The 288,358-nt window shown below is 42.5% G+C and overlaps 1 protein-coding gene and 1 non-coding gene across 4 annotated transcripts; both read left to right on the forward strand.

Annotated features, from left to right (window-relative positions):
- The first annotated feature begins 24,645 nt into the window (after window positions 1-24,645).
- Window positions 24,646-238,029, forward strand: EPHA7 (EPH receptor A7). 3 transcript variants are annotated; one of them, XM_048494244.1, is made up of 17 exons: window positions 24,672-25,092; window positions 30,018-30,082; window positions 36,063-36,732; window positions 101,099-101,254; window positions 102,095-102,430; window positions 194,474-194,598; window positions 197,657-197,825; window positions 207,750-207,858; window positions 208,352-208,407; window positions 213,532-213,645; window positions 216,815-217,000; window positions 217,659-217,720; window positions 220,776-220,985; window positions 221,587-221,736; window positions 230,581-230,774; window positions 232,703-232,858; window positions 235,170-238,029. In XM_048494244.1, exons 1-17 carry the CDS (start codon window positions 24,996-24,998, stop codon window positions 235,282-235,284), a joined length of 2,970 nt encoding a protein of 989 aa, XP_048350201.1. In that variant the 5' UTR covers window positions 24,672-24,995; the 3' UTR covers window positions 235,285-238,029. The 3 variants fall into 3 exon arrangements, with proteins under 3 accessions (XP_048350212.1, XP_048350201.1, XP_048350191.1); XM_048494234.1 differs by having other exon boundaries at window positions 24,673-25,092; window positions 213,520-213,645; XM_048494255.1 differs by lacking the exons at window positions 213,532-213,645; window positions 216,815-217,000; window positions 217,659-217,720; ... (3 more) ...; window positions 232,703-232,858; window positions 235,170-238,029 and adding an exon at window positions 209,632-212,662 and having other exon boundaries at window positions 24,646-25,092.
- Window positions 238,030-241,800: 3,771 nt separating this feature from the next.
- LOC125425636 lies at window positions 241,801-241,906 on the forward strand. Its single transcript, XR_007243403.1, has one exon. It is a non-coding gene; the product is annotated as a U6 spliceosomal RNA (small nuclear RNA).
- The last annotated feature ends 46,452 nt before the right edge of the window (window positions 241,907-288,358 follow it).

The following is a 288,358-nucleotide window of genomic DNA, read 5'->3' on the forward strand; positions in this document are numbered from 1 at the left end:
AACATAATTTATTGCAATCTTCTCATTTTGATGATGCCTCTTTAATGTCTCTTTAATCTAAACATTGCAAAACATGTTATATTTTTTAAAAAAATCTTTAATTGTGTGGTGAATAACAAATGTCAATCCAGAATTAATGTTGTAATAGGGAAATAATTAACAAAGTGGCATAAAGGCAGAATTCTAACTACAAGGTTATCTGGGAAACAAGATTTATGTGAATTATTCTATGATTTAAGACACAATGTCTTAACTAAATGCCTTCCCTTCTGTTATGCCTTAAATTATCAGAGTACTATATCACAAAAGACTGTCCTGCCCATTAAGGGAAAATCAGCCACTGAGGAGCACTGTCCAGCATCTAACCACCTTCAAGAAGGGGCAGGAGATGTTGGAGGGAACACAGGAAAAAAGGGGGAGCTGAACTCTGCCTCAGGGAAAGAGCAGTAACAGCTCGGGTCTGGCTCAGGGAAAAGAGCAGACAGAGTGAAAGGTAGCTGTCCCTGGTATCATAGCAGAGTGGTTTAGCTCCACCTCTAGGTGAGAAGACACTGCTTGATTGTTAAACCTGTCTCTGGTGATGAGCAGACCTTGTACAATTTAGCCTGATTCTGGGAAAAGGCAGGCTGATCTGAGTGGAATCCTATGTGTGTGAGGGGATCCAACCTAATGGCAAGTCAATGCACATCTGTTTGTACCTTGAAAGCATTGTAGAAAAGTCTAATTGTGGTACCAAGAGGAGATTACTGAGGAGCTCAGTGCAGAATAGAAAACATGCAGACGCATATTTTGGTAAAATAGCTGACCACAGTTTGTTTCTTGAATTCAGGCACAAGGATCCTGACATCAGATAACCCACCTGCCAGCCCAATGAACACCTCCTCCCCCCAGCCTGCTTGCTGAGGGGGAAACCAAGGAGTAATATGTCCAAAGAGTCTACTGGGTTCTGGTCTCAGTGTGAATATCCCTTTATTACCTGGGGTGTAGGCCAACCAGCAACTCCCGCAGGGGCATGTGGCATTGAAGTTCCCCACACCCCCAAGATCCCTTATGGGATCTCCCAACCATGGGAAGGCAGGTTCATAGACACAACCTCCCCCCCACCCCCCCACACACACAAACAAGTAAATACCTCCATAAGATATAATTCCTCATGACATAGGGACGCAGAGTGGGAAAAACCAATGGAGCAGCGGAGTAAAAAAACAGGCTGGAGTTCAGGAGGGACCTCTTTTTAAACTTTGCCAGGTACAAAGCCCCACCCCTCCAACCTGACATATGAAACTCACTGCCCAGCTGGCCACTACTACAATCATGGTCCGAAGGGACCATGCAGCCAACTTGTGAACTGCTGCTCCATGTCCCTCCTTCCTCCTGGACAGCAACCTACATTTCTGCAGGTATGTCGGAGCTTTATCTATTCTTTCATAACTACTTTAAATCTTTGTGCCTCAGCCAACTTTATACTTGTATACCTGGAGACTGTGCTGCTAGTTTGTTCTGCTAGTTTGTTCATTTAAAACCAACCTGTAAATAAATAATTCTTCATAAATTGTTTATATATTAATTCAGTCTCAGTGACCTCCGTATTCTTGTGTACCACACAACTTACCTCACAGCAGCAAACCCAAAGCCTACACATTTGCTACCTCTAGAACATCTGGAAACTGAGGGGAAGGTTTATAGTTCTAAATGAACCAATATCCCAACAATCTTAGGAAGCTGTGTGCATTCCCTCAGTAGGAAAAAAAAAAGGCTTGTCACAAGGGTTATCTGGAAAAAAAGATTTATGTGAATTCTTTTGTGATTTAAGATAGAAATGTCTTATCTAAATGTCTCGCCTTCTGTTATGCTTTAAATTATCAGAGCACTATATCATAAAAGTGCTTGATTTTTTGAGACAGTTTGCTTGCTTTGCATGAACAACTATTCCACTTTATGACAAATAACCAAACTGATTTTTGGGGGGCGGGGGGCACACCAAGTACTAAATGAAAGTACCGGTAAGACTTTTTGTGTCACCTTTTTGTTAATCTGTAAGGAAGATTCAGATTTAATAATGTCTGTATGGTTAATTTCAAATATATTAATTCACAATAAAGTCTATCAAATTTGCTTGCAAAGACACTTTTTAAAGAAGATGGGAATGGAATATTGATATTCCCATAGAGGGGTTTTTTTTGGAGGGGGGGTTATTTCAATCATTTCAGTCAAACCCACCTGTCAAAATTTAAGACTTGATCAGAACAAATGCAATCACAAGTACAACTCATTTGAATATGAGCACTGAAATAATGCAATTTACTTCCAAATAAATATGTGTAGTATTAGAACTGTAATTTGAAAAAAAAGTTTGTAGTTTTGCTTGTTTCTTTTATTAGTGATGTGGGTTGCTTATTAATCAATGTTTAACAATGTAATTGCAGCTTTTTTAGTCACACTAGATAATACAGATGAATAAATGATCTGCAAGTAGTGGTGTGTGTAAAAAGGGTAATGAATTCTTTTCAAAAGCACATTAATTTGCTTGTAATAAATAAAGAGGATGATGAATTAGAAAAAGTCATAGACTTCCTGAATATTGCAACAAAAATTTCCAGATGATAGAATTTAATCAGACTGTTTCCCTTCATTTACTTTTCTTCCTGTCTCATTTGGGCTGATAGAAGACTTTCTGATTTGATTTAAGCAGTCTATCTAAAATTCTGCACTTTATGTAAATTGACATAGGTACAATTGGCACCCACTGGCTGCCCATCTGTTTCTTGGCACCATTCCAAGAGCTGGTTCTTTCCTATAAAGCCCTAAATTGTTTGTGGCTGTGGTACTTGTAGGATCTCTCCTCCCCTAATGCCCAGCACACCAGTTGAGATCTCTCTGTGCTCTCATCTTCAGAGATGGGGCAGGTGGTGATCAGATCAACTTCTACAGCAATGGAACTTCTTGTGTGGAATGCCATTCCTCTTTAGGCTCACCTAGAACCTACCTCATTTTCTTTTAGATGCTATGCCAAAATGTTATTTTTTGCACAGGTTTTTCATTAAGGGCTTAGCAACATTTCAGTGGTCAGTGGTTGACCTGAGAATTAGGGAAGCCTATGCCTACCTGAGAATTATGGTAGTCCATCTGCAGACTAATTAACTATACATTCACAATTCATTACGAATTAGGAAGGCAGAACACAGTTGCACATGCTCTCATCTGCATAAGAGCAGTGAAAACAGATGCAACCTAGTCCTGAGAGGACTTTGGCCAGGAGTAGTGGAAGGATTTTAAACTGAGTGCTGTATTTCAACGTATAATTTGAAATAAACTTAGAATGTGGATATTTGGTCCACTTCTGGAGAAAAATAACTATCCTGTTTCAAACCTAGTTCTTGAGAATCACAAGGTTGCTATACCACCATCCTTACAATACTAAAATGTCTACATTATAATGAAACAGTATGTCATTTGAGATATGAGAAGACACTTAACTGTGTATCAGGAAGGAGTTTTTTAACTAGCATGGCTCAGGATGATGTGGAATAGGTGCAGTCCTGTCTCATTTGCCAACAAAAGATAGCATCATCAAGACAACAGATAGCCCCTTTAGGAGACATGCTACAACCTGAAAAGCCACGGTAACTCTTTCAAGTTGACCTGAAAGGTCCTCTACCAGAAATACCAACTGGAAAGCAGTATTTGTTGGTAGCATATTTTCAACCACTTAAAAATAAAAGAACTGAGACTGTGACAGATGCACTCATGAAACCTGTTGTATTGCAGTTTGGCCCACCATATTGTATTTGCAGCGCTCAAGACAAAGAGTTTAAATCATGACTGCTGCATCAGTTGTGCCAACATTTGCAGATGACAAAGGTAAAGTCAACTGTTGCCCACCCTGCTGTGGAATGAAAAGGGTGAATCTTGTAATTGGTTCTATGGTTAGACTCCTGCTCAGTGAAGATCAGGAGAATAGGGATATAATGTTTGGGTGCTGTGTGGTTTCCGGGCTGTATGGCCGTGTTCTAGCAGCATTCTCTCCTGACGTTTCGCCTGCATCTGTGGCTGGCATCTTCAGAGGGATATAATGGTTTATATGCTTTGCTTGCTTATAACATTAGCAGATATTCAACAATCTAGTACTCACTTAATGAAATTATTTTCAGACTTTGTAAGCTCATGACTCCAGATGATTAACCCTTCAGGCAACAGGAATGGGTGAAGAGTGCAATACTTGCATGGGCAAGTGAGTTAGCACAGGTCTATGTTAATGATTTGGTCACAGTTTTTGGAAAAGTAGAAGACATATGAAGCAGAATTTGAAAAATCAAAAGCACAGTACTAAGAGTCAGATTAAATATATTCCAATTCAGGAAGGGGAGAAAGTATGGCTATATAACACATCTAGAAAAAATAGCCTGGAAAAAAATCCAAAACATAGGTTTGGGTTAAGAAACTAAGCAACACCTTCTCCTGAAAAAGAAAGGTCACTCTCTCCCTTGTAGTAAACAAAGATCTGGTGCACTGATTCACTGAAAGAAAGGGATTCTGAAGAAAAGGAAGTGACAAACGCTCAAGAGGATAGATCATAGTGAGGCATGACTGATAAATCAGTAGATGTCCTGTACCTTTTGAAGGGCATCCAGTGTTTGAGAAGGAATTACCATAGCACACTTTGGACCTAGAAAGATTCCCTGAACCCTAAGCCTCAGTTATCAACAACATGAGCTTAACCTGTGAATACAGAAAGCATCCAGAAACCTTTTTTATTTACAGATAAAGATTATGAATACAGAAAGCATCCAGACACCTTTTTTATTTACAGATTGATTTACAGATTGATTTACAGATGTTGTAAGTTAAAGAAGGGAAATTTGTAATGATTCTATAACCATGTCTACCAGTGGGTGGTGCTGTTGCACATATGAGTGTTTGGACTGGTTCTGTATTGGTTCTAGTTGCTATGCTGGAGACCACTCGGAAATCTTTTATTAAAACTTGTTCCTCATCAACTGTTTCACACTATATCTGCTTCATCTATGATTAGAAAGGGCATAACTTTAAGGCTAACAAATGGCATTCTTTCTGTAAAAAACAGCTTTCAGGCAACCCAGCAAAGTAACATCTGTATGAGCCCTGTCCCTCCAAGCTGTCCTTAACTATACTGGATTCAGTTTTCAAATTACACTATTTGTAAGCAGAAGGAACTTGCTTGAGAAGGACCATATCCCACTTCAGTTTATTAGGTGGGGTTATCTTGTGGAACATTCTCTGGTGGTGGAGCAGTCTGACCTAAGGCAAAATCTTGTTCTTTAAAAATTATGTTGAGTTATCTGTTCTATGAACTCCGCTGGCTTCACATTTATTCAGCCTTCCAAGCATAGTGTTATTCAGATTGTTATAAATGCTTAATAAATAAAACTGTGGGAAGATCATTCAACAGAACCTATAATGCTTTCACAAATGAAGAAAATGTGGCCTGTCGTGATTTAAAATGTTGTGCGTGTGTTTCTTTAAATGAGAGGTAAGTTGTAGAAGGAAGGGGGTGAAAGGGAGATGAGAGAGTGAGGTGATTGGTTAATACTTGAGGGAGACTGGGAAGGCTTTTGTTTAGAGGGAAAGATTCTATACTGAAATAGCACACTTTTATCAACCAATTCCCAGCCACAGTGTAGGTGGAACAGTATTGAATGGGCATAAAATAAATAATATTACTGAAAAACACAGTGAGATGTGTTAAAGACACTGGAGAACAATATTCTAGAAATGTAAACAATGAGTTATAATGCTTTTATTAACCCTTTCTCAGCCAAAATGCATCTAGAAATACACAAAATGGGCTGGGAAGGGCATTTTATACAAATTTAGTTGCCAAAAACAGCAGGACTTGCCGGAGGCACAAAAATACTATGTTGTAGAAGTAAGAGTAGGGCACTGAACATTTCATTAACCTCTTTCCAACCAAAACTCATTTTCAATCAAATGTACATAATAACACCAGGTATTAAGGGAGTTAAACCAACCAGATACACAGAGCAGACTCCTGTCTCCCATTCCCTTAGAACTCACGTATACAAAACACAAGATTGTAAGTCTGAAAACATATAACTGTTTAGATCTAGCTGAACATGTGTAGGAGTAGACTGGCAAATCTGATACCATTCCCATTGTACATTTGTTTTCTTTGAATAATTATAGCACATTTGTAAAGTGCCATCAAGTGACAGTTAACTTATGGCACCCCCATAGGGTTTTCAAGGCCAGAGACATTCTGAGATGGTTTATCATTGCCTGCCTCCAACAGAGGCTGAGAAAATTCTGAGAGGACTGAGAGAGGCCCAAGGTCACCCAGCAAGCTTCATGTGGAGTGGGGAATCAGCCCTGGTTCTCCAGATTAGAGTCCTCCCCTTTTAATCACTATGCTCTCTCTATAACACACGTACAAACCTTTTTTAAAATGACCCTTTTTGTTTACAGCCTTCTGGTATATACTGTTTTTTTTCCCTTGATACTATAAATTGAACTTGCTCTGATGATTCAATAACTCTTGCTTGGGAATTAAACTGAACACTTTACAACATGTAAGAAAATTTTCAAATTCTAAAAAACACCCCTTTGTTTCAGAGGGTAGCCATGTTGATCTACAGAAGAACAACTAGAATCAAGTCTAGTAGCACCTTAGAGATCTGAAGGGAGCTTTGACTAGCAAAAACATATACCCTGAACATCTTGTTAATCTGTAGAGTGTTACTGGGCTTGATTCCACCTGGGGGGAAAACTTTGATGTGGACATATGAAGCTGGCTTATAGCGAATCAGACCATCAATCCATCAAGATCAGTATTTTCTACTCAGACTGACTCGAGATTGCTTTACGGAGTCCCAATTTGGATTCAAGCTATTAACCACTCCTTGAATTCTCTTCAATCCAATTTTTTTCACAAGATAACTGGACTCCCAAATTGTGTGCCCTATGCAGCCCTTTGTCTGGAGTTAGGTCAAAACTCCTTGGAATCAGCCGCTTGGCTGAGGACTTTTAGATTCTGGCTGCGAATTCATTTTCTCTCGGACTGTTATTCCCTGGTCCACCGTCTGCTCTCTGACACCCATTCCAACCCCTGGTTTTCCATAATTGAAGAAAAAATTGCCTCTATGGGACTGTCAGTGGATTCACTTTGCCCTTTGTCCTATTCAGAAGCTTATAGGAAATTAAAAGTTCAACTATTGGATAGAGAGTTCTCTACCCTAATCACCGCAGCCAAGAAAACGTGCTCCCCCCTGTATTTTTCTCTCCCATTTGAACGGGGCCACTTGGCACACTACCTGTATTGCTTAATAAACCCTGTTCAAAGGAGAGCCATAATGCTTGCCAGGTTTAATGTTATGCCTTCTGCCTTGTTACATGGCAGATGTAATAAGCAAGAAAAGGCTAAAAGATTGTGCCCATGTAACGATGGCTCCGTTGAATCTCTGGCCCACCAATTACTTCACTGTCTCAGATTCAAGGAAATCAGATCCAAGTATGTGAATCTCACTCCTTTACATTTACCCGATCTCCCCAATTTAATTAGATTACACTACTTGTTGGACAACCCTGATCCTTCTCTCTATATGACAGTGGCAGACTTTCTCCTGGAAATTACTAAATGCCAATAGATTTCCTTCGTCCTAACACGTATATCCTGTATTGTATATGTTTTTTAATCTGTTTTTATTATTGTTGTACTGCTGTCTATGCCAATAAAGGCTTGCTTCTACTCAGACTGACAGTAGGTCTCCAGGGTGACTGGTACAGGCTTTAACACCTACTACCTCATCCTTTAAACTGGAGATTCTGGGGCTGAACCTGGGACCTGATTCTCTACCACTGAGCCACAGTTTAGAAAGATTTAAAAAATGGAAATACACTACATTTGCACATGAACCATTAGATTTGAGTCCAGCACTGGTGTAATGCCCATTGGGCAAGGTGGGCAGCTGCCCAGGGCATCACCTTGTGGGGGGCATCAAAATGCTGGGTTCGTTTTTGGGTATTTTAGTGGTTTTCCATTTTTTGCTTGCAGGGGGCGCAGTTTTTAGGCTAGCGGCACCAAAATTTCAACGTATCATTAGGAGACTATCCTTATGCTACCTCCCAAGTTTGGTGAGGTTTGGTTCAGGGAGTACAAAGTTATGGACTCCCAAAGGGGGTGCCCCTATCCCCCATTGTTTCCAATATGAGCTAATAGGAGATGGGGGCTACAGTTTTGAGGGTCCATAACTTTGCCCCCTCTGAACCAATCTGCACCAAACTTAGGGGGAATCATTAGGGCAGTCTCCTGATGAGACCCTGAAAGCTTTGAGACTGTGCCTTCAGAGATGTGCCCCCCACAGCCTGCAACCCCGATTGACAGCAATGCAGAAAACTCAATGCAGAACGAAGATTCTTGGGCAAATTTCTAGGATGTTCCTGCAGGGAGTGCATTTTTGGATGTATCGGCACTAAAATTTCAGAGTATCATCTGGAGACTATCATGATGGCACCCCCCAAGTTTAGTGCAGTTTGGTTCAGGGGGTCCAAAGTTATGGACCCTCAAAGGGTAGCCCCCATCTCCTTAGCAAAGAATGGGGGATAGGGCACCCCCTTTGAGGGTCCATACTTGGGGGGTACCATAAGGACAGTTTCCACATGATACCCTGAAATTTTGGTGCTGATACATCCAAAAATGCGCCCCCTTCAGGAACATCCCTGAAATTTGCCCGAGAATCTTCGTTCTGCATTGAGTTTTCTGTATTGCTGTCCATGGGGGTTGCAGGCTGGGGGGGGGGACATTTCTGAAGGCCCAGTCTCAAAGCTTTCAGGGTCTCATCAGGAGACTGCCCTGATGATACCCCCCAGGTTTGGTGCAGTTTGGTTCAGGGGGGCCAAAGTTATGGATCCTCAAAGCTGTAGCCTCCCATCTCCTATTAGCTCCCATTGGAAACAATGGGGGATAGGGGCACCCCCTTTAGGTGTCCATAACTTTGGACTCCTTGAACCAAACCTCACCAAACCTGGGGAGTAGCATAAGGACAGTCTCCTGATGATATGCTGAAATTTTGGTGCTGATGTGTCTAAGAATGCACCCCCTGCAGGCATCAATGTCCTGGTGCAAAAAAATTGGTCGTGGTGGAGTGGTCGCCCATGGAGGCGGGGGGGGGGCATCCAACTCAGGTTTTGCCCAGGGCTACAGTTTGCCCAGGGCTGCCTTGTTACGCCCCTGGAGTCCAGTAGCACCTTAGACACCTACAAGATGTTTGGGTATAAACTCTGGAAAGTCAAGGATGCCTCTGTCAGACACAAGTAGGAATTGCTATAATATTATCTTGTAAAAGATGCAAAGATACAATGCATATTGTAATCAGCTTGATTAGAGCAGAGAGGAAATGTGTGGAGTCAAAAATTAGTATCTGGAGTGAGATAAGAATCCTATGTCCCTATTCAGTCCTGGAATGGGGGTGCGGGGAATGGTTTTTCTGAATTTATAAATGAACACAAGTTCAGCAATCTCACCTTGTAATTTACCCTTGAAGTTTGTTTGAATTTGAGTTCATTCACAAGTTCAGAACAATGTATCCCCTCCCCGGAATTCTTATCTCTATACGGATGCTTATTTTCTGCCCCCAAGCATTTTCCTTCTACTCTAATCATGCTGATTATTATACCTCTGGATCCTTTACAAGCGTTCTTTACAAAGCTTCTCCCATTTTCTGACAGGATAGAAAGACTTCATTCCAACTCATATCTAAGGAAGGGAGATTTGACTCTTAAAAACCTATACCCTGAAACTGTTGTTGGTCTGTAAGATGCTACTAGACTTGAATCTGTTTTTCTGCAGACCAATATGGCTACTTTATTAAACTATCTTTAAATACGAAGGACTAGTTTCTGAATCTCAAGAAAACATACATTTTTGAAGTTTGTCTTTCCAGAGTTTTTGAACATGGGAAGTTTTACAGTTCTATATGAAAACATTTCTCTCATTATCCTTGCTAAATGTTGTACTATGAACTCCTTGTGCACTTAACATAAAACAAGAATATATTGCCGTAGGTGGAAGGAATAGAAAAATTCAAGAAGCATAAAACCGACTGTTTCAAGACATATGGAGAAAAATTTTACATGAATATATTGATGCGTAATCGTAATCTCTGTATCTAAGTAAAAGTGAATATGTATTTGGAGGAAGGAGCATGAATTGATTTTTTCTGGAGGATGACAGAGCTTACAGTGCCTGGCTTCTGTGGGAGTAATTTGAAGAAAGGGAGTGAAGGACTTGTGTAATGGGATGATTTGCTTGGGAGAGCTCATTCACAAATCATTCCTATGAAAAGAAGAAGAAAAAAAGGATTTGGCTTTGCATGGAGTAGGAAAAGAATTACATGAGCACCAAGAATACAGGGTTAATGACATGAACCAAATGGAGATGGGTGAGTCATCGGATGATCGGCAAAGCTGCAGCACATACAAACATTATGCAAACCATCTGCAAATAAGGGAGCATACCCAGCTCTGTTCTTTGGCACATTCTACAAAGTGTGGAACAACCATATCAGAAGATTACGGGGGGGGGGGGGAGAAAAAGTACAGACATTTTAACTGAAATGAATGGAGATCCATAGCGACAACACTGAAAAATAAAGACGCCACAGAGGTTGGAGTTTGCCATCATCACAATTACTTTTGGTTGTCAAAACTAGCAAGCTGCAGCTTTGAATGCTGCAAAGGAAAAAAAATTCTGCTATTCTGTTAATCTTTTTGCCTATATCTGGTATTTCCAGATCAAATATTACCACCCTTTACTTCAATTGCTTAATTTATTTCACTTTTGATACTTATATTTATTTAAAATTTTTGTATTTAGAAATGTATATCTGGTCTTTTCCAAAATTTCAAAATTGCATATGATGTGTCATAGAATCATAGAGTTGGAAGAGACTACAAGGCCCATCCAGTCCAACTCCCTGCCATGCTGCAACACACAGTCAAAGCACTCCTGTCAGGTGGTCATCTCTGTTTAAAAACCAAAGGATACTCTACCACACTCCAAGGCAGTGTATGTCACAGTTGAACATCCCTTACCATCAGAAAGTTCTTGCTAATTTTAGGTGAAATCTCTTTTCCTGTACCTTGAACCCTAATCTTTGGAGCAGCAGAAAATAAACTTGTTCCATATTCAACATGACATCCCTTCAAATATTTAAACATGGATATCATGTCTTTCCTTAACCTTCTCTTCTCCAGACTAAAAATACCTAGCTCCCAAAGTTGTTCCTCCTAGGACATGGAATCCAGATCTTTTGCCATTTTGGTCACTCTCCACTGGACCCATTCCAGCTTGTCAATGTACTTCTTGAATTGCAGCATCCAGAACTGTCAGGATATTCCTCACAATATTCCAGGTGAGGTCTGACCAATGCACTATAGAGTGATACTATTACATCTCTCAGTCTAGATACTATACTCCTATTGATGCAGTCCAAAATTGCATTTTTTTTGGCTTCTGCATCACACTGCTGATTCATTCAGTTGGTGGTCTACTAAGACTCCAAGAGTCTTTTCACATGTACTGTTGTCAAGCCAGGTGTTCCCCATCCTATATCTGTGATTTTCATTTTTTTCTGCCTAAGTGTAGTATCTTACATTCACCTCTGTTGAAATTCATTTTGTTAGTTTTGGCCAAGCTCTCCAATCTGTTCAGGTCATTTTGAATGTTGAGCATGTTCTCTGGGGTATTAGCTGCCCCTCTTAATTTGGTGTAATCTGCAGATTTGATAAGTATGCCCTCTATTCCACCATCCAAGTCATTGATAAAAATATTGGATAGCACTGGACTTAGGACAGAACCCTGTGGCACTCCCACTAGTTACTTATCTCCAGGATAAGAACATAAGAACATAAGAACTAGCCTGCTGGATCAGACCAGAGTCCATCTAGTCCAGCACTCTGCTACTCGCAGTGACCCACCAGGTGCCTTTGGGAGCTCAGGATGAAGATGAACGATTGTTGAACACCCTTTGGGTTCAGCCAGTCAACCAATTACACATCCATCAGATAGTAGCATTGCCTAGCACACATTTTACTAGATTGCTTGCAAAAATGTCACAGGGGACCTTGTCAAAAGTCTTACTGAAATCAAGATATGCTACATCCACAGTGTCAGGACTGCAATTCCCAGCAACCACAAGTTCCCGCCTTTTTTGCACCAGAGTGGGAAAACAAGCCAGGGAGCTATACCAGATCGAAACTAAGTAGCTCTGTCAGAACCAATGAGAGATCAAGGTTCAGGCACAATGAAAGGGCTGATTGGTTGTTGTCTGTTTTGAAAATAAAATAAATACTGGAACTGAGGACAAGAATCCTCAGTCCAAGCACCCTGTAGCTAGGGCGAACCAAATCAATAAAGTTCTCCTTTTAAAGCTGACTTTGAGTGGTGTTCAGCCTTACACACAGCACTCCCTTCGTCAAGCTTGTCACTTTATCAAAAGAAAAGCCAGATAAGACAATAAAACAGCTAAAATACAGTACATAAGAATGAAAATAATTAGTAAACAGTAAGTATGAGTGACTTAAAAAAACCTCAGTGTTAGATATTGTTAAAGCCTTTAGGGTCAATTTATGCATTACCCTGTCTTCATGTTGAATGGCAACATGACTTTGAATCAGGTTTTCCATAATAGCTTAGTGCTTCTCAGACTCAAGTGTGTCCTCATCTGCCGATGAGCAGAATGCATGAGTGGAAGCAGATGCAACCTTTCCTTTTGCGCTGTTATGCAATGGCATATCTAGAGGGCAAAGGGTGTAAACAGCCCGGTCGCCATTTGCTTGGGTCATGTGGGGGGCACATTTTAGCCACCTGCCTCTTCCTATAGTTAAGATGGTAATTTATTTCTTTATTAGCTTATTAGAGATATTCTAAGTAGATATTTAGTGAGAGGTATATAAGCTGTTTGCAAGTTGTTGGTATGAATGTGGTATATGTATGAATGGATAATTTGTTGTTATTTTCACTCTTTCACACTATTAAATTTTGCACTTTGTAATATTGAGGTTTGCTAAGCAGGGTGTTATATTCTTTTCTGTTTGGACATATTTTAGCCACCTGCCTCTCCCTCTCTCCATGTCCAGCCTCTGGCCAAACTCCCCCTGGACCCCCGGTGCTATACCTATGCACCCCCCCACACACACACACAAACCCAGCACTGAGTCCAGCAACATACTGGGGGATCCGCCTTGACCTCTGCACTAATTAGACAGTGGAAAGGTTTGTAGGATTTTTTTGCTGTGGCACAAGAGTAGAAACAGGGGGAGTTTGGTGGGGTACTGAGTAGCATAGGGTGTTTGGGCAGGGACTGGAAAGGTGCCCAGTGCCTGTTTTGCGTCAGTATGCTGCTGCTATTACGGCACCCTATGTAGCTGCTATTGGCTCCATTTGCAATTCATGATGCTTACATAGCTGTGCACACGTTTTGCAGTGCAACCCATAGCAAATCAATGGGGCAGTTTAAGGAGAAGTCAGAGCAAAGGAAAAGGGTGCAGCCACTTCTGCCTATGTGCAGAAGTGGCCAAGAGGAGAACAGGGCATGCTTGAGACCAGAAGGCACAAATCTGTCTATGAAAATCTCTTTCAGCATCCATGTGTATAGGGCTCATTCTGCACATGCAAAATAATGCACTTTCAAGCTGCTTTCACAACTGTTTTTGCCATTCCGCACAGCTTCAAAGAGCCCTGAAAGCAGCTTGAAAGTGCATTATTCTGCGTGTGCGGAATGAGCCTAGGCCAACCAACATAAGGGCTTTGTAAAGTGAATGTTGGCCTCTATACATCCTGTGGAATGCCTGCAATATAGAAGGTTTAAGTACTTTTTAAAAAATAACCTGTTCTATGGAATGGAAAGAACACACAAACATAAAAATATATCATTAGAAAGGTCTGATTGGATTATTTCAGTGGGTGCACAAATTTATATGGGACAAGGCAGACCTTCAAGAAGAGCAGATTATGAAGGGTTTTAGAAAAAAAAACATATTAATGCTTGAACTAAGCTCCAAATGAAATTTGGCCACCAGGTGGATGACAGATTCTGTCCCAGCTTCTGGAATGGTCTTCCAAAGAAAGCCCATGTAGGACACATTCCAGTAATGTAGACTGGAAGATATAGCGGCAAGAATCAGCACTGACAGAACTAGAATGACAGGCAATCTACAAACCAAATCTAGATGTATAAGAAAGGACATTAATGACCATGTATACTGTTACATGTAAAAACAGGAATGAGCCTTGGGTTTTGCCACTGCAGGCTGAGGCTGGCTTCCCATCACCTTTGCTCTTCAAGTAACATGAGTTCCTGCTTCTGTAATGAACACTGATTTCCTTGTTAGTTTGGACTGTTCCCACGGGCTTTTGGCAGGGGATTCACTTTTTTGGTTGCTTGCGTTATATACAATGAAATGTTCATAGTGCTCCAATGGGAAAAAAGTCATGTATTTTTAAAGCTAAAAATCTGTTCTGAGGAGAAGGGTGTTTCTTTCTCTCTTTTTTTCTTTGAAGGATGTTTCAAGACAACGCTAATGAAGTGAATGTGCCTCCTCAAGCAGAGTGGCTCTGTTAGTTATGTATGCCTAAACTTATCTTGTGTGATTACAACATTAAAGCAATATATTTATGTAGTTATTCTTGTAGAGAACCCTTTGAAATAGGAACAATATAAGGAACTATCTAATTATAAAGACAGCTCAGTTATGTTTTTGCTGGAAGAAGACTTTTGGGAGCCATTTTTGTAATTCACAATTGATAGCAGTCAGTGTCATTGATTCACGCATCTGTCATGGGTATGTTCGACTAACATGTTAGAATAAACATTCAAATACCCAGTGGAGTAATATGGGAAGCAATCAATCTGTTGAAAGTCATCTGATTTTCTGAGATTCACTCAGTGCTGGGGAATAGATGGACTTGAATTTCAGGTCAATCAGAAGCAAATACTTCTCCAATCTATATTATGATTTTGTTTACTCAGAAGCAAACCGCAGAAGCAAGCTTATGCCTAAGTAAGTGCTAGTGTTTTAAAAAGACATTTAAAATAGTACAGAACTCAAATACCTCTAAAGATAGTGTCATCCACTCTTCACCCTCCTATTTGTGGCAGGCTCAGACAGCCTCCTAACTATGCTGGGCAGGTTTTCCTGCCTTTTTTAATGACCAAACCTTTTTGATGGTAGCGTATGAGGTGTTTTTTACTTGTCTGCTCAGCCTTAGGAACTTCAGAATGGTTAAGAGAGCATTTTTTACTATGGAAAATTCCCCTTTTCAAGGCATCGAGAACTGATGCAACTTCAACAAACAAAAGTGAAATTTATTGAACAAACTAGATAGGATCAGGAGCTATACCAGAGGATGGAAATCAGGAAGGAATTAATTATATACAAACATCACTTTTTAAATAGGCACTTATTAATTCAAGCTTTGTAAGTTTCTTCAGTTGCTTAAATATTATGAGAGGTTTTTTTTACTTTAAGATGATATAGTAGATATTACTGGAGAATGGATTCACAGTGACTAACAGGCTCATGCCCTTTCACACAGTACACATACAGCCTTGACACTGTTAGCCACCCACTTCAATAAATCACAATGAGGTAACCTCAGTTATTCCTTCTACGTCGCTTGGGTTAGGGATGCCCCTCCTCCCCATGATCTGGAAATGCACATAAAATTATTTGGTTTCCCTTTGTGATCAGAGAATAAATCTGAATTTTACTTTTTTCTCTTCATTTAACTTTGAAAAGAAATTGTGTATATATGTGGTATTAACATATAAAATGTGTTAATATTATACAATACTGTACATATATTTTAAGTATTTCTGAGTTTCTAAACATTTTCTGTGTTGTCTGCTGACCTTTGCCTGTTGTCTGCGGTTCTGGCAAAATTGCCCAAAATTCCCTTTTAATTTCTTATACTGACACACGATATATCAGAACTGCAACGGGGTAAGTCATGATGTGGAAAGGATAAGTGTATTGCAGAACACTACCAGACTGGGAATCCACTGTGTATATAATTCCCATCCTAACTGGCTTAGGAATTATTCTTCTACACCCAGAATATATACCATTTTCTTTATGGTCACCTTTGGAATGTTTCACCACTATTTTACCTTCAGCCTTGCCCACTAAATAAAACTCCCAGTTTTCTTATCTGAGTATTTTCTGCTTTCATCACATGCTGACACTCAGTATATTTCAAGTCAGATTCACACCCTGGCTGAAATCTCATCAGAGCAGATATTTAATACATGCGGTTAAGGGACTTGATGTTAACTCACAGGAATCTAAATCCAAAAGCACCCAGAACTTTTTCTCTCAGAGAGATACCTCCTCCCTTTCTGAGTTGGCTGGTTGCTCCCCCAATTAGAGTGCAGGTCAGCTTACCCAATTGGGGTGTCTTCTTGTTCTTAGGAAGCTTCCCCCCTTCTGTTGTGACACATCTTGTTCCACTGAGGTATTTTCAAACCTCAAACTCCAGCAAAATCAGTTCTTTTGAAACTGTTTTGAACATGGCAAAATAGCATACAGTTTCTTTACATAACTGTCAGGATCTGTTGACCTCCCCACAATAACTAGACTCTTGGTTCAGAAATAAGTTTATTGACAGGAACACTATGAACAGGATACAAGCAAGTCTTGCTGGAATGGAGTTCCACTACACAACTTCTGGCTAATATCCCTTCCCCAAACACCTCTCCAGTCCCCTTTTTCAGCATCCCAGCAAGGTGAAATCACCAGAAGCATTCTTAGGCTTTGTGAAGCCTTCAAAACCCAAACAAAAAATGGTCAGGTGCTGTCTGCCTTGAAGAGTGAAAACTGTTACTGTGTGCCTAAAACTAAAGTTAGCTACGCACAAATTTAACAGTATAACAAGCCACGGACTCCCACAGCCACCTTTCCCGGCCTACCCCAGAGTCTCATGCAAGAGCCAGAAAAGAGCTGACATCCTGACAGGGTCTTGATGATAACTGAAAAAATTAAAGATGCTTTACAGCCTATCCTAAGTGTGGGGAGGAACTAATCCATACCTGACATATCTGAGATAAGCTGGCATGAGGGCCAGTTATGCCAGAGCAAAGCTGTGCAGCTCTCGGAACCAGCTCAAGGCCACAGCAACTACCTGCTGGCAGAACTCAGGTGCAAGGCTCTGTGCCATTGTTGATGTGGGCATATTGTGGAGGTGGGACCAAAGCCAGTTGGTTCCTAAGTCCTTTCAGCCTGAGAATATCTCCTGAGAGAGGGGCAAAGTTGTGTCAAAAAATGGCAGTGTGGCCTATAGGTGCCCATGGAACTGAAAAAAATGAAGTGTTACCTCACTGCCATGGCCATACTCATGAGGCCCAAACAGTTCTGGATGCCAACTGAGGGCATAACTAATCACATCCACCCAGTCTTGCCAGACCGATCCATGATAGGAGGCTCTGTTTCAAGACCACAATGTGTCTACCCATTCAGTCAATCCTTGGGGTGCCTAGCAGTACAGTGCCAAAATGGGGAGTCCGTTCTCTGAATTGGCTCAGTGTACACACAAGGACACAAAGTAAAAACTTGGATGGACTTGCCCTCTCCAAATCTGAATTGCATAATGCCTTTCTGACACCCTTCATGAAGGGATTAAGAGAATACAATATCCCTGCCCTGGAGAGCATTCCCAGCTTCAGTCTTGGACAGCACACCCTTACAGAGTAAAAGAATTTGTTAATGTGTTTGCCTCAAATAGTGTTGAATTAACCCCATTACTTCTTCCTCTGACTAAAACTCTCTAATGACCACCTCATTTGCATGGTCATTGTTCTATACCTGTAATTTTATCAGCTACATCCCCAAACTTGAACATCAAGCTGATGCCTCAACCTGTTGGATTAATGACCCAACCATTAAGGTTGATGTCTGTCTCTTGTCTTTCTCTGGAAAAGCAGGACTCCTCTATGTTCTGGGAAATTAAGGGTCGCTATGCATAACCCTGAGGGTCCCTTTTCCCTATAAGAAGACCTCTCACCCAGTAGCCTTTGTTCAATATCTCTGGATACCTCTCTGTCCATGATATTGTTTCACAACATGTTGTTCTTCAACAAGAGCTAAGTGTGGGTCACCCAGCTCTACTCATTGGACCATTCTGCTCCAAGATCAGGTGATTATAATCCTTACTCCCCAATTGCTCCATCTATTCCAGACCTATACCTCACAAGACTATGTGCGTGTTCTGATGTTTTGATTATTATGTGCTTATGTACCCCAATTATCCCTTAATAAAACTGTCAAACTTTATTTTCTGTCATGAGGAATTTCTTGCAAAAGCTGACTTTTGTAAAACATAGGCAACAAAAATCTCGAGCTTGCCTGACCTTTTGCTAAACCAAGAGTATGCTCTCACTAATTCCCTACTCTAAAAGGGAAGGACTCTCACCACTTTCCCACTCTAAAAGGGAGAGACTTCTCACCACCACCCCCAAATTGGGGGTCCCCCAGTCCTACAAAACTCCCAGCAGGACACCTCACAACTCATGTGGTAGGACAAATGGCATGGGATGCTGTTTGACAGCTCCTTGGTGTGCAGGATTAGACTGAGCAACCAGGCACTTTGGTGGTGGGAAAAGCCAGAGAGGGCACTTAGCACTACTGAGCAAGCATTTTGCATAAACACCCAAGAGGGAGAGCAAAGTCCATATTCCGTGGCTGATCTCCATCAGTTTTGGATGGTGCCCCATATCCTCAGTCTGAATCCAAAGGGCTGGCAGCATACTAACAGGGTTAGCAGAAGACCATTTCTCCAACATTCTTCCCTCTTCCCCCTGCTCAATTTCCAAGGTGAAATCAACATTTGCTATTGGTTTGGCTATGAACACTGACCAGATGAGGAGGTTCCAGATAGTACAAACCTTTGTCATGGGGGTGTGTGGCAGAGGTTGGGGGTGGGGCAGGTTGACTGGAGATGGTAGGCAGGGAAAATCTGGTTAGTCCCACTCTAGGTCTCCACATGGAGATTGGAGATGGGGTGAGCACTGCTCACTGGCAAGAAACTGTGCCCCACACTGAACTCCCCATGTGGGAAGTTTGGGGCAGGGACGTAGCACCCAGGGTAAGCCCTGGGTGTCATTTTATTAAGCTGTGCTCAAGGTGTATTCATATAATAAAACATTACACTTTTACTCTCCCCTCCCTCCACCCACAACACGTATACAGCACTCTGGGTGATGTTCATCATTACTCGCTACTTCATTTTATCTTCACAGCAACCTTAAGGGAAAAGCTGAAAGAAAACTACTGTCCCAGGTTACCCATTGAGCTTCATGGCTACACAGGAACTGAAACTGCGGCTTTCCGAGCATAGCCTATCATTCTAACTACTCTGCCATGCTGTCAGATGCATTCAAAGGTAAATCTGGAATTTTGCCATTTTAACAGTGTGGAAGTTAGCACAGTGAGTATAAAATGTTCACTTACTAAAAATATCAGTTTTAAAAGCAGTTTTATGGTATTATTGTTGTGGTTAAACTTTTAATTTGATGGTCTTTGAGCTGTAACCTACTGAGTTGTATGGAGCCTCCAGTGGTTTTTTTTGGCAGGGAATTTTATGGGAAAATTGATGGTTATAGTTTGTTCCCTTTAGGTATTTGAGTTTACTTGTAAGTAATATTTTCTCTTTTCTATCTGTGTTCTTCTTCACAGAAGGTAAATAGCAACTACGCAGCAGGATGATGCTGGGAAGATTCTATAGCTTCTTGTGGAACAAGTGAAAAAGTGTTTAAGAAATATTACCAATAGGTAGACTGGGAAGAAAATACCACAGTCATTTATTTTAAAAGATTTCATCTTATACATACCCCTGAATATGCCCAAAGCAGAATTAATTAATTAGATACTATGGTATCTGATACATCAATAATGACATTAGTGTAAAGAGAGTTGGAGAAAAATCTTTCACATTTTGGCATTGTACTATATTAGAATTGTATTCCTTACAGTGCAGAGTATATTGAAACAATGCATTTTTTTCTAATTTGGCCAAAGTCATGCTGTGTGTGATTTGATCAAAATATGTTTTATGTGATGCTGCTCAAGGAAATGTTCACTGTAGTCATTTACATGGTAATTTGGAAGTAAGTTTCCACTATATTAAATAAGCTTACAATCAAATAACGTGAAGTAGGGAGGTACATTCAAATATTTTCCAGATATATTCAGGTCTCTAGGTGATATCAGGGATTTTTGTGGGGATAATCAGGAATGGGTGCAAAAAATCCTGTAAATATTCAGTTGGAAACCAGCATTTTAACACCTCTTCCTGGAGTTGGTGGGGGTCAGGTTTTGTGATGTGTTGGCTTCTCTGCTTCAACATTGGCTCAGATTCTCAGATTGTACATTGGTTGGATAGTCTGATTTCACATTTGTTGGGCTTGCAACAACATGCTTTGATAGATCAGTTTGTCTTGGAGAATACTCTGGTTTGACATCAGCTTGGATTCTCTGGTTGTATAGCCTTGTGTTAGGCTTGCAATGTTGTCCTGTACTTCTCCTGAGATTTCATGGTTCCACATCAGTTCTATAGGCTTGTTGATCAGTCTGCTTTGGAAGACTTTTGGTGTGTGGATGGATTGTTGCTCTTGCATTTTTGGCTATTCTTGCTCTGGAGAAGGCATGGCATTTTCCCCCAACAGAAACAATGGAGGCTGGGTGGGGCACCTTTTTCAGGGTCCCAAAGAACTGGACTTCCTGGTTCAATTCACTTGAAACTTGTGGGGTAATTTAGTGGCTAGGAACCAGCAGTTTTGTTGGTACTTTTTGCTCAAAAATCAGACCTCCGCCACTCCAGAAAGATACCTATAGGAAATAATGGAGCCAAATGATATTTGAATTTTCCCCCGACTCAGATTTGAATACCAAACTAATATTTGGAACCCAGATAACTGGGAATACCAATCTTTCCCAGTTCTGGATCTGAAAAAATACTTTTGTTGTTGTTGAGGTGCTCACCCGTAATGTGAAGCTTTTAGATTCAAAGGTATAGTCTATGTCATTCTGACCTGAATAGCCCTGGCTAGCCTGATCTTGTCAGAATTCAGATGCTAAGCAGGGCCAACTTTGATTAGTACTTGGATGGGAGACCACCACAGGTTGATATGCAGAGGCAGACAATGGCAAATCTTCTCTGAATGTCTCTTGTCTTGGAAACTCTACCAATGGTTGCCATAAGCTGGCTGAGACTTGATGGCAAAAAAGAGTATATTATAGTATAAAACTGAGTAATTTCACAAAAATGTTAGGTGGGAAACTTTTACATTTATGGAAAAAATGTATGCATCCCTACGAGATGCTCACTTCATGTTCAGGAACTTCTGATATTATAGCTGCTGAAGTTACACCTCTATTATTATCTTCTTTTTACCCATTTTTCTGTCTTAGATCTACAAGGCTACTTAGATTAAATTATTATAGAATGGTTTGTGTGCCACTGAGCTACAAAATAAACTATTTGATATAACTCAAGTAACAAAATTTTCATTCCTTTTTGCCTTTCTCCTTCTATAAACATTATGTAATTGACATTACTAAATATATGTAATCATTAGTGCAGCCCATCATTCCTTAAAGTCAATGGGATTGTGCCTCATTGTAAACTACAGTTTTGGAAAACAGAAATGTAGTTGAATAATGAATGATTTCATTGGGAACTGATCCTGTGACATTGCATTACACGAAGTTACGATTGGTTCTAATACTGTTTCACAATTTTCTGAAACCTACTAAAAGTGCTTCAGTTTCTAAGTATATCTCAGTGGCAGCCCTGCTTTTGGCAGGTGGGGGCACAGAGACCTCACACATAGCTGCATATGTGCAGTTTACTGAAGCATATACAAAGATCTGTGGCCTGGGACACAAATCCAACACTGGCATGAGAACAAAATAAGAGAGTATCACACTTCCTAAAACCAGCCATTCATGGAAATATGCATGAGAGGAGGAGCTGTTGTTGTCAGAAACTGCTTTTTGTTACCTGGCAGTATAGTTCTTCTTGTATAACAGTTTTTGTGCTCTGACAGTTGCGGTGCAGCACAGTTATTTCCTTCTGAGACCACTGAATCCTGTGAACCTAGAGTGGTGTAATTCTGCTATTGCACTGCAGCCTGTTTCATCTCCTGCATCTCAGTTCATTATTTAGTACATATGAAGTATCTGTGTGTATGGGTGTGTGTGGAGGGGGGAGGGAACACAAAATTAAAACAAAGCTTCTAGATAATATTATTGGCTTTCAAACAATCCAAAAAAATACTCTCAGAATGTACTAACTTCATTGGGAACTATTTCCTAAGTAATGCACACGATTACAATGACAGTACTGATTACAAATGCAAACACAAATACAAAACAGAAAAAGAAAGGGACATTATAACCTGTAATTTCACTCAAGCCTGTAAGCTAAATTGTGATATATTTAAATATGTAGTAGTCTTGAATTTAGTCATAACATATTTCTGTTCTCCCTAAAGTATCTTAGTTATCCAGCAGCTGAAATGTATATGCAACATATTAAAGTATCTGAAATAATGATGTAATTAATTGGAAAGCCTGAGAGCCTGGAGGATTTCTTTGATATCCATGCATACACATAGAGTTGCATAGCACATGCTTCAGCCATGTAAGCACTTTGACATCCTGTTAATTTCAATGGGAACATAAAGGTTTACAATCACTTCATTTGGGCTGGTTTGTGCCCATTGGATTTGATGTATTACAAACTAATAGATAAACATCTTTGTTTGTGTTGCGTATTATAAACAATGTTTTAGCTAAGTTATCATTTTGTTATTTATTCACGACTCTTTGTAATGCAGGAACATATAAAAATATAAAAATAGTGACAGTATATTATAATATATTTTATAAATATAATTGTGACAATACATGTTTATTTATTTATGTAAACAGACTAACATCCCCATCATATCCAAGTAAGTGACTTTTCAAATATTCTCATAGGATTTTGTTCACTAGAACTGCAGTTTTGTTGTGTGCCTTCATCTGTTTCACAGATGTAGGCAGATGCTGTAAATTACATTTACAGTATATTGATATCTTTTAGAATGGCACAGGCTGTTGATCTATTTTCAGGACCAAAAAAAAATGCAATCACACTTTATACAGAATCCTATTAAACCTAGAAACATCTACATTCTAAAATGAGCAATTACTAAAGTTTAGGTACAGAGATAAATAATTTCATGCCCTGTGCTCCCAGGCTGTTAACGTTTATCCCAAGTCAGAGCCAGTCACTCTAACAACATAAAACTCTGATTTGCACTTGTCAACAATTAGGTTTGTTCTTCTAGCCATGAAAAGGACACTGCTGAGTTAAAATGCCCAAGACAATCACCCCTTATCTCATTCTTAATAGTTTTTCTTAAGTTAAAAGAACTTTTTAAAACTTACCATTTCACCTATTCAGGTTTTTTTTTTAAATGAAGAAAGAAGAAAAGAATATAATTACCAGGTTTCTGTTTGCAGGGAAAGCATTCCCATAAACTGGCTGAGCTTTGACCATTTTCTACGTTTGCAAAAGAAAGCAAAACTTACTTTTATCAGATTATTCCTTGGTTCTTTTCCCTGTCAGGAAAAAGAAATGGCAAATAGCGACCAGATTTTTGTTACCATGATAGTAGAGAAGAAAAACAGCACTGAAAAAAGTTGCTAGAGTTAATCCTTTAACATCCTTAAAAAAAAGGCCTGCTAAAAATGGCAATTATACAAAAGTTTTGAATTACAGGAAACACAAAGAGAAACATTGTGCATATGCACAATGATTGCATCTGAAAGTTAATCAAATGTTTCATTACAGATGTTTGTAATCAAGAAACAGCAAATAAAGAAGGTGTCACCTTGTATATTTTGTTGTTTTTAAACTATAGTCTTTGTTCCTGAACATCCTGGAAGTCGCAACCCTCAAAGCATGCAATGACATGCTTGTTTGGTGTGCTGGAGTGTTTTGGCTTAACATTTAATACATTTGCACACACAGTACACACTTTTCCAACTGTTTTGAACTTTTTCAAGATAATGTACTCTCAAATCAAACAAATAAAGCATTATCTTCGTGTTACTGTACGGGAAATAAAGGGGAGAAGGGGGAAAATAGCAAAGAATTCCCATCGTAAGTGAACTAATAACAATAATTAGGAAACAGGACAGGATCAAAGCATATGCTTCAGTGAGAACGTTAACACAATAGACAAATTTCAGATTTTTCCCCATTCACACGTTTGATTGCAAGCCCTGGACTTGAGTTTCTTGACCACTGACTCAAAATATGTTCCAATGCTACTGCTATCTGCTGCACGATGTTGCGAATCAGACTGTGAACGTACAGAGCATCTCGTTGCAATTTGCCGCTGCTTCTTCTCTCATACGCTCCCCTCTTACAAACGAGCGCTAGGAGGAATATAATAACCTGAAGGGGAATCCAGGACCAGCTGCAATCTGACACCTTTTATCACTGATTGGCTACATCGCATAGCTCCGCCTCCATTGCCGGGGCGATTCGTCGCTCAGCTGAACGTCGAGAATCTGGGATTCGGCTTTCTCTTAGGTTGAGCTCGGGTGCCAATCACTTTGAAGGACGGGCAGCACGCCGGATTCTAGTCCTGTCCCCTTCCCCCCCTCCCCCCCCTCTCCTATTGATATTATTGGAGTGTGGAGCAAACGGCCGATCTGCAGTCGGAGACTCGCAGGCAGCAAATACGGAGAGGAAAGCGGTCAAGAACGGGGAGAAGGCAGGCGGCGAGAGCTCTGTGCAAGAGCACTGCGAAATTAAACACATTGCAGAACAAGCCCTTTAATACCCACCGAGTGGCAGCAGCGGGAGCAGCAGTGACGATCGCATCGTTTCTCTCTTTTTCGAACATATATGTAAATAGATATATTTAAAACCCTCAAGCTCATGCACCACCATGGTTTTCCAAACTAGGTTTCCTTCTTGGATTATGTTCTGTTGCATCTGGCTGCTTCGCTTTGCACACACGGGGGAGGCACAGGCTGCGAAAGAAGGTAAGCTGATGCCGAAGACAAAGTTTATCTTTCGCTTTCTCGGTGGCAAAGGCTCTGTCGAGTGTTTTGCAAGATGCAAAGTGCATGCAGACTTCTACCCCACCCCCCCCACCCCTTAGCAGAGATTAAAGGAGAGCAATTAGTACCCGCAGCCCCTGCTGAGGGACTCAGTCGACTTCCAGCTGGAGCGAATGGGTGCCGATTCATTGATCATACTGGATCGCACCTTAGTTGTGTTTGTGTCTGAAATTTCCGGTGCAATCCAGTCACTGGTCGGGATGCAAATCCTTTCAGCCTGTGTATGCGTGTGTTGGGGCGGGGGGGGGGAGGTCTTCCATTGCGATTAGGTTGCCATTTAACAGTTACTGATAGCGAGCAGTGCTAGCGCCCCCCCCCCCCCTTCACCCTTTCTCCTGAGAAATATTTCCTCATGATGAGGATCCTAGAGTTTTACCGATTGGAACTACGGTCCACTCCAGGACTACAGTGGAGTTGGATGACAGAAGATGTCCCCAAGGGTCTCCTCTCCCTTCGCGGGCAGGGGAGACTTCTTGTTAGCCGTCCATGTCACCTCTAAACAGCTCGTGATGAAGTCCACTTGCTCGTTTCCTGCCGATGGCGTGTTCTGCACCTTTGCAAGAGGGTTCAGTCTGAAAGTGATCAGAGTACACGCGTGCACAACTAGTGGCATCACACATGCACATATGTATTCCGCCGCGTTTGTGTGTATACAATGAGCATGTCTGCAAGGAAGGCACATAACGTGTCAGCGTGAATGCCTATGCAGAACGCGATCGCCTATCTGAAGCTCCCGGTGTGCGAACGGCGGTAGCACTTCGTCGACATTTTCCCTCTGAATGGCAAGCAGGGCTTTAAAAACCCCATCAATCCAAGATACACTGAAAATAACATAAATATTCAGGGACACGTACAAGACACGAATGACATCTCTTTCCCTGCGCTGGGGGAAGCTATGCAGCTATTTAAAGGGACATAATAATGTCTTTTAGGGAGATGTTTCCACCCCCGTCCCCATCTTTATACACCAGGACTCCCCCACTTGAGCTATTGCATTAAGTAAAATAATTTTCTGACCCTGCAGCATTACTCTCCGTTAAACTGTTCCTCATCCCTTGATAGGGGAAGGGAGGGGAAACAAGAGCCTTCTCAGAAGTCAGGGTGGAAAAGTTTATCTGCAAGGCTAAAATACTGACTGGGATGGCGAAAGGTTGCGAGTGGGAGACGACAGGCAGCAAAGCCTGACCGAAGGAGGGTGAGATCTGGGCTGGAAAGCCGCCGTCTTTCCTATGCACTGCCCTTATCGAGGCTGTAGGCTGCGTGCCTGCGTGTGAGAGGGATGGCCCGAAGTAACGAGTCTCGGTGACTTTCGAGTATCCTCCTTAAGCATCTGCAGTCGCGCAGTAGTTTGTGGATTGACTCTAGGCTGGCTTGAGGTTGTCTCTGTGTGTGTTAGTTGTGTACAATGTGATATCTGAAGTGCCTTTTAAAAAAAACTGGGAAAGGTCTTTCCTAAAGTAACTTTTCAGGCAGTTGCCCCGCTTTGGGAATAAACAGGAACCCTCTTTTCCAGTCCACTAACGCATTTCTTTCGCTTGCGCAATTAAACACACACACACACACAAACACACACACAGACGTGGTGAAAAGGTGGAGGGGTTTCGTGGGTGTGTTTCGCCTTTTTTATAGGATAGGTGAGACAGACCATCCGAAGCCAAACGCACGTCTATACGAGGGAAGGGAAAGCCCGGCAGCCCACTGAAATTGTAATCAGCCGCTGCTTGAAATGGAGGCGGGCGTGTGGGGATGTAGGGAAGAGAGGGGATTCAGAGTTCTTTTTACGCCAGCGGAGGACCATTTGGGTGTCGACCCGGCTAATGCTCGGGGTATAGCGTTGGGGTGTGCCGTAGTGGGTGCACGAAGGGCTGCCGCTTAACACGGGCGAGAGCGGGAACTCGCGATTCCCGCGGCGTCTGTCAGTCAGCGACCTCTTCAGTGGAAGCGGGAGGGCTGGAGCGGGAAGGACGAGAAGAGTCTTCTCGGCGCCTCGCTTGCCGCCTCAGCGGGGAGCGCTAGAAGGCGAGATACTTCTCTCTCATTCCCTCCCCAGTCTCTCCAGTTCTCCATAGCCGAAAGCCCATTTAGGATAAGGAAGCCCTTTCGTCCCTCAGGTCAGGGACGAAGTGGGTCCCCCTGACTTGTCTCTCCTGCAGCTGCATTATCCCGCTTTGCTCTCTAGGGAGCGTGTGTGCATTTGTGCGAATCTCTAGTTCTGGGATCTGCTTTCAGCCCCAGAACTGAGACCTGGGATAGGACAGGAATGTGACTCTGACCATGTGCAAAGTGACCTGCCCACTTCACTCAGTGATTGTAGTCTGCTATCACTCATGAGCCATGCAGACATGATCTAAGGCAGATGCTGAGGCTCTCAGGCAGGCTCCGTCAGGAGTGCTACACGGAACAGAAGGCATTCACTGGCAAAGGGGGTGGGGTGGGGGTGGGGGTGGGGGTGGGGTGGGGAAGTGTTTTCTTATGTTGCAGAAAGAGGTTAAGCATTTTTAATTGAGGTTTTTGAGCAAAGGAATACCGCTTCCCTGTAGGTGTGTATTTGAGTGGTTTAGGAGCTTGGAATTTGACCATCCAGAAAACCAGCAAATCTGAATGAACTTTCCTTATTGTACCACTTTATGTTTCATTATATGTTTATGAGGCAAACACCAAAAATTCCACAAGATGAAACTCCTTTGGCATCCTAAGGACTGGCTCCTGCTGGTTTTATGGAGTGTTACAAGTTTTCATAGCCATGAGCTTGCTCCATCTGGAAAGCTCTGCCCTATCTCTTTATTTATGAAATGTTGACCTTTGGGATGTTGGGTTTCGGGGTTTTTTTTGCGGGGAAGCCAGTGTGTGGGCTGCAGATTTCATTAGGGGGCTTTTTCGAACAGCTTTTGAAATTTCTTTTTATTTTCTGAGTTTATCAACCTGGCTGGTTGATGGAACTTGCTTGTTTGAAAAGGGAAGGCTCTGCTTTGAGCACTTGACCAGAACTTCAGGACTGCCTTGTGAAGTATTAATAAAAGGGTCCCTCAATACCTGTGAAAGTGTCTTTCTCTGGGAAAAAACCCAACCAACCTGAAACAACCAATGCCCCCAAACTTGCATAGTCAGACCATAAATGGGCAGCTATTTCATTCTAGCTTTGAAGGACGCTTGAACACTCTTGAGAACATGTAGGGCAGTCAAAGAATTACAACAGCTTTTCAATAGATGCATTGAAATTGCCATGCAGGGGTTAAATATGCATTTTTTATAACTAAGCATGGTCTGTAATTAGCTACCTAATATATACTATATCAATGACTAGTTAGGTACTATTAATAGCTAAAATTCCTTAGATACCTGAATCAATTAATTAAATAATTAAAATACAAGTTAAACTATTTAAAGTTTGAATAGATTCTGAACTTGTTTAATGAGACGCTTCAAGAGAATAGTAAGGTACAAAAGTCATTGTGTCAGTGTGTTCTCAGTATGTTTAAGGCTGATACTGAAATTTACTTGGGAATAAATTGTACTGAAATAAGTGGGATTTATTTCTGAGTAAGTATATTAATGACTCAAGCTGTAAGACTGCACTTAGAAGTGAATACTGCACTCAAATCTGTGGGACTTGCTTCCAGTTATCATGGTTGGGAATGGACTGTGATATTAGACAGGGTTCAAAGATCTTGTTGCCTTCTGAAAGTTTTGGTTTTCATTGTGAGAGGAAGTACAATCTTGTTATTTGGAGTCATGGGTATTGGTAAACTTGTACATGCCGCACTGGTCTTCTAAGTGTTCTCAGAACTTCAAAGGAATTTACTAATAAGCTACTGTGTAATAGAACTTAAGCATATAGTTCAATAGATAAATTTTACGTATTTTGAATTTAAAGGCGTTTTTCCTTTACTAAAATATACAGCAATTGACATGGGGGTAACCTTTTCAGTGCTAAGAGATTGATAGGGGTGGTTATAATAGAATACACAAATTAACAAGTCATTCAGTTGTACTCTTTACAGTTACACATTGACCATTACCTTGACTAGATCTTTGCAGTAGTATATTGGTATAGTTTTATTACTTTATTTAACCCTTGTGTTTCTATCCAGCAAAATATAAATAAAACTATTTATAATTTTACTTTATTTGATGGAATAAGAATAAGTAGAATCTTCTGTTACCAGTGTGCCAACAAATTCCAAATATTGCTTCCAATAATTGCAGTGTTATATCAGTTTTATTCCCAAAAACATGGAAGAGTAATTTGCATTTTGCTGAAGAGGCAAACCCAAATGACTTTATAGTTTGTAGGCTGCCTCTTATGTTTTTAACAGTATATTTCCAAGAATTAAATGGATGAATGGTTAATTGCTAAATTAATGTGTGAATGTTTTTAATGTTGAAAAATGATATGTGAAAGATTGCTTCATGAAATATTCTTGTACGTATAATTATTTGCCTATCTCTATCTTTGTATACATATTACTGTTCTCATATTACCTGAATTGCTTCTAAACAGCATAGGTTGAAATAAATTATTATATGTAAAAAGGTAAAATGTATAGCTAAACATACATATCTATTTTGATTTATATTACGTATGCAAATATTCTTTCATGAAGTAGAGATGTAAATATATTTGGTATTACTACCAACCCATGATATACCATAGGCTCTTTTTGCCTGAAACTCTTTGAATGTGCCAACTGATCAAGAGTTTGCACTCAGATCCACAAAGATTAGTCATTTATATTCAGCAAGTTACTGTATACTGTTCTTTCTGAAATGAATGTTATGGGAAAATAATTTAAATACCTTTTCTAATTAATCCCAAGATAGTTTAACATAAAGGTATTCTTTTTCAGTAATATTGCTGGATTCTAAAGCACAACAGACAGAATTGGAATGGATTTCTTCTCCTCCCAATGGGGTAAGTACATTATTACCATTAAAGTAAGCAATATATTCCCACAAACAATATTCCAATAGTATAAGTCTCTTGCCTCAGTTTTGACCAGCAGTTTTGACCAGTGCCTGTATCTGTGAAGTTTCTTTATGGGAGATGAAGTAAAAGTCAAGGTAGAGAACAGAACTGCTAAATAATTAGAAGCATCTTCTCAGGCTCTCGCCTAAATACCATTATTATCTTACATGATGTAACTCAAAAGCTTTCTGTTCTTATTCAAAGTATTCTGCGAGAAAACATTGCAGTCTGTAATCTTAGTTAAACTGTGAGTTGCCTTTGTGATGTTGACAATTATATTTATCATGTAAAATGTTATAACATATGTTGCATATAAATTAATAATATAAGTGGCCCCCCAAATCTGAAATAAACAGACATAGACTACAATACTTAAACCACTTTTGTGGGAGTAAGCCTTTGAATAAAATGGGACTTAATTCTGGATAGACCTGTTCAAGATCTCATGTATATTACAGATATCATACAAAAAGTATTTATGTATTTAAAAAATTCTTGAAGCACTGTGTGGGTTTGGATTCCACATTTGTGATCCCCGAAAGCAGCAATCTACATATTAAACTTCCTTTGCATTTTCAATAAACTCATCCAATGTTATCTTGTCACTTTAGTGGTATCACGATTACAGTTGGGCTAAGAACTTTTTCAGGCCAAGTCAAAAAATTATGCTTGTCACATATCACATAACGACATTACGAGAGGACAGACTGAGATCTTGAAGACTGGTACTTTTAACATGGTTCAAAGACTTTGCATCATAGCCTGGGGTACAAATTTCAAATAAAATAAATAAGTTCCATAAATACTTTCAAAGATAAACTCTGATTAATTTCAGTGGGATTTGTGCTGGCACAACAATTTGCGAATTATGTTGCCCATCATTTAGAATAGATCTAACTCATGAAGGTAGTTTTGAATGCATGTGAATAAAGGTTTGCAGAGCAATCCTTTAATCCAATGCTTATAAGAAAATCTGGAACAAAAAGACTGGGAACTGCAAGTATGGATACAAAAGTGTAACAAATCCTGTAAATGAAGAATGAAAACATGAAAGTGTCTTGGTTTAAAAAGTAAGAATGTAAAATCAGTCCAAGCACTTACTGAAAGTGAGTCTAAGTCTTTCAAAACATATGTAATGTGACCTAAATGCTTAAGATCAGCAATAACTTTCACATTAGTATTTTGCATTGATTGAAATCTTTTTAGAGAATTGTTGGAAAGAACAGCTTGAAGTGGATCATAGTTTATCTGTGAAGTAATGAAGGCATGTCCATATATTAGGGAAAACCCCCCAGAAATGTTGATGAAAAGCTGTAGGACTTTGAGTGATTGGCAGTGGTGTAAATATGTATTGGCAGGGTTTAAAATACTGAATCCAAGGGGGGAAAACCCATTGTAAATATTACCCCTAATAAAATAAATTGTGAAAACTATATTGTAATTTCAATACAGTAAAAAAAGTCAAACATCCACATTTGAGCAAAAAAGCAAAAAAGAAAGGGAACATAGAAAAACGTTTTGGAAAGGGAAATTTGGCAGTACATGGAACCAACATAATGCATTTGATTTCTGGCTACATAGATGCTAAACAGCTAGAACAGGAGTAGGCAAGGTATGAACTTATCCAGTTTATCAAGGAAGTTTACGTTCTGTACAACCTCATGATATTTCCATGTGGTGATTTCTCTGTAAATCCAATTGTTCTGGTAAGGTTTATGTTGACAAACTAGTCAGTGTGATCGACAGGTCTGTTGTGTAAGTGGCATGAAATGAAGATGAGCAGTGTGTGGATTTATTGTATGCACAGTGTGGTTGGAATCAACAGATTCTTAGCAGCAGGATTAGTGATATATTTTCAAGCATCTCTAAAGGAAGTGGGGAATTTTTGAGGAATAAGCTAATTTGAGGCCTGTTGCTGAAGTTTGTGAAATGTAACTGCGTTATACAAAAGTCTTACTCACCGATGCCTGAATAAGCCATAATGTAACTCCCTCCACACTTAACGTTTGTTCTAATTTTAAAAGTGTCTTGCACATTTCTGCCAATAAGTAAGTTTGTGGTAGTAGTTACAGGCATCTCTGAAGACTACTGTTCATAAAATTTTGAAATCATGCGTGGAGGTGGTTGCCATCTATCCCTACATCCTGCTAGAGGTAGGCAGCAATCCCTGATTGTCCTTTTATCTCTGGTCATTGTTTAGATTGAGACTCACAAACATGTAAAGGTAATTGTAGCAGTTGCAATTTGGTGTTCAAATCAAGAGATGTAAGTTATTGGTCTGAAGCTGTTGCATATTCAAAATCTGAATGTGTGTAGGAATGCCTTTGACGTGTGTTTTTGTACATCCTAACAATATTGTCACTATCATAATGGCAACTCTGAGAGACGACTGTTGCAAGCAATGCCAAATACATAAGAACTTCTCTTATTAATTATATAGGCAGTTTGCTTACATATTAGTTTGGATAGATTTGTATAAATTCATTTTTGTTGGTTCTTACTTTGTAGATTTTAATATAGGTGTATTAGCATTGTGTTGTTAAGCAACCTGCGTGGTTTCTGACTGGTTCTTATTTGGTCATAGGGTTTAGTGTAAATCATAAGCAGAACATCAGAAATGGATCTCTTTAATATTACTGCATTTTATTTCATTCTTTTTATAATACTTTTGTTTTTTCCCCAGTAATAGCACAAATTTACCCTATTTTGATTACGTAAATAGCGTTTTCAGACTAGCAGGATGTAACCTGTTTGTTTGACCAGGGACACTAGATTTGCAAGGGGAAGAGAAAGTAGCTTAGAGGTGAAATACTCACAAAAAAAATCAGCTTTAGTCTTTAGCACCTTTGCTAGAATGGTCTTGAGTATTAAGGTTGGAGAACTACTTCCACTAAGAATCAGCAGTGCTATGATAGAATGGCCAGTGCTCTAACTGTTTAAGGGAACTTCATAAGCTCCAAGCAATAGGTTTTCTTTAAAAAAAAGAAAAGAAGATATTGTGATCCAATTAGCAATTAGTTCTACACACTGAAGGAGCATTCCACATATTATCTAATGTTAGCATAATCATACCATGCAAAGAGTTCTGCAGCCGTTTGAAATTTCATTTTTATATTTACACCTTCTGTGCACTTTAACATTTGCAGCCATTAAATATTTTGTGGTAATGAGTTCCAGCATCAGTTCATCAGTGCCTTGTTTTCTTGGAGCAATGGGCCAAAACTAAAATGACCTCATTTGCTGTCAAGTGAGCTAGTCAGCTATTGCGTGCTACATGGCTTTGAGCTTGGTAAGCTAGCCTACCTGTTGCCTTCCATGTATAATGAATAGATGAAGGCCCGTGCAAATCTTATGCTGCGTTATATTTGAGCCATGGATAATAAGAAGAGTTGGTTTTTGTACCCTGCTTTTCTCTATTTTAAGGAATCTCAAAATGGCTTACAATCACAGCCCCTTCTTCTCCCCACAACAGGCACTTTGTGAGGTAGGTGGGGCTGAGAGAATTCTGAGAGAACAGTATCTGGCCCAGTATCGGATGTGGAAGAATGGGAAATCAAAGCTAGTTCTCCAGTTTAGACTCTGCCACTCTTAACCACTAAGCCATATTGGCACTTGTTCAGTGTTGAGTATATCAGTGATCTTACAAATTTCTCTAACATTCTTGGTATGGACTTAATGGGTTTCCCAAATCATAGCAGACATTTTTTTTATTCTGCTGAACCCTTAATCCATATGGCCAAGCTCTTAAATATTTAATTTTTGAATATTTGTTATTTTCAGGGAAATTGTTTTTAAATTTCTTGTGTAAACATAGGCGAAGAATACAGTTTCTGGTTCCAGTTAAACTTTTGTTTATGCAGAATATGGATCTAAGGCCGTTTCCGCACGGGCAAAATATGACGTCGTCGCAACGGAAAAAGAAGCGTCAGAGCGAGAGCGTTCGCACGCGCAGCGGCGGAGGTGCGCAGTCGCGCCGTCGCGAAAACGCTAAACCGGCGCGAAGACGGTGTATTCAGAAAACGCTTAAAACCACTCTTTTTCCCCATGTGACGACGACCAAGACTGTGCTTAACGGCCGCCACGGAGCTGTCGTCACAAATGGCGTCTGGCCTGCATCGGTGCGCAGGCATAACGTCGCGAGACGCCGCTTCGGCGAGCGCCTGCGGCGGCGAACCGTCACATTTCTCGCGGGGTCCGCCTGTCTGTGTGAACGCTTTTTTTGGGATGCGTCGCAATTTGCGACGTCATCGCGTCGCTGCTTTTGGCCGTGCGGAAACGGCCTAAGTTTAATCTGATATAAATTATGACACTGATTTTTGAGAAGAATTAATCCATATTATCAATAACAAAATGCTGAACCACATGAGATATCAATTGTTTCTGATCTCCATTGACATGTAGTGTACTTATTAGTTGTGCATCACATGACGTTTCCCACATTAAATGTGTTCATTCATTTTCTTAGTTTATTACAATCAAAATATTTTGGGGTTGCCTACTTGGCATGGCTATCCAATTTTGTTTTCTCTAGTTTTTTTCATTCACTTCCAATGTAAGTAATTTTATTCCTGAGCTTTAGTTCATTCTTATGAATAATATTTCTCATTTACTGAAATGTGGATTATTTTAATGAAGGAAAATGGATAACTGATGCAAATCAGGCAGTTGGATTGTAAAGGAAAAAAAAACCCAGTAAGTTGCTATTAGAATAGAAAGTGAATGCAGAATGTTCTTTTATTAATCCAAACTGCTTTACAACAAAAATTGAGAAAAAAAGTTATTTCTATTTTTGATAATTAGATAGTAATAAGGAACTGCGGACTGAACATTTTTAAGCACTCAAAATTATATGTAAGCATTTTCAATGACTGTTCAATGTCCTAACATACACAGATGTAGAAAACCAAGGTTTCCATCGATGAATTAGCAAGTTCTAGTATTTTCTTACCTACATGTATCATGCATTCCATAGGTATGGGTTTTCTTTTTCTTTTTTTCATGAAATAATTTATTCATTGCACCCACTAGGAATTCCCCATGGGACACATTGAACATTTCCTTTTTCATAGAAAGTGGCAGGGAAGCTCTGTCACAGAAGATTGCTGTGTATTGGGGTCTTTTTAATAGATTTGAATTTTCTTGAAGGCATTTTCAAATCCCAAGTTCCTTTTGACTTGAAGGAACAAAGAACCCTGTTTTGAGTAGTCTTTTTATCAAATGGATTGTGAATTTTTGCCTTTATTGAATAATCTAGTTCAGAACTTTCATACACACCACAGGGCTCCTTAAATTCATCCTGATCACAGTCTTGTTACACTGTCTGACATGCTTCCTTAGACAAGTGGGGAAATTTTTACATATTTCATCGACCAGGATCCAAGTCAGTACTAGATCTTGGCTCATGAAACAAAATTTAATGTAAGAAAAACATTTTTAAATTTAATGTACATTGTACAGCCTGTGGATACAATAGCAACATTCCTATTGGTATTGATACAAATGGCACTGATGATTAAACATCTTTATACAATTTTTAAACTTTCAAAATACAAACCATACTATCTTGCTTTAGTTACTGTGTCATTCATTCTTGTAAAGGTAGGACAGTATTATTATCTTCAACTTCCAGACAGGTTGAAGCTAGGGGAGAAAGACTTCCGAAGACCATCTAGTGGGTTCATGCCAGACAAGATTTAATTCACTTAAATCTTGTTTTATCACAGTATCTTAGTCACTGCACCACACTTTTGATTTTTTCCCTAGGCTTTGGATCAGACTGATGACAACTCATTGTTATTTAGTTCATATTTTTAATACTAAGGAAGGCAAGAACATTTGATGGATCAATTTATCTTTTATTTAACAATCAAAACATTTTGTTTATCTAATATGATTAAAATGAACATCACTTTTTTTTTTGTTTTAGTGGGAAGAAATTAGTGGACTGGATGAAAATTACACGCCTATACGAACATACCAGGTATGCCAAGTCATGGAACCTAACCAAAATAACTGGCTTCGGACTAACTGGATTGCAAAAGGCAATGCACAAAGGATTTTTGTAGAACTGAAATTTACTCTGAGGGATTGTAACAGCCTTCCTGGAGTCCTGGGCACATGTAAAGAAACTTTCAACTTGCATTACTATGAAACAGACTATGACACTGGCAGGAGTATCAGAGAAAACCAGTATGTAAAAATAGATACTATTGCAGCTGATGAAAGCTTTACCCAGGGTGACCTTGGGGAGAGAAAAATGAAACTTAACACAGAGGTGAGAGAGATTGGACCTCTGTCCAAAAAAGGATTCTTCCTGGCATTCCAGGATGTAGGTGCCTGCATTGCTTTGGTTTCTGTCAAAGTATATTACAAGAAGTGCTGGTCTATTATTGAGAACTTAGCTATTTTTCCAGATACAGTGACTGGCTCAGAGTTCTCTTCCCTAGTTGAAGTTCGAGGAACTTGTGTCAGCAGCGCAGAAGAGGAGGCTGAGAACTCTCCTAGAATGCACTGTAGTGCAGAGGGAGAGTGGTTAGTACCTATTGGAAAGTGTATCTGCAAAGCTGGTTTTCAGCAAAAAGGGGACACATGTGAACGTAAGTAGTATCACAATTTACACATTTTCCTTCTATAGAAATTGCTTTGTAATTTCCTTTTTTAAAAAGTATACAATTGAAAATTTTGTATTATGCCATGAGTCTGGGAAAATATATGCTTCACTCCTAAATCAATTGAGCATAAATCAGTCATATTCGGGGATGGTCAACAGTTGAATATTGCATTTTGTATTAGACTGTACATAATAATTTTACCTTTCCTAATGTTGTTTTACACACACAGTGCAAATGAATTTTCATATTGATATTTTACATAGCAATAGACCAACGAAGATATTCCTTACCATAGTTCTTTTGACTGTGCTTGAGAAAACCCAAGCTTGCAGAGATAATACTATCAACTTTCTGGTTTATAAACATTACTTGTTGTATATTATGTAGGCTTATTTATAGAAAACTACACATAATTTTACTAAGAGCATAATTTGTGATTAGCATCTGAACAGCAGCATGAGACTAAGAAGGCCTTGCAATATGGACATGGAGATACCATTATATTTAGATTTCTCCACATCCATAGCTGAGCTCTAAGGTCATTTTAGAAGATTTGATTGGACACTTAGGTTTTTAAAGTATGGGTATGCCACATTGTCCTTCTGTAAGCTTTACACTGGTAAGGACCTTATTAGAACTAGACAGCTTTTACAGTATTGAGAAACTACAGTGCATTAAAAAGGGAGATGTGAGAGGTAACCATACATACTAGTTATTGTGGCCTGGTTTTACTAGAAATATTCAGAAGTACTCTGTCTCCATTAAGTCTTACTGTGAAGGTTTTCTCCATTGACTTTAGCTGTATTTTTTAATTGACTCGAAGTTGAACGGATATCTTAAAAATAATAGTAATAATTTTATTTGTATTTAAAATGTGGAGAGAAGCAAAAGTTTAAGAACTAAAATGCTATTTGGTAATTAGAATACAAGTAAATTGTTAAATAGGCTTCTTAATTTCAGACCTCAGTGATGTTGATAAAGGCATTAAATTATAACTTGCACTAGAGTGTAACTGGGTGTGCATTTGCAAGAACACTTCTCATGTTTGGCTTGCTTCAAAATCAACTGCTAAGATAATATGCTAAGTTGGAAGTAATCCAGTGGTTCATTTTGTAATATTTTTGCTTCCACTCTTAAAAGTAATCCTGTAAAATTTTATTCTTGATCTATTGTGCAAGAATCTGTTTAGGAGCACTGAGAGATAGCTCGTCCTGTTGAAGCTTGTTGAACTGTATGATGTTGGAAGGATGTGGAATGACTTACTGTCTTTTGGTCATCTGTTCTAAATCTGATAGCTAGGATTTTCTGCTGTGAAAGAATTAATGCTCAACCATGTGGTGACTTAAATTATAGCTGGCAGGGTGATAACATTCATTTGACAGAGTCTATAATAGGATACAATAATATTAATAGAATTTGATATTTTGTTACTTTTGGGCTTTGTGACATATCACACAAGAACAGAACAGGAATGTGATTTCTAAAAACATATGTTACTTTAATATTTTTAAAGGACATTATCCTGTAGCCACATTGGGTTGAATCCTGAAGATTCCTTTTGTAGATGTTTGACTAAAAGTTAATGTTTGCAGTCCAGGTTCTGCACCTTGATTCTGAATACACTGGACCTGAGTCACCATTCTTCAGCATACCATAACAGGATCTCTTTGCAGGACCAAACTCAAGTTTGAAATGCTAACCCCTTGAGGAAAAAAGACAAAGTCTGAATTTAGCATCCTCACCTCTGAAAATGGGTGCCCTCAAACCTATCTATTATTCATGGCAGCTGCTTTTAATAAGAATGATATAGCATTAGGCGTATGTACGTAGCCTCTGATGCTGGATTAGGTGCTCCACTGGATGGTAGCTTTCTGTGTTTTGAGCACAGAAATAAAGTACAGCTTCATTCATGGAAGCACAATGTGGCAAAATCTGTGAGAAAAATCAATTTAAAATTCAACTTATACCTTGTGAGTTGTTTGTGGCCGTATGGCTGTTGCACACATCTAATTGGAGCCTTTAGCATTTGGTAATTTACATGGCTATGTTTGTATAAACATAGTCTCAATAGGTGAAAAGCTTTTGTTGGTTGATTACCATCTGTCTTTTAAGCAATCAAAACTAAGTGCATTTCCATTTTTCAGTGCAGATTCCTGTTTAGTACTTGGATATGTATACCTTGTTATTGCACCAAAGAAACTAATTCAAATTTTCAAAAATTCAACAGATTATTTTTTACCATATACATTTTCCTTGTGGTGTTTTAATGTATTATTTCTTTAGACAGGAACTTTAATTAGGTTAAATGCATGAGGAGTTTTTTTGTAGGTAGAGAAACTCTGAGAGCTGCTAGTATAATCCATATTCCATATGGTCTGTGTTATTTAAAAATGAAAATAATATCCTTTTACTCACACACAGCTATCTAATATTTCATTTGGTAAGAAGCACTTCTCAGTGTGAATGAAATCTATAAGAAAATTAATTTGGCATTGTGTCTGAAAATTCAGACTTCTAGAACAAGCAAAATTGATCACCTCTTTTGTTTAGTTGCTTCACAATATCAGTGATCTGGAATATGGGAGAGAGTGTCAGGGTTCCCCCTCCCCCATTATATAGCTATGTATTACATTTAATTTATTTTAAGGTATGCCAGACAATTTTACTGGTTTGGAATGTCACAGTTACAGAAGATGCATTTAAAACTTGTATTTCTCATTTGCTCATGTTAAACCTGGCTTATTGTTATCTGTTTTATGGCCAGTGTGCTAAATGAAGAACTGCAGGCTACTGCAGGCCAAAAAGGAATCATTTGTGTAAAAGATGGTTGTGGCTTGATGCTGGGCCAACACTATTAATTTGTGAGCTGTAGAAGCAGGCATACCCTATCGTCTTTCAGTACATGCTCTGGAATTGGGATGTGAAGACCTTGGCCATTTCCGTATGGCAACAGAAACGCAACTCCACCAGCAGTGTGTGAGCAGCCCCACATATCCACCATACCAGTCCGTTGCCTCCACTGACCTGCCTGTCCAACGTCGCACTGGAGGGCTGCAGGGACCTGCCCACGCTGCCCCCTGACCTCCAGGGGTCTGAGGGCAGCGTGGGTGGGTCTCTGTAGCCCTCCAGAGTGGCGCTGGACAGGGAGGTCAGTGGAGGCGACGGAAAAAGTGGTGTCTTCCCGTTGGTGCGGTTTGCACCGTGCTGGTGGGAAGATGCCGCTTTTCAAAAACCTTGCTCGATGAGCGAGGTTTAAAGCGGCGGCTTCATGCTACTCCAGGGTGTCTAGGACAGCACTGCTGCAAAGCAGCAGCACCGTCTGTGTGAACACTTCCCCTGGGACGGCGTTTTTGCCGTCCCTGGGGCGCTGTATTCCACCTGTGCGGAAAGGGCCCATGAGTGCAGAAAAATCATTTTTAGTTATTTTTCCCCCCACAAAAATATAAGAGTGCAGGTTCCATGTCGTGATTCTCCTTTGCATATATTATTTGGTGTCTGTTTTTCTTCTGAAGTAGGTTTAATTCTGGTTTCCAAGCCTGGCTGGGAAGGAAAAGAAACAGCAGTTGGGAGGTAACATATTTGTAGAGTAGGACTGGGAGGAAACTGGTGTCCAGAAAAGTACCCCCTCACCAATCCTTCCTTGCAAGTGTCATCCCATCTCTGTTTCTTTCCTGATGACAATTACTATCTGCTGCTACTGTAGAATCATACTTTTCCATTTGTTGCTTGAGAGTCCAGAATCCAAAGGAAAATTCACATGTACGATTTAATATTTCTTTAACATATCATGTGAAGTGTTCACATAAATAAATAAGTAATCATTAATTGATGTACTTTATTTCAGTATCCTGCATTGTGGCCATTGTAGTTGTACTTATGGAAGGTTATTGTAAATCTGAGAAGTTAGCACTGATGTATTAGACTTGCAGAGGAGATCGGAATATACTTGACTTGAAGTTCTTTTTCTCTTGAAAGGCGTTGCCTCTACTAGTTTTAACTTATCACATAATGGTGTCCTGGCTAGCACGTTTGGAAGTCTAGTGGAGGATAACATCACTCCCTACCTTGACACTCATATCATTGTTTATGTTAGCTTTGGATCTTCTACACCTCTACAAAGTTAGTGATGGTGAAGTCCTCAGTTCTGTGTTAATATTAGAGAATTGCAATGGTGAATTTTTGCCCAGACTTCTTCAAAATAGTGTTGTGCATTGTGCCTGAGGGAAGCCTGTCCATTGTTATCCTTCAGGGAGTCAAAGCAGCTGATGAGAGAATATGTATTATTCTCTTGCATTGACTCTTCAGTCAGTACCATTTCTCTTCTGCAGACTTCTTTAGACAACTTAAATAAATCTATTGTATTTCCAGAAGCGTGTATAGTGCTCCATATCACATAGAACCATTTCTGCTTGGCAATAAAGTTATTAGTATAGTGAAAGTAAGCTGTATGTAGATGCTTCATAATGCATACCTAAGAAAGTTACAGTCTACTTCAGTGGGCACTTTTTGTACTGAAATCCACATCTGTTGAAGTCACTGTAGTTTCCATGGCATGCAGAAATGTGCATTCAAAACACGTTTCAACTAAAGCAGGAGCTTTTTGATTTTTATTTTAAGAAATGGCTTCAATCCAACAGCACACTTCCATGGGCAGATGGATATCTGTCCTCAAAGTTCATTTTTCTCACCTTCCTTCTCTGGCTGCAGTCTAAAACATTTCACCCCAAATTTTGCTACTGGACCTTTGGAGGTTTTTTTGGGCAGCAGAGGAAGGAAGAAGATGAGAAAGTCATGCTTCAGTGGTCGGAGCCAAGTCAAAGTCTAGAAACATTTTTTTTGTTTTTTGTTTAAATGTAAAGTGTGGAATATTAGCCCTAGGATTGGAAAAGCAAAACGTTTGGAGGAGCTAGGGCCAAACTTGGTTTGAAGGAATAAAGACTCAAACAGAAAAATGTATTTATACATTTTCATTTTCATTTATACATTTTCTTGTTACAGTGTTGTAGAAGTTCTAGTAAGATCACATGAATTGTTATATGCATTTTATATAGTCTGTTATGTGTGTGTGTATGACTGTCCATCTCTGTGGTGTACAGAGGAGCATGAAGACTTGACAAGAAATAAGTACAATATATTCAAATGCAAAATAGGAGGAAAACTTGGGGGGGGGGAGGAGGGGGTAAAATCTAACCACGTAACTGTGTCAACATTCCATGCATGGAGTGTAGAAGATTTATGTGATGGATATTTGCATGATTGGGTGTAGCATTCCAAACGTCATGTTCCAGTGAAAGATGAAATCAAGCAGTTGCTTTCATTCACCTGTCAGTTCATTTGTATTGATTAGTTCAGGAATTCTTATGAGTCTCCTTTTACCTGAGAAGCCATGGAAATTGTACTCTCTTTGATCTTTATCTGGGCCTGAAGCTACTCTTATATTTATTGCCACTTAAGACTATAGTGTAAAAATCAATTATTGCTTCCTCACTTTTTCCATTAATAATACATGCTCTTAATGTTTTCCCTACATTGTGCAAGTCCTGAACTAGAATTGTAGCCTAGTTGATTAAAACCAATAAGATGTTCATAGAATGTGGACCTGTAGTCATTAAGCCTGAAAGGTTATGAATTAAACTGTTTCAAATTAATGTGCTGAAATAGTCCAAATGGATTTTCTGTGTGTGGCTTACTACGGAATAGTTGTAACTGCTTCTCAGACTTTTTTCTTTCATATTTGACCAATGTTTATTTTTTAAATACTGAAGATTGTCTTTTTATGAGGTCTTCTGAAAATTACACTAAAATGAGGTTGAAATTAGTGAAGAATACAAGTTAAAAATAACATACACATACATATTGAAACCAAGAATTGCAAAAGATTTTGTAAGTGAAAGGACTTAAAGCTGTCATCTGCTATGAACTGTATAATTTTTTTAAAGATTTCACTTCATTAAACTCAAGGAACCAAATGGTGAAAATACATGCCAATTACAGTCTTGCAATTATTCTGTATTGATCCTTCAAGAACAGTATGTTTCAGAAGACCTAACAGATTAACTGGTATAAATTTGGGACGGGGTTAGCCTGTCCTGTTTATTCATCGTGGTACTGTAGTGTTGACAAGAAATGGCTTTAAAACATTACTTGTCAACCAGTGTTAAATGATGACTGTATTGTTCGTGCATTGTTGTGGGCAAAGGGCATGGCCAAGTGTGCAGTGGTAGTGCATGTACTGATGCTGAGGCGTGATTAACAGTGCCCAGTACAGGTGAAGATCCAGAATGCAGTTGGAGCAGTGGGGAATCCAACCTGGTTCTCCAGATAACAGTCGGTTGCTCTTAACCAGTGTGCCACACTGGCAGTGAGTATAGAAAGCTACATATATAAGATGCCATTTTCAAGCTGTTTGCCATCCAGCATGAAAGAACTGCAAGGTCAATGGTTTGTGTCACTCATTTAGACTGTTCCATAGCTACCCAAAAAAGATTGATATATAAGAAGTGAACTAATTTTTAGTCACCTGTGGATTTATATATTTGTTTAATATACTATTATTTAGGAATGTGAGTCATTTTAGAAAAAAATTATGAGGAGCCTTCAGTTATGTAGTTGATACCGGCATTCTTTTAGGGAAAAATGTTGACATTCTTAACTGTTTCTGATCCCTGCTGACGTGGCAGAAATATGTGCATCAAACCCTTGCCCTCACATAATGGACACAAATGCACCCTTTTCTAGAATAAAACCATTCAGTTTCTTTTCAAATTTTAGTGTTCTTTAATAGGAATTATCAAGTATATTTCTTAGCAGTATAAATAAAATTTGGCATTTATTCCAACTAGGGTTTGGATCCTTTACTTGCAGAGTCATTGTTTGCTACCTCTCATAGTTGGTGTTTGGGGACCATTGAAAAATGCTGAAATAGTGCAAGTGGAGGTTCACAGAGTGGGAGCGTCTGTTTGGCGTGATAAGGTCCCAGTTTCAATCTGCAACACCCGTTAAAGAACCTGGGATTAGGTGATGTGAAAGACCTCAGCCTGAGATCCTGGACAGCCACTGCCAGTCTCAGCAGACAATACTGACTGATGGGCTGAGGATCTGAGTCACTATAAGACAGTTTCATGTGAGTTCATGTGAGAGAAAGCAAATTTCACAGCAAAGGACTGCCTACATAGCACCTGGAAAGAAGTGTACATGGCACAAAGGTATTGGGTCCAACCCATAATGCTCAGTAGTATATGAAAAAAGGCTCATTAACACTTTTGCTTATCTTTTCTGGTTGTCCATTTCACTTTTAACTCATGTGGCTTCCCTCAGATTTAAATTGTAAACTCTCAGTGACAAAAGATCTTTCTTTTGCTGAATTTGTGAAGCACCATATATCTTGATGGTGCCACACAAGTAACAGTAATTTGTGTTCAGCAGACATGCCAGAATGTTTGCATGAGTCCCAGATTTTGGGAATTGACATGAAGAATCTAGACATATATGCATATCTAATTATATTATTTACATACTTTTTAATCTCCTGAATTACATACTCTTTAATCTCCAAAGCAGTTTACATCATTCCTCTTTCCTCTATTTTATTCTCACAATAACTCTGAGAGATAGGCAAAGCTAAAATAAGTACTGGTCCAAGGTCCCCAATGATCTTTCATGGCAGATCAGGGGTTTTATTAGTAGCTGTATTGGCTGCATCTATAATAGTAAATATTTTGATTCACAGTTAAAACAGCATATGCTAATACAGTCTCCTGTAATCCCTGCCTTGGGAAAAGAGCACAACAAGTTTGTTGTGGGTTGTAGCCTATCAGAGATAATAATTGTTTTGGTGACCTAGACCAGCTCTACTTTCAACAACATTCTTGCTTTTGAGGAAAATTGGAATATCAGGAAAGCTGAGAGAACTAGAAATGTTGCTCCAGTAGATGGCAGGTGGAATGTAGACATTAATAGTGATGGCATTGTACTGACTCCTCCACCCCCAGCTGGGATGTCTGCATGCATTTAAGAAAAGGCAATAGCATTCATTATTCATTAAAATTCAGCGGATGTCACACTGCTTGTTACCACTCAAAAATGGAACTAGGAGAAGGTTGAGTTTGATTGATGGACATACTCTGAGAATATACACACACAAGCTGCTTTGGTAACTTGTGCACATGAAACCAATGTAGCATAAGCCAAAAGAACCTTTCAGTTAGATCTGATTTTTAATCTAATAAAGTTGCAGCCCATTAAACCTTATTTATGGTCTTTGCGTCTTCTTTCTGCTTCCTGGGGCAAAATGCAGAAGTCTTTTGATAATTTTTCTTTCAATGACCACCCAGTAACTGAAGTGGCTACTATAAAATCCAAGGACTTTGAGATGACAAAATGTCATTGGAACCATTAGCATGTTTAGCAACCATGAGCATCTGAAGAAGCATGTCTTTTAAATAAAATCAATTTAACAGTAAGAAAACCAGCATTCTATTCTGCCAGCTAGTAATTAACTGATTGTTGAGATTTAAAGATTTATTCCATTTGCAAGCTTGATGTTTTGCAATCTACTATGTCTAAATATGTGTACATTCTTGAGTGACATACCAAATATCTTCTGCCAGTGCAGTCTTAAACAGAGTCACACCTGTTTGTCCATCAAAGTCCTCTTCAGACCCCTTCAGGTACACAGCTCATTTTTGCCTGCTGTTGCTGGGCGCAGTGCTTGAGTTAAGGCACTCATGAATCAGGATCCATAGATAATTTTTTATACCAGTTGGGTCCCCCCCCCCCCCCCCCGGACTAACCAGGGTAGTGCAACAAGCACTTGAAAAATCTCTGTAAGGGTATTTGCCCTTATAATACTGGAAAAGTGGTCCACTGGTCTGGTCTGAATTATGGATTAGAATAAAAACCCAGACCATAGCGTAATAAAATTATAAATGGAAGATCTGGAAGAAGGACTACGTAATTGTTTATGGACAGAAAAGTCAGGAAAAAATACAGGGAAAAATAGAAGCCATGGAATCAGAGATGGATTGTTTAAAATTTGGGAATCTATGAAAAAAAATTAGCCCTCTAATATCTCCATTAATGTCATCTGTAGAGGCATTTTATGATAAAAATATGTTGAAATTACTGACTTTATAACCTATTAAGGTACGATAAATGTTGAAGGAAAAATTGTTGGCAACAAATAAAGGATAAAGGCAAAAAAAAATCAATGGCTTTTATATTTTCAACTAGTTTTAAGGTTAAGAAAGGAAAATAAAACAGTAAGAGGTGTAGTTAAGGAAATGACATAATTTGAAAAGGTGATTTGATTATGCAGCTGTGGCAGACCCCTTCTCAAACTTCTTCAGGAAGGGAAATCACTCACTGACCTAGCTTGTCATATTTTTACCACCTTTTTCTTTTCAGTGACTGAGGTACTTCAGAAATGGTAGTGTTTGGTATAATAAAAGCACTTTCCGTCAGCCCTGTAATAGACCCAGAAGGTGAAGGATGCCTGTTGACTTAAACCTTTTCTAGGCAGACAAAATAAATACGGAGACAGATTTTAAACTTAAACAGAAAAAAGTTTATTAACAGAGAGGAGATTGGAAAAGGAGATGAAATAACTTGGTGAGATAGGATGGATGAGGCAAATAAGGCAAGAGAAATATATATACATTAGAGCTTTGCACAGAGATCCTGTAGTTAGTTTTTCAGGCACAGCACAGGCTTGTTAAGTTTTGGTTCTCAGTTACAGTTCAGCTCAGATGTTATATAGTTGTTTCTTAGATGGTACAGCTCCTTAACCTTAAAGATGTTCCAGCTATGGCTTGTTCACACCCACAGGGTTCTAACAGGCTTGCTACATATAAGTACCCTCACTCAGCCACAATAGTTAGAAAACCCTCAACTAAAATATAAACCACTCTTCTGAGGAAACACAAGACTAATTGGTACCTTGAAATTATTCCCTCACTGGAAGATTTTCCTGGTTTATGTGGCCTTTCAGCTCAACCACTTTATAAACCCCTCTACCAGTTCTCTCAGTCTGTGTACACTTGTTTTCACACACACAGCTCACAGGGCTGTCAGTAATAGAACAAGCCAGATTTCCAAACATTACACTGATTAAGCCACTATCTCATTCTTCAGAGTTTTAAACTTCTGGCCATTTCTCCTCGCGACGTGAGGCGGAAACGGCCGACATTTCGCGCCACTGGACGACGCTTCTGGGACTGTCCACAGTAGCCGGACGGTCCTGGCAACATTACCCGGCAGTCAGCCATTGCCCCACGGAGCTAGCCAGCTTCTGGTCGAGCCGGCAGATAGTCCTCGAAATTGGCTACGGCGCTGTCGCTGAGGCTCTGGGGAACATTCCCTTGGTTCTGCCGCTACTTTGCTCCAGCCGGGCGGCGCAGGGCAGAGGCGTGGTCCCCAGGCCTCAGGCTCAGCGACGCAAACGAAGGCCCAGGGACGCGCGCCGCGGGTGGAGTGTCGCATGGCTGGCTTATCGCTGCCGTTAAACCGCTCGCAGCGGCTGTCCCCACTGGCGGCTTCTCAACAAGAGCGCCTAAGCTTGGGAAACGCTGGTTGCTAAGCGACTTCGCGGCAGGCTGGCGCGAGCTTTGCGTCTGCTGCGCCCCCTATGCAAATGGCAGCCTGGAGACGGCGTTTTTGCCGTCTCCAGGCCGCCATTACTTGCCCGTGCGGAAACGGCCTCAGTTAAGGCATGATACCTCTTAACACCAGGAACTCTAAAGTCCAAAAGCCTCTTCAAATGTCCTGTCAAAGGGGGTTAACTCCCCCCCCGCCACAGCCAATCAGGTGGCTTCTCCTGTTCCTTGACCTTTATTCCTCACTCTGAATGTAAACAATAATGACTGAAGACAGAACTTCACTTTTAAAAATTACACTTTCCTCTGCATTCCATCACAGCAGCAAAATGAACATTTATTAGGACTAATTTATAAGCTATTCAGTTTATTACAGAAACAGAACGAGTGAAAACGTGCATGGTTAAATGCATACAAAACTTTGAGGATGGAATATTATTTCAACAATGGGAAGCATTATGGACTAAAGGTTTTAATGTAATGGAAGCAAAATAAAATAATGTCAAAGTGATTTAATGCTCATTATATAATGTAGATGACTTCATGAGCTATATCCTTATTTAACTGGTGTGTTATATACATTTTAACATCTGATCTTTAATCATCCACTACACATACCGGTAATTCATTCGTTGAGTAGAGAAGAAAGGGTCTCTCAGCATATACTGATTAGTCTGAACTTCCAGTGAAGCTTGGTCAAACCAATTTTAACATTCTTAAGTGTTCTCCTTTAAATGGAGAAAAAAGTAGTGAGAATTGCATTTTCCTATTGGCCCTGATTCATTGTTTCAAGTATGAGGAGAGGTAGGAAAGTATAGGTTACTATTCATCTAGTCCTCTTATGTAATTCAACACAGTTGTCTAGCAAAACTAAGACCAACCATGTTGTAGTTAGGGGGTCAGTCTAGGACAGTGATGGCGAACCTTTGGGGCTTGGTGTGTCAAAAATTTGGAAAATGCCTAACTTGAGTCTACTGACGTGTCACTCTCCCGAATTGAAGATAAACAGTTCCTGACATTCATGTCACCACCAATCACAATTCTGAAGACAGATTACTTGCTGAATATGGATTGTAGAGGTGCAGGGTTGCATGTTTCTTGTATTTTTGTTCCTTAGTTTCTTTGGTAACTCAGACAAGGAGAACTATTGTTGTTGGGTGTTGGTGAATGCTGGCGTATCCCCCAAAACATTGTGGCATATCACATTTGACACCTGTGTCATAGGTTCATCATCACTGGCCCAGGAGCTGGTCAGCTTTTATCTAAATATTCTGTGTGCCATGAAGCTAGCTGGGTAAGAAACACTTGCTTCTGTAAGACCTAACTGCTTCACCAAGATGTTGTTAGGATAAAATGGGGAACAACCCTGTTGTTGGGATAAAATGGGAAGGATCAATACTCTATATTGATCTCCTTAGAGAAAGGGTAGGGTAAAATGTACTAGATGTACTAAATGTACTAAAATCTACACAAGAAAGTGTGAAGTGTCTTGCACAGGAGGTTGATTAAAAGCTTCTCTCTGCTTATACTATGGAGAAGACATTAAGCAGAAAGACAGTATATTTCAGTTTTACAGTTGTGCTACCAAGACAAACCTCTGTGAAACTCGAATCTACTTTATATCTCTGGCTCAGTTGCTTCTTTGCCGCTGTGGTGTGAGGTGACTTCAGAGGAGAAGTAAATGGGAGGTGAAAGGGGAGTGTTTCGTATGCCCATTGAGCATCCACTTTTGTGGTTTGCTGATGGCTTCTTGGTTTGCTGATGGCTTCTTGGGTGGGAAATCCATAGACAACAAATAAGAAAATGGTAGACTCTTCTGAAATATTGAAAAACCAGTAAAAATTGGCATACATATTTAAATGTATGCTGTCCTTGGATAACATATTTTTCAAAATGCAGATAATATGTATGTGCCCTATCATAGCAAGGTGAAAAAACCTGTGTTCGGTAACCCCCACACATGGAGTCCATTACTGGATTGGGAATTTCTCATGCAGAGGGACAGAAGTGCAATTCAAATTGGAATACACAATTGAATTTGAGCAATTTGATATACATCTGCATTGTGATACAAATGTACACCCCCAATTACTGTCCTAGCAGCACATTGTTTATGTGTATGTTTACGTCCAATATTGGTGTAGCACTTCCAAGCAGTGTTCATAACACATTGCACACATTATTTATCCATTATCCTGAGAACAAGATCACAACTTTATTACTATCAGTCACACAAGGACACTGAGACAGAGCAGTTTTCTTAAGCAAGTATACTGAGATAATAACCAGGGACCACTTGCTCATAGTTTGTTGCTCCAAAAACCATGCAATATTCATTTTCAGTTATAATAAAAATGACAGATAATGGGATTTATTTATTTAGAAAATGCTTATGCCTCTTGTGCAGAAACCTGCTCAATATGGATCTCCAAGTAAAAATAATAAAATCAAATAACCAAATAATCAAATAAAATCAAATGATAAAAACATACACATTACCAATATTAAAACAAGCCATAAAATTATCTGGGACAGTAAAAACAACATAAGACAACATTCATTAGCCTGCAATAATATCCATAAGAACCAGGCCTTGTACTGTAGGGCTTAAATCTGCCAAAGGTTAAGCAGTTTTCAATCCTGTTGTAAGTGGTGTGACAAAGGCCCTTTCCACGCAGCACAGGGAGAGCATGTTGCAGGTGGGATAAAGTAACCCACTCTTCTGTTTTCCCATTCGCATGCCTCCCTGTAGGCAGCGACTGGAGCATGCAGACACAATGTGGGTTGCTGTTGCGCCTTTGCATGGAGGTGCGGGTTCCCCCCCCCCCTTACTTCCTCCGCTACGTAGCCATGCAAGGAGGCTGGCATGGATCCTCACAGCCATTCTGCCATCCCTGTGAACCTGCGTGGCTACTCAGCTGTGAGGTGGGGACCTGTCAAACACAGGAAGCACGGCCAAGTAAAGCTATTTGCTTGCGAACGGAACGGCTGCTACGCACATTAAAACAAAAGAATTGCAGGAAGTGCGATTTTAAAAAAAACCAGGTTGGGGCGAATGCAGAGTGGACTCGCATTAGGAGCGGGAGCCATGCAAAGTCCCTCCCCCAGCCCAGATTTATTAGAATGGTCGAAAGCTAAGCATATACTTAAACCTTCTATAGAAATCAGAACAAGTTAATAATGTTTACTTAGGCTAGCTAAAGCCTATATGGCTAAATATATACATTACAAACACAGTCACTGTGCATGAGAACTGGGATAGGTATGGATTGGAAGAGAAACTGAACAACAGGTTCAGTTCAAATGTCAGAAAGGAGAAGTGAATGACTAGTTCAGTGCAGATGTCCCATCAAACCATTGTTAAGGCAGTTTGAAAACTATCTTTGGAAATTGATTTCATGGTCTGTGGTACATGGTTTGGCGTAATGTATGGGTTTACCAACCATAGTCTCCAGATGGAGCTGCACTCTGCAGACCAAATTAATTTATAACGTTTTGTAGAGAGACAATGGAAGGTGAAAGGAGACAAGCAACCATGTACCATGGTTTGCTTATACATTTGGAATTGTAGACTATGATTCTGTTAGAAGCTATAAAGGCAATACAAAATAATCATAAACTACTAAAACACTACAAAGATAAAGCTAATAACATTTTAGAAATAGGATCATAATTTGGTATTCATGACCAAACTCCTGAAATACTGAGGGCAAGCGAAAGCTATTTATTGAGCAGTAAATTCAGACAAAAACCATCTAAAACATCCATATTTTCACTATATACTTGGGCCTTTAAGGATGCAGATTTCTAGAGGAAGAGTGTTCCATAGCTATGGTGCCATGACCAAGAAGGACCTTCTTTTTTATATCTCCTTCTCACATAGATGAGAATCAGAAATTTTAATTAGAAGATGGTTTCATGCAGTAAAACCCAGTCCTTTGAATATGCTTATTCTAATGTGGATGCTTTAAAACAAGTTGATATGATCATTACAATGTGTCCTATCAGTATCCTTACTACCATGCTTTTATCAGTGAAGTTTCTTAACTTATTTCCCAAGGTAACCCCACATAAAGTTCAATCTCATAATGAAGTCCTTATGTGATGAAGGCATGCTAAATTATGTAAGTCTTGACTTTCATGGAAGGGATACAGCTGATATACTGACAGAAGTGACGTTTTTCAAGCCTTGGATGCCACTTGAACATTCAAAATAAATCCAGTCTTCAAGCTATGGATCTGCTCTTTAATGAGTGCTGCTGTTATCTAGAACAGGCAAGTCACCTTTCTGATCTCAAATTCCAACTTCCATCACTTTTATCTTGTCTTGATTACATTTATTCACTTGTTTCCTGGCCATCACCACTTCAAGGGATTTGTTCAGCACATCCACCACTCCATCTGACATATACAATGAAGAAATGGATGAGAGCATCATCAGCACACTGATGCTAATCAGCGTACATACTGTCTCTTGAAATCCTTTGTCAGTGGTTGTGTGTAGGTGTAAAAAATGGGGGGAGGGGACAAAAATAGAGCATGATAGCACAGCAGTTCTAAAATTTTAGTAATATAGGGAAATTAAGTGGGTTTTTTTGACAAATTTGCCTTCATTTTAACTGTCCATTTTTGTTGCCGCTGAATTGAGTTTGAGCGGCAAGTAGAGATATACACATTTTCAAAACATAACACGGAAAAAAATGAAAAAAATATCCATCAAGCTGCATATGTCCTATGGAAATATCCATTCTCGGTACAGTGAGACTCTTATCACCTACTGCTTAAAGGAAAGTTTAAGATTTTTTAAATAGTATGTTTTTTCAAGATCAGGGGTTGGGATTTCAGGGTATTCTGTGGTACTAAGCTATGAAAAACCTTTAATGCTTCTCATAGAAATAGAAAAAGATCAGCCTAAAGCAGAATCTGAAATTTTGGTATTCAATTGAATCAGCTATTGGCTGTTATATGCTAAAGGAGGCAGGTTATCACTCAGTATCATCTGATCTCATAAAATGAGAACGGTCAGTATATGGATGGGAAAATGCCAAGAAAAGATCTGTAGAGAAAAACAGTGGCAAACCACTTCTTCTACTCACTTGCCTTGAAACCCCCTTGCAGGGGTAGCCATAGGTCAGTTGTGACTTGACAGCATTATGTACATATGCAGTGTTATTATCTGTGGATGCAGAAGAGTGACTTTGCCTTTATAATTAAACCCTTTGCATTGGATAACTGTGAAAACCAGAAGGCTGTGTGATGACTATTTTATACCTCCTTTGTAAACTAAGGCCCCTTCCGCACACGCAAAATAATGCGTTTTCAAACCATTTTCACAACTGTTTGCAAGTGGATTTTGCCATTCCGCACAGCTTCAAAGAGCACTGAAAGCAGTTTGAAAGTGCATTATTTTGCATGTGCGGAATGAGCCTAAGTGTTGGTAGGCAGTAGTACCTCTGTGAGCTCCTGCCTTGGAAGAAGATGAAGCCCATTTCTCTTGAAGGGGAGAGGTTCTTCCTGATTCCAATGTATTGTGCACCTCTTCAGACCCCAGTCTGAGAAATGATACACTAGGACAACTGTCAAGGTGCAGTACTAACATCTTCCAGCACCAGCATTATGCTGTTTCAGGCCCTTGGCCTATGAAGGCCAGTAGTGTTTATTCAGTCTGGTAAACAGCTCCCCAGAGTCTCAGGCAAAGAACTTTCACATCACCTCCTATCTGATCCTTTTCAGTGGAGGTGCCAGGAACTAAACCTGGAGCTTTCGGCATGCCAAGTAGATGATCTGTCACTGAGCCACAGTACTTACCCATTGCAGAACAAAACATGTAACAAGTAATACAACCAAAATACAATCCATACAAAAATTAAACATCAAAAATATTTATTTATTCCTCACTGGATTGTATCGTGGTATACTCAAGCTATAAAATATCCTGTGAATCTGTCAGATTACATCAGAAGATTCTCCAATCTCCTCATTCTACTACTCTCATGAAGCTTTAAAGGGCAGCATACTCCACTTCTTTCCTGTAGCAGAGCTGCAGTGGTGGTGAAGGCAGTTTTCTTCTCTTTACTGCTTGTAACTCTAGTTCTAGGAATTGCCAGAAACTCTAGGGTAAGAATTTCCAATTTTACCATAGAGTTTCCAGTGATTCCTTGAGCTATCATTTGTTATGTCTGGGCAACTCTCAGAATTGCCAGGAATTAGATGGCAAGAGCTTCTGCAAGTAACTTTTCCCCCTCTCTTTAATTTTTTTCCTGAGATTCCCTCTCCCCCCAAACCCATCTGTCAAGCCTAGCAACCCTAATTTTGGCCTTATTATTCCATGTTTTCAAAAATTGCACTATGAGAAATATCATGCAGAGCCAGCAGGAATTCAGCAGAGCTGATATGGGATTTGGGAAAGGAAAAACCCATTTCTGAAATGGCACAGACATAGAAACAGAGAACACTTATTGAAAGGTGTTTTAAAATGTAAATGAAAGGAGAATGCACATGATCTTTTTTCTTATCACAGCTTCCTAGTTCTGTAGTTCTGAAATATTTGTATCTAATTTTCTGAAAGATATACCATTCATTATTCATTAAATTGAGTAGATAACATGCCAGTCAAAATGGAGTTTAGAAGTACATTGACACTGATTGATAGACATGCTTTGGTTCTACACACATATAGTCTATTCAGGTCATTTGAGCATGAGGCCAGTGCAGCATAGCTCCAAAGATTAGAAAATAATCCTCTGCCAGAGTTGTCCCAGGATATATGAAATTCTCTTGAAACTCGAGCTTCTAGAGTCATGCATTATGAAGAGTGCCTATCTTGATCTGGCAAACCTTATCAAGATTCTTCTGTAAACTGAGAATTTACATAAAAATAGGATGTTTGCATATGAGTGGCATATTGCTTTACAGTGGGTATTTTCATATGCATGATTAAATTGTAGACATTTGCCATCATGCTACTGTAAAGCAGATCAGAGACTGAAGTCAGTTAAAGGTGACTTCAACCAAGAAAGGTGTTTCGGACTGAAAAGGAGCTAGACAAAATTCTTAAATGTAAGGATATGTCAATGGCAATCAAGATCATGTTAATTCATGCTATGGTATTCCTAATACAATGTATTGTTGTGAAAGCTGGACAATGAAGAATGCTGACAGGAAGAAAGTAGATGCCTTTGAAATATAGTGCTGGAGGAGAGTGTTACAGATACCATCAACCACCAGTAAATAAATAAATAAGGAGGTTCTAGATCAAATCAAGACTGAACTGTCCCTTGAAGGTAAAGTGAGTAAACTGAGGCTATCATATCTTGGTCACATTATGAGAATGCAAGAGTCACTGGAAAGGACAATAATGCTAGGAAATGTTAAAGGTGGCAGGAAAAGAGGAAGACCTAACATGAAGTAGATCGACTCTATAAAGGAAGCCTTCAATTTGCAAGGCCTAAGTAGGGCTGTTGTCAATAGGATGTTTTGGAGGACATTAATTTATAGGGTCACCATGAGTGAGAAGCTGCTTGAAAGCACTTAGCACACATACATATGAACCACTGTGGGTATCAAAAATGTTTTTTTTTAAAAAAAAATATTGTACTAACAAGCAGAGCTTCAATTGTTGGCTTTGGAAATGTAATGGTTTGTCTCTCTCTCCTCCCTCCCCACCAGTGGGGAGATTTCCTTATCAACTATTGTTGTGGGTAGCTATAAACATTTGCCTCTAACAGTCGAGGTCCTTTCACTTATAATGCTTTGAAAGAGTTGACACCTCAATAAAGAAGAGAGACTGCGCTGTGAGGCTGATCATTAAATGAAAAAAGTAGCAATCTACAACTGGTGTTTCATTCAGTTAGATTCTCATCAAGAAGCACCTGCTTCCATACCACAGACATGGTCAGTAGAAACTTGACTGAACTGTTTGGGGGATTGAAATTCTTCCTTTCTCTGATTCAGGGGTATAGCTGTTCCACAGCAGAGAAATATTGATATTAAGAACATGCTATTTATGGACAATAACTTACTCCATATCTTCTTATGTGAATAGTTAATCTTCAGTAAGTGAAGATTAAGATTACTGCTTCAGATTAGCTTACACTTTGTAGGTTGACTTTTTTCATCATAGATTCAATCATTAAGGCAGATTAGTTTATGTATGTAAACTTTTTCGTAACTAGATTGACTGGCAGAATGTTAGTGGTGTTGGAGATTTGTAGTGTGCCATTTTTCATCCTTTGTATCCAGATTCTTGTGTATCTAAAATTTCTCAGACTCTTTTGAGAGGCTTTGATCTACTGTTTTGGAGTCATTGTAATTATTAACCTAATGTCACAAAATGCTTTTGAAATTCGCTTCAGTTTCAAAAGTAGTATGGTATGCAATATGGAGATCTGAGCTATTTAAAAAGGATAAAGTCCATGGACAGTTCTGTTTTAATTGTTTTTTGGATCTTAGTTTGGGAATCATACCTTCACTGGAATTTGTGTGAGCAGCCAGTCATAACAGCTGGTAATTCATAAGTGTTATTATCTTGGACATAATGTAAGTGTTGTAGAAAATGTAGATATTATAAGATAGAAAGATATGAGAACCAGTTTGATTCTGTTCATTTTGACTGTTGTAGCTCCTTAGTATCTGAAGAATAAAGTATTTTCTTAGCCCTGCTATATGGGAGTTTTGTGTGGTGATATCAAGATTGTTGCCCTTCCTTTTTATTGCTTTGAGCAATTGATGTTTACTGCAACTTGCTTACCTCCCTTGGGCTGTTTGCCTTATTCATACAACCTATATATCTCTGGTTTGGAAAGGAGTTGACACCTTTATAATAATTATCTGCTAATTGGTGAAAGTGAAAGAATTTGATATTGCAACCTTTCATCATGCAAAAACTTTTTACCAACTTAAAGGACAAATTGTAGAGGAAGCACTGTCTACTGACACACAGACACACAAAATTACTCATGTTTATTGTATCTTAAATGTTTCTGAAAAAGAGAGATGGATTGGTTATCTCACTGAATAATGAGTAAAATCCAGAATGCTTTGCCACAACAATTCCACAGACCGGTTCTTCACTACTGTCTCTATGGGTTGAAATCAGTGTGGATTTTTGTGATCTTCCCAATGGTGAATAGTTTGGTTGTTATCGATATCTATACCTAGTATTCAGAAGCAGAAATTATCACCACTACTTCGGCAAACTTGACAAGATTTTTTTCATGTTATGGTATGCCAGCTGTTGTGAAAGGTGACAGTGGGTCATTGTTTCAGAGTCTGTAATTTTCTCAATGTTCAAATTATCTTGGATTCAGGCATAGAAAACTCACATCACATGGCCGCTAGCAAATGGAGAGATTGAGAAATTTGTATGGACTCTGAAGAAAGTTTTACAGACAGCTGCAGTAGAAGAACCTAATATGAATCAAGAACTGTACAGGTATCTCTGCAGTTATTTAATAGTTCTGCATTGTTCCACTGGCATGATGGTTAAGTTGGAAGGCAGGTATTGACAAAATTGCCTCAAATTGATGTCCCATGCAAAGGTTCATCCATGAAGAAAAGTCAAAACTTACAATAAGGCAATATGGTGAGGACTCATGCAGGTGAGCCAGAGTAGTAGTACAGCGTTGGAGACATGGTTCTTGTAAAAAATGTTCAGCCTTGAAACAAACTCTCACTGCCTGTCATCCTGAACCATACCAAGTCATTCATATAAGCAACACAATGATTACAGTGCAGAGGAGAAACCACAAAGTCACACAGAATGTGTTTCACATTAAACTACTTCAGAGCACTTCAGCTCCCAGATCAGCTTATGTCGATAATTTCATCCACAATGCCAATGTCAGCTCTTCTGATACTTACATTGCACAAAGGTACACCATCAGCCCCAGAAACAGGAAATCAGCATTACCCACAAAGGACCAGTGGTCATGCTCCAGGTTATTTGCAAGGATTATATATGTTGATATATCTGTTGACAGGGATTTGGCCGGATATTGCCCCCAGCCATATTCACCAGCTGCATGTGGTGACATGGTTACAGCAGAGCTGGTTGAAACGTAATCTGTCAAAGACAAAGGTGCTGTGGCTGGACTGGCGAAGGGGCAGAGGGGAATTACCAGATCCTGGCTCTTGATGGTGTGCAACTAATACCTATTCTGACTGTCAAGAGCTTGGGGGTAAGCCAAAACAAATATGATATTATTGGCATCACAGAAACCTGGTGGGATGAGTCTCATGATTGGAACATAAGAATTGAAGGGTATAACCTATTTCAGAGAAACAGATAAAATAGGAAAGGAGTAGTAGTATTATACGTAAAAGATTATTACAGCTGTGAGCAGGTCCATGACTTCAATCCTGCAAGCCAGGTTGAGAGCATTTGGGTAAAAATTAAGGGGGAGAGAAACAACACTGATCTCATTGTAGGGGTCTGTTACAGATCCCCATGCCAGTCTGAAGAGATGGATGATGCATTCTTGGAACTGATGACCAAACTTTCACAAAGAAGAGAAATAGTAGTAATGGGAGATTTCAGTTATCCGGATATTTGCTGTAACTCAAACTTTTCCATGACAATCTGGTCCAACAAATCTCTTGCCTTTTAGACAGTTTCATGGTCCAGAAGGTGGAAGAAGCAACAAGGGAAACAGCTATTTTAGATCTGCTCCTAACCAGTAATGATGACCTGAATGGTGGAAGGAGTAAGATCCTTAGGTGGGAGTAATCATGCTCTCCTGGAATTTGCTGTACAGTGGAAAGGGAATGCTTAGCGTAGTCATACACGCATTCCAGATTTTAAGAAAGTAGATTTCAGTAAGCTTAGGAATCTATTGCGTGCTATCCCAAAAATACTAAAAGAGAACGGAGTGCATGATGGCTGGGAGTTTCTTAAAAATGGCATCTTGGGGGCACAATTTCAAAAAGTTCCAATGAGGAGGAGAAATGGGAGGTGTCTAAGGAAACCAAGGTGGGTGTCTAAAAAACTGTCAACTGAGTTAAGGTTTAAAAGGGACATGTACAAGAAATAGAAAAGGTGGAAAATCACCAAGGAGGAATTCAAACAAATAACCAGGACATGTAGGGAGAAAGTCAGAAAAGCTATAGCTCCCAATGAGTTGAGGTTTGCCAGAGAGGTTGAAAACAAGAAAAAAAGGCTTTTTTGGTTATGTCCATAGCAAAAGAAAGAAAAAGAGTCACTACATGGAGAAGATAGCAAAATGCTAACAGTCAGCCTGACATCAATACCAGGGAAGATTCTGGATCAGATAATTAGACAGACAGTCTTCCAGCACTTAGAAGGGAATACTGTGATCACAAAAAGTCAGCATGGGTTTCTGAAAAACAAGTCATGCCAGACTAATCTTATCTCTTTTTTTGACAGAGTGACAAGCTTGGTAGATGAAGGGAATGCTGAGGACATGTCATACCTTGATTTTAGTGAAGCTTTTGACAAGGTGCTGCATAATATTCTTTCAAGTAAGCTAGTGAAATGTGGCCTTGACAAAGCTACAATTAGATGAATTCCTAATTGGTTGACTGACCAAACTCAAAGGGTGCTCATCAATGGCTCATTTTCATCCTGGAGAGAAGTGACTAGTGGGGTGCCATAGGGTTCTGTCCTGGGCCTAGTGCTATTTAATATTTTTATCAACAACTTGGATGATGGAATAGAGAGCATGCTAATCAAATTTGCAGATGCCATCAAAATAGGAGGGGTAGTTAATACCACAGAGAAATGCACAGAAATAGGATGGATGATACCTGGCTTGACAATACTACATGCGAAAGGGATTTGGGAGTCTTAGTAGACCATAAACTAAACATGAGTCAGCAGCATGATGCGGCAGCCAAGAAAGTTATTGCGATTTTGGGCTGTATCAGTAGGAGTATAGTGTAAAGATTGAGGTATGTAATTGTACCTCTCTATTCTGTGTTAGACCCCACCGGGAATATTGTGTACAGTTCTGGGCACCCAATTCAAGAAGGATATTGAGAAGCTGGAACGGATCCAGGGGAGGGCACCCAAAATGGTAAAAGGTCTAGAGTCCATGTCCTACGAGAAGAGACTTAAGGGAGCTGGGGATGTTTAGTCTGGAAAAGCGAAGGTTAAGGGAGGACATGATAGCTATGTTTAAATATTTAAAGGGATGCCATGTCAAACAGAGAGCAAGCTTGTTTTCTGCTGCCTCAGAGAGTAGAACACGGAGCAATGCATTCAAGGTATAGGAAAAGAGAGTCCAACCTAAACATTAGGAAGAACTTCCTGACCATCAAAGCTGTTTGACAGTGGAATTCACTGCCTTGGAGAGATTTTTAAACAGAGATTTCTTCTTTGGAATTTTTTAAACAGAGGCTGGATGAACATATGTCAGGAGTGTTTTGATTGTGTGTTCCTGCATTGCAGGGGGCTGACTTGATGGCCTTTGTGGTCTCTTCCAACTCTATGATTCTATGATCTTGGATGCCTCTTTATCTATGGAGGCCCAGGTCTCGAATGTGGTGAGCCTGGCCTTTTAATGTCTCTGCTAGGTTGGCTCCCTATTTGTCCCTATTTGTCCCAACCCGACCTAGCCACAGTGATCCATGCAACAGCCACCTCCAGGCTAGACTAGTGCAACTAGTTCTATGCCGGGCTGCCCTTGAGGCTGCTCCAGAAACCTCACCTGGTGCAACATACAGCTGCCTGATTTTTTATGGGGGACTCCATGGCGTATTCATACCCAGCCAGTGCATCTCCAGCTGTGTTGACTCCAAGTGGAGTACAAGATCAGGTTCAGAGTTCTGGTACAAACCTTCAAGTCCTAAACAGTCTGGAACAGTCATACCTGTGAGACCAAATGTCCCCCAAATTGTTTTGTACTCAGCCAACAACAACTTACTGGTGGTTCCTGGCTCGCAAACTTTTGACTGCCCTCAATCAGGGCCAGAGTCTTTTCAGCCCTGCCTCTGCCCTGGAACAATGCTCTGTCCAATGAGGTCAGGGCCTTGTGAGATTTATTGCAATTTCACAGTGCCTGTATGATACAACTGTTCACCCTGACCCATCCCCTTCCCCTATCCCTCCCCAGCATGACGATGGCTACGTTGTTTCAGGGATTACGATAATTAGATTAATTTATTTAAGGGTGCCAAATATGTTGTGGAAAGTATGAGATTTTATCAGATTTTATGAGCTTTTATAATGTTTGTATTGTTATTATTCTTTATTGTAAGCTACCTGGAGCCCTGAGGGAGAAGGGTGGCCTAGAAGACCAATACATGAATAATAAGTCACTTAAACTGAGATGTATTTGGCTCTTTGACTGTATCTGTACAGTTAATTCCACCGGTTCATTAGCCTCCTAAAAAGAAACTCCTTTCTCCCCCAGGAAAGCCCATAGTGAAAAAAGACTTATGCCACTCTTTGTGGTGGTGCAAGTCTGCGCCGCTGAAGGTGGGTCTTCCTGCAGCCTCCTGTGGTGCAGAGTGATGGTGTAAAAGAACATTTCCTGATTCTTGTGCTGCAGTGCCCCATCACCGGACTTTGTCTCTCTGCTCTGGCGTCCGTGCCACTTTATAAGGAGCTGGTGGCATGGGTGCCAGGACAACCCTCCTACTGCTTTCAATATGGCTGCAATCCCCTTTGGATTGTAACCTTTCACTGCTGTAGTCCACTCCAGAACATGATGTGGCCAAGAACCGGGAGTAAGGAAGTTGTATTCATTGTAGTTCCTGACAGAGTAAGAACTGAACTTATTAAACTGTTCTCCTGTTGGAAACCATGCTGCTCCTTATTTTGATCTGTAGCCTTAATAATACAACACAGCCCATGGAATCTCCTAGGCATCAACAGAAGAGAGCTGTGTCAGTTTTCAAGCTGACTCCAAAGGACAGCTACCCCTAAGGAAGTTCTGCTGTAGGGCAACTGTGAGAAGTGTATGACAAAGAGTAATTTATTTCAATATAAGCAAAAGCTTTGTAAGTATTTTGTATGAATGGTTTTGGTTCAACCCTCTGTCATTTCACATTTATTTAATCATATCCAGCATAACTTGTTTTTCCGAACACACAGCTGCTTCAATCCAACTTTAGGTTTGCAGTTGATCTGCACATACACACAGACAACTGAGCTGCTCCACTGCATTAAACACTAAGCCACAAAAGTGTGTTAGGGTTTCATATGAATGTATCTTTGTACACCAGGAGTATAAAACTGTTTCTCCGTATAAATAACATTTGGAGTATAATCCTGAATATTTTGAACTGCTTTGGTTGGAGTTACAGGATATTAACTGCATATGAGTAAGCAGCATGGATTTTTACTGAACAAACAAATACCCACTCTTTTTAAAGTGCCACTGCTATAAATGTCAGGTAGGGTTATCACTGATATTGAAAGACAGACATTTGAGTTATGTCTGTTGCAACATCGCAGGTTAGTCTCCCTCTTTTATTTGAGAAAATAGCTATTAAAAAGGTTAATCCTTACAGTCAAGCCACATATCAGTTTCCTCAAAATACCATTGAGAAACTGAGATAAATGGTACTGCATTTTCTGTGGACGTGATGTTCACCTGTCTGATTACATCCTTCGCAACAGACGGTAGTGAAGCAATTACAAAATAAAAAGACATCTGTGCCAAGATTTGGGTAGCCAAACAGGGCAAACTCTTATGCTTAAGAGGTAAAGAATCCAATCCATGGAGATGTCTGGACCTGTTAGTACCAATAAAGCTGAAGGCCACTGGGAAGCTCAAAGAGGGTCTTTTGTTGTAGACATAGAAAAGAGGCCCAAACAGTAACACTTAGGGAGGAATGGGGTCAGCCAGTATGATCATCCATCTTCCTCAGTGGCAGCTTTCTGTCAGCTTCTAACCCTGCTCAGCAGAGGATCTAAACCTCTATTGTTGACACCAGCCAATTCTCAGCCAAGTGTAAATGAAGTTAATATTCACTGACCTTATGCATAGCCGATGAAGGGCCATAGTGTCATCTTGGAAATAATGTTATCTGACACTTCAAAAGCAATTGCTGGCAGGTTGTTTGTGTATTTATTTCTTCAGTTTTTTTTCCCTTTCTTTTTCTTTTCTTTTTTTGTGCTGTGCAAGTGAACAGAGATCCATTGTTCAGCCTTCACACTATTTTCTTAACTGATTAATCTTATTCACGGAGAGGATATTTTTGGTTTGAATGATTATAGTGTATGTTTTTTTATATTGCAAAGCTTTACCAGATTACATCAAGTTATAAAGGTAGGTCAGTTTTAGAAAGAAATAAAATTTAAATTTATGTTCTGACACTATTAAGTGTTTGCAAAAGTTGTAAACATTAATAGTCACATTTTTAAAAAGAAAAAAACATTTCAGTAACATCAGCTGAGCATGATGTAGCATTTTACAATGAAGTGGTGATTTCTTTAAAGCCTGGGTAAAAGCAACTGTGTGGCTTTCTTATTCTGCCTTACTAATGAATAATTCTTTCTTGTTATCTTGGCAGCATTTTTTTCCCCAGGGGTAAGAAAATCACAGTGAAAATATCAGTAATAACGAAATGATTCAAAAACTTGGCAGAAAGTCTATCATAACTTTTAATATCAGAATAAGCTAAATAAGCAGCCTTAAGAAATGACTTTGCTTGTAGACTGATTGAGCACCAACTGTGTTTTCATTATACTTTTCATGCGAATAGAAACTTTAGCAAATTGGATAGTCATAAATTGAAAAAAGCAGAACAGTTACTATTTTGCAATAAATAGCAATACTGTTTTAAAAGTAGCAAGCAGTGACTTTGTGAGCAAGAGCTGAAAACAGGAATTACTTTACTTGTTTCCCATGCATGTCTTAACCAACTACTCGCTTTTGTTATAGTGCTTACCTCATGAGGTTCATGGAACAAGTACCTATAGCTGGATATTATAATGCTTAAGCACTAGGGAATAGACAAGCAAGTTCTGTATATCCTCTTCAGATTCCAGAACAAATGGGGAGCAGAAACATGAATCAATCAAGCATTCATATGGTCTTGCATTCTAATTTCATCACTGGAACTGCATGGGAACAGTCAGGAAATCCAGGTAGCTGAGATTTGAAGAGATTATCAGAACTGTTCTAGGTGGCCTGGAACTTTTAAAGGCATAATCTGTGTCTAGCTATAAACTGTCCTGTTTCAAACACCCATGAAGAACTGTTTTTCATGAAAAGCTCAAACTGATTGATTATTTTGATAGAAAGAAAAGAATGACAATTGGTGATTATTTGACATGTTTGAAAATATACGGAGAATTACCAGACTAGATCTGCATGTAATTTACAATGCTCATACTGGATCTGTCTGGCCTATGCTAGTATAGAAATTTTGGAAGATCGGTACTAATTTTTCTTTATTTCATAATTCTTGTTCATTTGAATTTGGTCAAGATATGAGCATGATTTTTGTAACAACATATATATTTAGGCATCAGCTCATGAGTTAAAGGTTTCCCTCAACATTAGATTAATTCAAGTCAGATGGGATAAAGTGGGTCTGATCATGTTCTTAAACCAAAGCATATGAAAAAATGGACTTAAAAAGATTTATAACTGTTTTATTAGTCATAGGTATCTGCAAATGGTCAAGAAAGCAATGAAAAAGTCTAATGTTTTGAACGTTGTGTGACATTTGAGAGTTACCTGGCCTAATTGATAACAGGATGAATGTAATATTAATAAAAATAATATTTATGTGGCGCTTCTCTTAAGTGCTAAAAGGGTTTTTGTGTCACAGAGAGAAACACATGCCTCTAAAGATGCCAGCCATAGATGCAGGTAAAATATTAGGAACAAAAACTACCAGACCACAGCCACACAGCCCAGAAAATCTATAACAGCCAATTACTCATGATATTTGAATGTTCTCTTCATATTGTTTATTGAAGGTAATAGGTGCATTATGTTGATGCAAGCTCAGTCATTCTGTAATTCAATGTAAAATTACTTTATCAAAATGCAGCAAAAGTTTTAATCATTCTAAGAAGTCAGTACTAAGAAAACATTGCTAGGGTTGAAAGTAATTCTTTCTGTGGAGGTCCTTTGTAGACATAATTGAATCCTTTTCAAATCATCCTTTTCAATATTTCCTGAAAATCTAATGGAAAAGTTACAGCAATGATTATAGTTCAGTCCTCCTTGAAGCAATAAGTAAACTTTAAATAATCATTTCATTCAGATTAATGGGACATGCTTCCAAGTAAATGAATTTTGGTATATGGGGAAGGGTATGTGATTACAATCCCAGATAGCATGGTCAAAGGATCCACTGGAATGTTTCTGCAGCCAGAAGGATTTTCTGCCATGGAACACAATTTTCTAACTATTGCTCCTATTGTACCTTCAAATGTCTACATTCAAATGCTGTTAGTAAGGATCTGTCCCTCAGGAACAACATTTGGGGAGGCATTTTGTGCTGCCATGGGGGGGGGGAGTGAATAAGTCACTGCAATGGAGAATTTAGGTTCTCCCTAAAAGAGGCCAGTGGGCGTTGATGTAATGTTGGTGAGAAAGAATATTGAAGACAGCCTTCCCAATTCCCAAGTGGGTTTTCTATTCCAGGTGGGAAAATTACTGGATGTTTTGGGATGGTATCTGGGAAGAGGACTTAGCAACAATATAATTCCATAAAGTCCACCCTCTGAAGATGTCAATTTCTTTTGCAAGTCTAGTCCCTAATAAGTACTATTGTAGAATGTAGTCATATAATGTTGTTTTATATCTCTGTTCCCCACAGTATTAGAAAGGATATTTTAAAGAGAAAAAAATCAGTCACGTGAAAGTGGATTCATTTCTGCTTTCAATGGTGCATAGACATTTTGCTTCTTAGATTCCTGGTTTACAAAGCCTGGCTTTTCTTGTAGGCCAAGAACCAAGCAAGTGATCCTCAAATAATCTAAATGGAAAATGTTTGGTTAAAGGTACACTTCTGTTTGTTTTCCCTATAAAGAAAAGAAGTAAAGAAAAGTCAGAAGACAGGTTCTTTGTACTAAATGTCAGCAGAAGATTCATTACACCAGTAGTGACATCTCCGGCTGTGCCTTGTGGGTTTCTGAGGAGATGGCTGCTTTTTCTTTGTAACTGTCGGGTAGGGAGAAACATGCCTGGCATTATCAACAGCTGTTTTAACATTGTAACTCTGTCCAACTTTAACATTGTCACTTTGTCCAGCTCTTCCTGTCAAGAGAGCCAGGCAGAAGCTCATGCAGGGTGTGGGAAGATAACATCTCATTGGGAGTTAGCATGACTTTTCTCTTGATTAATTTGATTTGTAGGAGGGCAAGATTGTAAGAGGCAAACTTTGACCCACTTCTGTTATTCAGAAAAGTAGGTAATTTTCACCTCCTCTTCATCTGACTCTCTGTAGAAAAGGTCTGTATGGATTGTAGTTCATTGTGTATTGCCTTGTCAGCATAGCTGTGATTTTCTCGACAGTTACATCAGTAGGGATAAGGAAAGGGGGAAAATGGAATTAAAGCATGAAAAATTGCTTTGTTCTCTAGAGTTTTAGAAAACAGGTTTTCAAACTATTCTGTACCATATTCTCCACATCTGCAGATAATTTATAAAGCATAAACATGAAAATTGTAGATGAAAAATTTAATATTGCAGGGGGAAAGGCAAAATAAAATCAATGCAAAATGTAGAAAGAATAGTTTATAGCCAGTAACCTGCACTGTTCGATGGAAAGGCAGATTATGTGACTAATAAAGAATAACCTTGAAGCCAACCATTAAACTTTATGCATACTAATTTGGAATAGGGATTATAGTTAAATAGACCATCAGTTACACAGCTGAAGTGAATTATATTGAATATATAAATGGAGCTTGGGTAGTTAGTACAGTTAAAGGATAGAACTGAATCTTTAATTCTTGCATATTTGTGTGAATTCATTCCCTTCCAAAGTTGTAAATAAACTATGGAATTGTGTGGATTCGGGTATAGAATAATGACCACTATTTTTGAAAGAATTGTAGCATTCTCATTCTGAACACATAAATTGAAATCTATTGATTTCATTAGGATTTGTTTGCAAGCAATGTGCTGTAGATTGGAATGTTCTGGTATACTCAGAAACTATCATGAGAACTATTGTGGCAACTTGCTGTAATACCACATTATGTATTGTCATAATGTTTTATTCCAAGCAGTCCTGTGCTAGTTTCTACCATGTTTCAATTGGATCTTTGGATATTAGAAGCATATATGTTTAAAATCTTTGCTGGATTCTGAAGTGCTACTGGTTTCAAATCTCCCTCCATTTTGTATTTTGCTTACAATGAGATCCACTTTACGTTCAACTAGTGAATTTTCTCTTACGACCATTTAGTCCCATTTCCCACTTAAATAACTATACCAACTGAAACACAATTTGGCTGGTTTATGAGATATATAGTTTTCAGGTTTCAATCACGATTTGTATACAATAAAAATATTCTTGTAGCACATAAATCTGCTTCAGGATAATCTTTGCACATGAGTTTTGGGATGCAGGACCCCAGTCACTGCCATATGTGAGCAGATTTTCCCCATATGCTACACTGGATATGATGAACTCTTGGATGCCTCCTTTGGGCACATCTGACTGGTAAAAAAAGCCTTTGTAGTTGGTGGCACTCTTTGTGTACATCAGAGCCCTGGACTCATAACAGATTTTATGACTTGAGGCAATACTTTGCAGTTACATCTGTTTCTGACGTGGATTAAAAAATGAATAAGAAAATAAAATCAATTTCTGGCTTTTGTATATCACAACCTCTGTAGACTATAAGCAGACCTTCTTGGCCTCTGTTTCTGTGACTAACATCACACAGACAGTAGGTGGAGTGACAAGGATCATAACTTGAAATATTTTGCAACCTCTGATAAATTAGTTACCTTGTAGTCTTGTTTATCATTGCGGGATGCAGTTTTGTGTGGCACCTGAAAGAGATAAACAGCAAAATATCATAAGCATCACACTGCGAACATGTTAATGGAATACATATATTATCCAAGAAAGGGTCTGCATTTGTGCTTATATTGTCCCTGTATTGAAACCTTTGTCTGATATTTAGGAATAGATCTTTTTTTTAACAAAGCTGTAAATAAATCCCATACCTTTCTCTTAGAGACAAAGGGCATCTCGTTGGGTAGTTCTCTTTCTTTATTCAGGAGGCAGGAATTTCACTAATCTTTTCCTTCAGTTCGTCTTGGCTTGGGCCACTTCCTCCCGGTTGCCTGTATTGTTCCTGCCTTTAACAGGAGAGCATGACTTCTTAATCGCTCCGTGGCTGAGTGCTTGAGTGAGAGTCAGTTCATTTTTGTCTACCTTTCTCCCTCTTGTGATTTTTTTGTCCGCATTAGTCCGTCATTGTTTGTGTTGTGGTCTTCCCAATCCTGTCTTTTGTTGTGTGTGTGTCTGTGGAGGCAAAGGGAGGCTGCAAAACATCCAAGAAAGCTGTGGCCGCCATTTTAAACAGCGTTTTTTGTTGCAAAAGTAGGCAAAATGGCTGATAGATCTTTTTCTCCCACCAGGGAGACATTTGCCTTGTCTTCTGCAGAGGCCACAAGGGCAAGAATACCCAGGACTTCCTCACCACACCCAGGGGCAGTTCAGGAAGACCCAGGAGAGGGGGCAAGCAATCGACCAACCCATCCAGGGTCAGTGAGCATTGCTGGAAAGCAAAAGCAAACCAAGAAGGAACCCAAAAATAGCGCAAAGCGCAAGAAGTCCCCCCCCCTTCCACCATGCAAGCAGAAGGAACACTGACAAACCAGCATTGCGCTGGAAGATGCGGCCACCACACTGCAATTCCAGTGGTGGAAAACAGGCAAGATCCTTCTGATACTGTTCAGGCTAGGAGTGAGAATGGTCTCAATCTCCCCTCCCAAATAGTTCCATGTTACTTTAAAATGATTCCAACACTTGGAACAGTATTTCCTCCTTTGAGTTTGCACAATTTCTCACCCAGTCTCTCAGACAAGAGTTTTCCATGTCCCAACAGGGACAGATTCCCCATACTAACCACCCCAATGTTTCTTCAGTGATGGCTCACAGGGGAGATCATCATTCTCCACATACCTCCATGGAGGAGGAAGACCTGAGTGAGGGCGAGTGCATAGATGATGCAACTCAGTTTTCTGATTCTGAGTAAGTTCTTGTGGAAGAAGTTGATCATGCTCCCATATTCTTTAAAGCTGAGGACCTTTCGTTACTCATCACAAAGACAGTATCAGCTCTGGATCTTCACGGTCCTGCTGAAGACCCAACACTGAAGACCCAACAGGGCAAACCCAGGGGAAGCCTATTAAAGACTGCCCCAAAGGGAACCAAAGTTACTTTCCTGAGAAAGGGGAACCCTTGAAATTCTTTCCATTACCAGAATCCTTTGAAAAGAAAATCAAAAGGGAATGGCAGAGTCCAACTGCCAGTAAACAATTCCTCCAGCTAGCAAGAGATTTTACCCAGTGCTGGGTTATGTGCATAGTCTCCTGCAGATCCCCATGGTAGACACCCCAGTAGCCAATTTGCAGTCGGAAAACCTGGTTTCTAAGGACAGGGAAAGAAACGTTAGGGACCTCCTGGACAGGAAGTCTGAGGTAGTCATGAAGAAGGTGCATTAATGGCTAGCCATGGTCATGAAAGTCCTTATACCCACCATAACAGTGTCCAGAGCCCTCATAGTCTGGGTCAAGTGTGTTATTGATCTCCTTCCACCAGAGGAGAGGGCTGTAAGAGAGGATCTAGATAGACTAATGGTAGGCAGATGCCACACTAGATGCACTTACCTTAACTGCCCGTTTCTGGCGGATGCCACACTAGATGCCCGTTCAATGGCCTGTTCTGTCTCAGCCAGGAGGAATTTATGGCTCCGTTCCTGGCAGGCCGATTTACAATCCAAGGCCGAAGTCGCTGGCTACACTTTTCATGGCCAAAAGCTGTTTGGGAAGGATCTCGAACAGGTCCTAGTCAACACCTGGGATAACAAAAAGGACCTACATAGACAGGTCCATCAGGATAGATCAGCGGGCCGAATATCCTTTCGTACACATAGGGCACTCCCCTGGGTTAACAGAGACAGCAGGAGGCCACCCTGGCAACGACAACAAGGGGAAGGGGAAATTTTCGTGCCTTTGAAAAGCCCAACAGATTTCCCAGACCTTACAAGAACCCTAGATCTTGACTACCAAAGCATTCCAGTCAGGGGGCGGCTGCTCCATTTCTAGCACCTCTGAAACAAACCCTTTGTAGACCTCTGAACAAGGGACATTGTAACACATGGTTACATGATAGAGTTTGCCAGTTTCCCCCTCACAGATTCGTCCCATCGGCACTTGGCATCCTTCTGGACAAGAGAGCCAGAACCTCTGCAGCAGTATCACACCTGCGAACCATATAAGCTGTAGAATCTGTTCCGGACTCAGAGAAGCACACTGGCATCTATTCCCACTTCTTCACAGTGCTGAAGCGGACAGGAGATTGGAGAACCATCTTGTATTTGCATTTCGCCACTTCAGGATTTACGCACCATCATGGCTTCTCTTCGGGAGGGGGAGTTCCTAACATCATTAGACCTGACGGAAGCATACCTCCATATTCCAATCCATCCAACTTTACCGCAAGTACCTCAGGTTCGCAATCGGATACGACCATCTACAATTCAGAGCCCTACCCTTTGGCTTGGCATCGGCTCTGCAGCTGTTTTCAAAAGTACTTTTTTTTCCAGTGGTCCAGTTACGTCAGAGAGGCATTCACGTCTACCCATATCTGGATGATCTCCTGATTTGGTCAAGCTCAGATAAAGGGCTTTTTCTGCGCATGTCCGACAAGGATTAGACGCTTTTCGACACCCTCCCGGCAAACAACAAAGATTTAATGGCATAAAAGAGAAGATAAAGATTAATAATCAACTTGAAACAGAGAACTCAAAAGAGAGAACACCGGACAGCTTTGAAGAGACGAAAAACAAACCGGTGAGTCCAATTAAAATACTAAAAAGATAAAGGGCGAAGCAAAAACATGGCGCCCAAGGAAACTTATGTAACTAAAACAGATTTGTCAGAGCTAACAAATCAGATAAAGGCTTCCTTTGATGACTTTACTAAGACAACACAGATCAACCTGATTGCAATTGATAAAGACATACAAGACATGTCAAAGAAACTTTCTAACACTGCGGAGAGAGTGATTAAAAACGAGAAACAAATAAAGAAAAACACTGACGATATTGACTTTGAAATCAAAAATAGCCTCTCTCTCAGATAGACAAAGACGCGCAAACCTTCGCTTAATTGGAGTCCCGAGAATGGAGGACGCAACAGATATAAAAAACCAATTAATACAGTGGCTCAATTCTATAAACATTCCAAATCTGGACACCGGAATAGCTAGATAGAGCCCACAGAGGATTTTCTCAGGGAAACAGAATTCCAGACATTATTTTCAAATGTACCACAGAAGAGATCAAAGAAACACTATACAAGAAGCTGAGAAATGCTCAGCCTTTGATGTATAAAGGAAAGAAAATTTTTGTGAGACAAGATCTCTCACCAGAAACGCTGCAAATCAAGAAAACACTAAAGCCATATGCAAACTTCATTTAAAGCAAATAGAAGATTTTCATGGATATTACCAATGGCGATCCTACATTTTGAAAACAATCAGAAATATATAGCAAGAACCCCAAGAGAGGCACAACAACTTCTGGATAAACTGGGTCTCTCCTTGGAAGCTGCAGAACCTCAGACAGACAGTGATTCAGAAGAAGATGACATGCAGGACCAGGCTGCGACTTCACAAAATACCAGACGTTCAAAGCGCCAAAGAAAGATAACATAAGCCAAGACTTCTTCAAAAATTCTTTTAAATGGCTATATAACATTTCACTCTAAGTACTAATAGAATCTAACTGAATAACAATCACTAACTAAAATAACTCTTGTATGTAGTTTTTGGAAGATATTAAAATAGTAATCTGCTCTAACATTGTTTACTTTAACAATCTGGGAAAGGTTCCCAGACATTTGTTTTGAATAGTATTATCTAGCTTTAACACTGTTTCAGTAAACATCAAAATGGAATGCCCAGACAGAAAACTCTCTTCTGAGGGAAAAATAGGTTGTAAGATGCAATTTAGTTGATATGTATGTATTTAGAAGTATCTTTTTATTGGAATGTTATAAGAATTTTTAAACTGATTGATTGCCATTAACAGAGAGAATTGACTAAGAATATATGCTGGGGAGGGAAGACCGCAGAGGTCAAAATCCAAGATGTGGGAGGGAGGAATCTCTCCTCCAGAACATCTGGGAAGGGGAAAAGGGGTGAAAATGAGGGGAAAAAAGAATGAATATGAAACAGCAGAAGCAGGTCCAAAATAGTAGACAAAAATTATTACTTATGGCAGGAGATTTAAAACTTGTATCTGTAAATATTAACGGATTAAATTCCAATTTCAAAAGATTTAAACTAGCCAAACTAGTTAAGAAAGAAAACTGGGATTTGGTTTTGCATCCAAGAAACACATAAAAGAAAGAGAGATATTGCTCCTTTAATAAAGCTACCGGGATGGAGAACCTATGTGAATCAAGGGCAGAGGGAAGGAAGAATGGTGTTGCTATTTTAGTGAAAAATAATATAAACATACAAGTGCAAAAAATATTGAAGGATCAAAATGGGAGATGGATTTTGTTACAAGGTTTCCTTAATGAGATACAAATAACACTAATGAACTTATATGCACCTAACAAAAAGCAAAAGAGTTTCCTACAGAAACAATTTAACAGAGTACAAAGGGAATATAAAGGAGAAACATTAATAGTGGGAGACTGTAATATGGATTTGAGAACTTATAAGGGCTTTAAACAATGGAATATAACTAATATGTATGAGGAGACGGGAAAATCACAACAACCAACTTTCTATTCTAACAGACATAAAAAATTTACATACATAGACTATATTCTGACAAAGAACATGGAGTCTATACAATGTGTAGAGATTCAGACACACAAAGAGTGGGTGTCAGACCATGCTCCGTGGTAGCTACACTCAGACTGGCAAAAGAGGACAAACAGTATAGATGGAGATATGACAATATTATAAATGAAGAATGAAAGAAATAAGAAGAGTTTACAGGAAGGAATGAAAACCTATTTTTTAGAAACTAGAAACACCGCCTCTGACGGATGTTGTGGGATGCCTCGGCAGTAATGAGAGGGTATTGTATAGAAATACAAAAAAGACAGAAAAAAGGCATTAAATAAGGAAAGACATCAATTAGTGGAAAAAATCAAAGACTGTAGAGACAAACCACATAACAAAGCTAAAACAACTGACTATAATGAATTAAAACTACTAAATAAACAACTGGAGGAATTGGATCAATTAGAGTTATGGAAAAGACACATGGGTAAAAAATAAATGTCAAAGTTACAATATAAAGCCAATGAAACAACTAGCCAATTATTTAAAGAAAAGAAAGAAAACAAAGAGTTAAATCAATAATAAGGAAAACAAAGAAAGAATAACAGGAAACATAAGAATTAGACAAAGGTTTGCACAATTTTATCAAAAATTATTTAAAAGGTTAGCCACAGAAAGGATAGAGGAAATACATAAAAGATCTAACACAGGAGGAGAAACAAAGCATGGAGAAAGATATAACACAAGAAGAAATAGGCTTAGTAATAAAAGAATTAAAGACCAACAAGTCTCCTGGTTTAGATGGATTTACAGCAGAGTATTACAAAGAAATGGCAGAAATATTAATACCTGAATTACAAAGGTTATATAATAAGATATTAAAGGGACAGAAAATACCAGAAACATGGAGAGAAACAGAAATAATCACTATATTAAACCAGGGCTTAATCCAGAACAGGTTGAATCATACAGACCTATAAGTTTATTAAACCAGGATTATAAAATATTTACTAAAATATTGTCTAACAGAATAAAGGCAATATTACCAAAAAATAATTGGTCAAGATCAATAATGGACCATTGAAGGATAGAGATATGAGCTATCCCATAAGAAATGTATTGAATGTGAGGGAACATGGTAAGGATAAAAAATATGCCATGATAAAATTAGATGTCTATAAAGCATTTGACACAGTTAATACTGCATATATTTATTCCAAATAATGGAACAGACGGGATTTGGAAAGGGATTAATAATGATATTAAAAGAATTATATAAAAACAATAAAGCAAAGATTATGATAAATAATGGATGGTCGGAAGAAATTAGGATAGAAAGAGGTGAAACAAGGATGTCCGCTTTCTCCATCATTATTTGTAGTAGCAATGGAATACTCCATGGATAGAATTAGAAATAATGGTAGGATCAAAGGCTATAAAATCAATAAAGAAGAAATAAGATTAAACTTATTTGCAGATGATTTATTACTAATAACAACTAACCCTGTAGAAACTTTAAAAGAATTAAAAATAATATTAGAAGACTTTCAAAAGCATTCTGGTTTGGTGGTTAATATGGAGAAATCTGAAATCCTGGGAATAAATATAGAAAAACTACTAGGAAAAGAAATGGTGAAGAAGAAGATTAAATATTTAGGTATAACATTAACAAATAAGAAGGAAAAGATGTTTAAATATAATTACGTAAGTAATATGGAAAAAAAAATAATGAAGCAATTAAAGGAGTGGCAAGGGAAGAATCTATCTATTTCTAAGAGAATAGTAGCATTAAAATGTGTATAATGCCAAAACTCTTCTATCTATTTCGTACTTTGCCGTTGGAGATTAAGAAAACAATTTGAAGAATGGGATAAGAAAAAATTAAACTATGGGCATTTAATCAAAAGAAACCAAGAGTGATGAATAAAATAGTCTATATGTCTAAAAAACTAATGGGCTGGGGCTCCCAAAATTACAGGAATATTACGAGGCATTTCAAATAAAAAAAGTTTGATGGGAATTCAAATAGATAAAAGAGACAGATGGATGAAGTTCGAAAATGAAATAAACTTGAACACGGGTAGCTTTGGAATATATTCAAGTTGTTCAAAAATAGAAAGACAAAAATTAAAAGGCCCTAGAAAGGTGTTAATGGAAATCTGGGAGAAATGGAAGGGAAAATGGATGCCAGGGCTACTGGGTGCTTGGCACCACTCGCGAGAATGGTTGGACAGGAAGGAGCACAAACAATAAGATCTCTACACAGACAAGGAATATACAAGGTAGCACAACTGTACAATGAAAGAGGAGAATTAATACCGTTTCCAAATTTTATAGAGAAAGGAGGTAAAGAAAATTGGTTACTATTAAGAGGAATCTGGGAAAGATAAAAGCCTCCAGGGGGAGGAAGAGTGTATAATGAAAAGTTGTATAAAAATATATGAGGAAAAGAAAGGACAAATATTAGGAGTTATATACAAAAAACATGATAGAAGATCAAGAATTCATGATAAGAATCATAATGGAAAAATGGCAACAAGATGGAGTGAAAGACATAGACCTTATTAAAAGGATTATAGATAATATGAATAAAATAAAAATAGATAAATATGCAGAACTAGAGAAGAAATTAATATTAAAATGGTATAGAACACCGAAACAGTTGGCATATATGATAAGTGGGCTCAGTCCGAAATGTTGGCATTGTGGAGAAAAAAATGCAATATATACCCATATGTGGCTAGAATGTATAGAAGTAAAAAATATGTGGGAAAATGTGATAAAATACATAGAAAAATATGTAAAGGTAAAAATAAAGATAAATATAGATTTACTATTTATAGGTATAGTGGATTATACTATAATAGAACAAAGAAAAAAGAAAACTTTTCAAATTCATGATTAGAGCGGTCCATGCAGTAATAGCATTGGGGTGGAAGGACAAAAAATCTGGACAATGCAGAAATGGTTGGAATATGTATGGGAGCAAATACAATTAGAAATTTTCGACACAATGTCAAGAAATCAAATATGGCAAGAAAAACAAAAGGATATGAAGGAGATTTGGATGGAATTCAAAGACTGGCTAAACGAAATTGGAATTACAGAAGAAAAATGGACAAGAAGATTGAAAAGAATGGACCTGCTGCTGCGCATCTAAAGAAGAGAAGAAGAAGGAGGGAGGGGGGAGAAAGGGGGAAAAATGATATGGAGGATGTATATAAAGTATACAATATAAATCTGTAATAATTCCGAAATATCAATAAAAATATTTAAAAAAAAAAAAAGCTCAGATAAAGAGGCACCCGCAGACATCCGCGAGGTACAACAGACCCTTCAGTACTTCGGGTTCCTGGTCAACATTAAGAAGAGCATGATCATCCCTTCACAGTGCATGGAACATTTTGGGGTGATTATAGACACCACAAAAAGCTCTCTCTTCTTATCAACAGGCAAAATCCAAAAAATACAGAGCTCAGCATCACAAATGATCACAGCCAAAAAATCATCATTAATGCACCTGTCCAGCCTGCTGGACCTGTTTATAGCATCCATAAACACCCTCCAGTGGGCCAGATTTCACTCCAGAATGCTACAACTTTTCCTCCATCTGTACCAACTGGACATAATACAGAAGAAAGACAAACACCTAACAGTTCCTACTTCAGTCAAGATGAGCCTGAGATGGTGAACGTCCAACAGCAATCTCTCTCAGGGAAAGATCTACCTGATAAAAACCAACATCCAAATATTTATAGACGCCAGCCTGATGGGTTGGGGAGCCACCCCTCAGATCATTCAGGGGAAATGGTCCACAACCACAAGCCAACTGCCCATCAACCTTCTAGAGATGCAGGCGATCTATCTGGCCCTTCAATATTTCAGTCGCAACATTCAACACCAACACGTCCTCATAAGAACGGGCAATATAGCGGCAAAAGCTTATCTAAACAATCAGGGCGGCACCAAATCCACAGTTCTACAAAAAGGCCGTTAAGATTTTGTCATGGGCAGAAAGTCATCTAGCTTCAATCCATGCAGAACACATCAGTGGAAACTTAAACACCAAGGCAGACTGGTTGATCTCCCATGAAGAATGGCAACTGTACCCAGAAGTCTTCCAGGAGATAATACACAGATTTCACAAACCCCAGGTAGATCTATTTGCATCTCCACAAAATGCGCAGCTACCACAATTTCTTACTCATTGCTTTAATCCAACAGCCCTGGTGACAGATGCGATGGTGGCCCCATGGCCCAAGGACATGCTATATGCCTTCCCTCTGATTCCTCTCATACCCAAACTTTTATGCAGGCTACTGAGAAAACAGACCACACTGTCCAAACACCCAGATGTACATAGGTTCCTAAAAGGGGTAAGTCAGTCACAACCTCTATTGACTCATCGCTTTCCATCTTGGAACTTACATACAGTTCTGTTAGGTCTCACTAAGTCTCCATTTGAGCCAATCAGTTCCATCCACATTAGGTGTCTTAGGATGAAAATGCTGTTTCTCATATCTGTCACTACAGCTAGAAGCTGTCCATTAACTCCAATTTATGTTCTTTTCACCCAGACAAGGTGGTGCTCCATACCGACCCTACCTTTAGGCCAAAAGTTTGTTCAGATATTGTTTTGCCTACTTTTTTTCCAAAACCAAAAAGGGACAGAGAAAAAAATGTGGCATAAATTAGACGTATGTAGAACCCTTAAAAACTACATTTTACGTACAGAACATATTAGACAAACGAACAGTATATTCATCAATGTTTCCCATCAAAAATTGGACAGCAAATGTCCACAGCGGTCATCAGCACCACACATAAATTATACATTGCAGAGGCATACAAGAATACAAATCGTTCTGTACCCTCGGAAATCATGGCACATTCCATTCGAAGCACTGCCACAAATGCTGCTTTCAGGCAGCAGTTGTCCATAGACGATATCTGTAAGCCACAGTATGGTCCTCTACATCCTCCTTTGTGCGACACTATAAAATCCAGTCCTGGGCAGCCTACTGGACTGCTTTTGGTACCAGAGTGTTGCAACATGTTTCCGGAGAATTCCCACCCAGAAAGAGGGGGACACTGCTTTGGTAGGTCCCAGTGAGATGCCCTCTGCCTCCAGGAGAACGATCCATTGGTACTTACCGTGAAGGGCCTTTCTCCTGGTAGGCTGGAGGGCAGCTCGCCTGTCCCTTCTTAAGTCTCCAAGATAATCAGTCAGATCAGGTAGTTACAACACTAGTTGAAAAATTAGTTGCAGATCAGTAATTCTGTTAAGATCGTTCTTATTCAGGATAAATTTTAGATTTTCAGGTTGATTCAGAGTTTTAAAAAATTAATATAGTTATTGTGTGAGTATGTGTTTGTACTGCGTGGTCAGTCTGATACTGGCAACTGGGAGGAAGTGGCCTAAGCCAAGAGGAAGTGAGGGGGAAATAAGTAAAGTTCCTGTCTCCTGAATAAAGGAAGAGAACTACCCAGTGAGATGCCCTCCGGCCTACCAGGAGAAAGGCCCTTCATGGTAAGTACCAATGGACCGTTTTCTGTTGTATTCTGCCAACTTCTTCAGAGCCCACACTGTCCAGGAGCGGGGGACTACCCCTCCCCGAACTTGCCCGTTCCGCCGCCGTGGGACTCGGGGACGGGGATCCCTCCCCGGACTGGATGGTCCCCTCCCCGGACTTGCCTGGTCTGACACCTTGGGACGTGAGGGCGGGGATTCCCTCCCCAGACTGGACAGAGGGTCCCTTTCCCCCGACGACTGGCCGGCCAGCCCGGGCACGCTGGTGAGACTGCACCATACCGGCGCTGGACTGGGGCTGGACGGAGGAGTCAAGGGCACAGGCCGCTGGCCTGGCCGTCCTCCTCTCCCGGGAGATGACGGGTCCAGGGCTGTGCCCGACGCCGTGGAGGAAAAGCCTTGGGCAGGCCCCGGGGGAGCGCCCGGGCCTGTGCCCTTGCTCGGGCAGGCCTGCAACCCAAGGGAGGGGACGGGTCCGGCATTGTGAGGGTTGCCAGGCAGAGTGAGACACTTGGGAGGGAGATGGGTCAAGGAGGGGAGGGGTCTTTATGGGAAGTGCTGAGAAGCGAGGGGATAAAAAGGAAGGGGATAGAGACAGCAGGGCACAGTGGTTGGAAGGGAGAAGATGGAGGAAGGAGAGACAATTGAGAGAGAGAGAGTGAAGTAGGAGGGTGGAAGAGAATAGAGAGAGAGCAGAAGAGAAAGAAAGAGGAGGAGGAGAGTGGCGAGAGGAGGGTTGGAAGGTTAAAGGGAGAGTCCTGTGAAGTTAACAGGCTCTCTGTCTCATGGGGTTGGCCAGGATAGGCAATCTCCACTGTGTACAAATTAATTAAAAATTATGGGCTTATAGAAATATTACTGAATACAATAGCATTATTCCTATGAAAACAGGAAATACCTATTATTTCCTACAAAAGTTTCCTGATATAATGCACAAAATGTAAAGAATCCAGATAGGCTCCTATATTCAAAAAGTCATTGAGATTGCATGTCTGTCATTTTGCAAGTTTATATATTTGCTGATCAAGCACCCTGGATATGGGCAGTGTTATCTACAAGGGGAACAGTTTTGTGGGCAGCTAAGGACAGCGCTGCTGCAGTATAGCTGTGCCACCTTGAAAGGAGTTACAGGCAGCATGGGAATCCAGAAAAACAGCAGAGACCCCTGGCCACCATGCAAACCCTTTATGCAGAGCAGTGGTATGTGCCATACTTTTAGTTGGTGTAAGTGTACCCCAGCCAAAGAGGGTAATCCTGGGCTGAAATGCCACAGGAAGCTCCACTATAGGATGCCCATGGAGCACCCCACCAGTACTGGCATGGACTCCTACACATAAAAGCACTGGTGCAGCAGCAGCTTCTGCATTTGGGCACTATGAACATAAGAACATAAGAAGAACATAAGAACAAGCCAGCTGGATCAGACCAGAGTCCATCTAGTCCAGCTCTCTGCTATTCGCAGTGGCCCACCAGGTGCCTTTGGGAGCTCACATGCAGGATGTGAAAGCAATGGCCTTCTGCGGCTGTTGCTTCCGAGCACCTGGTCTGTTAAGGCATTTGCAATCTCAGATCAAAGAGGATCAAGATTGGTAGCCATAAATTGACTTCTCCTCCATAAATCTGTCCAAGCTCCTTTTAAAGCTATCCAGGTTAGTGGCCATCACCACCTTCTGTGGCAGCATATTCCAAACACCAATCACACGTTGGGTGAAGAAGTGTTTCCTTTTATTAGTCCTAATTCTTCCCCCCAGCATTTTCAATGTATGCCCCCTGGTTCTAGTATTGTGAGAAAGAGAGAAAAATTTCTCTCTGTCAACATTTTCTACCCCATGCATAATTTTATAGACTTCAATCATATCCCCCCTCAGCCGTCTCCTCTCCAAACTAAAGAGTCCAAAACGCTGCAGCCTCTCCTCATAGGGAAGGTGCTCCAGTCCCTCACTCATCCTTGTTGCCCTTCTCTGCACTTTTTCTATCTCCTCAATATCCTTTTTGAGATGCAGCGACCAGAACTGGACACAGTACTCCAAGTGCTCCAAGTACTCCAATGTAGTTCCCCACTGCCAGCAGTGGGCCCCACCCACTGGTATATTTGCCAGCACACTCTTTCTACAACTCTTTTGCACCCCCCTTCCCCCTGTGGATTGCACTCCTAGATCTTATTTTATTACGTCTAATGGGATAAGCTATCTAGGCGATGTGGATGAGGATTAGTATGTGAGGGGAATCCAGCAGCTGTGAAACAGTGACTGCAGTTTTAAGTCTGCTAAGTGTGGCATGAGTTTTGTCTTATTGTATTATTTATTATGTTGTTTTTATTTCCATTGCTACCAAGTGTTGCATATTTAAGCCTCTTTTGATTCTACAGAAAATTGGGATATAAACATTATAACTAAACAAGTCAGTCTTACAGCTAAAATAATTTGGGACTGTACTGAAACATTATAATAAATGTCTTTTTATAAACTCTGGTTTAATTAACTAATGCTTTAGTGGAATGCCTGAATTCAGGCTGCTTAAGAGAGTGTTTTATTAGGTTTTTTAATACTGGTAAATTGAGGTTTCCAACCGTACTCTCTGTTTAGCCTTCTGACTCTGACTTGTACTAACTTTCATGACATCTGAGTAAAGAAATCCTAGGTGTTGTTTTTGCAGTAGATTACCTCTTGTAGCTACTTCATACAGATGAATAGCATAGACCAAAAACCCTTGTGGCTGTATTGGGCCATAGATAATGCTTTCATATGGACAAATGGTGCTGCCTTCTACTGAGTTAGACTTTTGATCTATCCATGTCAGTGATGTCTACAGGTCTCAGCTAGAGATATTTTATCATTTACATGTAAAAATGTCAGGTGGGGAAAAGATTAAACATGTAATTAAGTTTTTATTTTTACTTTTGAAAACATTTTGTGTAATTTAATCATGCTTGGAGATCAAAATAAAGTGTTATGTCCTTTTCCATGTTCTTATTTATTTGCTTTACTACCTCCAACCCCCCACCTGCGCCCCGTGTTTAGCTTGCTATAAGATAGAGGATATGGGTTATGGCAGTAATATTTATTAATTTAATTATTTAAAATAGCAAGCCTTTTGTTTAATATTCTGCCTCTCTGATAAAGAAGAACATTCCTGATGCTGCAGAAAGGTAACCAGTTTAAACTCATTAAAAACGCTGTATGTTTATTCTCACTACCATGTATTAACAGCGCTTGGAACTATTAGTGAGTGTCTGTTGTACATTTGCAATAAGTTGTATTGCTGGATCAGCATGTGCTTTACAGCCCTGTGATGTATGAGCAATATTAACATACTAGGGCATAAGTAGATTAAAAATAGCTTAGGATATCAGTTTTTTATTGTATTTTTCAGCTATTTTCTTCTCTTGCTAAAATTATGAGCCAAGAGATAAATTATTTATGACTTCACATTTACAAATAGGGCTATGTTGTATTGATCGAGTTGTGATTCGGAGCTTGAATAAGAATATATATTATTTACTTCCACTTTAAAGTGCTCTTCTTTTCCCTTCAGAGAAATGTGAAATGCCATTGATATTCCTGAGAATCAGTTCCACATTTTTGTTGCTTATAAAGGTGGGAAGGCTTAGGGAGAATGGAATGAAGCATTTGTTCCCCCCCCCCTTTTTAAAGATATGGAATAGAAATATTGTAAGTTTGGGGAGAAGCTGGGCAAAATAAAGCTGTTATGAAATAATTTTCCTTTGGGAAACATTAACACTGCATTTTAGACTCCGTACTGTTTGTGAAGGAACATTTGATAAACATGATTTACCCTTGTCAATGACATAGACTTTGTCCTTTATTTATTGTTGAAGCCCAACTAATTTTTAGAAAATAATTTTACCAGTGAGTGGAATTGTGTTAATAGCTCCAAATGTTTTCATCAAATCCCCCCACCCACCTATGCTTAGTGAAGTAATCTGTATCTCTTACCATCCTCATGGGTATAGCCTAGGCACCAAAGTTAGTCCCAAGTTCAGGTTTGCCCTGGTCAGGCCACAGCATATTTTTATATTCTTTCAATAGTTTATCTTCTGTATTGTAATCATCTTATTCTTTTCTTAAAGGAGATAAATTTTAACTTAGTACTAAGTGTATTTCTGCAAAAGTCCTGACTAAAATGGAAACAAACCCCCACAAACACATACATATGTGCCCTTTAGCAGCATTTCTTTCCATTCATCATTATTTTACGGATTCTTGTAAAGATATGTTTAAGGTCCTATGAAATGATTGGGGCTTTGCAGTCACTTCTTGCTTTCTCTGATTTGGTGCCTAGTGATTCTTATCTTCAGTTGACTATTGGCAGGCATTCGTATGCAAGCTGAACAAAGCTTCATTTCATTTATTTATTTATTCATTTCATTTATTTATTTCATTTATTTATTTATAAATGCAGTAGAACCATGTATGTGCTTTTTTTCACAGCTGTTTGGGACATTGTCTAACAATTCTTTCCAATGACAGACTGATACCAGCTAAGAACTATGAGTTAAGTTTAGGAAGAAAAGCAGTGCACACTGTTCACCAAAATCTTGAATCCATTTCTAAGCAAATTAGTTTTATAACATTTTACTTTTTCAGTATAAGAGGAGGAGGTAAAAATATTCTTGCCAAAAATTATTTTCCAATTTTAAAAAGCGATTGGAAGTTTTTCTTTAAAAATGAGCTAAATTTACTTTTCAAAATTTTTTGTACAGTTAAGTCAAAACATTATATGTGCAGCATAATTTGCCATGTCAAATGCTGTAAACTCGAACAATGGAAGGAGCACTTGCCAGTGCATTCATGAGCCAGTCTCTCTTTTCCTCCAGAGTGTTTTCCATAGAAACAGGAGAAGTGAACTTAATAAGAGGCATAGCGTTACTTCGCTGCTTTCCAGAGGGTTATCTATTGTGAAGGTTGGGGTTCTGAATGAAACATTTGTCTCCAGCTTCCTAGTAATCTGCAGTATGGCTGAACCTGTTAGCCAGGTCAGAATAAATGTGCTGATTTTGTGAGGATAAAGAGAAATTTATCCTCCTCTCCCCTTAACTTCTCAATGTTGTGTTTCCTTCAATTTCACAATACCAGGATGGTTTTAGCAGCTCTGATTTCAGACTATCACTTTCCTTGGCAGAAATGTAAAAAACTGATATGTTGCACTCTTTGAGGGGCCATATTCAAGAAATATAGTACAAGTGCTGTTTGACTACCAGCATGGAGCGCTCTGGTCACACCACTTTCTCCGTTCACTGTCTCTTTCTCACCTTCTTCATCAGTAGTCTTCTTTGCAAACTAGATTAAAATGTCTAGGAGCCCGTGAGGCATTTACAGACAGAGATTCTTCCTTTTCACATTATCTGTTGTGAATGGGGCATGATGATAGAACTGGTTAAAGTACTAAGTCTTGCATATGATTTTTATATCATCCATTTAAATCTTTATTGCTAACTTCTGGCCTTAGCTAGCACACAGCAGCGTAATGCTGTTTTATAAGTATGTGAAGTATATAGACGCTGACATCTTTCACTTTTATAGCCAAGGATGGTATATAAGAAATCATGAAAACCTTGTGCTTAGCAAAGAAATGAGGAAAAAATGTTGCTGAGACTAAATAAATTTTGCTATATTTCAGAACTTATTACTGAGCAAAAAACCCAAACAATCCTTCCTATCTATCTATCTATCTATCTATCTATCTATCTATCTATCTATCTATCTATCTATCTATCTATCTATCTATCTATCTATCTATCTATCTATCTATCTATCTATCTATCTATCTATCTATCTATCTATCTATCCATCCATCCATCCATCCATCCATCCATCCATCCATCCATCCATCCATCCATCCATCCATTCCATCCATCCATCCATCCATCCATCCATCCATCCATCCATCCATCCATCCATCCATCCATCCATCCATCCATCCATCCATCCATCCATCCATCCATCCATCCATCCATCCATCCATCCATCCATCCATCCATCCATCCATCCATCCATTCTTCTTTTGCTCATTTAAGTTCACAATGGTGAATCATATATCAAGTAGGTAAATATAATAAGCAGCTTGGGATTCAGTCATTCTTGTGAGATTAAGAGCTTGCTAAGATTTTGTTTTTCATGTCTGATGAAGTCTGTGGACATCTCCAACTGAGGTTGGAACAGTAGATGGATAGATGCGTGCCTCGTTAGATCTAAGTAAGCAGCAGAATGAGCTAATGCAACTTAACTGTACCACTTAAGCTACACGTAGGAGTATTATATTTTGAAAACCCTTATACTCATGCAGATTTTTTGTCAAGTATATTAAAACAGTATCCAACTCAATGTAGAAAGCAAAAAAAGAGAGTAACGAATCTCATTCTGCTGTCTTTATAGCTCCTGCCAAACATTATAGCTCTTTTTACCTACCCTTTGTATTTTGCTTCTAAGTCTATGATCTTGAAACAAATTGTTTCTTCTTAGCTTTCTGTCTCTAAAATAAACTTTTCTGGCATTTCATCTGCAAAGCTGCCTGATTTTGAAATCTGACTATTTCAGTTTCTCAGTGACTCTCCTGCTTTGACTCCCGAATAGAGGTATAGGAAACAGAGCTGTGTGCATTTAGTGACCTTGCTTACCTATTACGTTGTAGCCAGGAGAAATTCTCATATATGGCTATGGTAATTCATGACAATACTCATCATCTTCTGATCAGTGAGTCAGTGTTGAGGCCCCTTTAATTATTGAATGGTTTCATTTTATACTGTCAAAAGCAGTGAGTAGGCTAGGGTTTTAACAGATGCAGATGCTGTACCTGGAGAATGGCTGTTAGTACCAAATGCAGTCAGTTATGCTATTAGCGTGCCACAAGTATCACCATTAGGTTATCTTCACCAAACAATGATGGCATTTTTTTCATGTCACGAAGATTTGTTCAAGCTTTGTTTCTACTTCTATTTGCAGCATATAGTCTATTACACTTTGGACCAGTTACTATATTAATTGAGTGTGATGGGTGCCATTTACACATGATTTGATTCTAGGCCACTGATAATATTTGAAATGATGTAGTGTTCTGTTACTGTATCAGCACCACCTTTCTCTGGTGATCCAGTAATGCTGGGTTGTGGAGTAACCACATCATCTGCCATTCTTCAGATGTGAGGAAGCAGCATTTGTAAAGTTCAGGTAATTTAAGAACCAGTGATTATCTGAAAATCTACCATAAAAGAAACCTAAAGTACTATATGTAGAGAATGGAGGATAACTCCTCCCAGAAGACCCTAAGTGTATTTTGAGCAAGTGACTTGAAATCTTGGGAGCATGTCTAGGAATTTGTCAAAAGCGATTAAATTAACACAAGAAAAAACTGTTATTCAACTCTTGTTCTTACAATCATTAGTTGCACAGGGAAGATGTGAATTAATAATCTCTATGTCTGTGGTGTTTTTACGGAAATGAAATCTGTGAGCAGAATTGTGTTTTTCTGTTTCTTTGTAACCATTCTGAAGAATACGATCTCGGAAGAATGTGTACAACATAGTACTTGGATCAAATCAATCAGTATAGTTTATTTTTTACTTTTTCACTGACAGACTATATAAAATGCTGATCACAACAAAAACTATAAAAAAAGTGCCGCTGTATTTCAAAATGAGAATACTTGATTTAAGCTTTTATGCACAACTGGTAAGCATTTTCTTTCATAGGGGTACATGATTACTGTAAAAGGGGGAAGGGAACTTTTGGAAGACTGTTCTCATCCTTTTGTGTGACATAATTATTATGTGTTCTCATGTTGTACAGAATCTGATTCTACTAGGAAGTCCCCTTTAGTGACATAGTAATTAATTATCAGTACTTACAAGTCAGTGATAAGATTATTACTATTAGGTATAATAAATGCATCAGTTACCTTTTGGTACAATTGCCATGAGATATAACATGCTATAAGTGCATATCTTTTCATTCTATATTGTCTTTAAAGCAAGGAGACATGGAATTGAAGTAATGCTTTTGAAATTTTATTTATTTATTTGATTGGTTGGTTGGTTGGTTGATACCCTGTCCTTTCCCAGCAAGCCAGGGTCAGGAAGGTGTACAACAACAATAATCTGTAAACATATACATATAACATACACGTTAAAACATATAATTGAAACCATAATCCTAATCTGAACTAATACGATATAAGATTGCATCCTAAGTACATTGGTTCGTGTGGACAAAAATATGGTAATAGGGAGGCCATTAAACTTGTAGCAGTCTCATGGTTTCAGGGAGACTGGGGCCAAAAAGGAAGGGAAAGGGGGAAGGGAAGTCAACCAATATGTAAAATCATCGCTGCTCTCAATCATAAGTCTGGCAGAACATCTCTGTCTTACAGGCCCACGGGTGCTTCTTTTTAAATGATATATTTTAAATGATATATTTTGTTCAAAAGTCGTTTTTTAATAAGTGCTTAGAAAAGTTTTTCAGAAAGCATTTTCTGAGATGTATATTGTCTGATCTTGTTGCTGCCAAAGTTACTTGTGGGAAATGAAATTCCCAAATACTCTTGGACCTGATTGAGATTGGGACCGTGGGACAGCAGGAGGAGGGGTTCAGCTTTTTCCATGCCATTTTCTTCAGTTGAAATGGACATTATTTGTTCTGTTGCTGAACTGCTTATGCACTAAGTACTGTAAGCTCTGACCCAATTTATAATCAAGCATCTCTTCTAGTTTTTTTTCTTCCTCAAGAGTTCAGAGTTCATAATAGCCAGTGCTCATGCAGGACATGTAATCCATAGTATAGGCTATCATAAGCTCCTTTGTTAGGATAGATGCACATCAATGGTTAAGAGCTGGCACAAAACATTCTCAGTTTTTACCTTTTGATGTGGTTGATGGTGGACAAAGATGCGTGGTTGGTGCTACTGTGCTATTTGCAATTTCTTTCCTTGACATTCTGCTAAACCTTACTTTTCTGAACCCCATAGATATGCCAAGCTTTTCTTTTTGAGCTTTTGTCTCATCTAATTGGAATGACTGGGATCTCTTCAGTACTCATATAAACACCTTCCTTACTAAAACCTTAAACCAGGGATTCACAAACCTAGTCACCAGTGGCTATGTAGACATCGATAAACAGTTAAAATGTATAGAACAAGTTTGAAACAGGTATCTTATTCACAACCAGAATTGTGAAAGTGTCTCTCTTTGAAACAGCAGTAGTTATTTCTCTTATTTTAGGATTTGCAGCACTGGCTAAAGAAATTCATAGTGGTGTCGCTGTCAGGCAACTGCAAAAAGTATTGAGGACCAATACAATTCCGATTCTGCATGGCCGGCAAGACTGAGTTTAGGCCTGAGGCAGCTACAGTTTGTATCATATTAACAGCCTCCCTCTTCTTTCCACCTTCTATCTCAGTGGTCCTCAACCTGGGGGTCGCAACCAACTGAAACAGCTGCCGAACAAATTTGCAGCTAACTGTTGGTCAGAAACTTGTAGTTGATTAGGAAATAATTATACCCCATTTCATACCCACATTTTTAAGCCGCTTATACAGGTTAAAAACAATTAAAAAGTGCCTTAAACCATCATAAATAAAATATAACAATTAAAACAACAATAACAATAATATTAGCAGTTGTGGGGAGGGTTTACAGGGAAGCTAATTAAATGCCTGGGAAAAGAGGAAGGTCTTCACCATGCACACAAATCCATAAAGGGTAGGCACATGGCAAATCTCCAAAGGGAAGACTGCTCCAAAGCCTGGGGGCAATCAAAGAGAAAGCCCTCCCCCTGTCCCCTGCACCACGGTGAGAAGGTGCCATCAGGAGTCAGCCAACATCAGGAGTCCGTCTTTCTCCCAATTAAGGTTATCTGTCAGGTCAACCAAGGCTGTTTCTGTGCCATAACCATGCCTGAAATCAGACTGACATGCATGCTAAAGGGAAGCTAGCTTGGAAACGAATAGAAAAAAAAGTGTTGAAAGTGCTCAAGAAAACAATGGATACAAATTAATGGGAAACATTTCCGGAACCCAATGGAGGAAAAAAACCTGTGGAATTCAAATTAAAAATATGGTTTTGGCAGAACATAGGTTGTTATCAACTCGTGTGGAAAAGGCCATTGATTCCTACAATTGTTTAACCAGCCAAACATTAGAATTAGTCACGTAGCCTTGAACTGCACCATCATTACAGTGTATATTTTTCAGGATGCCACAAATTTCACAGCAAGCCTGTTCAGCAGCTGAAGTCACCCTGTTCAGTGGTCACAATGAGACTGTGGCCTGATCAAGGAGGTTTCAGCTTCCAGCAATCAACTGAAACAGTTGCCAAACAAATTTGCAGCTAACTGTTGGTCAGAAACTTGTAATTGATCAGGAAATTATCTGACAGTCAGGTTCTGATCTCACAGAAGTTTTTCACAATTTAGGGTTGTAAGGTGTCTGTGGGGGGCGGGTAGAGAGTAAGGGAGAGTTTGCTACTGTTCTTGCTCCACCAGATTCATTATGAAGATGGAATAGGGAAGGAACAGTTTAGGCACCAGGGAAGAAAGAGATGGAAACTGGTGGTAAAGGCAGGGTAAGTAAAGTCCTCTGCCAGCTGAAGCTGAAATTCAAAACTGATGTTGCTTTGCAGTACAATGATGTTGCATTTTGAACTTCCCAAATTTAAACTTTATCAGCATTATCTGTGATGGGTGCTCCCCTGAGCCCTTTGGGAGAAGAGCAGTATTCACATGATTAGCAAAACGAGAGGATAGACAGTCACAGTAGAAAGAAAAATCAGGATTGAAGGAGGAAAAACAGCATGCACTTGTCTTTATGCTTACTCAGGATCCATTTAGGACTTGAAAAAAGTGCTGCTGACTGTAGTGTATTTTTCTTTCACTGTACAGAAGTTTGCACTGGGTGTACCGTATTGTCACGAATTTCTCCAATTATTCATCTTCATAACTTCATAACTTTGTATTTAGTCTGCAATCAGTTAAAAGTGTTCTAAATCCGGATTTAATTTTTTTTGTTCCACATCTTCTTTAATTATTTCTGTGTGAGCGTCTCTTGAATATAAGATGGGTGGATGCCTTTACAAATAAATTGCCTTTGAACATTTACACACCAGATACAGTTTAACTATGAAAATGAACACAATTTAAAAATCCTGTTTGACCTGTTCCACCTGGACGCCATCTGTGATCATTCTGTCTTCACAGACTATCATCTGTTTTTCTTCTGTGTGTTCTTTATCATTTCAGATGGGTGCTTTTGTACACTTCCTTTCCCTCTCTATGTTACATTTAGTCCAAAGTGACATTGCCAAATCCTCAAGTTCAGCCAGGCAGATTTGATACACTCTCGCTTGAGATATTGTTCTGATATTCAGGGTGTGCAATTAGCAAAGACAGCTTCATTTCACAGTGCAGTGACTCTTGCCTTCCTACTTGAAACTTGCAGACATATGAGTCTCCAGGAACACTCCCTCCTAGAAAAAACCTCTAGCAAATAAACCTGTCATTCAGTTATCAACATTTCTTTTACCACAGTCTCTTCCTGTTAAGGTTTTATTTAACTTTTATCTTATGTGTTCACATGTAAGTCAAGTAATTTTAGAGTTTGCTTAATTGGGACTATATATTGACAGAAATAGACATTGGGGTCATGAGGGTAGGCCAGAGGGGGCTCAAGCTCCAGGCACAACTTCTATGCATCACATGGGGGGCATATCTGGCTGCCAGCTCCCTTCCTTCTTCTTCTAGGATTGAGGAGCTGGCGCATTACGCTCCCTGTCTCCACCTCCTATGCTCCCCCACCAGTCTCCGCTTTCCTCTCGTATGCCTCTGTTGCTGCCACCAGCTGCCTGCCCTCTGCTCAGGCTTATGCCTCCCATAGCTGCATTTCCTATGGATGGCCTCCTGTGGTGAGGTTGGAGGGTGCAGCAGCAAGCCAGGATGTCGCACTGACTTCTTCCTGATGCCACCTGTCCATTCGCCCATCCACCTGCCTGTCCACCTTACCACTTTCTCCAAGCCCTCTCAAGTCTCAAGTAAGCATGCCTATGACTGAGACCTGGTATATATGGGGGGGGGGACACCCCCCTACAATTAATAGAACTTACTTCTCAGTAACCCCACAATAGGCTTGGGAAGGAAGAAAATGCAAAGTGCTTTTATTTGCTTATTCCCTCGCCCCAGGAGCTACTGGCTATAATAAATCCAAAGCAATCAGTGGGGTCAGTCACATCTATCCTGGTTCCATCCATGTGTTCATGTGGCGGTAAGGAAGGGTTTGCTTTACATTTCAACGCCTGCCTTGCAAAGAATTTTTCATCTTTCTCTACTTCTTTTTCTCATTTCATCTAACTTTCCTTTCTCTCTTTTCATCTGACCTCTTTCTTTCTCTGTTTTCATCTTAGTAGTGTTCTGCATTGTAATGTTCATTTGGATGCATCCAATGGTTCCTATATAGCTACAATACTAGTATGTGAAAGATTGTGTAAGTATTTGTAAAACTGTTCTTGCCCTGTCAAGTTGTTCTTGACCATTTTCTATAGCTAGGCCATCAAAATAGATTTTGACATCTCTTTTTGAGAACTGTTGCAGTATCATTGATAATGTTGCCTCAGCCAGGAACTGGATAGCCTTAGGTGAGCCAGCAGTCTCTATTTCCATCTGTAATATGGAAACAATATTTCTAAGCTGCATGGCAATACTGTTGTAAGGATCACCAAGATCATGTAACTTTAATGTTATGTAAATGCTGCTGGCGTCAGTAGCAGCATCAACAACAATACATTAAGCCAAGAGCAATTTTTGTTAACAATGTCTATCTGTCTGTCTTGTCTGTCTGTCTGTCGTAGTTTCTTAAAATGCCATATTACCTTATTATTCTTTTCTTTATTTAGTGTTTTTATAAGGACAGGTCTTTTTAGACCTAATTTAGTCAACTGTGTTATGCAAGGTTGCACTTGCCTTTAACATGTTTGTTTCTTGTCTTTTGTGCAGGCACACATTGGCACTGCACATGTTGAGGCCAACATGTAAAATTTTCTGGTACAGAACCACTAGGGAACATTTTCCCCCCATAAGGTGGCATTCTTCTAAAAACCATCATGTGCATGAGAAAAGAGCAGCCCTTCCCTCACTTTTCTAAGATGCTTGAAGCTTAACAAAAACAGATCTTCTCACAGCAGAGTAAAGAGAGAACAGAGGGAAAGAGGGCATTCCTCTCTTACAGCACATGACCATTTTGGTGTGAAAACACCTTTTTCCATGTTGTAGGGGAGAAGCATCCCTCCCAGGTTTTTTTTTTTAAACTGGCAAATTCTTCTCCACAGCTGGCTTGTGCATGCTCAGTCCCAATATGGGACTGCACAAAAGACCAAAGGTAGGCATCATAATTTTACCTGTTCGGCGGACTTCATAGCTGTCCTATATCACATTCATATATAGTCGTGTGAATAAATTGCCATGATAGGAGGAACCTTTGTCATATGGTAAATCTGTAATCATTTCATGATTTGAATGTTACCATGGTTAAAAGTACTATTTGAATGTATACTTAGGACTGGCTGTTGAACTGGTTTTAAAAAAAATGACCCATCACTTTTGGTAAAATGTCAATTATTAGAAAAACAACTGTTTTAATCTGCTAGTTAGATATTTATGTTAGTTCCATAAACAAATTAATCATTATTGAAAACAATGAACCGAACTGTAAAACAGTTGGAATGAATTCAGTAACTTCTTAACAGTATTAGGCAAGGTTTCTATAAATCAGTACAATTCATAATTAATTATTTTCTTTGGCTTTTATTCTGAAACACCAGGCACAGCCAATGGTTATAGAATTTAGAAATAATAATTTTAAAAGAAGCAAAGTGCCGTAACAGCAAGGGTTTTTTAAATGTATGTAAAGACAGTTGAGCTAAGTAGGCATCAAGCCTGTTCTTCTAGTTATAATTATAACAAGCTTTGCTGTGCTGTTAGGTCTCCCTCCCCCTGCCCCCGACTGCTGCAGAGCTAGAATGCAATCAGCCATTTCTTATGAATGACACTATAATACAATAGTAATACAACAGTTCTCAAAATTGTTGAAGTAGGATATTCTTCTAAATTTACTCTACTTTTCAGGGGTCCCTTGCAAAGTAAGTCCATGGTGCTTTCCCCCGTCAAAATAAAGTAAAGCAACTTCTCATCAAACTGTGATCATTTTAGGCTTTACTTTTCACAGGTAGTATTTATGGATTTCATGACTTTGTCCTTGGATATCCTTAAAGCTCTTTTTACCCTACTCCATCTTTTCTCTTTGGGTATTGCAGCTCATCAGTAAGACAGTCGTGACCCACCTTTAGATCTCAACCCACAGTTTTAGAAGCATTGTTGTAATGAAGTAAAAACGTGTTGTTCACACAGTGCCTTCACATGATATTTTGCAATCTTATTTTAAAAAGTGATAAAAAATTAATGCTAGGAGTCCTGCCTAACATCTCCATAGGCAGGAGCTGAGTTTTTCTTTCTGATTTCCTCTCTTCTGCTTTAGACCTCTGTACCTCCTGCCTTTCCTGGTGGTCCCCCCTGCTCTGTGACTGGCATTTTGGACTGTAGCAGCAGGAGCAGGGGAGGGAATGAGAACATCACATTGCTGATAGAAAGCCTCCTATCAGTGGTAATTTTCTGTAAGGTGAAACCTATTACCTGCCCAGCATCATAAAATTGTGAACAGTTGAATGGAAAGCCATCTCAGAGTATAACTAAGAAAATGTGTAATATTAGCCGAAATAGAATTGAGATGAGTGTAGCACGTATGCAATATTAAAAGACATTCTGTATTAAACTAATAGACTAATTAAGTTCATCCTTTAAAAAAACCCTAAAAAAGCTTTGTCACATTTCAACGCTTCTGTGTGAAGAAAGAGTGTGAGCAAATCTCAAGACATGACGCATGACAGCAAGGGTATTATTGGGTTCTGGAATGGAATAACAAGTCTGAGAGATTCTTGACAGGCAACAGCAAATACTGAGCTTAGTGATGGTATGCAGCCAAAGGACAGTCCTATTTGGAGATGTCATTCACACTATTGCCGAAGAACCATTAAAACTCTTGTGTTTACTCTGGCTAACCATACAATGTAATTCTTCCATGGAAGAACACACAATCTTTAGACACTATTGCCACTTAAAAGAAACATTTGCAAGATAAAGTAAACATTTTAAAACCAGGAATTGATCACTGCATAGTAGTTAGACAAATAAAAAACAGTCAGGGACTCTTACATATATCACAACTATATATTAGGTGCCATAGAAAACATAACAGATGGCATCTTTGACTAAAAAAATTGTTTTACTGTCCAACATAGCAATTACAGGAAGTTATATTGGAGAAATAAACTGAGTAGGAGAAGCCAGGGAGGTTTTCACTATTCCCTATCAAATGCAGAAATGTACTATTTTTGTAACAATTTTAGTAGTCTATATTTATATCAAATATTTTGCATAAGTGGGTTCTAAGAACATACATTTCTTAATAAAAATGTTATTTATTTGCTGGGGTTCTCTATCACCTATCCAGAATAAAAGTTCAAAGTTACTTAGAAAAATAATTTATATTCTAATTAAAATACATAAAATCAGACATTTAAGAAATACAGTAAAACATTAATCAATTAAAAGATAAAAAAGCCTCATTAAAAAGACAAATAACTTCAGTTTTATAATACAGTAAGTATAACAACTAAAATAATAATAATCTTTCCTTCCAACTCACAGCATGACTTTATTTTTTTTAAGTATTTATACTGAAATACTGTGTTCCACATGTGATTAGAATTTACATTTGTAGTGTCTCTTGTGTCAAACTGTCATGGGTTCTGAATAATTGCAATAGATTAATGCATCAGAATGCTCACAAATCTTTAATCATTGCACCATGTTGTTTCCATCCACTCTATATGCTAGTCATTTCCAGTGTTGGGAAAAATAGGTAATATATCAATGACAGCAGGTCTGGATTTGAGTCAGTTGTAATTATTCCCACTGAGATGCTGTCAATAGGATTAACATGAAGATTCTGGATCTGTCCATCCAAGATGAGGTCAGCAACACTAGCAGTAGGAACACTGTTTTTGCAAGCTGTGCTTTCAGCACTGAGTTACACAACCGTAGACATTAATATGACACAAATATCTAAAAGCTGCAGTGGTAGAGGGAAAAAAAGTCCACGTTTCCCCCAAATATGTGAAATCCATTTGTAGCAAATAATCTCGCAATGTATGTCTTGTCTTGTTAATTTAGCTTTCTATATTAATGTTAAATTGCATCAAGACCAAAAAGGGTTCCTATAACAGAATAATTTATCTACATTCTACAATTACACAAGCATAATTTACAGCGGGGAAGCATCTGCACAAACATATATAAATAATTTGTTAGGAGAGGGAAGGAATCATATAAACAAGTGACAACCAAGTGGTAGGTTAAAGGTAATAGTCACAGAATTACATACACTGGGGTCTGATCAGGCTAAACTGAAGAAAAATGAAGCCTTTATCTCTGCCTACGGGCAAAGAAGAGCTTAACTAACAAAATGTGACCTTCCAGCATGTACTCATTGGCATAATCTCAAAAACTCTTATCAGCAGAAAAGGAGGACTAACTTATTGGATGATGATGTTGATGAAAGACCAATTGTGATTAGGGGCAACAGACCTGACTTGTTGACTGGAGACCATGGTAAAGTGGCTTCCAGATCAGGTTCTCAATGCTGTTTTTAACCTTTAAAGCCTTTAACAGGCTGGAACTCTCATATTTGTGGGACTGTTTCTCTCTCTATATATGCCCCCCCCCCCCAGGATGCTTCATTCCAGTTATCAAAATTTACCAGAAATCCCTGGTCTGATAGCAGTCTGATTCCTCGACCAGGGTCAGGGCCTTTTTGCCCTTGTGGAAATCTCTGGCTGAGGAGACAGGGGCCCAGTCTGATCATCCTCAACTAGGGCTAGGGCTTTTTCCCACCTGGTGGAACTCTCTTGTCTGAGGTGACAAGGGCCTTGTGGGATTTGACTCAGTTCTATAAGGCGTGCTAGATGGAGAAGTTCCGCCAGACACATGGTTGTGGACTTGAGGTTGACCATATACACCAGTCACCAGACAGAGCCTCCCCCCTCTTCTATATGTTCCCTTGGGTCCTCCTCCCACTTACTTTGTGGAGGGTCTATTATTTTTGGGAGTTAGCTCTGTTCAGAGCTTAAGGCACCATCATATTATTTGTATTTTATGGATTTTAATCTATTTTAATTGTTCCTTTAAAAAAAATATTTTTGAGTTCTTACTCACCCCAAGCCTCACTGTTGTGGGAGAGAAACAGGATATAATTCTAAATCCATCCATCCATCCATCCATCCATCCATCCATCCATCCATCCATCCATCCATCCATCCATCCATCCATCCATCCATCCATCCATCCATCCATCCATCCATCCATCCATCCATCCATCCATCCATCCATCCATACATACATACATACATACATACATACATACATACATACAATGAAACTATGGCTATCCATCAAAGAAAGAAGGGGAATATTCTTCAGCCTACAGAACCCAACGTTAGCAGAGATACATGTCAGCCACAATTTACATGCTACATTTTATGCTCAGTGCTAATTTGGTACTAGCAGGGGCAGAGAGTAAAGGTAGCCTTACGCACAAAGCACACAGAGCTGGGCTGTTTTCTCTAGTGGTTCCATTATGCACGAGCTACTGCAGGAATTCAAGAGGGCTAGTGGAAATGTCAGCTGAGTTATTCTAACTCTTACCTGTTCCAAGTTGATAGCGCAACTGCAGAAAGAGGTCATATCAAAATATATGGAAGTCCCTTTAAGACACATCTCAAAACAACTTTGGGGAAATATAGAAAGTTATTAGTATTTTAGTTGCTATTATGCAGAAAAGTTATATTAAAATTCTTATCACAGTAGTGTGAAATGGAATGTGCCACTATTTGGAAGCTAGAGCGCAACACTACTGATGTTTTATGGTGAAATTCCTGTTCTAATGTCCTTGGATAGCAACAGCATCATCAACAACAAAAGTAACTTGTGGTGCAAGATACGAACAATTTACTGTATGATTAAAAACCCAGCGATCACTGTCTAAATTATGGAACTGACCTCATAAAAGAGTAACTCTTATTGTAGACCCATACCTCTTAGGTCCATAGCAATGGCTATGCAATTCAATGCAAACTGAAAGCACTGTAAGACAGAATGAGGAATTCGACCTCAGAGCAACATCCCCCATTTCTTGGAAAACTTCAAGCAGCAAAAGATAGTTCCTGTTTATAGTCTGGGTTCTGTATGGTAAAGTTCAGGTGGTTGAGAGAACATAGTACTATTCTCTGAGTGATGCTCAGAGTTGGTTGAATGGATGTGAACTGCTTGCACCCCTTTTCACCTGCATAGTTACATTATTCCTTCAACTCTACAAGTCTGTATCTTCACCACTGAGGATTCTCCAGGGGTCAAAAGAAGGTGAGCAAGGGGTAGAGCGCAGAGGCAAAACGTTCCACGTGGTTTTTAAGCAAAGTTATGGTGTTGCTGTGGTCTGTAGAAACCATCCTTCCAGCATTCCTTGTTTATGTGCTACAAATAATAACTAGGAAATATTGCAGGAGAAAGTAAAGAGGTCACTGCCTTTTGGGATGCAGGGAAAAGTCAGCTTTCTGTTAATGTTTAAGGGCTTAGTTTTACTGTCTCTTATTTCACAGATTATAGCATTTTTTTTCTTATGAGACTTCAGTGGAAGTGAATGAAAGTGAAGCCAGTCATGTCTGCATACTTTCAGTCCTTTTAACATTTTTATTTCAGGGGTGCTGTTTCTTGGGGCCTATGAAATTAATATTTCAAACTTTGTTACATAGGCAGACACAGTCAGGTAAATCTTGTGAATTTGACAGAAGTTTAATTTTGGAATATATAACGCACACATATATATTTCTCAAAACTAATCCTTTATCTTAACAAGACACTTTGTATTCTTTGTGGTCTGTAACATATGTTCACCATATGAAAATACATTGTGCAAGCTGATAATTGACTTTGCATGAGTCAAAAACAGTTTGATGATCACAGGTTTACTACTAGTCCTAAGGGTTATGTTCTCAAAGGCAATAAAAATCAGTGATCTAAGGCTATGAATGCATGGTGGAAATTTCTAAAAGTAAAACCCTAAGTTTTTACACCTTTCGAAGATTATTGTGCCTTGAGCATATCAAGTTTGCCTTTGCCAAGTTGCTTTGAGCACTCTGTGTTCTAAATTAGGTCAAAATGACCCATCATGCTATACCAAAGCAGCAGGATTCATGTGTGGTTTCTCTGACTGTGCAGTGTGATTCAATGAGTGACATTTCACTCTGGGTATTGGGTGTGAAATATAATGGGCACTGCATTTTTTCCCTGAAACTTATTCTATCTTGATCACTTAGTAGAATATACTGAAATTGGAATTATGCTTCGCTTACTTGAGACTACCCATTCTCCCTTAGTTTCATCTGAGCGGATTCTGCATGGGCCAAAAACAGCGGTGTGCAAACGGTGTAAAAGGGTTTAAAACTGTGTAAAAGGCCCACTGTTTTTGGCCCATGCAGAGTCCGCTCTAATTGTGTTTTGTTTCTTTTTTTACTGAGATTCAGCTTCTGTTTAAATGACAGGGCTATCGATCACTGTTATGGAAATGCTGTATTTTGTTGTTTAAACAAGTTACTACTGTTAACATATTGACCTCTATTTGCCTAATGAATTTTTAAAAAACTCAGTTTACATAAAAATCTGAATAACTGTTCCTTTTACTGTCATTCCTTTTACACTTTCTTTTCTTCCTTCCACCACACAACAACATCAGTGTCCTTCCATCCCAAAGTGCCTCATTCCTCAAGTTGAATTTTTCCATAACCCTTTATTCTGTTGAATGTGTATATCCAACTGTAGACACAATAAAAGCCTCAAGACTTGCTGGTGAATGCGTTGTTAAAGATAATAATTCCTGAATTAATTTTGAAACCACATTTTTCTGATCTTAAATATTTGTTGTTAGCCACATTAAAATGGTTGCTTACGTTTCATTTCTGACATCCAAAGCTTACAAGCTTACATCCAAAGCTTACAGTCTACCTGGATGTACAGATTGCAGTGTGTTTGCAGAAGAAGAAATCACGATGAAAAAGAAATAGGCAATGCAGGCTCATAGGCCTGCACATCCGTTGAACATCAGAATTCCAGTTAATGTGGATGTTTTAATGTGCAGCCCAGAGAACTGGTAAATAGACAGGGTATACATTTTAAAAATAAAATAAATAAATAAAAATGTCATGAGGCCCAATCTTGATTGAATCCATAGCTTTGTTGGACTAGGCCCAGTGGTGGCGAACCTTTGGCGCTCCAGATGTTATAGACTACAATTCCCATCAGCCCCTACAATTGGCCATGCTGGCAGGGGCTGATGGGAATTGTAGTCCTTAACATCTGGAGTGCCAAAGGTTCGCCACCATGGGACTAGCCAATCTTGTTTCCCCTGCACTTTTTGAAGTTCTTGCCTCTTTGCCTTTTCAAGTGCCAAAACAACCCCAGTTGGGCACTTGAAAAGGCGGGGAGGGAAGAGATCTGGTCCCGCTGCACTGCTTAATGGCATTTTTAAATGGCTGAATTCAGCTTTAAAAGGGTATCAGCATTTATGGGTTAAGCCTGAGGAAACTGTAATATCGAATTTGGCGCTAAGTAGCTCATTATTCAGATCCAATATTTTGATCATGACTTGCCGCCAAATAGAATGGAATGGGAAGGGGATAGTGCAGGATTCTTTAGTTAGCTTGATCCTACTGCTTGTTTTTACATTTGAATCATGACTTAGATTCTGTAAATCTACAAAAGAATGGTAATACTTCTTTCTTCTTGTGCAATCACTTGCAGTTTTGTAGATGAAACAGAGGGTTTGGAAATGAACATTTTTGGGCATAGGGTGTTTCTAGTATGTCATGCAGGGAAATGGATCTTTTCTTATTGGTAAGTAAAACATTTTACATGGGATGTCACAAGTTTCCAGAGCTATCTAATCCAAAGGAAGCTAAATTTGTTAGTGCTGCTTCTGCAGCGCCTTACTGCCTAGCTAAGCAAGGAGCCTTAACAGTGCTATTTAGCCTCAAAGTTGTTTAGTAAATTGCTGTGGATATTATTATGACACATTTTCCTAGGAAATTTTGTCATTGTTTTAAGTATTCTAGTCTAGTTACCGGAATACTTGCTGTAGATCTTCAGTAGGTGATATTTTTGTTTGTGAAAGATGACTGTCTATAGACTAGTAAATTGAATTAAAACAGATTGTTACTGTGGTTTTATTTTGCTTCATGACCAGCAGCAAAACTGCCAATAAAATTAACTAGGCTCCCATCAGTTGTACTCCTATTCAGTTTCATTGAGTAGGCTTGCATAATTTATTCTGTCCCAGATGGTCTTTTACGTGCCCATGATATTGGTTGAGTTTATTTTACCATTTGATTTAAAAGCAATAAATGATTGCATAACTGACAGGCTTCATGAGAAGCAGAGTTCTCTGTTTCAGGTGAAGTGTGGAACTGACCATGCATTGTTCTGCTGCAGTGTCAAAGGCTTTCACAGGTGGAATCAGCTAGTTGTGTTGGGATTTCTGGTCTCTGTGGCCATGGTCACCGAAGGGGGTTCCCACTGCGACTTATCTCTGAAGATGCTATGGATGTGGGCAAAACATTTGGAACAAAAACTACCAGATCACAGCCACAAAGTCTGGAAATCCCACAACTTTGCCCAGTTGGACTTACTTACAAGTAAATGTTCACAGGATTGCAGTTTATGATTGAGTCATTTTTTTAATGTGGTCAGTGAGATGTGGTATTTTTGGAATTGTGATGTTTAATTTTCCCTCTAAATGACTTCTTCCTTGTATGTTTTTTTCTGTCACTTATGGTAATATATATGATTTGAGCCTCCCCTGATCTATTTAAATGGCCTATCTGCTGCATCACCCTCACTGACTATTATGCAAGGAAATTTCAAAATGTACAGTTTAATGTTTTTATTAATTGGACTGGAACCCAATAGAAGTTTACTCCTATTCTGGCATTTTCTGTGAATTGACTTTGCCAACAAAGTAATTCTTGGACATGCACTAGGAAGAAGAAAATCAGTTACCCATTCCTCAGCTAAGTTACCCTATTATCTCACAACATTGCTAATTTTACCAAGTATGTTTGATTTTTACATATAGCATGATATTATTTTTCTATTTGTGTGTTTGTCTTGTGTGCCTTGAATTTCCTATGTAGCTTTTTAAAATTTCCTGTCATGAAATATGCTCCATGGGACAAGCCAACATTAGTGGAAAGCTAGAACTGAAGACTGTAATAGGAGACCATGTGTTCTGGAAGGTGGAAGCTGGAACAGGAAAGACTCCCTACCACTAATCTGCCTCACATTTGCTGGAAAAAGTTGGAAAATGGAAAGAAACACCTTTGTTTCGTTCCAGCCATTCAAAGGATAAACACATTATCCTTCTAGCAGAGAGAAGTATGGAATCCACCTCTGGGTGGCGGCTGAACCTGTCCCTTCTGAAACATCTGACAGGGGAGTGAGAATGGGCTTGGGTTTATAGGATGTGAAATCAAGACCAGATTTCCAGTTGACCCTCACAATTAGCTGAGAGTGGGCTACTGATTCTCCCCTTTCATCTTTACCCTGAATAACCTTGCTAAATTTGCTAAAGGTCAAAATTTCCTGAGCAGGAGGTCAGAAGTTGGCTCCTAGTCTCCACCTTCAGATAGCTCCAGGTAACCTGTTCCTGAAAATAGGCTCAAACAGGTTGGTAACAGGCAGCCCATTAATTAATCAGCTACTTAGTAGTTACTGGCAAACAGGATGAGCTGGAAGGTTTCAAGTATCCCTATTTTGTTTGACCATAGCTAGTGTGCCTCTGGTAAAAAAATTTAAAATATTTTTGTATTCTTTTCTCCTTAAATGCTTATGCATTAATGTACACTGCATTATTCCTGTTTTGTCAGATGATGCTTGGGATGAGGCTAAGAGATATCTGAGGACCTCTAGGAATTTCAGCACATTGTTCATATTCTTAAGTGCTATTTCAACTGACAAAACCTTTCAGGATGTAAAAGTTGTGAAGAAATGTGAACAATCTGTACATGTAATGTAATATATTTTATATGCATTTTAATGCAATAGTTGTCTAAAACACCTTCATGTTCAAAACTGTATATTTTTGTGTCATTCTCCCTTAGCCTGTGGCCGTGGATTCTACAAGTCATCTTCGCAAGATCTGCAGTGCTCACGCTGCCCTATGCATAGTTTCTCAGACAGGGAAGGATCTTCACGATGTGATTGTGAAGACAGCTATTACAGAGCACCTACTGATCCTCCATATGTCGCATGCACAAGTGAGTTATTTGGGGGTTTAATCACAAAAGACATTGCTCAGAGAGACATTGCCATTGTAAGCAACGATCTAGTTCTCACTATTAGCCTTCAGTACTTTTTGCAGATGTAAGATTCAGTTCAGCAGCACAGTGGAGCACGTAAACAGAATATTGAAGCTACAGAAATGCAATTTATATGCTCTCTTGACATAACCCTGGTGAAGTCAGAATGTTACATAACTCATAATAGTAGGACAAATGGAGAATGTATGATGTCAAGCAAACTTTTTTCTGTGTAATATAACTCCCAATCTAAAGAAGTTGCAAAATGAACCTATGTAATTAGGCAGTTCGATTTAAATGTCGTAGGATCTGGCATAACATTCCAACTGCAAATAAGCTAACCTCATAGACTGGAGGCTGAAGTAATGACTTTATGCAGGTTCTTCAAATCCAAGCCTGCACTCGAATGCAGCTATAAATCACATCAAAACTGATTAAGAAATATCTAAATCCACTCTGTTTTCCATTTTTTTAAAAAAAGGAGACAGAAATTCAGCCGAAGGAATTCAGTGTGAGTCAGCTTTTGAGGTGCATTAACTTATCCCTTTAATTGCACAGAAGAAAAGCTGCTAAAGCTGGGTGTAGTAAATGCATAAAGTATGGCTATCCTGTTTCCTTAATGGAAAATAAATAAAGTTCCTTGTCAACTATGTTCAAGTGGCCTTTTTGGTAGCTTGTAGTAAATATAATGAAAGTTGATGCCTTGGCAGGCTTTTGACATGGTAATTAAAAGCAGAGCTAATCTTCCCCTACTGATTTTCTCCCCCCTCCCCCTTTTTATGTTTGTGTTTCACAAAGGGCCTCCATCCGCACCGCAGAACCTTATTTTTAATATTAATCAAACTACTGTAAGTTTGGAGTGGAGCCCTCCTGCTGATAATGGAGGAAGAAATGATGTGACCTACAGGGTATTATGCAAGAGGTGCAGCTGGGAGCAGGGTGAATGTGTTCCCTGTGGGAGCAATGTTGGATATATGCCCCAACAAACTGGATTAGCAGACAACTATGTCACTGTCCTGGATCTTCTAGCTCATGCTAACTACACATTTGAAGTAGAAGCTGTAAACGGTGTTTCCGACTTGAGCCGTTCCCAGAGGCTTTTTGCAGCTGTTACTGTTACCACTGGTCAAGCAGGTAAGTGAGCACTCTCTGGAATTCTAGAACATGTGCATCAGAGATATTGCAAACTATATTGAACAATGCTTTGTCATAACGGCTAGTAACCACAGAATTGCAGCTTGTTCCAAAGGCTTGGAACAAGTCTTTTGAGTAGGTCAACAATGCTATAGTACCTCACAAAATTAAGGTGGTCATGAGAATAAAGCATATTGGGTTGATTTCCTGTAGAGAATTTGTATACTGAAATAGTAAGGTCACAATCCAGCCAAAGCTAAGCACTTCAGAACCACTCATTTCAACATGTGAGTTAAGTATATGCTTAAATATACTAAAGTGTTCAAAAGTGCTTAAATGTGGTTAGATGTAAGTTTATGTGTTTTAATAGGAAAGTTGTGAATGCGAACAGAAATACCCCACTTAAAAGCAAATACATTTTAGATTGATAGTAAATTGACTGTGGGTATATATTGTTTGTTCATGTAGTACCAGTGGCCTAATTTTTTCAAATTAAGCTCCATTATCTTTGTATTTCATTCTGAATTGGTAAATTGCCATTGGAGCTTGTACTGCTGCCTGTACATTCCTTTTTGACATATTTTGTCCAGAATTATATCTCCAATTGATTTAATACTTCCAAGATATTTGACAATAAGATTCTGTAAAAATGTGACAAATATTCTTTGTTTTCTTATATTTAATGATAATCTGACAGATGAAATGTCAGGGAAGACGAAAGCAAACCAGCATGTCACCCAAGGGAGTAAAGTGTTTTAGTGGTTTTTCATGTCACAGTGGAAGACCTCCTACTCTGGAATGTGAATTGATGAATTGCATGTTTATAAAATGATGGTCTGGCAAGTCTGTGCCCTATTTTTCTTTGTTGCTAGTTCGAAAGAATCTGGTTGTTGCAACAGGCCAATTGAAATTTACACAACAGTTAAGTCGTAATGTTTTCTTGGATTCAAAATTCAACTTTAAGGTGTTGACATTTACTAAGATGTTTGTTGTTTAGGGACATCTCTAGTGGGAACAAATTATTCAGCTGCATGCTCAGGAGGGATCTATGCAGAGTTCAGTGGAGCATTATTTATTTTTATAAAACATTAATGGTTTCATTCTCAAATCAAAAGTTTCCCCATCTATTCTCTGTTGATCTTTGACTGGCTCATGCATATTACATTGCACCTCATATTTTGCCAGCTGGATGTAAGAACTCCATATATGTACCATCCTCCATGGAGATTCAGTCAGCTTACTTGTACAGAATTTCTCATTGTTTTTCTATTGCTTCATATAAATCATTACAGTGAGTATTAGAAGAAATATTTAATCTTGTAAGTGCAAGAATACATAACTAATATAAAAAATGCTGTTCCTGACCCCTCCCTATAAAGAGTGGGGGCTTCATGGGCAGCCTGTACAAAGAGAGGTCCTGGGTGATGCTTTTGTTTGGACTGGACAGTGGGGAGCCAGCTGGAGGCAGTTATGTATGAGGCCCTTCTCCTGCCTCCTTGGGAGGCTCAGCTGCCCTGTATTTTGTTATTAACTGAATTATATTAGGACTAAAATGTTAGTTACATTGCTTAATGCAGGTGCTTTTTGTAAAGTGTGGCCCATTAATTAACCCAAAAATATGTTGGCTATTTTTGTTCTGAATTCATCTACCAATAGTTTATTTGCAGAGTCTGGCAGATTAAAAAATATTTTAAAGTTTCAGCTATCATAATTCTGTCCTTTAAAATAACTTGATTTACAAATTAATCTGAACTTAACGTTCAAGAGGCCATTAAATATGGAATTTATTACCTACTTACAAATATAGAAATATGGTTGATTTTTTAAAAAAGAACATTGTGGAAAACAGTTTCATTAGTTTTTTATATCACACAGTAAATTCATGCATGTATATAATGGCTTGATACTGGACTTGAGGAACTGGCAAGTCTCCTCAGAGGTCATACACAGTGCCATCCTAAACACACTTATGCGGGCTTACAAAGATGTAACTCTGTTTAGGATAACATTGGCAATGATACATCTGTGTGAGTTTGTGTTCTAGGCCTAAGCTTTACTTGATCTCTGAAATTTCTTTTTTAAAAATATTTGTATGACTCTACCTACCTTTCAGACTACCTCTAATCTCATGAAGAATTATGCTTTGGGTACTAACTGCAACCAGCCTTGGCTTCACACCATGTCTGTTGCTGTGTAAAACACTGGCAATGTATTGTATAGCTGACATTTTCTCAAATGTTGCCAATATTCAGTTAAAATTATATAAAGGTTACATTCAGTTTTAAACCATTCACCATTTAAACTACATTCTACCATAGTACATTCTATGGTGTATTAACCAGTTCATACACACTGTTATTTAGGAAGTATCTAAATAATAAATTGAAACTTTTGATTAAAATCACTGATTTAATTTGGCCTTTTTATTGTGATTTTAATTAACTGCTCCATAGAAAACAATATTCTTGTTTTTATTATTTTTGCAAGTTTCTTGTATAGCACCAGAAGAAAGTCATATGTAGAGAAATATTTATCTGGCATTTATAGAATACTCCTTAACGCCTTTTGATTTTTTAAAATCCTGCTCTCCCAAATATATAAAAGCACAATCCACATACAAGATGTGTTTCCAGCCTTGGGTTGTTAAGAAAAATAGAGAAGTGTTTTGCCAGATTGTCAGTGAATATATCCTGAGTACATTGGTTTGCTTGAAGAAATTCTCTATCTTAATTTGTGCCTAGGGTTTCCCTGTAAAGAGGAACTTGCATCTCCTCAGGGGTATTTGAATCATGTCTGGTCTTACTGTGACTCCCTGTTGATATCCATTATGATATTCATTATGAATATAATCTTCAAGCATCAATTAATTAAGAGACACAGCTAGCCACTCACTGGTTTTTCTTGACCAAGTAGTAATTGCCCTGTGTAAGTAGTGGTGTGTAGTTTTCACTGCCACTGTGTTCCCCCAGGCAACAAACTGAAAATGTCTAGATTCTGTTTTCAAACTGGGTAACAGCAGTGGAGCATGATTTCAGCAGCACCTTTTTCCCAACAGATTTTTTTGAAGGTGGTTATGTAACATGTTTACCCCCTCTGCTGTGGTTAGTAGCAGCTTGGTGTAGGAAATGCTTTTCTAGGGAAAAGGACACAGGGGTGGTAGGAGGGTAGCAGTTGTATCTTTGGAGTAGCAATTCTATCTGTTCTTCCTGTCACAAAATAAGTGTGGCTTCATAATTTGAAAATTTTAAATCCTGCCTGAGGAGTAGAATTTTTAACATTTCCAGTTCTTTTGCCAGGGCCAAAAATGAAAAAAAACAAAAAAGCAATGGTCTTTATATCATTTTAAAATCATTTCAGATTCAAATCTTCAACCTTAGTAAAGGAACTCACACATATTTTAAGTGATTATTATACTGGCTACATTTTCTAAGTCCAACTGATCACTGGACTCTCTCCATTATCTGTTGCATCACTGGACTGAAATGCGTAGCATAGAGATCTATATTGAGACCTTTAGTTATTTTAAAATTTTACATAATCATCAATTTCATTGGCTCAGTTTAAACATTACACCAAACTATGATTTGTGCTGACCATAAATGTAGAACCTAATTTTAGTGTTTTTACAATATACGTAAAATATGATTTAGAGCTACTCTCCTGTTTTCATTTTCTGTCCATTCTTTACCTTTTGTAGTATCGGGAAATGGGGCAACAGTCATATTATGGACTTACAAAACTTCACCACCAGCCTTAGTTAGAACAAGCCACGATTCATAAATGTACTTCTTACAGTCTCTTCTAATTATGTTTATCCAGCTAATCACAAGCCAAAGTTTGTCAAATGAGACAACATTCCAATCTATAATTAGGCCGAATAAGAGGAGAAACTTATTTCAAACTATAGCTTCTGACTATGGCTTTTCACCTGATCTCAGATGAATTGTCATCACGCTAAAACATAAAGTTTCTTAAACATGGTTTGGCATAATGTATGAATTGAGCCATTGCCTCTAAATTGCCATTTTTTCTGTTTGCAAATTACCAGCACTTTAATTAAATGGTTGGCGAATAGACAGTGCTCAGTGGCATATATAAATCCATGCTGTCAGTGTCTTAGATTGCCATATGGTGAGGAGAATTTGAGTTCTCAACAATTGGGCTAATCAGATGGACTTCATTATATGGTAGCTGAGTGGTAGTATTGAGAGATAGTGTGGCATATTGAATTGGAATGATAGTTGATAAATAGATGATGCACAGGGTGGGGAAGGAGTAGAATTTTTCTGTGTAGTTTAGTTTTGTCACTTCAAACTTCTCATTCATGATAGGAGTCATGGATTTTAACCCTTTTGTAGGCTTAGTGTAAAACTACCTGGGACTGAATTTACTACAAAACCACTAACATATCCTGTAACAGAAATTCTCCCAGCTTGCTTTAAGAGAAACAAAAACTAAATGTTAGTCCCAGTAGTAGAGATATGTTGGGCATTCTGTTCTGCCTCTTGCTAGTATTTGGAATTCTGTTAGCATATATGGGTAGAAAGGGGGAACTTTTTACTGTTTCCTACATGTTAGGTCCTATTAGTTAAGGATATGTTAGAGTTCCAGTTATCCTGTTGCTTGACTGCAGCCATGTTACATGCAAGGACTGCATCCTAATCAACCTTTGGCCTTATATTTTATCTTGTTTTCAATTTTCCCACCTGGAACAAGGAAAACGATAGTTGCATTTGGAAAACCACTGGTATTTTTGATAACACAATGCTTGCCATATAAGTGTATAAGTGTATTTTCCCCTTGATTATTATAAGCTTTCCGGGGGGGGGGGGGGGGTTTAAATATAAAATAACATTATTACAGTCCAGAGAATGAACACTATTTTATTGTTGTTGTTTTTTTCTGTAGCACAAAACAGTTTTGTTATGTAATTGGTGGCCCTGTGATAAAAAAGGGAAATATTTTAGAGACGAAATGATTACTATAATTGAGTATACAGAGGCTTAAAACTCAACAGAAAGAATCTTGCTTCTGTTCCTTTATTTTAAAAGTTTACTATGGAGAGAAGGAAACTATTAGCCTTATTTATAGCTCTGTTCATGCAGCTCTTATTTGTGACTATTATTTTCTTCACAAATGCAAAAAGAAAAAAAAAAGTATTTCCTATAGTTAAAAATGTGTAGAAGCTAAAGGTATACCACCATTTTATCCGGCTGAGATCAATAAAGTGTGGTGCATTGAATAATAATTTTTATTCCCTTCAATAAGATACGTTATTTAAGGATTTGATTTCACTGTATTCATCCTTTGAGATTTCATTCACCACATGCATATCATTATGTAATGAAAACATCAAATTGTTTGAAGAAGGGGTGGGGCCTTAGAATATGAGCAACTCATTAATTCTTTTTTGTTCAACTTATGCAACACTGAACCCTAAGGGGACAAAGAGAAGGAAAGAGTGATGCCAAACCATCTGGGAATAGGAGGGCAGATGGCAGATGATTAAGATCAAATGATTTGTCATTTTGGAATAATATTGGAAAAGGAGGTACATGTAACAGTATAATAGAAACAGCGAGGCCACGTTGCTCAACTTCATAATATAATTATTTTGTGTTATTCTATAGTTAACATTGAAATCAAGTGGCATGCATGGTTATAGGCAAGGTCAGTACAATGTGGCTTGTTTGTTTAGTCATCTGTATGCCAAAAATGACAGAACATAAATGGGACTACAAATGAATTACTGTTTTAATTGCAATATTAAACCTTCCCAAGAGAAACTTGGCATTTCAGTCCTAAATGTGTGTGTTGTCATCCATTTGCCACTGCACCAAAAGCCATTGCAGGTCCATTGTACTGGTTAGTTCAGAAGTTAGTGTGCTTAGAGTTATACTTTTTTAAGTTCACTGAATTTACTGAGATGAGGTAGACCTTTCAAACACATTAAGCAAAATCACAGCAGTTTACTAAATAGAAGTGAAGTGTGCTGGTGAGAGCCACAATATTATATGTAATTTTTTTTCCAATGTAAGTATTTAAGCTTTTAATGCATGTAGTTTGTTTTAATATTGACCAAAATATAACTGGGGTATTGTGTGGTTTTTGGGCTGCATGGCCATGTTCTAGTAGCATTTTTTCCTGACATTTCACCTGCCTCTGTGGCTGGCATCTTTAGAGGATCCTCTGAAAATACCAGCCACAGATGCAGGCAAACCGTCAGGAGAAAATGCTACTAGAATATGGCCATACAGCCCAAAAACCACACAACACTCCAGTGATTCCGGCTGTGAAAACCTTCGGCAATACATCAAAATATAACTGTTGGTCTCCGCACCCTGCTTTAGTCTTTATATTTTATCTTATTAAGCTTTTGCCCTCTATCCTGAATGTTATCCAAGATATATGCATGTGTATAATACATTTTAAAAGTCCTTGATTCCACAGAGAAATAGTAACATTGTCATGCCCCCACAGAGCCTTTGTTTATTTCCCATTTAGTTTCCCCACAGTTAGTATGGGTTTAGCTATGTTTGTACAGTATTCAGTGGGAGGGAACCGAATTTAGTTCTGTCCCTTTAAGAAGCCCTAGGGCTGGTGTTCTACGGCAGTTATTACCCAGCAACCTGTCTGATTTGGCAGTTAGGGGCCAACGGAAGCTGGGTGACAGCAGCAGTTAGGTGCCAACGGAAGCTGGGTGACAGCAACAAGTTAGACAGTCCAAGATGTTATAGGCTCACAGTATTTAACAGTCAAAGATGTTATAGAGTCACAGTATTTAAGTTAAACAGATATAGATGTTATAGTCTCACCTTATTTACAATAAATACCAGACTCCAGAAAGCTTCGGCAATAAAGTAACCTTTTATTTAGTTAGGACCCGGAGGAGTCCAGGGTCTGTCACCATTGTTACAATTAAAGCTTTTATATTGAACTGCTTAACTGAGTTCAAGCGAGTCTCGGCCATTCCCGCTTTGGCCGGGTGCAGGCACCTAAAATAATCCACCTGGGAGCAGAAACGCAGTCTAATTTGAAACCCTGTTTCCAGTTTCCAAAAGGTCAATTCGAAAGTTTCAGCTCGGTGAGAAGCAAGGCAGGGAGCCTTTGCAGCTGCAGGAACAAAGAAAGTCTGGCCTCCCGCGAACAGTAAGAGATTGGTTCCCTATAAGCCCCAAAAGTAGCTGGGCATAGGAAAGTTGAAGTCTCTTCGCTAGGAGCACTGGCAGAAGAGAGAGATTGTCTCTATAAGCCCCAAAGAAGCTGGGCATAGGAAAGTTGAAGTCTTCTTTGCTAGGGAGCACTGGCAGAAGAGAGAGATTGGTTCCTATAAGCCCCAAAGAAGCTGGGCATTAGAAAGTTGGAAGTCTCTTTGCTAGAGCTAACTGGCAGAAGAGAGAGATTGGTTCCTATAAGCCCCAAAGAAGCTGGGCAAGCATAGGAAAGTTGGAAGTCTCTCTTTGCTAGGAGAGCACCGGCAGAAGAGAGAGATTGGTTCCTATAAGCCCCAAAGTAGCTTAAGCATAGGGAAAGTTGAAAGTCTTCTTTGCTAGGGAGCACTGGCAGAAGAGAGAGATTGGTTCCTATAAGCCCTGAAGTAGCTGGGCATAGGAATGTTGGAAGTCTTTGCTAGGAGCACTCAAGAAGAGAGAGATTGGTTCCTACAAGCCTTTAAAGAAGCTGGGCATAGAGAAAGTTAGAAGTCTTTGCTAGGAGCAACCGGGCAGAAGAGAGAGATTGGTTCCTATAAGCCCCTAAAAGAAGCTAAGCCAGGGAAAGTTGGAAGTCTGTTTCTTTGCTAGGGAGCACTGGCAGAAGAGAGAGATTGGTTCCTATAAGCCCTAAAAGAAGCTGGGCATAGGGAAAGTTGAAGTCTCTTTGCTAGGAGCAATCAAAGGTAATGCAAGAAAGAGGAAGAAACTCACTCCTCAGAGCCAACAAGCTCTATTTCCCTGTACAAAAGCAATGCTAGAAATAAAAAAAGCCCACTACCAAAATGTTAGCATCTTTGCAAGATCAGGTGAATGTATTGCAGCTCAAATGCTCTTAAGGCTGGCAAGACTTCCCAGCAAGCTAATATCAATCTGGAAAATGCCTTGTACAAGAAGAAGAAATATTGGGTTGTAAGCTGCAGACCTGATAAACAACGTACCTTTGCTGGCAAGTGTCAGCTAGGAGATAATGATTCCTAGACGCATATGAATACGTCAGAAGCCTTAGAATATCAAGACAAAGATGGAGAAGGGATCTAGAGAGAAAAGGCAAACTTCTTTCAACAACATTATGTGTGCGGTTTATCCAGCAAGTTTCAGGGATTGCAAAGCAAGTCAACAATCAGAGATCCAGCACGCCAGTTAAGAAGAACAATCCACCAAACCAACTGTAGACACTGCATCCCTCAACGCAGAGGGAATATAGAAGAGAATGTCACCACATTCCAAGAAAGGTTAAGCACCTGAAGTGCTGTAAGCAAGTGTGGCAGTAAATTCCGCAACTAAAACCTTGGTCGTCTTCCCAACACACATCCCAGAACAAGAAGCAATCTAAGTCAGGCTCAAATTATAGCAGTGCCTCTTTGTCGCTCCCAAAGAGTGGCATATGGAATGAAGGAAGATCCTGGAAGCTAAAGCCGATGCAGCGGCATGCTGCAAAACAAGTAGATTTCTTTAGTAAAAGAAGAAATCATTGAAGAACAAGCTCACTTGGAGTGGAGCCCGCAAAGCTGCTCGTCAGGCACAGTTAAAAGCCCAGGAAGCTGCTCGCCAGGCACAAAGTTAAAAGCCCGCAGGGAAGCTGCTCGCCAGGCACAAAGGTTAAAGCTCCAGGAAGCGCCCGGTTGTGGCACAGTTAGCAAAGCTCCAGGAAGCGCCCATCAGGCAATACAGTTAAAAGCCCAGGAAGCGCCCATCAGGCAATACATACTGCTTCCAGTTGAAAGCTCAGGAAGAGGCTCGGACAAGCAGAAGTAGAAGCAGCTCTTGTCAACACTCAAAACAAAGAGCAAAGGCAGAAAAGCTGGGATAACGAGCTCAAGTTTTGGAGCAAGGCCTTTAAAGAGAGTTTATTTACCTTCCGGGCTCTGAGGAAATAATAGAGGAAGAAGACTTATGATGAAGCGTATCTTCCTATTTTAATCCAACAGTCATCCACAACTTTGAGAAGTGACGACTGCTGATCTTGAAGAATTCAGAGTGACAGAATATCTGTGCAGCTGCAGAATCAGCGTAGAACTAATGTCCCAGATGTCCTCAGAGTGCAGCAATCCATGGTCCAGTGCCAACCAATAGCATAGCATGAAGTTGCACCAGCAGTGGTGAGTCAAAAGGCGATGCACCACAAAAGGAGCTGCCCCGCAATCAACAAGCAAAGTCAGTTAGCAAAATGAACAAAGTGAGGGGGAAGAAAACCCTTTACAAATCCAGTTGGGATGCCCACTCTGACTCTTACAGCTTTTAGACAGGGAGCAGAAGTCTCTTGAAGACACAGCTGTACCCTGGATATCAGTTTCAATAGTTAGCTATACTCTTACCCCACTTGCATCATCAGGCAACAAATCCCATTATGCAACCTGACATCCCAAATTTGTCACCGATGTTCTTGAAAGCTACCCCTTTCCAGAAATCCTAGAAGAGATTTAGCATGACAGAGTAAGTATTCAGAAGTTTTCTGGATAAGCCAGAAGACTACTTCTTACTTTGAAAAATTACATTCCAGAGAGCTCTCAAAGACCTGAAACTAGATGCTGAGGAAGCGAGCTGACCTTTGCTTTATAGGCTTGGTTGGGGAACAACATCGGGCCAACGCTAAATAGTGAAGAATCTATGCAGCACATGCAAGAAACCCTCACATGGCTTTAGGAACGCAGCATGGAGTAGATTATTAGACAAAAGATATGGAGCATCTTCAGAAATAGAAGCTTCACTTCTCATACAATAAAGGCTTAAAATTTTTCCCCAAACTCTGCAATGAAAGATTGCAAGAAACTACAGCGGCATTTGACAAGATCTGCTTCGTGAGATGGAGTCTGCAAAAGTAAAACCCCGAAGCCGCCAGGACTTGCATGTTTGGATCAGCATTTAACGTAAAGAGAAGTTATCGCATTAAAAGCCGTTCTTCCCCTGAAAGAGCAATGGGGTAAAGAAGTTTTTAATTACAAAGAGAACCATCAGCAAAGGTATCCACCTCATATTCATATCTTGTAAGATTTATATCAAGAATGGCTAAAGAAAGAAATTATCCTCAAACAGGATTCCCTTCTTTGTACCAAGGTGTTAGGAGAAGAGAAGAAGTCGCTCCAAGAGTTTAAAGGTAAACCTCAAGCTATGGTTATTAGAAGACAGAGGACAAATACAAACTCAGTCGCCAATACCCTCGCGTTTCATATTGGAAATTATGTGTCCAGTTCCATAAAATTGCAAACCCTCAATGACCTGCAAAGAGTTCAGAGAAATGCCTTATGAAGAGCTTCGTCCATACATAAAGCAACAGAAACTGTGTTTTAAAATGTTGCTCTTTCAAGAACCATATGGCCAACTTAATGCAAAAAAAAGAAAGGTAAAAGTGCCAAGAATGCTCCAGTGAACAGCACATTGTTCAGCATTACGACGCTATCAAACCACTTCCAGTTACCAAAAGAAAGACCAAAGAGGCAGAAAATATCCTGGAGAAACCACCACAACCAAAGCGAGGACAGAACGGGCAACAGCTTATGCACTGCCATGCGCGATGGAACAAAAGATAATGGCACTCTGCCATCCGATTTGTCTCAAGAGATATTTACTCAAAAGCTTCACCGCATCAAGCCCAACGCATGTATGTGGCATTAGACGACAAAGCGATACTTCATTAGCCACTCCAGAGTTTTTTTGGAGATGTTTAACATACACTCTCAGAAGAGATAGAATATGTCATGACCATTACGTAGTGGAAATCAAATCATGACAGGAAAGGCTAGTTACCAGGATTTGTTCTGGGTAATCAACTGATGGGGACAGAGCAATTCTTAAACTACCTTACTCTCCTTTGAATGTCAAACATATTCCTAAAGATCTAAAAGACAACCTAACAAGAAGCATTACACACAGCACAAGCTAACCTGAGTCTATAGCAGACAAGATACCAGAGCTTGACCCAAATACTAAGATTCTTGCTGCTCATCGGCACAGATTGTCCAGAGAGGTGTTTAGAATAAAAGAACAAGTTTAAAGGTCCCCCCAGGGAATGCCATTTGCTCAGAGGTTAGGGCTGGGGTGGACCATTCTAGGTCTAGCGCTCTTGTTTGAACCACAAAAGAATACCCGAACATGCACACACCTTCTGCATGGGTTTTATGCCAAAATGGACCCACTCCACTCAGGATGTTAGACTGCCCAAACTGCACATCCACAGATACAACATCATAGCATAGCAGAGGAGTTGGAGTCATCTGTGTTTAAAATTACAGTCCATGATTTATCTCAGCCAGTCCTTGTCCATATAGCTACAAGCACTTTCAGCCATAATGGAAAGAGAGTGTCAGCAGGATGAGCAAGTCGAAATTGCCTTTACCTTCTACAAAGAACCCAGAGACAAGTTACCAAATAATCCTGTCATGGCACTCCATTGCAACGCTTGGAAAGCAACACAGGTGAAGAAGAGACTTTGCTGAAATTGATAAGCCAACAGTTCCAGCTTTCCAGGAGTGCTTAAAGACGGAGATGGCTGCCTTCCTTACATTAGATGTGGCAGCTCAACTCAACAAACATAACTCTAGAAATAACTCTGAAAAGCTGCAGACTCCCACATAGTGTGTGGCAACAGACAAACATGAAAGGAGAGAATCCTCTCTTTAGCGATGTGGATAAAATGTGGAAAATGTCCATTTCTGCTACTTCTAATTACTTTTAACCCTGATTTTAAGAATGAAGATGGAGATTCTTTCTTTTATTCAGCAGAGTTCCTGAACGTTGAACTTCAGTGAACCACAAGCAGTTTGAATTCCTGCAATCAAGATTGTTAAGAAGTTTATAGTTAGCATAGAAGTTTATAGTTATAGTTAGCATAGAAGTTTACAGTTAGCAGTAGTTGAAGCCTATTGGCATGTATTAGGGATAGATGAGTGATTAAGAGTAGTACAGTAAGAATAGTTAAAGCATGAAAGTTAATGGAAGTTGATAAAGCTGTAAAACTCTCCAGAGGAAGTTTTTTTTGTGAAGTGGAGTGTCATGCCCCACACAGAGCCTTTGTTTATTCTCCATTTAGTTTCCAACAGTGCTAGTATGGGTTTAGCTTACAGCCGTTTGTACAGTATTCAGTGGGAGGAACCAATTTCTAGTTCTGCTCCTTTTAAGAAGCTTCCTAAGGGCTGGTGTTCCCACGGCAGTTATTACCCGGCAAGCTGGCTGATTTTGGCAGTTAGGGGCCAACGGAAGGTGGTTGACAGCAGCAAGTTAGGTGCCAACGGAAGCTGGGTGACAGCAACAAGTTAGACAGTCCAAGATGTTATAGGCTCACAGTATTTAACAGTCAAAGATGTTATAGATTCACAGTATTTAAGTTAAACAGTTATAGATGTTATAGTCTCACAGTATTTACAATAAATTCCAGACTCCAGAAAGTTTCTGCAACAAAGTAACCTTTATTTAGTTAGACCCAGGAGGAGTCAGGGTCTGTCAACATTGTTACAATTAAAGCTTTAAGTATTGAACTGTTAACTGAGTCAGTGAGTCTTACATTCTGCTTTGGCCGGGTGCAGGCACCTAAATAACCACCTGGGGAGCAGAACAAACATTAAATATCTAAAATACTGTCCTGGTTAAAGTGATAGAACAAAAAAAAAGTTTTATTTTTTCAGTTAATAATTTATACATTTGATAATACTAGGTTAAAGTATTTTTGCTAAATGAAGTGATGCCAAATTGCTCTGTTCTGTAATTTGGTTTATGACTGAATTAAAGCTAAATACAATGGCTGATTTGTCTAGATGAAACAAGCATCAGACAAAAAATGAGACATCATTCAAGTGATTATTGCAACTAATTTTTGACATGTTAAGAAGCAGCAAGCTAGAGAGTAGAGAGTATACTATCTGCATTGATTGTTATATTTAAAGCATTTTAAATAATTCACAGTAGAGTAATAAATCCTGTTGGAAATGGTAAGATGCCAGCTTCCACCTGACCTATTTCTCCAGAAATGTACTATTCCTGTGGGATTTTATTATCTGTGATCAAAATAATTTGGAAATGAAATATATGTGAGAACTTTGCATTGGTACAATCCACAATCAGTCAGCTCAGTTATACGAAGCCTTCAGCATTAATTTATCATGCAGCAGTCCAGGAGGCCAAGCAGATAAAAAACGGAGTCCTCATACTCACTTAGCCCTAAGCCTTTGTACATCATCCATAATATATTTTTAAGACTCTCTGATATAATCTGTCACTGTCAGTAGGAGAATTTGGTAGGCCTATGGCTGTTATTTACATAATTAATTCTACTTACAGTTAATATCCCAAGCCCAACTATTATCACTAGAAAATGCTTAGATAACAAAAGAAGAGTTGCTGATCTTTCTCCTTAAAGATTCAACTTTTTTTTTGCAAATAATTATATCCAGTTAAAGTTTTGTTGATTTCAATGTCTATGACTCCCATTTAAATCAATTGGACTTTAAGAACTGCATCATGTTCCTAATAACAGTTATCTGTTTTTTGTAAACACAGCCTTTCATCAGAGATCTTGCATTTGTGAAGAAGTATTTCTTGCTGAGGTCTCTAGTGTTAGAAGAACATATTAATTGCTAAGGAACTAGTTTGCCTTATATAATATAACTGATTTGGTTTTGCAAAGTAGGGAGACAAGATTAATGGTTTCAACAGATTATACATAGGTATTTGGGTCTCCAAAGTTCTTAAGAAATAAATCTCCATTGTATTGTCGAGGGCTTTCACAGCTGGATTCAACTGGTTGTGGTGGGTTTTTGGAGCTATGTGGCCGTGGTCTGGTGGATCTTGTTCCTAACGCTTCACCTGCATCTGTGGCTGACATCTTCAGAGGTGTATCACAGAGGGAAGTCTGTTACACAGACCTGTGGCTGTGTTACACTGTGTTAAACAGACTTCCCTCTGTGATACACCTCTGAAGATGCCAGCCACAGATGCAGGCGAAATGTTAGGAACAAGATCCACCAGACCACGGCCACATAGCCCCGAAAACCCACCACAACCAGTTAAATCTCCATTGTTTATTTAATTAAAAGAGTGCTACCAGCTCTAGGTTGGAAAATATCTGGAGATTTGAGGGAGGGTGGAGCTTAGGGAGGGGAGCGGCCTTAATAGAGTATAATGCCATGCAGTCCACTTACCAAAGCAGCCATTTTCTCAAGTAGAAATGGAATAAATGTTTTGGATGGATGGATGGATGGATGGATGGATGGATGGATGGATGGATGGATGGATGGATGGATGGATGGATGGATGGATGGATGGATGGATGGATGGATGGATGGATGGATGGATGGATGGATGGATGGATGGATGGATGGATGGATGGATGGATGGATGGATGGATAAGCAATGTATATGATCTGGAGATCAATTGTAATCCCCAGACCCCCACCTGGAGATTGGCAACTGTACTGCTATAAGTAGAGTTCTACGTGCCCTCGTGCCCTCTTTTTAACAGGGCAGCCTTGGGACTGTATGGAATTTTCTCCTATTCTGTTTCATCTGTAACTTTAAAGTCTTCATGCCAAGATTTATTAACAATTTTAAGATTTCTTAACAATTGCTTGGGAGCAGCAGCAGCAGCAGCAGAAGGCCATTGCTTTCACATCCTGCATGTGAGCTCCCAAAGGCATCTGGTGGGCCACTGCGAGTAGCAGAGTGCTGGACTAGATGGACTCTGGTCTGATCCAGCAGGCTTGTTCTTATGTTCTTATCACTGCCACTTTATGAAAGAACCAATTTGTTTTATATATGTTCAACAGAGTTTTGAAGCTATTTGTATAATTTTGGATAGTCCTCTAGGAATGTAACACCATCTAAACATTACCTGTCAGTGTTCGATAAAGTCTTGTTTAAAAACCCTTCATCCCATGTACTATCTGACACTTGTAATGTAAGTCATTTCCCCATTAAAAATGTATTTTTCATATTTGGGTATATTAGAGCCAATATATATATATATGGTATTTTCAATATCCCTGAGTTCCAATACCAGTATGGTGTTCAAATTTAGGTTTTATTTGAGAATCCAAATTTATTTGACCCTCATCATAGCTTATGGGGAAGTTATCCAAGGGTCTAGGTGAGCTGTTTCCTGCATACCATCACTGCTTCAGAGGAGGAATTTTTGGTGCAGCAACTGCATTACATCACTGGTTTTTCATCCCCCACCTCCCCAGCCAGACAACCCCACCCCTATGGCAACTACTGTTCTCAGAATTAAAATGTAACTGTAAAAGAAGCATCATGGCTGTTACACAATTTGATTGGCAGAATCTTCATCATCTCTAATGTCATTCTGATTCCACTTGCACTGAAATGCCTCAACTGATGTTGGAGGTGATACTCACTTAGTCATCAGCTGCTCCAAACTAAAATTGCATGCGGAAACTAATACAGCTGCATCCAACCTCTTCTTCATCTCGTTGGACATAAAAAGGATAGGATATGATAAGGACTTACCGTATGTGTTTAACAGAAACCAGCAGTACCCACAGGAGCATCATAAATAATGAAGCTAATCTGTATATGTGTAACATTCTTCTTTGCAGAGCTGGGAAAAGAACAGCAGTGCTCATAAGAGAGTTTTGAGGGGAGAATTGATTTGAACACCAGAGTCAATGGTTGTTCTGTTGTAGCTCTGTTCTCTAAAGACTGAGGGCTAGTGCTAAATAGCACCAGGAAGGACAGTTTTAAGGTAGAAAATCTGTGCCAGGCACTGACTCTGCAAGAGTTTCGGCACCTGGCCAAGACCACCCTCTGTAACCTGGGCAAGGGGTGATTATAAATTTTTGGAAGCATTAGGGTGGGCATGGGGATGGTTTTTAAAGTAGATTTTCCCTTCAAACTCACCTCAAAAGACAATTTAGCCTGTTCCTCTTCCTCCTACTGGGTGCCACAATAGCTAGAGGAAGGACAGCCTGAGCAGCATCTGCAGGTCCCTCTGCAGGTGGCACTGTAGCAGCAGCCTAAATGAAATAGGATTTATGAGGCCTCTTCATGCACCATCCCTGCCAGAGGTCAGGGTGGTAGAAGATATCTGCAAAGCAGGAGGAGGGAAAGCCACAGGTAGAGGAAAAGCCACAGCCATTCTCCTCCCCTCCACGCCTCCAGTCTTCCTCTTTGTCTTTCCTCCATGGCTCTGCTGCATTTTCTTCCTGCCACTCATTCTGTCCCTTCAGTCAAATGCTATCTAATTCTACCTAACTTTGCCTTGAGAGAAGTTAGGTATCCAGCTACCTGTATTACAATCTAATAGACTGATTTTTTTTTCAGAAATCTCTCCCCCCCAAAAAATGTTTTTAAGAATACAACTATCTTCACCTTGCTTCAGTGTTGCATTTTTTTTAAAAAAGCTAATAACTGTTTTCTAAAACCAAAGGTTTAATTGAAACTGTGCTTGAGATAGAATTCGAAAACTTTCTTAGAATGCAAAGGAAGTATAGTAAATTTTTCTGCCTCTTACGCAATGACTGCACCTAATTCCTTTTCAATAATTCAGGATCTCCTTTCTGAAAAATGAAACTATAGGGCACCCCAAAGCACTATTTTTCTAAAACCACCTGATTTCAGTTGTTTTGAATCTCTCAGAGCAGACGCTATTTCCTCTTATGCCGACTAACAGATTACATAGATTTATTGAATGGGTTTTACAACTTAACACAGGAATAAAATTTCTTTGTGAGGAAAAGTGTCATTTGCAGCTTTCTGACAACTCATACTGGTCTGTCAGTGCTCCTACTGTTAAATTTGCTAGGTGCCCCAGGGTCCAGTGTGAGCTGAAGATGTGTATGATGCTAATCTAATTTCTAAAGAACAGTTGTGTTTTGCAAATAAACTCACATTTTAAAAACATTTTATATTAATTAATTTAACTGTGGTAAAATGTAAAATAAAACATTTTAATTCTGAACTAATTAAAAAAAGAATTATAAGAACACAGCACAATGATCTGGGAAAAGATTGTATGTCTAATCTGCCTGATTGTAGGCTTGTGTAAAATTCTTAGCATAATTTCTTTATTGTTTGATAAACAGCTGAGAGTTGTTCTTAGGTAAGCAAATGGGTAGTACAATAGTGAACAGTGGCATATTTGCCTAGGGAAATGGGATACCCTATGTCTCCGGGCGCCCCTAGTGAAGGGTGCAAAAATTCCAGGTTCGTTTTTAGGCTAGCAGCACCAAAATTCCAGGGATTTTTCAGGAGACTCTCCTGATGATACCACCCAAGTTAGGTGAGGTTTGGTTCAGGGGGTCCAAAGTTATGGACTCCCAAAAGGGGTGTCCCCATCCCCCATTGTTTCCAGTGGGAGCTAATAGGAGATGGGGGCTACACCTTTGAGGGTCCGTAACTTTGGTCCCCCTGAACCTGGGTGATATCATCAGGACAGTCTCCAAAATATACTCTGAAATTTTGATGCTTCTAGCTTAACAATTTCACCCCTGACAGCAGGCATCCCCCAAATTTCCCCAGATTCTCCTTTTAAATCCACCCCCTTCAGCATTAAATCCATCCCCTCTAGGCAAACTGGAGCCCGGGGACAAAACCTGAATTTGGCGCCCCCCTGTATGGGCAGCCACCCTCCCCCACCACAACAAAACAATGATTTTTTTTTGCACCAGCTCACAAAACACCTCCCACCCCCAGCAAAACATACATGGCTCTCTCCCCACCAACTCTCTTTCCTAATTTTGTCCTCACACCAACCCTGTTAGGTAGGTTGTTAGCCTGAGAAACATCTTCAAGCCAGTGTGTGTATTAAGCATGTAAATCTCTCAAAAATCACACCCAGCAAAACATTTATCAAACAAATAATCTCTCACAAAACATCAGCATCATCTCTCACAAAACACCTCCAGTGGAATCCACCCCCAAACAGTATCATTTTCAATGGTGTTTAAACTAGACAGCCCAAATTCTTCTTCTAAATCCACCTTAAAGGGAGAATCTGAGGTCCACAGTTTAAACATTGAAAGTGATGCTGTTTCAGGATGGGGGAGAATCCACCCCAAAACAGCATCACATTATTCAGGTTTTGTCCCCAGGCTCCAGTTTGCCTAGATACGCCTCTGGTAGTGAAAGTTCATAAAGTATCCTGATATCTAAGAATATAAGCACCTCCTGTAAAAAAACTGCATTAATAGTAATATATAATTGAGAGCTCCTTGTTGAAAGGCAATGTATACTACACACTGGGCCATGGACAGAAACACATTTTATAGTGACATGCCTCTGAAGATGCCAGCCATAGATGCAGGCAAAACATTGGGAGCTAAAATTACCAGACTATGACTGCACAGCTAGAAAACCCACAACAGCCAGCAATGTACATTGTATACCATTATTGTTTGGGGGGGAGGGAGGGAGGAGGGAATTAAAGAGTAGCAACAAAACTTTGGAGCCAAACTCTTTCAGGACTTTAAAAAAAGCTTATTTACCAACATGATTTTTTTGTAATTGTGGTTAAACTGAGTGATCAGGCACTTTCCTGGTCTATTTAAAACAAGCTAGTGGCAAGGATCCCTAGAGGCTTGGGTGCATGGAAAGCACTGCCAGATTCTTAGAGGGGTGGCAAATTTTCCAGTATCTGCTCTCCATCTCTTCTGGATTGCTTTGGAATTGCCACAATCTTCAGGAGTGATTTTTAAAGGAAGATTAGATCCTGTTGTTGTGCCCTAAAAAGCCCTGTGGAACTGCACACAGCCTTTTGTTATCAACTAAAATTTTGGGTCCTGAGTTTTATTTAAAAGCACCAGTTTGGATAATCCTAAAACAAAGTATCTTGGAAACTTTACAGTATTTTGCTTTGTCTAATTCCAAAAGAATTCTTCTTGCAAAACAAATGTACATGTTAGCTTATAGAGTAAAATTAGAATAGTATAGTACACACTAGAGTTGGATTAGTATGGCATACACTAACCTACATATACTTTATCGGACAGTGTTGAGAGGCTTGTGCTCCTTTTAAATTGTTATTTCTGTGCACTGCATCATATTAATCACTTATTGATAAAGTCACAAAATATATCAATATAATATGCTTCCACAGCAGGCAGCTGCTGTACTTTGGAAGAAAAAAATGCGTGGGCAATTTGCTGAGGTAGCTGTAAATTGCCAGTAGTATTTGGTATCTTGTGTTCCGTATTTAATGCTAGCATACTAAATGTTGATTATCTTATTTTTTGCTTCATTAGTGATGAATGAGAGCAAATTTGATGTATACAAGCAATCTGGTGGAATGATGCAGAGCCATCTATGAAAACATCTGTACAGCTCCACCAGTGCAGTAAATTATTGCTACAAGCAAAAGACATTGATCCAAGAAGATCATTAACAGTTTTAGCTAACTGATCCAAGTAATAGGCTAAATGAAAGAGCGTTATTAAGATCTAAACTTTTAAAAGCTGTCAGTTTTAATTGCTAAATCATTGTCACCCATTTCTTTCATTATGGTACATTATGACTTAAAATTCACATTGTTCTACAGAGAACAGAAAATAAATATAAACTAAATATCGGGGGAGGGGTAGAAATTACCCACACACCTACAACTCCATTTAGCAAGAGGTCAGTTACAAAGGGAGAGATAATTGCTGCAAGACACCAAAATTAATCCAGTATGAGGAAGAAAGGATGATGTATGCTCTGTGATAAAGTACATGACAAAGATGTACGTACAAACCGGTAGGTTCTTCTCTTGGTGAGAATGCAAGGACAGGAGAAGGAGAACTGTGAAAACCAATTAGTGTGGCTTCAGAATAAGCCATTCTTAATTATCCATAACATGTCGACATCAGATAATTAGTGCTCCAGTTTTAACAATATTTAGTGATTCAGTAGAACTGTAAAGAGCAAGAGTAAAGCCAGTGTTATGTAGTGGCACACGTTTACACAACTCAAGAAAATCATGGCATAGTAGCCTGGGTTTTTTTTACTGACACAAATACTCATGAATTAAACAAGTATAAGGAATTTCTAGCAATGGCTGCCCCATACATGAGAATAAATTACATGGAGTACTTGAGATCTGGTGGTTTTCAGACCTCCCCTTTGTTCAATTGAAGGTTTATTCTTCTGCTTCTACAAGGGGGCATTTTTTAAAAAATGCAGAAGTTTTGATCCTGGCCTATGTATAATTTCATTGGATAGTAAATTAAACATCAGGGGGAACAAACCTAAGTAAAAATTTTGCATATTATTCTGTGAAGTCCTAGAAAATATTCACTAACTTTTTGCAACCTATGTAGTATTAGCCTGCTCCACAGACATGAAAATAAATCTCTTATGAGGCTTTCACCTAACGCACTGTGGCACTATAATGTTAGTATAAAGGTCCTTTAGAGTCTTGATATCTCCTTTTAAGAAACACTCAAGACAGCTGAACTGTTAAATGTAATTGAACACAATACTATATGGCAATACAACTGAACAAATTGACTATAAAGTTCACTGACACACATGAGTTTATACTGAAATTTTTATTACCCAGTTTGTTAAAGTTTTCACTCTGCTCGCTTGCAGAAGTTGCTGTGTGTTGCTGTGTGTGTGAGAGAGAATAGTTCTTTTAGTAAATAATAACCAAGTGCTATCTGATCTCAATCACTGACCAGCAAAACTTTTTTTCTATTCAGATAGGACACAGTGAGATTTCTCTTTTACTTTTTATATTTTCACATGTGCACTAATTAAACAAGCATGTAAGGTACCCTACAATGATGGTGAAGTGACATCTATATTTGTTTCTGTGCTGATCCAAATGGTTATGTTGTTTAAAAGGAAGTCATTACTTGACTTGCTTGCCATTTTCGTTGCATGTTCAGTGCAGTGTTAACAATTTTTTTAAAATGAATAATTTAGTGATTTTATCTTTATACCAAGGGTGACTTTTAAGAATATTCAGCAAAAATAAATGCACTTGATGAACGGCATACTCTTACCCAGCTAAGGAAACCTTGCTGTTATCTTATATTCTGATATTCCAGTGTGCACTGATCTGCATATATTTATATCCATAGATTGGGTCCACACTAACGGAAAACAGTTCTGTAAACTTGCAAATCTTAGAAATCTGCAAATCTTAGAAAAAACATTGGGGGATTTAAACCCATCCTCCAATAAAAGAGTGTTGTCTACGCACACAAACTTTGTTACTTTATATTCTGGACTCAGCTTTTGGCTGGTTTTCTCAGGAGTCAAGACTTACCCTGTATATCATCTATCAACAGGGTCGGGTTTCAGGGGCAGGCAAGATCTAGAGCCAGATCTAGCAGGGAAGGTTGAGGCCTTGCAAACAGTTTGACCCAGCAAGGCTATCTTTTCAGGCCTCAGTTTAAGTAGGATGGGATGTACTTGAATCAAGCTGTATTGAACTCCAGGTGTTGGGATTCCTGAGGCGATTCATCTTCAGTGTACCACTATAACTTAGAGTGAAGCCAGCCTGAGGCTTTGCCTCCTTCAAGCCTAGGTCTGGATTCAAATCCTGTATGGCAGAGGCCTCTGGGCTGATGGAGACATTTTTCTTGCTGGTTCTGGCAGGGCAGTCTAGCCCCGAGGAGGCATCATCATCATCATGTTAATGTAATGTGTTGAGCCCTTCCTGGTTCCTTTGGTCCTCCTTGATGCCTTCTAGAGAGATTCCAAGACATAATCATGGAGGGGGTCATTACACCTTCATTTTGCAGAAATGGTAGCTTTGTTTATACCATGGCTGCATCTTATTTTAGTGACACTTGTGGATAACATGCTTGAAATTACACATCTTGCTTGCAGTTCCTGTTTCCTGTAAAGTCAAGTACCTCACACAAGTCATACAACTTATTTGAAATTCTGAGACATATTTTGAATGGTTTTGCATCTATGTATTTAATAAGGTTCAGCAAAGTAGCATGTATCCAATCATGCAGCTCTCTGGTGGAACAGCATTTCTATTTCAGAAGATGAATCAGTGCTTCCTGCAGATTTTCTTTTTTTTTTCATTAGACCCCCATTTCCACTCCTATGCCAATCCTGAAGTTCCACTGACCTCCAGGAACAACAATTTAACCTCTCAGTAAGATGTAGAAAAAGGAGAAAGTGGGAATGTCTTACTCTTCCTCTAATGGCTGGGTTCACACTATTCTGTGGCTGTGTAGATGCTGCTGACACATGTCAGTTTTTTCAATTATAATTATGGGGATGATGTATAGGAATGCTGTAAACTTTGCAGCAAACAGGTTTGATGGCAAACATACTGTATTCCCATGAGCTGAGACTTGGTGATCTGGTTTGAAATGCTGCCAGTCTGCTTGGTAGATGAGGTGTAGCTGTAGTGTTTCAGTTTCATTTCTTTTTGCCTTGCAACTTGCTGTTGCATCGGCACAGTGGATGAAATAAATTCTTACCCAGGATCAAAAATAAGTCATGCATAACTTCATATCAGCTACAGTAGAATGTTTGTCCTGTTTTTGCACCCAAACACATGGTAGCATTCACATTGATGCATTTTAGAATTTACATGATTAAATTGAAATTCCTTGACTAGAACAGGCTTCATTTTTTTAGTTGAGAGGGGAGAGGGATAAAAGTAGAAAAAATAGAGTAAAGACAAGTCGTATATTAAATATTTGCATTACAATTTAGAATAATTAAGGATAAAGAGGGGAAGTCAGAGGGGAGAGGGAGGGTTAGGGATAGAGGGAGGGAGGAAACGGGGGGTTAGAGAGCAATTTAGGAAAGATCTGTATGTATATAATAGGTGAGAAGATTGTGATATGCTCTCGTATTTTAAGCTATGTATAAATTGCATGCAAGACAATGTATGAAATATATACAATTGATTGAAGTTCTAATAAAGAAGTACTTTTAAAAAAGAATAATTTTGAGTGTTTGATAAGAAGTGAACTGTTTTATTGTTCAAGGATGTTGCTTGCAATTTGCAATCAAACTTCAGTTTCAGCAGATTAATATTAGCAGATGACTGAATTGTGTTAACTGTTATAAGACAGTGACATCACTGAGTGATTCAGAACTCCTAGCTTCTAGGTACATCACATTCATTAAAACTTTTGTGGAGTTTGATGCATTGTGATTCTATGTTCAAAAATAGAATTGCAGATTGTGAAACAAACCTACTGTCGACATAAACTTATTTATTATTATTTATGTATTATTAATTAAATTTTATTATTATTTATTAGTGTTGTTGTTGTTGTTGTTTGCCAGTTAGGTAAAGCTTGATACAGCACATGAGTTTCCTAAGAATGTAGATGCAATGGCATCTCCCCCCCTTCTATACTTCTTCAGACAGGGAAACAACTCATTCAGCTTTTTACCAATGTTTTCCCTTCAGGGAGTGAGGTATTTCAGAATTATGGTAGGGTAAAATAGAAAGCATTTTCTCTCAGCTCTGTAACCTACCCCAGAAGGCTAAGGATGCCTGTTGACTTTTATCTTCCTTCCCAAACACTCCCCTCACTAAGGCACACTAAAATAAGTATACTGAGGCAGCAGTACACTTAAACAGAAAAAAAAAGATTTATTTAACGGACAGAGGAGATGGGAAAGGAAAAAATAGTAACTTGGAGATGGATGGATGAGGCAAATAAGGCAGGAAGTATAATAAATATATACACTAATTACACAGGAGCTTGGCACAGAGGTTTAGAATTGTTGATTTCTTCAGCACAGCATTTAAAATTATTCAGTTATAGTTCAGCTAGAAGCTGACTTCATAGATGTTACTCAGTTTATACAGTTCCTTTATCTTAAATGGTACTGGCTTATGGGTTTCGACACATAGGGTCCTAATACAGGCTAGGGACTTATCCACATTACCCTCACTTAGCCCTCCTGTCATAAAATTCTCAGAATTAAAACATAAACTCTCTACTGAAGTAAACTTGAAGCAGAACCCTATGTTCCAAACCAACTGGTACACTGGACCTCTTCTCTATTTAGAAGACATTCCTAACCTGGCTTATATGATCATTCCACTTTTCTTCCAATAAACCTTTCCCTCAGTATACTTGGTCGGTATGTAATTGCTTTCTTCCAGCACTCAAGCTGATAACAGTAGTTCCTGTCACAAACTTTGACAGCACTATTCTCTCAGATGTTTAGTTTTTACTCAGTTAAGGCAAACAGCTCTTAATAACAGTCTCACTAGCAGTGTCATCCTAAGCAAATTTCAGTAGCATAACTTTAGAGTGTTGATGCCATTCTATAAAATAGATATGGTGTTTTATCAAGAAATGTGATGTCAAAGACATCGCTTGACACTTAGACCCCCTCGATTGCTTTGTACAGAATTTGGACAAGTCACTTATTTTCATTTTGTATAGTACTCTAATTCCAGCAGTTTATAAGTAGGGTATGACTGTGACTTCAATCCCTGTTCTTTGTCCCGAGAATGTATTCTATTTTCTATCAGAAGTATTCTATTTTCAAAACCAGAAGTTTAATTTAGCTATCATTGCTGATGGAATAAACTAATGTAGGCAGATAAGGGGTGGACGAAATAGGAGCTTCAGATGGGTGAAATTACAGGCGTTCTGGGAGTGGCTTGCCATAGTGGGTGGGACTGGTACCACTTACCAAAAGTAACAGCTGTTCTTGCTGATGGATGGTAAAGGAAGAATCAGCAAATTTATATGGTAGCTTTTTAATACTCAGGTGACGTTCTTGTACTATTTTAAAGCTTATTTATGATCCTACTTGATTATCACAGCATGTCTTTCATCTGTAAGAACTTTACCCAAGAGACAGTTCAGTTTATTAATTCATCACTTTGCCTTTTTTATGAGGCCATCTCCATTATGACATTAAAAGAACAGCAAGCTTGAAAGCTGCCAGCCAGTTGATTCAACATGAGATGTCTATTTTGTAGACATAGTTCTGACAACTTTTTAATTGTTCTCTTTTTTTTTTGGAGGCACAATTACAATATCATATTTTGTCTTATAATGTTGTGGGAGGGTAGTGTAGTAAAATTCTGTTCAGTAGCTACACTTACTATACATTTAAGAGGCAGGACCTACCTGAAGTTAACAGATAGCTTTAAAAAAAAGTTTTCTGATTTATCTGTCACCTGATCCATCAGCAATGAATAATTTTCATGGAAAGTGCACTTTAATTACATTCCCATTTGACTTGTATTATCATCCCTTATCTAGGTAATTAATCTCACCAAGTATCCAATTTCTGCCTTTATTGCTGGCAGGCAGGCCACTTGAATTATGTGGGCTTGAATGGATATTTGGTCTATTTTAAGCCAAACATGCTATGAGATAATTTTGAGTGTCTCCAAATTTGTTTTCCCCTCCCTTTTAAAAATGTGGCTTTTGCTTTTGAGTGATTTAGTTGATTAACTTACCTTGTTGATTCCATGACATTTTAGAGGAACTGGGAGTTAAAGGCAACAGTTCACAAAGTGACTGAAACAGAAAAAGGAACAAAAACCTAGTTGCCACATAGACTTTGAAGAAGTAGTTGAAAAGCAGTGAGTCAAAATGAGGATAAGCAATAACTGTTTTTGTTCTGTGAATAATTTATAAGCTTCAGGGTATGATTCAACAGGCAGAAATGTTTCACAGATTTAAAGAAATTATCCCACACGTCCCGTAGAAAAATATCTAAGCAGACTTTCATTTCAGTAGGAATTCTTCTGTTCAAGATCCACTGAAATGAAAAGACAGTGCTCATGAAACACTCCCATTTATTTCAATGAGACTCACCTCCTGATAGGTTGAGCTCTTGATGTGTTCTGAGTACTTCTGTCAATCTGAGACCAGAAATTGCCGCTGTGGTATTTACAGTCCAGTCCTAAGAAGAGTTATTACTTTAGATTTCATCTGACTTAGAAGGGTTTAACTCCATTTAGAAGTTAAGAGTTCCACTAGCACTGTAGGAATTAAAAATAGTGCTTAAAATTTGCAGTTGAACCAGCAGATTAGTTTGCATGGAGAGAGTCTTGAAGGGAACATTATTCTTGGTTTTGCTTCCATAGTCCTTTGAAAAGATTCAAGATAAGGTGTGCAGTAATTACGCTCATGATATGGGGGGAAGCTGTAGAGAAAATAAAAAACTGTATGGGAGAAAATTAGAAACATAATTAGAGCCTTTATGTACTTTAATAGAAAAGTACATATGTGCTTTGTGTGAAGAGTTATTTCGCTTTTCTGAAGGTGTTTCCTTCCTTGGAAATAATAAAAAGAGGATGACTTAAACCATTTAGCTCAAATTGAGTCCTTTGCTTTCTAAATACTTAAAGTTTCCTTTTGTATCAGCCTTGTTGCCAGATCCTGGAAGTATTTCCATACACAAGCATTCACTTACTTTTATTCATTCTATGTCAGAATAACTGTGTATCATGTCCTCTCTCTGTTCACTGATTTTATCAGACTGTTTCTTTTAAAAAATCCTTAGAGGTAAGTATATTTCTAAAAGTAGAACTCTTTTTTTATATGTACAAGTTCAGATAAGGACAAAGCAGAATCTCAGTCTGTGTAATCCAGCCCCTGAGAACCACAAGTGTCAAACTTTTTAACAGTTCTTGTGGGCCAGGAGTAAGTGAAAATAGTGCCATTTAATCGTTTAGTCCACCATTCTGGTTTTACACAGGCAACTTTGTGCCTTTGGGAAGCTCACAACCCAGGCATGATTGCAAAAGCTGTCTTGTTTGCTCTTGCTTGTCCCAGTCATGTTATACAAAAAATGAAACATGAAGGATCTGCTTCCATATTTTTGCTACTAGTTTCTGGTAGAGCTACTGCATACTATTGCCTTAAAAATGGCATTATTGCATTTTATGATAGTAAATTCCATAAGCATGTTAAATACTTATAGTTTCCTGTGTTTTTCTTGAAACTACTGATAATTTCATTTCATGTTTTAGGACTGGATCCTATCCAAAACCTGCATACTAGAGGGATGTCCTCTTCCCCGTCACCCTTCCCACTGCAACCCACCAAATGTTGCTTCTCAGGGATGAGGGACATATCTCCCCAGTTGTGCACATGGATCTTTTTGATGGGATCCAGTTTTTAGTATTTCTATGAACTTTTGCTATAGTATGTATAATTTATACATTTATTAAATTTGTACCACCTATATGCAAGACCTCTAAGCATCTACAGCCTTAAAACATCCCATACATAAAATCATCTCTTAAAAATACTACATACAAAAGTTAAAATGCAAACCCCTCACCCTCACAACCAGCAGTATAGAAGGGGCACCCAGGGAGATTAAGTAAATGCCTGTGTGAAGAGGAAAGTCTTCTCCAGGTACCTAAACCCATAAAGGGTAGGCACCTGGCAAACTTTTCAGGGGAGGTTATTCCTAAGACTGGAGGCAATCACAAAGAAAGCCAAAGAAAGCAATCACAGAGAAAGCCGTCACAGAGAAAGCCCTCTACCCTCCATAATTTGGGAGTGCCCTGGCAGGTACATATGAGCCCAGGTGTTCTTTTAGGTAGGCAAGGCGCAAGCATGTTGCTCCAACTCCAGCCTCCAGATCGTCAACAAGGGTAGGCCCATCTAGGGCCCAATCAGTAGGTTACCAGAGCATGTAACACTATGGCCAGGTCCCCTTTGTCCAAAAATGGGGAGAGCTGGCAAACCTGACGTAGCTACTGGAAGCCCTTCTTGGCCATTGCGGCCATCTGAGCTTCAAGGGATGGTGATGAATCCAGGATCACCCCATGTCTTTCACTTGTTCTTTCTGGGGCAGCACAACCCATTCCAGAACAGAGTTCCCCTGGATCTCATGGACTTAGGAACCTGGAACACAGAGAACTTCCATCTTATCTGGATTCAGCTTCAGTTTATTGGTCCTCATCCTGGCCATAGCTGCTTCCAGGCAATGGTCTAGATCACGGACCACCTCTTTCAACTCCAGTGAAATGGAGACATGAAATGTCATCCATATATTGGTGAAACCCAGCTTCAGATCTCCAATGAGCTTACCCAGAAGCTTCATATAAATGTTAAACAGCATCTGACACAGTCCTGGGGGATCCCACAAAGGAGCTCCCAGGACTGTGAGCAGGAGTCCCCCAATGCTATCTTCTGAAACCAACCCTGGAACTAGGAAGAAGACCACTATGGTACAGTACTCCCCAACCCCATTTCCAGCAAAATTCCAGAAAAATACTGTGGTCTATGATATCAAAAGCTGCTGAGGGATCCAGGAGAATCAACAGGGTGGCATTCTTCCGGTTTCTTTCCCAATACCTAGGCCTTTTCCATGCCTGACCACACCTGAAACCAAATTCAAACGGGTCCAAAAAATCAGCTTCCTGTAAGCACGTCTGCAGTTGAGCTGCTGACACTTTCTCTAAGACCTTGCCCAAAAATGGGATGTTGGCCACTGAGCAATAATTGTCTAGTTCTATAGGGTCCAAGAAGGACCCCTTCAAAAGGGGGCAGATCACCACCTCTTTAATAGGCACTGGCACCACCCCCTTAGGGAGTAGCTGTAACCAATTCAAATAAGAGGTTAGATCATACCAACTTTTCTGCTGGTACAAGAGGGAGGCATGATTATGCTTTCCTTACAGCAGCCTTTTCTAACCCTTTTGGTGTGCAGGTCTCAGTATACTCTGCAAAGTCTTTTTGTGAGCTGGGTGAGGGTTTAAAGGGACATGTAGGATTCATCCCATATATTCCAAAACTTGAACACTATTAGCAGTGATCAGCAAACAGTAGGTTTACCTCTTCTAACGTTCTGCTTAATGCTTATATTAGGAGTTTGAAAATATTAAGCTTACACTGTAGTAGATCTACAGTAAAATGGAGAAATAGCCTTCCTGATACAAATAGTGTATTAAACAAGAGCTTTTTGATTATCTGAGTACATAAAACATCTGTCCACTATCTCCTTTGAACATATACATTACAGTAAAGCTTCAGAATAAATACAGCTTTGGTTCAATGTTTTGTGGTTTAGAATCTGTAGCGATTAGCCACAGTAAAACAGACAATATCTTATATGAATTTGATAATGTGTATGAAAGTGGTTGTTGTGTGTTTTGTGATCTGTGACTAGTCTTTTTAGAATAGGGTGTTTTGACAAGTTACCGCAGGAAATCTCGGGTAACATTTCATCATATCACTTACTCCATGATAACTTTCACTGAAGCGATTCAGTCTGCCAGCATTGTATTCATACCACTGACCTAGATACAGACTGTTATCACAAACAGGCAGTCTCACAGTTGGTAGATGAGGCATGACTTCTGCTGTTGTTTTAACTTCGTTTTGCACTGATAGAACCATAGAATGGAAAGATGTGGAGAGCACTATCTGACAAATGCTGCTTCCATATAATCTCATTTATTTAAGAAGTAGTCCAGACATCCATTTACCTGCACACCAGTGTAGTGATCTGGCACAGACACTTAGTTTACTTGTAACAGTATGGAGAGTTTCTATAATCAGCAATGTTGTATTATGGCATTATCTCACTATAAATTACTGTACTATAGGGTTACTAAATGTACATTTTTAAGAGCACAGGTACTGTGTTTGAGACAGTAAAGCAGCATACTCTCACTTTTAACTTATTGTAACCAAATTGTTACCCAGATTTCACACGTTGTGAATTTATTTCTAAGGAATCTCTACCAGCTGCTAAGAGTGTAATAGCACACAACTATTTTAAAGTAGCAATGGGAAAAATAACTCGGCTTGGCAATGTGAGAGGCAGCCTGGGTAGGGATCTTTTAAGACTATGTATACCAGAAACGGTTTGAAACGTATCTGCAGAGAATTTACAAAAGACCAAATTGTAGTTTTAAATATGTTTTTATATAAATTTTGGTTGCAAACAATCACACAGTGAGACGTTAAGGCACATACACACAGTTCCTAATATATAGATAGGTAGGAAAGATAGGGGGGATGATAGCGCAGGGAGTTGGGGAAGCGGGGACTATATGTTAGCTAAATTCAGCTGAAGAAGATCTTGTAGAAGGCAAGGATTCAAATGACCAGCATCTGAATCCAAGCGAAGGACAATATTGTGTCTCAACTTAACTAGACCAAGAGAGGTGCAAGCTAGTACTGAGCACTGGAGTTGGGGTGCACAGTATTTTTATACCCTTTTGCGCAGGTAGGGGCGGGAACAGGTAAGTTTAAGTTTCGTTTTCCTAGATTCTCTGGAACTTCCCATGCTGGACTTGCTGGCTTCAGCTAATCAAAAAGCTCTATCTATTATTCTAAATCCCGGAACAATGGAGTCAATTGTTCTTAGATTAAATCAGGAAGCACAGAATGAGAAACTTTTTTATGCAGAGTAACTCTTTGGAGCCTCCACTTAAGTTATTCAAATTTGGCTGAGGCATCAGATTAGGAAGGGATTGATTGGATTTAGGGAAAGTGTATCAATAGGTTGAGGAAATGCAGGGAGAAAGCAATGGTTTGGAGAAACGTTTTCTCAAAAGCACAGGGAGCTTCCAAAAGCAGCTTAGCGAGGTGTGGCGTTCAGGAGATGTGCAGATTCCATTATATCACTGAAGTACTCTGGTAGGGTTAGATAATCAAAGATGCATATCCTTCTTATGAGACGTCCAGATCATTGCCTGGAGTAACTCATAGATTAACTTTCTGAAACAGGCTGTTTTGCCTTAGGCTTGCTCTCGGCTGGGACACTCTGCTATCCACCCATACAAACATGGAAACTGACATTTTTGCAGTACATGGTATGAGAAATAATATGAACTTCAATATTTTATAAGGAAGGGGATGAAGGCCAGGGTTACAAAATGTACTCTTTCTAAAATGACAGAACTAAACAATCAAATTATATAAGCAAACGTGATTTTTTATTTTATGTCTACTATTATTTTGAAAATTCATGCTTATTCTCTGTCACTAATCATTGGTAGCATCAATGAGTTCTATTGGTGCTAGTGACATCTGTGCCTGGAATTAAAAACCCAAAACCTGACACATAACCTCTATATACCAAATTTGATAGTGTCCTCACAGTTCGCAATTGATGCATTTGTAATCCATGTCATTTTTACTTCTATGTTTTATTCCTATTAAAAGGTTCAGAATTAGGTCCTAGGGAGCAAAAGGTCATATAGCATGAATAGTTAGTAAAGTTCTTCACATATTACCCATCTTCTCAGTCCATTTGGTCTGTAGCAGTTGAGAGAAAGCCCAGAGCTTGACTGAGGGAGCTGGTGATTTCTTTGCAGTTTTGTAGTGAATGCAAGCAGGGAGAAATTGCACACTAGAATCTCCCCTTTCAGAGTTATTGTAAAGAAAGGTTTTCCCAAGCTGTTAGTAGAATTGTGGTTAAAGTTATAGTTTAAAACTCTTTCCCTTGGGAGTCAGTCTGAACCAGGCTTGTTGATTCAGTAAAGTCAAATCAGCAAAAAAAAAAAAACCCAAAAGTCCTATTCAGCTTTTTCAGTGTTTTTTCAGGGCCGAATAATAAGAACAAGGAAAAAATCTTGAGCCAAATAGTAACAAATCCCAATAACTCAAATTGGTGTTTGATTATTGGGTTTCATCTATTTAATCTTTAAAGGGCCTGTTTCCACATAGACTCTCCCATTTGAATTGACCTGCCATTGTAGCCTCAGGGGAATTTCTGGGAATGTCCTTAGGAAGAGGCACCAAATTTGCAGGATGGCTTCTGGAGACTCTCCTGATAAGAACATCCAAATTTGGTGAAATCTGGTTATCTGGGTTCTATTCTATGGGTCCCCAAAAGGGTTGACTGCATTTCCCATTGTTTCCCATTATTTCTAAATTAACACTTTACAAATTAAATTTCCTACACTGCTTTTATAATATATCTCTAGTAACAAAAAGGGAATTGAGGAGGTGATATACTGAACATCCACAAGCTTTCCATTCTTCATTTTTATCTGAGACAAGCCAGTGTATATGGTGACATTATTTTTAGCCATAGGTCCAGGAGGGGATGTGAAATTAGATATGTACAGAGTTACTGCTTTTTTATGGAGCTGCAATATTTTGAAATTCAGCTCACCACATTATGTTTCTTACTGCTAGGCCCATGAGCTCCATGAGGTCTATCTTTTACTGGCCAGCTGTTAATCAACCACTACTTCTTGTGAAGTGAGCCTGTAAGATCATGCATCAGCAAGCCTGCCAAACCAGCTGTTTGCTTCCTTCTGTTCTGTTGCACATGCCACCCTCATAAAGGCAGACTTTCTCTTTTCTTGATTGTATTTCAAATTCCAGTTTCATAGGACTTGGAACAAGGGCACATAGTTCACCCAGATGTAGGCTGAAACTGAAACGAACAATTATGATTGTTCTATTACAGTTTAATTGTCAAGAAAAAGATACTTTATATTTAATTGCTTGCATTAATTCTAAAATCTCAGAACCAAAGGAACTGAAATTATTAATTATTTTGAAAATACTAAGCCCCTTAGTGGTCCCCATATTTGGAATTTCTAATATTCATTTATTCAGGGCAGTGGGCGGGGGGAGTTGGGCTGGGAGGTGAGCAGGCAATAAAAGGCTGCACAGCTACTTCTCTCTCTCCAGTCTCTCAGTTCTAAAATGAGTTTTTAAGCAGACATTTGGTTACCAAGTGGTTGCGTTTGCATGTAACATGCAGCTTGACTCTTGGTGCGTGATTCAGTTTAAAACTATATTGCTAAGTCTGTGCTAATGACATTTGGTTATCCCAGAAATAAAAGTAGTGCCTGATCTGTGTGCTTGGGTACATAGCCAAATATGTGATATTGGTGCATTTCACCTTCTTTTTTTGGAGGGGTTTTCACATATTTGCAGTTTGTTCTGAAACAGCAGGTAAGATGTAACTATCTATGGCCAAAACATGAACCCTCTTGGGATAGAGCGGTCTATCAAATAGAATTAATAATAATAATAATAATAATAATAATAATAATAATAATAATAATAATAATAATAATAATAATAATAATAATAATAATATTACAGCACATCATCTGCTGCTGTAAGAAAATAGCCCAAACTGACTATCTCGAACGTCACAATAGGCTAGCAGCAATGGTCCACTGGAACCTTTGCAAAAAAGCACGGGCCTGCCCCTGTAGGCAAGAGACCTGTAGATAACGAAGCACAAGCCAGAGAACTCCACAGAAAATGAAGAAGCAAAAAATACTCTTGGGACCTTTAGAATTACACAGACGGACAGACAGACACTCTGGCACACAACACGCCAGACATAACAGTGAGAGAGGAGAAACAGGTTTGGATTCTCATACGATGTTTGCTGTGCCAGTTGACAAGCAGGGTGAGAGGACAAAGAGTCTGGAAAAGATCACAAAAAATACAAGGACCTTACAAATTGAAGTTGAATCGATTGTGGCAAAAAAGAACAACAGTAATCCCACTAGTAGTCGGTGCTCTAGGAGGAATCCCAAGAAATCTTGAAAACATCTGGAAAAGCCTAAACTTGGACAGAACATCAGTCCACATGCTGCAGAAAGCAGCACTTCTAGGAACTGCACATATTCTACGCAAATACCTCTAATATCCTAGGTCCTTGGGAAGGACTCGATATTCAGAGATGAATTCCAGACACTTGTGCTGTGTTGTTATGTATAATAATAATAATAATAATAATAATAATAATAATAATAATAATAATAATAATAATAATAATAATGTGCCCTGAATAAAGTTAAGATTGGGCTGCTGTAGCATTTCTGGGATTCCTGTTCTAATTATAGTAATGAATTGCTTTTGTTTACTGTAACAGTACAATCACCTTCTCCTTGCCCTGTTTTTCCTGTTAAAGTCCACCACTTTTAACCACTACACCATGCTTGCTCTCCATAAAAAGAATGTCTGCGTGAAAGTAAAAAGTTACATTTTCTGACTTTCACAGTTATGTCACAGAACATGCTGCTCAATGTTACTTTCATTCTAATGGAAAAAGATACCTAGAGTTGTGACATTACTCTGTAGTCTTGTAATTCCTTCTGAAATGATTTGTTCAGGTACCTTTAGCATTGCTCATGTTATCCATACATGCTAGAATATTAGCTGATTTCTGTATTTGGCAGCTGGATACGTAAATGTTAGAAGACATTACATTTAAGATAATCTGATATGAAAGTTCTCTGTCTAGGATGACCTATTCATTCATTGTTATTCAATTTTGCGGTGCTTCAGTGATGAACCAGCATATGCAAGTCAATTTCAGGTTTGTTAGATTTTCTCTTTTGACTAAGAATGCTGTTTGGAAAACTGTGTTTTGTGCAGAGCTGCTGGTGGCATAATGGCCATGTCCTTTCCCTCGCTTCAGTCAGGGTCTCTAAAAATGCACATTCAAGTCAGCCCTGTGATTTTTTCCCCTCACAAGTATGAAAAGAAAGATATTTGCCTTTTAGTCTGAAGCATGTTTAACTGTTTTATAGTAAGACATCAAAGAAGAATAACTATGGAATATAAATGCATTTGACAATAGCTTCTTTGTCAATGTAGACTAGATGCATTCAGTTTAATCTTATAATGGTAAAATATAATAGCCAAACATATTTTTTTCAATGGTGTTGGCAATCTGGCCTGGGCTGATCTCAAAATGTGGGACCTGTGTTATTAAATTATTCACGGTTGTTTCCAGCTCTGTATGCCATGTGTTGCAGTAGTCACATGAATGCCAAATCCAGTGTGTGTTGACTTTGTGCAGACAAACATGAGGGTAGCTTTTCAAGAGGCTCCACTGTATTGCCCAGGAGCCACTGGCAGGCCTGCCCAACTGTGGCAGGGCTGGAAAGTGAGTGAGGAGAAAGCATAGATGGGATTCCACACACACACACCCCAGTTACTTTTGTGGGTCCCCTCTTTTAATATTTATTAATATTTCTTAAAATATAAACATTTTATGGGTTCAAGCATTCATTATCAGAATAGAAAGCATTTTTTTTAAAAAAACCTTAAAAGTATTATTAAACAAGACAACAATGTTTAGGGTTTTATTCACCAGAAAGACCTGACTGAAGGAGAATGTGGTAGAGGTGTATAAAAATTATGCATGGGGTGGAGAAAGTGAATGCCATCTGTGGCAATGGTTGCTGGGATGCTGGCGTAATGTCCAGTGCCACATCCTAGCATCAGGGAGGGCCACAACAGCGATGCACTGGAGGTTTCACCCCTCCACTGGGGCAAATCCACCAGTGCAGCTCCAAGCCACTTTACATGGGCAGAACCCCCCCCCCACAGATGTGGCTGGTTGTTACCCACAGATCCCAGTGTGTTATGCAAACTGTCCCCTAGCTTGACCAAGAATTGTGCATTACACCCAACTACCAGGTATATACTATACTGTACATAGACTACTATACTGTGAAGCACTATAGCACAGTAGAAGCTGCAGGTAGCAGCAGCAAAAAGTACTTCTGAATTATGTATGATGAAGAATAAATTGAACCATAGAGTGCATTTCAATACAAGTTGTTTGGGGACATCAACCGAAGTGGGCTTGGACAGTGGTCTGTTGGACCTGCCAGGGGCAACTGGTTGACCACTATTGTGCATACCAGATGAGATATACTGTTGATCTGATCCAAGTGGACTCTTTTTTAATATATGTTTTGAGATTGCTTAAGTTAGCCCTCGTTAGGATGCCAGTTAACCACTTTCTTTGTAGAAAGTATCTGCATAATATGAAAAAGTAGGCTGACTTGTTCGTTTTGTTCTGCAGCTTGCCTCACACCAGCACACAAATACTTTGAGATCTTCTTAACTGGGGCCCTGAGCTCATATGATAATCTTAAATCTGGGTTGTACCTGCTACACAAGAAAGATTAATTTTAATGTTCTTCCATATAGAAAATGAATATGTCAAGAGCCGTTCTCCCTAACATCAAGTTTTCTATGCACAAGGATTTTTTTGTATAATGTGAGTTCTTGCTAGAGGATTGAAGTGGTATACCTAGACACAGCTTTTATGAGATGACCCAGAGGGAAAGAACTGAACAGAAACATCAAGAACAGAAATGAATTTCACCTCAAAAAACCTCTTCTACAAATTTTGATGGCAAATGTCCTTTGAACATTTTCCTGGTATTTTATAGTTATTCTATACTACATTTAATATTCAAGTTTTTCAGTAGGAAACAACTGCAGCATATAAAATTTGAAAATATGAATGCCTGATTTCCAGTTGCATTTAGTACATTTTGAACTAATTTCATTCATTTGTTTATTCAACTGAAACATTCTCATAAACAGATGGTATTTGAAAAGCAATATGGACAATCTTTAGACTGTGAGATCAAATTTCAGTTGCAAATACAGAATTTTGAGTTTAAGGGTCAATATCTAATGTGGCATTAAAATCTAATCAGCGAAAACTGATATTTTGCCAAATATTAAAAATGTACTTCAGTCCTTTGCACTAGCTACCAGTACCTGATTATCATGTACTCCTCTGTGTTTTTTTGGAGATGATTCACAGGTATTAGGGAAGACTCTTTTCACTGGCATGGGAGGAACTTCAGTCAAAACTGTCTTGATATTCTACATTGCTTGGCTCTCTGGCCATTGGAAAGAAACATAGCCCTTCAGTAAATACTAATCAGTGTTTGCTTCCTCTTATATGCTGAGAGAGAGAAAAATACTAAAATTCACTTCCATTGTGCCCACTGACACAAAATAAAATGTGTGGATTGGTCCAGGGTAACCTGAATCTACCCCGTTACACTTTACCACATCCCTGACTGCTAATGCAGCAAGAATTGTATAAAAATAGCAGAGGACAGATATCTCTCTGCAGGGGACATAATTAACAGGGTAGCTGCTTGAAGCCAACCAAGAGGCAACCCTATGAAAAAAGAAAAGTGGTATATGTAACAAATAAATATACAAATTATTCTTTGCTTACCTGAATGTACATAGCTTTGTATCAGTACAGTACAGTGAATTCAAAGAATTAAATTCCCTCTCAACTGTGAGAGTGGTTTAGAAATACAGTAGCATATAAGATTAATCAGTAATGGAATACTGTTTCTTTTTTTAAATCATTTTAAATCCACAGGACACTTTGAAATCATCTTGAAAGATATGCAGAAACTTAATATAGAAGATGAGAGATTCCTAGTAGTCTCATATATTTCAGATTCCATGATGCAAATTTAAAAGTGGAGACAAAAATCTCTCTTTAAGTCTGACTGCATTTACCTCTAGTTTTTTTTCTTTCTATATCAGCTCCATCTGGATTTTAGGAGTCTTAAGGAGACAGAATAAATAATAGGTTTGATGTAGTTAAATGTTTCTTTTTTAAAGAAACAAAAAACCACAGGAACACCTGGGGTTCATAATTTATAATTTCATTTGCTACAAACCACCTCCAAAACAAATGTTTTTATTTTTTTTTTATCCAGCAGATTTGGTGCGAAAATGTTTAACTGAACAGCTGGCACCACAGCTGGCACTGTGTATGTTTAACAGGTTACCTGGCATTTATCGACATTCCAAAACTTAATCAGGCTAAAATATATTAGTGAACAAGCTTGACAAAAAACTGTGAGAGAATAATTCCATTTAAAAAAAATTATTTTCTCTTAAAGATATACAAATTGAAAGGCAACAGATATGCCCTGTGCCCCGTGTTATAGTTCTTCATACCATGGAACTCATTTACATAGGATGTTAGTACAGAAAATAAAATGTGGCATTTTAGAAAAATTGAACAAGTATGTGTCTATAAAGTAACCCATTTTATATTTCCACAGAAAGCTGATAGTATGGTGAGTTGAGGTGCAGCAGTTGAGAAAATCGTATGTGTCTGCATTAGAATGTAGTCCTGAATAAATATGAGAATTATCATTCATGTTTATGTGCTGCCTTTGTTGAAACCATTATTTTGTGCATTATTGAACATGGTACTTTTATATAAGAGCATTTATAGTGTTTTGAACTACTGTCAAGTGGAGTGGGGAGCTGGGCTAGGTAGACACAAGGGCTCAGGCAGAGCATTCTACAACAAAGAAGATCCAGCATGTTTTGTTCTGTGATGGAGGAATATACAACCCCACTATCATCTTTCTGTGGAGTAGAGTATACGTTATTGTGAAAGTGGGCCTCCAGGAGGCATTGTATGGCCTGGACAGACTGCTTCCCAGATTCTTGGCCCACCCTAGACCTTAACTGCACAAGTAGAACTGTATCAAAAGCTGTCTGTTTTTTCTGTGAGAAATGAAAGTCTGGTCATTCGTGACAAATGTGTCCACACTGAAAAGCAAAGAGAACCTGCATTTCTATATACTTGTGAGCAAGAGGGAATTTGGAGCAAATCAATATGCCTGGCAACTGATAGGAATTGTCAGGGTGTCATGGAGAGCAGCTCACACCTTTCCAGGAACTGCAGAAACCATATGATAAAGCCACAGAGTTTTTCACAATTCCTAGAGAGGCCTGACATCACTTTTAGGTTTTTCTGGAAGTGACATCACATTGTCAGCTCGACTGTGATTTTTTTTTATCTTGCTACTCTGCTCAGAACTATGAAAACATAACTGCTATCTGAAACAGGCCAAGGCATTTTGCAGCCAGAAGAGACTTGTTCTGATGGTGAAAATATAATAAAGTAATAACTTTAATAACTCCCTATCACCAGATGAGGTACTTCACCCCTTTAGTGTCATGAAAAGGTGTCATGACCTGCATCTAAATCTTATTAATTGTCTGACCAAGACTGGTTATATAGATTGCTGAGCTAGATTTTACTATGACCTTACATGGCATTTTTTTGTGTTCTTGTGCCTAGAATTCTAGGGTCATGGGAGATGTTTTTAAAGGGATAGTGAATTGTGTTTCATATATTTGCTGGTCTAATTTCAGGATCCCAGTGTTTGGATATTTAATTATTGAATGGACACACACACACTCACACACACACACACACACACACACACACACACACACACACACACACACACACACACCCCGAGTATTTTGCAACAAAAGTTGTTGGAACTAGTAACAGTTGGAACTTCATAACAGTAACACAGAAAATACAACCAATGAACATCAGTACAATCTATAATAAAAGCCCAAAATAAATACCAGGATTTAACAATAAATTCCACAATGTAAAGCTCTTTGATGATGTTGTTGTTACGGAAGCTTCCTGAACAGGGAGTTTCATTATCAGAGTATGTCATTACTGAGGAAACTCCACCTCTTGTGCTGCCTGTCCTATTTAAAGTAGTAAAAAGACTTTTAAGATTATTTCTTTGTGTGTGTATATTAATTGTGCATGTGATATTACAGAAAGAGATGTTTTGTCAGACAGGAATGATGTAAGCTATGTATGTCAGAACAGCACTTCAAAGTACTATGTTGGCCAAGGTAGATTTTTAAAGGACTAGTGTAATCCCTCCTTCCAGCCCAATATAAAGTTCCTTATCCAAACAAAAACAAATCTGGAGCCATCCTACTACTACCTTTTTCTCACTTTGGCTTAAAGACTGGCCAAATTTCTCTCTCTCTCTCTCTCTCTCTCTCTCTCTCTCTCTCTCTCTCTCTCTCTCTCTCCCCTCCCCCTCCCCCAATCTACAGGATTCACAAGGAATTTAGGATTGTCTTTACTTTTAAGTTGTGGCGGTATTATGAATTGCTTAAGAAGTCTAGGGACAATTCCTTCTTGCAAAAAGATACTAAAAATAAGCCTGATGATCTCAGCCAGCCATTCATAGTAGCAGAAGATCACCCCACTACGAGTGATGAGACAGAGACAAGGTCACTCCAGCTTTACATATTTCCAACGTGGGAGAGTCCAAGTCCAATAATTTGTGGGAGATTGTGTCTGTTATAGATGTATCACATCATGTTATTAGGCAGTCAGCCTCATCAGATTAGGGTCCAGAAGTAATTAAGCTAGATATTACTTAAAATAATTATGATAGGTAATACTGATCACAGGCAGCAGGGGCAAAGAAGTAGTTCAGATTTGCTGCTATAATTTATTTATTTACTTACTTACTTACTTACTTACTTACTTACTTACTTACTTACTTACTTACTTACTTACTTATTATTGAGTTTTATATACCACCCTACCCCCAAAGGGCTCTGGGCAGTGAACAACATAAATATACAACATATACAATTAAAAGCCCGTTAAAATAAACACAGCGATCAATATAATAAAACAGCGTCAGCAATAAAACCCTTATTAAAAACCCTCCCAAAAGGCATGGAATAAGCTCCAACATGAACCTATGTTGTGCTATATTTGTTCTTTCACCATCTGTTCTGTGTTCATTGTCTCACTGTTCCATAATCGAACATTTGCATTATAGTAAGAGTAATCACAGATTGTAACTAGTCAGATAGGGTAGAAAAGTAACTGTAACATCCATCCATGTGAAACCATTTTAGAGATCAATTAGAATGGTAATAGAATTGTCAGTGATATCAGCCAAAGAATCATCATGGGAATTCTGGAATCAAATAGTATCTACCAATGATGGTGCCAGGCCACTGAATAATTCAGCAACCATAGTAGTGATCACAGACTGCACAGGCCCAGAACTTTGCCAGGTAATGGTTGCAATATGACTTTGATATAATATTAAATTTCTCCTTGATGAGTTGAGGAATAATCAATTTTTTCCTGTCTTCAGAGGAAAGCCGAATATTACTAGGTTTTTGGCCTCTTATCTTCTAATACTTCAGCATAGAATAAACGTTTGAAAACTTATATCGTTAGGATAGGCTTAGAGGGAAAAAGAGTTTTTTATTGTTGATTAGGCTTCAAGCAATGGCAAATAAAGTTGCTGCATTGAAGGACATTTGAATGCTTTGTGTTTAGAAATGATGATAATATGTGACAAAGTGGCTCAGCAACAGTTTTCAGAATCAGTGTCTGACTAAATTATGGAAGAGGGGAGAAGCAATAAAGAAAATAAGTAATATGTGGACCAGTCAAGCAATTCTTATAGTTCTGTCATTTTATTTATAGGAATGGCTTCCTGCTGCAATCAGACAACAGAGAACTGTGTTGTGGTTTAACAGAGTGCTATAGCTAGAGGTATAAAATTTCTGGAAATGTTGAAGTCACAGCAAAAAGAGATTTTTCAGTTTTTTAAAAGTAATACTTACTTTTATAACAAACCCAAACTAATTTGACTGCTTTAACAACATAAAATAAGAGTCAGTGGATTATAGTGGTTATGAGTGCAGGACTACTATCTGGAAGACCCAGGTTTAAATTCCCATTTGTGCCATAAGAGATCACTGGGTGACCTGCCTAACCTACCTCATTACATTGTTGTGAGGACATGACAAGATAAATGAATGATAACTTAAGGCCCTTTGGGTTCCCATGGGCAGAATGGTAAGCTATAAATGAATCAAATATATAAATAAAATGCAATATTTGACATATTTATGGAATTTAACAGTTATAAATGTGCTAATTTTGTTCAAGTAAAATTGTAAATACACTTAATACTTGAGAAAACTGCAAACGGATGCACCCTTATTATCTTAGCAGATGTATTATATTTTTGCTGTCTGGTTAGCAAGACAAAGTTCTCAATGACACTTATAATTCTCCTCTGAAGCTTTGGAGCAGTTTCTGCCCCATGACCTTCTGATTTTTTTCCCCTCTCTCTTGGAAGATAGGGCAATAAGCTACTTTTTATCTATTCTGTGGATAAATGTATCATGGAGGAAGAGGTGAAAGGTCAACTGTGTGAGATCAAATGGACAACAGAAGGCATACAAATGTTGAGAAGCAATGAAAGCTCTGCATGCTTGCCTCATGAAAGTTTTGGTACCTTTCTAGGTGCAGAAATGCATCTTGGATTAAGAGCTGTCTACAGCATGCCCACCTTGTGTTTAGAAGCATCTCACTATAAAAGAAAAAAAAATCATTGGACAGCTGTCTTCAAGTCAATTAGAGTAGCGTTGCCAGCTCTGGGTTGTGGAATACTTGGAAATTTTGAGAGTGGAGCCTGAGGAGGGTGGGGTTTGGCAGAGGGACAGCTTCAGTAGGATGTAATGTTGCAGAGACTGCATTCCATAGTGGCCATTTTCTTCAGGTGAACTGATATCTTATCATATGGAAATCAGTTATAATAGCGGGAGATCTACAGCCACTTCCTGGAGGTTGGCAGCCTTACCTCATAGACCAACAAAATTTGGGAGCATAAGTTTTTGAGAGGCAAAACTCCTTTTTGTCATAGATTTGACTTTCAAAAGCTTATATCCCCAAAATCATGTTGGTCTTTAAGTCACTACTGGACTTGAATCTAGAGCCCTTTCCGCACATGCAGAATAATGCATTTTCAATCCACTTTCACAGTTGTTTGCGTGGATTTTGCTATTCTGCACAGTAAAATCCAGCTGCAAAGTGCATTGAAAGTGGATTGGCAGTTCATTATTCTGCATGTGTGGAAGGGGCCTAGGTGTTCTACTCCTGATCAATGTTGGTTATTCTCTAAAACTATGTCATAAGATTTTTTTCTGTTGGAAAAAATTAAAAGACAGGGAAAAAATCCAGAAAAAAATACCCTCCCCGTGTTTTTTTTCTTCCCTGGAACTTCACATCTTTAACTACAGTTTAAGTATTTCTGAACCAAAATCTATTTCATCAGATGCATGAAAGATTACAGATTACACCTTTGTAAACTGTGACTTTAAGATATAAAGATATTTGTTGTCACTTTTAACAACATTCTCAAGCGACTTGGGGGAAACAAACAAAACAAGTAACAAGTGAGTGCTGGGAAAAAAGATATCCTTGAAACAGAATCATTACTTGGAAGTAAGACATTGAGACATCAGTTTTTAATACTAGTATACATTGTTGTATTCATGTGATGAAAATAATCACCTGGGAAACTCTCATTTCTTTCCATGGTGCCTTTCTCTGTAGAGTATCTTGCAAAACTGGCACTGGCGTAATGCCCATTGGGCAAGGTGGGCAGCTGCCCAGGGCATCACCTTGTGGGGGGCATCAAAATGCTGGGTTCGTTTTTGGGTATTTTAGTGGTTTTCCATTTTTGGCCTGCAGGGGGCGCAGTTTTTAGGCTAGCGGCACCAAATTTTCAGCGTATCATCAGGAGACTGTCCTTATGCTACCCCCCAAGTTTGGTGAGATTTGGTTCAGGGAGTCCAAAGTTATGGACTCCCCAAAGGGAGATACCACCTATCCCCATTGTTTCCAATGGGAGCTAATAGGAGATGGGGGCTACAGTTTTGAGGGTCCATAACTTTGGCCCCCCTGAACCAAACTGCACCAAACTTGGGGGGTATCATTAGGGCAGTCTCCTGATGAGACCCTGAAAGTTTTGAGACTGTGCCTTCAGAAATGTGCCCCCCCAGCTCTGCAACCCCCATTGACAGCAATGCAGGAAACTCAATGCAGAACAAAGATTCTTGGGAAAATTTCTGGGATGTTCCTGCAGGGGGTGCATTTTTGGATGTATCGGCACCAAAATTTCAGGGTATCATCTGGAGATGATGGTACCCCCCAAGTTTGGTGCAGTTTGGTTCAGGGGGGCCAAAGTTATGGACCCTCAAAACTGTGGCCCCCATCTCCTATTAGCTCCCATTGGAAACAATGGGGGATGGGGCACCCCCTTTGGGAGTCTATAACTTTGGACTCCTTGAACCAAACCTCACCAAACTTGGGGAGTAGCATAAGGACAGTCTCCTGATGATATGCTGAAATTTTGGTGTTGATATGGCTAAAAATGCACCCCCTGCAGGCACCAATGTCCTGGTGCAAAAAAAATTTGGTCATGGTGGAGTGGCCGCCCATGGGGGGGGCATCCAACTCAGGTTTTGCCCAGGGCTACAGTTTGCCCGGGGCTGCCTCATTACGCCCCTGAAAACTGGGATATCTTGTGCGAGATATCATATACCAACACATGTTAAAGTAATTCATCTTAATAAGCCTAAAAATAATACTATGTATCCAACTATTGAATTCTGAAAATAGGGCAGCAGTTTCCTTAAGCTGTTCATGAGGCTTCACTGATTTCTAGGAACAAAAATTCTGGAGCAAGGTAGCTATAGCAATTGGGCAAAATGGTAAAGTCCCACTCCTACTCAATTGCCGATGGTTGAATGTACACCAGTTTTCATTAAATATAGTCCATTCAATATATAGTTGGAGGTATTCATTAAATTATTCGTGTGTCCTGTCATCACCACATTTATATACCTTGGCAGCTACTATGAGTATATGTTGATACAAGTGACTTTCCAGGTCCTTAAAGAGACAAGGTCCCAAGCAACTGAGTTGAAATCAGGTGTATAGCCAAGTAACTTTCCCCCTCCCGTTTTGATATTGTTGAAATTATATCTTGTCATTGGTATCAGTCAGATTTACTGCGACAGTAACTATTCATAACCATAAATTACGATCCACACAGAAAAAATACACAGTAATACTTCGGAAGTCCTATATTATGCTGCTGAATAGAAATAATTTGAATTCTTGTTTGAAATACCTTGGATAAAACCTAAGTCTGGAGGCTGAGGTCTATTACAGATTAATTTGAATAGGCTACTTTTACAAATACATGATTTTTTCCTACAACTTTTTTATTTAAAAAATATGACTGTTCTGTATTTATTACTTCTGTATCCCAACCAAGGAGCTCAGAACAGCCATTTAGATTCACAACAATAACATATAGTAGGTCAGGCTGAAAAACAGTGATTTGTCTAGGCCCATCCAGTGAGTTAGAAAGATGTGTGCGGATATGAACCTGGATTTTCCACTTCCAACTGTGTAAGCACTGTGCTACATCGGCTATTATATGAAGCAGCCTACTTCATTTCCTAGTATAATAAACCAATTTTAACAGTTTCCTGAAAAAACAGAATAAATACATGATTTGCCCTTGAATGCAGTTTTATCTAAATTACCATAGAACATCCAGTTATAATGGTACTTCACTGACCTAAGATTTTGTCCAGTGAGCATACTGTGAATTGGAGTAAATAGGGGTTTCAGCATGAATTGTCACAGAACTTGGCTTGTTTCCTTTTAAGAAATTCACCCTCCTCAATCTCGTGTGTGTGTTTGAAGTGCTGTCAAGTTGCACCTAGCTTACAGCAAGGGGTTTTCAAGGCAAGTGAGAAGCTGTGGTGGTTTGCCATTACTTTCCTCTACAAGTCTTCCTTGGTGGTCTCTCTTCCAAGTGCTGACTCTACTTAGCTTTCGAGGTCTTACAAAACTGAACTACCCTCCGTCACAATCCCATGTATCATGAGGAGGAAACAGTTATGAGGAATCACACCACCCTCATGATCATTATTATCCAAGCTATCTATCCTTGGATTGGTGGATGGGAAGAAAGGATTTATTTAGAGCAGTTGTGAACCTACACACACATGGTATAATCCAAACACTCTTAGGACAAGACAGTCAAAGGGGGGGGGGAGGATACATACCCTGTTTCCCCAAAAATAAGACATTCCCTGAGAATAAAACGTAGTAGAGGTTTTGCTGAAGTGCTAAATATAAAACATCCCCTGAAAGTAAGACATCGCAAAGTTTTTGTTTGGAAGCATGCCCGTCAAACAGAACACCAGAGCATGCAGCTGTGGAGCGGAAAAATAAGACATCCCCTGAAAATAAGACATAGTGCATCTTTGGGATCAAAAATTATTTTTGGAGAAACATGGTACATAACAATGTCTGTGAATTATACTTGCTTTTGGAGCGAATGTCAAAGGCAGGAATGTGTCAGGATCATGAATATAACTCAGTAAGTTGCTACTGAGAGCCAGTGTGGTGTAGTAGTTAAAAGCAGTGGACTCAGATCTGGAGAACTGGGTTTGATTCCCCAATCCTCCACATGAGTGGCAGACTTTTGTCTGGTGAACAAAATGTGTTTTCCCCGCTTTGACACATGAAGCCTGCTGGATAACCTTGGACCTGTCACAGTTCTCTCTGAGCTCTCTCAGCCCTACCTACCTCACGAGGTGTATGTTCTGGGGAGAGGAAAGGAAAGGAATTTATGAGCTGCTTTGAGATTCCTTACGGTTGAGAAAAGCAGGGTAAAAATCCAAAGTCTTCTCTTCTTCTGTTTACATTGATGGTACAAGGCACATTCATTGATCCTTTTTATTGCTGTTTCAGGGATTATTGTTTTAGGCCTGACCAGCTCCAAAGCCCTAAGCATTTATATAAAGTGTGCTTTCTTTGAATAAAATTCATTGGCCTATATCCAACTATGCTGTTAACAGAAATAAGAGCACTTAAGTCTAATGAGAGGATGAAATGGTTCTACCAATTCTCCCTTCCCTCTGCAACCCCCCATTTACATTTTTATTTAATTATTTTTGCAGTACAAACAAGAAAATCCAATAAATGAGAGGAGGTAAGGGAGACTTCTGAGTACAGGTCTTCCTCTCTCCCAAGTGGTGTTCTTGCCTGCTTTAGGCTAAGAGACCTTCAGGTCATGCCTCTCGTCCTACAAAATTGGCTTATTGTTATGCCATTGCTGGTAGGCAGGCTATGTTCCATTTCCTCTCCTTGGCCCTTAGTGTTCCTGAGCGTCTTCTGACCCCGAGAAACAACATGTCAGGGGTTTCAGTGGGCTACAGTGGGAGCAGAAAGCAGGTAGGACTACTATGCAATGCCCACAGATCAATTGATATATATGCCAGTTTCATTATATTAAAATTGTATATAACTATTTAACATATTTATACATAAGCATGATAAAAATGGCTGTAATTTAAAAAAGAACATTTGACTTCTTGTACCAATCATGAGGCAGATTTTAGTTGACTAGAAAGCTGAGTAAAGCCATTATAAAAGTATCTGGCAAGGCCCATTATTGTGAAAATTGCATTTCATAAAAGGTAAAATAAACTGGCACAATGTAAAGGAGAACTGATTTCTTCCCAGTGTTGTGAAATTGTAGTTGTCTGCTTTGTTTTGTAATAACCATGCAGTTTTAAAGTAAACCAAAAAAAAAAAACCTGGCCCATAGCCAGACTGGATAACATGGTGAGCTAATATTCACATTCCAGGATATTTTTGTGCTACAGGAGAAAGGACTTATTATGGCATGTGGATAGGCATGCATAATAATAGCTTACTGTATTACATTTACATACCAGTTTCTCTTTAAATGTTTGATAAACCATCAACAGTGAACCAAGAAATAATCAGTTGTGCTGTCTTAAGTAGCAGAGTTAGTGGTACGGTTAGTTTTAGACATTGAGGGAGGGGAGGTGTAATGGATTAGGCTCTTATGGGGTTAATTTGCAAAGTTAGCCAGAGCAAGAGCACCACAGTAACAGCCAGAGTGCAACCTGATTGGTTGGACTGTAATGGTATCACTGGCAGCCACAGATAGGGTGCACTGTCTGCTATAAAGGCAGGAAGAATACTGTCAATGAGGAGAGAGGGAATTGACAGTCTTGAAAGCAGACTGAGAGTTGGTGTGGCAAAAAGAGATTCCTGTCACTTCCTTAGAGTCAGTCTGCGATCTTGTCTAGTGGCAGTGAGGCCAGTGAGAGACGGAGAGAGGAAGGCTAGGTGGCCAGATTCCTCTGAGTGATCTCAGAGAGACTGAGAGGAAGGATCAGTGAATACCAGAGGCTAGACGCCTAAGTTGGTGGGAGACAAAAGGGAAACCTATGACATGGGGTGTTTTCCTTTTTTTACAAAAAAGGAGTGAAGGGTGCATTTCGGTTCCCTTCAATGGGAGGCGATTCCTGGCTATCCGCTGGCAACTTCCTTGGCCCCCCCCTGGAACCGAGCTAAGTGGGCGAGATTTACCTGTTTTAGCTCCTCAATGCGTGATTGGCGCTTGTATTACTGAGGAGGAAGCGGGAATGTTCTTTATTTTTTTTTTACAGTTTCCGTGCGTCGCGGGCTTCGTGGCATTGACACGCTGAACTACTTCTGGCATTAATCCCGAGACTCTGAAGCTTTAGCGTAAAATTTTTCCAGTCAGTGATTTCTCCTCGTCACTTTGAAAGCGATCACCGATATAAGTAGCGAAGCGTGAGAGCACATGTATTGAAGCCGCTTTCCTACTACCCGGTACGGCTCTCGCGTTCTGCGCATCGCGAGCGAAGCGGCTTCTGATTGGTTGAATGGATGCGGCGTCGTTCCAATGCGTCAGCATTTCGAACCTTCGAAGCGATATCGACCTTGTTCCACCAGCGAGTAGCAGTTCATAACTTTCGACAGGGATATGCAGCGGTTCCGAGCGGGGGGAACAGCGACAAGACAACGTCGAGCTCGGTTGTAGTGCGGATACACTGAGTTGAACCTGAGTAGAAACCGGTACAACACAGTAAGTGCGGAAGGTCCCATGGAGACCCTCCTAAGCCAGTGAAAATTCCCTTTGGCAATAAGGGTGGGTGTTTAAGGAGTGGGTTCTGGACTGTGTCTGGATGGTTTACCCTAGTCTGTACTGAAAAGCTATTTCACTGTAACTGTAACATCTAAAAAGGAAATCTGCCTAAGAAACCATTAACGCTTTTAAAACCTCTCTGTTCCATCTGAGAAAAAACAACAACCTGTGAATAAAAAGCCAGTTTTGTGTTTAAGCTTTCAAAAGCCTCTCTTTAAATTCCAGTAATTTTACTTCAGTTTCTGGTGGCAGCTTTATAACTATAGTTTAAGTTTCCCTGACAGGATTTCTGTTTAAAGGCCTGTGTGTGCGTGAGTTGATGGGAATGCCTTAGGGCCAGGCCAACAAGCAGCTTTCAAAATAACCATCCTCAGCAACAGGCCTCCTTCCCTTTTTGGGGCCTCTGTCTTCCCTCAGGAGTGGGTGCTGTTGCAGGAGGCTTTTGATGAAATTGACAATTGAGCAAATTGGCAATTGGGGGGGGGGGGAGGGATTCCAGGGGCCCTGATAGTGATAATTTGAGAGTTAGCTGCTTGATGCACTTTCAGTTTCTGCCACTGAGGACTGCAATTTGGGAATGTGCATCCTGTGCTCTTATACCGCTATTTCAGTTCTGTACTGGCAACCAAGGCCCAGGCCACCCCTCTTCAGCTATGTGCTTCTAGCCACTCAGTAACCATCCACCTGCAGATACTGAAGTAGAATATCTGAATCTTCAGTGGCATGTTGTGATACATGTGGATTTCTGTTGCTTTTGCAGTGACACCTATGATCAACCCATCTTTATTCTCTGAATTTGAAATTCAAGGATGTCATGGCCTTCAGTTTATGAGATATGAGCAAATCTGTTAATTATAGGATGTTTTGGAGGTCATTAATTCTTTTTTTGTCTTGGATGTCTTATAGCAATTTTGTGGGGCAAGAAACTAACAGAGGTGTTTGCCATTGTCTACCTCTGCTTAGCAACCCTGGACTTCCTTGGTGGAAGTCCCATCCAGATACTAACTAGGACCAACCCTGCTTAGCTTCCAAGATCTGACACGATCAAGCTAGCCTGGGCTATCTAGGCAAAGGCGTAATTATTAATTCATAGGCTCACTATATATTGGAAGCAACCTACTCAGCGATTGCTGAATGCCCCTGACCAATGCCTGAGTGAGGAACGAGCTGAATTTTGCAGTGGAAGGTCCCGCAGTGAACAAATCTTCACCCACTGAAACATAGACCAATGCATTGAATATCGACATCCACTGGCTATCAACTTCACTGTCTAAGAAAGCTTTTGATAGCATTCACCGAGAGTCCCTCTGGAAGATCCTGCATTTGTACAGAGTACTAGCAGCCTTCATCACCATCTTCAGAAACTTGTACCTAAGATCCAGCTGTTGGATCAAGACAGATAATGGCTGCATGGACTTCTTTTAAATCATCACTGTGGTCAGACAAGACTGCATTCTGTATCCTCTTCCTTGTTGCTTTGACTATATCAGGCGGAGAACTGGAACACACTCTGGCATTGGCATATGCTGGCCTGACCAAGACCACCTTGGCAACTCCCCCCACCCCGTGCACCTCTGGGGCTGAGAACAGTCATAGCAAGACCAAATGCCACATCTCTCACTGCAATGTGAAGATTCATGGCAAGTCTGAACACTCAGAGGCAAATTGATATTCAGATGCAAAAAAAAGTTTATGCTAACTAAAGCCGTATTTTTGAAGATATTTTTCTCAGTCAGTAATTGATCCTTTTCTCTTTTTTATTTAAAAGAGCTGAGTGTCTAGTGATTATGAAGGGTATATAACTTTTCTTTATGTATTTTTTAAAAAACAGGATAAGAATTATTAATGCTAAGATACAAATGAAATATATATTGTCTAGGTAATTTTTGGAGTTTTGTTCGTATTTTCACAGGAAGGTGAAGGTTGATTAATTGTGATCAAGGCCGGAATTAATTTACCATCCTCATTCTTGGATTGTACGGAATTTTAGAATGATAATAGGGGCTCGCAGTACTTTCAGAGGGATCCCATCTCCCCACTACTTGCTTGCCAGGTCCTGTGCGGCACCTGGGCTCCACTGCAGCCAGGCCAAGCATAGCTATCTCCTGAGCTCCGCTGCACTTGTTGCTGGGCTTGGCATGGCACCAGGCTTCCATGGCAGCCACTAGGACCAGGAGCTGCTGCAGGGCTTCTCCACAGTTACTGCTAGTCCTAGAGGTCTCCATGGTCACCATCATTGGGTATTGAATGGCTCCTGGGCACTGACACAATCACTTCTGGATACAAAGTGGCACCAGGCCTCCATTGCTGCTGCCAGGTCCAGGAGGACCTTTCAGATTTTGTCGTAGCCCTTGCCAATCTAAAGCAGATTTCTAATTCCAGTGGATGATGCGGGGGGTACATTTTAAAAGTTTTCATATTTTTGTGAAAATATTTTTATGAAAACTTTTATGAAAATATTTTAATGAAAATTTATGAAAAATTTTATGAAAATATTTTTATGAAAACTTGACGGGTCCCCCATGTCGGTAGTGTGGCTCTGATCCATGTATTTAGTTATCCACAGATTCAGCCACAGTTATGTTTTAAAATATAAGAATAAGCCTGCTCTGGCAAGTAAGATAACTCTTTTAAGAAGGATATTCCAAACTATTGGTTTTTATTAATAACAGCCTTACAGGAAGCAATATTTCCTGATCCATGTACATACTTTGCTTTTAAAAAGTCAGCAGTTAGAAGTAGAAGATGATCCATTCATTAGAAAAACATCCAATATTTATGATTTTATCAATTCAAATTGTTTGAATCTCATTCTTTTTTATCACAACTGTATGGCAAGAAATATGAACAAAGCTATATAATGAAGTTATAACTGCTCCTAAAGCTAGAGCAACAAGCAGCTTCAACATTTGTACAAAAGACAGATGTTTCCTTCTTACGATCTCCATTAGTTTCCAGGTACAAGTCATTATCAGGCTTTATTGCCTCTTGTGTACATAAGGTTATCAGGGCTGGCCTTTCCATTCTGGTATCTCTTGGGGAATGTTGGGGAGATTGGCTCATTAATAATCACCTCCCTTTCAGTTATTTCCAGTGCATGCCAAAGAATCCAAGCATTACATGAGTGTCTAAAAATCAATTTCCTGCTCATATTCGAAATGTTTATCCTTGTCTGTATTGACTCCCTTGTTTGCAGTCATGGCCATTGCTCTGAATTAGTTAAACCCAAGCCTAAACTTCTACCTTGCTCTCCATAATTTGTGATGATCACATCTTTTATACATAGAGAGAGAGAGAGAGAGATGTTTTTATTGCAGCTCTGATGGTACTTGCATAGAATTGCAAAGAGGTTTAACTATTTAAGAGTCATGTTTGTTTCTCCAAATAAATTATATTTAAACTATCATTTTAAGTTTAAAAAGCAAATTCTACAGCATGATTGTTCTCATATTCAGGAAATGTTTTAGAATATTTTGTATCTGGTTTTCAACTGTAATGTGCTTTACAGCTGCTACTATCCTTTGCCCCTTTTTACATTGCTTTAATATATAATTTGTCCCCACATCATTCACTGCTAACTAATTTTTATAGACAGCAATATCTGCATATGATATTCAAAAATGCCATAGTCATAATCAAACTAATTTTTTGCTTTTGTACTCATTTGTCCATCATTCCTAGGGAAATGTAGCAATTTAATGGGCGGGACAGTATGATTACTTCTTAGATTATTTGCAAATCATTGAATTTTCTATTATAAAGGCTTCTCTCCCTGCTAAATTAACTAAATGTTCATTAAACTTTGCATATTGTGATCTGTTGGATTTTCTTGACTTTCCATGCCACATAATCTGGGCACCGCTTCACATGTTAACATTGCATGTATCAACTAGTCAACTCTGTGTACTCACGAAGAAATGTGTTCTGCATATGAAATTCTATACAGAGACTTTAGCATATGAATCTGCCCTTAGGGCTGCTCATGAAATTCTGCTGTCAAATTTGTCTGCCAACATTGATTCTGTCCAGTTATAAGCACAACGTATTGAAATTCAGGCCAACTGCACATTTTTCTGCTCCTGTTATTTTGCCACCTACAAAATGATTTCTTAATGTATATTCGTGTGTGTAATAGGTTTTGACTCTCTTGATGAGATGCCAGAATGCATAGAACCTGTAAGTTGTACAGCCTGGAGAGCAGCCTGCTATCATCTCCACCCCAAACAAGCCCACACACAGAGTTACACCCTCAGGGAATAGTGTATAACTTCATAGTTCATTCAGCTAACCACATGTGAAATTCCATATCAAGTAATAAATTGATGTATATATAAATATTAGTTTGAGGTAAAACAACTAAAAATAGATTTGAACCCTGTGAGGATAGACCAAGATATGAATTAAATAAAAAATAGAGAAAGGAATAGAACCAAAGTAAATAAATTTTAAAAAATTTCACTCAACAGATAATCAGAGGGAAAATGATAGAATCAATAGTGGAGGACTTGCTAATTGCTGGGTGTTCTTATTCATTCATTACTCATAGAAGAACCAAGTGTGTTTCCTACTTCACGAATTGCAAGTTAGTATAATTTCAGATTCTACAAGGGTAATTAAAGCTTCCCAAAGTATTGCTACTTATTCCAGTATTATTCTTATTCAGAGAAAGGACTGATATTTGGGTTTGTATTTGGATTGGAGATGCAAAGGAAGGCAGTGGCAAATCTCCTCTGCTTAGTCAGCCATGACATGACAGTATTTTACACACTGATTTAGTCAGTCTAACTTTCTCTGGATCAGGCTGTTACAATTAAAGAACATGTAAAACAATCATCTGCAAAGCTAAGCCTGTAAATATTATGTACCAGATCCCTAGTTTTAGATCCATCAGGGCTTACTCTTGCATATTTCAGCATTCCGATTGTAAGAATTATTAGAGGTGATACATGTTCACAACAATCATACAGTAAAGCTTTTGGTAGACTGCACTATTTCAATGTGCAGGAGATGGGAGGAGAATTCCAAAACGGAATAATCTCTTCATAAATGTACATATAAACAGCATTTTATGGACATTTTTATATTAATATCCCAAAATTGTGTATGTTAAGGAATTTGTGTATGTCAAGGAAATTTTTATGTGAAAGAGCGTTCAAATATGAGGCTCCTAATGAAATGGTTTAGTCTAACAAAGATGAACTACAGGAAGAAGTGAATATACCAACACTGCAGTAAAGGGAAGGCAAAATGCAGCACAGAGGACCCAGAGATGACACTGGTAGATGACTTCTGGGAGACATAACACTGAACATAGTCCTCAAGGAGCTACCAACCCCAAGAGGGAACAAGAAGGGGGAACCACCAAACTCACAAGATAAACACCTCCTCACTACCACACACACTCACACAGATGCCAAAAATTAACAAGCTCTCCTTTGCATACAGTGGTTAAGAGTCATGCAACCAAATCAAAAGGTATGTTTGGTCACAAGGTTCAGACCAGACAACCATTCTCAACAGCTGGCAGCAAAAGCCCGCTCTGAGGAGGTGCAGCCAAAATATTAGCTGAAGAGTCATGCCTCCCTGTTTCGAAGACTTTCTTCTCTCCTCTTTGGCTGCTAGTCCTTTTAGTGCCCAGTGAGGCTTTGTGCCTCGTTTGAATTCCAGTGGACCAAGTCAGATTGTTTCAACAGTTCAAGAGGCAAATACTATGCTTGTTTGCCTACAAGTCAGTGGATTTTGAGAGAGAAGGGGAAAGCTGTATTTTACTTCAGAGAATGATAGTTCCCTGGAATATTCACTTGAGATGTGGCAGTTCATAGACTAGTGTGGAATACCAGATAACAGGAGAGTAAGAACTTGCAGTGAAAACAGCCAGTCACACTTGAAAAGGCTCTTGTGCATCCCAAGTTTGTCTGTTGCAAATTACAGATAGCTGTGGTGGGCCTTGGCGGGTAGTAATGGGCCTTGGCACCAGAATCAGGCTGGTTTATAAACTTTATGTTCCAGGGTAATAGATCAGGCTAGTAGTGAAACATGTTTTGGCAAGGCAGTTCATGTTAGGGTAGGGATGGATTATTATCTGGCTGTATTTAGACCTCACATACATATGCTGAATTTCAGCAATCTGGTTTGAAGCAAAACAGGAATATCTATGCAGTCTTGTGCCAGTTTAAAATGAATTCAAGTCACACCTTCAAATTCCTGCAACTGTGCATTTTAACAAGTTTTTAATAGTTTGAATAGTTCATTAGAGTCAATAGCATATCATCTTTCTGATTATGTAGATCATAAAATACACTGGGAAGTGCAGAATTTGAAGTAATAAGTATTTGAATATAGATAGAACATTAATTTTGGTGTCATTTCAGAAAAAAAAATCATATTCAGGAAGCACAGAAGTATTTGCTTAGCATTAAGTGTTTTCCCCCCTACATTTGGGAATAATTAAGCACACTCATAAGTGATCGCTGAACTGGCATCTTTAAATGCCAAGCTGGCAGCCGGGCCCTTAAGTCAGTTCCACTGAAAACTGGGAAATGTAAAGAGCTCTGAAATACTGATATTTTCCAAGGTTAAAAATCATGCATTCAACTTGCAAATTACACATTCTACAGTTTAAAATGCACTTCTTTCTTTCTGGTGTATTCTAGGACTGGAAGGGACTCTACTAGGTCCCTTCCTAAACAAGGTTCCTCATGAGCTAGGTTCCTCATTAACAGATCAATGAGGACTCATGGTTATCTTGAAGGACTGATAAGCAGTATAAAGACAACATGTTAATTGAGTCTCACCTGGGCAAACTCTTCTCCAGTTGCCTTTTTCATGCATGCTCTTCCTTTCCCCTATGAGGCTATAGCGTCTTGTTAAGCACAACAAATGAAAAGGGAGGAGTCATTGGTGGTAGAAATGATTTTCTAGAGACTCCAGTTTTACTTCCTGCTGTGTAGTGTAGAATTTGAACTTTGCTTCTCTTTCTGTTCACAGTAGTAAACTGATCTTTGGCCACTTCTGATTTGGGGATTCCACAGAATTCTACTGGCATTTTCATATATTTTATCCCTTCCTGATCTTTTTTTTTTCTTTTTGGCGGATATGAGAGATATATGAAGTGCTGGAAAGTGCAAGACCATTGCATTCCTGGCACACATGGTCAGAAGGAGCTTCTTTCGTTTCTATTCTTATTCACATTGTGGGCTTGTATAGAAGCCACCGGTTAGACACTGCCTGTTTGTCTGCCATGTCTGCCCAAAGACATTTCATGCCACAACTAGTCACAAGCCTTTATTGGCATAAAATAAACATACAAAATCAGCATACAAAATTTGCCCATTATTGCTCACAATTATAGACACTGGTACTAAAATACTAAATACTAAAATATATACATGGTCCTTCTGTAACTATAGGACATTCCTTCAGCTAAGTTAACTCACTTAAACGTCATCGGATACTGACAGAAGCTAGCAAAATTACTTCTGGCTATATGTGGTCATAATACATAGACATTGGTTGGTATTCATCTAGACTTACGTCTATTATTGTTAGCAGAAATTTTGCTACATTCTCACACACTGTGGGATCCATGTTGTTCAAAAGCATAGGTATCTTAAGAGCATCAGTTAGATTGTTATACAGAAATGGGATAAGTGCAGATTGTGACATTCTGATTTTTTGCAAACCTTACACAATGAAAGAGGGTATGATCGGGTGTCTCCACCTGACCCATATTGCATGGACATAGCCTCCTCTGTTTATCAATTTGTTGATATCTGCCATAGAGCAGCATAGAAAGCATTAGATTGAATCTGGCCAGTGTTAAAGCTCTTCTTAATTTAGGGTTGGTGATCCACTGTAAATAATTGGCCATGTGTCCTTGTTCAATTGGAATAAGCAGGGTCAGGGGGGAACACGTTTTTTTCCTCGCAGCTGTTATCATATCCGATACTCTTGTTCTAATAGCTTAGTTTTCAAGCAGCTATATGCTTCTGATAGGGAAAGAGGGACTAGCGACTCTAATGAGAAAAGCCAAGAGTGTTGATTTTTCCCCTCAACTAGTTTCAACCACCTAGAATTTGCATAGTCGGAAAGCATGAGGTGTAGCAAACTGGAGTGATCCTGCAAATAGTGGATGTCATTAGCCAGTATCTGACAGTTCTCAGCCAAGGCCATGTCGTGGCATATGATATTTGCCCGAGTTCTAAACATAGGGCTGCATATGAAGCACAATTTGGTAAGCCCATAATTTTTTGTGGAAGAAGCGGGACTGGGCTGTGTTTATATTTTGTTTATAGCTCCGATCCAAATAGGTGCTCCATAGAGGAGCTGAGAGCCGCATTTAGCATTGAACACCTTCAATCGCGGATGAGTATATACTGGTGGCCCACAGTGAAAAAAAAGCGCTGAATTGCTAGGGCACTGTTGTTAGCTGCAAAAGCGAGTGCTAATTTCTATGTACTGCCCAATTAAGGTTGCTAGTAAGAGTTATGCCCAAAAAAAAAAATATTTGAACTGGATTAACTTGTTCTATGGGTCTGTTATTGATGGTCCATGTATGTATGACTAGGGGTCTTCTAGCGAAGACCATTATTTTGGTTTTCATAGTTAATTACCAGTTCGTTTCCTCTTACAATATTCAGCACAGCAATTTAAAGGGAGGCGAGTGAGACCAACTTTAGTGTGGGAAAGAAGAAGCGGTGTCGTCAGCATACAGATAATGCTTGAGCACGTGTTGTAGTGCTTGGATTTGGGAACCTATGCCCATTGGCCTTCTGGAGGGTTGGCACTAGATTTGCTAGGAATATATTGAACAAAGTGGGGGGGGAGCCAATGTACAGCCAACTTGTTTCACCCCTCTGGTTGTGATGATATTTTTTTCTGTGAAGCGGTCCTTACTTTGTTGCGGCTCTTATTCTGCAGCTAGGTGATGCAAGCGTGTAGCTGTTTTATAAGAAAACAGTAGTCTGGGGTCCATGTGTAACGCCGTCAATTTTCTCCACAGTAGGGCTCTAGATATGGAGTCAAATGCCCCTTTTAAATCCAGGAAGGCTGCAAACAGTTTACGGTTATTATGAGTTATACTTTTGTTAGCTAAGTGTGCTAAAACTGTTACATGATCCAGTGTTGATTTATTTTTAGTGAATCCAATTTGCTCCGGTCCTATTACTTCTGCTTGCTTGACCCAATCTTCCACTCTCCTAAGGAGTAGTTTTGCATATAGTTTGCCAATTACAGATAATAGGCTTATAGGACGATAGTTTGAAGGATTTGTAATATCACCCTTTTTGTAGATTGGGACAACTATAGACGCCAGCCACATCTTTGGGATACGGCCCGTGTTATTTACATGGGTAAATAAGGAAGCCAGAGTTGTAGCCCACCACTCGGGTGAGGATTTAAGTATTTCTGGTATTATTGCATCAGGACCTGGGGCCTTACCGCTTTTCAAACCACTGATTAGTTATGCCACAACTAGCTCACAAACAATCCAGCATCCAGGACATCTAGCTGTAATGTTCTGCAAGCAAGTAGATCAGGAGGTGTTATTCTCAGTATTTTGTTTGAACATCTCTGTTGAAGCCATGAAACAACCCGTATCAGAAATTATAAATCAAATGCCTTTTCTTTTCAGATTTCAAAAATTAATAAGTCCTGTAAATATATTAGTGAAGCTTGGACTTTAAAATGATGAAGATAATTAAATTTCTAAAATTAAATAAGAGCCCTGCTTACCTTTGTCATTGTTTGAAAGTGATTGAGGGCACATTTTTGGTGTTGAAAAACTTCTGCTAAGATTCTGTCTAATGATCTACTGATTCAGGTGTGTAGGAAGAAAGTACATTTTCTCTGGCTATTGAATTGGTGGAGATGAGCCCAAAGGATAGTTGTACTTCATACCTAGCGATTTGTGCAGCTCTTTAAATCCACAAAAAATATTCTTGTTTGGCTAGGTAATTGGCTAGGTAAAGTCAAACACTCCTTTATAAATTAATTTTCATAATTTCTGCATCAAAATTGTTATTTCATTGGAAGTTATAAATGCAGTTAACATATTTCCAAAAAGATTGGACAAATTTAATTCTTTGTTATTTTTATTAAAGCCCTTAAAGTCCCGCTTGTTGCAATGTGCAGCTAAAGCTGCTTTTTTCCCCCTTTCTTGTACAGCCAGTATTTTAACTATATGTATAAAAATCAAAGCTTTTCTCAATGCACTGCAGCAGGAGGAAGAGAGGAAAAGGATCTTGCCAAGTATTCATCTTATTAAAGGATGACTGAGTGAGGTATAAAGCAACATTCAGACTGATTTCATTGATGACTTTGGAGCGGATCACATTCTTCTGAATTTATTGCAGATTAGGCTGTATTAATCCCTAGCCCAGCATTCCACCAGCTGTGAGCTTTGTGGCTTTCTTTTTCTCTTAGAGACGGATTAGTTTTGATTTAGTTTGGAGGGGGAATGGAAGTCACATTTTTCTTTTTAAAACATGCTGTTAATAAATGGCAGTCCTTTGACAGGTCTTTCACTGGGGTTTATTGAAACCTCTTGCACTCACCGAAACAGGTGATAAAGGGAACCTTTTGAGTACATTTCTGAAAGCCTCTGAGATGGTACTTTTCAGCTGCATTAAAAGCTTGGTTGGGTTGGATCCTAAGATGGAGCTTTGAGTTATCAGGTAACACATCAGTCAGGAGTGATTAATCCTCAAAGGCTTTGACAAGGGGTCATTTTCATGGGAGAGAAAGAGTACTTTGTCCTTATGTGCCCGTTCAATTTTTATGCTTCCAAACCCACTAAAACAATGTGATTGGAAGGCTTCTAACTATCTTTTTATCTAAAAATACTGTGATAGCCAATAAAAAAGGAGCTCCTTCTAACCTCAGGGGAAAAAAATAAGTATTATAATTATAATTGAAGTAGAGGCTTGGACTTTTTTCAATTGATATAAAAGAAGCCTTTTCTGTTTTTAAAAATCTTTTCCTTTAATCTCTTTGTCCGATTACATAAAACTACATTCCAAAGAAGGCCTTGTAGATGAACAGGATATGTGGGTTAGCAAAAAAGAAAGATTTCATATCAATCCATTCCTGACTCAATGTGTGTACTAAATACTTACCTTTCTTAGCACTAAATGAAGTTTGCTCTGACAGTTTTGGACACATTCAATAAACCTAATCATTTCATAGTGTTATTTAAAAAAACTCCATCATTTGATTTTATATTTGACCTCTGCTAATAACAAGTTCAGTCTTAGCAAGATATTTTGTTTTTGTTTCCTCTCAAATGGCTAGGTTCTGGCATGAAAGAAGCCCTATTCAAGAGGTTAGAAAATCTAACAAATTTATGGAGGGAATTAGTTGGTCCCATCATGTAGAAAATCTGCTTAAATTATCAGTGGAATGCCAGTTCGGTATATTCAAGCCTAAAATAAGAGAAGCTGTTGCTACTGGGCCAAGAGTATAGTCACACAGTATTTGGCAGAAACAGAAAACTGTGAGGATCGGCCACTGTGCTATTGCAAATATTTTACAACATGAATTGAAGTACCTTCCTTGATGCCATACCCTACACTTGAGGCTGCAATGTTGTATATAGCTAAGCATGCAGTGTCCTGTTTCAGTCAGTATGCATGTACCCATGTGAGTGTGGTGGGATAGAATTCCTTATTGTTTATTGAAAACCAGTAATGCTGTTGGTGGTTTTCCAGGACAGAGTTGCTGCACTTGCCTCATATGTATCAGTGTCAGCCGTCTGTGGCTGCCTTCTGTGGCTGCAGCTCTTGTTCATTCCTGTGTTTAAAACATCATTTTGCCTTAATCTAAATCAGGCCCACACACAATCTGTGAACCACCAAGCAAAACAGAGCCCACCCGCCATGTAATGTCTGTCTGTCTGTCTCTCTCTGTATATATTTGTATAGCACCTTTTGTGGCTAATCTTAAAACAAGGAAATAAAATGTAGCAAAACAAAACATATGGGATGTATTACAAGCCAGCCCATGCACAAAGGGACTGACCCTGTATACACTAGGATTGTGAGAACAGACTGTGTGATCAAGTCCCAAACAATATACTCAGTACTTTGATCCAAACCCCTGAACAGAAACAGATCCCTACAGTTGCCAGATCTGACAGAAATGCAGTGGAATTCACAGCACTGCGAGGGTAAATATGAGAACCAATCAGCAGTATTATAAGTAGAATGCTGATATGATAATAGTTCTGAAGCTTTAAAAAATATGTTTTGGGGCTATTCCATCGGTTACTAACGTCTTAAAACAGGATATTTGACCCAGATATTTTTTTAAAAAAATTCCTAGTTCTTTGCTGGGAAACTGAATAAAATACAAATGAAAATGATAGGCGGGTTGCTTCATGTTTAAGGAGAATGTTGCAGTTTTATAAAAAAGTTTGAGTGAAAATTAAAAATTTAGGATTTGGAAGCAGTACAGTAGACACTAGTTCATCATTGATTGCTTTAGCAAAAATTATATTATGTTATTTATTAATTAAATTGATTGATTGATTTATAACTTGCCCTTTTTCAACCAAAGTCTGGCTTATGGTTACTGTTTAAAGCTGCATTTAGCACAAATGTGTTAATTGTTGCTTTTACAACAAAGGCAATCTGTATTGTGCATTATTTAACAAGCACAAAGGAAAAGATTGCAATCTCTACTCAGCTGAGCGTGCACAAATTCCATTCAACTAAACTAATTTTATTTTAACCAAAGCATTTTAACTGAAACACATTGTGATAATAAACTCATTTTTTACAAAACTCTTTTTTTTCTGTAGAAACATTTTGAGACTTCTATCTCTGATTGATGAAAAAATCCAGGATAACTATTCCAGTCCAATGCCCTTTGCTTTCTTTCTACCCTAAAAAATTAAATTGAATGATAATAAAAATAATAGGTGAACTATATTTTAGAATAATTTTTTAAGTAATTTCGAATTAAAAACAATATTCAACAGAGATGTGATGGTCATTGATGTCTCCTCGTTTTGAGAAAAAAATGATCCATGATAAAACTTTGGAAGTAGCAGATGAATTGGCACAATATTTGTGTATAGCTATTCCATTCTATTTCTGAACCATGCATTTGCTGATTTTCCTTTCAAACACACATGATGTCTGATGCATGAAATGGGTTTATGCCACAATATTCTTTATGCTGACTGCTTTATTTCTTTATAGATTTACTGATATCTGTTTTCCCACAACATACGGTGAATCATTTCCCAGTTGCACAGCCCTTGTGGGCAGTCAGGAGGAAATAATTCATCAAAGCCATCAGCACTCTATCCTAAACCCTGGCCTGAAACCTGACTGAAATGGGTATAGAGCAAATGAGCTGTGGCTCTGCTTCAGTCCTTTATTGGTTTGGAGGAGGTGACAGGGCCCTTTTCAGGACTGTTTTAGCCACTCAGCCCAACCTTGGCCTGGAGGGAAGTGTTATTGGGCCCAGGTAGGGTTCCTGGCCCACTTGGCCACCATTGGGGGAATAGGGGTTGAGGTTACCAGATCCAGGTTGGGAAACTCCTGGAGCTTTTGGGATCAATCATGGGGAGAACCGGGAAGCCATCAAGTACAATGCTATAGAGTGTGCCCATCCATTTTCTCCAGGAGAACTGATCTATTATCTATTGTTATTGTTGTTAAACTTATATCCTTCCTATCCCTGACAACAGCCATACTCAGGGCCAGGGACCACTAGTAGATTCCCATCCAAAGAACGGAGACACCTTCGTGGATAATATGGGAATATGCAGTCCCAGACCACATAAGGCATTGAATGTCAATACTAACAATTTGAACATGACCCAGAATACTAACTACACAATTTGCATGATTCACACAGGCACACCTGACAACTCACTACTATTCAACAGAAACCACAAAAGCTAGTGTGGTTAGGATCTGGGAGATCTAGGTTCAAATCCTTACTCTGCCATAAATGGGTAAGCTCAGCCACTCATTTGCTCTCAGCATAAATTATCTCACAAGGTTGTTACAAGGATAAAAAGGAGCAGAAGAGAATGATATAATTAGGGATGATATGTATTAGGGAGAAGGTGCGTATACGAATTGAATAAATGATAATGAAAGCTGAAGTTTGGGTGGGTGGATGGAAGGAAGGAAGGAAGGAAGAGACGGAAAAAAGAAAAAGGAGATGACATGGGGTGGGAGTACTATGAAGAAGATGATATAGAGGAAAATGAAGTGATGTCTGTAAGTCCTTGTGGATTCACCACGTGTAGAGATTGAATATCATTTTTTCGATAAGACCGAGTGGAACATGTAGACTGTGCATTTAGACCATTCTTTGTGCCCAGATATTTATTTGTCTAAAAAAGATAAATACAAATAGGCCTGGGACTGATTGTGTATGTTTTTTTTTCTCCTTCTAATGGCATCTCTTTAAGCTTTTGCCCACTTGGCATGACCAGAGACTTTTTTTAGTAGTATAAATCTTTAAAAAATCCTTGGCTGACAAAATGTTGACAAGTCTGTAAAAACTTCAGACAAACCTAAAACTGAATGCAATTGTTAATCCCTGTCTCCCAGACCGAACAAAATACAATGGTATTAAGCATTGTTCATATGTAATTATAAATCTGTGATCACATTCCAATACATTTTAACAGAAACAGTCATGCTATGCTGTTTATTGGCATAAGGACTTATTTCTCATATATCAGAGCCACAAGCCTAGTTGTTTTATTATGAGCTATTATGGAGGTTGATCATCACATAGATTCTGCCTCTCCTGCAATATAGTACTTAGCTGATAACTCCCTTCAGCCTCCATTGAAGTCAGTGGGCTTAGAGAGCCATAACACTGTTTAACATTGCATTACAAATCACTCATTTCAGCTGTTTATGATCCCTTTGCTATTCCCACCTTTTATAATTAAGGACTTACCAAAACAGTTTTCAACATGCAATTTCACCCATTATCTCTATTCAACCACGTTTGGGCATCTCTTTAAACTTACACAGCCTTTTTTGATATTAGTGTGATTTTAGTGATTAATTATTTTGATATTAGTGATTAATTATTTTGTTAATTTTATATGCTTATGAGCTCAAGGCAACTACCAATATTCATTTAAAAAATTTCTATCTCCCTGGAAGGGAAAAAATGTGACAGGAGATGGCAGAGGGAGAGGCCAAATGGACACCACTGTAGCTGCTTCAGCAATTCTGCCTGGTAGAACCGCTCTGTCACTGTATGCCTGATGCCATCTTGTGTATCATGAGTACTGTAACGAAATCTTGTGAAAAAAAGCGAGATTGAAGTAGAAAAAGAAACATATGTCAAAATAGGGGAAAAAGAGAAGTATATGTAGAAAACATGATATAAATTAGAATGCATTAATCAGTTGGCAGTGGAGCAATTGATGCTTGAAACCGTCTGGCCCCTTCCGCACACGCAAAATAATGCGTTTTCAAACCACTTTCACAACTGTTTGCAAGTGGATTTTGCTATTCCGCACAGCTTCAAAGAGAACTGAAAGCAGTTTGAAAGTGCATTATTCTGCATGTGCGGAATGAGCCTCTGATAGTAAAGTACCAAGCAAATTACAGAATAAGATTACATTCCAGACAATTTCATTTTGATGGAAAGCAGCAAGGTGTTTTTTTTGGGGGGGGGGGGGGGGGTTCTGGACAGTTTGTTTAGGAACTTTTATGAAATGAAGTCCCTTTTTAAATTTTAATTTATTTTTACATTTTGACCTTTACTTTAATTTGAAGTAGAAGCTGATCACAAAAGATTTGAAATTTCCTTCAGCATCAAAATTCCATTTTCCACACAGCTTAAGTGATCACATATCACTGATGTGAAGCCTTGTGGGTCAGGGAAGCTTCACTTAATGTTTTCTCTGGGGTAGTTACTATGTTCTGTAACTGATTGTATGTGCATTTCCAGGTTGCAAGAAAAAAGCTTCTTCCGCTCGGCCACAGAAATGAACTTGGACTCTTTTTCTGGTCCAGTCACTAATGTTTATTGTAGAAGTAATTGCCAGAGGAATATTCTCACAATAATAGCTCATTATTTTCCTCCAAACTAGGCTATTAGAAGAACACAATGTTATTTCTTGTGCCTACACTTTTTGGCAAAAAGAGGAGGAATTTAAACAAGAAACATGTTTTGAATTGTTTATTTTGGCTCCTGCCTATGTTTGCAGTGATTGTAATGTTGCAGAATTTAGCGTTACCATCTGACAAAGCAATTCATTGCTAGTGATTCTGATTGAAGGGCAGAGATGGCAGCTGTACCCAGACGAAGTCAAACATTTTTAACACACTCCCCCTGGTTAAAAAGTGCTTGACAGAACCTTATCTAGTCTTTCATTTTTTTAATTTATATTTTTTATTTTCTGTCTTGTGGGAACCCATCACGCCTTATCAAGTGGTTTTCCTTTCGTCCAAAACCGATATACTTTATTAGAGGAAAGGAGTGAGACTGGCTCAGAACCAAACAAGCCAGTGAATAGTTTGGCAAATGATGACCCCAGTAACGAATCTGAACTGATTTCTACTCCTTACTCTGAAGCAAATTTTACCTCCAGGCTGCTTTTAGAATTAGCAGACCAGTGCTTACTTACAGTCAGAACATTGCATATGATCCTTGAGAAAATAGATATAACAAATCTTAAGCTTGATAATTTTATCAAAACGTTCACACCTCTGCACCAGACACTTTCAAGGGAATAAGAAATGGTCAACCCTAAAAAGCAGATTGGACCAAATGATTGCCTGATAACAGCTGGAGTTGACAAGGATAACCTTGAATGCAAGGCACAGAGAAATTCCATATCTACTCAAAATTCAAAACAGAAAAATTCACCAAATCAGCCTTCAGTAGTGTATAAAGACTCTTGTAATTGCCGACAGCAACTGACACTACTATCAGCCCAAATAATACTCAACATCTTCAGATATAGAGGGAAATTCCCCCAATGGGTTATAGCTCATCAGGCAAAAAACAATTTAAACCAAATATTTAGAAAGAACCTGCATGCTTAAGTTTTGTCATCTATAGTGCTTTTTTCATCATCTCAATGTACAAGATACCTACTGAAATTCACCAATGCAGAAATCCCAAACTTACTAATGGAACGGAAAGATATGCTACACACCTATGAAGCCTTTTCATGGTGTTTTTCCCCCCCGAAATTCCAAACTATCTGTTGGAAGGAGACAGCAGGCCAAAAGAACTGCCTCTCCCAAACAGTACAGACAATGTTACATTGTCGCAGAGGGGGCATACAACTCAAAATGACTGGTTAATAGATCTAGAAGTGGATACTGAAAACACTTGGCATAAAGAAAGAGTCTCAACCATCATGATGCCAATGAGCTCAACTATGGAAGCAGATATATCAAAAAGCTTTGACTCAGAACTCTGTCTTGTCAAGCCACTGTACAAGATCCCAAGACTATACCAACACCAGGGCCAGCTACAGTGGTATACACTAATGGTCCCTTGGATAAAAATAATTCAAACAGTCATCCATAAGTTACAAATTGAGTGCTTCCCATACAACAGATGAATGGTAGCATCTTTTTTATGATAAATCAAAAGTTGATAGTGAAAGGTAGTAGAATATTGCTCTTTTAATTTTTCCCTTTGTAATCTCTTTTTGGGTAAACATGCTGTAATTAATTTTATTACAATGAAATTAAAGCTCCTAGCAAAAACTGCCTGAAACCATCTATTTAGGGAGACTCCAACAATCACCAGTTCGACTCATGTTGCAAGCAAGGGAGCTAGTTTTCTGTCAAGGTGTGTGTTTATGAGCACCATGTTAGGTTACTTTGCATGTATTCAAACAGTACAGTGCATTTTAATCAGTTGCATTTCATACATGTCTGTCCTTGCATAGCATAGCATAGGTGGTTGAGGTGTCGCTCCTGCAGACCTGTTGTCACTTCACACTGCTTGGCAACCAGTTATTTCAATAAAAACTGAGCAAACCAGTCAATCAGCTAATTGTTACAAATGAACCCTGTGATTTTTTAAAGTTTTATTGTTTGGTGTTCATTTAACTTCATGTTATTAACATCATGTTAGTATATGCACATTTTTCATACCCTTGTGGAAGTCCCCTTCCGTTTCATTTGATTACCTATTCCGACCATTCTTGACCCTGTGGGAGAATCAATTTCACTTACTGTGCAGATGCAAAAGCAGCTGCAAGGCAGAAGGAAATGAAACAACCCCACTGAAGATGAAGTACAGCCTCAAATCAACTTGCCAGCTGCTCAGATTATATACCAGCGAGGTGAGATAATCGTAGGCTCAATTGATGAGTTGCTGTGGTGGTCAAAAGTGTTCCTCTTCCAAACATGTTTGTCATGAAGTTCTCTGCACTCTACACAGTTAGGGCGAATAGCTGAAACACGCTGACAATTTACTCTAGAGAAGTAGCAACTCGTTTTGAAGACAAAGGACGAACGAGTCTTGCTCGTGCATCTTTATTTGCTACATAAAGTCAAGTTGAAGGCAACTGGCCATGTTCATTCCAAGAGTTCTTCTACATTCTTTATAAAGCTCTCAAGATACCATATCAAATAAGTGTGTCTGAATTATTGTTGACTCTTTTAAGATGTAGATCGTTAAGATGTCGACCCTGACCCCTGTGTTATGAAGCTGACACTCAAATATTATATGTATTTGAGAATTCTTCTGCAGGACACATGTGCCTCCGCCCACCGGTACAACCCTTGGAAACCTGTTCTTCAAGGCCAAGGAAAAGAAATTGGGCACTAAGAAAGTGAAAAGAATTGATACAAAAAATTGTGTTCCACCCAGAAAGGTTTTGTTACATGGCATATGCCATTACATTGGCAGAATGGGGTCGGACCTTAGACTTTAAGAAGAGGTGTGTGAATATAAGTTCCTTTCCATTCTTCCGGTTTAATCCTGGACAATGCTGAGTGCTAATGCTTGGTTTGTGTAAAAAAATTCATAAGTGATCTCCAATCTATCACCTGTCCAGTCTTTAAAATTTCAGCCTTTTTCACTGTGTCCATAATCCTTTAAAAACTTACTGACATTTCTACAGACTGCATCAAACTCTGGGATAATGAACTTGACTGCTAGTGAGTAATCAGAAAAAATCAAAGCAATCCAGCCTGTAATCAAATCAAAACTATTGGGATTTGACCATCTTTGTTTTGTATATGCCTATTGGCATGGTAAAAGGTGAGTCTGAATGTTTTTAATTGCGTCAGTAGTTTTTCAGCCATTTTACCTGTTGCACCCCAGGTTAAATTATCTTATCTACTTAGCCTATTTTTTCCCCTGCCTTATTGCCAGCGGTGATACGGCATCCTTTGAATTGCTTGTTGTGGTATATGCTAATTGAAAATAAAGAATATTCAACTTTTCTTTATTATGTATTATTACAACGATCCAAGTAGCCCAGCAGGTATTGTTGTAGCCATGTCATAACATCTGTTTGATTGGTCAAGTCATTCATTTCTTTCACAAGAGACTTGAGGAACTGTCTGCATTGTGGTGTGGTCAGGAATGTGAATAGATATTTTTGCCTGCAATTGGTATCTTTGTTAACTATATGTTACCATTTGGAATTTCTTTTCTGCAAGTTTACTGTGTGAAATTCTTCATTCTTAGTGTTCATTTTCATTTCCAGCTGGTTTCATTTCTCCAGTAAGATTAGAATTTATTAATAATTTCTGCAGGTCTCCTTTCAACCATTTCTTTCCATTAATGAGAGTTATGGAGCCTTATCTGTGAACAGCTTGAAGACAGGCAAGATTCATTAGTTACTTCAACTTCACACTTTCTTAAATCATCACTTTTTAAGCGGCAGAACTAAAATTTGTAGGTAAAATCTTTCCATACATATATCTATCACTTTTTTTTCTACCTCTCCTTCAAGGAACTGAGAGTGGCACATGATTTTCTCTTCCCTTAAGTAGGTGAGCCCTTAGATAAAGCTTAAGTGACTTTCCCTAACAGTTTCTTATCTAGTCATCTTCTTGTGCATTTATAAATAATAATTTGAGTACATGGCAATATGAAGGGTTGATAATATGATTTTTAAAAGCAAATAACCTCCAAGGACTTGCAAGGGTCACTTCATTTTCCCATATATCCTATTCCCCCCACTAACCTTTTCTCCTCTGGGCAACACTCTTCTTTCCCTATTTCTTTATTTCTTTTCCAGACACCAGCCATCCTTTCTTTTACATGCCCCCTCAGTCATCAGCTTTTATTATTATTTATTAACTTCATTTATACCCAATGAGGACCCAAAGCAGTTTCCGTTGTCCTTTCCCCCCCCATTTTATCCTCATAACAATTCTGTGAAGTAGATTAGGCTAAGAAAGAGTGACTGGCTCAAGGTCATCCGGCAAGCTTCCATGGCAGAGTGGATTCAAATCTGAATCTCCTAGATCCTAACAATCTACCATATATACTCAAGTATAAGCCGATTTTTTCAGCATATTTTTATGCTGAAAAAGTCCCCCTCGGCTTATACTCGAGTATATACGGTAATTCCAAGATGGCGGCCGGAGCTGGGGCTGCTGTGGGGATCCGGTAAGCATGTTGCTGCTTTTTTTCTAACTCACCAGAGAGCCGTAAATAGCATTACAACTAGGTTGTGTGTGTGTTTGCGTGTTAAAAGAAACCGAGGCATTTCTCTCCTAAGGGTTATTGGTGTGTTGCATTCTAGATGAATACAATTCTTCATACAGTAGTTTACTGCCAAATACTGATGTTGCTGAAGACAAAGACTTTCTTTGGAGCAAAATTTAGGCTTTCATGGCTATGAATCCCAGAATTATTCTACATTTGGAGGAAAACAGTGGTTCGTTTGTGTTCCTAGAGTGCTGGAAAGCTGCTCATCCCTAATGCAAATTGTGTTAAGCAACTCATCTTGCTCCCAAATCTTCTGTTTTTAGCTGCTACTGAGTCAAGTTCGAAGGCTTATACTTGAGTCAATAAGTTTCCCAGTTGTTTTGTGGTAAAATTAGGTGCCTCGGCTTATATTCGGGTCGGCTTATACTCGAGTATATACGGTGATCACTATACTACACTGGCTTTCAGCTTGCCCTTCTTTCCTCCCCATGGTAGCCTATCCATGACAAGTCTAAACTTTTGTTCCTGAGAAAAGTCTGGCAAAACTGTCCAATAATGTTACTGAGGTGAGTTGTGTGATGGCCCCTGACAGGCTAGTTAAGTTGTGTTGAGGCTAACAAACTGAAGTGAGTTGCATAATCCTGTAGCCATTTCCATACCTGGGTGAGGTGTTGCCCAGAGGTTTCTGCTGTACCTGGCTTCTGCCGTTTCCCTACAGGGCAGGAGAGAGGGGATCAGGGGTAAACCAGAAGACCAAAATAGCACTGTAAAGTGCCTTCCCCACGTCTTTTACTTGTTGGGTTTTACTGCAAAGAGTAGAAGGGTAGAAGATAGATGCTTATAAGGGAACTACATTTACGGCAGGAAAGAGGGGAGAAAGCATGATGCTATCTTTCTAGCTAGGAAGCATGCCTCTCACCAACTTCCAAGAAGAATCAGGATATTAGATCTGAGAGTATTAGGCCGTTTCCGCACGGCCTCCAGTCGCCCCCACGCCGCCAAGAGTTCTGGCGGCGTGGGGGCGCAAGCCCATTCGCACGCAAGTGTGCAAGCAAGCCCGGAGGGGCGTGGCCCGGCTCGCGCGGGAGCCTCGCCCCGCCCCACTCCGCGGTGTCACCAAGTCGTCACCTGCTGGGAGTCCAGACCCGCCCACGCTGCCCTCAGGCCCCTGGAGGTCGGAGGACAGTGTGGGCGGGGCTGCGACGCCCCCCCGCCCCCCCCCCCCCCCCCCCCCCCCCCACCCCCCCCCCCCCCCCCCCCCCCCCCCCCCCCCACCACCCCCCCCCCCCCCCCCCGCCCCCCCCCCCCCCCCCCCCCCCCCCCCCCCTCCCCCCCCCGCCCCCCCCCCGCCACGCCCCCCCCCCCCGCCCGCCCCGCCCCCCCCCCCGCGGCCGCACCCCCCCCCCGCCCCCCCCCCCCCCCCCCCCCCCCCCCCCCCCCCCCCCTCCCCCCCCCCCCACCCCCCCCCCCCCCCACCCGCCCCCCCCCCAACCCCCCCCCTCCCCCACCCCCCCCCCCCCCCCCCCCCCCCCCCCCCCACCCCCCCCCCCCCCCACCCCCCCCCCCCCCCACCCCCCCCCCCCCCCACCCCCCCCCCCCCCCACCCCCCCCCCCCCCCACCCCCCCCCCCCCCCACCCCCCCCCCCCCCCACCCCCCCCCCCCCCCACCCCCCCCCCCCCCCACCCCCCCCCCCCCCCACCCCCCCCCCCCCCCACCCCCCCCCCCCCCCACCCCCCCCCCCCCCCACCCCCCCCCCCCCCCACCCCCCCCCCCCCCCACCCCCCCCCCCCCCCACCCCCCCCCCCCCCCACCCCCCCCCCCCCCCACCCCCCCCCCCCCCCACCCCCCCCCCCCCCCACCCCCCCCCCCCCCCACCCCCCCCCCCCCCCACCCCCCCCCCCCCCCACCCCCCCCCCCCCCCACCCCCCCCCCCCCCCACCCCCCCCCCCCCCCACCCCCCCCCCCCCCCACCCCCCCCCCCCCCCACCCCCCCCCCCCCCCACCCCCCCCCCCCCCCACCCCCCCCCCCCCCCACCCCCCCCCCCCCCCACCCCCCCCCCCCCCCACCCCCCCCCCCCCCCACCCCCCCCCCCCCCCACCCCCCCCCCCCCCCACCCCCCCCCCCCCCCACCCCCCCCCCCCCCCACCCCCCCCCCCCCCCACCCCCCCCCCCCCCCACCCCCCCCCCCCCCCACCCCCCCCCCCCCCCACCCCCCCCCCCCCCCACCCCCCCCCCCCCCCACCCCCCCCCCCCCCCACCCCCCCCCCCCCCCACCCCCCCCCCCCCCCACCCCCCCCCCCCCCCACCCCCCCCCCCCCCCACCCCCCCCCCCCCCCACCCCCCCCCCCCCCCACCCCCCCCCCCCCCCACCCCCCCCCCCCCCCACCCCCCCCCCCCCCCACCCCCCCCCCCCCCCACCCCCCCCCCCCCCCACCCCCCCCCCCCCCCACCCCCCCCCCCCCCCACCCCCCCCCCCCCCCACCCCCCCCCCCCCCCACCCCCCCCCCCCCCCACCCCCCCCCCCCCCCACCCCCCCCCCCCCCCACCCCCCCCCCCCCCCACCCCCCCCCCCCCCCACCCCCCCCCCCCCCCACCCCCCCCCCCCCCCACCCCCCCCCCCCCCCACCCCCCCCCCCCCCCACCCCCCCCCCCCCCCACCCCCCCCCCCCCCCACCCCCCCCCCCCCCCACCCCCCCCCCCCCCCACCCCCCCCCCCCCCCACCCCCCCCCCCCCCCACCCCCCCCCCCCCCCACCCCCCCCCCCCCCCACCCCCCCCCCCCCCCACCCCCCCCCCCCCCCACCCCCCCCCCCCCCCACCCCCCCCCCCCCCCACCCCCCCCCCCCCCCACCCCCCCCCCCCCCCACCCCCCCCCCCCCCCACCCCCCCCCCCCCCCACCCCCCCCCCCCCCCACCCCCCCCCCCCCCCACCCCCCCCCCCCCCCACCCCCCCCCCCCCCCACCCCCCCCCCCCCCCACCCCCCCCCCCCCCCACCCCCCCCCCCCCCCACCCCCCCCCCCCCCCACCCCCCCCCCCCCCCACCCCCCCCCCCCCCCACCCCCCCCCCCCCCCACCCCCCCCCCCCCCCACCCCCCCCCCCCCCCACCCCCCCCCCCCCCCACCCCCCCCCCCCCCCACCCCCCCCCCCCCCCACCCCCCCCCCCCCCCACCCCCCCCCCCCCCCACCCCCCCCCCCCCCCACCCCCCCCCCCCCCCACCCCCCCCCCCCCCCACCCCCCCCCCCCCCCACCCCCCCCCCCCCCCACCCCCCCCCCCCCCCACCCCCCCCCCCCCCCACCCCCCCCCCCCCCCACCCCCCCCCCCCCCCACCCCCCCCCCCCCCCACCCCCCCCCCCCCCCACCCCCCCCCCCCCCCACCCCCCCCCCCCCCCACCCCCCCCCCCCCCCACCCCCCCCCCCCCCCACCCCCCCCCCCCCCCACCCCCCCCCCCCCCCACCCCCCCCCCCCCCCACCCCCCCCCCCCCCCACCCCCCCCCCCCCCCACCCCCCCCCCCCCCCACCCCCCCCCCCCCCCACCCCCCCCCCCCCCCACCCCCCCCCCCCCCCACCCCCCCCCCCCCCCACCCCCCCCCCCCCCCACCCCCCCCCCCCCCCACCCCCCCCCCCCCCCACCCCCCCCCCCCCCCACCCCCCCCCCCCCCCACCCCCCCCCCCCCCCACCCCCCCCCCCCCCCACCCCCCCCCCCCCCCACCCCCCCCCCCCCCCACCCCCCCCCCCCCCCACCCCCCCCCCCCCCCACCCCCCCCCCCCCCCACCCCCCCCCCCCCCCACCCCCCCCCCCCCCCACCCCCCCCCCCCCCCACCCCCCCCCCCCCCCACCCCCCCCCCCCCCCACCCCCCCCCCCCCCCACCCCCCCCCCCCCCCACCCCCCCCCCCCCCCACCCCCCCCCCCCCCCACCCCCCCCCCCCCCCACCCCCCCCCCCCCCCACCCCCCCCCCCCCCCACCCCCCCCCCCCCCCACCCCCCCCCCCCCCCACCCCCCCCCCCCCCCACCCCCCCCCCCCCCCACCCCCCCCCCCCCCCACCCCCCCCCCCCCCCACCCCCCCCCCCCCCCACCCCCCCCCCCCCCCACCCCCCCCCCCCCCCACCCCCCCCCCCCCCCACCCCCCCCCCCCCCCACCCCCCCCCCCCCCCACCCCCCCCCCCCCCCACCCCCCCCCCCCCCCACCCCCCCCCCCCCCCACCCCCCCCCCCCCCCACCCCCCCCCCCCCCCACCCCCCCCCCCCCCCACCCCCCCCCCCCCCCACCCCCCCCCCCCCCCACCCCCCCCCCCCCCCACCCCCCCCCCCCCCCACCCCCCCCCCCCCCCACCCCCCCCCCCCCCCACCCCCCCCCCCCCCCACCCCCCCCCCCCCCCACCCCCCCCCCCCCCCACCCCCCCCCCCCCCCACCCCCCCCCCCCCCCACCCCCCCCCCCCCCCACCCCCCCCCCCCCCCACCCCCCCCCCCCCCCACCCCCCCCCCCCCCCACCCCCCCCCCCCCCCACCCCCCCCCCCCCCCACCCCCCCCCCCCCCCACCCCCCCCCCCCCCCACCCCCCCCCCCCCCCACCCCCCCCCCCCCCCACCCCCCCCCCCCCCCACCCCCCCCCCCCCCCACCCCCCCCCCCCCCCACCCCCCCCCCCCCCCACCCCCCCCCCCCCCCACCCCCCCCCCCCCCCACCCCCCCCCCCCCCCACCCCCCCCCCCCCCCACCCCCCCCCCCCCCCACCCCCCCCCCCCCCCACCCCCCCCCCCCCCCACCCCCCCCCCCCCCCACCCCCCCCCCCCCCCACCCCCCCCCCCCCCCACCCCCCCCCCCCCCCACCCCCCCCCCCCCCCACCCCCCCCCCCCCCCACCCCCCCCCCCCCCCACCCCCCCCCCCCCCCACCCCCCCCCCCCCCCACCCCCCCCCCCCCCCACCCCCCCCCCCCCCCACCCCCCCCCCCCCCCACCCCCCCCCCCCCCCACCCCCCCCCCCCCCCACCCCCCCCCCCCCCCACCCCCCCCCCCCCCCACCCCCCCCCCCCCCCACCCCCCCCCCCCCCCACCCCCCCCCCCCCCCACCCCCCCCCCCCCCCACCCCCCCCCCCCCCCACCCCCCCCCCCCCCCACCCCCCCCCCCCCCCACCCCCCCCCCCCCCCACCCCCCCCCCCCCCCACCCCCCCCCCCCCCCACCCCCCCCCCCCCCCACCCCCCCCCCCCCCCACCCCCCCCCCCCCCCACCCCCCCCCCCCCCCACCCCCCCCCCCCCCCACCCCCCCCCCCCCCCACCCCCCCCCCCCCCCACCCCCCCCCCCCCCCACCCCCCCCCCCCCCCACCCCCCCCCCCCCCCACCCCCCCCCCCCCCCACCCCCCCCCCCCCCCACCCCCCCCCCCCCCCACCCCCCCCCCCCCCCACCCCCCCCCCCCCCCACCCCCCCCCCCCCCCACCCCCCCCCCCCCCCACCCCCCCCCCCCCCCACCCCCCCCCCCCCCCACCCCCCCCCCCCCCCACCCCCCCCCCCCCCCACCCCCCCCCCCCCCCACCCCCCCCCCCCCCCACCCCCCCCCCCCCCCACCCCCCCCCCCCCCCACCCCCCCCCCCCCCCACCCCCCCCCCCCCCCACCCCCCCCCCCCCCCACCCCCCCCCCCCCCCACCCCCCCCCCCCCCCACCCCCCCCCCCCCCCACCCCCCCCCCCCCCCACCCCCCCCCCCCCCCACCCCCCCCCCCCCCCACCCCCCCCCCCCCCCACCCCCCCCCCCCCCCACCCCCCCCCCCCCCCACCCCCCCCCCCCCCCACCCCCCCCCCCCCCCACCCCCCCCCCCCCCCACCCCCCCCCCCCCCCACCCCCCCCCCCCCCCACCCCCCCCCCCCCCCACCCCCCCCCCCCCCCACCCCCCCCCCCCCCCACCCCCCCCCCCCCCCACCCCCCCCCCCCCCCACCCCCCCCCCCCCCCACCCCCCCCCCCCCCCACCCCCCCCCCCCCCCACCCCCCCCCCCCCCCACCCCCCCCCCCCCCCACCCCCCCCCCCCCCCACCCCCCCCCCCCCCCACCCCCCCCCCCCCCCACCCCCCCCCCCCCCCACCCCCCCCCCCCCCCACCCCCCCCCCCCCCCACCCCCCCCCCCCCCCACCCCCCCCCCCCCCCACCCCCCCCCCCCCCCACCCCCCCCCCCCCCCACCCCCCCCCCCCCCCACCCCCCCCCCCCCCCACCCCCCCCCCCCCCCACCCCCCCCCCCCCCCACCCCCCCCCCCCCCCACCCCCCCCCCCCCCCACCCCCCCCCCCCCCCACCCCCCCCCCCCCCCACCCCCCCCCCCCCCCACCCCCCCCCCCCCCCACCCCCCCCCCCCCCCACCCCCCCCCCCCCCCACCCCCCCCCCCCCCCACCCCCCCCCCCCCCCACCCCCCCCCCCCCCCACCCCCCCCCCCCCCCACCCCCCCCCCCCCCCACCCCCCCCCCCCCCCACCCCCCCCCCCCCCCACCCCCCCCCCCCCCCACCCCCCCCCCCCCCCACCCCCCCCCCCCCCCACCCCCCCCCCCCCCCACCCCCCCCCCCCCCCACCCCCCCCCCCCCCCACCCCCCCCCCCCCCCACCCCCCCCCCCCCCCACCCCCCCCCCCCCCCACCCCCCCCCCCCCCCACCCCCCCCCCCCCCCACCCCCCCCCCCCCCCACCCCCCCCCCCCCCCACCCCCCCCCCCCCCCACCCCCCCCCCCCCCCACCCCCCCCCCCCCCCACCCCCCCCCCCCCCCACCCCCCCCCCCCCCCACCCCCCCCCCCCCCCACCCCCCCCCCCCCCCACCCCCCCCCCCCCCCACCCCCCCCCCCCCCCACCCCCCCCCCCCCCCACCCCCCCCCCCCCCCACCCCCCCCCCCCCCCACCCCCCCCCCCCCCCACCCCCCCCCCCCCCCACCCCCCCCCCCCCCCACCCCCCCCCCCCCCCACCCCCCCCCCCCCCCACCCCCCCCCCCCCCCACCCCCCCCCCCCCCCACCCCCCCCCCCCCCCACCCCCCCCCCCCCCCACCCCCCCCCCCCCCCACCCCCCCCCCCCCCCACCCCCCCCCCCCCCCACCCCCCCCCCCCCCCACCCCCCCCCCCCCCCACCCCCCCCCCCCCCCACCCCCCCCCCCCCCCACCCCCCCCCCCCCCCACCCCCCCCCCCCCCCACCCCCCCCCCCCCCCACCCCCCCCCCCCCCCACCCCCCCCCCCCCCCACCCCCCCCCCCCCCCACCCCCCCCCCCCCCCACCCCCCCCCCCCCCCACCCCCCCCCCCCCCCACCCCCCCCCCCCCCCACCCCCCCCCCCCCCCACCCCCCCCCCCCCCCACCCCCCCCCCCCCCCACCCCCCCCCCCCCCCACCCCCCCCCCCCCCCACCCCCCCCCCCCCCCACCCCCCCCCCCCCCCACCCCCCCCCCCCCCCACCCCCCCCCCCCCCCACCCCCCCCCCCCCCCACCCCCCCCCCCCCCCACCCCCCCCCCCCCCCACCCCCCCCCCCCCCCACCCCCCCCCCCCCCCACCCCCCCCCCCCCCCACCCCCCCCCCCCCCCACCCCCCCCCCCCCCCACCCCCCCCCCCCCCCACCCCCCCCCCCCCCCACCCCCCCCCCCCCCCACCCCCCCCCCCCCCCACCCCCCCCCCCCCCCACCCCCCCCCCCCCCCACCCCCCCCCCCCCCCACCCCCCCCCCCCCCCACCCCCCCCCCCCCCCACCCCCCCCCCCCCCCACCCCCCCCCCCCCCCACCCCCCCCCCCCCCCACCCCCCCCCCCCCCCACCCCCCCCCCCCCCCACCCCCCCCCCCCCCCACCCCCCCCCCCCCCCACCCCCCCCCCCCCCCACCCCCCCCCCCCCCCACCCCCCCCCCCCCCCACCCCCCCCCCCCCCCACCCCCCCCCCCCCCCACCCCCCCCCCCCCCCACCCCCCCCCCCCCCCACCCCCCCCCCCCCCCACCCCCCCCCCCCCCCACCCCCCCCCCCCCCCACCCCCCCCCCCCCCCACCCCCCCCCCCCCCCACCCCCCCCCCCCCCCACCCCCCCCCCCCCCCACCCCCCCCCCCCCCCACCCCCCCCCCCCCCCACCCCCCCCCCCCCCCACCCCCCCCCCCCCCCACCCCCCCCCCCCCCCACCCCCCCCCCCCCCCACCCCCCCCCCCCCCCACCCCCCCCCCCCCCCACCCCCCCCCCCCCCCACCCCCCCCCCCCCCCACCCCCCCCCCCCCCCACCCCCCCCCCCCCCCACCCCCCCCCCCCCCCACCCCCCCCCCCCCCCACCCCCCCCCCCCCCCACCCCCCCCCCCCCCCACCCCCCCCCCCCCCCACCCCCCCCCCCCCCCACCCCCCCCCCCCCCCACCCCCCCCCCCCCCCACCCCCCCCCCCCCCCACCCCCCCCCCCCCCCACCCCCCCCCCCCCCCACCCCCCCCCCCCCCCACCCCCCCCCCCCCCCACCCCCCCCCCCCCCCACCCCCCCCCCCCCCCACCCCCCCCCCCCCCCACCCCCCCCCCCCCCCACCCCCCCCCCCCCCCACCCCCCCCCCCCCCCACCCCCCCCCCCCCCCACCCCCCCCCCCCCCCACCCCCCCCCCCCCCCACCCCCCCCCCCCCCCACCCCCCCCCCCCCCCACCCCCCCCCCCCCCCACCCCCCCCCCCCCCCACCCCCCCCCCCCCCCACCCCCCCCCCCCCCCACCCCCCCCCCCCCCCACCCCCCCCCCCCCCCACCCCCCCCCCCCCCCACCCCCCCCCCCCCCCACCCCCCCCCCCCCCCACCCCCCCCCCCCCCCACCCCCCCCCCCCCCCACCCCCCCCCCCCCCCACCCCCCCCCCCCCCCACCCCCCCCCCCCCCCACCCCCCCCCCCCCCCACCCCCCCCCCCCCCCACCCCCCCCCCCCCCCACCCCCCCCCCCCCCCACCCCCCCCCCCCCCCACCCCCCCCCCCCCCCACCCCCCCCCCCCCCCACCCCCCCCCCCCCCCACCCCCCCCCCCCCCCACCCCCCCCCCCCCCCACCCCCCCCCCCCCCCACCCCCCCCCCCCCCCACCCCCCCCCCCCCCCACCCCCCCCCCCCCCCACCCCCCCCCCCCCCCACCCCCCCCCCCCCCCACCCCCCCCCCCCCCCACCCCCCCCCCCCCCCACCCCCCCCCCCCCCCACCCCCCCCCCCCCCCACCCCCCCCCCCCCCCACCCCCCCCCCCCCCCACCCCCCCCCCCCCCCACCCCCCCCCCCCCCCACCCCCCCCCCCCCCCACCCCCCCCCCCCCCCACCCCCCCCCCCCCCCACCCCCCCCCCCCCCCACCCCCCCCCCCCCCCACCCCCCCCCCCCCCCACCCCCCCCCCCCCCCACCCCCCCCCCCCCCCACCCCCCCCCCCCCCCACCCCCCCCCCCCCCCACCCCCCCCCCCCCCCACCCCCCCCCCCCCCCACCCCCCCCCCCCCCCACCCCCCCCCCCCCCCACCCCCCCCCCCCCCCACCCCCCCCCCCCCCCACCCCCCCCCCCCCCCACCCCCCCCCCCCCCCACCCCCCCCCCCCCCCACCCCCCCCCCCCCCCACCCCCCCCCCCCCCCACCCCCCCCCCCCCCCACCCCCCCCCCCCCCCACCCCCCCCCCCCCCCACCCCCCCCCCCCCCCACCCCCCCCCCCCCCCACCCCCCCCCCCCCCCACCCCCCCCCCCCCCCACCCCCCCCCCCCCCCACCCCCCCCCCCCCCCACCCCCCCCCCCCCCCACCCCCCCCCCCCCCCACCCCCCCCCCCCCCCACCCCCCCCCCCCCCCACCCCCCCCCCCCCCCACCCCCCCCCCCCCCCACCCCCCCCCCCCCCCACCCCCCCCCCCCCCCACCCCCCCCCCCCCCCACCCCCCCCCCCCCCCACCCCCCCCCCCCCCCACCCCCCCCCCCCCCCACCCCCCCCCCCCCCCACCCCCCCCCCCCCCCACCCCCCCCCCCCCCCACCCCCCCCCCCCCCCACCCCCCCCCCCCCCCACCCCCCCCCCCCCCCACCCCCCCCCCCCCCCACCCCCCCCCCCCCCCACCCCCCCCCCCCCCCACCCCCCCCCCCCCCCACCCCCCCCCCCCCCCACCCCCCCCCCCCCCCACCCCCCCCCCCCCCCACCCCCCCCCCCCCCCACCCCCCCCCCCCCCCACCCCCCCCCCCCCCCACCCCCCCCCCCCCCCACCCCCCCCCCCCCCCACCCCCCCCCCCCCCCACCCCCCCCCCCCCCCACCCCCCCCCCCCCCCACCCCCCCCCCCCCCCACCCCCCCCCCCCCCCACCCCCCCCCCCCCCCACCCCCCCCCCCCCCCACCCCCCCCCCCCCCCACCCCCCCCCCCCCCCACCCCCCCCCCCCCCCACCCCCCCCCCCCCCCACCCCCCCCCCCCCCCACCCCCCCCCCCCCCCACCCCCCCCCCCCCCCACCCCCCCCCCCCCCCACCCCCCCCCCCCCCCACCCCCCCCCCCCCCCACCCCCCCCCCCCCCCACCCCCCCCCCCCCCCACCCCCCCCCCCCCCCACCCCCCCCCCCCCCCACCCCCCCCCCCCCCCACCCCCCCCCCCCCCCACCCCCCCCCCCCCCCACCCCCCCCCCCCCCCACCCCCCCCCCCCCCCACCCCCCCCCCCCCCCACCCCCCCCCCCCCCCACCCCCCCCCCCCCCCACCCCCCCCCCCCCCCACCCCCCCCCCCCCCCACCCCCCCCCCCCCCCACCCCCCCCCCCCCCCACCCCCCCCCCCCCCCACCCCCCCCCCCCCCCACCCCCCCCCCCCCCCACCCCCCCCCCCCCCCACCCCCCCCCCCCCCCACCCCCCCCCCCCCCCACCCCCCCCCCCCCCCACCCCCCCCCCCCCCCACCCCCCCCCCCCCCCACCCCCCCCCCCCCCCACCCCCCCCCCCCCCCACCCCCCCCCCCCCCCACCCCCCCCCCCCCCCACCCCCCCCCCCCCCCACCCCCCCCCCCCCCCACCCCCCCCCCCCCCCACCCCCCCCCCCCCCCACCCCCCCCCCCCCCCACCCCCCCCCCCCCCCACCCCCCCCCCCCCCCACCCCCCCCCCCCCCCACCCCCCCCCCCCCCCACCCCCCCCCCCCCCCACCCCCCCCCCCCCCCACCCCCCCCCCCCCCCACCCCCCCCCCCCCCCACCCCCCCCCCCCCCCACCCCCCCCCCCCCCCACCCCCCCCCCCCCCCACCCCCCCCCCCCCCCACCCCCCCCCCCCCCCACCCCCCCCCCCCCCCACCCCCCCCCCCCCCCACCCCCCCCCCCCCCCACCCCCCCCCCCCCCCACCCCCCCCCCCCCCCACCCCCCCCCCCCCCCACCCCCCCCCCCCCCCACCCCCCCCCCCCCCCACCCCCCCCCCCCCCCACCCCCCCCCCCCCCCACCCCCCCCCCCCCCCACCCCCCCCCCCCCCCACCCCCCCCCCCCCCCACCCCCCCCCCCCCCCACCCCCCCCCCCCCCCACCCCCCCCCCCCCCCACCCCCCCCCCCCCCCACCCCCCCCCCCCCCCACCCCCCCCCCCCCCCACCCCCCCCCCCCCCCACCCCCCCCCCCCCCCACCCCCCCCCCCCCCCACCCCCCCCCCCCCCCACCCCCCCCCCCCCCCACCCCCCCCCCCCCCCACCCCCCCCCCCCCCCACCCCCCCCCCCCCCCACCCCCCCCCCCCCCCACCCCCCCCCCCCCCCACCCCCCCCCCCCCCCACCCCCCCCCCCCCCCACCCCCCCCCCCCCCCACCCCCCCCCCCCCCCACCCCCCCCCCCCCCCACCCCCCCCCCCCCCCACCCCCCCCCCCCCCCACCCCCCCCCCCCCCCACCCCCCCCCCCCCCCACCCCCCCCCCCCCCCACCCCCCCCCCCCCCCACCCCCCCCCCCCCCCACCCCCCCCCCCCCCCACCCCCCCCCCCCCCCACCCCCCCCCCCCCCCACCCCCCCCCCCCCCCACCCCCCCCCCCCCCCACCCCCCCCCCCCCCCACCCCCCCCCCCCCCCACCCCCCCCCCCCCCCACCCCCCCCCCCCCCCACCCCCCCCCCCCCCCACCCCCCCCCCCCCCCACCCCCCCCCCCCCCCACCCCCCCCCCCCCCCACCCCCCCCCCCCCCCACCCCCCCCCCCCCCCACCCCCCCCCCCCCCCACCCCCCCCCCCCCCCACCCCCCCCCCCCCCCACCCCCCCCCCCCCCCACCCCCCCCCCCCCCCACCCCCCCCCCCCCCCACCCCCCCCCCCCCCCACCCCCCCCCCCCCCCACCCCCCCCCCCCCCCACCCCCCCCCCCCCCCACCCCCCCCCCCCCCCACCCCCCCCCCCCCCCACCCCCCCCCCCCCCCACCCCCCCCCCCCCCCACCCCCCCCCCCCCCCACCCCCCCCCCCCCCCACCCCCCCCCCCCCCCACCCCCCCCCCCCCCCACCCCCCCCCCCCCCCACCCCCCCCCCCCCCCACCCCCCCCCCCCCCCACCCCCCCCCCCCCCCACCCCCCCCCCCCCCCACCCCCCCCCCCCCCCACCCCCCCCCCCCCCCACCCCCCCCCCCCCCCACCCCCCCCCCCCCCCACCCCCCCCCCCCCCCACCCCCCCCCCCCCCCACCCCCCCCCCCCCCCACCCCCCCCCCCCCCCACCCCCCCCCCCCCCCACCCCCCCCCCCCCCCACCCCCCCCCCCCCCCACCCCCCCCCCCCCCCACCCCCCCCCCCCCCCACCCCCCCCCCCCCCCACCCCCCCCCCCCCCCACCCCCCCCCCCCCCCACCCCCCCCCCCCCCCACCCCCCCCCCCCCCCACCCCCCCCCCCCCCCACCCCCCCCCCCCCCCACCCCCCCCCCCCCCCACCCCCCCCCCCCCCCACCCCCCCCCCCCCCCACCCCCCCCCCCCCCCACCCCCCCCCCCCCCCACCCCCCCCCCCCCCCACCCCCCCCCCCCCCCACCCCCCCCCCCCCCCACCCCCCCCCCCCCCCACCCCCCCCCCCCCCCACCCCCCCCCCCCCCCACCCCCCCCCCCCCCCACCCCCCCCCCCCCCCACCCCCCCCCCCCCCCACCCCCCCCCCCCCCCACCCCCCCCCCCCCCCACCCCCCCCCCCCCCCACCCCCCCCCCCCCCCACCCCCCCCCCCCCCCACCCCCCCCCCCCCCCACCCCCCCCCCCCCCCACCCCCCCCCCCCCCCACCCCCCCCCCCCCCCACCCCCCCCCCCCCCCACCCCCCCCCCCCCCCACCCCCCCCCCCCCCCACCCCCCCCCCCCCCCACCCCCCCCCCCCCCCACCCCCCCCCCCCCCCACCCCCCCCCCCCCCCACCCCCCCCCCCCCCCACCCCCCCCCCCCCCCACCCCCCCCCCCCCCCACCCCCCCCCCCCCCCACCCCCCCCCCCCCCCACCCCCCCCCCCCCCCACCCCCCCCCCCCCCCACCCCCCCCCCCCCCCACCCCCCCCCCCCCCCACCCCCCCCCCCCCCCACCCCCCCCCCCCCCCACCCCCCCCCCCCCCCACCCCCCCCCCCCCCCACCCCCCCCCCCCCCCACCCCCCCCCCCCCCCACCCCCCCCCCCCCCCACCCCCCCCCCCCCCCACCCCCCCCCCCCCCCACCCCCCCCCCCCCCCACCCCCCCCCCCCCCCACCCCCCCCCCCCCCCACCCCCCCCCCCCCCCACCCCCCCCCCCCCCCACCCCCCCCCCCCCCCACCCCCCCCCCCCCCCACCCCCCCCCCCCCCCACCCCCCCCCCCCCCCACCCCCCCCCCCCCCCACCCCCCCCCCCCCCCACCCCCCCCCCCCCCCACCCCCCCCCCCCCCCACCCCCCCCCCCCCCCACCCCCCCCCCCCCCCACCCCCCCCCCCCCCCACCCCCCCCCCCCCCCACCCCCCCCCCCCCCCACCCCCCCCCCCCCCCACCCCCCCCCCCCCCCACCCCCCCCCCCCCCCACCCCCCCCCCCCCCCACCCCCCCCCCCCCCCACCCCCCCCCCCCCCCACCCCCCCCCCCCCCCACCCCCCCCCCCCCCCACCCCCCCCCCCCCCCACCCCCCCCCCCCCCCACCCCCCCCCCCCCCCACCCCCCCCCCCCCCCACCCCCCCCCCCCCCCACCCCCCCCCCCCCCCACCCCCCCCCCCCCCCACCCCCCCCCCCCCCCACCCCCCCCCCCCCCCACCCCCCCCCCCCCCCACCCCCCCCCCCCCCCACCCCCCCCCCCCCCCACCCCCCCCCCCCCCCACCCCCCCCCCCCCCCACCCCCCCCCCCCCCCACCCCCCCCCCCCCCCACCCCCCCCCCCCCCCACCCCCCCCCCCCCCCACCCCCCCCCCCCCCCACCCCCCCCCCCCCCCACCCCCCCCCCCCCCCACCCCCCCCCCCCCCCACCCCCCCCCCCCCCCACCCCCCCCCCCCCCCACCCCCCCCCCCCCCCACCCCCCCCCCCCCCCACCCCCCCCCCCCCCCACCCCCCCCCCCCCCCACCCCCCCCCCCCCCCACCCCCCCCCCCCCCCACCCCCCCCCCCCCCCACCCCCCCCCCCCCCCACCCCCCCCCCCCCCCACCCCCCCCCCCCCCCACCCCCCCCCCCCCCCACCCCCCCCCCCCCCCACCCCCCCCCCCCCCCACCCCCCCCCCCCCCCACCCCCCCCCCCCCCCACCCCCCCCCCCCCCCACCCCCCCCCCCCCCCACCCCCCCCCCCCCCCACCCCCCCCCCCCCCCACCCCCCCCCCCCCCCACCCCCCCCCCCCCCCACCCCCCCCCCCCCCCACCCCCCCCCCCCCCCACCCCCCCCCCCCCCCACCCCCCCCCCCCCCCACCCCCCCCCCCCCCCACCCCCCCCCCCCCCCACCCCCCCCCCCCCCCACCCCCCCCCCCCCCCACCCCCCCCCCCCCCCACCCCCCCCCCCCCCCACCCCCCCCCCCCCCCACCCCCCCCCCCCCCCACCCCCCCCCCCCCCCACCCCCCCCCCCCCCCACCCCCCCCCCCCCCCACCCCCCCCCCCCCCCACCCCCCCCCCCCCCCACCCCCCCCCCCCCCCACCCCCCCCCCCCCCCACCCCCCCCCCCCCCCACCCCCCCCCCCCCCCACCCCCCCCCCCCCCCACCCCCCCCCCCCCCCACCCCCCCCCCCCCCCACCCCCCCCCCCCCCCACCCCCCCCCCCCCCCACCCCCCCCCCCCCCCACCCCCCCCCCCCCCCACCCCCCCCCCCCCCCACCCCCCCCCCCCCCCACCCCCCCCCCCCCCCACCCCCCCCCCCCCCCACCCCCCCCCCCCCCCACCCCCCCCCCCCCCCACCCCCCCCCCCCCCCACCCCCCCCCCCCCCCACCCCCCCCCCCCCCCACCCCCCCCCCCCCCCACCCCCCCCCCCCCCCACCCCCCCCCCCCCCCACCCCCCCCCCCCCCCACCCCCCCCCCCCCCCACCCCCCCCCCCCCCCACCCCCCCCCCCCCCCACCCCCCCCCCCCCCCACCCCCCCCCCCCCCCACCCCCCCCCCCCCCCACCCCCCCCCCCCCCCACCCCCCCCCCCCCCCACCCCCCCCCCCCCCCACCCCCCCCCCCCCCCACCCCCCCCCCCCCCCACCCCCCCCCCCCCCCACCCCCCCCCCCCCCCACCCCCCCCCCCCCCCACCCCCCCCCCCCCCCACCCCCCCCCCCCCCCACCCCCCCCCCCCCCCACCCCCCCCCCCCCCCACCCCCCCCCCCCCCCACCCCCCCCCCCCCCCACCCCCCCCCCCCCCCACCCCCCCCCCCCCCCACCCCCCCCCCCCCCCACCCCCCCCCCCCCCCACCCCCCCCCCCCCCCACCCCCCCCCCCCCCCACCCCCCCCCCCCCCCACCCCCCCCCCCCCCCACCCCCCCCCCCCCCCACCCCCCCCCCCCCCCACCCCCCCCCCCCCCCACCCCCCCCCCCCCCCACCCCCCCCCCCCCCCACCCCCCCCCCCCCCCACCCCCCCCCCCCCCCACCCCCCCCCCCCCCCACCCCCCCCCCCCCCCACCCCCCCCCCCCCCCACCCCCCCCCCCCCCCACCCCCCCCCCCCCCCACCCCCCCCCCCCCCCACCCCCCCCCCCCCCCACCCCCCCCCCCCCCCACCCCCCCCCCCCCCCACCCCCCCCCCCCCCCACCCCCCCCCCCCCCCACCCCCCCCCCCCCCCACCCCCCCCCCCCCCCACCCCCCCCCCCCCCCACCCCCCCCCCCCCCCACCCCCCCCCCCCCCCACCCCCCCCCCCCCCCACCCCCCCCCCCCCCCACCACACCGCGCTGCCGGGAAGACGCTTCCTCCCCAACAACAACCCTTTAAAGGGTTGTTGTTTAGGGCGGCCTGACGCCGCCCTGGGGGGAGGGAAGCGGAGTCAGGTCGCCGCTGCTGCGTTGCAGCAGCGGCGCCTGTGCGAACGGCGGCCTGGGGGCAGCGTTTTTACCGCCCCCAGGCCGTCGTCTATGGGCCGTGTGGAAACGGCCACAGATTTTCATTGCTCTCTTTCTCTCTCTCTCTCTCTTTTTTCTGGAAAGTAAAAAAGAACAAGAGTTAAGCAGCATTTAATGACTAATGAAATCTCAAGCAGGGTGTGAACTTTTGTTAGTCACTGCTCCTTCACACACAGCTAGAATGTGAGCCTGTCTATCCTTAGTTGTAATTCAGTAGTCTCTATAGTGAAGACAATTCATTTCCCTGAACAGAGACCTTAGATTGTTGTCTCATTACTAGTGCTGATTTCTCCATACCTGCTATCCCTCTGTGTATCATATCTAATTCAATTACACCTGCTATTGCCATTTACCTACTTTTGACATTTACATGCTTTTGCCATTGGATGTCTGATTGCACTCTTCTCTGCCTAAGGACAGAAGGACTCACAATTTAGCTGTGTCTGAAGAAGTGAGCTGTGACTCACGAAAGCTCATATCCTGCCAGAAATTTCACTAGTTTGTAAGGTGCTACTTGACTCTTGCATTTTTCTACTGCTACAAACAAACTAATAACTCTCTGAAAACAAAATATTAAAGCCAGTCTGCACTAGGGTTAAGAACTGTGCTTGTCTACTCTCCTGGAACCATTTGCATTATCCCTCCAACTCTAAAATATTAATGGTGAACTCAAAAATTGGGAGCAATCCAATGAGAATTTTTCTAGAATTCCAGAGCAAGTGAAACTTTCCAGAGCCAGTAGGATATGTTTGGTTTAAACACCTTAAAAGTTGGCTACCCCTAATGGGTACTTGATAGCTTTGCCTTGTATTGCCCAATTCATAGCAGATGGCAGAACTTTTACTATGTTGTTTGCTAAGGGTATAAATGCAATCCTGTATGACAAAATGGAATAGATCTACACTGAATGCCAGTGTGCGAGAAAAGAACTCTTGCATAGAGAGATCCAATTAGTAGATATTTTTAGACTTAGTTGTTGCCATATATCTATTTCAGATGAAAGTAAAAATTGTGAAGGGACGCATAAGCTTTGCCCTCAGTTTACATTTCATGAACATTTGGTGTTTGCCTGCCTGCCTTTCTTCCTCTCATGAATTTCCCCCCCTAAAATATTCATCCAAGAAAATGCGTATAGCTCTGATGTATTGATACATAATCTTTTAGCTCAAAGAAATGTGGGGAAAATGATGAGCAACTCTCTTTTGCTGATTCTTTATGTAAGAGCTTGCATTAAGCTTCTTTAACGCTGGAAGCAGGTCTTGACACTTTCTGATGTATAGGAATCTACTGCTTCCCATTCATTCCATTTTCTGGCTTTTGCTGTTTTGGTTTATTTAGGACTTCGGTTAGATTAAAGCAGAAAGCATTTCATGCGATATCAGTCTCTGCACTTCATAAATTTTAGATTTCCTAATAAAAATTACAGGACTGTCACTTTCATTGTGCATGTGTATATTTATTTTATGTTTTCTCCATTGAATACACAAGTTAAAATTAATAATGAATAATGTGAAATGAAAATATCAGAATGTTTTAAAAAGACTTAAGTTCAGATTTTTCATCTCCACTATTTTTGGGCATCATGGTTAATAAAATTGTTTGTAAATATCTTTGCATCTGTTTGGTTTAAAGATGATACTTTATTTTCCCAGCAGCTTAATATTTTGTCATTCATTTTGATATCTCTGTTTTAATTTTCTTTGCAACTTGACACAAAATGATGACAAGCTGGAAAGCTATGCATCTTTAAACTTTTATCAGTGAAATCTGTATAACCACAATATTACAATGAGATAAGAAATATTCACCAAGCTCATTGTTATTAAAGACACACAAACTCTCTTTCTGCATGTGTAAAGTACCTTGAAGTTATAGCTGACTTATGGCAACCACCAGCAAAGGGCTTTTCAAGGTAAATGCGAAGCAGAGGTGGTTTGCCATTGCAGAGTCTTTCTTGGTGGTCTCCCATCCAAGCTCTGACTGTGTTTGGCTTCTGGAATCTGATGAGATCGAGCATGGCCAATTGGCCATGCTGGTAGGGGCTGATGGGAATTGTAGTTCCTGAACATCTGGAGAGCCGCAGGTTCCCTACCCCTGAGCTATACCATCCTGCCTTCCCTGCCTAAAAGATCTTTCTAGGGGGTGCCATTTGCCCCCAAGTCCCCACCCAACCACCTCAGTTTCCCAAATGTGGTGACATCACTTCCCATTATGCCACCAGAAACAGCACTTTAGAATGCTGTTCAGGTGCATCACTACTAGTGGTGGGATTCAGCAGGTTCGCACCATTTCTGCAGAACTGGTTGTTAAAATGGTGCTTGTAAACAACCAGTTGTTAAATTATTTGAATCCCACCACCAGAACTGAATCCCACCAATGGTTGCTACCCCCACCCCAGCCAAGTCTCTTGAGGAGTGCTCACTGGTGCCTGTCAACCCCACTCATTCCAGAGAGCAAGCTGGCCACAGAAAAGAGCCATCATGAAAACAAAATGCCACAGTGGGCTGGTGGCAATTTTGCTCCTTCTCTCACCAGCCAACTTGCTTTCTTTGGGGCACCTTGACAATCTCACTTTCTCACCTGAGCTACTGTTCCTCTTGCTTAGGAAACAGTAAAGTACCTCACTTCAAATACACAATAGCTATTTAAGGTTTAGCAGTGGTGGGGATAGAAAACCTTACATGTTCAGAGGCTTCCCGATAATTAAAAAGTTATAATTGTACTGTATGTTATTTCTCAAAAGCGTTTCTTCTTTTTTCTAGAAAAAAAGGAAATTTAAAGCAAAACTGAAAGTTTTGTAAGTGACCACCAAAATGGAAAATAGAAAAAAAAAGTATTTGGAAAAGAATGGGGGAGAAAAACTCCCAACTTTTCCCCTGCCCTACCTGGATAGCCCAGTGCAGCCTAATGTCATCAGATCATAGATGCTAAGCAGGGATGGGACACCACCAAAGAAGTCTAGGGATATGGCTCAAAGCGAAGGTAGTAGCAAACTACTTTTGAAAGTTCCTGACCTTTAAAACCCATGGGAGCACTATAAATCAATTTTAAAAATCCTTTTCTTTGCAGTTTTGCCACCCCACCCCCCACCCCCCCGCCTCGGTCTTCACCACTGTAGTTCGGATAGCAAAAATATACATTTCGGTGTCCTTTGTGTATGGTATTTAGGTAAGAATAAGGATTGGAAGTTTTATTGATACAATAATGAAGCGAGGATTTATTCCATGCAATGATTAAAGTGTTCCACTTTAAGCCTTTAGGATTGGGTGGGCTAATTATGTACACTGTTTTTCTAGTGTTCTTCATTTGGTTAGCAAATTTTTTCTAGTGTTATTTATTTGGTTAGCAAATTAGATGAGGCAGTGTCCATAGTTTATTATTTGTTTATTCTATTAAAAACTTTCTAAGCTGCCTTTCCATGAAATTCAGATCCCCAAAGCAGTAAAAATTAACACTGTGGAAATATTAGACGCATTTCCCCATTTTGCCCTACAAGGTTCATCAGAGAGGAAACTCCTGGAGATCCACAGGCTGAGGAACATCCGGCTGACTTCAATAAGAGCCAGTGCTTTTACGGCCCTGGCTCCGGCCTGGTGGAACAAGCTGCCTGGTGATGTCAGCGCCCTGCGGGAATTATGTCAATTCTTCAGGACATGGCTGTTCCACCAGACCTTTTCCAGCTAGCCAGCCAAATTGATTGAGCATAGTATAACATCTTCAGTCTCTGGTGGGCGGTGGGAAGGATGACTCAATTGGATTACCATCTCAGCGGGGGGGTGGGGGGTGGTTAAGGGTTAAGTAGGTAGGATTTATATGTTACTGTTTTAATGTTTATAGTATGTTTTTAAATTATGTTGTAACCCGCCCAGAGCCGTTCAGGGATGGGGCAGGATATAAATCCAACAAATAAATAAATAAATTTAAAGTAAAATAAACCATTTAAAACAATTAAATGAAATATAAACCCACAGACATGTAAAAAAAGATATACAAGGGTGAATAACAATTAGTGAGGGAATGCCAAGCGAAACAAAAGTCTTCATCTGCTGGCAGAAGACAACACTCGCAAAAACAGCAAATCTCCCTAAGGAGGGAATTCAAAAGTTTCAGCACCACAACCAAGAAGGCCCTTTCTTGATTTGCCACCCTTCTAGAGTTAGATGCCGAGGGCAACCAAAGCAAGGTCTTTGAAAATGGCAACAGTGTTTGGGTAGTAGTTCAGTGGTAAAGAACAGATTTTACATTAAAAAGCTCAGCCTCTGGCATTTCCTGTTAAGGTTATTTGATACAGGAATCCTTTACCTTACAACCACTTCCACTTACTTGGAGTAGCCTGTTTCTCAACCCAAGCTTATGTTTTATTACAAAACTTATTGATTTCAGTGAGCCAATACCAATAAACAGAAATAGAAAATAAACAGAATACCAATAAACAGAAATAGAAAATAAAGTGCCATAGCCACGTTCAGCTATGTTATTGATATATCGTAAACATATCAGCTAAAATATCAATAACATAGCTGAATGTGGCTATGTCACTTTATTTTCTATTTCTGTGAATATGTTTCAGGAACAGTTGTGGGGTGAAGGTATGAATTGTGTTTTGATTTTGAATTGAAGCAGCCTGGCAAATATCAACCAGTTTATTTAAACTACTCTAATCCATAGAGGAAGTGTAAAGTTTTTCTCATGTTGTTTGGCAATCACATCCAAGGACAATGTAATCCTCCAAACTCCCCTTTGCCAGATGAATTAAATTATTCCATTTGTTGAGTGGAGAAACCAGCCAAGTGGGAATTTCCTCAGGGATTCTGAGTTTCAGTATGCAGAATACTGGATGAAGGAAAATCAGGTCAGATTATAAATATATGCTTTTTTCTTGAATATTTGCTTTTCTTTTCAAAAACAAAACAGAACCTGCGTAGCATATCCTTCAGACAAATGAGCATCTCAACTGATGAAAAGGGTCCGTTATTGAGGCAGCCCATTTTTTTTAGCCCAGTATTGTCTACAGCTACATTCCAGAGTTACCAGTGAAGCTCAGAGTACATGGCCAGATATTGTCCACAAATACATTACGAGATGTCAAAGGATCTTTTGTCCATGCTTGAAACAAGCTCAATTTTTAGAGGGGTTTGGAATGTCAGACAAGTGAGGGAGATAATAATTTTTAACCTTTATTGAACATAACATTAACAGAAGGAAAAGTAGGAAAAAGCAGAAAGGCTGAAAGTGCAACATAAGATGTAAAATTCTGGAGAATAGTTGAATTGCAAACACTTGGGTGGCACATAAAAATCAGTAGCAACAAGCATCTCAGATGATTCCTAGTGGATAGATATTATTCCTTCCTTAGATTCAGGGTGCACTGAAATTTACCAGAGGGGAATTGGAATAGTAGATCTCATCAGGAGTGGACTGAGAAGTGGAAACAGCTCTGTAGCAAGGCAATTTATAAGCCAAACCTGTAGGGCCACTCAGCTCAGTGGGACTGGCAGTGGGCATTAGCTCTCCGACTGCATCATTCTCCACACTTGTAGCAGTATATGAGAAGACAGTTGGTGAGCTGACACCAACTGCTATGGCTGATGTGGGGTAGAGTTGCTGGGGCTTAGGATTAGGGGGTTCCTGGCCACCAGCAGAATATTTCCCTCTAGAACACTTCCCTGTAAATTAAATGGCCAGTCTGTCCTTGGATCTCATCAAATTCCATTCCAGAGCTCCCAGAGGCACCTGGTGGGCCACTGCGAGTAGCAGAGAGCTGGACTAGATGGACTCTGGTCTGATCCAGCTGGCTTGTTCTTATGTTCTTATGTTCAGAGTGCACTTGAAAGTTGAGATGTTCCAGTGAACCTCACAAATGCTGAAAGCACTGAAAACTACAGCAGCATTACTCCTTATCCTAGTCAGGGGCAACCATCTGCTGGGTATACTTTCTTCAAATTTTAGAAAACTGGCATCCAGACAAGCAGCAAGGTTTATAGGGGAACCAAGGTTCTGGTACTTTAGCATAGTATGCTGTTTGCTTTCATGCAAACTAATTATTGGAAGGACATGATGAATTTGAAGTGCAGCTGGAACTACCCATACTATGAATCTGAAATATGATCTCATTTTAAGTCCTTATTTCTTCATTTTCCCTAAAAGTACTCCAGAAACATATGTAATAAATATTTGGTCCACTGGCTTACCACAGGAGATTAATCTGAAAGCATATTTTCCTGGCTTAATTAGAATTCATTTGCTTAATTATCATTCTGATCTCATCAATTGCCATTTTTTTGTAACTGGAACAGTGCTGTCTTTTGCTGTTTGCACTTTAATTTAGATTTCTGTTATAGTTTATGAGCAGTAATAAGACCCTGCTTGAATATTCATTAGCTTTTGAATTGTGAACTATGGGAAGGTGCTTTCTCTTACCTTAATGATGGTCGCACAGCATGGGACTGATCAGTAGTGACACTTGATGGGAGGAATCTAGTGCATTTTCTCGTTGTTTATTGACACATCTTCTCCAAACAGCTCCCTCGCAAGTTAGCGGCGTAATGAAAGAGAAAGTGTTGCAAAGGAGTGTGGAGCTTTCTTGGCAGGAACCGGAGCATCCCAATGGAGTCATCACAGAATATGAAATCAAGTATTACGAGAAAGTAAGCACTACTCTGAAATTTTAACAATGCTGTCTTCCTTACATGTCCTTTTTCTGTGTTGTATGCAGATCGGATTTGATGGACAGGAAAAAATTAACTGTTCCATCGTATGGTGCCTCACTGTATGGTTCCTGTATTGTCACTACGTCTGTATTAAAGATTTTAAAAAGCCTAAACCCCAACAGTTACACTTAAAAATAAATGAGAATACAAAATGCAATTGCTAGATAAATCAACAAAAGTTTATTAATAAACAGGGTCAGTTTTAATCAGGGCAGATTTAGTCAGAAATGAAAATTAAGGATACTTTTTGTTGGTTTTTTTAAGTTTTTGGTTTCCATTATTTTTGTGTAACAGGCAACAAAACAAACATTTAAAATGTTATTCTCTTTAAATAATGGGGTAAATGTTTGTTGGGTTATTTCATTCTTCCTTCAGATCTGAAAGGGGTTAGGCAATACATAAACTGATTAATCAGTTTAAATGCAGGTGATTCATCTACCCAATTTTTTTAATTGGTGGCGGCCATAAGTACAAAACTCAGAACTATGAACACCTGGCTGTTCCATAAAGAGGCCCTTTCCGCACGGGGCCAAAAACAGTGGCCCAGGGACAGAAAAACACCGGTCCCTGGGGTGCTGTTCACACAGGCGCCGCTGCAACACAGCAGCGCCATCCTGTGTGGCCCCGAGCGTGCGAAGGTGCCACTTTCCACCTCCCTTCCTGAGGGAGGTTTTTGGAAAGCACCACTATTGCATTGGCACGGTGCGAAGAGCACCGCACCAAAGACACCGCTTCCCCCCCCCACTCACCTCATCCTCCAGCGTCAGTCTGGAGGGCTGCTGAGACCCGCCCATGCTGCCCTCCGACCCCTGGAGGTGGAGAGTTGCCCTTTCCGCCATGTGGAAAGGGCCAGAGACTTAGGACTGATGAAAATGCTATCAATTATTTTCTCCATTAAAAGACATTGTGGAGAAAAAAAATTACATCTGAATGTGAATTCTTGTGCAGAACAAAACTTATAAGTGATACTACTGCATTCTGTTCACAGATTTTTCCTGCAAACTCTTTCCTACCCCCTCCCCCACCCCGACTCCTTCCCCTTTAGTAGTTCTGTTTTGTGGGGGAAAGCATACACTGGAGCAACATTTATATATATTTTCCTGTGTATCTTCCTTATTTAGTAATGACATATTCTTTCCTTGGCTGGATTACCAGGATAAGCTCTATCTGATGACCTAGATAGCTTTCTACACTCCTTGCTGTTTGAATAGAATACATTTATGTTTCTCAGTTGTATTTGCTTATTCTGTACTCGCAGCACTGTTTTGGTAACCCAGAATAGGATATTTGATTTATTTACCTTGAAGGATTGTAGCTTTAGTTTTAAATAGACCTTTATTTTTGAATGCTGACTCTGATTTTAATTGCCAGGCTGTTTTATACATATTTATGCTTGCTATCTGCCTAAAAGACTGGAGTAATATTCCTGCAGGACCTGTCATAAGGCTGTGGTTTACAGCCTTGCACTGCTGTAACATTCAATGTTCCTGTTATTGGCATTTATACAGCAGAACAGCAAGGCTTACATTAGTTCTTAAGTGAATGTGTTTTTTATCCTTATATTTCTAGTTCTGAGATTTCTAGCCCCATTTGCAAACTTAGGTAAACTTGAATTTGTCTTTGAGGTCATCTAAATTATTTTTACAGCCAGTGTAGCATATATTCCTTCCCACTGTTCTGTCTGCCCCTCACTTCCTCCCCCATGATCTTATTCCATTCCTCCATCCTTGAGAAACAGCTACAATGAACCAAATCTGTATTGTGTTTAAGGATGACTTTTTGTTGTTTACATCATCTATTTTATATACATTAAAATTAATTGATTTTGTGATTAAATGCTTTGTAGGGTTAAATTAGTGTATAATTTAAATTTCAGCATCAGTTGTATTTTTCCCCACTCAAGTTTTTTTCCTTAAAGAAGAACAATATACTTATTCCATTTTTATATTTGAGTTTTCACCTATAGATATTTGTGTAATTTAATTAAAAATAAAAGTAAGATCTGATTATTAGGCACCACTAACTTTAAAGTTCTGTGCAGTCTCCATTGAAGTGAATGGGAGATTCCAGTGGTGGAAGGACATTTGTACATTTTCTAGTAATTTAAGGTGGTTGTGTACAAGACAGCCTCCCAATATTTATTTATTTATTTATTTATTTTTTAAACTTTTATACCGCCCCATCCTCTAGGGGCTCTGGGCTTGTCCTTTATTTAGTTCAACTGTGATTTAACTGTAGGCATTTTAGTCTATGTATTTATTGTTATGAAATATTAGCAGAATGTTGTCTCCTCTATCCATCCCAAAAATAGCACAGTTTACTAGCTATTCAGATCCTCACATACACTCTGACTCACATGTTTATGTGACAGTGCCTCATTCTGGTCAATACAAGGACATGTGTGCACAAATTACACAATGAACCATTGCTTCTGCTAAAATTAATGGATGGGATCTGTTGTCAGAAGAGTTTCATGCCTACTTTGAAGGTTTTGCATCCAAAAAGCACAGTAGTGTTATGGAGAATGAGATTTGTCTACTTAGATGAAAAGAGCTTTTAGTATGATTTACTGAAGAACTGCAATATAACACTTTTTGAAAGAAAAGAAGAAACTTAGGAAATGAATTGGTAAAATATATCTTATTGGGTTATTCATAAACTAGCAAAATACAACATTTGAGTCAATTGATGTTCTAGCAGGGAAAGTACTGACAATCAAGTGCAAAAAGGCAATGATTTTATCACCAGGATTTTATGAGCTGCACCCTGTGCTTCCCATTTACATTTTATGTCATTTTAAGAGCCCCGCAATGAAATGGCATTGTGTTGTAATGCTCCGCAGAGTGTGCTACATTCTTTATGTGGGCAAAAATAAAGAATACCCTTCATAACAAATTGAAATAAACTACCAGTACCAGTTGCCAATGGCTGAGGCAGAACAAAACGGATATCTGAACTGCAAATACTATTCAGTTGTTTGTTTTCTTGTTTCCAGGACCAAAGGGAGAGGTCCTATTCAACAGTGAAAACCAGGTCCACTTCTGCATCCATTAATAATTTGAAACCAGGAACAGTATATGTTTTCCAAATTCGTGCATTCACTGCTGCTGGCTATGGAAGTTACAGCCCTAGACTAGATGTTGCTACGCTAGAGGAAGCCACAGGTAAAATGTACACAATATACATCTTCATTTAAAATGAGTACACAATTATTGTGGGCAGCTCATACTAGAAAACTGGGAAATAATCTCACAAAGGGATCAGTTACTTCGTGATGGACTATTTTATGTTGTATCTTGTTTTTATAAATGCAACCCTTAAGATCCCTGGCTGTATAGATCCCTGTTGGAAAGTTGGGGGGATTCAAAATCAATGAAATAACAGCATCCTTGTGGTTGGTAAACCAGTATGAAATTGCTTCAAACTGGAAAACATTTAAGGTAACACACATTTAACATAAACACAACCACTTTACAAGGTGTAAACTAAATCATAAACTGAAGGAGACAGGATTTTCAGTGCCCCCTCAGGAAGAACACTCAGAACAATGGCAAATAACAAACAGTATCCTGTAATACAAAGAAGAAGAAACAGCCAAAATGCTAACTGGAAGTACAGAACTGCTTCTTCCCTATCTGCTCTTCTGTGGCTCTAGATCTTCCTCTGTCTTGGCCTGTATGGAAATTATCAGTCAAGCTCTGGGCCTGCCTTCTCTTGCTGCTGGCCAGCTCTGGGGGCGGGGGGAGAGAGAGAGAGTTTTAAATAACAGTTTGAACTATGACAAATCCCTTTCTTGCTGCAGGCCAGACTGACTGAGGAGGGTGAGGCTCTTACTGTTGGTAGCATATGATCAAGTACTCCTGCCAGTGAGCTCCTGCTCCCTAGGCCCTAAAGTACTTCATATGGAAATAAAATGCAGTGACAATGGAATGGGTTACATAAACGCACATTCTTGGATTACAAAATTCTGCGTAGGTAATGTAACAGTGACAGCTGTGAACTGTTCATATTCATATAAACAGACAGTGAAGAGAAGGAGACTTGCATAATATGTTTTAGGATCTTTTTGCCTCTTTATTGTTTTTCCCATCTGAATAAGTCACATTGTGGATCCTACTTCTGTGCTTTGATTGCCCCCAGTAGGGATCAGCTAACCTCCCAACTGAACCTTCTCATTTTATTTTTCCTGGTCTGAAACTATATATTAAGGCCAGTAACTCTGGGATCATAACTGAAACCTGTGGCCCTGTGTCTCCTCCTTTTTTCTTCTTCATATTGTTTACAAAAGCAAAACATTTATTTAATTGTTTAATCATTAACTATATTATAGGGGTGTTCTCCCCCCTCCCTCATTTTCAGCTTTCCATGCTCCCCTGTTTTTAAAAAAATATGCTAAGTAGATTAGTGAGATTTTAACTGTATTTTATGGTTAAAATCTCACTGATAAATAGTGATGATGAAAAATAGTTAAGAGACTCTCAACTACTTACCACTAACATTTTTGTTTGCTCTTTGATCTGACTAAATTACAAGAATGTATTTGAACATTATATTTGTACACAATCATGTTTTGATACAATAATGGGAAAATACTCACTTTTTCCATTTTTTCTGATGTTTAACGTTTGTTATCAATGTACTATATCAGTGATTCCAAACTTTTTATCACTGGCATGCTCCCTGTCAACCCATTTCCATGAAATTGTACCCCCATATTAGCAAATATTTGTGATTAATACAGTTGATGTTATTTCAAATTTATATGTTGTAAATGCAAATGAATAGCCCAATAATAGGATTAAAAGCAATGGATTAATAAGATGAACAAAACAGTGCATATTTATTTACACTCAAAACTCAAAAGATAAAATGAGCCCAAGCTATTAGTTAACAGACACTACATTGCATATACATTATTTTTTTTTACATTTAATTTATTAACACTTGAAATCTCTGAAAGAGAATCAGGGATGATGGAAGTGCCTCCACCCAGGACCCAGGTAGTGACATATCTACAGAAAATGACTCTCAAATTGCAATCCGAATGCTATGCCCCTATTGATGCATTGATCTTTTTTGTCACTGCATCACACTGGATGCTCACATTTAACTTACTTTCCACCTGTACCTATTATCTTATTCACACACACTCCAGTCAGTAGTGTATCCTACATCCAGAAAGAAAGGGGGAAAGGGAGAGAAAGTGAGGGAGCTTCCTCAGCAAAGAGAGGGAAAGTTGCCCACATTCACCACCGCCGCCACTGCCACAAAAAAAGCCTCTGGTTTAAAATTAACTTACTTTCAGGCCAAGTAGCACTGCAGCCATGAGGAGACTGGGGACAGGTACAGTCCTGGGAGGGTGCTCTTTCCCTGGCCCTGCTATCAGTCTCCTCCAGGCTGCCACTTGCCAAGAAATAAGCTAATGTTAATCTAACAACAACCGTAGGGAGGGGTAGGGCTAGCATCAGCCTGGAGGGTGTATATATTCCCTCCCCTCCCTTGCATGCCACCCCTCCCTCTCCTCCTCCTCCATCCGCTAGGGTGGGTGGGTCATGTCCAGATGCCGGGGGCCCTTTCCTCCCCTCCCTTGCATGCCACCCTTCCGTCCCCTTCCCTCACTCTGCTAGGGTGGGTGGGCCATGTCCTGATGATGGGCCCCCTCACCTTCTCTCCCCTCCCTTGCATGCCACCCCTCACTCACTCCCCTCCCCTTGAATGCCACCCCTCCCGCTCCCTCTATGAGGGTGTGTGGGGCAGGTCCAGACAAAACATTTAATGCTTGCTTTTTTTCTTGAGATGGGAGGACAAACGACATGCCTTTTTCCACCATTAAAGATTTTTTTTTCCCATGTACCCCTTAACATTCTGATACATAGGTTGGGAACTGACGTACTATATTAACCTTGTCAAAATCCAGCCTGAGGCACTTCCTTCTAGCATGTGAATGTAATGATTGTACCAAGAAGAATTTTCTAGTAATCAGATCCTTGAATTATTCAGACTATTGACATAAAGTGGCAATTATTTGCTGTTTAAAACTAGTAAAAAACAAACAAAACCTGCATATTCGCAGCTCCACTTTTAAACCTCAAAAATGTGTAATAGGTATTACACATAAAATGTTATATGACATGTTATAAGAATCATCCCCAAATTGAAGGAAAGTTAAGGAAATCTCTGGACATAAAAATACAATAAGAACTTTCCATAAACCATAATTGTTGTACTAGTATTGGGAAGGTACAGGGACGTTTTGCATTTAAAGCAAATGCAGCTTCTTGGTGATAGTTTTTTATGTGTGAATATTGTTAATGCAGGACAAGAAAACAACCCAGATCTCCAGTTTTGATATTCAATATATATTCTAGTCAGGAACGATTTTGTATTTGACTTGCAGATCTGGGAAATGAAAAGGCTGCCATAAACATTGTGTATGAAAAGGCCCTGAGAATATGCATGCATTCAATTAAACAGCACAGAAAGACCATTTGCTTTCATTGGAACCCTGTACAAAATGACTTTTTTTCATTTGTTGAAGAAATGTATTTTTACAAATAATGCACAATAAATCATTGTGTTGAAGCATTCTTCATTTTTAACACTTGAATCAACTAGACCTGGGAATCCCCTAGAATTACAGCTTATCTCTAGATGATGAGATTAGATCCCCTGGAGAAAATGGATTCTTTGGAGGGTGGATTTCATGGCATTGTACCCCACTGAGGTCCCTTTCCTGCCCAAATTCCATCCCCAAAGCTCCAGGAGCTTCCAAATCTGGATTTGACAAGCATCCCCCCCCCCCCGTCCCCCACAGGTTGCCATGGGGGATCTGGCTACACAAAGCAGAACTCATAGTTTTCAATAGTTTTAAAAAGTGAAACAACAAATAATATTCAGGATGTTTTGGTTAATGTGGGAGACAGAAAGATCTTCATGCTTATCAATGAAGTCTTCAATACTTTTATAAGTGTGTGTGTGTGTGTGTGTGTGTGTGTGTGTGTGTGTGTGTGTGTGTACACACCCAAGTTCGTTCATTTTAGTTACTCCACTAGAGTTGCTAATTGGAACCAACAGAACAGAACCAATAGTAAAAGTTAGTTTGCAAAGGCAGTAAAAGTAGATGTGACATGATAAACATGATTTCTTGCACACGGTGCTCTAGTAGCAAAGCTGTAATGTGAAATCATTACCAATTTTTAAAACATTATACATTTAAAGTCTCTCTGTTAGCTATATGAATACTTCCAGTATGCTCAAATTCTATTCTTGGATTTCAGTTACCCACCACCAGATTTTTAGTGTGCCTTTAACAGTTGCCTTCCATTCCACAGTACAACAGATACAATGCAAAACTGCACATAAGATTGCCAGCAAATAGCTGGCAAATAGTGCAAATCTGGGGCAATGAAAATGCGGGGTGAGAGTGCCATCGGCATGACACTATTAATCATTTCTGGGAAAAGACAAGAAATTGTGTCATGCCTCTCTAGGAATCACCAGAAACTCTGGTGAAATCATGTTTCTGGCAATTCCTAGAGAGGCATGGTGTCACTTCCAGGTTTTCTCCAATAGTGATCCAATGCCATTTTAAAGTTTATTTTATTTCTGCTGGTCATCAGAGTGGCAGCAAGTAATGAGAGCTGGAGGTAGGAGAGCTCTTGTGCCCAACTGATACCTGGCAACCCTAACTGCACCTGTTGAACATCTGATTCGATCATGTAAACATTAAAGATAAAGAACTCCTGCTATGAAAAGTAAGAGTCAATCTTGTTTCTAGTTCATAATGTGAGACTGGCACATACAAACAATAAATTGCAATGCACCTATGTATAAAATTAACATACCTTCATTGCAAAAACAGCAAAATACAGGCATTCATAATTCATATACAAACAGCAACAATTCATTGTGCATATAGAAACTATAAGAACATAAGAACAAGCCAGCTGGATCAGACCAAGGTCCATCTAGTCCAGCTCTCTGCTACTCGCAGTGGCCCACCAGGTGCCTTTGGGAGCTCACATGTAGGATGTGAACGCAATGGCCTTCTGCGGCTGTTGCTCCCGATCACCTGGTCTGTTAAGGCATTTGCAATCTCAGATCAAGGAGGATCAAGATTGGTAGCCATAAATCGACTTCTCCTCCATAAATCTGTCCAAGCCCCTTTTAAAGCTATCCAGGTTAGTGGCCATCACCACCTCCGGTGGCAGCATATTCCAAACACCAATCACACGTTGCGTGAAGAAGTGTTTCCTTTTATTAGTTCTAATTCTTCCCCCCAGCATTTTCAATGTATGCCCCCTGGTTCTAGTATTGTGAGAAAGAGAGAAAAATTTCTCTCTGTCAACATTTTCTACCCCATGCATAATTTTGTAGACTTCAATCATATCCCCCCTCAGCCGCCTCCTCTCCAAACTAAAGAGTCCCCAAGCGCTGCAGCCTCTCCCCATAGGGAAGGTGCTCCAGTCCCTCAATCCTCCTTGTTGCCCTTCTCTGCACTTTTTCTATCTCCTCAATATCCTTTTTGAGATCTCTGACCAGAACTGGACACAGTACTCCAAGTCGCGGTCGCACCACTGCTTTATATAAGGGCATGACAATCTTTGCAGTTTTATTATCAATTCCTTTCCTAATGATCCCCAGCATAGAGTTTGCCTTTTTTACAGCTGCCATGCATTGAGTTGACATTCCCATGGAACTATCAACTAAGGCGCCCTAAATCCCTTTCCTGGGCTTTGACTGATAGCACTGACCCCTGTAGCGTGTATGTGAAGTTTGGATTTTTTGCCCCGATGTGCATCACTTTACATTTTGCTACATTGAACTGCATTTGCCATTTCTGAGCCCACTCACCTAATTTATCAAGGTCCGCTTGGAGCTCTTCGCAATCCTTTGTGGTTCTCACCACCCTACATAATTTGGTATCATCTGCAAACTTGGCCCTGCACGCTACCCTCTACTTCCAGGTCATTTATGAATAGGTTAAAGAGCACTGGTCCCAAAACAGATCCTTGGGACACCACTCCCGACATCTCTCCATTGTGAGAACTTCCCATTTACACCCACTCTTTGTTTCCTGTTTCTCAACCAGTTTTTAATCCATAGGAGGACTTCCCCTCTTATTCCTTCATTGCTGAGTTTTCTCAACAGTCTCTGGTGAGGAACTTTGTCAAAAGCCTTTTGGAAATCTAAGTAGACTATGTCCACCGGTTCACCCCTGTCCACATGCCTGTTTACACCCTCAAAGAACTCTAGTAAGTTTGTAAGCCAGGATTTGCCTCTGCAAAAGCCATGCTGACTCTTTCTCAGCAGGTCTTGCTTTTCTACATGTTTTATAATTTTATCTTTAATGATAGATTCTACTAATTTACCAGGAACAGATGTCAAACTGACTGGCCTGTAATTTCCCGGGTCCCCCCTAGATCCTTTCTTAAAGATTGGGGTGACATTGGCCATCTTCCAGTCTTCAGGGATGGAGCCTGATTTCAGGGATAAGTTGCATATTAAAGTGAGAAGATCAGCAATTTCATGCTTGAGCTCTTTAAGAACTCTTGGGTGAATGCAATCTGGGCCAGGGGATGTGGTAACATTTAGTTTATCAATGGCTGCCAGAACTTCTTCCTTGTCTACCACTATCTTTGCAAGTTCCTCTGATTCGCCTCCTAAGAAGCTTGGTTCAGGTGCAGGAATGTTCCTCACCTCCTCTTGGGTGAAGACAGATGCAAAGAATTCATTCAGCTTCTCTGCAATCTCCCTGCCATCTTTTAGCACACCCTTTGTTCCTTTGTCATCTAACGGGCCTACCGCTTCCCTTGCTGGCTTCCTGCTTTTGATGTACTTGAAGAACTGTTTGTTGCTGGTCTTGATGTTCGCAGCCATGCATTCCTCATAATCCTTTTTTGCCTCCCTTACAGCTAACTTGCTTCTCTTTTGCCACCATTTGTGTTCCCTCTCATATTCTTCATCAGTCAAACTGGACTTCCATTTTCAAAAAGACATTTTCTTTTTTCTGATAATTTCCTCAACCTCTCTTGTTAACCATGGTGGCTTTCTTTTGGACTGGGTGCTGCCTTTTCTAACCTGTGGAACACATTCCAGCTGAGCTTTTATTACTGTGTTTTTAAATAACCTCCCAGCATCCTGGACAGTTTTGATTCTCTTGATTTTCCCTTTCAGCTTCCTGCGCACTATCCCCCTCATCTTTGAGAAATTTCCCTTTCTGAAGGCGAATGTAACTACATTAGTAGTTGCCACTTGTTCGCATGCTGAGATACTGAATCTGACAGCATTGTGGTCGCTGTTCCCTATCGGCTCAACAACACTGACTTCCTGCACCAGGTCCTGGGTCCCACATAGAATTAGATCTAGGATCACCTCTCCCCTGGTTGGTTCCACAACCATCTGCTCTAAGCCACAGTCATTTAGCATATCCAGGAATGCTCTCTCCTTACTATGACCTGAACATGCATTTTTCCAGTTTATATGGGGATAGTTAAAATCACCCATTACCACTACATTTTTGTTTTGTTGGCCTCTCTAATTTCTTTTTCCATCTCAGAATCCTCTTGTGCACTTTGGTCTGGGGGACGATAATATATTCCTAATATTAAACTGTCCTTCACACCTGGTATTGATATCCACAGTGATTCTGTAGGGGAACCAGCTCCCCTTGCATTGTCTATTTTATGTGATACTATGCTCTCTTTGATGTAAAGGGCAACTCCACCCCCAATGCGCCCTGTCCTATCCTTCTTATAGAGCCTGTAGCCTGGTATAACAGCATCCCACTGGTTCTCCTCATTCCACCATGTCTCTGTAATGCCCACTATATCAAAGTCCTCCTTCAAAACTCTGTACTCCAGCTCCCCCATTTTAGGTTGAATGCTTCTACTATTAGCATAGAGACACCTGTATACCCTGTCTCTGTCCTTAACCTGGGATTTATGTGCTTTACCCTCAAGTCTTTTGTAGACACTATCCCTTGTCACATGCACATTGCTATGTTCCTCGCTTGTATGTGGTTGATTTAGAAAAACCTCCCTCTCTGTCTGCATCCCCATAGATACTGTATTCCGAACCGAAGTCACCTCAGCTCCTGTCGGCTTTCCCCCAGTGATCAGTTTAAAAGCTGTTCTGCCACCTTTTTAATGTTGAGCGCCAGCAGCCTGGTTCCTCTTTGGTTAAGATGAAGCCCGTCCCGTTGCCTTGTCCCAAAAGGTTCCCCAGTTCCTGACAAATCTGAAACCCTCTGCCTTACACCACCTTCTCATCCACGCATTGAGACCCTGTATCTCCGCTTGCCCTGGCTTCGCCCTCTGGCGATGGAGCGGGTGGTAGCATTTCTGAGAATGCCACCTTGGAGGTCCTGGACTTCAACCTGTTTCCTAGCAGCCTAAATTTAGCTTCCAGAACCTCCCGGCTACATTTCCCAATGTCGTTGGTGCCAATGTGGACCACAACTGCTGACTCCACCCCAGCACTGTCTAAAAGCCTATCTAGACGAAGCGTGACATCCGCAACCTTTGCACCAGGCAGACAAGTCACATGCGGTCATCACGCCTCTCACAAACCCAACTCTCTATATTCCTAATGATCGAATCACCCACTAAAAGGAGCCCCCCACCTCCCCGAGGGGTATCCTCAGTGCGAGACGATAGCTGATCGCCAGTTAAGGAAGGGATCCCATCTAAGGGAGCATCTTCCCCCACCTCAGACTGGCACCCTCCCTCCCCAAGACCTTCATTCTCCATGACATCTGAAGAGATGTCACATTGGGAGTGGGACCCGGCTGTTAGGTCCCTGAAAGCCTCGTCTGTCACCCTCTCTGCCTTTTTCAGCTTTTCCAGGTCTGCCACCTTGGCTTCAAGAGAATGCACACGTTCCTTGAGTGCCAGGAGCTCATTGCAGCGAGGGCACACCCACGACTTCTGTCCTAGTGGCAGATAGTCATACATGTGACACTCAGTGCAAAACACTGGAAAGCCCCCATCCCCCTGCTGGCTTTCCGCCTTCATATCTGATTTGTTTAGATATTTAAATATTAAGCTTTTAGTCAGTGCCCCCCTGGAGCTATCTGCACGTACTATCTGTCAAATATGTCCTTATTAATTTAAAAAACAAAAAAATAAATTAGAATTGCGTCACGCGGCGCTGGTTCCAGAGACTGAACTAAAGCCCCACCTCTCAGGCAAAAGCCCCACCTCTCAGGACAAAGAGGAACAAGAGATGAACTCTGTTAACCCCTGTTAAGCCCCACCTTCCAGATTCAGCAGCCTTAGCTCACAGGAGCCTTACAAGGAGAAAAAGAGATAACCCCTGTTAAAATACACTGTTTTAAAAGCTGTGGCTTTGAGAAAAGCCCTCCAAAATGAACACCAGCAGGTCACTCTGCTCTTCCTGACCAAGTCTTCTTCTGCTGCTACTTCTCTCCTGGTTCCAGAGACTTGCAAAGTTATATAGGTCAAAAAACACGTAAGACAGAAGAAGGTCTTGTAAACCAGAGAAAACCAATTGCACCAATGACAATATTTTAGACAATTATACCTAAAGATGACAATACACAATTGTGTGAATATACATTGAGATCAAGAAGACAAGTCTGCCTTCAGGAGAAGTCAGTAGAAAGCACTACAAATCTTTTTTGCTCTTTCTGTGCTTCTTCAAGACTTTTCTCATGCCATAGTTTTGCTATGAGTTGCTATGTGTACAGACAAATTATAAACAGTCGCCATGTCTGAATTTCACACCATGCTGTTCTTGTTAGGATCCTAGCTTATTGACTTAAGATGAGATGTGGTATTCAGTTCACTCCAGTGTTCAGAAATAATCGTTAACTATCCATTACATCACATATATCAATTTTGTATGTTAGCTCAACAATATGTATGAAATCTTACAAACCATAGCACAATTGCTCTGGTTGTTGTAATGTGTACTTTGTACTTTTCTGTATCGTGTTCCTAGTTTATAAACATAAATTGTATCTTGTGTTTTAGTTTACAAAATATTTCACAATGTCTAAAAATTAACAGACATTTTTGGTTCTTCTAGTACGGTAACTGCATTTTAATTTTTTTTTTTGTCTGCAGCCACAGCTGTCTCCAGTGAACAAAACCCTGTTATCATCATAGCTGTAGTAGCCGTAGCAGGCACCATCATTCTGGTGTTCATGGTTTTTGGCTTCATCATTGGACGGAGGTACTGTCTTTAAGTACTAAGCATTTAAGTATCAACTATTTAACCTATGTTAGACAACTTCAACTTTGAAGACTGTGCTTGTTACCTACTTTATTAGCTTTAGGGCATTACTCAGTGTGATTGTGGATATGCATAGCAAGATCTTCCACAAGATCTTCTACAAGTTGTTCATCTGGCTTATGTAAGATGTAGCTAAGATGAAATCGGCACATTTGTTTGTTCCTGATCACACACAGGCCTTTTTTGCTTGCAACCAACATAAATGTTTAATAAATTACCCTGCTACCTCCCATGCACTCCCTGTTCACATGCAGACACATCTGTCATCAGTGCAGAGACTGAGAGCATGGTGAGGTAAGATCTGCAAGGAATTACATTCATATCCATTTCACATTTACAACAAAAAAAGAATGATAGAATTAAACCTTTATTGATTGATTTATTGATTTGATTGATGTATTGATTGATTTTGGTAAAATTATAATCTTTGCAGGCACTGTGGCTATAGCAAAGCTGATCAAGAAGGAGATGAAGAACTTTACTTTCATTGTAAGTGTTTTGCTGTTATTTCTCCCAGGAATTTCCAGACCAATTATAATGCTTTAGGACAGACAGTAACAGAATAGAGACAATACTGAAACAATATTCATACAAAGGAACAAATATAATAAATTTTACAATGCTGTGTAAACAGCAAGTGTGAAATTAAAAACTGTAAAAGAAGTATGACCTCTTCTAAAAGGACAAAGAATAAAATCAACATTGTTCACACCATGGGTTTTATTGCTGTGCATGTTTATGATGTATGAGTGTTTTCAATCCACATTTTCCTTTGGTTGCTTTTGAAAAAGGTGTTTCACAATATCGTAGTAGTCTCCCCGAGAAGCTATGATTGGTACCTAGTTATCCAAGTTGCTTTTTGATTTTATTCTTCATTCAGTAAATTTCTTATTATGAGAGTTCAGGCTTCTCAATCACCCAAAGGTTTAAGAGAATCCAGTGAAAACTACTTTAAAATTTAGTTCAGTTACACCAGCAACTATAATATTCATAAACTAACTGGTGTAGAAAATAGTTTAGCTAACAATTTAAAGTGTTACTGGAGTCTTGATTTTTATCTGCCAATTTTTAATTGATAAAATACACAGAATGCCACCCTTAAAGGGATGTTTTAAAGGTATTTAAGGAAGATCATATTTCTAAAATGACCCCTCTAAGTCAGTTGATTTCAAAGGACTTAGAATTCATCTGCTATGGACTGCAAATTATTCAAGGCTATGATCCTGAACAACTAACCATTTTCTCAGTTGTCCACAATAGGTGTCACATTTCATTGAATACATAATGGTCAAGTCTAGGCTGATCTATAAATAGCTGACTCCATGGATCAGGCCTGCACTGAAAGGGAACAGATAGTTTTGTAAACTTGTGTAACCCCTCCAGATTTGCAGAAAATCTGACATATATATAGGATGATTTAAGTCCCCCTCCCCCAACTTTCCCAGCCTACCTCCATCTCACCCTCTTAGCATTCTGAAATCAAATCCCAAAGAACATTGTAGCAACCTGTTTCTAACACCAATCACTCTTGCTGTATTAGAAAAACTTGCAGTTGTACAACTAGTTCTAAAAATAGAGGATCAGTGTGGGTAACTGAATAAAGATCTACAGCCTTTTTCTGGGGGAAGAAAACATAAATATTTTGGATAGTAATGCTTTAATACCTCGTAGAAGCTCTAAACATATAACTTTTTTAATTTTTTCTATTTGCAGTAATCTGATTAGAACTTTCCAACAGGACTCAAGGAAAATCCCATTCACAAGCATTTCATCTTAAATCAATTAAAATCAGCATTGTAAATGTTGTTTAGCTCATTATTTGACTGTATTGTCGAAGGGAAGTCATTATTTGACTGATTAACAGCAATTATTCAACAACATTTTGGTGCAAATTTATCTGTTCAGAATACATTGCATATCCAAAAAGACTGTGATCACTGAAATTGGTTCCTCTCTTATATTTTGTGGACAATTGACATCCTGGCCACCTATGTGGCTCCACTATGAACATCTCATTTTTTTTCCTAAGTAAACTGATCTGTCTGGAAGATTGGTGGATACCTAATATAAGATCATGAAATTCTGTGAACTTTAAAATGATCACACATTGATTCATATTTTGGGCAAGATACAAAGAATCCAGAGTGTGTACCTAAAGCATTTCTGCATGTGCAGAAGGGCTTCTCCAATTTTAATGTGCAACTGGAGCCCATCACACTGTTTCAGATGCCACTGTGTTGAGATTCATAACTTTCAGGAGCTGCTTTTCCAGCACTGTGTGTATCCTTTTGATGCATTTATGCAGACATGTATTCATTACTGTGATAAAATAATTGAAAATTTAATGTAATGTACTGAATTTTAGAATTTGGTGAATAATAATTCCATAATTCAACAACAAAGATGCTAAGGAAAAATTCTCAAGGGGATCACATGGAAATTAAAATTTAGGCATTTTTTTTGCTTGACACATTTTAACATTTGGATCCTACAGTCCTATACTATATGAAGCAGTATAAGGACTGGCCATAAAAGTTGTATTTTAGTGGTTCATAAGCATGTTTCATTTAAATAACATTCTCCAGGGATTTGGGTCAAAGTCAAATTAAGCTTTCTTTCTGGCCTTTTCTCCTCTCAGAAAGTTAGATCAGTCCGTTTGTTCTTGTTCCTTCAGTTTAGATACACAGATACTTAATTCATTTCATTAAAATATGGTTTGAAACCTTCCTACCTTTAGTAAAACCCCACAGGGCACTCTACATAATCAACTGAAAATGATAATGAGAATCAAGATTCTTATGTTCTGAGATGTTCTAAAAATAAAGCAATTGCAAATGTTATGCTATTGGAATAAAGCTTCATCAGAAGGTGAGAGACTTACTATGATTATCTTATTCTAGTTGGACTGAGTCTCTTCTCATCTCTAAAACACTTTAAGTTATTTTAAACATTCCCTACTGAGTGATGTCTGTGGAGGAAATGAAATTAATTGTGGTTCCTTTCTCTTGTGTCTGTAGGGAAAGTGAATGTGCTAGCCAAAGAATGATTTTCCCCAAGCATACACTATTTTTAGACTGTAAGGATCAGGGAAAATGTAAATAAGCGACCCAATAGTCTAGTCTTAATAGTCAGAAACTAAAATTGAGAATAGCATTTCGTTTCTTCATTGTATTTTTTTCAAGAAACCTAGTTACCCAATATCTAGGAAAGTTTAAAATCTGTCAGAAAAGATTACCTACCATGAAACTTACTGTGACAATGTTACTTTTTAAAAAAATCCCTCGCTACTTTCTCCAGGTCTTTAGACAAAACACATAGTATTCGCTTTGATATGACCATTGCTTCCAGGGGAGAAAATTAAGCACTGTAGCTATCAACTATTTATTTTTTAAAAAATTCCTATGGTAGTAAGGCGATCCTGTGATAGTGTGACATGTCAAAAGTTTCACAATAACCTGAAAAGACAACCCTTGAACTGGCTTTCAGAGCAGTGTGTTTAACAGAATATCCTCTCTCTCCTTTCAGTTCCCCTCAACTTTCTGTAACCCCAAATTTAAACGCATAACCACCATGGAGAAGTTTAGTCAACCAATTCCAATTTACATTTTGTTTCCTCCTACCATTTTCTTTTAACAATGTCTTTGAATCTGAGGCAGTGTTATTTCATGTTGGTATGCCAAGAAAGCTGGGGCCTGTCAAAATGTTTTATGATGGCTTGAATAAAGAACCATCAGAAACCCATTTGAGATTACCTCCAATCCAGGCCCCTTATCATAAGCACAAGAAGATGGTTCATTCTCCATCTGTCTGCTAAAAAGCACAATATAGATGGCTAACCTATTGTTTTTCTGTTCTCTCCCTCCCCACAGATGTAAATAAAAAAGAGCACATACCAGCTCTGAGAGCTTAGCCATTATCATTATGATTAGCAATAAACCCATTGAAAAGTGCTGCACAGGAAAATTAACCTCTAGGGAAGATCCGAAATAAATCCTTACATATTCTCAGAATACCTATTCCTCTCCATGGGTAACCTTCATATCGCTAGCATTGCTTTCTCATGGAAAGTCTAATTATGCAGTTGAAGCATGCAGTTCTGATCTGGTCTGTGCTTGCCATGCAACCAATATGTCATCTAGAACAACAGCTCTTAATGTCACTTCCCATAGAACATTTTTCCTGAATATGAGAATACAGTAGGGAATGTGCAAGACTGTACGATTAATAAAAATGCAGGGCAGGAGTACCTTCCCCTTATGGCCCAGCAGACAAATGAGCATTTTTGTGCCTTAAGAGATGGGATGACTTTCATGAGCTCCCTGCAGCACTGAATTTTTTGCACTCCCTTGCAAGTATGTTCCCATTTAGGGAGGTATAATTTAATAATAAGGATAAATCAAATAGGAAAGCTTGATTCCAAAGACTTAGGTATTTGGGTGCTGTGTGGTTTCCGGGCTGTACTTAGGTAAATACTTAGGTATTTTCCAAATCAGAGACTCACACATATGATCAATCAGAATATGTTTCACTTTCTGAATATGCATATTCTTTTCAAAGCATCGGGCATTATGTTTCTGATACACTGAAAGCTGGAAAAGAAAAGACAGATACTCTAAAACAATAATTTCATTTGTTATATTTAGCCCTGGGGAGGCAGGGCTGTGTAAAATATGTGTGTAAAGTGCCATCAAATTGCATCTGATTTCTGTCAAGTCAATAAGGTTTTCAAGGCAAAAGACCAACAGAGGCCCCTTCCGCACATGCAGAATAATGCGCTTTCAATCCACTTTCACAATTATTTGCCAGTTGGTTTTGCTATTCCGCAAAGCTGTGAAGTGCACTGAAAGTGGATTAAAAGTGCATTATTCTGCATGTGCAGAAAGGGCCAGAGATAGTTTACCATTGCCTTCCCCTGCATTGCAGGCCTCGTATTCCTTGGTGGTCTCTCCTCCAAGTACTAACTGGGGCTGACCTTGCTAAGCTTCTGTGATCTGACAAGCCTGGTCCATCCATGTCAGACTTGGGTCAGTGTAGTGGATCATAAACATGGTACAAATCAGTGCTTGGAAGTGTCTGGCCCTAATTCAGCCCTCTGAGAAATATCAACTGGTCCTCTGGTTGGTGAGCCAGAAGCAGAGTAAAAGGTGTGACCACTGGATTCGTTGACCATCCTGTATATAGAGGATGTGGGAGAAGACTTCTCTGCTATATTGCAGACAGGATGGCACCGGCAGAGCACATTTTGCAAAAGGTCACAGTCCAGTTCCTGGCATCTCCAGTAGAAGGGTGTCAGCAGATTTTCTATGCTAAAACAGTGGAGAAGCATAGCTGAGAGGAACAGTATTAATCTAGATAAATCAGATGTCTAACTCGATATAACACTCAGTAGGGAATGTTTATATGTACCAAACTTTCTTCATAGTGATCCTGTATAAAGTTATTTTTTTATAGGAAATCTTCGAATCTGAGACCACTATTGCATGATTCAGGTGGTTTGGCAGAAGCTTTGCAGAGGGAGCACTCTGCATAATGAAATTCTGGGGTTGGCTGCACAATAAGTGCTTTGCTTCATCACAGTCATGCTTTCTTACATCATTACAGTTAAATTTCCAGGCACCAAAACCTACATTGACCCTGAAACCTACGAGGATCCAAATAGAGCTGTCCATCAATTTGCCAAGGAGTTAGATGCCTCCTGTATTAAAATAGAGCGTGTGATTGGTGCAGGTAAGCTGGCTATAGCTTCCTTATACAACTCTTCCATTTAGCTCGGATCGAAACTCATATATCATGATGACAGCCAAATAATTATATCTCAGGAAAGAAGCCTTTTGCCTGTATGTGACTGGTTGGAAGCAATGAAGCTGCATTTGCTCATAAATATAGAGCAAATAAATAAAATAACACCATGATCTTGTTTGGTAAATAAGCATGTGTGTGTTCCTATTTCCTTGTTTTAAAAAACACAAAAATTGCATTTTGCAAATGTCAGTAATTTCATAAATCTCTACAGGCTGAAGGAAGGAAGCATTCTTGAGTTCAAATTCTGTATATATTTCTATCAGCCTCCAGAGACAGCTCTCTGGGGGGAGGGTGTGTGTGTGTGTGTGTGTGTGTGTGTGTGTGAGGAACTATTTGTGGTGCCATTTTTTACGTAGTTAATTTCTGCAGGAATTCCTTGTTTTGTGAGTGATGGTAATTGTACTGTCATTACATTACTTTCTTTCCTTTTCCACACATTTAGGCAGGGGGGTCCTGCTGGAGGAACATGTTTCCATTTGTTTGCATTAATAAGATATGTGACTCTTTTATTGCATTAGTTCATGTAGTGAAATTAAGTACCCATGAGCAAGAAAAATATCAAATACCTAAGAATAAGGGAGGAAAAATACTTTGACTTCCTGTTGTTTTAAACAGTGTTTCTAGAGCCCATTTTTTCTTAAACCACCCTTGCTGCAGTTTGACAAGGCCTTTAAATTACCTGTATATTATTTTCATACAAGGGGGAATCGTTAATTTGAAAAAAAAATTAAAACCCAATATCTAACAAATAATGAACACTTACTGACCAATCCTATGCATGTTTACATTAAAGTAATTTCCAAGTCTCTGTGTTTAGATTTTCAGCCATAGAGTTTTAAAATATTGCCTTGGTGGTAAAACACAATTCATCCAGTGGTTGAATACTCTCATTGTCATTCCAGACATGCTAACACATAACATGGGAGGATAGTTTTTTGTATAACAACAAATTTTTTAAAAATCCGTAACTCACTTGAAATGGCATGTCTGTTACTAATTTAATCATTTATATGTTTACAACCTAAAACTGAAATATTATAGAGTAGTAAGAAATGATTTCTCAGCTGCTTTCTTAATATTCGGTCCCATAAATCACATCTAACCAAATAAGCCTTTGTTTCTTTTCTTTTCATAATCCTTGCTTTTCCTTATGGTATTATTGGCCCCTTACAGGTTAGCAGGTTAACTAATGGGGAAAACAATATTATTAACTATCTTTTTAAGTGGAGGTACTGTTTCACCAGACATCTGTACATATTGCAAACAATATCACGGTCAGTATCTTGGTAGGTCATGACTATGCACAACCTATAAATAATAACAAACACTCACTGACTTAACTCTAAGCAATAAATTAATAATTTAAAAGGTTAAGGTAGTCCCCCGTGCAAGCACCAGGTCATTACTGACCCATGGGGTTATGTTCTATCCCAACGTTTAATAAGCAGACTGGGTGGTTTGCCATTGCCTTTCCCAGTGGTGTACACTTTCCCCCCAGCAAGCTGGGTACTCATTTTATGGCCTTGGAATGATGAGTCAACTTGGAGCCGACTGCCTGAAACCAACTTCCACGAGGATTGAACTCAGGTCATGAGCAGAGCTTTGACTGCAGTACTGCAGCTTACAATTCTGCACCCCAGGGTTCCTAGATTAATGATTTGATACATGATTAAGAGTACAAATTTAGGCATTGTGCTTAGATGGGAGTAAATTCATAGGCTTGCACTGTAAATCAGCTTCTGGCACCATGAAATAACAGTGGTCTGTTCCGCACAAAACAAAATATGTCTGCAGGATATCTTAAAAAGAGGCTACTTCTTTTTACTCCACACACTCACAATAAGATGTCCTGGGGAAGTCTTTAAAAAAGTCGCCTCTCATGTTTGTTCTGGATAGCACAGGCATCACAGGAGAAAAGAGGCTTTTTGTTGGCCGTCCATTCTGGTCAGCTTGCACTGGACATTTTGTGTGCTGCTGAAGGGATTCTCCCTGCTTCTATTTGTTGAAGGTTGCCCCAGAACATTCGCTGTACAGGCTCTGATCCTGGGTGCCCTTTCATCCTGAAGCATATACAGTTGTATTCAGTTCATCCTGCAATGTATGTTTTTCCAATTAATTTTTTTAAAAAAATCTGTGAAGAAACGCGGACACGAATACGAGAATCTTAGCCACTTGGAAGACTGGTCTACCACCCATTGAAAAGTTTTGTTTTTTTCAACAAGATATTTTTATTTATTTATTGGATTTGGTATACTGCCCAATCCCCGAAGGGCTCTGGGCAGTGAACAATAAAACAACAGCAACAGAGTAATATACAGCAAATCCAACAGTACAATAAGTAACAGATCAAAATCCCATTAAAACAGCAGCTTATAAAATAAAATGCTGCTGACACATAATAAAACAAATCTACAAGCACTATTTGCAGGGTTGAAGGGGGTACAATGCAAATGTTGTTTGTGCTAATCTAATTTATGGCACCATTTATGGTGCCATTTTAGTTTGGAATATGGAAAGAAACATTGAGGCAGTAGTAATGGGATGACAAAGGGAAACATAAATAGATATGCCAGTCACATCAATGGAATATCTGTGTCAGTGACAGATGGAACAGTGGTGTATAAATCCCTGTATGGTTCTTCTGATATTTTGGTTCAATATACTATGGAGTAAAAACTCCCCATTTTCACAAGGTTGTATTTGATTTTGATGAGAGTAGCATACTTTTCTTCTTTTTTTTATTACTGATGACATGTTGATATCTCATATTATGCACAAGTACTGATGCCTACTAGTCTTCAGTTTATTCACAGACATTTGCTTATACTATTACTATATTGCAGATGGAATAAGCTAAAATTCCACAATTCTGGGCAAAATTTTGCTAAAGTTAAGAACTTCTTCAACCATTGATTTTAGCAGTAGATTGTTAAGCACCTGCTTAAATATTTGCCATACAAATCATGAATTTTTAACGTGGATAACTTTAGGTTAGAGTTATACTCTGATGCAAGTCATGTGAAGAGTTTCATTCTGTTTTCACGAGAGTGTGAATGAGAGGTTGTTCCCATCAAATAATATATTTCCATTACAGGAGAATTCGGTGAGGTTTGCAGTGGGCGTCTAAAGCTCCCGGGCAAGAGAGATGTCGCAGTAGCCATTAAAACGCTGAAAGTGGGATTCACTGAAAAGCAAAGGAGGGATTTTCTGTGTGAAGCCAGCATCATGGGCCAGTTTGACCATCCCAATGTCGTTCATTTAGAAGGGGTTGTTACTAGAGGTGAGTAACTGCCAGATCAGTTATTCAAACACCTTTTGAATGGCCGTAAATTGCTGTTTGCTTATGTAGAAGATTTGTATGGCAGCTCCCCAGACCTGCTTGAGGAAGCTCACATACACAATACAACAAAACCAAACAGGAATATAAAAAGGAGTTAATGCACTCACAATCAATTATTCAGATTAGTTCCTTGTGTGTATTAACTAAATTAATAGATTTTCTTCTGATATGTAATTAACTAAAACATTTTATGTCCCAGTCCAGAAAAAAAGTTGATTCACGTATGATGAAAAGCTGAACAATGTGTGTGTAATGTTGATATTCTCTCATTTAGCCTTACATAGAAAGACAAGCTTTATTAGGTCCTTTCACATGGACTAAAGTGTCATTTTCTCAGAGTCCTGTTCACACAGCAGGAGTGAGGAGAACATACTGACATTTTGATTTGTACAGTTAATTTTGGGATTCATGACCATACTCAAGATGCAGACATTTAAGGACTTATCAAAACACAGTAACTATTCTGGAAGCTTTAAGAACACTTGTGCCTTAGCTCTTCAGCTCTTCAAAGGAACAGCATGCATTTTTATCAAGGAAAAAAAGCCACTCTGTTCAGATTATAATTTCTTTAAACAAAACGTGTCCCTTTTTTTTTCAGGGAAACCAGTAATGATTGTAATAGAATACATGGAGAATGGAGCCCTCGATGCATTTCTCAGGGTGAGTGAGTGCCAGAGGGTAACATATATAGCACTTCAAGAATAAAATATATATGCTACCAATTTAGCATAATAAACCATTTTCAGTGTAAAATGAGAACGCAGCAAACATTAACAGATCTCTGAATAGTCTCAGCAAAATCAGATTAGAAATTAGAAGACCAGACGGGATCAAACAAAAAACATTTTTTGCCATCTAAATGATCCAATGTGGGACAGATATTGTGGTTTTCATTACCATCATAGACTGGGTCCTGAAGCCATATTGTGGGAACACATGCTTTGGAGTCACATTTGTATCTTTTCAGCATGGTAGACAAGAAAGCATTCTTAAATTAAGTACAGCAGTAATTCAGAAATGAATGGGAAAAAGCACTTATATTAGCATTTGCTAAAGGAGTTTTAATAACCACAGCGTAAATTTACCATTTGGGGTAAACTAGAAAATGCTCTCTCTCTCTCTCTCTCTCTCTCTCTTTCTCTGTCAGTGTTTGTGTGTGTGTGTGTGTGTGTAAAGTCTCATCAAATCACAGTTCCAAACAGAGCAGCGCATTCTTTCTTGTGAACTTAAAGGAGATACACAAGAGAGCCACTGAAGGTGATATCAATATCTGAGTAGGTCTGTAGAGAAAAGTCAGAAACAGCCATATTGGCCCACACAAAGTCTGGAATAAGACAGAAAATCCATGTAATAAAATCTTTTCAATAGGGCCAATCAAAATGACAAAAAATATCGTGTAAGCTTTCAGAAGTTCAAATGAACCCTTCATCAGGCAAATGTTACCAAGGGGGGGAAAAAGGAAGAAAAAAGCAGAGTCTTATTCCTGCTGTACTGGTATTGGAAGTTGCCAGGCAACTTTTTTAGTTACTGGAGCTGTTAACTGCTGGCACTTGCATTCTGGGAAGGAGTAAATAGTGACACATTTCACTACTGGCATATCTCAGTTTAGGTCTGTATTAGAAAAGTTACAAATAATAGGCTAAACAGTGGGGAAACCTGCAGGAGCACCTCATTTTTGCTGTATCCCCTTGTCTATTTCCTCTTGCTCTCACTTTTCTTTGCTTCCTTTTCTTCCCACCAGCTCCCTCACCCAGTCTTTATTTAATTGCTTATTTAACTCACGTATTCGCTATCTTTCTCTCCAGTTAGGACCCAAAGCATCTCATATCATTGTCCTTTTTTTCTATTTTAACCTCATAACAATCTTGTGAGATAATTTATGCTTAGAGTGAGAGACTGTCCCAAGATCAGCCATTCATGGCAGAATGTAGATTCAAACATAGGCATACCAGGTCTTTTCTCCCCTGCAGTTCAGGCACCAGCAGGCATCAAAGGGAATTGCCTGGAGGCCCTCCTATTTAGAAGGATGTAACTCTGCTTAGAATTTCACTGTTAATACTTTATATGTGCTATTTATTTCTTGCTGCTTATAGTATGTTTTACAGATTAGATTGTAATTGAATACAATACACACACACACTTGAACATATAGTGTAAATTGTTCTCAGACATTACCTAAGTGCTAATTCACACATCACACCAGAATACAAGCAGTAGTGGTAGCTAAGATATTACTAATCTTTTCTTGCTGAGTTTGCTAGCTAACGGAAAGTTCAAGCACTTTTTAACTGTCAATGAACTTTGTTTCAAGTTACTTTCATCTTGGACAGTTAATTGAAACAATTATAGAAAAGTTAGATTAATTGCTATTTTAATAGAGGTTAAAATTGAGATTAGCCTATTTATCTTGCTATATCAGATGTAATTCATATGCACATACTGATGGACTTGTTTGCACTTATGTTGATTATCTCATATTTAGTTATGAACCAATCAGTTATCTAGATAATAGCCACATAATTATGATAGGACAGATTAGAGAAAGATAAGATTGATAATTTCTATAAATTTGTGCTACTGTGATTTTTAAAAAATCAAATTCTCTGGATGGAAGAAGACGGGCAGCCCAATCCAGAGTCCCAGGTGGGTGAGAATGGTGCTGCCACTGCACCACCCCACTTCCTCCAGAGGTCTTTTCAGTAGCGCAGGGAGACAAAACTTCCCCTGCACTGGAGAGCCCAAATGGTGGCGTGAATGGGAATCCCAAACCGCAGTGTAACCAGAGGGAATTCTGGGGTGGAAGCTGACTAATGTCATACTTCTGGAATGCCCCTACTACACTGGCAGGGCTGCAGTGCAGGAGCACTAACGCATCATCTCAAACAGCCGCAGAGGTCACCCACCAGTGTATTTACCCCTCACCACGGTAAGTGCCTCAAGAAGGGCAAATCCATCAACCACCCTATGCCACCTCCAGTGAGATAACTTGGGTTTTTATTAATCCCTAAAATCAATGATAAAAAAGCTGAAACCTATTATTTGCTATAATATGATTAAGCAATGCAAGAACTTCAATAATTTTAGCATGTACCTTCACAATAAATATAGAGTTAATTTTTTCATGGCTGCAATTTTTTTCATCTTCCTCAATAAAAATATTTTATTTTAATCTCAAATAGAAGTTAAAAGTTTCTACAGGTGTTATGGCTGGTTTACTGGTTAATAGTTAGAAGAACTGAACTCACCCCCTTACTCTTTTTGTATTGTCAGAATTAAAAGTTGTTAATTTTCTTTTAATAGATAAACCCTGGAGAACTCTGTTGCTAAACAGTTTTGCATAGGCAAAGAGTTCAGTGCAGACGCTTTAACTGGTTGTGGGAGGAATCTCAGGACAGGGCTACACATCTCCCTTTTCCATCTCGTAGAGTACATTTTATCTGGAAAAGGTGTTACTTTTTAATATTCATATACAAGTTGATCCTACTCGTGTGATCCATTTGACACTGAAAAGGGGTGTCTGGATTGCAGGGACTACAAAGACAATAGTATAAGTCCTGGTTGATCCTTAATTTTCCACATATAAGGGTAAAAAATAAATGGGGTGTGCATGACTTGGCAGTTTATGTCCATATGTGTTATGTGGGCCTAACATTAAGAGACATTCTAAACATCTATGTCCTTTCTATTGTTTCTCTGTTTTTTTTGTTTACTTCAGAAACATGATGGGCAATTTACAATTATTCAGCTAGTAGGCATGTTGAGAGGGATTGCTGCTGGAATGAGATACTTGGCTGACATGGGATACGTACACAGGGACTTAGCAGCACGCAACATTTTGGTTAATAGTAACCTTGTTTGTAAAGTATCAGACTTCGGCCTGTCCAGAGTTATAGAAGATGATCCAGAAGCTGTCTACACTACAACAGTAAGTTGAGCACTACTGCCTTGCAAAAGCCTGCTCACTGAACTGTTTTAATGCTTGTGAGAGGTTTATGTAACAGTAAGTGGCCACATGAGCTCTATTTCAAGTGAAAAGAAACTGTTCAGGGAGGCAGACTGAAAGCACATAGTGCAGGCATCACCCAACCTCATTTTAGAAGACTTCGGCAATTCTCAGTACAGGATAATAATGTTAGTGGCCTACAGCTGTGTCGAATACTGCTGTCAAATCTCCAGTATGCCTTCCATGATTTCATATGCTCTCTGAAAACCAGCATCAAAGGTAGTTGGTATCCTTGAGATGTTAGTTTTCTTTATAAAGGAAACTTTTTGTATAAGGTGAGAAAGCAATCAAATATGTGAGTTTTGCAGTCAGAAGTGATACAATAAAAGCCACAGAGTATAAGTTTGTGAACTGTCCAGCTTCATTCTGGTAGGGGGTGGGAAATTGTGTAGCACTTGTACAAAGTTCAAATGAGAACTGTAAGAACATCCAATTTTAATTTCCTTTCACAAAAAAAGGAATGAAGTTGTAATGAATCCACCTGAAGTAATGAATCCGTCTGAAACTGTTTTTTCCCCCTTAGGGTGGCAAAATACCAGTAAGATGGACAGCGCCAGAAGCCATACAGTATCGCAAGTTTACATCAGCCAGTGACGTATGGAGTTACGGAATAGTTATGTGGGAAGTAATGTCTTATGGAGAGAGGCCGTACTGGGACATGTCAAATCAAGATGTAAGTTTCGAAAAACTAAAACTAAACACATACCGTGTTTTATATTGCATAAACCTACAGAATTGGAAAAGTAGAGCACATGAATCAAATGTCTCAACAGTGCATTTTCTTTATGTAGCGTTTGGATTTCATTTAAAAATAACAATATCTTCATCTAAAAGGTTGAGATGCAAAGGCCTGCTTGTGATGTTCATGAATGCCAACAGCTTTTTCCATCCCATTCTTCAGAATTTTTACTCCCTATTACCCCAAACAATATAATATTTCTATTACCTAAAAAAACTTTCAAAAAACAGTTGACAGTACCAAGTGGATCTTCAGACTAGGACATATGGCTCTTCTGTCATTTATTTTCTTACAAAAGATAAAAACATGTAATCATCCCTGCATCCTTGGCTTAGCCCGCAGACTTGTTTACTCAGGTGCAGACTGAGGAGTTAGTCTCATGTTGCCCAACTTGACTTTTAAAATACTACCTCTGAATTCTGTATTATAGACAGAAGTTCTGTATGACTAAATCTTTCCAAAAGGTTGATTTCCTTGCCTTGTCATGTAAGAAGAAACATTTGCCCTTTCAGGAAACTTTAACTGTTCTCAGCTTTGGATAACAAAACATGAGAGCTGAGTCATACTTTTTTTTGATGTTGGATAGTTGCCTTCAAGTGAGGTTTTCTGAAGTTGTTGGTGTAATCTTCTGAAGGAACCTCTGGGTACAAGATCACATGCAATTTTTAGCTCCTATTTTTCAAGTCACAGTAAGTTGTCATTGTATTTGATCTTCACAAGACTGCTTCAGAATTCCAGCATTATGGCAGTGATTTTTCTGCATCTAAAATAGTTTTGTGACTCAACTGAACCCTGAAAAAGAGCCCCCTATATGAATAAGTCATTTTTGTTCATGGATTATTTGGGGTGTGGGTCCACAATGGCTCATTCTATAATAACAGCATAATGAACACGAGAGAAACATCTTGTAACTGATGAAGTGAACAGCTACTCACTTTGGCTGATTCCGAATGGGTCAAAAACAGCAGTGTGAAAACGGAGTGAAAATGATGTAAAAGAGTTTAAAACGGTGTAAAAGGGTTTATACTGTTTTCACACTGTTTTCACACCACTGTTTTTGGCCCATGCGGAATCAGCCTTTGAGTCTTCTTGGTCAGCTCACCCTCAGGCCTGTTTATCAGCTTTGTGATGGAAAGGTGGAGGGAAAAGTCCATATTATCTCATTTGTTCCATGCAAAAACACACACCAAACAATGTCCATGGGAGCAGAAGCAGAAAGGATCTTGAAGATGTATGAGCAGTTGTGCAAAGTATTTACAAAATAGAGTCAATGTGGAGAAAATAGATTAAGATAGAATCCTGCCCCTATCCTACCATTCCACGGAGCCAAGTTTATCTAGTAATTTAAGTATTTATATTCTTTTGGGTCAACCATAAAGAGTCTCAAAGCAGCTTACAAACTCCCTCCCTTCCTCTCCCCACAACAGACACCTTGTGAGGTAAGCGGGGCTGAGAGAGTTCTTACAAAACTGTGACTAGATCAGAGTCATACAGCAGGCTTCATGTGAAGGAATGGGAACACAAACTTGATTCACCAGATTAAGATCTGCCATCATGTGGAGGAGTGGGGAATCAAACTAATTTCTCCAGATTAGAGTCCACTACTCTTAACCATTATGCCACTTTGGCTTTGGATGGTAATCTTTATGCCATTATATCCTGCTTAGGTACTGCTCCTCAAACCCCGTCCTCCCCAGGCTCCATAGGACTTTTCTAAACCAGTTTGAATTTTAATTTGATTTGAATTTTAATTTGTATACCGACCTCCCCCGAAGGACTCAGGGCGGTGAATAGCATCAAAATATAATTCATCATAATAAAATACAGTACACACCACTATGATGCAATAACAAAGCTAATTATCCCAACATCAGAAAACAATTTCAGTACACCCATTAACAGTATCAATAACATTAACAAAATCAAATTAACAGTACATAACATTCCCATCAAGTTAATCCAACATAACACCATTTGCATTGGAAAACATGATAACAGTTACATAATAACAATATCAAAGGGAGCAATATCACAGGGCAAAAATATCATAATATCACAACATCTATAATGATAACAGCAGCATAACATGTTCATCTGAGAGCAATCAAAATATTGTAACAAAAAATATAGTAACAATGATACAACAGCTTATCATAATTTCAAATGAATAACACAAATAAACATAGATGGTGATTTAATCAACTAACCCCATAATTTAGGATTAGCAATTTCCACTACAGTGCTAGCCTAATACATTATACTAGAGCTAGTAACTAATCAATCCCTTCCTGCCCTTACTTAACACTACCAATAATCACTAGCAATAAACAAGTTTCCTAACACTGATTAAATACCAACACTACCTAAAAACATCCAAAGCTATCTTCACTAACCGAGAAACAATGTTGACGACCTTTGGAGATGACTCTTTTCAAAAATTCCCTTGGGATCTGCCACGATTGCCACCTCCCCAGCCATATTCTCGCTGGGCACACCCAGCCTTGACTGTTGAGAGAAAGTCCCTTGGGTGCTGTATGGGAACCTCTGCCACAGGTCCCTCTCAGGTCATTGTCCTGGACTCTCTGGCTTCAAAGGAGGGACACCCCACATCGGCACTCTCACTGCCGACAGCGAGGCACAATCCATAAGCCTGCCTTTCCACTTGGGGAAGAGAAGACGCAACTCAGATCCGCCCAGCTGGTCATCGTCTGAGAGGTTCGAAAGTCAGTTTGGCCAGGCATTGGTGTTGTTGGGGGGTCTCTGCCACTGACCTTCTACGCCCAGGCCCTCCATGACCCTCAAAAGCACCTTTCAACTCCACTCTTGGTTCGGAAGGCTCACTGCATCTGCTGGAAGGATGTTTGCCTGAACGAAGCTGCAAGTCAGTCACCGATGGGCTCAAACACAAAGCAAGTATGTCCATGCTTCTGAATGGCTCAATTTAGTCCAAATTTCGAATGATATTACAAGGACTAAAGTTCTAATAGTGCTAATAAGTGCTAATAACTCTTCCTAGTAGTAAAAAAAAATCCCTTCCTAGTAGCTAAATTATACTAAGTTACCGGAGCTCTCTTTTTTGGTTGTCAACCATAGAAAGGTAGAAGTGACACATAATTTCCTAGTGGAAATAAGACACATATATGCAAATATGGACACCATGCCATTTTTGTATAATTTTTAATATACATCAGAGGAGTTTTTAGCTACTGTATAAGATGTATATGATGAGAGTTTGGAAGAGTGCAAAGTTGTTAATATTTGACAGGTCTCAGTGTTGGAGATTTCATGGACTGTCAAAATATGGAAAAACAAGTCTGTGGGGCAGAGAGAGAGATAAATATTTACATTCCCTGGACACCCAGTAGAGTTTTATTTCTTTTGACACCTTCCTTCTGTACTAGATTCAAACATAAAAGGTGTCTGACAGGAATATAAGATTCCTCAAAGGGGAAGTTTACCTATCTTTCAAAAAATACGTAACAGGATAAGAAATAGAGGGGAAACTAACAAAATCTATATTATACTATTTGCTGAAGTTTTATATTGCACTTAGGGTATTTTGTTGTTCTGTGAAGCAGATTTTGCTATTTCTAGCTGCTGTTTCTCACAGCAACAAGAACAACAACAGACAAGTTATAGTCTAGCATATATATAATAATACATAAATCATATAGTACATAAGTATTTATTCTCTACTGGGTGAAAAGGGTTTTTTTTAAACATGGTGATAATATGGTAAATATTTCTCCACCCAGTGCAGTGATTACTCAGTTCAGAAGTTGCATATGACTGTTTTCCATGTTGTATGTAATTCTTCTGATCACCATTATCAGGAGCACCTACCATGTTCCAGGGAAGTGGGGAACTTCCTTAGAGACTGGGATAATTCTATTGTTATTATGAGTCCAAAATAAAGCTAACAATTTTATTTTAAAAACATAACGCAACTTGTCCATGATGATTCATTCAATGTTATAGGCTCATTCTGCACAGCATATATATAACGAGTTGCAACTGCTATAAATGAATTTGTTTTTACTTTTGATAAATGGAAAATGAATTCATTTATAATGATTGCAACTCATTATAAATATACTGTGTGGAATGAGCCGTAGAGATTCAAGAGTTGTTGGTGTGGGTTTGTGGTAGTTCACAGGACATACAGTAAATAAATTATACAAGTGGAGGAGAAAAGAATTGACATACAGTTGTCATATTGCTCTTTTGGTTCATGAGAATTTCACGTGTGGCTATTTGTGATCTTCAGAGTGAGTATCATTGACCTAGTATATTATACAAAAAAAAGACAAATGGGAAAATAAATAAAAACTGACAAAACACAAAAAGAACACACAGTCCATAAAATGTGTATTTTAAATTGTTGTTTTAAAAAAACCTATATTTGGATGCTGACTAGAAAAAAATATTATGAAGCACCAAAAAAAAAAAAATCCCACCATACACACACATGATTTTATTAGAGTAGCTTTGGAAATTTCCAGTTAGATAATTTGAAAACAACTGGAGTACTGTTACTTTCCAGACAAATTTTACTGAGGGAGAAAAGAAACCTTTTTGAGTCATAGGAAAATTGAATCAAAATTTCCTTTTTAAAAAACACGTGGAGAATTTGAAATTTAGGAAAACATTCAGTCTAATCAGCTTCGGATAACCAAATCTGCCATCATTCCTTTGTAACTTTGATATTATTATTTTCCATGCTTTTGGTTTTGCTATTGGTTTTGCATCGTTTGCATATGTGTGTGTGTTTGTGTGTGTGTGTGTGTGTGTAGTCGTTTGTATGCACAATTTATATTGTATTTACATGTACAATCAATGTTACATGCATGTGTATAAAGTAGGCTTTTTGATACACAGATTACATTGAAAAATGAAAACATTTTCTAGGAAATAAACTGGTGCAAAAAATCAGAAAATGGCACAAAAATAAAGAATCCCAGTTTTGGTTTCCACTGAGTAGAAGTAAAATCAAAATAGGTTGAGGATGAGAAATCAGCTCTGTTCTCAGAATTTCCAGAGGGCAAAAAATGTTAATGCAAGTTCTGTAGAGATCTACTGAAACAGTAGGATGAATAAATGTAATATAATACAGTCACAATACCAGGGATCTGTGTTAAAATGAATTGGGAGTATATGCCACTGTTCTTGACATAAACTGTTTTCATTTTTGCAAGCTTCTCTGGAGACTTGAAAAAGATCAGAGGATATTGCAAGTATTTAAAATGAACATTTGCAAAATATCTACCTTTGCTTATCCCCTCCCTGTGAATTATCCACCAAAGCTACAACAGGAGAGAAAGGAGGGGTATGAATCCAAACTCTTCTTCTTCTAAAGAATTTTGATGTTTGGCAGAGTGTAGCAATATTCTGACCTAAGTAAATCTGTGAGCTTTAGAGCAGGAGAAGTTTGCTTCTAGCTCTTTCCTATCCACTAGCATTATATGATAAGATCCTTTCTCTTTTCAATCTGGTGTATTCTACATGCAAAGTTTTCATTTCATAGTTACACATTATTTAAATGCTTATCAACATACATCCACTTCTTAATACAGGGGATTTTCTAGGACCAAGTAAAACAATGTGAAAATGTCCAGGGATTTTGTGTACATAATACCTCTTGATATATCTTTTTTTTAAAGATAGTCTGATGTATACAAATACATTGGGGTTGTTAGACTGTAAAATAAGAAGGGATTGTAAAAAAGGTATGCATAGGCACCAAAATTGTTTGTAGAAAAGCAAGGCATTGCTGAGGAAACTTATTATATGATGTAATATTATGAAAACAGAAGATTCTTGGGATGAAGTGATCCAAAAGTGTGGTTATAGTGTTTGACTAGATCTGGGTTCAGATAGCCACACTGCCACTAGGTGACTGTGATGCAGTTCTCAGTCTAACCTACCCCGTCTAAAATGGGAAAGAATTATATGCTTCTCCTTAAGCTCCTTGGAGAAATGGTGGAATAAAAATATTCTTGATAGACAGAACCATCACGAGTACAAACACATTAAGACTATTGACTCATAAAGTAAAATAGGCAGTGGTGTGTGTTATAGAATAATTTCAAGATAAAAAATAAGGTGCAACGTAAGAAGCCATTCTTGTCGTAACTTAATTCCCTATACTATTCATCATTCTGTTTAAACGTTATTCTCTGCTTATCTAACACATTCCAATGACTCTAACTTTGTTTTTCTTATTCTGTACCTCTGTTATCTATGATTGTGATTGAGTGTGGCTAATAAATGGAAAGGTTGCTGCAGGTTTGATATTTTGCTTTTACAGAGTCTCAAAATCCTTTCAGTTTGAAAGGTCAGAGTTGTGGGACTGAGCAGTATACAGCAGTGGCATATCTAGTGGACAGATGGTGATTTGATCCAGGTGCCATCTGCCTGGATCACATGCGGGGTGCATTTTGGCCCCGTGCCCACCCACCCCAATCAAACTCCCCTCCAAACTCCCCCTGCCACCATCACTGCCAGAAAAAAAGCCTTCTCCAAAGCGTGCCGGGAGTGCGAGCAAAAGGCATAACCTACATCTTTCAATCCTGGCTTCCTCCTCAGCTTACCAGTCATGTGGAGTCAGTCGCCCTTTTTCTCCTCTACCTGGCTGGTAAGCCAGGGAGGAAGTCAGGAGGGAGAGAGGAAGGCCACCTCAGTGCTTCCGTGGTTCAGCCAGAGAAGCGCGGGTGGTTGTGGTAATGTTTTTTGGGGGGTGGGGGGTGGTATGGTGTAGCCTCCCTCTCCTCCTCCTCCCAGCTTCCTCCCAGTTTCCTCCCCAAGGAGGAGAAGAATGAGGTTGCCTCTGCCTGGCTGTTAAGCCAGGAAGGAGAGAGAGAGGCCATGCCCCTTACTTGCTGGCTAGCCCTCCCTCCCACCCTGCATTCCTTGAAGTGAGGCAGAGACATCCTCAGGCCCGGGAGACAAAGGGGAGAGTTTGGCTGGGGGTTTGCCCCAGATGCCGTTTGTTAGTGTGGTATACACTAACAAAAGAAGCATTCTTCCAATTTAAGTGGTTCTTAAGTGGAATTTAGAACAAAACTTAAGACTTCGATGAGCAGAAGGATCCAGGTCAGTGTTTTTACAGAGATGATAATGGGAATGCTAGTACAAAACACAAATACAGCTACTTTTCAAAAACAAAAACATCTACAGTTCAAATGAAGTTCATGCATTTTATCAATAAAATTCCGTCGCTTCACAGAATTGCTACAGGATTTTGGGAACAATGAACAGCAGTTATAAAATGCCATGCTGGAAACTGTAAAGCAAGTGATTGTATCATCATTCAATATAAAAATCCAAAACATAATCAAAATAATATTAAAACTGATAAAGACTGCTGCCAACTCTGGGTTGGGAAATTCCTGGAGGGTTGAGAGTGGAAGTTGGGCACCTCAGAGAGGTCAATGCCATAGAGTCCACTCTCCAAAGAGGCCATTTGCCCAGGGGAACTGATTTCTGTGGTCTGGAATTTAGTTGTAATTCCAGGAAATCTCCAGCCCTCATCTGGGGATTGGCAACCCAAGTTACAGAACACCTTGCGGGCATATATGAAAAAGAAGAAAATTGCAACAGAAAATGAGAAATGCGTTACTGGATTTTCTTTCAGTATACTTGCTCTGTTATGACAAAGACAACATGAAGGGCAACAGCCAATGGTGCTTTATGTTTAAAACAAATCATAATGAAGTTTTAGGATATTCATTATATTAGTTCAGAAAAATTAAAATTACAGTTCTGAATTGATCATTTTACAAAAGATGATGGGGTTGGAGAAACAGGTGGACAAGTGTAAAATTTAAGATCAAAACATGAAGGTGAAGCAAAGATGTATCAGCAATACAGGAAAGGATGTAAGAAAATGATCTGGGACCCAGTCACTAGTTTTTATTTATCATGTAAGCTTTGTTTCCTAAGGCTAATACCAAAAGAAACTACTCATGTTTGATTTCTTCAAAGGACAAAAGAAACAATTCTATGCTTCAGGAATAAGCAGTTCTAACACAGTTATGTCAATCCATGGCAGTATCTTCAGTCTCCACCATCCACCCAAAAAAGACAATGTTTAACACTTTAAATTATTTTTTTATCTGTACATTGTTTACCAGTGTGCTTTCTTCTTGAGCCCTAGAGGCTTATGGTGGTTTCCTGTGATTTCTCCCCCTTCCTTTCTAATGTCTTTAGCTTAAATCCCAAATAGAATCAACTGAGGAAGTGAAATGGGTGTAACTCTTGCTTCAGATTTATCCCTCTGTGCCATATCATAGCACAGCACCTTTCCTTCTACTTCTAGAGTTTTCTTCTGCTGATTCCTTCAGATGCTACCCAGCCACTCGTTTTCAGATAGTTTTCTTGAAAAGCTCTTGCATAGCATTCATAAATGCCTAAACTTCTGTGTATTAAAAGCTTGCTCGGAAAGGGGGGGGGGAATCCTTTTGAGTAAATGCTATTTCCTTCAAATAGCATCTCTGTGTATCAATTTATCAGCTGTACACTTGATGAATTTAATTGCTGTTCCTTGTTGCTGATTTGACTAGGTAATGTAGCCATGTTCTTAGCACACACTGCAAAATAATCTGTTTAATAAGCATGGAAAATAAAAACAAGTTCATTATACAGCAACATGAATGCAAGCATCAAAACAACAGGCTGCATTTGAAAGATACATTTCATAAAGCTTTGATTGCTTAATTTGGCCATTCAATTCTTTTTGGGCTGTTAAAAAAATCAAAACCATGTTGTTTTGCCTGTTAGGTTATAAAAGCAATAGAAGAAGGGTATCGCTTGCCAGCCCCCATGGACTGCCCTGCAGGCCTTCACCAGCTGATGCTAGACTGCTGGCAGAAAGAACGTGCAGAAAGGCCAAAGTTTGAACAGATAGTGGGCATTCTGGATAAAATGATTCGGAACCCAAACAGCTTGAAAACTCCTTTGGGAACTTGTAGCAGGTAAAGATGCTGATTATTGTTCTAAGCTGTATATTTTTACATTGTTCACATATATTGGTTCAGCTGCTGTTGGCTGCCTAGGGGTATGCACAAACATCTAACGTTCAGGCTGTCTTCACAAGGATAAGCCAGTCGATCTGGGCCTGCGCTATGCATCATAAACCTGATAGGAGAATTGGATGGGAGATGGAAGACGAACATCCATTTTTTGTAGGAACAAATTAGAATTCATTACTACTGATTTGGACCTTCCCTCTCACATCTTGTTTATTTGTACTTCATTTTCTGTCCCAAAGCAGGATGCACTATTTAAAAACAAACACCTAAAAGATTATAACTCCCTTCTCAAATCTATGAACAGTTACAACATTAAAATACATTAAAATTCAGTATTACTTTAAAAAAATAGATATGTTAAAAGCAACAACAGTATCTTTGCTCAATTGGTATAAAAGGTTTTCCAGTATAAAAATGAAAGCAATTTATAATATAAGGTCAGGGAAGTAGCCAAGCTAATTGACTTTGGGATTAAGCACCACACTTGGCTACCACACTAATGATCTCAGAATGGAGCCTTTCAAGCAAGCAAATAGGACTAGTTGCCTCTTACAGGTTCATTGCAAGGTAGAAAGCACTTGTTTATCTCACGTTTATTTTCTTGAATTAAAAGAGGTATGTTCATAACTTCCATTTATAATCTTCAAAATTTTAGCTCAGTTTCATTGGAGTAATGGTTTGGGGCTATCAAACAATGATGTACTTAGTTTACTTTAAGTTCTTTTCTCTTTATGTAATTTTATCATCTTATCTGAGATTGACACAAAGGCCCATACTTCCAGAAGTATTCACTGTGGCTTACTTCCAAGTAAGCATACATTGGATTACAATCCTGGGCTTATAGTCACAGAATCTCAGGGCCCTTGCAAAATAAGAGTCATTTGTGTATCAGATATGTCAATTTACAGTCCAATCCAGAGTGGTCTTGTGAGCAGGGACGCTGCCACACTGGCACTGCCCCACCTCCTCCACAGGGCTTTCCCACAGCACCAAAAAGTGAACATTTAAAAAAATAGGTTTTCGATAATCCCCCCACAGGAGGAAGCAGTGATACGCCATGGAAAATGTGTATCTCGAAGCCGGCTCCACTGGCACAATGGGGTCGGGTAGGCCTTTGCACCCCGGGCCCTCCTGGAATGCTCCTGGGCATACCAGTGCAGTGTTTTGCACCAGCAGGCCTGGGCAGGACGGCAGCTTTTGGGTTGGGCGTCTTGATGCTACGTGGCACCCACTGGGCTAAGTTGCCCACCCAGTACATTTGCCTCTTGGGCTGGCTCCAGAGGGGGATTCGGTCCCCTTCTGAATTGGGCTGCCTGTGTGCTAACTGGAGCAGCAAACAGTCAAATGAGTCAATTTTATAGCAGACCCTCATGCTATTTACCACTTTATCCAAATAACTTTTAGTGATTTGCTCAGGAGAAAATTTGCTCAGGAGAAGTCACCACCTAAACACAAGCATAAATCAAGTTCCACCAATGACATGATTGTTCAGCAAATTCCTCATGCTTTTTCTACCCACATTTGATAATTAAGATCAAGATTTTCCTCTTACTTGGTTTTTGCATTCGGCCAAAACCATTCTGATTCTGCTTCTAGAGGAATAACATTTTTATCCAGTTCCCGGTGATTCAGTAATGTTTATTCACAATGTATAATAGTGTCCCCTGTTTCTATGCTCCTTTCTAATTTAAAAACCAGCAGTAGTTTTAGAGTTTTTGGTTGCTGTTATGAGAGCTGAAGAATGTTCTGAAATCTTTGGGTCTTTGCCATAATGTTAGCCCACCTAACAATGACCACTTTCTATTCCTAATGCCAGTACTGTAATTTTTCCATTATAGTGATAATAACTTTGGCTTTCCTTCCTCTCCTAGGCCAATCAGCCCTCTTCTGGACCAGAACACTCCTGACTTCACCACATTTTGCTCTGTAGGAGAATGGTTACAAGCCATCAAGATGGAAAGATATAAGGATAACTTTTCAGCTGCAGGTTACAATAATCTTGAAACAGTAGCCAGAATGACTATTGAGTAAGTTAACTGTATGTTTGTAGTTCTGAAACTGAATGACTGCCTAGTGTTAGAAATACGTAGTCTCCATGGTTTTGAAAATGGCTTGAGCTTTAGCCCCTCAACAGCAAGTCTGTGAAATGGAGAGAATCAGTTAAGCAATGATGTCCTTCCGTAACTACAGTTACAGAAAAAAAATGCTGGAAATCCCACAGCTGCCAACACCACTACTGGTTTGGAAGGCAATGTGAAAGACAAAACAAACTGGCATACCAGTCAAGTTACATAAAATATTAAAATGCATTGCTAGCCACCCTGAGCCCTTCGGGGATACGGCGGGGTACAAATATAATTTAAAAAGAAAAAAAATTATTAAAAATCAGGGGTAGAAGAATGATAAACAGGAACCAAGCATAGATTGCTAAAAATGTCATGTAGCATGACTATCTCTTTTTTGTTGTTTATTTACAAAATTTATATCCCATCTTTCTGACCCCACAAGGGTCACCAAGGAGGCTAACAATTTAAAATATACATAATAAAAGTACATTATGAAGCCCTTATAATAAAAGCAGACATTATAAAGCCATTATACTAAAACGTATGAAGCATATATAATTCTTTTTTTTAAAAAACTGTAATGGCCCAATCTGGGGGAAGGGTGAATCACTGTTGGGAGGCAGAAATGCCTTCCCCGGGCCACTTACCCCAGCAGAGGGGCAAATCTGCCAGTAGGCAGCCACTGCAGCCCACTGAGACACCTGGACACGGTACAGAGCACTGTCTCAGTGCCCCGTGCCTCCAGCCCTGCCAGCATAGCGGGGACATTCCAAAGTTATGCCTATGGGTAAAGCTGACCTTAGTCAGCTTCCATCCCAGCTTTGCCTCAGGATATGCAGCAGCCCGAGGCATGCACCCAATGGAGAGCTTTTCTGTGGCAGGAAGTGATTTATTTGTATTTCCCCCCACAACACACTGCGGAAAGCTTTTTGGACTGTACCACAGTGGTACAGACCCCAGCTGTTGAGGCTCTGGATTGGGCTGCCCAACATTTAAAATACATACAAAACAGTTAAATGCATACAAACCATACAAATATTGGTTAGAAAGGAGGGATCATTGAGGTGGAGAGGGAAAAAAATCACACTCAGGAGGCAGCACAGCCCTACACCAGCAGAAATGTCCTTCCTGGGGCACTTACCCTGGCTGAGGGGAAATCTTCCAGTGGGTAGCCACTGCAGCCCACCAAGACACCTGGACTCAGTGCAGAGCATTGCTTCAGTGCCCCTGTACCACCAGCCTAGCCAGTATAGCAGGGACATTCTGGAGAATTGGCCAGGGGTGGAGCTGACTCCAACCCCGGCTTTTCCTCTGGATATGCGGTGGCCTGAGGCATGGTCTTACGCTACCCTTTTGGGTGTCATAAGCCCATTGAACCCAATGGAAGACTTTTCCAGGAGTGATTTTGCATTCGATATCCAATCAATGTTGTAGGGCTAGGATTACAGAACTGGAAAAACAATATAAAAATATGATATATACTATAATGCAGAAAGTGGATTACAGAGATATAGGACAATGCAGCAAAAGCAGGATGTCGCATTCAGTAAGCCATGCAATAACGCACAAGCCTATTTGCTTATAACATTATCCTACAGAGCTACAGTTGCAATCCTTTTAAAGAATATCCTCCTTAATATTTCTATGACATAACAAAAATGTGAGGGCCTTCCTGATCTCCACAAGTTAGAAGCTTGTGTGAAAGGGCATCTGCCAATCTTACCCATTTGCCCTGTTGCATTTTGAGAAGAAGGCTTTGCTCAGATGACTGAAGCTGAGTCCAACCCCGGCTTTTCCACAGCCAGTAGCTGCTTAGAGTCAAACAAGTCACCCCACCCCACCCCATGGTTCCTTGCACTAATTAGATGGAATGCAAAGGCAGAACTCTCTCCTAGTGCTTGGCCTTTAACCTCCCATGATCTCACTTACCCCTCTGTCTTTCTGTCCCCTTATCTGTCTCTCTGAGCTTGAAAGTTATGACATTAGTTTCCCAAAGAGAAGCCTTCTGTAATTTTACAAGGCATAAAAGTCTGAACCAAAGTTTTGACAATCCAAGAAATGGCTAAAGAAGGGCAGTTTTTTTTTATATTGACATATACTGTATCTAAAAATACTTTTCTACTCTTGGAAAAATCTTTCTTTGATTGAAGGAGTATTCTGTTTATAGAACTAGTCCTTCTGTTATAGGAAGACGCTCTGTGAGAAGGGTATGTTTCGATTTAGTTCACTGTCAGTTAATTACCTAACCCAAAACCTTTCTCTTTTCTTCTAGTGATATTATGAGCTTAGGAATCACACTGGTTGGCCATCAAAAGAAAATCATGAGTAGCATTCAGACTATGAGAGCACAAATGTTGCATTTGCATGGCACTGGCATCCAAGTGTGATAGATGTTTCTCCCTTATGAGGGAGGTGACAGACTGAGAGAACAGTGCTGGCCTTCAGTCTACATGAAGTGCTGCTAGAAGACACATGATTTCCTGGGTTCTTCCTGCAGACAACAGAAGGCCCATAAGAAGCACCTACAGACTTGAACTCCTAAGTGCCACCAGAAAGTTACTTAAAAAGGGAAACCAGATCCACCGATGGCGGCAACGAAAGCAGTGACAATAAACAAAGTACTACCTGAAACACCTACAAACACCTTGAACTCTCTAACCTCCTTTTTATCTAATGGACTTTTTAAAGTGTACATAAAGGATTTTAAAATAAAGAAAGAATATATTTGTCAGATAAAAATCATGATATTGTTAAAGTCAACAAAATATTTTCCTTAAATCCTTTGATTTCAGACTCTTTTTTAAAAGAAATCAGTTATGTTTCTTCTTCATATAGACCTCTGTTTAGTGTGACCTTTATATCTTTGGACCTTCTTAGTGCTAAGCATATGACACATTATTACACTGGGGATCTTTGAAAGATTGTATGAGTTTTCATAGACACAAGAAGCATAACTAAGGAACATGTGTCTGGCTGGCCACTGGGAGAGATGAGGCAAGGTTACAATTGGATTTTCTTTATGAAATTTACTTCTGTTAATTCAATACCGCTTTGATGTGGTTTGCTAATTGGCAGGAAATCAGGAAAAAGGTTGCCAAGAGTTCTGATATTTTTTAAAAAAACAATTTTGTATAACTAATCACATGCTCTCTTTAAACAGAATATGAATAAAATTGAATATCTAGCAATAATATTCTCTAGAAAAGCCTGGGCACTTTTAAAGGAACTGACTTTAGTGGATTGCCTGGGTTAATAGAAACTGCAACATAAATTTTTCAATGAATGGATTGTAGGAGTGTCAAAAAAGACAGGTGTAGTGTTGCCTAGCCTTTGAATCTGAGCACATTTATTATTATTATTTTCTCCAGTATTTCATATTAGAAAGTCTAGGAGAACTAATTGACATATGGCTAAAGTAAGATTAAGTTGAATGTAATCCCTCTCATAAAAATAAATATTTGGAGGTGCAATCCAGAAATATGTAAGCATACCTGCAACCCAATGAAGTTAATGGGAAATTCTACTGGTATCAGTTGTTTCGTAGCCCCAGTTCATATATCCTATGTGTGGTGGTGGAGTAGCCATGCATATGTCATCATATATGGAGTCACCCCATGTCATGTAATCCTCTTCCCTCCTTGTTGACTGGAAGGAGTTGTATACTGCTGTACTATAGAGGAGAACTGGGATATCTGCCTTTAGCATCTAAAAGGAAGCACAGCATCCAGCAAGGTTGGGGAATGGAGTACAGAAGCTATTCCAGAATCTGACTTTGATAAAGTAAAATGATTCCGTGAATGAAGGTATGGGAAAATGGCCCTCACATGTTCTGAGGAGTAGAAAAGAAACCCCTCTGGACTTGCAGGGAATTCTCTTCCATATTTCCAGATCAACATTGATCCTATCAGAATGCAACAGGTCTAGACCCCATTCTGCAAATGCTTCCACCATTGGAAACCAGGGTTCAAATCCAGTTTCCTGTGGGAACTTTTCCTGGATTGCACCTTTGGGCATAGTCCCAAAGGAATATCTGATGCACAACACAGGGCAGAGAAAATTAGGCATCCTTATGCCTCAATGAGAGTACAATGATTTGAGAACTAAATTGTGCCATGTGATTTTGATGGGACATAAGAGTACCTAACTTTCTGTGGATTCTCATGTGTAAACCCAGTAACATGAATGAGAATTAAAAACATCTGTGGGGTTTGCACAGGAGACATTACTATCAGATGGTGCCTTTAGATTTTCTATTTGAGCTGTAGAGTGTAAGGCAAATGGCAGTTTAGAATTTTTGAGGGTTTTTTTACAAGATTTTTTGCCACTGTAGGCACAGTCATTCAAGACTCTGACTGAAGGGTAGCTGTTCAATGAAGTGACTTTTTTTAAGATACCATTTTAATTTAATATATGTGTACTTGAGTTTTGGTAAAATGTAGAAGTACTATAAGCAATAACAAAGTGTGTTGCAGGAATATATTTAAAAAAGAAGTGATAAATGCTGTCAAAAAATTGTGAAAATCGTGAGCCACCCCAGCAGTGACTAGCTGTACTTCCAAAGAGAACTGGGCTGCTCCCATTGGTTTTCATACTGAAAGATCCTAGGGATCAATCATATAAATTAAGTCTTGTTTGATAATGTGGGCATCCACAAAAAAATTACTGTAAATGTTCCTTTGTAAAACTTGTACATTTTATTTATACTGTCTTGTTTTGTACACACATTTCTGTGTAGTGAGCTCTGAATACATTGAAAATGCACTATATTTTTCTATTTTACCTACAGAGCATCACAAAAAGAACATTTTATTTCAGTGCAACATGATGTGTTTTCCTACATTTAGGACCAAAGATAGCTACAGGAAACTCAAATAGATAATTTGCCCACCCTCTCCCCCTGCCACATATTTTCCCCTTTTAGATCACTGTACAGGGTTATATTTGTCATTTTATTTATTTGTTTGGTTAGCAAAATCACCTATTATACTATTTTTTTCTTATTTTCCCCCTTGTTAAAGAAAATATGTAAGAAAAATTGAACAAAAAATCTTTGAATTAACATAATCCCATTACATAGACACTTCCATTTGTAATCTTTGTAATAGACTGTAAATATATTTTTGGAAATATAACAATGTGCATAAGGGTTATTATTCATTGTCCATTTATAGTTCAGCCACAACAGTTTATAATCATGGGAGAAGGTTCCAGTCTTTTTGGAACATAAAAAATGTAGACAAATATATTGATTTAAAATTCATATTTCTATGCACTGGTTAAAGTTGCTGTGATTTGGGTATTTCTTCAATTAAGTTAAAATTGCTTAAAGCATTGTTTGAGATTAACAGTTGTAGTCACTCAGAGTGAACCTTAGCATATTTACTGGATATTAACATCCATTAATTGGGCATATATTCTAGTAAAGTTGTGTAGGACAGCAGCCTAATAACCTGATCCAGCTGGGACCATGCACATACGAAACCAAACTTTTGTGCGCATATGAGAAGGCACATATGCAGTCCAATCTTAAGCAAAATTACACCTTCTAAACCCATTAACTTCAATGGATTCTGTTTAGGGTTTACTGACAAACTAATTCTGTGTGTATTTCCCATATGAATAAGACCATTGATGTGCTAGAACCGCTCATGTACTGACCAAGTCAACAGTAGTGCCAATCACTTGTCAGAAGGACAAAGGGTAGAAACAAAAAGAGTGAGAATAGAATGCAGCCTTTACCCCACTGGTGCTATTATTGACAGCAAAACAGTGGAGGAGAACATTTCAACTGAGGAAACATATGTGTAGCTGCCCATTGCTCTGCTTACATAGAACCAGACTACTTTATAAGGGCTGTAGTTCCAGTCTCATCAAACTCAATGGCAGCTCTTCCACTGATAAATTGTTACTGCTTATATTGTTAACTTTTAGAATTATGTTGCTACTTATTTTCTTCTGACTTCATGCATACACTTAGAAGGGCTTTAGTTATGTGTTATCCTGTCCTGTTTCAGGCCTCTTTCTAAATTGAAGAGACAGTGAATGAATTTCAGCATTCTCAATGCCTTGAGATAGTCTTGCAGGCCCCCGGGAGGCTGTAATGGCCTTACAGGCCCAAAAAGGCCTCAGAGGGCCCAGCTGGCACATGAAGGCCTGGGAGGGCCTGGCACTCCTCTGGAGGCTGCAAAGGTCTTGCAGGCCCCATTGAGGCCTGTAAAACGCTTTGCAGGCCTATAAAAGTCTTGGGTCTTAGAAGGGGCCGAGTGGGTGGTGACTGGATGGGTGAGCACAAAAATTCCTCACTAGTGAGTTGTTTATCCATGCTTAATTCATAAGTTTATGATCCACCACATTAGTCTAGAAATCTCGGGAAACTATTAGCTGAACACAGATTGTGCATGATCTTGGTAACTAAAATAGCTTTAGCAGATATGAACAGATCTGCTTGTGATTCAGCCAGCACAGATTGAACAAAAAAAGGCACATGCTTGCACTTCCTAGTACAGGTAAAATGGGAGGTATGATTTGGGAGACATTTGGAATCAGAGTAGGAGAAACACATTATGACATCATGATAACACCAGCTATGACTAATTTCTGGTACCTTTGATTATAGCATTCTGGTGCCTGACATAGATGGTTCCCATGTCAGTGTTACTACTTTGAGGAAGTAAGCAGCTGAAGTCAGCACGTAATTTTTTCCATGGCGATTTCCATTATAGCAAGAAAAGGTGAAGGTATTTTTCAGGGCTCATTATGCTAGGCCCGGCTGTTTTAAATCTCTCTATTGTGGTCTACGGTTGTTTTCCCCGCCTTCTTGAAATTATATATTCCCTTTAATTGATCACTCTTGAATTTATATATTCATGTTAATTGATTACTCAGCTGGTTGAGCCTAACCAATAATGAATTATGAATCCTGTAATGAATACCATTATGGTAGGATTGTGGAACTGATGGTGGATAGTTTTCTGATTGCTAAAACAGTGGGAAAATTTAGGTTATATATCCTCCAAGCATTTAGTGAGCATTGGGAGGTAATTGAAGTAAGTTCAGGAATGAACGAATGCTGGCACCCTGACATGTTACATATGTGAGAGGTAACTATCCTTACTAACAAAGTAAGAGGTTTGGAAACTATATGAATTACAAGGACATTTTCCAATAATCCAATTACTTGGAAGGGCCCTGGCTGACATAATACCCGGGAAGGGCTTTGAGCATAGCAAAGGGCTATGGTGAGGCTGTTATTATTATCAGTGGCATATTTAACCAGGACAAGGGGTACCCTCTGCCCCCGGGTGCCACTCACCTGGTCACGTGGGGAAGCAAAATCAGCCCCCCATGTGACCAGGAAGAAGGCAGCAGGAAGTCCTGTTGCCTTGTCATCTTCCGGTGCCCTGAACCCCGCCCATGTCATCATCGACATGGACAGGGTCAAGGGTGCCCCCCCTGCTGCCTTCCCCCTTGCCCCTGGCTCCCAGGGAGCCAGCAGCCAGCAGCCCCTTCTGCCCTCCTCTCCAGGGAGGCAGAAAAGACTACTGTCTATTGGCCTCCGGCACTTGCTTTTATAGCACTGAGGCCAGGGGCAGGGCTTAGGGGGGCATGGGCATGCATTCAGGGCAAAGTGGGGTCATGGCCACGCCCTCCCCAAGCCCCACTCCAGCCTCAGTGGTATAAGATCAAGTCCCAGAGGCCGATAGACAGCAGGGGAGGGGAGGGCAAAAGGAGGGCAGGGCAGAAGGGACCGCTGGCTGCCTGAAGGGGGGCCTGGAGAGGCTGGGGGCAGGGTTTGGGAAGGCATGGCCATGCCCCAGGGTGACGTGGGGTATGGCCATGCCCCCTAAGCTCGACCCCGATGGACGTCTGTCTCTTCTGCCTCCCCAGAGGAGAGGGCAGAAGGGACTGCGGGCTCCCTGGGAGCCGGGAGCACAGGGGGGGTAGCAGTATGGGGCAGAGCCCTACCCCAAAGGTGGGCACCTGGAGACAATTTGTCTCTGGGTGCCATTTCCCCTTCGCATGCCTCTGATTATTATCATCAAGGCTTGAAAAGTGGTTAACTGGAAGTTTTACAAAAGCTGATTGAAGTGGCATATTAAAAATGGAAAATCCAAGAGGAGTATTTGGTCTCCTTGGTAGGTCTTCAATTTGGCACTATGGAGGCCTAGGTTATTTAACTATTATCACCTATGTCCACTATGCCTGACCTGGGTGGCCCCAGGCTAGCCTGATCTTGTCAGATCTCAGAAGCTACAGGGGCAGGGGGTTGGCCAGGGTAGGTACTGGGGTACTGGAATGGGAATCTACTAGGGCTCCCAGAGTACTGTGCAGAGGAAGGCAGTGACAAACGAATATTCCTTGCCAGCTATACACACTTTAAAACACATGTTCCGCTAACAATTTTGGCAATATTATTTGCAGATAAAGTCAATTGTATTTGGTTTAATAGGGATACTTTACTATGTCAAAAATTTGTCAAAGGCAATCATTATTTTATGCCTATGAAGTGACAATCCTTGGGGTTTTATATCACAAGTTGTCAGTACAAATGAGATGTAGTTTTGCTACCTCACATTCCTATAGGTGGAAATGTGTAGTCTCATACAAGTAGTAATGGTTTATCAGATTTTCTCCTTGGTCATATAGTAATAATGAAGGACTAACAACACTGAAGAGAGATGTTTTTTTCTCCAAGCTACCAGGTATTGTGTCCAGGGTTTTTCTTGTAAGGAGAAAATTGTCTTCCCTGTATTTTTTCCACAGTTCTCTGATTTCTTGCTGCCAAGTGTTTATGTGCTTGTAGTTAGGGCACCTAACTTTGTCTGCGGGGTTGTAGCACCGGGAAGGTCATTCTGCGCCTGCCTTGCACATTCCACAGTCGACTGTACAGCTCCTAACCATCAGTACTCACTTTGGCAGCACACATACTAATATTGGAACAATACAGAGAAGGTAGCATGGCCACTGCACAAGGATGTCAAGCAAATTCCTTAGGCATTTCATATTTAAGGTGCTGGGGTGTACACACACCCTCCTTTCTGGGTCCACTTTGTATATCCTTCAGAACATGTTCCCGGTGTGGTTTGCAGTCTACATCTTCAATTACCTTTTGGTGCAGGTGGTTAACAGACAATCTGGCCCTTCCACAAGGATCATGCAATTAGTCCAGGAGTTGATATTGCTATGCCTGGCTGATTTATGTTTTTAAGGTCATTTTACTCCAGGTATCACCACCAGTATTGCTGATGCTTTATCTCGCCGCCAGGTGGACTGTTTCCGCTCCCTAGCCCTTGAGGTTACCAGCAGCCAGATGCATTCCAGATCAGCCACAAAACCTGGGCAGCACATGACCATGGATGGAGTCCTCCAGTTTTTCGTGGTGGTCGATTTCCTTGACTTTGCTTTGCCTGGGGGCCTTCGAGTAGCATCGGGGGATCTCTTACAGTCTCCTGCTTCAGTACTTGGCCACGGGGTTTTTTAGTGCCTTGGATTTTACAAGTCCACCTAGGCCCCCCTTTCCCTTTCTGGAAAATGCCATGGATCCCTGATTCAATTTGTTCCGCCTAGGCAGTTTCAAAACAGACCAGACTTGCAGAGTGGCAACCTTCTCACACAACTCACCCCGGGGTCCTCCAGCCCAGTCATTGAGACTGCGGTGGTCCTAGTTCAGCAGCCAGCAATTTCAGGCGCTCTCCTTGGTCACAGGGATGGGTCTCCCCTGTCTAGATGGCAGTTTGTTCCATTCTACGGTTTTGACTGGTGGCTTTGGGTTCTCCCACTAAGGAGTTTGGACTGCATTTGTTCTCCATAAGGACCAGCATGTCAGTGGCACAGGGGAGGCTCAACCCAGAGCATATTTGGGCCGTCAGCCATCAGCCTTCGTTAGCTTACAGAACATATGCACAACTTCACATTTCTCTAATTCATTCATTTTAGTCTTGTCAAGCCAGCAAACCGGTGTATGGATGGTTGGGCGCAGCACTGCACATTGGGCCAGTCGGTTGGCTGCACGATCCAGATGGGGGCGGAACATTGGTCTGGATTTTATCTTGTTACTACGCTGGCTCAGACTGCTGGGTTTTGGAATGGGATGCACTGCCACTGCTGGTCCATGACGTTGTTTCCTGATTTGGTTTGCGGCACATCATAGTTCTACAGCTGGGGAAAAACGACATCCTGGCTCAGCAGGGCATTTTGCTGTCCTGATGGATGGCTGCAGTATTGAGGAAGCTATATGGGCAGTTGTTGATGAATACATAATTTTAGTCACGCCTGCCACGGAGGCAGGCATGGCAGGTTGTTATAACCCCTGGTAGAGTGGAGGGTACTGCAAGAGCAAATTTAGCCCAATCTTGTTAGCTCTAAGGCTAAGCCGGGGAGGCCCTGGTTCCCAGTCAATAACCTTAATCTGGGCCAGGTATAAGATATGCAAGGATGCAGCCCAAGTGGCATGGGAGTGGGGCACTGAGGTTATTCCACTGGCTAAAATCTCCCATTACCAGGCAGCGTAATTTTGCCATGACAGCATGCACCTATACAAGTAGGGTAGAGATGTGAGGTTACACACTATAAGGCATGCCTTATTGTATCGGCTAAAGGCTTTGGAGGTATGATATGCAAGGCTGCAGCCCAAGTGGTATGCGAGTTGCTAGCTCTTGCCCGATCTTGCTTGCTCTAAAGCTAAGCAGGGGAGGCCCTGGTTCCCAGTCAATAACCTTAATCTGGGCCAGGTATAAGATATGCAAGGATGCAGCCCAAGTGGTATGCGAGTTGCTAGCTCTTGCCCGATCTACCAGGCAGCATATTTTTGCCCCGACGGCATGCACCTGTCCAAGTGGGGCAGAGTTATGCGGTTACACGCTACATGGCACGCTTTTTTTTACGGTGGCTGGAGGCTTAGGAAGCTGTGGTGGGAGCTGAAGGTCAGCTCAGTGGCGGTTTTGAGTGTAGGAGAACATTCCTTATGGGGAGGCCGAGCTTGCGTGTTGAACCTCCCCACGGCTGGAAGTGTCAATAAGTGGTCTTGGAGTGGGGTGTGCTCCCTAATGCAAACCACGGAGGCTTTGCAAGAGCTCGCTACCCCCAGCAGGAAGGGGTGTCACATAATGGACACATGCTCAGGTGGTACCTAATAACTTTCTGTCTCAATTTCCCAATACAGATTGGGGACGGCGCCAGGTTTGGAACACTTGCTGCCCAAGGTCTGGGTTCAGCATGGGGGCTGCCGAGAGGCTAGGATGTGCCCCTTATGCTTGCCCAGCTTCCTATGTTGGTTTTAATAAAACGAGCTGCAGCCAAATTCATTCCAAATTCATTCCACTGTCTGTGGTCATTTGGAAGTGAGCCTCCGCACATCAGCACACAAAACTGTGTATGCTGAGCATGCAATTCCCATCACTTGGTCTATGCACAGATACCAAAATCTCTCAAATAGGTTTTCAAGTATTCATTTTGTGGCTAGATGAGCACAGTGGCATTAGTTTGTTTAACTTCCTGTAGATTACCAGGGCAAATGGGCTAAAATTAAGCAGTTACTTTCCTTTTAAAATGTTGGAATGCATTAAAACAATTCAACCTAGCATGTTACCAATATGTGATAGAATTTTTCAAAAGGCTTAATGGATCAGTATGCCAAAATCTAGCTGAATACTGGACTGTATAATGAGCCCAACTCATTAAGTTCTTCAGGAAATTCTGATAAGAGCACTGCAATTCACTAAAGATCCTTTACATTAATGCGACCATTGGAACACAGAGAAATGACCATGTAGGAAATAATTCTGTTATAACTTACTACAGTGACATTTTTGCATCCATGCCATTGTTTTCTTTGTACAGACTACTTCAGATTCACAGCTTGTGATCTTATTTTATGTGCTAGTTGGCCAGGCATGGACTCAGACAGTGGGCAGATATCAAGTTGCCATTGATTCATCAGAAATTGAAAATGCTGCACCTCAGCAACATACGGACATCTATAGTAATGTGGTCTTGAAACTTATTTTTAAAATTATGCCTCTTATCCTCAGAACTCTAGAAAGCACATAAATCATAAGTGGGATATAGTTCCATCCCCAAAACTAACAACAGAACATCTTAAATCCTAATAACTTTTTAAAAAGAGGTATGTATTGCTTTGCATAGAAATTAGAAGATCCTTGTGTACGTAGATCCCAATCACAGAAATGATGTTTCCCAAACGGTGGTACTGGCTAATACGTCCTAACTTTTACAGTAGCAACAGAAGAAGTGTTCTTTTCAGTTCATTCTGCAACTTCATTTTCTCTCATCCTTAGTATATAGAGTAGTGTGAACTGGGGAAAATGTTATAATTTTGGATCCGGGCTTCTGATGGGAGATGACCATGATTGCTTATTTACAGGTAGGATGTTCAGGTTTTAAATCCATGTGGTTCCAGAGTTTCAGTCATTATTTTCAATGGGAAATTTATATAAGAATTTGTGACAGCCATTTATGAAGATAATTGCCCAAAGTTTGCACACAGCACAGTCCTCCCTGTAATCTAAAGACTCCTAATTTTCAAGCCAGCTGAACAAATGAGGCTCAGTTTTACTGAGCCCCCCAAAAGGTACGTTTTTTGTTTGTCCTCCTGTCTTGTTCCTAACATGGCAGTCAAGTGGCTGCCAAGCAGGAAAGCTTCAGAGGGGTATGGCATCAAAAGAAATCTTGTCTGCATTTTCCTACTCTTGCAGTGACTGACTGAAAACAATAATAATCAGTGGTGATAAAGAGGGGCAAGATTACTGAGAGTGATGACATTGAAATGCCTGATGGCCAACTCATCAAATGCAACCAAAAGGATAATAAATATCTGGGCATTTTGCAGCTGGATAATATCAAGCACGGGCAAGTGAAGACTGTGGTCAGCAGAGAATACACCCAGAGGATCAGGAAAATTTGGAAAACTAAATTAAACTGGACACAGGCTGATTTGGATGCATTGGATAGAAAAACTGGGAAGCTTATGACAATGCGCTACACGTTACACTCACACAGTGATTCTGACAGATTATAACTTTCCCAGAGATCTGGTGGCAGAGGCTTACTGCAAGTAAAGAAAACCAGGAGGAAAAACATGCGCTGGCCAATTATGTGAATGAAAGTCAAGAACAGACATTGATTGAAGTGAGGAACAGAAATTTTCTGAAAGCCCAGAGAACCAAGCAGGAGGACAGAAAAAAAATGTGATCTAAATGAGCACTGAAAGCTGACACAACAAAGCACTGCATGGCCAGTTTCTAGAGAAGATCAAAGACAAGGTAGACAACAAAAAGACCTGGCTGTGGTTAACTGCTGAACTCTGAAAAAGGAAACTGAATCCCTGATTTTAGCTGCGCTACTGGAAATCAGTAGAATAATAATAATAATAAACCAATACCATGTGGTAGCCAATTAGCAGCATCTGAAGATGGGAGAACAGCACTGATTGTTTCAGGAGTGAGTTTTCATTAACTAAGAATTTTGATCCAGACCAGTATATATCTTCAGCTCAGACATTTTTCTACGCATAACCTTAGTAAACAGCACCTGCATACTGAAAGTGCTACAAATATTACTGAGTCATGTTTGCTTGTAACATTTAGATCTTGACCTTTTTTCCAGGAGTGAAGTTTTAGCCCACAATAATCACCTTAAGTATGAATAAATGTTTATTTGCAGTCATTGACCAATAAAATTTATAAAATGAACAAAGGAAACAGTATCCATCTAATACAGGGGTCGGGAACCTTTTTTACTCAAAGAGCCATTTGGCTCGCTTGCCCGCCCGCCCCCACGCCCGCTTTCCCACCCGCCCACTTGGAGCCCGCTTGCTTGCCCCCCCCCACTTGCCAGCCCGCCCCCCGCTTGCTTGCCCCCCGCTCACTTGCCCGCCCCCTGCTCACTTGCTCGCCCCCCTGCTCACTTGCCCGCTTGCTTGCCCTCGCCCCCGCCGCCGCTTGCTCGCCCCCTTGCTCACTTGCTCGCCCCCCGCTCTGCTTGCTTGCCCGATTACCTCGCTGCCTTTCTGCCCGGGAGCCACACGAGAAGCAGCGAAGAGCCGCTTGCGGCTCGCGACCCGCGGGTTCCCGACCCCTGATCTAATAATAGTAATAACATAGGCGTAGATGCAATGGGAACATGTGGGAACATTTGCCCCAGGCTGCCACCATTGTGTCATGTAGGGGGGCAGAAAATTGGTGGCACACTTCCAAAAAGGAGGAGGGGTGTGGTTGAGCCTGGGCATGACATGCACACACCACCCGGGACGAGGCCTGCCCAGTTGACACACCCAGGCCCAGCCATGCTCTGGGAAGGAGGAGGGATATGGCTGGATGCGATGTGAGTGTGCCGCCCAGGACAAGGAATGCACCCATTGACCGGCCTGGTGGGCCATGGGTGTGCTCTCCGTCTCTGTGGAGAGCACACCCATAGCCCACCAGGCCGGTCAATGTCACACCCAGACCCAGCCATGCCCCTCCTCCTTCCCCCCCTCACCCTGCCAGGCCCGGATGCCAGCTATGGTAACTAGGGCGCAAGGAGGCGGAGCGTGGGGGGGGGGGGGCAGAAAATTCAGAGTCTGCCCCGGGTTCCATTTTCCATAGCTACACTATTGAAGAATAAAAGAAATTAGCTGCCACACCCAATAGAATTCTGTCGTACCGTCCTAATTTTACTTGAAAGCCAAGTCCATAGTTTGGCCTGAACTGGAACCAATCCTGTCTCTATGTGCATTGCAGCAGTTGAGATATTGTTTGGGAGCTGCAAGGCAGACCTCAAAATTTTTGATAACAAATTTTCCAAAGTTAATTTCATGTCAGTAATGTCATAGACTTAAATGGGCCTGTAAGCAGAGCTTAAAGTCTAAAATAGAATTCATCATTGTGCTGAATTTTAGCATAGTGTTGCATCCAGACTCAATTTTCTATCTAAGCCACCCTGAGATGGAGGAGATATTCAGTTCATAGTCCGCCATTCTGAAAGATGGGATTCCTAATCACAAAAAACCAACGGAAGAAAATATTATACAACTTCTGAAACAGCCACTTAAAATTTGTTTGTTTCCTTACAAACCTTTGAATGGTAAATTTAAGAATGTGTTCAGAATAATTTTACTTTATATATAGGCCAACTTTTCTTGCTGATAAATATTGTCACCATATCTTACAAATCTAGGGACAAGGTAGGAAGAAGACTCTAGAGCAAAACAGATGGGACACCGGTAAATACATACTGGATATTTTCAGTGCTTGTAAAGGCAAATAGAAACCACCAGGGCCCACAATTTAGGGGCAATGGGATGCAGAAGCATAAGAGGCTATCATCTTTTGAGTACTGTAAGGTTTTGCCAATCAAAACTAACATTCCCCCTCAGTTTTTTTAGTACTCTAAATTAAAAAAAATACAGGCACCTTATGTAGCATTTGCATTTACTGATCCTTGCAAAAATCCAACCAGTGCAAATGAGACGCTTTCACACTACCATTTAGTGTCTTATAGATCAGAGCCTTCTCTTTGTATTGCCTTCAGGAAATAACAGTGAACTAGTACATATCATAGGCTGGTGAGGTAATGTGCTAGCCCCAATCCAATCTTATCAGCTGGCACTTCTGAGCTATCATGAAGAATAGTTTCACAAAATATATACTACAGGAGTATGATTGTGCAAATGTGAATAATGATAGCTGAAGTTGGAGGCTAAGAGAAGAGTTTGAGGGGGAGTCTGGAGTGATGAATGTGTTCCAGACATCAGTGGATACAAATGTGCACAGTAGGAAGTGGTTGCTTAAAGTATCCAGTTGTGATAGGGATAGTGTGGGGGAGAGGTCAGCACGCCAGAACACTGCATGGAAGAATAATGAAAAGAAATGCAGAACTTTGTTGTAGCCCCCATCAAACATTTAACTATAGTGGTGGTTTTCCAGTGTCTTTTGTAAGTGTAATGGAAATATTAATGCTGAAGTACTTGGTAGCTACTCAGACGAGTCAGACATCGTATGATAGGGTCAAGTAGCACTTCAAAATTTTATAGATGAGGACCGAACAGCACTAAACTTTGCAGAGGACTCTATTTGTATTTTATTCTTCAGAGTACTTTTTTTTCTTTGTTCTTCAAGCCAATCATCCAGTGTTGCTGTTGGCAAGTCTAGTATATGTCAGAAGCTACATGAACTGAAAATCAGTTCTTATTATCTGCTAAGAAATACCAGAGGAATATAACTTAATCTACAACTTGCAGCGCTAGACAGTACTATAATTGATGTGTCCCTGAAATCCAGAGAAGACAAAGCCGGACTGATGAATAATGTGATGCTGTTATTCCTAGTGGGTCACAACAGTTCCCAGCAAAGAGCTTCAGAAACAGGGAGTCCCATTTCCTAATTTTACTTGGTGCATTTCTTCCATTTTATTGACAAACTGCATACAGAGTTTAGCCCCTTCTGCACATGCATAATAATGCACATTCAATCCACTTTCACAATTGTTTGCAAGTGGATTTTGCTATTCCGCACAATAAAATACAGCTTCAAGGTGCATTGAAAGTGGATTGAAAGTGCATTATTATGCATGTGCGGAAGGGGCATTTTTTTGGTATTATATGTTTTATCTATTAACTGCCTGAAAATCATGGATCATTAGGCAGTCTTGAAAATAAATAGCATTCCCCAGTCCCCAGCCAGTAAAGACTTTGACTGACCAAATTACAGAAGCAGTACTAAACCTTGATCAGTAGGATCATGGCTGCATGGGATAGCATGGAAGAGAGTGCAAGAAGCCGCACATTTGAGTCCCTATATTATTTGTAGCCAATGAGCATACCAAATTGCAGATGATTTCTGCAAAATTTCCCAAAATACTTTTGTATTTTTGTTTATGCTTGTAAAACCCTTGTGGTTATTGCCTGACAGAAACTAGGTAGTGAAATAATTACAGGCTCAGTTTGTATCATGGTTGAGCAGGAATTTGGATCTGGAAGTCTAGCTACTGTAACACACTGGCCTAGAATATCAAAATGACATCAGCGTCAACCTCTCAGAACTAATAAATCAGACTGTACCTAGAATTCATACCAGCTGGCAAAGTTAAAACAAATTTTGGACACTGCATATTTTTGGGCAATCAGAAAAAGCTAGCCAACAGTTACTTTCAGCAAGAATAGCTGTTTGCCTTCTCTAGTTTTGCATTCAGCTAGGAATATAGGCATTTGTAATGACATTTCACTCAAAATACAATGGTCTGTCCAACTTTTCTTTTTAAAAAAGTGTCAGAGGAAAGTTGGAAGTTGGAAGAAACTCAAAACATATAGAACACATCTTTTTTTGGCATTATCACTGCTGCTTCATAAGTCTTACAATGAACTCTATAGCACCATCTATCAGATTTGGTGTTTCTCCACCAGTTTAGTTCTAGATGTCTCCTGGTTGTTTTCAGATGGTAAATTGGGGCTGGGTTTCATCCCATGGGGAGGAGAGGTTGATGAAGGGCAACCTTGTTGATAAATTCAAGGAGCTTCACATTCCATATTTCCACATCATTGTAAAAAAAAATTGGAATCTTAAAATAAATGTAAATCCTAAAGCAAATATTTCACCTCTTCCTAGCAGTAAAATTATGTATCAGCTAAACTATGGTAGATTAGAGTTAAAAACTATGCATGCTGAAATATGCTAGCGTAAAAAAAGCAAGAGACAATTATAAATTACATGTAAGTGCATTAGGGATGTATGCCAGCTAATGACTTATTAAAGTTTGACCCGTATCACATCCACTCTATAATAATATAAATAATCCAACAGCATTAATTTCTGACATTTGGAAACATTTGGATCTGACTATTATTCTGGAATCTTTTGTCTGATTTCAGTTCCATCGGCAGCAAGGAAAGAGACATATCTAATACATAATATATCCAAAGCAGGAATGTTGTCTGACTAGAACAGTTAACCTATGTTCCTGCTAATCAGAATAATCCTGATTGACATTTCTGTGTACTGTGTTTTTGCTAGTAATGGTGCCACTTCCTTGAGAGGGAATTGAGAGGGATTTCTTGATTCTACAGAAATGTAGGTTCTGTTTGCATGAGATTTTCCATTATGTGTCATTGTAACTACAAAGCATAGGGGTAAAGACTCAGTGTGAGGTCATAGTCACTGTGTTGGACTAGGATCAGGGAGAGCCTGGTTCAAATTCCCACAGTCATGGAAGCTTTCTGGGTGTCCATGAGCCAGTCATTGTACCCAGAGGTGGAATCCAGCAGGTTCTCACAGGTTCCCGAGAGTAGGTTACTAATTATCTGTGTGTGCCGAGAGGGGATTACTAATTGGTGATTTTGCCATGTGATGTTTGCCTTAGTTACGCCCCTCCTCTCAGCAGTAGCATGCAGAACTTGAAGCAGTCTAGCAGGAGGTGCACCGGAGTGTGTGGCAGCCTGCGCCTGCGGGCATTCGTTTCCCGCCCAAGGAGTGGGGCAATGGCTGTGTCCTTGCCACAGTCCCACCCAGGAATGCCCTGCCCCCAGAATGCCCGGCCACGCCCTCGTCATGCCCTGCCCAGTCCCACTGGCGCTATGCCACAGTTTGAATCCCACCACCATGGGAACCTGTTACTAAAATTTTTGGATCCCACCACTGATTGTACCTCAACTTAATCTATCTCATAGGGTTGCTGTGAGGATGAAATAGAATACAAGAATGTGAAGGCAGGTAAAACTCTCACCTCCTTTATACTCAAAGACAAAGGCCCATTATACATGGAGTGCTTCCAGGGATGCTCCCTACCCCACAGTATCTTCTCAGTGGGGTTGCCTCGTGTTTCCTTGTTTACCTATGAGGGCATGCCTCTCAGCTTGCAGCACAGTCTGCATGGCTTGCATGCCCCCACTTCCGAGTTGTTTGTCCAACGTGGGATTGAAGATTGCCTGTTTGTTTTTTAGCCCTTTAAAATGTAATAGCAATATTCCTTATATCGATATTATACAGTCTGCTATCATTGTTTTTGCTTTTTTCAACAAAAGCCGGCTGTTGATCCCTGCAAGAAGGGGGGGGGGGATTGGTCTTCTCCTCACTTCATGCAGGGATCAACAGCTGGCATTTCCCTAAAAATACAAAAACTAAGATAGCAGCCCCCACAATATTGATATAAGGAATATTGCTATCACATTTAAAGGGCTCAAAAATAAAAAAAGCCATCAATCTTCAATCTTGCATTGGATGGAGAGCAGCCCAGAAGATGCAGAACCCCCCAAATGAGAAGGAAACATCAGGGTTTTCCGTGGAGATTTTTGGATCTTCAGCGCCACAAATGGGATCACATCAGTATGCAAATCTGACTTAGAGGAAACTTTACCCTTGCTGTGGGGCAGAGCACCAATGAATAATTGTTTAAAGAATGTTTCCCAATTCTTTTAAGATCTTATTTTCTTCTGCTCTTTGGTGCTGGTCAGCTTTTTTATGTATACATACAATCTTTTGGGGATTTTCTACAATTGTCCGACCCTGTACCTCTTTAAAATAAATGTACATCTGAAACAGCTTAAGGAACTTAGGTTATCCTGCCTCCCTTCACTCTCTGTGTTTGACCTCAGATAACCATGCATAAAGACTTTTAAAAGTTCAACAAATAAATAGTAGAATTTTATTAAACACTTCAGGGGAATAGGATAGGAAGCAATATTGGTTTTAAAGAAAGAAGCAGTTATATACAAGAATGAAATTGTTTTCAAAATTTAACACAGATGGTATTTGGCTAATTGTTAAGGTTTCAGTTGTCCCCAAGTTCTTAATGCTTTGAATATAATAGACATTCAAGATGTTTCACAGATTTAACTCAGGCTAGCACTTAGAAGTTCATGTGTTAACAGTGGCTCCTATAAACTATACAGGAGGGACTATTCTTTCAACTTGCTTTCTCTTCAGTCTACCCAAACCTTAGGATCACTTCATAGCATTTGAAGTAAATCCTTCAGAAGAATTAGGGTGAGAGTTTTCCACATGCAGTGAAAATTCCCTTTTGACTATAGAATTATCCCCCTCTGACATAAACTCTTTTAAAATAATTTTCCTAAGTTCTAGCTACTCTGTCCACAATTTGAACCAGCTCCTAAGCTTGGGATTCCCTTCTTATAAGATAATTCCCTTTCTTGGTTAGAGTAGGGTCCCTTCTTTCCCCAGTCTTCCTCCCATCACTACGGGTCTTTCACAGACTCTAAACATATCTGTTCTTTCTGGAACTCAGAGTTGAACCCCTTCTAATTCTGTCAAAAACTCTCACTCCTTAACTCCACCTACTCCCATCCTGTTACTCACACACTCCCAGGCTCTGTGAGGGAATAACACTTAAGACACTAGCTTGTTTGCCTCTTGCTTGTGCTGGCTCTTGATGCCCATCACAGATGGAAATAATTTATATTGCCCTGAGCTCCTTGGGGGTAGGGTTGAATAAACATATATTAAGTCAATGAATATTTAGCTGTATCCTCTGACAAGCCAAATTAGAATGGGACAGAGGCAGACAGAGGTCTCCTCTGAATAGGCAGTGTGTCTGCCCTACAAGAAAGAGAGAAAAATGATTTACTGATACACGGTAAGGAATAGGGGCTGCTCTTCAATCTCGTAAGACACAGGAAAAGGTTAACACCTTGTTCCTTGACTCTACAATAGGTAAATTTGTCTCATATGTAGACTAGGGCAGAGGAATAGAGTCAGAGTCTGCCACCACCAGTACTAGTAAGCATAACTACACTCTCTCTCTCTCTCTCTCTCTCTCTCTCTCTCTCTCTCTCTCTCATGACCATACCATATGAGACATGAAATATTTATCTGATACCTCTGCATAAGGATCACCAACTGAGCATCCTTTCTTGCTATCTTCATCCCACTCCTTTCCCCAGCAAAAACAAACCAAAGGAAAGAAAAAGATAGCACAGCAACTTTCGCCTTTGCCAGTAAACTGAGCAATTGTCATATATGCAAATCCACACATTTAAAGGAAAAGGGTGGTATATTTTACAAGAAAACTGGGATGCAAATATTAAAGGAAATAAACCCTGCTTCCTTACTGGCCCTTTGAAGCATTCCCCCTCCCACACTCCACCCATATTTAACTTTCAGTATTGAAGCCAATTAGAGGGAGGAAAAGTTTTGAATATCAGAGTGCAGCAAAGTAAAGCATGGCCAATTATGCAGAGGCTGATAACAGCATGATGGCAACTGAATCCCAGCGTGGCAAACTTTCTTGTTCCAATGTACAAGGAAGCTCCTCTTGCTCTTGGCTTTCCCTGTGGAAAGCAAGAGCACTTCAGGTGCATACCTGATACCGAGGCAGGGCAGAAAGGAAGAAAGCTTCCCCATCCATAATCGGTCCATGGGTACTTTAGCTCTTCTCACTGCGCCCCATTTGAGAATCATAAGAAAGGGGGGGAAGTCAAAACCATTCACTCCTCACTGTGCTTACAGCCCTGGTACAAATTTCACCTACTACAATAGGGGAATGCTTTCTCCTCCCCAACAGATATTTGAATGGGGTTATCTTAATGAGTGCCACAGTTGTGAATACTATAATCATAAGTGAGTGGAAATCTGTTCCATGTACCCCTCAGGGGGATGTGCCGGGCAGTTGTGCTGTCCGAAGGGCCCGGGGGGGTCAGTGTTTGCTATGTGGGGGCCAGGATGTGCTCCATTATGCTCGCCCAGCTTCCTATGGTGTTATGTGGTTATTAATTAACGGGCTGCGGCCGATTCCTATTCCAACTAAATAATGTGTCAGTGGTCAATGGAGTGAACCTCCGCACATCTGCACGCAAACAAAAAACAGTTACAAGGAAAAATGAGTCCTTCAATGAAACCAGTAATTGAAAAGAGAAGCCAGTAGGTAAGTTACTCATGAAACTGATAAGAAGAAAATAATTGAAAATTACCTAGACAACATTTCTAAGTGCATCACTATAACATGTATAATTGAACCCAACTATTGTTTTAAATGAAAATGCTCTTTGCATTTAGAGCAAGGAAGTGATGCCTGACCCAGCTATTTTCCCCCTCCACTCCACTCCTCAAAAAGTATTTCTCCAGGTTTGCTTGGGCAGATATGATTTTTTTTTTAACTACAGCATTTCTTGTGGGGGGGAAAGTAATGGAAGTGATCTGGAATTGATCAGTTGTCATGGTTGGTCATTATATGATGCCTCAAAATCCATGGTGTCCTGACTACTCTGGTTCCAGACCAGTCAGGAAAGAACTCTGTTTCTGCCTCCTCCGTTCCCTTTCCAATTCCTCCCTCCTGAAGTAGCTTCTAATTTTTGTAAATGGAACTGCTCTTGATTGAATGTATCCAAGTACAAATTGCTCCCTGCTGTGTTTTTTTGAAATTCAGTAGTACATATACAATAGTGAAATCATGGTTTCTTATACTCCCATTAGAAGTTATAAAGCCTTCCAAAGCACATTGGGTGGGCTTTAGCATGGGGGAATGCACTATTTCAAAGTGAAATGCACAATTTAGAATGCTTTGTGATAAAGGGGGTTTGTACGAAGGATCAGAGAAAGTGAAAAGTGAAAACATTAAGCTAGGTAATAGGCATTAGTAATTTCCAGTCTTCTATATATATAGTGTTTGAATATAGCCTTTTCCACTGTCCATTTTTTTACAGGTAAGTTTCTAATGCTACTAAAGAGGCAGAGAGTTCAAAAATATTCAAAGTATTGGGGTGGGAGAGTGACAAGTTAGGAATATATGTTTACATAATATGGCTAATATCTTGCAAGTGACACTCATTTGGTATTATTTTGTTCTAATGTCAATACTGAATTTGTCAGAGATCAAACCAAGACAAAGGAAAGGACAACTGGCAATACTTAGGTTGTTCAAAAAGATTTGAAAAACAATGAAGGGAAAAATTATGTTTTTTGCACTACAAGAATAGAATGAAACGTGAGCTGTGATGATATTTGCTGTGAGAGTACAGATGGAATTTCCAAGTCTTGTCTGACAAGAGCAGATTTTCCTGCTAATGGTACAGAAAGCAAGCAATGCAAGATCTTGATTAGAATGATCAGAATAACAGAATAGCATGCTTTCCAGGCAGCAAGAAAAAAATGGTTTCAACAGGGCCCATCTTTATTCACCAAACGAAATATGCTAGGAGAAAGAAAATTAAGTGGATCTAAAATATAGTCAGCTAAACAATGTAATTTCTGAATGGTTTTGTGTATTGTCTAAGTATCCTAACCATATTGAGTTGACCGTTTAAATGTAAATGTCCTCCGTTATTACCGTAGTTGTGGGAGTGTTCATTTACTGTCAGGAAAGGGTCATTTTTTTCAAGGTCTTATGTGCCATTTTGCACACTAAGTGCTATTTCTACATAGTGGACAAATCCAGATAGATTCAGGTGGGTAACCATGTTAGTCTGAAGCAGCAGAAAAACATTTGAGTTCAGCGGCACTTTTAAAACTAACCAAATTTTATTCTTGGTATAAACACTTTGCTGGTCTTAGAGCTACCGCAAGACTAGAAAAAAATTCCTGGAAAGTGATTCCGGCCGTGAAAGCCTTCGACAATTCCTGGAAAAATTCATGTTGAAAATTAAGATGTCGTGGTAGTTTTCAGACCGTTCATCAGACCTATTCACTGGAAGTCCCATGAGGCAAAATTCAATTCACATTACAGCCAAAATTTGAGAGGCTGATCTAATGACGAAATCTGAATCATTCAGATTTTGTTATCATCCCTAGCTAAAGCTATTGCCAATATTAAAAAGAAATGAAATAGGGAATGTTGATTACCCTCAAATCAGGTAACATGGTTTCATAGTTCTCTGTAAAGCCATGAACTTATTTTTTCACAATACAAATTAATCCATATGGTGTTTAAAAAACAGTTTGTTGGATTAAGAAAGCAACAGAAGGGTATGAAAATGTCTCCCTCCATCCCCATGGTTGATTGCAGTAAAAAAAACACAAAACTTTGAGCAAATGTGGCCTTCATAGTTAAACACTTTTTACTATCATCTTACTATACATATATACAAAAGAAAGCAAGGATAGGAGAAATGTGCAGAATCTTGTACAGTAGGGAAAACATATCTACAAATATGTGGACTACCCTGAGATCTTTAAACTCAATCTCATCTTTCTTTTTTAGCATATAAAACAAGTCATTAAAAAGCCACTGAATTTTTAATGGATTATTTTTAATGAGTTGTTTATGAATATTCATAATTGTTTTCTTATTTATAGAATTATTTTACTCATCAGCCACCTCAAACAGGTCAGCACATAAGTTCTCTAAATAATCAAAACGAATAACATTTCAAAGTAAAATTATATTCAATATTTTAAAGGTTTAAAAAATGAAACTAGTGCTATTGATTCCTTTCTGCTTTCCTTTCAAACTATTTTTACAATTTCATCTCTTTATGACCAAATTAAATTTTTAGAAAACTGACTTTTCTTCCAAGCCCCACCCACCAGAACTTAATTCAACTGCTACTTATGTATGTTGTGGGAGCACTGGGAGAAACGCTCCTTCGTGATCATGCCCATGGCAAAATACACAGTTGTACTGGGCGTCCTGTGGCTACGGGATCATGAGCCGCAAATTGACTGGGGGGTGGGGGCCATAACGTTCTGCGATCCCCATGTGGAGCACACATGGCAGGGGCACTGCCGCAAGATCCGGGCCCCTCCCAGGAAATGGCCGGGTCAGCAGAAACAGCGGAACTGATCCCCCCAGAGTACCGGGACTTGGCTAGGGTTTTCAAGGAGGGGGAGTGCGATCAGCTTCCCCCACACCGGAGCACAGACTGTAAAATCAAGCTGAAACCAGGAGCCCAGCTGCCTAAGAATTGCCTCTACCCAATGAGCCCGGCCGAAGCAGCAGCGCTCCGGGAGTTCCTGGACAAAAACCTCTGCAGGGGTTTCATCCGGCGCTGCACGAGTGAGTTTGCAGCCCCGGTCCTGTTCATAAAGAAGGACAGGACGTTGAGACTGTGCATGGACTACCAGGGCCTGAACGCGGTCTCCGCTTGCAACAAGTACCCCTTGCCCCAATCAAGGACTTGTTAGCTTGTTTGGGATTTCACACTGCATTTCTTCCCAGGGAAAACAAATGTTTGGGCGGATGCCTTGTCATGCCTTCCCCACCCGGGGGCTGAGGCACTGTCCCCCCCGCAGTTCCATGTTTCCCACTGCCCAGCTGAGTTGGGCGGTATCGATCCAGAGTCCGACTCGTGCCGGGCGACCCCGCCCCCCATCCCGACAGGCTTGAAGGGGGCGCTGAAGGGGGGAGGGAAGTAGCTGGTGGCCCCAGAGGAATGCTGTGATAGCAAAGGGCTGGACTTGTGGGAGGGGATCTAGTGGAAGGGAAACAAGCTATATGTACCTCCCCAGGCCAGGAAGGCGGCCCTGCAGTTGTGCCATGATGCCAAATCGGCAGGGCACATCGGGTTTGTAAAGTCCCTGCACCTAGCACGCAGACAATTCTGGTGGCGGTCGCTGCGGAGCGATGTGGAGGCCTACGTAAAGGGGTGTCCAGTGTGCACAGGAGCCAAGCGTACTCAGGAGAAGGCATAAGGTCTCCTTCAGCCGCTTCCTACTCCCGAAGAGCCCTGGTGGGTGATTTCACTGAATTTTATCACAGACTTGCCCACGAGTCGGGGAAAGACGGTGATCTGGGTGGTGGTAGATCTGTTCTCCAAGCAGGCCCATTTTGTCCCATGCTCCTCCCTGCCCACGGCCAGTCACCTAGTGCAGCTATTCGTGCAGCACATATTCGTGCAGCACATATACCACCTGCACTCCGCTCCGGAGAAAGTGGTGTCGGAGAGGGGCGGTCAGTTTGTCTCTCAGTTTTGGTGACACTTCCTAAAGTTGTTAGACACGGAACAGACCCTTTCGTCAGTGTTTCACATATCCACAGATGGCCAGACCGAACACACGAACCAGACACTAGAGCAGTACTTACGGTGCTACATAAACTACCACCAGGACAATTGGGTCGACCTGCTCCCATTCGCTGAGTACGCCTAAAATAACGCCGTGCACAGTAGCACTGGGAAAACTCCCTTCGAAGTGGTGTCAGGCCAGTAGCCAAAGCCCTTCCCTTTTTTGTCAGATATGTCAGGAGCGCCAGTGGAGCTCCAGGGGTGGGTGCAGTCTATCCGGGAGGCTTAGGGACCCATGCAGAAGGCACTGGACAAAGCGAAACTGGCCTATAAGGAGCTGGCCAACAAGAAGCAGCGCCCCCTTCCTCTGGCTGTCGGAGATTGGGTGTACCTCTCCACAAAAAACCTCCAGGGGCTGCAGGCTTGCCGGAAGCTGGGACAGAAGTTTTTGGGGCCATATCGGGTGACTAAAGTGATTAATTCGGTAATGGCCGAGTTGGAGTTGCCCAAGAGGTTTAGGGGGGTGCACCCGGTAGTCCATAATAGCCTATGGCAGCACCCCCTCCGGACAAATAGCACACATGAGAAGAGGCTCCTCCGCCGGAACGGGTAAGAGGGGAACTACACCAGGAGGTGCGCAGCAACCTAGACTCACAAGTCTACCGAAAGAGACTGCAGTACCTTGTGGCATGGACCCATTTCCCGGAGGGGGATGAATGAGTGGGTGGATGCCGGACATGTTAGCGCACCACACTTAGTATGGGCATTCCATAAAACATACCCAGAATGCCTGCATCCGTGAGGGAGGTCTTGGGGGGGGCGGAATGTCAGGATGGGCCCCTTGACTCATCCCCTCCCCCTTCTAGCCTTCCAGGAAACAAAAGCGAAAATGCAGCCACAGCTCTCCAAGGTGTGGCCAAGCCCTGCCTTTTGTAATGTTAACTTTGTATCTGAATGTTGGTATTCTTTCCTTTGTTATTTTACTATAACTGCAGCTCTTGGGCCCGGCTAGGGGGCAGGCCAAGGGCAGCAGGGATGTAAGGTTTTATTCTTTCTATATTCCTCAGAATTCGTCTATCCCTCGCATGCTTCAGTTGTCCATAAAGTCTTATGTTTTTAAAAGAAAGACTACAGGCCAGCAGTCTCACATAGACATTATTTACCCTGCAGTCTCACATAGACATTATTTACCCTGTCTGCACTCATCCCAGCAATCAGTTGGTATTCAGGAAAATAGCCTAGGCTCCTTAAACCACTCCTATCTTACTGCTGGAACCTTGGAAAAGCAATCTATGCTTTTTTCTGGCTTTCCTTATAATGCCTCAGAACTCATTTGGGGGTATAAATATCGGTCCTTTAGCCATTCATAGTGTGTGTGTTCTGGATCAGTTAATGCACCCCCCATTTGCATGTGGGCTCTTTTGTTTGGTCCTGTAGTTGCTGGTCATTTTCCTCTTTAGCATTGCTGTCCCTGGATGTCTCTTCAAGGTTGGTAACTATTACCCATGCCCGAAACACTGTCCAACTTCCTTTTTCTCTTAGTTACCTCTTATATGCTTTGTATGTGTATGTTCATTATTTAAAATATGTTTCTTGTATTATTCTATATTTTCATAAAACTAATTTTAATTATAAAATTGCCTGCTTATTTTGGTGTAGAGATTGCCTGTTTCAGGTAACTACAATAGCAGCTAATGTAGTAGGATCCCTGCTGCCCTGATTGTGGATAAATTGTCCTGCAATCGCAAGCTGCCTCCTGGAACTCTACTGCAAGGATCAACAATACGCCAAAGAATTTCACAATTCTAGATCATTTAGTGACAACAGAGTGTGGTCCTCCAACTTGGCGAAGGATTCAGCACACCAAAGGATGCTCATAGGATCAAGAGTCTTTGCTTGTTCCCTCAGCATGCTTGTGCAGGTACACACAATGCTGAATGAAGATGTCTCTGCCCACTTCCTATATCCTTATCCATCATTCTCTCCGTGCTACAAATTGATCCATATCCTATATGCAGTTAAGAATATGAGAAGGGAGAAAAGGTGGCCTTTGAGAATCTCTTGGAATGGGGAAGGATCTTATCCTCTGTGAAAGAATAATGCTATTAAGCAGTGCAAGTCTGCTAAGGGCTCCAGACCACAAGGCCGAGGAAGAGCCAAAAGCCCTCCTTAGGGCCATGGTTGTCATATATTTCTATTTGCTTGCAAACAAAACAGAGGGAGTTCTGTAATGTTTCTGTAAACCATAGGTTGCCTCTGTTTCTCAACTCCCTTAGCATTCAGCAATGGCCTTCTATACATTCAAGGAGACTTAGGTCTAGTTCATACCTTAGGGCCACCTCAAGAAGGCTTTTTGAAATTGTTCCATGTGGCAGTCATTACCACATGGTGAGCTGCTATTGTTCTGCAGCTCACCATGATGGCAGGTCGATTTCTTCTCCCAGCATGTCACTGTAACTGGCTTTACAGTTTAACAAAAGGCTTCTTCTCGCCTGGTGAAACTCATTCAAGCTGCGCATGAACACAGTCACAATTGCCATATGGAGTGACTTAAAGTGGATTTCACACCGTGTCCATAATCTGTAAACTAGCCCTCACTGTGGCAAAGCTCAGGAACTTTAAGGTTTTATTTTCAGATCTGAATATCAATTTAAATCCAGAACAGATCCTTTGACTTCAGCAAAAGAAACGAACTGGCCAGAGCAAAGGGCTTGGAAGTGGTCTCATTTAGTCAGCATTCTTGGTCTCCACCTCCCTGTCCCTCCTGCAGAGTTAGGCATGAGGGGTTGGTATCTTTATTTGTTCAGTCAAGGTTGCTGCAAAATAAGCTGTAAAGTCAGTTTAAAATATAGCCATAGCCCTATCACATTTACAATATGCATGACAAAATTTCATACTAACTCTTAGATTAGCAAATCATCACAACAAGGCGCAGAGTCGGTATTAAAAATGTGGAGTGGCAATATTGAAACTAGAGAAATGGGACATTGTTCTGTACATCCGCCCTTCTCACAAATTCAGCAGACATATACACACATGTAGAGAGGGAGAGGAAAAGCACATATTAGCCTTGCTCATGGAGCATTAAACAGATGGAACTCAGAATGGTTTTTATGTACTACTTTTATGTCACCTTTCCATAGAAATACATTCAAGATAGATCACAAAATAAAAATAATACAATAAGATAAGTGTAATAAGGTAATATACAGCAAATACTAAAACAAGTAATTTCTTAGGGATAGCATAAATTATTCTCAAAGGCCTTCCAGAACAAATATTTTTGGCCTTTTTACAGGCACATTTTACCACAGATTTTCCCCTGGTCAAACCTTGTGTCTTGGAAACATTTTCTGTGAAATCATTCCATGTACCTCCATTTTCCGTCCCTCCCCTTTTTTCTTCAGTTGTATTTATTCTATATGCTACTGCTGAAAACATTATTCCTAATGGTGGTGGATATCATCTGTGATGCAGTTCTTTTTGCAGTTGCGCTAGCATTACTGTGCAGTTACATAGAAACAGTAATTAAAAAATGTCTCAGCCTCCATTTCTACCATTGGAATCTACTCACACAAAATGAAAGCCAACCCTATTGGAGCAGGCACCATTACTTAAAGGAACAGAAACACGTAGTTCACCCCCATTCAACCCCCCCAATCCCACATTTTCCAGTCAAATTAGAACTCCAGTGTTGCAATCCTTTGTCAATTTCATTCACTCCTATCTGCTTGCATAATGTAACGTTGCTTTAATGTTACATCATGAGTTTAATATGGAATTGACAAAGTTGATCCAATCACCTCTGCTTTTTTGTGTCTGAATGTTAATATTACAAGCTCTCTGTGAAATTAAGAAACTGACCCAATCACCTGTCTTTTTTGTATCTGTGCTTGAATGTTAACATCTCAGGTTCTAGGTGAAATTGACCATACTGATCCAATTGCCCTTCTTTTTATCTGTGCTCTGACATTACACTGCTGGTTTGATCTGACTAAGAGACTTTTTAAAAATCCTTTTAAAAATAGAGGTTGAGGGGAGGAGAAAATGCCTGGAAGGGAGGTTGAACAGGCCTAAATAAAGGCCAGGTGTTTGGTGGGGCAGAGAAATAAAGACCGTTTCAACATAATCTCATGCTCAGGGGAAGTTGGCCTGGAAACAGAAAAAAAATGAGACAAAAATGCTCAGGAAAACAATGGAGAAAAAAAATTAAGGGAAAACTTTTCTGGAACCAAACAGAAGAACATAGCATAAAAGAACATAGCATTTGGTGGCAAGATTAGTTGTAAACAACTTGTGAGGGAAAAGCCTTCAACTGGTACTGGACGTCCTGTCGATAAGGGGCTAAATAGAGGTTTGGGGAAATGAAGTTCCATAATTTGCTGGTGAGAGCCAAAAAACACATTTTTTATCACAAGTCCCTAATCAACACTCCTCTAAAATTCCAGTTCCTGGAACAGAACTCCCTGGGCTGTTATCAGAGTACAGGCAAGAACATATGGACAGAGGCTATGTTTCAGACAGATTAGAAGGTTTTGCCAGAGTTGTGGCATTTGCTTATGTTTCTGCCATCCTTTTGTCTGACCCTTCCAGCCAAGCACATGGGACCCAAATTATAGAGCAAAAGCAAAAACAAGAGAAAAGTTGGGAATACTCAATGTTGAAAATATCAGTAATATTAAATAATTTTTAAAAAGCAATTGACTTACTTTATACCTAAGCTAAGCTCTAAATGGTTGAATACAGACGTTTCAAATCTATGGATTAAACATTTTTTTGCAAGTAGAATAATACAAAAGCACAAACATGCCTATGGAGTGGTAGAACTCTCCAAGTATTTACTTGAATAACATTCTTATACACTTTCACAGAAAAAGACAGAAGAATGTCATAGGAACAAATAGTAATAGATTTGTTCACAGTACCCTTTCAGAACTAGACAGAGGTTCTCATACAAAAGTCTGTTCCACATAAGGGCAGAAGATAAAAGGATTTGCTCAGTCACTTTGAAGACAGCATATCTGGAAGCATTTGGACAGAAGTCAAGTCGGACAGAGACTTCATCCCAATGAAATGGATATGACAATTCCTCACAAAAGCAGATCAGAGATATCATATTATATCCACACCTTTTTTCCGGGGGGGGGGGGAGGGGGCTCACCTTTTTGTATCTTCATTTAAATAGCACTTTAATTTGGGTTACCCGTTTATGTGTGTGTATTATCTTCATTTTATTGAACTCTAATCTCCTTTATGTTGTCATACCTTTGACTTCGATATCATCACCTCTTTGTGACTGTTTCTACATGTCATTCACTCCCTCTATTCTTTCTAGGGAATGACATGGATTTATTTGCTGTGTCCCTCCCTCCCCCCATCATAAAGTAGCTCTTGAAAAGGAGGGGAGAATTTTAAAAAATGAAGATTTTACCTATTCATGTTCAATTAGTTAATCTTATACACATGGAGATAAGAAGAACTATGTCTTCAGAAAATAACTTCCTACAATTGCTTCTTTTCTCTCTTTTTTTAAACTTCAAGCATGTTTGGCTATTAATTCTGTCAAGTTCTCCTCTCAACCTGTAATGAAACATCTGCTCTGCTTTGTCCATCTTGGCCAAATGAGATGTATGCCATGTTATGATGCATTAATAATGTTCCTTTCTCTTTCTAAAGAGGAGCTCTGTCCTTTGATTCACACCATTAAATAATCTTCTAATCATCACGCCAAAATGACAACCAATACTTTGAGATCAGTCTTCAGAATACTGTTGGTAGAGTGAAGAGAAGGTATGATACATTCCTTTGTGGGTTTATTTTTCTTAAGGATTAGTTTTACACTGGATCGTCTCAATGTCTGTACTAAATTGCTTTTCTCTCAGGAATTTCAGTAGGATAAATGGTTTGAGCTAAGGGGATTGCTCATAAACCCATGATGTGTAATTTTTTTTTTCCTTATTTTTAGTTCCTTTGGCTCCTTTCAAAGTGCCACAATAGCAGTACTAAGTTAATATATTGTTCTAGATATTTCATATGGCCAGTCTGTCACTAAAATAGAATAAAATTTGCTTCTCTTTTGCCCTGTGTTTCTTTTGGCAATATAAGCAGTTTGAATAGTGTCTCAGAATGCCTGATATCCTGTACTGGTGGAAAGAAGTCAGTATTTAAAGGTTTATAATAACCCTTTTCCATGATACTGGGATACAGATATTATCATTAGACTGATGGAGTTTCTGCCCTTTTAGTAAACTGTGCCAACAGACATGTATAGCCCATGCAATTTATAATTTCAGTTTGGTTTACATTAAAATAAAAAATAAACAGCCGCAGCCAGGGAGGAGTTAACTGATGGAAGGCTTAGTCTTGGGACTCATTTTCTGCATTGAAATTTGATGATTACAGACTTGGAGGGAATCATTTATACACACACACAGCCTGGAAATATTACTCAAGATTAACTGAATGGCTTCATGCCCTGAAGTAACAGAAATGGCCTCTGGTTTCCCAGTAAGAAGTTTAAAATCAAGCATGGAGCATGGAGCATGAAAATAAGAATGCTTGTCTGGTTAGATGGAAAATCATGTATGGGAAATAAGCAACAAATTGCCCTGTAACTGCTTGCATTTTTGTAAGTGTCCCTTTTGATCAGAGGAAAATGCTTGATGGGCATTTGAGATGGTTTGACAAGACACTAAAAATATGTGTTTGTGCTCATACATGTATACACGTGTACACATGTGTGTGCTTAAGCAATTCATCCTTCCAAAAGCTGGAATAAAGTTGCTGTGGTTCATAACTCTTGAAACAGACACTGTCTGGAGAGGTGGGGGAGGCAGAGGTTCATCTTGCCTTAAATTATTCTTCCTGTTCCTCTCCTGCAAGACATTCTGTGAGAGTTGGTTGGAATTCCAGGTTTTTTTATGATGTTGATAATAAGGAAAGTTAGAAACTTGCCAGCTGGAAAATACTGTGCGCAGCACATTTTAAATAAAATTAGTTTGACAAACACTTTTTCTTAACAACGATCACATGTTGTCACACAGTAAAAAAGCAAAAGCTATTCGCAGAAATGTTAATAGACTGATCCAGCAACACATTTCAGACTCACTCCCTGAGCACATTCCCCAGATTGTGCTGCAAGTGACTTACACACAAAATAAAGTCAAAGTACAAATTAAACAAACAATTCACGCATACACAAAACATTAAAACAATGAATCTATTGGGCTGGCTAACCCAGTGCCAGAGATTTCAAGCCTAAGAGCCAAGATCCAGAAGCATTTTGTCTCTAGTTCTTCAGTTCATCCTTCTAGCCATACTCAGGGTGTACAGCTGTAAGCAAAGGAGAAACAAACTCAGGCCAATTCTTATTCCACTTTTGCCAGCAAGATGTTCCCATCTGTCTCCCCTGCTAGCAGAGAACACTATGATAGAATAGGAAATAACATTGCAACAAACGGATGGGTAAAACTGGCATGATTAGCTTGAATGACATTGGTTAGTTAGTAAAGTCTGAGTGTCCCAAATTCAGAAATGTGAGAATATGGGGTCTTCAACTTAAGAGAAAATGGGAACCACAAGCAGGTTAACTTCAATTTCCCAGAACATTATTTGCAAGGATCACAGTGACACAAACACTAGTGGGAAATGACACAGGAATGTTTTCTTGGGGTTTGGCAGCTATGTAAGCAAGGAAAAGAGAGTAAATGCAATTCTAGGATGTGTTAAATGAGGTATTTGCAGGGGGGAAAAACAGAAGCAATTATGCATTGTTCAAGCATGATTTTAGAGATGGGATGTGGTACAGGTATCCAGAAGACAAATCAAATTTAAACAAGGGAAATGAGCTAAGGATTACAAAATGGAAAGTAAAGGAGAAGCTATTATGACTTGACATTGAAAGAAATGGTCCTCCTTAGCTTAACCAGAAGCAAATTGAGACAAGATATTATTGCACTCTACAAATACATCAGCAGAGTTAAAAAGAGGCATGTATTGGGCACAGGGAGGGATTTTTGAAGGAGAACATGCACATATCAAATGGATATGTGTAGCTGATGATTAAATTTAAATTGAAGATTTGAAGACACAATCAGATGACTAGAAGTCTTTAATAGCCTACCTAGAAGGATCGTGTACATTACTGAGATGGATATATTTACACATGATACTGAATTATAAATTGGTCACTGGATCCTTGCAATATTAACTTCAGCACATTGAAATAATAAGTGGATGCCAGATTGTGACTATGTGAACTGGATGAGGTCAGAGCAGCATGCCTCATTTCTTTGGGAGAGACTGAAGTCTCTGTTTTTCATTCCTGGTGGCATAAGAGATGTTTTAATCTTGTCTAAAGGATCAAAACATCACTTTCATACTTAGGATCCAACATAACGAGAGCTAGGATTAAACTTTCCACTAGTATCCAATTGGATGATGGTCTAGTAGGATTTTATTTTTCTGTGTAGTAACTACTATAATTTATTTGCTTGAATAATCTGAGTTTATCAGATGAAATATCTGTCATAGTACTCCAGATAGTTTGTTTGTTTATTATAAATTTTATATACCGCCCTCCCCCTGAGGGCTCAGGGCAGTTCACAACAAGGTTAAAGCATACATGAAAACATAATTTAAATATCAATTACATAAAAACAGAACCCATTTAAAAATGTGGATGGCGTCTGGCTACCCCCCTCCCCCCCTTGTGCCCACAGGAGGCCAGATGACATGGTTATGTACATCCCCATTGTAGAAATGTCTGCTGCATTCCACAATGAGTATCTACTTCATGTATACTGGGATATGACCAGTGGTGGGATTCAAATGATTTAATAACCGGTTCCAGTGGTGGGATTCAAATAATTTAACAACTGGTTGTTGTCCATTTTAATAATCGGTTCTGCCGAACTGGTGCAAACCTGCTGAATCCCATCACTGAATAAGACCCAAACATATCTCTTAGAAGCCTCAGGACGCAATAGTGCATTATATTTCTTCTGTGCTTATATTAGATGTTTTCCTTTTCTTTTGCAAAAAGCAGCATCTGGGATTGCTTTATCAAGGGCAATGGCTAGAGAAGAGTGATGTATTCAGCTCCCCTCTCCCACTCTGTTGTTCCCTCACTGCACAAAAAAGCCACACTTTAGCTGCTTTTATTTTTCCGGGAAAATTTTTTAAGGCCAATGACCACTGCTCCGGTCCAGGTGGACCTTGGACAGGCTGGCAGCCACCTTCCCTTGGCCACACAGAACCCAGGCAGTTTGACTGCTGCCTCTATTACGCCTCATGAGACTTAAGTAGGCTGAGTGCTGCCTTCCTGGCACAGGTGGAGGCAATGTCTCATTGCCCATAATGGCTAATATGCCTCTGATGCAAAGGGTGTCTATTGCTTATTGAGTTTATTCAAGAGGGCATTTGGTCTTTAGGTAGGTTTGGCTGTGTTTTGATGTTTGTGATGCTTGATGGCCTTGTCTGCACAGCACAAATATGTCTTGAGGATGTTATAAAAAGTTTTTTGGGGAGGAACTCCACACAGCTCTCTCCCCCAAAACATTTTCATGTTTTATTTCTCTCAACCTGGGTTTTCAAAAAATAACTAACATACACCCAAGACAGGGTCAAGTTAGAACATAAGAACATAAGAACAAGCCAGCTGGATCAGACCAAAGTCCATCTAGTCCAGGGAACCTGCGGCTCTCCAGATGTTCAGGAACTACAATTCCCATCAGCCTCTGTCAGCATGGCCAATTGGCCATGCTGGTAGGGGGGGGCCGATGGGAATTGTAGTTCCTGAACATCTGGAGAGCCGCAGGTTCCCTACCCCCGATCTAGTCCAGCTCTCTGCTACTGCAGGAAAAGGCCCACCAGGTGCCTTTGGGAGCTCACATGTAGGATGTGAACGCAATGGCCTTCTGCGGCTGTTGCTCCCGATCACCTGGTCTGTTAAGGCATTTGCAGTCTCAGATCAAGGAGGATAAAGATTGGTAGCCATAAATTGACTTCTCCATAAATCTGTCCGCTCCCCTTTTAAAGCTGGGCTATCCAGGTTAGTGGCCATCACCCACCTTCTCTCTGTGGCAGCATTATTCCAAACACCTTTTCAACTCACACGTTGGTGTGAAGTAAAGTGTTTCCCTTTTATTAGTCCTAATTCTTCCCCAGCATTTTCAAATGAATGCCCCCTGGTTCTAGTATTGTGGGAGAAAGAGAGAAAAATTCTCTCTCTGGTCAACATTTTCTACCCCTCTATGCATAATTTTGTAGACTTCAATCATATCCCCCTCAGCCGCCTCCTCTCCAAACTTTAAAGAGTCCCAAACGCTTGCAGCCTCTCCTCATAGGGAAGGTGCTCCAGTCCCCTGACAATCATCCTTTTGTTGCCCTTCTCTTGCACCTCTTTTTCTATCTCCTCTAATATCCTTTTGAGATGCGGGCGACCTCAGAACTGGACACAGTACTCCAAGCGCGTAATAGTCGCGACTTCACTGCTTTATATAAGGGCACATGACAATCTTTTGCAGTTTTATTCTCAATTCCTTTCCCTAATGATCCCCAGCATAGAGTTTCTGCCTTTCCTTTTACAGCTGCCATGCATTGAGTTGACATTCCCAGCTGGAACTATCAACTAAGACGCTTCTAAATCCCTTTCCTCTGGTCTGTGACTGATAGCACTGACCCCTGTAGCTTGTATGAAGTTTGGATTTTTTGCCCCTATGTGCATCACTTCTACATCTTTGCTACATTGAACTGCATTTGCCATTTCCTGGAGCCCACTCACCTAATTTATCAAGGTCCGCTTGGAGCTCTTCGCAATCCTTTGTGGTTCTCTCCACCCTACATAATTTGGTATCATCTGCAAACTTGGCCACCACGCTACCCACCCCCCCTACTTCCAGGTCATTTTATGAATAGGTTAAAGAGCACTGGGTCCCAAAACGGATCCTTTTGGGGACAATTCCCACCTCGGCACATCTCTCCATTGTGAGAACTTTCCCATTTTACACTCCACTCCTTTGTTTCCTGTTTCTCAACCAGTTTTTTAATCCATAGGAGGACTTCCCCTCTTATTCCTTCATTGCTGAGTTTTCTCAACAGTCTCGTGTGAGGAACTTCGGTGTCAAAAGCCTTTTGGAAATCCAAGTAGACAATGTCCACCGGTTCCCACCCCCTTGGTCCACTTGCTATGCCTGCTCTTACACCCTCAAAGAACTCTAGTAAGTGTTTGTAAGACAGGATTTGCTCTCTGCAAAAGCCATGCTGGACTCTTCCTCAGCAGGTCTTCGGTTTTTTTCTACATGCAGTATTATAATTTTATCTTTTAATGATAGGATTCTACTAATTTCTACTTCCAGGAACAGATGTCAAACTGACTGGCCCTTTGTAATTTCCCTCGGTTCCCCCCCTTGTAGATCCTTTCTTTAAAGATTGGTGGTGACATTGGCCATCTTCCCCAGTCTTTCAGGATGGAGCCTGATTTCAGGGATAAGTTGCATATTAAAGTGGAGGAAGATCAGCTACTCTCATGCTTGAGCTCTCTTTTAAGAACTCTTGGGTGAATGCAATCTGGGCCAGGGATTTGGTAACATTTAGTTTATCAATGGCTTTCGCCAGGTGAACTTCTTTTCCTTGTCTACCTTCACTCATCTTCTCGCTTAGTTCCCTCTCGGATTCTCGGCCTCCTAAGAAGCTTGGTTCAGGTGCAGGAATGTTCCTCACCTCCTCTTGGGTGAAGACAGATGCAAAGAATTCATTCAGCTTCTCTGCAATCTCCCTGCCATCTTTTAGCACACCCTTTGTTCCTTTGTCATCTAACGGGCCTACCGCTTCCCTTGCTGGCTTCCTGCTTTTGATGTACTTGAAGAACTGTTTGTTGCTCCGTCATGGGGCAGGATGCGAGGAGATGGTGGCGGCGGTCTCTTCGATGGTAGTCATATTGGCAAGTTGTTTCCTGCTTGCTGGGCAGAAAGCAGGTGAGCAGGAAATGTATTATTTTTCCCGCCTAAACCTCTTACTTTCATTTTTACTGTTCGTACCTGCCATTTTGTGCTGCTGCAGAGATTCTCTTTTCCTCCAGCCATCTGGTTAAAGTTTCCCACAGAGGTTTCCTTTGCTAGCAACTCATCCATGCATGCTTTCACTGTAAAAAGTAAATGAATAAAATTTGTTTTGCCTGGCAATCCCACACACATGTCTTTTTTCTTTTTGTTTTGAGGGAGTTTTGAGGGAGGGGATAATCAGCAAGATGGTGCCTTGAGCGGGTCATTAAGGAGAAGCTCCAGATTTTTTCTTAGTCCTAGTTAATTGGATAGACAGATGAAATTTTAGTGAACTTTAGTGAACTTCTAAGTAAATTTTAGTAACTGCCTTGGTGACGGAGCCTGCAGCAAAGTTGATACACTGAAGAATCTGGAATGCTTGGAGTGCTGAGCTGTGGAATGTCTTCAACACGCACTTTGCCAAGCTGTTGTGCTGCTGGGTCACGGCATTACTGCTGAGAGTTGACGCTGATGCCCAGGGCTGGTAACTGGCCCCAAATTCCATCTAAGGGGAGCCTGGTTGGAGGATGGCTGGTGACAGGCTCCTTCCAGGGACTGGGCAGACTGGGGCAGGGGAGCCAGTAAGGCAAACTCCTTCCGCATGGCCGGACGCAGGAGATGGTGGCGGCGGTCTCTTCGATGGTAGTCATATTGGCAAGTCGAATGGGAGGGAGTCAGTGATGGAGCCCCCCCTACAGCAATGAACGCGAGGTTCATCACAGTGATATAAGCGGGTGCAAGCCAGTAGAAGGGGCACCCTATTATACCAAGGAACAAGGAGTCGAATGGCGGGGAACTGGTGGCAGAGGTTTTCCCGCAGAAATAAACTTGGACCTTCAATAATAGCGGAGAGTGCCAGCAATGGACTAAGTTACAGGAGATGGTGTCAGGAATCCCCGGCAGTTTGGTTGAGGGAGAAGAGACATTGGCCTTTTTATGCTGAGTTTCTTTACATCATTACTCTTCGGCCGGCCCCTTGCCTTTAAGGTAGTTCGCTATATTTCAGGGCTATTGTGAGTTGTTAGTTAGTTAGTAGTTAGTAGTTAGTTTTGTATTTGTGAATTAGTCAGGTTCCCCTGGATTTAGCTAGGGATTATAGTTATTCTTTTGTACATTGCTAAGTGTAGAGGTAGGAGTAGACAAATCCTTTAACCAGGGTAGTTCTAAGCTAGGTTTCTTTGGTAAGCAGTGCAGTTTAATGTCGGGTAGTCTCAGTTATTGCTAATGGATTTAATCTGCACTGCTTTAATGTATTGCTTGTTTTTGCATTAGTTGATTGTTATGTATTGTTTGTGTTGTTAATGTATTGATGCATTGAAACATATGGCTGTAAAATGCATCAACATATATTTTGATTTAATTGTTATATACTGTTATTCTGACGTTATTGGATTATTGCTATATTGTTATGTATTACTGCTAATGTATTGACATGATTAATGGCTTGGATATTATGGATTTAGTGGTATACATTAATGTGCTGCAAATGCTGCTGTTATTGTTCTCTGAAATGGTTTAGTTAGAAATGTTAAGCTTCCATCTCTGGTAATCTGGTTCTATTTTTAGTTCATGTGTAATTCATCAGTGTTATATTGGCATAATGTATCTGTTTTATTATGTTGTTAGCTTAACCCTGAGGCCCTTCTGGGATAGCAAGCTGGGTATAAATATAAAGTGAATGAAATGAAAATGTTGTTCAGAGCTAAGACGCCACAATATGCAAATTCCTCATATTGTGACATCATAGTTATGCAGACACCTTTTCCAAACAAAAAAAAAAAAATATTTAAAATGTGTGGAGCTTTTGTCAAGCAAAAACAAACTTTAGTCATGTAAAATTTACAGTGAAATCATGTGCAGTTGAGCTGCTAGCAGAGGAATCCTCTGTGGGAAACTTCATCAAATGGCAGGCAGGATGGAGAATTTCTACAACAGCACAAAAAGGCAGGCACAGCAAAATGGAACTGACAAGCTTCAATCAGTTAGTGGGGAGGCAGGAAAAAGACTCGCTTTTCCTGGCAATGCTTTTTTGTCCACACTGGGCAAAGAAAAAAAGCCCAAATGGTTTTGTTTTTTTAAAAAAATTATGTCTGCAAGATGTTTTAGATCCATTATGTGCCTTTGGATTGAAGAGATAAGGTGGGGTATAAATATTTAAAATACATAAACAAATATTCCAGAATAAGCATTTGTGCCCACTTTGATAGATGCAATGTAGTGGTTCCCCACAAGGCAACCCCTTGAATGTCCTAATTCTCCAGTACCCATTCAGTTCCTTTGGGTTATCTAATACTTTGAATTTTTGTTGTGGTGGCTGTTTACATTTGCTAGTGAAAGCAATAACTTCAGTTGTTAGCCTTATGGGATAGTGGGGAGAGGAATTTTATTCATTTACTATAAACTGGATGGCTATAACAGTATTTGCTTTCAGCTTCTGCAAGTCCTTCTTGTTATGCATTTATAAGAGCAATTTTTAGCATGGTCATGCACCATAAGTTTCTTTTACTGCATGAGAAATTGGAGTGTCCTTAACACAGAGATAACATAGTTTTACATGAACATGTTCTCTTTATTTCTAGCACTCAAGGCCTGGTGAACCATAAGCCATTGAGTTGGAAATCCCCAGTTCAGTCATGAACTTAATAGGCTTCCATCTTCAGATCGCAATATGAGGATTGTAATACTGGTATTACTTGAAGTCCATATTACTGGTAGTCCATAGGTACATGCATGTATACACACACACACAAATAATATGTTTTAGTGCTTAAGATCAACTGGTATAATCTGAAATTGATGTAAGACATGTGACTAACAGTCAAATTAATATATTTTAATTGTAGTGGAAATAACTGGCAACAGATAGGATAACATAACTGTAAAAACAAATTTCTGTCTGCATTTGGGATTACATTTTCTTAGGTTTTATGTCACATGCTTCTATGATTCTGTCAGATGCTAAATTCATACAGAAGCCATTGTCAATAACAGTACTTTGACCTTTGCCATACTTTTCTGTGCTTGTCTTTTTAAAGATTGATTTTCACTATGACAGAAATGTAGGTAGGCTTGGGGATAACTGACCCCATTTCCAGTTGCTGAACATAAAAATGTGAATTCTGAACTTCTGTATCCATGCGCCACACCAAAGCAGGACAATCAACAAAAGAAATGATACCCTCTTCAACTTGTGACACTACTTACTCAGAAGCTGTAGAATATTGGTCACATATAATAGAAATAGCTGTGACAAAAAGGATAAACAATTCAACAAACTATTGCTTAGATTTCTCTGCTAGGTTCATTAGATGTAAGGGAGCTATAGGTTCATAACAGCTTGGATAGAAATAGATAATCCTGTAATCACACTTTTTATGGCTTCTGTATTTCATGTGCAATTATTCTTACTGTTTGGAAGGATGATACAAACAGCAGTGCCCTAAGTAGAAAAGCTGGTCCCAGGTACTCTGGTCATCTTAATGAGTTCTAAAAGCCAACATCGGGGCTTTCCGCACTGACAGAGTTGTACTGGTTTCTATCTAGGTTTCCTCACTCCTCAGTGTATCCTCGCGACTCGCAACTGGAGCTCTCAACGCTACTTTGTCTCACAGTTCCCTCAGAATCCTCGCATTGATCCCCTGTCGAAAGCTATGAATCTGCACCTTTCTGCTGGAACAAGGTCGGATACCGCTTTTGAAGCTTCAAGGTGGACACATCGAAACGACACTCCTCATCCGCTTCCAACCAATCAGGAGCCGCTTTGTGGGTGCATGTGCGAGAACGGAGAGTCGTCATGGGCATATAACTGTAAACTGTAAACTGTAAAAACTGTAAAAAAAAAGAATGCTCCTGTTTCCCATGGTAACACAAGCTTCAATCACGATCAAGGAGCGAAACAGACACCAAGATGATCCTTACCACTTCTAGCTCTCGGGTCTCCAGGGGGGCTAAGTAAGTTGCTTAAAAGCGACAGCCTGGAATCACCCCCCACTGAAGGGAACCGAGTCGACCTTAGCTCCCTTCTGTAGTGCAGAAAGCCCCTAGCAGTATTGTATGTGTATGTGGAGATACCACATTTGTTACAGATAATTCTAAGGACAGGGGCATCTGCAAGATCTTACACAGCTGGTGCCAGTTAGAGGAGATTCTGAATTCAATGTTGAGTTCAGTGGTCCCCATAGTCTGACCCGATACAGTGGAACAAATCTTTTTTAAAATGCAGTTCACAAGAGACTGCCCTAGGCTTGTCACTTTCCCACTGCAGTAGCAAGAAGTTCTGGAATAGAATTTGCCTGGAATCATCATTATCATCATAATCATGTGGCTGATACCTGAGGTGTGAGGTAAGCTTGACAGAGAGACAAGAAGGTTTTGTTTTTAAAAGAGACCAAGAGCATAGTTTATTAGGTTTAACACAAACTGAAGTGATTAAAAAGGTAACCCAGAGATATGGGATTAACACTTACAAATTGTATAGGCAAAGAAACTCTTCCTGGCAGGCACAAATAATTTTGGTTCACTGGTATCAAGTTACAAATAAACACAGCGAAATCTGTTGAATATTGAAATCTGAAAACTGATAATAGAGCTGTATGCTTAATTCAGAGTGTGCAGATGTGATGAATTAAGTAAGTTCCACGAAAACAAAAGAAAAAATAAAGTATAATCAATGTATTTTCGAAGGCTTTCACGGCCGACATAGTTAGTGTTGTGGAGCTTGAGCTGTATGGTCATACTTAAGCAGCATTCTCTCCTGATGTTTTGCCTGCATCTGTGGCTGGCATCTTCAGAGGATGCCAGCCACAGATGCAGATGCCAGCCACAGATGCAGGCGAAACGTCAGGAGAGAATGCTGCTAGAACACGGCCATACAGCCCGGAAACCACACAGCACCCAAAGTATAATCAGTTTGGAGAGGCAGGCATGCAAAGCTTAGGTTTTACCTGGACTTCTCCCAGTTTCCACCCAGTGAATTTCAGAAAATGAGGAGCTGAGATCAAATAATTCTTACCCCTCTATTTGCACAGGTGACTGGTGCCCTTACTATTCTGTGCTTGTTTTGGGGGGCCTTTGAGGGCTATTCCTGTTTCTGTCTGGCCTCTTCTGGCCCTGAAAGGAAATTCAAGGGCTCATACACTGATATGAGCTCCTTACTTTGTCTCCATCATGTTCTTCCTCCTACACTCAGAAATTCAATGAAAAATTTTTGTCCGTATCCTGGTACTTGTCCCATTTTCATCCAGGACTAATAGCAGCTAACACTGATCTCCAGCTGTCAGTTTGGAACTGCATTTTGTGACTTAGTCTGTTTAGCAGCACTCATGGGGGGGGGGCTCTTATTTCTCTCACCCTCTGGCTTTTCCACAGCAGCACCTGCAGCCTCTCCCCTAGCCTACTTTTTCTCTCTGTACCCATCTTCAGCTTTTCCACCACATGGAAGCTTCTTCCTTTCCCTTTTCTTCCACCAACGGACCTATCTTGGTCTGTTTCTGCCCCGGTATAGTCTCTGTTTTTCTTCCCTTTCTTATTCTTGTTTTCCTCTTCATCTTCAGTTTTCCCCTTTCCATCCTTTTTGTTCCTCCACTCTCCAGTTTACCTCTCCTTCCACCTATATTTTTTAGCCTGTATCTCTCCTCTTTCACCCATATTGATACTAACTGAGGCTTGGAAGTCTTAGCAACATTGGTTGGGAAATCCTATACATAACAGCTGCTGAGATCTTGCAATGTAGTCTTTTAAGCTCATGGTGGCATACTATTATTTTAAGATTTCAGTTCTTTCTTCAGTCTACGACCTTTACCAGACTTATAGAAAATTCTCCTAGTCTGTTCCTGGACCAACTGTAAGGAATGTTTGATTTGTTGTTTAGACTCTAGAGTCTGTGGCCAAACTAAAATGGCTGCGACAAGCAGTAGATTCGATCACAAAAGCTTCTCCATCAAGCCTAGCTTAAGAAGTAATTCTTCAAAATTTCAGGCAGAAACTCTATCTTAAAGGATGCCTTTTAAAATAGATATATTGTTTAAAATATATTTTTGAATACATAGAGATTATTTTCCTTTATATAGAGAAGATCCTTGGTAACTGTTATGGTAACTGCTGCCAAACTTAAAAAAAAACCTGCACAGCCAATCCAATCTCCAACAGCTGATCAGAAGCTCTGCTGGGCAAAATCCTTACCTGGTACAACCCACTTTCTAGAATATTTGGTGAGTGACAGGAAATATGACTGAGGGTGCCATGGTGCACACGGACACCATATTGATAAATGCTGCTCTAGAACCTCTTTGAAAAATGGAATCTATATATATAAACGTGAAATACCATTCACTGACTGACTGACTCATCAACAGAACTCAAAAACCACCGAAGCCACACACATGAAATTTGGCCATCAATTTATTACCTATTTACTGTTTTCACTGCTCATCTTTGGCCATCTGTACGAACATTCTAAGGGCAAACCAATCCCTCAGTCCACAGATGTGCTGCACGAACATTCTAAGGATGACAGTTAAATACCAGCAGCTTCATGTCCTTCACCAACTGCACTGTAACACCGCCCTCCACAACGCATGTGAACCTATTTGAAAACAAACCCATCAGTCCACAGACAGGTTGTGAGAAAATATGCTGCATGTCACCCCAAAGTTCACAAACAGGCTGCAAAAGAGTATGCTGAATGTCACCCCGAAGTTAACAGACAGACTGTGAAAAAGTACTCCACCCACCCTCATGTTAACAACACCGCCAAATACTATCAAAATAGATTACAAACCACACTATCACCTTGGACTACTAAACATTTATAGGGTTTTTTACTGTGGAGACAAGTTTATTGCTCTCGGCCTCCGATCACCCTGTGCTTGGTGTCATGCTCTGAAGTGGCGGGATGAGTCCCCAGGAATGTGCTGCAGTGGTGGTACAGTCCAGCTCCCTGCCCTTCAACCCTACCCTGAACTTCTTCACAGCCTTCTCACTCATCAGCATCCAATGGCAGAACACTTCCTTTCTTTATCCCGAAAATACAATGGCTGCTTCCAAATGATGTCTTTTGGAGCCCACCAGGTGAAAGAGAGCAATAACACATTGCATTAGAAAAAAGACAACTACAGGAAGCTGCTGCAAAATATGCGAAAACAAACCCATCCGTCCACAGACAGGCTGTGAGGAAATATGCTGCATATCACCCCAAAGTTCATAAACAGGCTGTAAATAAGTATGTTGAATGTCACCCTAAAAATCATAGAGAGCCTGTGATGAAGTATGCGTAGTGACACATGGGTGCCCTGCTAGTTATAAATATGTTCAGGGGAGTTCTGTTCCCATTGCCTCATGCAGTTTGTAAGTGACCTACACTTGACAGAAAGGAGATCCATACATTTTCCTTTATGCAGCCTTTCCAGTTATAGATACGATCATTTTAATACAGATGGTAGGCTGGATTTCTGATACTAGGAGATGTTTAAGTATCTCAGTTGGGTGTCGACACTAGAATATTGATCTGCCAGCTGCACAATTGCTGTAAAACTTTATCTGAAGAATAGTAACAAAAGTTGCTAGTAACTAATGTTCTCTTTTGGTTTACAAAAACAAAGCCTAGAAAGTTGCTGCAACATATATTTAGGTCACAGTTCACCAAAACGAGATAATTTGCTTGCTGCAGGCACTGAAAGGATTTTCAAGACTTCTACCATATAAAAAAAACTCATATGTTTCTGGTTCCCTGCTAAAACAGTTTATTGAAATGTGTACACATTTTCCCTGTTACACCTTCCTTGCAAACCTAGGCAGCAATCTTGTGTCCATTATATGGTTGTCTCACTGATTTCAGTAGCACTTAACAACTGGTCACTGGAAAACAATTCAGTCTAGCTGCCAATTTTAATCATGTACTCCCAGAAGAGAATCCGATTTTTCCCTAGATTATATTCAGATAATAGTTAAAGGAATAACAGTTGCCAGGCCCAGGAGAGTATTGGTGGGGAGATAAGTACAAGAAATCACACACACACACACTTTGGTAAAATGGCTGACCACAGCTGTTTTATTGAATTCAGGCTTGAAGAGCTTATGCACAGCATCTTGTCAACCCAAAGAGTGCCATTTTTCATAGGAGTTCTGAAGAAACCAAGAAGCAGTAAGTCCTGGGATCTCATCAGGCATTGGCTTCTGCATGGGTATGCCCTTACTAGGGGGTGTAGACCAACCTTTAGTCCTGCCTGGGCGTGTTGCAGTGTGGTCCATCGCACCCCAAAGCCCCTTATGGGACGCCCAACCTTTGGGAGGCAAGTTCACAGATGCTGTTTCCCCCTCAAAGGATTCTTTCCAATGCCCAATCCACCCACCTGTGACAATTAAAATAAACCATGCACCAAGACAAGCATATACAAATCACTACATGTAACATAAAGAGAGAAGATGGCAGAAAACAGGAGAAAACAGGCTGAGATCAGGGAAGGCTTGCCTTATAAACCCTGCCAAGGCCAAGACCCCGTCCCTCTGGCCTGCCATAGGAAATCTGGAGACTAGCCAGCTGCCGCAACAGTCCTGCTTTGAGACTTACAGTTGAGAAAAGTAGGATATAAATTCAACTGTGACTGTGTAAACTTTACAGTTAGTGACATATTATAAATTGCTACTTTTTTAAAAAAAATACACTGTCACAGGAACACATGAACCTACCTTGTCAAATCAGGCCATTGGTCTATTGAGGACGGTATTGTCTGCTCAGACTGGCAGCAGCTTTCCACAGTCTCAGGCAGAGGTCTTTCACATCACCTACTACTTGGTCCTTCTAAATGGAGATGGCAGGGATTGAACCTGTAACCTTCTGCATGGCAAGCAGATGCACTACCATGACCCCCAACAATATAGCGAAGAAATGGATGTATGTGTACATTTGGTGGATTAACGGGATGAGCCCAAATAGAGGTTCTCTGCACCTGATATTAATATGGACCTGATATTAATTCATAGCAAAAGGTCTGGCATAATCACATGAGTCATGAAGTAAACAATATATATATTTTACTTGTATAATCTGAAACAGCATGAATGGAGCATATCATGACAACAGGTTTGCATCCCAAGCCAGGTTTCCTGGCCTCCAGACTCTGTTAAAAAGTAGACAATTATTCTTTCACTCCACCCTCTGCTGTACTTGAACTCTGGTAGTGCATACATGAAGTGGAGCAAACTTTTTCAAAGATGTATGAAGAAGGACCAAGGGGAAAAACTTGGAACCGTGATTTTACCCCAACGCACCCACTCTTGGGATAACCATGCACGTCTGTGTTCTATTCCAGCCTTATAACAATTTCTGTCTTGGAAAAGGCTTGGCATATATTGGTAGTCTCCTATAGGGATCTAAGGATAAGCAACAGAGTTGTTTGCTTTGGCGGCAGGATGTCTAATGATTACTAAAGGTTGGCCTCATGCTTCATCAGATGCTTGATCACCTGTGACTCTGTTTCAGGGAATTCAGCCCTGACAGCCAAAATTAGCATTAGTTTAGCTAACTCACTTGAACAACATTTCCATCCTTCAATGATAAAGCAATCTTTATGAGAGGCTTTGTAAACAACAAACCTTCTACAGAATGTTCAGGTTATTTATTCATTACCATCCATCCCTTGCCCACCCCCGGAACATTGAAACTGCCATGAATTTTCCAAGTAAACTGTAAAATGCACTGTGCTCAGGTCAGATCTGCATATATTTTTGGAACTTTCTGCTGCTATATTTTAAAACTTCCGTCACAGTTTCACAGTTCAGTGTACATAAGCAACAAGAGTGATTCATGTGGAAAAAAACAACATGTAGTTTATTTTTCAGGCTGAATAAAGTACTACTCAAAATATTAGTTTTCTGGACTTCACATATATGGATATAAATAAGTGACTGACAATGCCCTCATTCTGCAGTGGTACTGGTTAATTTTATTGTACAGACTGGGCTCCTAACACAGGCACAGTAATCTAAGCAAAGTATAAATAGTCAGGAAGAAATGATGAAAACAAAGGAGTTTGGGCCAAGTGAGGGCTGTGGGGTACTTTAATCACAAACAAAATGATTGTGCTGGTATCCCAAGCTGAGATACCTCCTTCAGAGCTCATTGTCTCTATTAGCAGGCAGAGAATGATGGGTAAATCATTCTCCTCCCCAACAGCTGATGCCTCTCAATGTTGTGGGTACATACCTAAGGAAACCAGAGGAAAATATTGGAGTCATTAATGGATACATTAATGGGAAAGTTTAAGAGGAAATTTCAGTCAGATGTTCAGGTGAAAAAAGTGCAGATTGTGCTGTGACTTGGATGGCCCAGTATGCCTGATGTCATCAGATCTCGGAAGCTAATTAGAACTGGCCCTGGTATAGTACATGGATGGCAGGCAATGGCAAACCATCTCTATCCATTTCTTGCCTTTGACAATGAGACAACTGTGACTTTATGGCACTTTCCACCACCAGTGCAGATCATGAGATGGGCAGAATCGTGAAATGGGGCTGCACAGAAATTTTGAGAAAATTTAAACTGCAAGGATTAAGAAGGGAAATGGTAGGCATAGAACATCAAAGCATAAAAGTTTACATGTTTATTTGTGGAAAATTATCATCATCAAGATATCTAGTTCTTAAATCCAGAGACAAAGGCCATGAACAGAGAAGACAGATCTTTTTGCCAACCTGAGAAAAGCCTCAACTTTGCAGAAAAATCTGAAATCCATAAAAAAGAGGGGGTTAACCCCACAAAAGCTAGTGTGATGTGGTGGTTGTCATTTTGAACTAGAATATGGGAGCCGCAGGTTTGAATACCCACTGCTCACTGGGTGACCCTTGGCCAGTCACACACTCTCAGCCTATGCTGATATGCAGTGTGAGAAATAAGATGCACCTGAATAACCAGGCGGCCTTGGGGCTCAGCCGGTGCCCGTCTCCTCAGCATGGGCGGGAAGGGTGGAAGCAAGCAGGAGTGTTATCTCTGGGGCTTCCCTTCCCGCCAGTCCCATGTTATTGGGATGTGATGTGCGACCCGTTTGCCGCCCAGCTCTCATGTATATAGTTCATGCTGTTATGTTTGAATGTTTAATAAACGGGCTGCGGCCCATTCCTTTCCAGCCTGTCGTTGTGGTGTGATTATTGAGCGAAGTAGGTCTCACCATCTGCAGCAATGTATATGCACAGAACAATTTTGATCAGAAAATAAACGAACCTGCTGAAGATTCAGAAGTCCTGTTTGCAATATGCAAACTGCAAACAAAACTTCATCCTGATTATAATTTCTGCTTTCCAGGTGCTGAAGATCAGTCTGGAAAAACTGTACCACTGCATCCTGAAAACTGAAATATGAACCCTGCGTATACAACGTATGTTAGTATGTTATGTGCAAGATGGAAAAAGGTGGATTATACCTATTAGCTCTATTCCTGCCTATACTTGTCTATTTGCTTATGATTCTTAAGAGTATTGTTGACAAAGAACATCTCCAATACAGACTGCACCTGCATAGTCTACCTCCTTAAAACTTAGGTTTTTCCAGTGCAGGTTCTAATGTTGTACTGAATGTACAGAGGCACATGAGCACACTGACACATATATAAAGCAAGATGGCATAAGGAAGGATTCAGCCCTATACATTCTTTCTAATATGATGATCTTCTTTGTACAGAAGGTTCCCCTCCCATCCCCAGTCCCATGGACAATAACTGAAATCTGCCTCTAACAGTCTGAAGTGACATGATCCGGGACAGATTTATAACATGATTGCATTAGAACTTGATCACAGTGATACAAATCACTGATTCCACCACTGAAACGTAATCCAGTGTTTATTATTCCATTATTTAAGGTTGATGGATTTCGTTCACATGTTTAGCAGCATAAAAAATATACAATTAGACTTTAATTAGGTTATGTGAAAGGGCACATACCAATGTTATGGATTCAATAGGTGGAGATGTTCTGCGATACCAAATTATTAACTCTTCATTTTACTGATCACCTTTGAATCTGCCTTTGTCTCAAAGAAGTTATTAATAGTGTGTATGAGGTAGTCCTGTTCATAGCAGAGATGTAAACCAGGGTAGCCAGCACAGTCATTTTTCTTAAAGTTACTTAGTGATCTTCATAACAAAATAGAAATCTGACCCCAGTGCTTCTTGGTCTTGGTCCATTTTCATAATGTTGTATCACATTGTTTATTAGCCCAACACCCATATTGGAGACTATAGATCACAGAAACCACAGTATAGAAAAGGCTACTACTTTATAAATATTCTAGTAACAAATTTCTAATCACTTCTTCTGACTTGCTTTAAAATTCTCATGTAATGTTTGTACTATATAATGTCATAAACAACAGCAGTTCAGCTTTCTAATAAATGTTCGAAGGAACTGGATAAAGGAAGTCAAGAACTAACACAGAATCAAACATCACATTTTAGCACCAGATAGTGTCATACAATAAATAACAACATTTTAATCAATAGTGTGTATTACCAAAAACACATCATGGCTACAGAATCAGGCGGTGTTCATAAAAGCATGAGTAATCCCACTGAGACTTGAGTAGTAGTATGTAATTGTAAGGCCCTTTGGTGCCAGGGTGAAAAGTATAAAGACAATACTTTGTCTAAAAAGAGAAAATGTTTAAATAATTTGAGTTAACCAAAAACATACATTAAAAAAGGCACCTGAATACTTGAATTAGGATAATTCATGAACTTGCTGATTTCAAGAGATGGTACTAGAAATAAAGCAGTGATTCTAATTAAACAAATTTCCCTTGCACAGCATTTGCACAATAGAGAAAAAAGTAAATCAAGAGAGAAAACACTGTTCCAAAACAAAACCAAAACACAGCTTATTTATGTGCAGTAGGCTTGGAGGGGATTTAACACTGTAGTAGATCAGATTTCCCTAAACCTTCTCATTCCTGATAAGAGCCACCTCTTTGAGGTGACACACCAAACAGCATAAATTACCTTAAACTGCTGATAAGCAATAGGTCATTTGGGAGTTCTACGTGCTATACATAGAGATGCAGAATAGCTAACAGTAGGACAGTTGGCACTCATCTGGAGTCTTCCCGGGATTAACAGAACAAGTTCTTATTTTCTTTCTTCTCTGACTCATGATTTATCATTAGACAGTATCTTGGCATGAAACAGCAGCTTTGAGAACACTACTGCCTTAAATGGTAATCTGTTTGTATGAAAGTAATTAGTAGCCTGATGGTCCAGGCTAGCCTGAGCTCATCAGATCTTGGAAGTCAAGAAGTGGCGAGAGAGGTGGAATCGGGGCGGCTGCATTGTTGCCGCTCCTGTAGTGGAGAGTACTGCTGGACCCCGTGTTACTTGGAGTGAGTAGCGCGCAACAAAAGGTGAGTGGGGAAACGGCCCTAGATACTGTCTATCTTCAAGCCTTTTTCCCACAGACACTTTAAAATGTCTTGGGGTAGGAAATAAAATGTTTCTTCTAAGGTGTTCTGCATTTTTTTCTTGAAAACATTTTATTTGCACCCTCAAAACGTTTTAAATGCATCCTCTTTTCTAGCAATTCTTTGGGCGGAAATGTTTTTTAAAAGGCTTCTTTTGTGTGCTGTCCCTTTAAGATGCTATTTTGTGAGGTCACTCCTTGCCTGCAGAAGTCTCTTGTCCTGTTTTTGAAGCATTTCAGAGAATTTTTATATCAGGGGGGCTTAATATTCACAGCATCTATAGAAGACTCAGAGAACTGCAGAATGAGGCATGAAGCATGAAGAAGTGATTTGTCCACACACTGGGAAAAAGAACAGGGAAAACAGAAAATGGCGGCCAGAACTCATTTTAAGGGGGTAAGTGCGAACAAAAAGGGGGATTGAACAAACATTTTACAAATGTTTTAAGAGATTTGTGCAGAAAGGGCCAGCCTCTGTTTTCTGTTAGAACTCCTGATTGCAATGTATTTGGACATGCAATTTACTGACAAGAGATAAATGAAAAGCAAACTAAACAACTGCAGTGAGAACATGTCAAATAAGACAATGGATTTCTAATCTGCTAGGTTTCCACTCAGAAACTCTAATTTGCTGGCAAGCAAAAAATAAGCATGCCATTCCTACCATTTCTGATTTACTTGCCATCAAGTTTCCATCTTTCCCCCCTCTTTTCACTTTCCTCCTCCATGTTAATGTTAATGATGTGGGGTCTTCTTCGGTCTGCAGGTTACATAAGACCAAGAAGTAGAGCTCCTGATCATTGGAACCATGAAGGACTGAGGGCCAGGAGAAGGAGTAAGAGGACCACATCTAATGGAATAATGTTTACCTGGAAAGAATAGTCTGAGAGAGAAGACAGGAGTCTCTTCTGTAATGATCACTTGCACATTTAATTTTGACCTCTCAAGCTATCCATTGAAGTAACGTGAACACAAAAGATCATGTGCCATTAGCATGTCTGCCAGCAAAGAACTATGCCCACTTTTATCTTTCTTCAAAAAAGGTTCTTAGTCTAGATTAAGCTTGGACATATTTGGATAATCTGCTGAAAGGGCAGTTCAATAAGGTAACTAAGGCTGCTTTCAACATACATTTCCCCGTACAGAGCCCTCCGTTCTTTTTGCATTGTTTGGAAATATTCAGAGGATTCAGGTCCTCCTTTCTGCTGAAATGTGGCAAATCCTGTGACACATGTGTTAGCTCATTTTGTCCTTTCGATGCATTTTAAACTATGGGACAAAGATTCTTATATAAATGTTTCCTTTATTGCTGGATCCAGAATTTATGCTAAAATCGTCCTCTGCATGATCTATTTTGTTATGTACTCTTCAAGACTTAGTTCTGCCTTGCAGTAGCAGCATGCACTCCAGGACTACCTGTAGTAACTGGCAAGACACTCTGACTCTGTATGCCCTGTTATGTGTATTCACTGCAATTTCCCTTAGATTGCCTTTCTGAATTACTGGCTGCTTGAATGCCTGGGCCCCTGATAGCCCTGCTGGAACCAGCAGTTGTCGCTGAAACCTGCTGGCATAATGCAGTGGTTAAGAGTGGTGGATTCTACTCTGGAGAACTGGGTTTGATTCCCCAGTGCTCCATATGAACTGTGGACACTAATCTGGTGAACCAGGTTTGTTCTCTGCTCCCACAAATGAAGCCTGATGGGTGACCTTGGACTAGTCTCCAAACTCTCCCAGCTCCACCTACCTCACAAGGTGTCTGTTTTGGGGAGAGGAAGGGAAGGAGTTGTAAACTGCTTTGAGTCTCCTTGCAGTAAAGAAAAGCAATGTATAAATCCAATGTTTCTTGTTCTTCCCTTGGACTGTGTGGGCTATTATAATACTTGGTACTTAATATGTACATTCTAGTATTGAATATTTTGCTGAATGTGTAATGTTACTGTGACCTTTTGAGTGTGCTAATTCTCCAGACCAACTGTTTGTGTACACATCTCTGATGTCACTGCATCCAGATTATCATAATTCCTTTCAACCTGAATGGATAATCTACACTACTTTGTCAGCAGATTTCTTTTGTGGTTTGTGTGTCACTTCCCAGACTGGAGCACTTCCTTAGCTAGCTGTAAAACTTAAGCCACAACCTCTTTTAGGCTTGGAGTTAGAAGAGGTGGGTGGAAGGTAGCTTCTTTACAGTCAGATAACTAGTGTGTATTTGGGCCAAATTGGATAGTGAGCTGCATTCACATATTTATGTTACAAGGTTCTTGACTAGATCTAAGATAACATAAGAACCAGTGTGCTGAAAACATCTTGGCAATCATACTCACCCAGAAAATACATTTGTCCATACTTTCCCAATTACACATGAGAGGGAGATAGCAATCATGGTCCCCCGATAAAGGTAATTTCAAGCATAGCACTGTGCTACACAGTTGGTTTACAGATTTCATTAGGAAATGGACTGTTTAATCGAGATCTCTGGATCTGCATGTACAAAATGTGTACGTTAAACCACAAATGTATGTTCAGGGTTCAAAGATGGGATAGATACATGGAGTGGAGAGAGTGAGTAGACATTATCATATTCCCCATAGATCAGGTCTGGAGGCATGGCCTATTAATCTCTAGTATACATTTGTAATATACACAGGATAGCAGTAGGTAAAGATATATTCACAGACACCATGAGTATCTGCTGTTCAAAAACATTACAAATTCTCCTGGGTGTGCTCAGTGTATGATTGTCTTAGATAACTAGGAATAACCAACTATTTACTGAAGGAATATTCTTGACAATGATATGAGTATGTGACAAATGTGTGACAATTTATTTTTTTAACCACTGAAACAAATTGTGAAAAAAATCATAAAACACAAATCCCTGACCAGTGAAAACAAAAGCAATGTCATGATGTGTTGTCAGCTGCATTCTGACCATTGCCAAATGTAATAGAGCTGTATAGCTCTGAAAGGATGAAAAACATCAGACTTTTCAAATTCCCTTCTCCTCTTTGTTTTCATTATAAGATGCTTACAATAGACTCAGGAGGTAAAAGCCACAGTCTCTATTCTCACAAAACAATAATTGGGTAGCTGCAATAAGAATTATCACAGTTAAAACCTATAGGCATTTGCCATCATTTTGATAAAGATGGGAGAGGTCTGACTGCACATAACGAAAGTGGCTGGCTAAAAATGAAAAGCAGTTATTTGAATGGGACCACTAAGGCATTTCTTCCTTTCACTGCCTATTATGACATTGTGTTATCTCAGATGTACTTGTCTCTTGTGTTTTTTTTAACCTTTTCTGAAGACCAACTGCAGAGACAACCTCTGAATATTGAGGTGCTACACTGGAGGCTATCGCTTTACCTGACATAAACTCACTACTGGTCTATTTGACTGAACACATATTGGAAGAAGAGGACATGTCGTTGGTTAAGTTACTAAAATATGACTGAGGTCACTTTTTCGACCTGTATGGTGAGGTGGCTGCATTGGGTTTGGATTCTAATTCTGCTGCCCTTTTGCATCTGACATCATTTTATTTTCCAAGCACACAAGCTTTTGTGTTGCGGTAGTCATTTTAACATCTTCCCAAGACAACATTCCTTTCTATTACAGTGTTCTTTCCCACAGAGCTATCAAGCAGGTTCCCATCCTCCTACATGAACTTTGCCTTTTCCTTCTTGTTTCATGTTGTTTAAGAGCATTGCTCTGCAGAGTTTAAAAGTTCAACTTTGCCTCTAGGGTTCAGTTATTTCTTTATTTGCTTCAGGACTGTCAGTCCTTCCTTGGCTGTTCTTCTGTTTGTCTGGCAAAGACCATTATTAAGTTGCTGTTATGTCTGCTGTCATCCTAACCTGGATGGGCCAGGCTAACCCAATCTTGCTAGATCCCAGAAGCTAGGCACTTTTCACTACCCTTTCCTCCTCCATAGGTTCTGTTGGGTGTGTGTGTGTGTGTGTGTGTGTGTGCGTCCAATGGAAGTGCCCTTTTGCTAGTGGAATATTGTTATTCTAGCAGAACAGTGTCTTTGAATTAGGCTTCTCCTGCCATTAGTTACAATTACCTGTTCCTAAATTATTGAGAAGCAGAAAA

The sequence above is a fragment of the Sphaerodactylus townsendi genome, linkage group LG01, assembly GCF_021028975.2.
Source record: "Sphaerodactylus townsendi isolate TG3544 linkage group LG01, MPM_Stown_v2.3, whole genome shotgun sequence".
Taxonomy (NCBI): domain Eukaryota; kingdom Metazoa; phylum Chordata; class Lepidosauria; order Squamata; family Sphaerodactylidae; genus Sphaerodactylus; species Sphaerodactylus townsendi.

Bases quoted from the DNA above. Each gene is read 5' to 3' on its own strand.
- EPHA7 (XM_048494234.1), top strand. From the start codon at position 24,996: ATGGTTTTCCAAACTAGGTTTCCTTCTTGGATTATGTTCTGTTGCATC. The intron at 207,859-208,351 runs GTACTGTCTTTA...TAATCTTTGCAG, and splicing joins GGCTTCATCATTGGACGGAG to GCACTGTGGCTATAGCAAAG. The intron at 230,775-232,702 runs GTAAAGATGCTG...TTCCTCTCCTAG, and splicing joins CCTTTGGGAACTTGTAGCAG to GCCAATCAGCCCTCTTCTGG.